Source organism: Crocodylus siamensis, chromosome 1, assembly GCF_052110815.1.
Source record: "Crocodylus siamensis isolate JL-2025a chromosome 1, ASM5211081v1, whole genome shotgun sequence".
NCBI lineage: Eukaryota > Metazoa > Chordata > Crocodylia > Crocodylidae > Crocodylus > Crocodylus siamensis.
In genome coordinates this window covers 254851781-255140138 of record NC_143395.1, presented here as the reverse complement: position 1 = coordinate 255140138, position 288358 = coordinate 254851781, and the positions used below count along the sequence as shown (strand labels likewise).

The following is a 288358-nucleotide window of genomic DNA, read 5'->3' as shown; positions in this document are numbered from 1 at the left end:
CTTATACACGCACTTTTTATACCTAGTCTTATGCTAATCTGTTGGCTTTAGAGCCACTCACAATCTTGCCCTATAGCTGTTACCCTATGGGATTGAAAGGTGTTAAAATTTATCATAAAAAGTTAGACCCAGGTGTATCCAATAAGCAAATTACAATGCAGCACCTTTAGGTTTGACATTGACATTGCTCCGCCTAAGCCCAACCCCTTTTAGGTTTCTCTGAATATGCTTTCTTCAGATGTGCTTTCCTGGAATGTGTTGGGTGTGCCAAGCAGTTGGATCCAGTGTTTATCATCAAGGCTGAACCCTGAGCAAAAAAAGTTCAGTCAGCTAATCTTGCAGCTACAGCTTTGCCTATGGGGCCCAGTCAGTTCCACGAACAGTTAATTTATCATTTTGGTTAAACTTATGACAGACAAGTTACATTTGCAGGTTACGAACTTACAAGCTTTGTATTAGCTAATATTACCTGTTTAGGAAAAATACCAAATGCCTCCAAGAAGCACATATTTATTGCTTATTAATCCCTCTGGTTCTGGCCGTCACAAAGCTGGGAGAAGGAACTGGTTGGCCTGCTAAAAAGGAGACTGCTATACAAAGAGTTATCTAGGAGCACAACAGAAACAGTGTGAATTCTTTCATTCCTTGGTGAACACTTCTCTGTTTAAAATGCTAAGGTTAGTTATAAAAATGCAAGTGCGTACTTTTCCCCTATACAACAGAGTATTTGGCAATAGGGGTGAAAGATACAGTTGGGACTGATTAGGACTGGTTGAAAGAGTTCTTATTTATTCGTAGAAAATCTTTGTGGATTAGATCCACAGGAGGAGAAAAAAAACAGAAGTAAAGCCTTCAGACAAATGTTAAATGGTCATGCTTGGTATAAAAGAGGGCTTTATTTAAATGAACATGGAAAACTTTAATTCTTATACTAATCTTTTTAAAAAGTCATTTACAGTTCATGAAACTGCAGCCTAATTAAAACATCAGCTGGGAGAAAAATATGGGATACATAAGCAGCTGTACTTTTAAAATCAGTTAGAAGAGGAAATGTTTTTATGAGTACTGAACAAGATTGAATAAATGGCAAGACAGTGACATTTTAGGCCACTGCTGGGTGAAGCACTTGGTGACAAATTTGTTTGTGACAGGTGACACTAAACATAAATGGACTACTTTCTGTAAACTGCATACACTGAAGAACTAACTCTAACATTGGCCAAATTATTTTTTTAATTAATTAAATGAATTGTGCAATAACTTGGAAAATCCATTCAACAAGTCAAATTCAAATCCACTAGCAGTCATTCTAGGGACTCTCATAGACTTCAATGAGGGGTTGTATCAAGCCTCAAAAGAACACTTTCCCTGAGAAAGTGGAAGGAGACAGTGATTAAGATGTCTGTCATATAAGCGTAAGAGTGAAATGTATTTCCTTTTAAAATAAATTCTAGAGCGGTTTGCTGAAACCATACTGATCTAAAACCTATACAGAGTGCTTACCTCGGAGGATGATATCTTCATCATATACCACAACCAGGAGCACAAAACAAGCCAAAAAACAAAACAAAAGATGTCACTGAAAAACTGAAATGCTCAGAAATGACATCACCAAGGTTGCTAGGTGTGGCGGCGAGGCGCCCCCACAGGCTCCCAAAGGGGAGAGGGCAGTCCCCACAGGCCCCAAGATGCACAAGCAGCACCCCTGCCAGGGAAACTCACCTCCAAGGGCACAGCCAGAACAGGAACCGCGGCTGCATCCGTGCAAGCTGGCATTACACCGGCTGTTTAATCAGCTGTTCCTTGAGTGGGGAAAAGCCGGATCAATCACAGGGGCTGGAACAGCCACCGCGGGAAGATTTAAAAGCCCCACCGGGACTTGTGGGGGGAGGAGTGTGAGGGAGCACACCAGCATAGAGCATGCCAGACGTGCTGAGGCTCTTGCTCTGGCAGGCAGGAGTGGTGCAGCAGGCTCAGTGCTGGCATCCTAACCAGGGGGAAGTTGAGCCCCTGTAGCAGGCTGGGAGGGAAGAGGCAATCCTACACCCCTCTCCTCTCCAGTAGTTCATTTTTTGGGGGAGTAAATGAACAAAATTAGAGGCATCCGTCCAGAGGTGTCAAAGCCCAGCCTGTCAGCGTCCGAGGCGGAGACACTAGCCATCGAGACAGCCAAGCTAATCCCACCAGGACCAAGCTGATGTTGGTTTCCCCAGTGAAAGGGGTTGATTGAGCATGATCAAACCACACAGGTGGCACCCATTCGGTTGGCAAGTGGGAAGGGTGTAGGGAAGGCAGAGCGCCGTGCAACATCACACCTAGACAGTGAGTACTACTGTCCCCAGGGGCCCCAGGAAGAGGATCTCCACTGAACCCCTCCATTTCATTCAATGGAGGGGGAGGGGTCACTTTCCCCGTGCTCAGCTTTTCCCCGGGCTCCTTCCCAGCGCGGAGGAAAGTGGCCCCTCGCCCACCCCATGGCTGGCACCCTGCGCTGCAGCCACTCACAGCCTGCGCAGGGCTGTCTAGAGCAGGCACAGGCAGCCCCAGGCAGGCTGCAAGTGTCTGCAGCGTGGGGTGCCAGGCACGGGGTAGGGAGGGACCAATTCCCCCCCCTGCGCTCAGCACCACCTTGTAACCCAGCCCTGTCAGGGCTGTGCATGGCGACAGCAGCTGCGGCCCCCTGGCTTGCCGCGCTGGGCAGCGTTTGCCACCACTGCCTCTGGGCTGCCCAGCACACAAGTTCCAGGTGGGCAGGAGCAGCCAACACTGCCCGGCACGGCAAGCAAGGGGGCTGCAGCTACTGCTGCTGACAGGTGAGCCAGGAGCCAGCTTGGAGCCCAGGCTGGCAGCAGGGCCGGGTTACAAGCTGATGCTGAGTGTGGGGAAAAGCGGCCCCTCATTTGCCCCATGGCCAGTGCTCCACACTGTAGCCATTTGCAGCCCACGTGGGGCTGCCTGTGCCTGCTCCAGACAGCCCCACATGGGCTGCGAGCTTCTGCAGCAGGGAGTGCCGGCCATGTGGCGGGTGAGGGGCTGCTTTTTCCTGGACTCAGCACCAGCTTCTTCCCTGCCAGCAAGCAGGGGGTCAGGGCTGTGCGCTGCCTTCCTATACCATGAAGCTGGGGGGCACTGGGAGTGAGTGGGCATGGGAGCCAGCAGGAACATTGGGCCTGCACCTGTGTCCCAGGGCCAGTGGTGGGGTGGCAGGACCACAGGGTCCCAGCCGGCAGGGGCTCTATGGAGCCAGGCCAGCTCCCCACTCTCCCTGCTGGTGCAGCCCAGCCTAGCTCCACAGACCCCTGCCAGCCTGTGCCCTGCTTTGGGCCCCACCGGTGCTGGCTCTGGGACATTGGTGACCAAGGGACGGGGAACCTGTCAAGGAGCAGGCCTACCCATGCAGCCCTCAACAGCCTGCCAAAGCTGGGTAAGCAGTCCTCCACCCAAAATAATTGCCCACCCCTTGTTTAGCCTAAATGAACAGGTGCTAATCTGAAGATGGGTTAGTTGTGGAAAGCCTTGCACACAAGTCCCAAGCAGGGTTGGAATTTATGCTTCTGGAGCCATAACAAGATCCTTTTACTGCTCTGCTTCTATGCCCTCACAGCTGCCAGGCACAGGTGATGTGTATTGCTATGCACAAAATAAACATTATCTGTTGATATCAAAATACTGATAAATGAAAGTGTAGTTTAAATGGAAAATCATAGCAGGACTGCATTTTTTCCAACCTCAGAAACCCAGAAAAGAAAAGGTTTAATAAAGTGCCCATAGGAGATGGGACACCAAATGGGAGTCAGGAGACATGCCGCTTTCCTCTGTAAAACATTGAGATCTACTGATGGAAAACCTCATATACAAGACCTAGGTAATGTTAAGAAACTGTGTGACTTTTGGCAAGTTATTTGCTCATTCTGTGATTCAGTCTCCCTGTCTATAAAGTTAGGATAATGAAACACCCCTTTGTACAGTGCTTTGAGACTGAATACTATATAGAAAATTATTATTGTTGTTGTTGTTATAATTGTTTTTACAATCAATTATTATTAGAAGAAAGTTTAGAAGGCTGCCAGGGCAAGGGTGGCTTTGAAATACAGAGTATCATAAGAATATAAGAACTGCCATACCAAATCAGGACCAAGGTCTATTGGTCCACTATTCTCTCTTCAACTATGGCAACAGAGGATGCTCTATGATCCTCTTCAGTGGATAATCAGCTTCTACAGGAAATAAAAAATAGGACTTGTCTCATTCTCACTCACCAACAGTCAAAGGATTGGAGGCATCCTGAAACTCAGATTACATTCCTGAGCATTAGAAAAATAGCTCCCAATGGACCCATTCTCCAGAAATGTATCTAATCCCGCTTTGAACCCAGTTATACTATTGGCCTCTGCAACATCCTGTGGCAGTGAGTTCCACAAGAGAGAAAGAATCCAAAAGAGATTAAAGGAAAATAATATTAGCTGGACTGTGAACTCATGCCTGAGAGTGAATCAGTACCCAGACTCAAAAACTGACTTACTTAGCCAAGAGGACACTGTTTACAAACTGAGGTTCTGCTCAGACAATAGAATCATGTAGATGGATTCATGGCAACTGGGACCCACACACCATTCCTCTAGAAATACCTTATTTCTTATATGACATCAGTATCTGGATTTTCTCCAGTTAACAAGCTGCAGGGACACAAACAGAAGTCTCAAAAATAGCTGAGTGCAGATAACTATGAAAAATTGTGCCAATATAACAGGCTCCCTCACAGAGCTCAAGGTCAAACTCCAAGCAAGCCTGAAAGGACAGGTTGGCAACTGCCCCCTCGTAGGCTGAATAGAAGAGGCTCTGTTTATAAACACCATCACTAGTCTCTAACTATACCAGACAGTTTTTATGAAATAATGTCTTCTTTATCTATAATCCTCAGGAAGAGTTAGCATCAATTATTGAAAATGAGTTGGCCCAACATACACTCATTTTGTTAAAATGATGGAACAGTCTCTTTATGCTACTTTAATAGGAAAATCCTAAGGCAACAGCAAGTTTCATACAACATTAACTTTTCTAGTGTGTTAAATAACTCCAGCTTTGCTGTAAAAATCCTGAATTGCTAGTGTAGGAAAATCTTTACTAGTACTTCAAAGAACTTAGAGAGCTGACGTTTTCCCACCACTCTGACATCTTCCTAAGTATTGGGCTGACGCTTCTCGGTTTGTACATCCACTCACTGTTCTTTGTCACTTTCTGATAGAGGAATTTATTCCAGGCTCCATGTTGCCATTGTCTTACTTTCTCCTTCTCTGCTTTAACCACCACATGCTAAAGCTTGACATCACTCATGACTATCGTTGTTTGTTGCTCATTCTGCCAGAAATGGTTGTTGCTAGTCCCATACTTAGCAATGTGAGCCTGTAGCTCTTGATATTATGCCCTCCCATGAAATGCAGTCAGAGCTAATATAATAAAGTTATATATTCCACTAAAAAGTATGTTATTACGGTCGTAAAGTCAAGTCCTTAAAAGTTGGAAAATAATAAAGCTTTCTGTATAACCTTTGTTAAGCTTTCTTTTGCAAGTGCATTCCGATCCAGTCTTGACTATATGATTGTATAGCATTTTTCCACAGCAACCCAACCCCATGTCATTCTATTTACAGGGTGGATAAAAATCACTAGATAGGTAGCTATTCACCTTCTTTTTATCCTCATCCTTATTTCTCTTATACTATTCAACCTCTCTGCTGAAGATTGAATTAGCAATTTCCTTATCGGCTTTCCTGTGGTGCTTATCATGGTAGTATCTGATTGTCTCATAAACCTTAATGAATGTATCTTTATAACTCCCTTGTGAGGTGAAGTGATATTATTATTTCTGCTTCTTCAGATGGGAAGCTAAAGCAAAGAGATTATAGAAACCTTAAAATATGTCCACTAATGCTGGGTGCCCAACATGAGACACTGAAGACTTGCTGTTCAGAAATATTTAGCATTTTCACAAGACATTATGGGCATGTCCAGACAAGCCAGCACATGCCTCTTGCAGCATCTCAAACCCCTTTGAGACACTGCAAGAGGCACCTGCGGGAACAAAAAAAATGTTCCGCCGCTGCAAATTTGCAGCAGGAGAGCAAAAATAGACCCCTGGATATCCAGGGGTCAAACAAAAACCCAGGGGGAAAAATGGGTCAGGGCTCCCTGAGGCAACTAGAGGCTCAGTCCTCCAGAGATACTCTGGCAGTGTCTCTGCAATTGGCCCTTTCCCCAGTCCTGAAGCATGCTGCCTGCCCATGTTGGGAAGGCAGTCGTGCAAGCTCCAGGGACCTGGACCTGGCTTTTGCCAGGTAAGCAGGGGGTTGGGGGGCTGGAGAAGGGGAGAGACCACTTCCCCCAATACCCCATTCATTCCCTGTACCCCTCCCCAGTTTCTCTCCCCACTCCCAGTTCATTACCCCCACCCCTGGTTAGTTCCCCTTGCCCCATGTTTGTTCCCTCATCTCCCTGATGGCTCTCCCAGCCTCTCCCTCCCCCTCCCGCCCCCCGTACACACACTCACTGACAGTACCAGAGAATAAGCAGGAGGCTGGAGACAGTCCCAGAGACATTCCCCTGCTGTCTCCAGCCCCCTGCTCCTTCCCCTACTTGTTTCCAGCCTTTTCTCCAGGGGCTGGAAACAAACAGGAGAAGGAGCAAGAGGGCTAGACACCAGCAGGAGGCTGGAGACAAGGCCCTAGAGATAAGCTGGAGACTTCCCCAACTCTCTCCAGCCTCCTGCTAATTCTCTGCTACTGCCAGTGAGTGTGGGGGGCCTGGGAGAGCAAGTGGGGAGCTGGGGGAATGAACAGAGGGTGGGGGTAATGAACAGGACATGGGGGGAATGAACGGGGGCAGGGGGAATGAGTGGGGAGCAGGGGGATGAACAGGGAGAATGAATGGGTAGCAGGAGAAATGAACGGTGGCAGAGGGAATGAACAGTGGATGGGGGAATGAATGGGGAGCTGGGGGAACCAACAGGGGTGGAGGGAACAAGCCTCCTGTTCATTCTCCTATTCTCTCCAGCCTCCTGCTTGTTCTCCTGCTTGTCTCCAGTCACCAGAAGCTGGAGAAGAGCAGGGGAATGAGCAGGGGGCTGGAGACAAGTCGGGGGGGAGCTGTAGCCCCTGGGGGGAGCCCGGGACCCTGCAGGCAGGGTAGCCCATGTGTTGTGGGGGGAGTTCTGCCTTGTGGGGGGGGCAGGGGACCATTGCTGATGTGTAGGGGGTGCACATGCACCTTCTGAGCATGGTGGTGCACCCCCACAAAAAAGGCACTGCCGTCATTGTCAGTGGTGCCTGTAGGTGGTTGCTGCTTGCCACTACCCACCCCTGCCACCAGTGGTGTCTGTGGGCAGTCATTGAACACCGCTGACCACCACTGTCGCTACTGGTGGTGTCTGTGGGTGCTCACCACTCACCACCCCTCCCCCTGCTGCTGACAGTGCTGGCAGTGTCTGCAGGAGCTCCCCACTTACCACTGCCACCACACTCCCGCCGCCGCCAGTGCCGTCATGCCCCGCCAGGTGCCAGGGGCACACAGCATTCATGCAGGGGATCCCCCCTCCTAAGCAGCCCCCACACCCACAGTCCCCCCACACCTACCCACATAGTGACTCTCATCCCTCCACACACCCCCACATCTCCCACCCCCCTTCCCACCCTCTCTTGCAAACCCCACATCTCTCCATCACACGCACACCATGTGATAAGGAAACTCAAAGCAAACATTAAAATATATAGATATTTAGGATTTATTTTATTATGATGCTAGAGACACTGGTAGGCTTCCAAACTTCTTTAACATTGTAAATATAGTAATAAAATATTGCCCATCTGATCAATCCCCTTTTCTCTATCTTTTTTGTTCTAATTGTGAAAGAATGTGGATTTGGGGGTATTTTAAAAAGTGAATTTGGGATGTTGCTTCAGCAGTCTAGCTGACACAAGGGGTAGTGTCCCCAGGTACCAATTGACTGGGCCCCAGAAGCTCCTGAGAGCTAGTAGCCCTGAGCTACTTGCCAGGGCAGCTTTTTATACTGCTGAGGCCAGGACAGGGCAGCTTTTTATACTGCTGGGGACAGCACAGGTGCTGGCCCCAGGTTCTAGCTCCCCCTGGCTGCAGATCGGGGGAGAAGGGGGGCCAGGCAGTGTTATTTTGCCTCAAGTGGCACAATTTGCTCCACATCAAAGTGCATGTCCAAGCATGTGTGCTAAAGCAAAAAGCCCTGGCTCAAATTTGCACTGCTTCTATTTGAACTGCTGCAAGTGCATGTGCTTGCGTGTGTAGATGGGCCATATGTGTTCATACCACTGCTCCTAACCATCCCAGGTGCAGTTGTGGTTGCTTAGAATTTCCATAAATCTGGCCCAGTGAGCCTAAAGTTGTACCCCCAAAAATGAAGACTACTCAGGTGCCACCTCTGAAAAGTTTGGGATAAGGCACTTGCTCAGCATCAGTTAGGAACTCTTTCAGAGAGAAAATGATAGAATCTAATTTCCCACAGCAGCACCCAACCATCTGACTCATGAAATCAACCTTTTTCTTCCTACGGATCCCTCAGTCTTATTCAGTACACATTTCTAATTTCTAGGACAAATAGAAATACACATTATGGGCACACATCTACATGTGCACGCCCTTAATGTACATTAAAATAGTGAAATTAGGCTAATTGCACCTAAATTTGATACCTGTAAATGCAGTTATCAAATTTAGGTGCAACTAGTTAAAGCATATTAATGCACATATAGACACAACCTGGCACTAACTTTAGTGCCAGGTCTGCCCAGTCACTAAGGGCACCTGGTAGGGCTGCAGGGACTTGGCACCAACTTCAGCTCTTGACACCTGCCAAAAATTGCTTAATCAGCATTAAATTTAATTGCACTTAACTGCATGTGTAGATGTGCTCTATTTTGAGCTATTATGCAAACACCTCTGTAGACACTACACAAACACACATAAATCAGAACAAAAATATTTTTAAAATAAAATTAAAAGATATTATAGTGCATTTTTAGTATATGACTTGGGTTTTTTTCCAGTTCCAAGATGGCAACCCCCCCCTCCCAAAAGAAGTACTTCTGGGGGCAAGGGGAAGGACTTCCAGTGGCAAAGGTCAAGGGTTAGGGGTGGGACTTCTGGTCCCAAGGTGGTAAATAGGGAGTGGGACACCTAAGATGGTGATTAGGGAGTGGGACACCTGTCAAGGAGTAGGGCTACCCTTGTGGCCCTTGACAGCTCACCAGAAGTCATTAAGTGGCCCTCTAGCTGAAATAAATGTCCACGCCTACCCTACAGTATGCTACAGATGAAATCAAGGAAAATGAGGGCACTACTAATGCCCTGCAAATGCACTGACCAAGATACATTTGGTCAATATGCCATATTTTCTTGTACACAATATATGTACCATATTTTCTTGTACACAACATGACAGCTAAAAGAGTCAATTGACTTAATGGTTAATTATTCTTCACTCCATAGGTATTAATGATCATCTATCCTTTTTTTTAATGGTCCCAGGGCAATTTTATTGTCTGCTAGCTGCTCCTGGTCTCTCTCTTCCTCTTTCACAGCCCCTCTCTTCCTATTTCAAAGCCCTAGAAACTCTTTAGCTCTTTTCAAAATTATAGATTTACCTATAGAGATCAACCTTCAGCAGCAGATAGGGTTTCAGCTTTAATTAAGCAGAAAAGGCAAGTCATCTGACGATTACTCCATGTCTCTACTCTATACAGCCATAATTCTGGAAAAATCTTTTTTTTCCTTTCTATCATTCTGCCTTCAAAAACAAGGTGTGTATGGTATTTGGAGTTGTACTATATGTGAGAAACTACATAATGCTTAGAAGATCCTAGGCAGAGGACTGTATCCTACACTACAAAGGAAGGCAAAACGCCACCATTCTTGCTAGTCTGATCTAAGGAATAAATTCCTTTCTGATCCCCAAATTTGATGATAGGTACAACCCTGAGTGGAAGAGCAAGACTCTCTTGCAAGTGACAGCATTAGCTCCCATCCTTAAAATGTCAAAGCCAAATGCTAACTGGTCTTTTTCTTTTTCACCTAATGCCACCTTATGTAATGTTATGGAACAGTGTGGTATATGTCTTCAATTTCCCAGCCTGTATGTCAGCTTGCTGCTTTCCTGTGTCAAACACAATAAGCCTGAGTCAGACACAAACAGGCTTTTAGAAATCAATTAACCCTTGCCATTACCCTGGACCATTTTTCTAATACATACCTACTTCACCTACAAGCCAGTTCCCAAAAGCAACATCTAAATACCATTTTCTAGCCATCACTTTAGGGAATAATCTTTCCAAGCTGAAACCAGCATGTTTTTCCTCTTGCCACTTAAGTAGTTAGCACATTCTGGAGCATATATGACACAGGAGATTTGAAAACATATCAAGTGCCAATATCCCAACAAGAACACTGGCTGTTTTGCACTAATTCCAAGTGGTTAAATGGATGTTTTTGTTTTGGCCATTTAAGAATCATTAGTGTAATATATTGCAAGATATTATAATTGTGCTCATAAAACAAAAGAGGATTTAACAACAAAGGAAACAAAACATAACAACTCAGGTTACAGCAGAGGTCTCATTCAGTAACCTACTCAAAAAAGACATCAGAAAAACAATTACTCAATTGATTTCAATGGGAGAAGATAGTGTGTGCTAAGGCAAAGGTCCAACACAAAATTGCTCTCTAAAATATCAGTAGAACAAAGGGGTGATTAAGTTGGCTGGAAATGGGAGAGCTTTAAAACAAGGTTTCCAAACTATGATTGATTTAGATTTAATTGGACAGCTATAGGCTATCTGATTATTTATAACAGACTGCAGGCATTGCACAGGAGTAACTTTCCACCTATGGAATTTCTAAAATATGCTGCAGAATGAAACCTCAATACAACATTTTCATAACAACTTTGTGATGTTTATGTATACCAGGAACATCTGTTATGGTGCAGTATATCATACATGACCCCATACATGTGCTTCAGGCTTCACTGTTTTGGATTAATTTTTGGTTGTTACTGAGCTTCAGTCCGACTGCTGTCTCCAAATCTAAACAAAAACACTGACAAACGTATACACTTTTAATAAGGAGTTCATCACTATCAATCCTATGGTTCCTTTTCTCCCATGCCCCCTAGTTCTTTAGTTTATGTCATCCCTGCTGTTCCTGGTGTAATATAGCCCCCTTTTCTATCAAAGCACTAAAGTACATGCTTGACATTAGGTAATCATGCTCAAGCCAATGAGACTACTTAACATGCTTAAAGATAAACATATGCTTAAGCAATTTGCTAGACTGATGCTTATCCAAAGCCCACTAGCATCATAAGGCCTAGTTGTGATAGCTGGAGAGAGAGTTAAATGATGTGCATGCCTTGCACTGTTATTGTGTACAGGAAAGAATTTTACGCCATGTCACTACTCCAACTAACATTTTAACTTCCTGGCATTTATATGGTCCCTAGGAGGCACTCAAGCAGTGTAAAGAGAGAGAGGATGGTTAACACACAATCTAAAGCATGGGAAATACAAAGGTCTATATATAGAATCGTGGGGTACTTTACGCACATGGGGAGCCTGCTCCAAGTCAGAACAGACTCAATCCAGTCTGGTGGAGCGTGGAATTTACTCTGTTACAGCAGACTCTAACATCACGTGTATCAGCATCACCACCAGAGGTCTGACTGGAAAAATGGTAGTGGAACCCTTTAAAATAAGCTAATTCAACAAGCTATTGTTCAAAGTGCCCCGCCGCCATTTTTCAGCATGGGAACACTATCATATGTCACATATGTGATACTCTGGGTGCTTTTAATTAGTGGGACTCTCAAAGCTTTGCTAATTAAAGTGCCCTTCCCTCTCCTGCCTCCCAGAGCATGTCTATAAATGCCCATGGAATCATAGAAAGGTAGGGATGGAAGGAACCCAATGAGGTCATCTAGTCCAAGCCCTGCTCAAGGCAGAATCATCACTATCTAAAACATCCACAGGTGGATCTAGGATTTTAAAAAAGATGATGCAGGTAGTGTGGTGCAGAATCAAACCCAACACAACGCATATTTTTCTCCAGATTAAAAAAACCAGAACCTTTATGCTAGGTGCCTAGGGCAATATTATGCAGTTTAACAACAAATAATCAAAAAATGTGTTTCTTTAGTCCTGTAGTCATTAGAATTAAATATACATCTTTTATTCAGAATTGTTAAAATAATCTAGCCTTCTTGAGTGTTGTGACAGTGTTTCCAACACTTCACTGACACTTACTTCCATATACAAGTTAATGTTCACCTGAATAAGTCTTTTCATATCTGAGTTAATGTTTTTAGCTGAAGCTAAAAATAGTCTGCAGAACTGTAAAACAGGAAAAGAGAGACTAGATGTAGTTAACAAACAGCAAGATTACAAAACAAAGCTGCCTTGATTAGTGGAAGATCAAAACCTTTGAAGAGGAGAGAGGATCATTAACACCTGTGGTATCAAGGGCAATTAGCAGTAATCAAGTAGTTTATAATAGTCCGTAAAGTCAATTGAGTCCCTCTAATGCCTGCAGGAGAAATGCGGTCAGAGCTACTGGGCAGTTGGTTTTAAACTTTGGGTGAAGCAGAAGTCAAAAACAGGATGCAACCGTTCCACTGTACCCACCTCGGATCCGTCCCTGAAATTATCCAATACACACGTTTGTCTACCTTTTCTTAAAAACTTTGCAAATGACAAAGCTTTGTAAATGCCTCACAATTAGCAGACACAGTGCCTGAACATCAAAAGCACCTTAAATTGCCATAGTTAAAATGTGGGCATTAGGACACTATGGATGCCCTGCCACTGCTAGAACAGGAGATAGTTGTTAAAATATGTTCAAGAGATCCAAAATACCCTACAGTCCATGTCAATCAATAGCAAAACCATAAAACATGACCTTTTTCAAATTCAAGACCAAAAATACCCACTAACAGCCATAATGGAGTCTTTATTTTGGACAGTTTGTGTTTATAGAACAAAAGAAACTTGCTTTTGAAAGTCAAAATGACATACCGCATAACCACAGAAGTCTTTTTAACCAAAAGGAGACACCATTAAACAAGGATCATTATGTTTTAATATACAGATTTCAGGGCTTTCTTAAAAGTAATCTTCCACATGTTAAAAGGTAGTCTGTGGAGACATTTGCTAAATAGATTTTGATTGGCAAATGTTTACTTATCATTTCTTGGTATGTCACATGGAGTAAAGTCTCCAGACAGTAAAATACTGCAACAGGTCACTTGCTTGTAAACACATAACTCACAAAGGGCGCTGGATGAAAATATGATCTATATATATATATATACACACACACATATACACATTACTTATTTATACAGCTAGAGATGACTTGCAGCTTGATTTTAGCCCACTGAAGCAAACCAGAACTGGAAGTTTCAGGATCAACCCATCTGGATCTTCAAAAAAAAGAAAGAAAAAATTGCATGTAGAGGAATATCAAGTTACAGTGAGTGGGTTTATCAAATTAGAAAGAAAGATTCATCTGGTTCCCTAAACTTTGGTCTCCAATTCCATTTGTATATTTCACTTCACAAAATATTACATGTCTTAATAAATATAATCTATTACCACTGTGTGCCAGAGACAGGACAATCAGTCATCCCAGGGCAGACTAGAGCATCTGGCTATGTAGAGCTTCTGACTAATATTTGTAAGAGTTATTTCCTCTAAGCAGAGAATATGCCCATGGATATATATATAGAGATATAGATATGTATATGGGATATATATAGGAAATATTGTAGTAGTCTGACTAAATACTAATAGTCAACTTGAGTCTTACAGGTACACAGCTCTAAGACCTGCCTGAGTAAGTTTAGGCACACTTTCTTTCTGAGGAATCAATCCAGTGACCCAACACTTCTAACATCCCTGCAGCTTTATGGAGTGGAGTCCTACATGACCTGAGTTTGAAATCTGCTTCAGTGAAAAAAAAAAACACTAATATTTACTTACCCCAGACAAATAAATCTCATGTTGTCCTAACAGTACTGAATGGAGGCTGCTCTTGATATACGGTGTGCCTGAGAAGTCTGAGAAGACCTATCCATAGAAGAAAATGTCAATTAACTCCATGTGTATAAAACATACAAAGAGAGAGGGATAAATGGCCGAACACTTCATCCAAAGGAGAGATGGGAGGGAGACCACTGGCTCTCTGACACCCTGCCTAGAGGTGGAAGAGCCCTGCGGAGACCCTACCCCCATCAGCTCCCTGGTGGGAGAGGGAGGGATATCCTCCTGAGGCAGGGACACTCCCAGAGCTCCAGGAGGTCTGCAACTGTGGCACTTCCCTGGCTCAACCTGGAGAAGTGAGCAGCAGGAGGCAGGTGTAGCCATGACTGGAGCCTTCCTAGGGTTCCAGGCTCAGGAAAATGCCCACCCCACCCATCCCACCCATCAGCTGAATGGCAGGAGGGGCCTGAAGACCATTCTCCTGCAGCAGAAGCCCTCCTGGAGCCCTAGGAGGGTTTCCACTGGTGGGGGGAAGAGCCCCTTACCCAGTGTACTGTTCCCATTCTTCCAGAAGGCATGCAGGGGCTAGGAGAGTGTCATAAGCAACAGGCAGAGCACATCCCAGGTGAGAGACATCCCACAGCATATTAGGTGAGTGAGAAGGGAGGGATATCGAGTACACCGCTCTGTCACACTGCAGTGAAAGAATACTGTGCTAAAAGAACTCATTCAGGAGAGGAAAAGGCAGACCTCTGGTTAACCGTTAGCTCAGCTCTACCAGGCAAGAACAGTAGTAGCAACAATAAGCAAAGCTCCAGCATTTTTTTCATTATCTTGTTCAAAGTAGCTGGTGAATTTCATGTAATCCTATTTTTCTTCCAGCCCAGAAGCAGCCTAACTGGCTTGTTATACTCTGTTTAGATAATTACTGCCTGATTTTTTATAATAAGTGTCTTGGTCTAAAACCTCTGGAAGTCAACAGCTCTGTGTGTTTGAAATCACACAGTGGGGAGTCTCACCACTGCAGCTACTCTTTAGTATACACTTTCAGCATTGTCTTGTCTATTGTATATGCTTTAGCAGCAAGGCCAAACAGACAAGACAACACACATTTAAACCAGCATCTTACTAAAAATGATACTGATACATACTTATCTTTATAACTCTCCTGGGAAAGAAGTACAACTAACTTTATTAAGAGCATCATTGGGATTAAAAAAAATGAAAGGACATAAGGTGCATTCAGTAAAGGGATACTCTTGCAGGGTCTCAGTAGTTCTGAGCTACAAAGAGATGCTGGCTCTATCTGTTAGAAAGCAGCAGATAGCAACTTTGAGGATGTGCTTGAAAGACAGTAACTATTTTACACAATAAGTGGAAGCATCTGCGTACATGCACACATTTCATGCAAAAATACCTGCCTAATCCCACTATCATAATCCTTGTTATAGAAACCTGCTGCTTTCAGACAAGTCCCAAAACTGGCCTTCAGTGAAGCAGAAAAACTGTAGATCTTTCCCATCCTGATATAAATACTTGTAATTGCTCTGGAAATCCATGTTATCTTTTTCTGGTGCACAAATTCCTTCCAGAAAAGCAATACCTCCAAATCATAGCTCTTAAAAAGATCAAAAGTACTGTAACACCTAACATATTTGTAGAACTGTGTAATCTGGGACAATGGGGTGGCCAAACAAGAAACTTCATGCTGGAAGAAAAAAATTAGGTAGGTATCTAAGTGCTGATGTGAGCACCCAGGTACTGGATTTGCTCTCCTGCTGCTTGAGGTGTATAAATTTGAAATGTGGTTTTTATGTTCTTTTCTCTTGATGATTTCTTGCTCTCTGATTTATCATTTACACAAGCACTGCATACATAGAAATATAAGTACTTAACTGGCACTTAAATTGGAGATTGCAGTCTAACAGCAGCAAAATCCATGCAGGTCAATGAATCAAACATTAATCTAAGTCATGAACAATATGCTGAACATTATCTAATCCTCTGTAAATTATTCTTAACAAGATTACTTGTGAATCAATTTATTGATTCAGTAAATTATATTTTAATGACTGGATGTGAATCCAGCATTTATGCATTGCCTGTATTTGTAGCTTAGACCCTGCTGATTGATTGGAACAGCGTAAGTTAGTCTCACACTGGGCAGTTTTGTGTTCAGAGTATACATCACGTCTCCAGTATTTATGTTAAGCTTATTCTTCACATAGAGCAGTATTTCCCATATGACACACGTATCAGAAGGGCTAATATTAAATGTTGTTTCACTGATGGGCTTTGATGGACCATGGACAAAAGGTGATCTGTCTTTCAAACCTAAGTTTAAAAAGCCCTTCAATTGTAGTAAAGAAACCACACCTCTCACATTGACAGACACTGCATTGAAGTTTAAATCAAAATGTTAGGGGATATATTTTCCAAGGCACTAATAGCAGTTAGGTATCCAAACTCCACTGGAAGTGAACAGGAGCACTTACCTGCCCTCTGTGATATAAATATTTAGTAGAAATTTTTAAACACTCCATAAATCTCTTGTTCTCTCCAAATCCAGTCCTTCCAAATGAGGCTAGCTGAAAACTTAGTTTTTAGCATTAAAGATATTTGTGGTTGGGACAACTGTGAAGAAGAACCTTCAGGAGTTTACTATGTTACTGCAGATTATTATCCCATGGCAGTGAATTTGTATAGCAGAAATTATTTCCGGAGAAAGAATAGGTCTTGTCTTTCTCGTTCACCATGGACACAGTGAGAAATGCAATTGCTGTACATCCCAGAATTACTTCTTTAAGCTGGGGCTGGTTCTCAGCCTTTGCTTTCTGCTGAATGAACATGCTTAGGGTTTCCAGCTTCCTTGCAGAGGGTGACTGTCCTAACTCCCTTGGAAGAAAATGGATACCAAGCTGTATGGAGAAGGTATTCCAGGTACTGCACCATACTTAGCAAAGAAAGGCTTTGGCTGTTACTGATTGATCTTTTTCATTTTTGCCTGCCAACACTCAAGTATCACAGAGCACATCAGAAAGTACAACACTGACTTATCACATGAAGACTTCATACAGCGGTCTAGACTGGATGCAGACAAGACCTTCAACAATATTATGGTCAACAAACTCATACCAGTTGCTCAGGAGCTGGGCTTAAGTTTCTTCTGGGCTTTTTAGTATAAATACTCTGTGTTGTGCTGGTCCATATAAGTATTTCACTCATCTGAAACCACTCTTTTCCTCAGTGTTTTAGAGAGTGATGGTGTGACAAGTGTGCTTCTTCGGGGTCCGTCCACTAGTGACCCTGCAACACCTATTATGGGCCTTCTCATCTGCCATGCCTTGTTGTTACTTGCTTAATTAGAGGATGTTAATTAAGCGGGAGGCTGCCCATTTTCTGTCCCAATGCCTGGGGCGCTATCTGCAGCTCCTTTCCTCCCCTTACACCGCAGCCCAAGCCTTGCAGGTGTACTTGACGTTGTTTGGGTCTGTTCCACTCTTGCAACCTGCACCCCACCGGTGCCCTGGCTTGTCTCACAGTCTGTGCCTCACCGGTGCTCTGGCTTGTCTCTTGTAACTGGCACCACACAGGCACTCTGGCTTGTCTCTCGCAACTGTGGCCCCCTGGCACTCATCAATCGCTGTCCCCTTGATTTGGGACTTCTCACGCTGCCCTGGGACTCAGGTGGCTGTAGCTGTACCTGGCCCCAAATCTCCCTCTTGGGGTCTCGAACCCCCTGCCGGGCTCAGGCAGCCTCAGCCTTGCCTGGCCTCAGATTCTTCACTCCCCTTTTCGGGACTGGGGTCAGTGCACCCCCAAATGCTGCATCCTCTCTGGCGCCAGGGTCCCCACGCTACCGTGGAGCCCCTATAAGGCCTCCTCCAACCCCTAACAGCCTCACCCGGTCCTCCGATCTAAATAGTGAACACAAAAAAACCACAAGCCCCTGGGCTATAACATAAAGTCTAACCCATCCGGCTAAAACCGCATTCAGTTCCTACCAGGCAATTCTCCACCCCATAACAGCGATCAAGAGTGGCTCGTGCAGTCAGACTTCTCCTCGCTGTTTGCTCTGGCAGAGTTCCTTCTCCCTTGGCTGCCGGTGGGAGACTGCCTGCCTGGCCTCAGCCTGGGGTTATATGGGAGCCAGGCCCTGCCCCTCCAAGTCAGCTGGCTCCCACTGGTTATCCTGGCAACCCGCAGCCTGATTCCTTATCAGTCCACAAGTAGCAGGCACCTCAGTGCCCTGCTACAGATGGCTAGAAGTTTCAGGTGGTGGATGGCATTTTTGCTATATAGGTTTCTCTTGCTTTATGCTGTATGGCGCATAACTCATATTTGCATAAAACATAAAATATTTGCATATTTACATTGTCATATTTTACAAATAGGGATACATTCCAAGACCTCAACTGTACTGACCCCCAGACCCATTTCTACCACTTTTACAAGACAAGTTTTGGTAGCTGCCAATAGCAGACAGTACAAACAAGCACAGGGGACTATCATAATGGGGATGGCAATGACAGAAACACGTCACAGACAGCGAGCAAGGAGCATAGATCCACACAGGAGACTATATTTTAGTGTATGTCACTCCCACAATGCACCGCACAAAGCAGCTGACTGTGGGCTTCCACCACACCAATAAGAGTGAATTTACCTAGCATAAAACAAAATTTTGGTATAAAAAGGGTCATCGCATAAGAGTGAACTTGCACATACAGAACCTGGATAAAGCAAGGAAAACTTGTAATCCTACACTGAAGTGGAGCTTATTTTGACTAAAGAAGCCAGAGAGGAGATATTCTCAATAGGGAGCTGATACTTGAAATTAATTTCCTTTGACTTGGCTGCATGCTTTTGTTGGAATCAGGAGACAGTAAAGATTGACAGGGTGTTGAAAAGAACTACCAGGATTTACTGTGCCTTCAGTTTTCACTACAGAAATGATGATAACAATATCTCACATTTTTGTGGCAAAGTCCCAAAGTATTTTACAATGCTGTGCATACAGCATTATTGAAATGAAGCCATTGCTGGCATCCAGGAGAATAACAAATATACTGTCTTGACATTTCAAATTATTTTATTTGCTGCTCCCAAAAAATAGAAAGTTTGAAGCTACTATCACATATCAATGTGTTCTTAATCATGTATCAGTGAGGAGTTTCAATGGATGGTCTCTCCCTCCACCCCATGGATAATGATTAAACTCTCTCTTTTTAGTTTAGCTCTGGGTAAAAGATGACTTGGCTGCTATCTTTAGCCTATCTCCCATTCATAATAGTCCCTAGGAGTTCAGCAGACACTGTGCAAGTAAGGAAATGAAGAACTGGAAAAACAAAACATAGACCTTGACCTCAGAACTTGCAATAGCTTTCCAGAAAAGGAGTAGGCAGCTCCATCTGGATCAAAGAGCTCTTCTGCCTAAAGCAGTATGAAAATTCCTCATACCAAGGAAGACTCTGCTCTATACACAAGTGTAGGAGACCCAGTTGCCTGATACTCAGAACAGTTATTCACTGTAAGCTTTGTAAAGTTATGAGCAATAAGGTCATAATAAAGTGTTCATAGAAGCACGCCGACAGTGAGTGCACCAATAGCATCTGCTATCATATCTGTATCTGGCTTACCAAATATGGCTTTAAGGACTCTTGTTTTACAGCATGATAAAATAAGCTGTAGGATACTGTACATGGTTCTAGATGATGACAAGATTGGAAGAGAAAGATTTATTATTTTAAGGTGATCCAGCAAAGTCCTTAAGAGTGTCTTTAATCCCAGAGTCAAAAGAGTCTATGCTCATTGATTCAAGTTAAACACTTGCTTCAGTGTTTTTTGGGATTACCACTTCAACACATTCTGTCAACTCCCAATAGGGGCAAAAGATATCACAGGAATAAATTAAGAGAAGAGTCTACCTTTCAATATTTAATGAGAATGTTTGTGTTCATGCTGCAGAGTCTTAGAAGTTAAGCAGATTGACCAAAATATTGGAGCAGGTAGAAAAGTTCATGCAAAGTATAAAAGGTTGAGCTCTAAACTAATTAATACAGACTTTAGTTGCATCTGTCACCCACAGACCTCACTTTTAAGTTCTTATAGGCAAGACATTTGCCATGGGACAGCCAACAAACCTCATCATGGTAAAGCAGATGTACATGCTCACTGCCCATTTCCTGATGGAAAATGTGAAAGCATTGTGAATTCTTGGCATTTTGTTTGATGTAATTCACAATTTTGACAATATCTTTCACAGTTTTGTGGAGGTGCCACGTCTTTAGCTGCTAATGCTTCCCTGTGCAGGAAACAGTGGTTCCACGTTGCATTAGATGCTTTCAAAAGGGTTCTTTGAACATCTCCTGAAGTGGCCCATCAGTTGTAACACCAACACACTTAGACCAGCTCAATCCCACCAACTCAGAGTAATTATCCAGTGCAACAAATATATCATCAGCAGTAGTAAAAGTAGGCAAATCCATAATAAAAAAGCACTATTCTTAAAAATCACCTTCACATACTTGCCTCACATAAACCAGCAAAATAGCATGGTTTGATACATCTGTAGATTCATCTAATTGTAAAGCAAAACAGTCGCTTACTAAAAGATGATTGATTGTTTGCAGTTTGATGCCTTCTAAGATATCTCATATTCTTCCTGGTATTGTATCATTGTAGAGAGGGATTATTTTTTAATTTTTTTGCAGCTGACTCTCCCAACAATTCAGTATACATGACAATAGCAGAAGGTAAAATGAACTCCTCTGCCAGAGTGTGAGCTTTTTTACAATGGCAAGGCAGCGTGCAACAAGGGAAGAGGCACACAATGCTTGCTCCAGGACAGTACATACACATTCAAGTCTTTTATTCTGACATATCCAAATTTTTGCATTTTCAGTTAAAAAAAATCAAGAGGCTTGTCTATATAGCTACAGTGCTTTGTCTCCAAATGCCTACATAATTTTGATGGTTTTAGGCTTTCATTTGCCAACAGTTCACATCAGATGTCACACTCCAGCCTGTGTTCACTTTTTCAATCCTCAGTAAGTGGAAACCCAAACTTTAAGCAAGCAGGGTCATATCTACAACTGATTTTCTTCTCAGGCTGTAATAAATTCCTACTATCACTGGTACTTGGAGTTGCAACAGGACAATTTAAAATTTTTTCCATTTCGCGGATTAAAGACACTTTTTGTGATTAATGCAGACACTATTTTCTTATAACTCTTACTGCCTTTATGTTAATACTGTAATACTGGGCTTTGGTCTAGTTTGGGGAATTTGGAATTAAAACTCTAACGATAGCTCTTGCTTCTAAACCCATACAAAAGAAAGAATACTGTAATGTTGCATTTGATTGGCTAATCAGTAGCACATGCACATTTAGGTAGCTATATTAGCAGGGATCCTGGCTTTCTCTGTTTAAAACAGCAAATGCTATTATTAAAAAAAACAAAAAAGATTCTCTGATTAAAACCTCCAAAATCTGGGGTTTTCTGTGATTAAAATGAAGTGCCACTATATATTGCTGTATGTTAAGGAGCAATATACATCAACCCTCATCAAGACAGAATCAAAGGATGAGGAAGTAGAAGGACTGTGGGTTAGGCTACATGGGGGGCAAGGAGAAAAGGATTTGGTGGTAGGGGTCTGCTACAGACCCCCACATCAAGGGGAAGAAATAGATTTGGGGCTCCTGAGGCAACTCTCGGAGACCATAAAAGCTAAAGAGGCGGTGGTCATGGGGGACCTAAACTACCCGGACATCTGCTGGGAGACACAGACAGCAAAGTCCCACCGCTCACGCAGGTTTCTAACCTGTGTACAGGACCTCCACCTGACGCAGGAGGTACATGGTCCCACTAGGGGGAATGCCTTACTGGATCTGGTATTGGCAACGGGGGATGACATAGTAGGGGACCTACAGATCGGTAGCCATCTGGGGGACAGTGATCACCTAAAAGTACAATTCAACATAAGGCGTCGAGTGGGTAAGGTAAACAGTAGGGTGAACGTGCTGGACTTTAGGAAAGCTGATTTCAGTGAACTCAGGCGATTAGTGAAGGACGCACTGCAGAGTAGTAGTTTTGAAATGATGGGAGCCCAAGAAGGGTGGCTGTGCCTTAAGGAAGCTATCCTTCGAGCACAAAGCGAGACAATCCCCGTGCGAGGTAAAAGAGGGAAAGGGGCCAGGAGGCTTCCCTGGCTGACCAGAGAAATCCAGGGCAGACTAAGGGCCAAAAGGGGAGCACATAAAAAGTGGAAACAGGGAGAGATCACCAAAGAGGAATATACCTCTTCTGCTTGTGCTTGTAGGGAGGCAGTTAGACAGGCCAAAGCTACCATGGAGCTGAGGATGGCAACCCAAGTAAAAGACAATAAGAAATTGTTTTTTAGATATATAGGGAGTAAAAGGAAGGCCCAGGGAGGAATAGGACCCCAGCTAAATGGGCAGAAACAATTGATGACGGACAGAGGGGACAAGGCTGAACTCCTCAACGAGTTCTTCGCCTCAGTGTTCCTAAGTGAGAGGCATGACAAGTCTCTCACTGGGAGTGTAGGGAGGCAGCAGCAAGGCACCAGACTTCCATGCGTGGACCCTGAGGTGGTGCAGGGTCACTTGGAAGAACTGGATGCCTTTAAGTCGGCAGGCCCGGATGAGCTCCATCCGAGGGTACTGAAGGCACTGGCCGACATCATTGCAGAGCCACTGGCGGGAATATTTGAATGCTCGTGGCCCACGGGTCAAGTCCCGGAGGACTGGAAAAGGGCCAATGTGGTTCCCATTTTCAAGAAGGGGAGGAAGGAGGACCCGGGTAACTACAGGCCAGTCAGTCTCACCTCCATCCTTGGCAAAATCTTTGAAAAAATCATCAAGGCTCACATTTGTGAGAGCCCGGCAGGACAAATTATGCTGAGGGGAAACCAGCACGGGTTCGTGGCAGGCAGATCGTGCCTGACCAATCTAGTCTCTTTTTATGACCAGGTTACAAAACGCCTCGACGCAGGAGGAGGGGTGGATGTCGTATACTTGGACTTCAGGAAGGCCTTTGATACGGTATCCCACCCCATACTGGTGAACAAGTTAAGGAGCTGTGACTTGGATGACTGCACAGTCCGGTGGGTGGAGAATTGGCTGGAGGGTCGCACCCAGAGAGTCGTGGTGGATGGGTCGGTTTCGACCTGAAGGGGTGTGGGCAGTGGGGTCCCACAGGGCTCGGTCCTTGGACCGATACTCTTTAATGTCTTCATCAGCGACTTGGATGAGGGAGTGAAATGTACTCTGTCCAAGTTTGCAGATGACACTAAGCTATGGGGCGAAGTGGACACGCCGGAGGGCAGGGAGCAGCTGCAAGCAGACCTGGACAGGTTAGACAAGTGGGCAGAAAACAACAGAATGCAGTTCAACAAGGAGAAATGCAAAGTGCTGCATCTAGGGAGGAAAAATGTCCAGCACACCTACAGCCTAGGAAATGACCTGCTGGGTGGCACAGAAGTGGAAAGGGATCTTGGAGTCCTAGTGGACTCCAAGATGAACATGAGTCGGCAGTGTGATGAAACCATCAGAAAAGCCAATGGCACTTTATCGTGCATCAGCAGATGCATGACAAATAGGTCCAAGGAGGTGATACTTCCCCTCTATCGGGCGCTGGTCAGACCGCAGCTGGAGTACTGCGTGCAATTCTGGGCGCCGCACTTCACGAAGGATGCGGATAATCTGGAGAGGGTCCAGAGAAGGGCCACTCGTATGGTTAAGGGCCTGCAGGCCAAGCCCTACGAGGAGAGACTAGAGAAACTGGACCTTTTCAGCCTCCGCAAGAGAAGGTTGAGAGGCGACCTGGTGGCTGCCTATAAGTTCATCAGGGGGGCACAGAAGGGAATTGGTGAGTATTTATTCACCAAGGCCCCCCTGGGGGTTACAAGAAATAATGGCCACAAGCTAGAAGAGAGCAGATTTAGATTGGATATTAGGAGGAACTTCTTCACAGTTCGAGTGGCCAAGGTCTGGAACGGGCTCCCAAGGGAGGTGGTGCTCTCCCCTACCCTGGGGGTATTCAAGAGAAGGTTGGATGTGTATCTAGCTGGGGTAATGTAGGCCCAGCACTCTTTCCTGCTTATGCAGGGGGTCGGACTCGATGATCTATTGAGGTCCCTTCCGACCCTAGCATCTATGAATCTATGAATCTATATCTATAGGTATCAATTTAAGATCATGTTTTATTTCTATACTTACAATTTTAAAACAATTTGGAAGCCTACCAGTGCCTCAATCATTATAATAAAATAAATTCTAAATACCTATATATTCTGGCATTTGATTTGGGGTTGGTTTTTTTTATCATGGAAAACCAGAGCTCTCCCTACCACCTTCACTCACCAGGATGCCGGTCCAGCTGCAACTGTCCCCCCACTGCATTGTGGCACTGAGCAACCCTGACATTCCTGTGCCCTGCCCATGCTGTTGCCCCTCATTCACAAGCCACAGCCCCTGGCCTTGCCGGTACCCCTCACTGCTGACCCACAGCATGGCCTAGCTGGTACCCCTCTTCCTTCCCAACCTGCAGACCCCTGCCCCCCCAGCCCTGCTAGATGGGACCCCCAGCTGCCTTCATCCTGCTCAGGCCAGAGAATGATGGCTGCAGTGGCTCCAGCTCATGCAGGTAGGGGAGAAGCAAATCTGGCCCTGTCACAGGCTGGAGGGAGGAGGGGAGGCCTTTCTCACGCCCCCTCTCCCTGGGGTGGGGCTGCCACACTGCACCAGGCAGCCTGGTCAAGACCCCTCTAACTGACCCTCCCCCAAGCAGCATCTCCCATCCGCCCCACCCCTGTGAGTACAGGCACCGACCCCAGTGCCACTGGCCCAACCACACAGCTTGCTCATGACCCTTTCAAATATTCTAGCAACCCATTTTTGCATTACAACCCATGGACTGATAAACACTAAGCTAGATGAGAGGAGAAAACCCCCTGAATAGGGGCTGAACAAGGGAAAATATTAACTAATGCCTACTTCCTCTCTTTCATTAATCAAACTCAGTGTAAGGCATCTCTTGGTCAGAGTCTCTCAAGTCTCAAAATGCTCAAGATTTGGGCTGTTGTATGCCTAAATAAACATCTGGTGTTTCATAGTTTTAGGCTTATCATTGGGCTCTAGTGACATATATAAGCCTCAATGTTATCATCATCAACACCACCCGGACAGATTTATGCCATACAGTTGAATATGCAGCATGTTATTTCATACTGCAGATAAAGCATCATGAACAGACCAAATACATACAGCCAAATTTCATTAATAACAGTAATGGCTGGCAGAGGAATTGTGAATTGCCACAGCTTGCAATTCAATGACTAAGTGAACAAAGACAAGAAATCGGCAACCATAATGTACCACATAATACATTTAGTTTATTTTCTTTGACAGCCATCATTTAGTCTTCTTTTTATGTAAGTAATACAGAACACTGTGCTGACAAATGTAATGTGGTACGGTTTGTAAAAACCACAGTCTTAATAATGAGACTGCACCACGACGTCTTGCCATTAAATCTTTTGCTAAGATGTAGGCAGAGACTGCCAGTTAGCTGGTGAGCCTCATAAAGTGTGCAGGTTCTTCTCCACTTGCATACTTAATATGGGGTTTTTTTCCCCCAAAACAAGTTAAAGGTAAATGAGTTTTTCAGAAATGCTTTCTGAATAAAACTGTTCTCTGGAGCTTGACTCAATGGACCTAAGTCGCAAATCTGGCAAAAAAACACACACACGAAAAAAACCTCTTTGAAAATAATGTCAGAAATAAATCCTCATTTTACAACCAGCCCTACAGTCCTACATTAGATGATAACAAGTACTCATGATGGTGAATTTTGAAAATACAATGTAGCATAGTTTTTAAAGTTCTAAAATTTCTTTAGTAATGTATGAAAGAGTCATTTTGGTTCTGTATAATGTTTTCACATACCCACACTGCATACAAATGAGGGGCCTTTCCACCACCTTTCTTAAGTATTTGTCTTGAATTTTTCTTCTATCCTCACATAAATTGATGTGTTCTGTCTCTCCCTAGTCCAAGGTGCCTTTTGAACATTATTAAAAATATTAGAGATTCAAAAGGAATCTTTGGAACATACTGGGTTTTGAGCTTAGATTTAAAAAATGGGACTTCCACCTTGGACCAAAAAAAATTCCATCCAGGTTTTGCAATATCATAATGAAGACAACAAACAAGTTACAGTTTGCTACATTGAGTGGTTACAGTGTTGTAAAAGCCTATGTTTGGACAGCCTGATGAAAAACATAATTAGAGTACACTAATATGTCACTACAAAGGATGTCATCCAGACAGTTGATAAAACACCTAAATGAATTAATGCTTTTAAGGGGTCAAATGTTGAACCTATTAAGCATGTTTTTATCAAAGGAGTTTTGCTACATCCTTCCATAGGACAAAGGTTTATTGCAAGAAACTGTTTAGGTTGTTTAAGCTGTTCTCCTTTCTTATTTATTATATTCTTTTTATTCTGTATTTGCTATGACAAGACCCCATGACTGACAAAGTTAATTTCTTTCTCTTCTTCTTTGTCTTGTCCCCTTTTTCTGTAAATCTTGAAAAGACTAGAGTCGTAATGATGAGATGCCCAGCTAAGTAGGTAGTTTTCACTCATCACTCCCTCAGATTTAATTTATAGTTTCATAGTTTCTAGGGTCGGAAGGGACCTGAGTAGATCATCTAGTCCGACCCCTGGCCATGGCAGGAAAGAGTATTGGGGGTCAAACGACCCCAGCAAGGTGTTCATCTAGCCTCCTCTTAAAACCCCCCCAGGGTAGGAGCCTGCACCACTTCTCTTGGAAGTTGGTTCCAGATCCTAGCTGCCCTGACTGAGAAGTAGCGCCTCCTGATATCTAGACTAAATCTACCCCTTGCCAGCTTGTGACTATTATTCCTGGTCACTCCTGGCAGTGCTCAGGGGAACAGTGACTCCCACAGTGCCTGCTGGTCCCCTCTGACTAGTTTATAACAGGCTACAAGATCCCCCCTCAGCCTTCTCTTGTGGAGACTGAACAGGTTCAGGTCCCTCAGCCTCTCCTCGTAGGGCCTGCCCTGTTGTCCCCCGATCATGCGAGTGGCCCTCCTCTGGACCCTCTCCATGATGTCGACATCCCTCTAGAAGTGTGGCGCCCAGAACTGGACGCAGTACTCCAGCTGCGGCCTGACCAGTGCCGCATAGAGGGGGAGGATCACCTCTTTGGACCTGCTCGAGATGCCTCTGTGGATGCATGCCAAGGTGCGGTTGGCCTTCCTAACTGCCTCTCCACACCGCTGTCCCATGTTCATCTTGGAGTCAATGACGACTCCAAGATCCTTTTCTGCCTCTGTGCTGACAAGAGGGGAGTTCCCTAACCTGTAGGTATGGTGCCGGTTGTTCCTCCCCAGGTGTATCACTTTGCACTTGTCTGTGTTGAAACCCATCCTATTCTCGTCCGCCCACCCTTGTAACCTGTCTAGGTCTGATTGTAGCCTGTTGCTTCCTTCCAGTGTGCCCACGTCCCCCCACATCTTAGTGTCATCAGCAAATTTGAACAGGGTGCTTTTTACCCCCTCGTCCAAGTCACTGATGAAGATGTTGAACAGTGCGGGCCCGAGGACCGAGCCCTGCGGATCCCCACTGCCCACGTCCTTCCAGGTTGAGAAGGACCCATCCACTACCACCCTCTGGGTGCTGCCCTCCAGCCAGTTGGTGACCCATTTGACTGTATGGGTGTCGACACCGCAGTCCCCCAGTTTCTTGATGAGAACTTGGTGAGAGATGGTGTCGAAAGCCTTCCGGAAGTCCGGGAAGACTATATCCACTGCTACCCCTGCATCTAAGGATTTGGTGATCTGATGATAAAAGGCCACTAGGTTGGTCTGACAGGACCTGCCACTGATGAACCTGTGTTGGTTGCCCCTAAGCATGCAGTCCCCTGCTGGCCCCTCCTGGATGTGTGCCAGAATAATTTTCTCAAACAGCTTGCCTAGGGTTGAAGTAAAACTAACTGGCCTATAATTTCCCGGGTCCTCCTTCTTCCCCTTTTTGAAGATGGGAACCACGTTGGCCCTCTTCCAGTCCTTCGGCACCACACCAGAGCACCACGAGTGCTCGTAAAGCCGTGCCAGAGGTCTTGCAATGACCTTGGCCAATTCCTTTAGAACTCTAGGGTGGAGATCATCTGGACCGGCTGACTTGAATACGTCCAGTCCCTCCAGAAGTTTCCTAACTAGTTCCTCACTAACCCGTGGCCCAGGTGTGCCTCCTCTGGGGCCCGAGGGGGGCCCAGCAGGGAGGTGACTGTTCTGGTCTCTGCTTAAGAAGACGGAGGCAAAGAAATCGTTAAACATGTTAGCTTTGTCGTCTGGTGTGACGACCAAATTTCCCAACGTGTCCTGCAGGGGCCCCACATTACCCGGAACCTTCTTTTTACCCCCTATGTATTTAAAGAAGGACTTCTTATTGTCCTTAATCTGGGAAGCTAGCCCTAATTCCATCTCGGCTTTGGCCTTCCTGACTGCCCCCCTACATTTCCTCCCATCCCATAGCCCAGACAAAACAGAAGTGATGGTTGTGAACAGCTCGCTTGACTTGAGCAGGAGCAGGATTGAGACACTTATCAGTAATGGGGTTCAGCCTCCCCTTGTCACTCAGGTTCACAGCCTTGGCATGATTCTAGATCCTCCGCTATACCTGGATCGTCAGTTGGCAGCAGTGGCTAGCAGCACTTTTCACCAACTCCATCTGGTGAGAAGACTGCAACCCTTTCTTTCAGACCCTGATCAAGTCACCATCATCATCAATGTCTTTATAGTCTCAAGGCTAGACTACTGCCATATGCTCCACATGGGACTGTCCCAGAAGCTGCAGGTGATGCAGAATGCAATGGCCATCCTTCTGTCAGAGGCGGGCTGACAGGGACATATAACTCCAGTACTTCAGAATCTGCCCTGGCCCCCCAGCAGCTTTCCAGGGAAAATTCAGGGTGCTGGTTTTGGTCTATGAGGTCCTAAATGGTCTGGGCCCTACATACCTAAGGGACTACCTTTTCTCTTATGCATTCCCTAAGGTCAGCAAAGAGCAAGCATCATCAGCGTACCAGCCGTATGCATGGGAGGTCATGTTCAACAGTCACTCCTCAGTTCTGGAATTCCTTTCCTCTTGAGACCTGCTGGAGGCCAAGTCTGGACATCTTTTGGAAGATCTATAAGACCTTTCTATCTGGGCAGACACTTAGCAACCAAAGTTAGGCTGGTATATTATTTAAGGGCTTTCTATTTTTTTTCTGATTGCCTTTTAAGTTGTTTTGTCCTCTTTCTCCTTCACCTGTTTTGTAATTATTCTGTTCTCTTATGGAAAGCTGCCCTGAATCTTTGGTGTGAAGGGTGGCATGTAAAACAGATAAATGAAGTACCACACTCCTTTCCAGGACATTACTGAGCACATTGGCCATGTGGCAATTAGACCCCGAGACAAATTCCTACTGCTCAGCGCTGATGAGATTTGCAGTACCTGCTTCTTTTGTTGGCAAGAGTCATTTCTGAACTCCTGTACCTGAAGTAAAAGCAAATAATAAGCAGCCAGTCTAGGCCAGGGCCCTTCTGTTCTTCACAATATTTCACTTTAGTGTCCATTCTGTTATCAGGGATACAACATCCCCAGGGACCTTTCCTACAGGCCAGACCTTCAGAACATAGAAGGTCTACTGCCTCTACAGCAGGTCCACCTGTACCAAGCCCCGTTGTGGAATACTGTGAAGATGGGAGGAGCGGGATCAGCCCATAACAGTAGGACAGGATAAGACAGGGAAGACAAAAGCATGCCATGTTTATCTTCCTTCTTGGCATCCAAAAGGATCTGTGTAGTTCCTTTAAGGCCAGAAACCAACCTTACTAGAGACCCTGGTTTTCACTGATAAAAAAAAAAAAATCCCAAATTTTGAAATTTGAAAAAGTAACCCCAAATCCACATTTCCCCATGATTAAAATTAACCACTATATATATTAGCATTTCATATTAATCCAGAAAAATGTGGATTTTGCAGTATTTTTTAATCCAAAAATTGGGGATTTTTTTATCAGAGAAAACCAGGATCCCTGGACATTATACATAAACTAGTATAAATTATCAGAAACTGGTCTATATCTATAACAGAACAGAAGTTTGGGGCACATAGACTGGTTTAGGAATGGCAAAACCTGTTTCAGTGAGGTATCAGACTTAATCGGTTTAGGTTAGACTGGTCCATCGAACTTCTGTACCAGATCCCCTATTCATTCATGTTAGGTTGCTGTCCACTGGCATCCCAGGACCCTTTTCAGGTTCCCACAAGCCCCCGATTTCAGGGAGCCATGCTGGAGCTCCATCCCACTTGGCTGTTCCCGGTGACCTTGCAGTGAGCCCTGCCCTGGGCTGCCACAGGGTGGAGCTGGCACAGAATCTCTCCCCAGCCCCATGCCCTGCATCCAGCTCTCTCTTGGCTGCAAGCAGGCAGGCGGGGTGTAGGGGGAGAGGGCCTGAGGCTTCTATTGCATGGACCCGGCTCTGGCTGTCAAAGAGTTCAGCCAGCACACAATCCCTTCTCCCCATTGCCCCCTTCCGTCCTCCCGCCTGCTTCCAGCTGAGAGCTAGCTGGATGCACAACACAGGACACGGGGCTGGGGAGAGATTCTGTGCTAGCTTGACTCTGACAGCCAGAGCCCAGTCCATGCAACAGAAGCCTCAGTCCCTCTCCCCTCTACCCTGCCTGTGGCTGACAGCCCCCAATGAGGGATGGCTTTCCACTCAGCTCCTTTTGGCTGCCCACAACAGTTTGTGGCCCACTGGGAGACTTGCAGGAGTGCCCCCAACCTACTGGCTCTGGCCAATGCAGACAACCTGTGTGCCTCCCCCTCCCACCCCACAACCAAAGGGCAAACTTGTGTTCTGTTCACTCCCATACTAACCTAGTCCACTTAGAGAAACATGCATAGGTTTGTTCAAATATGCTTTCTGAATGTCTGTGCCTAGCCACAGGGCTCTAGAGTTGCACACAAATTGCCTGTGAGGGTCTGAAAGTTCAACAACTTGTACTAACGACCTGGCCTCCATCATGGGATCCATAGTCCAAACCAAAGAGAGTACAAAGCTCTTTCCCCTCACAAAACAGATGGATGGAGACTCCCTTTACCTTTTCCAGTGTTTTTCTTGGGGGCAGGGTCCCATGCATTTCAGTTTTCATATATAAAAATAACCCCTCACCTAACAACCCTGTGTTATAAGAAATCAACATCTATATAAATCAGACAATGCATTTTTAAACCAGAATTAAAATTGTATAGCACAGGCACAATGTATTGTTTGTAGTTTCAACTATTTTAAAAAATTATTTGAATTATATCTCAGCAGTTTCAAGGTGAGAAAATGGTTGCTACCCACAGCGAATATTAAACAGGTGTTTGTGTTTGTTATTCTAGTGTATTTAATCCCTTTCACTCATTTACAAAACAGACTTCCTTTGCCTTCCTCAGACTTCAAGCTAGCACAAATTGCTGTAAAGTTGTGTATCTCCCACTCAGTTCACTCAGTTCGATAGATGTTTATATAGATAATCAAGTCTTAGAACTTCTTAAGACTTGATTATCAGTGCTCCCTGTTCCTGGCACTAACTATTCAATGTCTTCAGTAAAGCATAAAAGATGGTAAGGTGATGACTCCTAAATTACTGGTATATATGAAGTGCTTGGGAATGTTGGTGAACAGAGCTCAAAAGAAAAATATGACTAAGAATTCTTTAAAAAGATAATATTGTACAAAATCTACAAAAAGAAATGCTGAGATTCAGGAATGATCACTCACGTTTCCAGAGCCATATTTCTTTGGAAAGGTTAGACACTGTTTATCACCACAGCTTGCTCCATACTGCAGAACTGCATATATTCTTCTGTTTCCAAATCCTTTCTCAGTCCTCATTCTTCCATGTATTTCTATTAAAATGGCCATGAGATAAAGCACAAAAACACCTTTGGGAGCTCAGAGCGGAACTCAGGGCTTGCTCCCTCCCAGAGGAGTACACAATTCACTAGACTACAGAGCCACAATATATTTTATATGCTCTCCTAGCCCCAGTGGTTTTTGTGTTCCTTTCCACCCAGTGATCCACCTTCAAAAAGAATGAAGGGTGGATTTCTTCAGTCCTGCCTAGCCCGTAGCATAGCACTTTTTTGGAAAATGGAAATGTGTATTCAAAACCCCTCCGGCTGAGGAGTGCCCTAGAGCCATAGTTTCCTACTTCCTGGGCAAAATGTAGGAAGCCCTCCTTCTGCTTTTCCATCATTCAGTTAAACCTTCTCTAGGACAGTGTTGGATCCTGGGATAATGAAAGGGCTTACTGTGCAACCCTGCAATCAGGCATGCTCCTGTTCAGAGCATTTCCTATTGTCTCCTACACTTTGTGGAGATGCTAAGAGCCCCCATTACTTTGTGGAGATGCTTAAAGCCCCTATTACTGGAGTGGGAAAACTAAATGCCGCTAAAGGGCAGAACAGGAGTGACCTCTGGAGGTGTACTAGGCTGCTCATTGAGATAACCCAGAGCTCTAGAGCTCCTAGCTGGAGATTGCAAGACACACATTTTTGGCCAACTGGCCACAAAGGCATGGATATCTACTATAGATGGAAGTGCATCTGGGCCAAAACATTTAAATACAAAGCTACTGTCTCTCACCCCGTTCTCATTAAGAAACTGGGGGGCTGTGGTGTAGACACCCACACAGTCAATTGGGTCACCAACTGGCTGGAGGGCCGCACCCAGAGGGTGGTAGTGGATGGGTCCTTCTCAACCTGGAAGGACGTGGGCAGTGGGGTTCTGCAGACCTCGGTCCTCGGGCCTGCACTGTTCAACATCTTCATTAGTGATTTGGACGAGAGGGTAAAAAGCACCCTGTTCAAATTTGCTGATGACACTAAGATGTGGAGGGACGTGGGCACACTGGAAGGAAGCAACAGACTACAATCAGACCTAGACAGGTTACAGGGGTGGGCGGACGAGAATAGGATGGGTTTCAATGCAGACAAGGGCAAGGTGCTGCACCTGGGGAGGAACAACCGGCACCATACCTACAGGTTAGGGAACTCCCCTCTTGTCAGCACGGAGGCAGAAAGGGATCTTGGAGTCATCATTGACTCCAAGATGAATAAGGGCCGGCAGTGTGGAGAGGTAGTTAGGAAGGCCAACCACACCTTGGCATGCATCCACAGATGCATCTCAAGGAGGTGATCCTCCCCCTCTATGCGGCACTGGTCAGGCCGCAGCTGGAGTACTGCGTCCAGTTCTGGGTGCCGCACTTCAAGAGGGATGTGGACAGCATGGAGAGGGTCCAGAGGAGGGCCACTTGCATGATCGGGGGACAGCAGGGCAGGCCCTACGAGGAGAGGCTACGGGACCTGAACCTGTTCAGCCTCCAGAAGAGAAGGCTGAGGGGAGATCTAGTGGCCTGTTACAAACTAGTCAGGGGGGATCAGCAGGCATTGGGGGAGTCCCTGTTCCCCCGAGCACCGCCAGGAGTGACCAGGAATAACAGTCACAAGCTGGCAGAGGGTAGGTTTAGGTTAGATATCAGGAGGCGCTACTTCACAGTCAGGGCGGCTAGGGTCTGGAACCAGCTTCCAAGAGAAGTGGTGCTGGCTCCTACCCTGGGGGCTTTTAAGAGGAGGCTAGATGAACATCTTGCTGGGGTCATTTGACACCAGTACTCTTTCCTGCCATGGCCGGGGGTCGGATTCGATGATCTGCTCAGGTCCCTTCCAACCCTAGAAACTATGAAACTATAAAACTATGAAATCCCTGGGATAGATGTAAACAGGCATCTTTTCATGTCAGCTCTGCCTTTAATATTAGGCTCTTGCTGAGGCTAAATAGCCTAAACCTGAGTCAGCTATTAAAATTCCAGAGCTCATAAGAGATCAGTCTGTGCTTAATATCTGAACACCCATATCTGAATTGACTTACAGCTCACACTAAGTACATATATAATTAGCCCTGCCCATCAGGCTCTGTTAAGAGGCACAGAAGCAATGAATAAAACAAACCTGAACATGAACCTTAAGCTTTGTTCATTTCCATGCTTATTTACTGTTGCTAGGTAAGCTAATTTTCTAAAAGATTGACTAACAGCCTGCCCTAAAAGAATTCAAAGTGAAATGTGTGTTGGAAAACACAGCTTTGGGGGCCTAGATGACTCAGGGTACAGAGCATCTTGCAACTGGGCCAGCAGTTTGCAGTACTGTGGGCAGGCCAACATTGCTGAAAGCTGTTACAATCTGCTGGCTATTCAATGGGCTTTACAAAAGATGTTGATGGTTTCAATACAATTGTCAGAAAAAAAGCCTTTACATTACCAAAGTCACTACCAGAAAAGGGATTAATTAGGAAGCTTATTGTCAGTTGCTGCAGACAAGTGAAGGCTTAAACAAAAATAGACAATAGCTTACCATTCCAGCTGTAGACTGGTCCTTTCAAGGGAAGGGTGAGAGATAGTGGCAAAGCAATACAGAAAAGCATACACTACCCCCCTCTCTATGCTTCATGTGCCCTGTGGATAAATAAAAGAATTTCACTCTCTGAGGTCATCAATACAGACCTATTTACCACTATTATATACCCTTGCAAAATGTAAAAGCAAGTTTGGGTTTCCTCTTTTAAACTTTTGTGTGTATGATTCAATTGGCCAAATCCTCATCTGTTAACACTTAAGTCAGGGGACCTATACATTATCCCTTCAAATCAAGAATTGCTTGAAAGAAGCAAATAGCAGGACAACTTCTGCTCAAATGAAGAGAAAGTCAGGTTTTAAATGAAACTTTCCCCTCCCAGTGTTGCTCAAGTCAACCCAAGAAATGTATTGGTATGTAATAAAAGACTTCTTTTGACACATTTTGATACCCTGTTGCTGTCTCTTAAAGAAAGCAAAAGCTGCTGCTACAATTCTACATCCTCTGAGAAGACCCTCTATAATTTTCCCTAGTCCCTAAAGTAGAAAGGGCAGGTCAAAAATCCTATGAACTTTCATTACTTGTAGAAGTGGCCCAAAGTTGTATATCAAGCAAGGCTTCCAATACTGCTAGAAGTCTCTACTTTCTCTGTCCTTTATGCCAACCAAATTACTACACATTCCTGCTTTCACAGATATCTCCCAAGAAGAATTTTTTCTTAAAACAAGATGGTTGTAGGTCTCTGGACATATTCAGATCCTATTTTTAAAAGCTCCTTTTACCTATCCATAGTTTCTATAACCACTCATGGGAATAGCAGAGGCACTATGCTTTCAGGTTTTAAAAATACATGAGAGACAAAGTGACAGTCCATTCATCTAGTCTGATCTCCATCATTTATTTGCTGTTAATACCATGTTAAGGGAGTGTAGTGGATTACCACATCAGGGTTTCTTCAACCAGGCTTTTACTCCCTAAGAGTAACAGCAAGCCTAACAGCAAGCCTCAGTAATAAATAGTCTTCTAAAACAGATAAGGTCTTTGGAAGCTATGGCATCTTTCTGCACACCCCAGTAATGTGCAGTCTTTAAACAAATAAAGCAAGTAAACAAAAAAAACCCTGGCAACCTTAATGTCTCGGGCACTAGGAGAGGTCCCCTGTGGCTCCAGCCTTCCCACAGAAGGCTTGCCTTCCTTATAGCCCAGCTAGACAAAAATGTCTAAGCTTTCCAATTTTTTTCTTGATTTCTATGACCAGCCTCTCTCTCTAAAGCCAAAGGATTTGCACAAGAAAACACTGAGAGCAAATCACATCTAGTCAATCCTCAACTGTTCCTGTAAAGTAGAGTAAAGTAAAGGACAATCAGCATAGCACACTGACTTAGAAAGGTCTGCGGAACTAATTTATATGCCTCTCTGTTCCCTTTCCACACACACACATCTGGAGCTGAAGTTTAGTCTTCTGAGACTTCTTATTTTAATTACCCCTTTCCCAAAAGCCCCACCACCTGATGGTTTAAAATACAGTTGGCATAGTTTACTGCCTCTTGATTTTGAAAGTCCCTTTTTCCCCCATTACAAATACTTTTCCTTGCAGCAGTTGACAGGAACAAAGGAAGCAAATTCACCTCTTTGTCAGTCTTACCTGTAAGCCTCATGAATGCTAACTAAAAACTGTAAACTGTTCTGAACTGTTCCAGTCTCTCTTGATGAGGAATATTTTCCCAATAATGAGAATGTTGAAATGGACATTATAGGTTTTGCTCTGACTTCCTCCATTAAATAGTTATAGAGGTATATTTAAGACAGAATTGTAGTTGGTAGAACTTTATTGAATAACCATAAAATGAGAAGCTACAAGGTTTTCCTATAATATCTGAAAGGTTGGGTCTCCCATCTTCCATATGTACTTATAGAGATATACTTGTGCAGCACTAGTAGGGCCAGCCCTAGCTATTTTAACACCCTGGGGAAAATAATATCTTCAACCCTTCCACACAGTCATCTAGTTCTCTACACTGATCAATCAGCTTTAGAAATTCTGCTACCCTGGGCACCTGCTCAGTTTGTCCATAGGATGTACTAATCTTGGTCACTGAAGAAAACTGAGAAATCTTGCTAATAATTTTTGGGTAGGGGCAGGTAGGGAAAGGGAGTCTATGCCATGTTTTCAGTTTATGATTTCAGATATCTGTATGTGTTTATAGCTGTGCACGCTGTTGTTCAAATTAGAGGACTACTTGGAAAAATTAAGATATTTCATTAGAAATAATGCATATAAGCAAAAAGTATATTTGACAATAAGAATGTGTGTGTGTGTTTCATGCACAGCACTTGGAATATTTCCAAAATAATTACCTTATCTAAATATACCAGATAACACATGATACAAACAAAAATATATTTAAAATTAGTTTGCATTTAAAGACTTGGGCCTACAATTATTCTGTACATGTAATTCTAATATAGGTTAATGGGAGTTTTGAGCAGGACAGGAATTAGCAAGGTCAGACTACCAAAGTATTTTATTTCAGCCTACAAAAATTGTTTTCAGTTCTCTACCTGTTTTTGTATATTTTTCATGTGCAGATCATTCACCTCTCTCACACATCTATGTAGAGACAAATAGTGCAAGACAACTAGCATACTGGATTTGAAATAATGACTGACTGCTGAAAGGTTCTGTGGTGCCTTATGAACTTTCAGCACTCAGTCATAGATTCATAGATGCTAGGGTCGGAAGGGACCTCAATAGATCATCGAGTCCGACCCCCTGCATAAGCAGGAAAGAGTGCTGGGCCTACATTACCCCAGCTAGATACACATCTAGCCTTCGCTTGAAGACCCCCAGGGTAGGGGAGAGCACCACCTCCCTTGGGAGCCCGTTCCAGACCTTGGCCACTCGAACTGTGAAGAAGTTCCTCCTAATATCCAATCTAAATCTGCTCTCTTCTAGCTTGTGGCCATTATTTCTTGTAACCCCCAGGGGGGCCTTGGTGAATAAATACTCACCAATTCCCTTCTGTGCCCCCCTGACGAACTTATAGGCAGCCACCAGGTCGCCTCTCAACCTTCTCTTGCGGAGGCTGAAAAGGTCCAGTTTCTCTAGTCTCTCCTCGTAGGGCTTGGCCTGCAGGCCCTTAACCATACGAGTGGCCCTTCTCTGGACCCTCTCCAGATTATCCGCATCCTTCGTGAAGTGCGGCGCCCAGAATTGCACGCAGTACTCCAGCTGCGGTCTGACCAGCGCCCGATAGAGGGGAGGTATCACCTCCTTGGACCTATTTGTCATGCATCTGCTGATGCACGATAAAGTGCCATTGGCTTTTCTGATGGTTTCGTCACACTGCCGACTCATGTTCATCTTGGAGTCCACTAGGACTCCAAGATCCCTTTCCACTTCCGTGCCACCCAGCAGGTCATTTCCTAGGCTGTAGGTGTGCTGGACATTTTTCCTCCCTAGATGCAGCACTTTGCATTTCTCCTTGTTGAACTGCATTCTGTTGTTTTCTGCCCACTTGTCTAACCTGTCCAGGTCTGCTTGCAGCTGCTCCCTGCCCTCCGGCATGTCCACTTCGCCCCATAGCTTAGTGTCATCTGCAAACTTGGACAGAGTACATTTCACTCCCTCATCCAAGTCGCTGATGAAGACATTAAAGAGTATCGGTCCAAGGACCGAGCCCTGCGGGACCCCACTGCCCACACCCCTTCAGGTCGAAACCGACCCATCCACCACGACTCTCTGGGTGCGACCCTCCAGCCAATTCTCCACCCACCGGACTGTGCAGTCATCCAAGTCACAGCTCCTTAACTTGTTCACCAGTATGGGGTGGGATACCGTATCAAAGGCCTTCCTGAAGTCCAAGTATACGACATCCACCCCTCCTCCTGCATCGAGGCGTTTTGTAACCTGGTCATAAAAAGAGACTAGATTGGTCAGGCACGATCTGCCTGCCACGAACCCATGCTGGTTTCCCCTCAGCATAACTTGCCCTGCCGGGCTCTCACAAATGTGAGCCTTGATGATTTTTTCAAAGATTTTGCCAAGGATGGAGGTGAGACTGACTGGCCTATAGTTACCCGGGTCCTCCTTCCTCCCCTTCTTGAAAATGGGAACCACATTGGCCCTTTTCCAGTCCTCCGGGACTTGACCCGTGGGCCACGAGCGTTCAAATATTCCCGCCAGTGGCTCTGCAATGATGTCGGCCAGTGCCTTCAGTACCCTCGGATGGAGCTCATCCGGGCCTGCCGACTTAAAGGCATCCAGTTCTTCCAAGTGACCCTGCACCACCTCAGGGTCCACGCATGGAAGTCTGGTGCCTTGCTGCTGCCTCCCTACACTCCCAGTGAGAGACTTGTCATGCCTCTCGCTTAGGAACACTGAGGCGAAGAACTCGTTGAGGAGTTCAGCCTTGCCCCCTCTGTCCGTCACCAATTGTTTCTGCCCATTTAGCAGAGGTCCTATTCCTCCCTGGGCCTTCCTTTTACTCCCTATATATCTAAAAAACAATTTCTTATTGTCTTTTACTTGGGTTGCCATCCTCAGCTCCATTAGGTACCTTAGGAATTTTCAGTGTTACAAAGCAGTCCCTCAAAACTTTAAGAAAACTGCTGAAACTTTAAGGATGTCTAGGCATTTGTAAGGGGACTATAGTCATAGATCATAGAATGATAAAAAATAGGGTTGGGAGGGACCTCAGGAGGTCACATCTAGTACAACCACCTGCTCACAGCAGGACCATCCCCAATTAGATCATCCCAGTCAAAGATTTGTCTAGCCAGGTCTTAAAAACCTCCAAGGATGGAAATTCCACCACTTCTCTGGGCAACCTGTTCTAGTGCTTTACTACCCTCCCAGTGAGAAAGTTTTTTCCTATCTAACCTAAACTTCCCTTGCTGCAACTTGAGACCATTGCTCCTTGTTCTGTCATCTGCCACCAGTGAAAACAGTCCAGCTCCATCCCCTTTTGAACCCCGCTTCAGTTGAAGTAGCTGAAGGCTGCTATTAAATCCTCCCTAAGTCTTCTCTTCTCCAGACTAAATAAGGCCAGTTCTCTCAGCCTCTCCTCATAAGTCATGTGCCACCGACCCCTATCCATTTTTGTCACCCTCTGCTGGACTCTCCAATTTGTCCACATACTTTCTGTAGTTGGGGGCCCAAAACTAGACACAGTACTCCAGATGTGGCCTCACCAGTACTGAATAGAGGGAAATGATCACTTCCCTTGACCTGCTGGCAGCACTACTACCAATGCAGCCCAGCATTACTGCCTTCTGGTTTATATAGCATTCTCTGGTACTGTTTCTATAGACTTTAAAATGTCATGTACTGTGTCCCTAGCTCCATGGTTAGTTTTCCTTTTTCATAAGGTGCTAGCAGGGCCAGGCTTCTTGTTGTTCATTCAAGTTCTGTCAGGTGTGCATTGTCCTGTAAAGTGCCTTAAAATGATATGCAGCTGTTCAAATAATTATCCAACCAGAATAAATGCAGCGTACTCATGAATTGCTACTGTTCTAAAGTAGTATGTTCTCCATGTTCTCATCCCTAAATTCTAACAGATTGCTACAAATCCTCAAGCTGTAATTTCTTTTTTTTTACAATTTCACATTGTTTGTCTACTGCAAAACATAGCTGTTCCAGCCTGCCACTGCTCTGTCATCTCTGTGCCCTCACCCTGGTAACCTCACTTTACTGTTTTTCCACCTTCCCCTTGAAGGAAGCAAAGTGCACTCTTCCCCAGTATTCTTTACATTTTACTTTATATTATCCCCAGAGTTGGGGAGTGCATGGATGGGAAGGACATCTGACAGTGGCAATCATGTTTGTGATTGGCATATAGATAAGTCATCATGGTAACAATAGCCAATCACAGTAGACTGATTTGCATAATCATTTGGCTGAGGATTGGCTAATAATGCCTGAGTCAGACTACTGACTTTTCTGTATTATACGATTATTGAGAAATAATTGTACAGCTGTTAGGCCTAGAAGAACATCTCTGTAAATCAGAGTACAGGGAATTGCATAAATGAGAAATAAATGTATATTTAGCATTTCATAACTGCTTAGAATCCTTAGGCTTTAACTGGCTGAACCAAATGCTTTATTCAAACACAAGTTCCCAGACTCCCATCCAGGGCATTATAAGCAGCATCTATTTCAGAATAATAAGAATAAAATCTTATGGGAGACATTTTAAAACGTAAATACGGAGATGACAAATATGCTGAAGAACCTTGTAGTGCACAACATGGGAATTGGTGTACAATAATGCTTTGGATTACTAAGGAATACAAAGCAAAATACCGTTCCATTAATTAAAAGAATTATTGTCCTTATCCTAAATTGCTCTGACAGTGAAGAGCTTGACTATTTCTTAGGTCATCTTCATTTTTCACAATTCTACATTCATTTTGTAATTTTATGGTCTATCGGCTTTTCTTTCCATCAGCTTTTTGCTCTTGGGGCTCTGTGGTACTAGAGATCCAGCAGGGGATTGGTGAATACCAGAAGTAATGTATAGTAGTTTCTTGCATAAGCTGCAAGAAACAAAATGTTTTTGAACAATGCAAAGCAACCTTTATGGGTAGATACTATTTAGACAAGAGTTCAGCCTAAAATCATATGTGTGCTATGGCTGTGAGTAATGTTTGAGTTAAAGGGGGGAAGCATGAAGAAAGGATAGAGACCACATCCTTGCTACCTTCTTTCTATCCCAGAATGCCTCTTTAAGGTTGCTGATCTGGCAAGACAACATGCATTAGCTTTGCCCTGTGCTATGGAGATAAACAGACAGGCTAAATTTTACCTTCAGTTCCAGCAACTTAAGAATAGTTTTATTGACATGCATCTTCAAGCACATATTTTTATGTAGAAGGAGTCTCTGTGGCCATGTCCAGATAAGCATGGACATTTGCACCACAGCTACTTGCCCCCAGAGAATGCCTGTGCCACGCAGGCTTTGGCACACAGCAAGTTACCCTGCATGGGGTCAGGGAGGCTGGGGCCAGCCCAGTGCTGTCCCCAGGAGCCTTACCTGGGGTCCTGGGGTCCTCCTGGGGCTGCAGCAATGATAATTCTGCCACCCAGAGCCGGGCCAGCTGCCAAAGCATGACCCTAGGCAGCCCATCTCTGCTTCTGAGTGGTGTACACTATTGTGCATATGCTGCTCCTCTTTTTTTTTTCGACCCCTGGATATCCAGGGGTCAAAGAACCCATGGGAAAAAAAAGAGAGCAGCACACACAGGGGCAGCGTGCCCTTCCAGTGCAGACAACATCTAAATGTGCAGTATGTGGCACCACTGACATGTTTGCAGTGCCACATACTCCACAGCCACACTCGTCTGGACACGGCCTGTGTATTTTACTATTCATGTTGCTATAGTAAGCAGATGCCTTTTGCTGAATTACTGTATTTACTTAAATACAATAAAAAGCTTTTTCCCCCAGTTGGCATGGGGAGAAAGGCTCCTAATCTTATAATTGAATACAAGGAAAGCTTGCTAAATACTTTATCTATCATTAAACTACGGCCAAAAGCAGTACATGCTCAGTAATGGAAACCAACTATGAAGTTGATTAAATGCAGCCAACACTAAGCATGACTATAAAATATATGCGTGGATCATATTGGGTAAAGATATTGATAGGAACCTTTTTTTTTCTTTTTCTTTTTTTTCTTTTTTTTTTTTTTTTGGGGGGGGGGGGGCATTTTACATGCAAATCCAGGCCTGAAAGCCTTGGAGTTCAGATGCCCCCTCCTCTTGCTTGTTCCTACCCAAAGGACCAAGGAACAGTTCAGAGAAAAGCAACCCCCACCCCCATTGCCACAAAATTGATGGGGACCTATCACAAAAATAGGTTACTGCAGTCTATCTGATTCAGACACACGGTAGTGCCCATTAAGCCCATTCCCCCCCCAACACACACACACACACACACACACACACACCCCAACAACTCTTTTACAAGCCATGGTAAGCCACTACATTGAACACAGTTCACCCAGAATCTCTTTGTCACCCCCGCCTCTCTCAGCCTGGTACATACAATTAGTGTGGCCCCACCCTCCCTGAAGTGAAGCTGGATCAGGATGCCCTGTGCTTCATCTGCATATAATTTTTTGGAGCATCCTGGAACTTATGACAAGAGAACCCAGTTCCAGTCATGAGTGACTAATTAGCACATAGGTCCTTTTTAGAGGATATCTGGAGTACACACGCATTGCTGAGCTGTGGGGTCACTGTGGCTTGAAATGCTGTTGACCCTGGTGAGGACCAACCCAATTAAACTATGTAGTATACCATGAGCTTTTGGCTTTGGACTAATACCATATATAGCTTGTACTATTTATTGGCCTTTTGGTTCAGATCAAGTATTTCAGTGGGAGCAGCTGAATCCCAAGACTTCTGGGCTTAGGCTTGCACACAGAATGCTTGCCAGTGGATTTGGGAGTATCTGAAGTCCCAGGGTCAGAGCCTGGGATGGAGGATGCTCACTGGTTGTAGTGCCATACATGGCGTTTAGAATAATCAAATTCTGCCTACTCAATTGATATGTTTTTGGTACAATTGAGTTCTGCTCAATTAATATGATTTGGAACTGATTTGACCTGGAACATGAACTATATTAATAAAAAAAAAATAGATGTCAAAGCACTACTCATTAGTATGCTTATGGAGTACCCATGCTACCACTTGCAGCAATTTCCAGAAAAAGGCAATATGGATCAATTCTGAATAAACTAAGTGCATGGATACTATATGCAAATTGATATAGCCATGTTTAATTTCAAGGTCATTGTTTTCAAATTTGCTTTTCATTTCCATATGCTTGGGAAGAGCAGGCTCTGATAGTAAGAAGAAGGGAAAGGAGCACCCAGGGGAAAAAACTGGGGAGAAGCAGAGAGCAAAGGGCTACCAGACCCTCCCCACCCCCAAGATTTATTTTCAAGTTACTGGGGGGTGGGGTTTGTCTTCTAATCAAGGTTGTCTACTATTTCAGTAAATAAGGTATGTAGTGATGACAGGGTGGGGGAAAAGAGACCAGAACTCTTTTGGAAAGTCATAAAGGAGTTCTCTGATTTGCTCAATATTTTACAATTCCAAAGCATATACAGTTTTCATAACATGCACATGCTGTAAAGCTTATTGGTACATTTTCATATACATAGTAAAAAATTATTACTCTATTTATTCATTTGCACTGGTTCACTTGGAAATAGAATCCATTGAAGAACAACAAGGATTATGTTTTCATACCATAATTATATTACATGTGGTTCAGTCTTGCTGTGTCCTTACCACATGGTGCACTGATACAATTTAGTGAACATAAACAATGGACTTGAACCAATGTAAAACCAGCCTTCTGTGTGGGAAATGCAATGCACATCCCATTACTGCTTTCTGGGTGGAACTGAGAATTATAGAAACTGGAAAATCAACAGAGGAGAAACAACAAAGAAATATTTAGAAAAGCATACAAATGAATCATTGCATATCACACTATGCAGATACCATCATCACATGCTCAGCTCTCACTGATGTCAGTGGGAGTTAGAGAAAAAAAAATCATCCATAAATTTTATCAGCAGAGACAGAAGGATTGATAAAATGGTCAATAATGAGGATGGGGCATACACATAAAGCAATCTGGACTTTTTGGTAAGCTGAGCCCATGCAAATATAACAGATTTTAATACAGCCAAGTGTAAAGTCATACATCTAGGAACAAAAGAACACATGCTATAGTGACAGAAGGGGAGGCTATATCCTGAGAAACAGCAACTCTGAAAAGGATTTAGAGGTTGCAGGAGACGAGCAACTTAACATGACCTCCCACTACTATGCTGTGACAAAAAAATGGAAAAGGTTGCAGAACAAAAGCTACCAAAAGGGTTTTGAAGAGTGCAAAAAAGTGCCTTACACTGACAGATATAAGATTTCAAATCTGTTTGGCTTATTAAAAGAAGAGGAATTAAGAGGTTATGGCATATTAGTATTGGATAGTACAGACATCTTTACTCTAGCCAAGCAAGACATGACCACCACAAATGGTGGAAAGTTGAAACCAAATGAATTCAAATAAGGCACACTTTTTTAAAAAGCAATGAGATTGGCATGTAGACAGAGCTACCAAGATGGGGCTTCTTTATCTCATGATGTTTCAGATCAAGACTGGATGTCTTTTTGGAAGAAGTGCTTTAGTCAATTCAGAGTTAAATGAACAAAATTCTATGGCATGACTTAGATAAGAAATCAGAATAGGTAATTTGTTGGTCCTTTCTAACTTTAAAATCTATGAATGATATACATACACTAAAGGCATCCATCACCATCTGCCTTTGGAGGCAGAAGTTGAAACAGATTTTGTTCAACTAAGCAAAATAAGACATGTCTTGTTTTTACCATTTATGATAGTAAAAGCACAAGGATAACGCATTTCTATCTTTTCACCAGTTCTTTTCCAAACTTTAAGATTTAGCCTTCCAAGAAAATTTGGAAACCATATATTTCTTACCATAGTTGTCATGCTTATCATCCAGACAAATGTTCTCAATTAAATCATTTCCTTCTTAAGGACCAAAGCCATGTTTGATTAGTGCTGGGATTTTTCATATAAGCCCACAGCATTTAGCTGCCTGAAGCCCCATGAAAGTCAAGGAGAAGCCCTAGGAAAATCCCAACCCATGTATTCAAACTGCAGAAATGTACACCAATTTTGGCTCACCAGAATGAAGAATGATTACTGAATTTTCTTGAATACAACATGCCATGGAATATAATAATAAGCACCTTATTTTTAAAGGGCAGAATGAAGGGGGGAAAAGATCTTTCCTTGTCGTAACTGAGTAGCAGCTGCCAAGGTCACATCCAGATTTTGCTTTCACATTTGCCAATAACCAGCAGAATTTTTTCTTACTGTATTTCTCATATATAATGCTCACTAAAATGTCCAGAAACTGTTTTTTGGAGGGAAAGTATGTGTTGTATGCAAGATAATATGGTATACCTATCACTAGAAATAGCATCCTTTGGCTTGCACACATATAAATGAGAGCAGAACTTCAGCCAATATTTTTAATTCCATCCAGCTTGAGAGACAGCTGATCCTGGAAGTATATGTGCTCACTAAGGGATCCAAACAAATTAAGTACCAAATTTCATGCTGGGGAAAATAACTTTTAAAATGTGTCACGTATAACTGTAAAGCTATTTACCTTCCATCTGTTTATGTACTAATTTTCCTTTATATACCAGTAAATGTTAATTATGAAAAATGGTCTTGTTCAAAGCTGGGCTTTCTACTTTGCATCCCATCCTACCTCTCTAAGCCAAACCCACAGAGAGGACATTCATTTGTCACTGTATCATGATGTCCAGAGTGGTCATGTGAGTTCAATGAAAAGAATACTGTGAAGAATAATGTTTATAAAGTGTTTCATATTAGCAAAATAGCAACAGGTTAGGAAATTGTTTTGTGAGGGCGGGGGGGTGTTTGGTTTTTCTTTTTGGATAAATAGTGTCTCTTGACCACCCCCTCCCTGGTGAAAAAATCTATTCCTGTTACAATTCAAGAAGAGTGCAGTGTGATAGCATCCACCAGTTCTAACTGCAGCTCTAAACCCAAACTAAAGGAAGTCATGTTACAAGGAGCGGGGGGGAGCATAATTCATAAAGATTTTGACAGCAGCAATAGCAGTAACATTTCTTTTCTAATATATAATCTCTCAATGCAGTCTACCCAAAATGCAAAGGTTCTTCAGCACAACAGGGGTTTTGAAACTGCTATAAAGTGTTGCCCACATGGTAGGAACACTTTAGCATTTGGGAAAAAAAGAAAACAATGCGGTAGCATTGTGCACCAGTTTAATTGCTAGAACTCTGTTTACCTGAAACATATCCCTGCAAACAATCAGTGCTTAGCTGAGCTGGCTCATGACAAACTCTCATGTTATACGCTGAAGGTAATTAACAGAAAAGAATGAAGTATAGATTAATTTTTCCATAGATACAAAGATGTTAAAATATCAAGCCTGTGCTGAACAGAATGAACAGAGTTTATTTTGTTCACAATTATTTTCTTCTGAAGGGGGAAAAGAATCATCTGTCAAGCAGCCAGTCCTGGAAAATTATTCCTATTATTATGGATATAATCATGCATTACAACCAATGCTTCTAGTGGCTATGATGTCTGTATACACTTTCACATGCTATAAATGCTAATAGCTATCCATACATGCATGCATGCATGTTTGTTGTGGGTAGGTGTACAGCAGAGATATAAGTTAATAAAAATATCATCTGAGACCTGTTTTCATGAAGTCACGATCTGAACACGCAGAAGCCAAAAAGAAGGAACTAAAAATAGCTCTCCAGCTGACTTGCTGCTAAGCTGCTAACTAATTATTATTAACCTTAGTAAGGGCAAAATTCTGTCTTCTGTTAAGCACACAGAGCTCCTTCTGCAATCATTAGGAGTTAGAGTAGAATTTGGCCCCAAGTCTTTATTAGTAGCTAAAATTCAGAGATGAAATGATTCCAGGGAATTGACCAGTCACATTTTCTTTCCATGTGTGTTTCACCAAACTGGAAAAGTCTCTTATTTAGCACCTCTAAATAGAGATGCTGAATAAGTGACAGCTTACTTATGAAATACTGTATCATTTGTTATAACTGCAGCTCACATGAAAATCCTTCAGACATATGTGACTGTTTGCAAACTTGTCCAGTGAAGGTGAAAACAATTATATGGTTTACATTACTCTTATGTACCTGAATGCTTGTCAACAGAAAATCACATAAATCATAACATGGAACTGTATTAAAATACCTTATAGGAGAAGATAATGCATAATATGCATTATGAAAACAATAGCTTTCATAAAAGAATCTCATAGTCTTTTGCAAGCATGAATGAAGGCTCACCATATTGTTCTTATCTTGCCATTTTTCCTATAGCTACATAATAACAGTTGGGAAACAGGCAAAGAAAGGCTGTGCTAGAGTATAATGATAATAATGGCAGTTAACTAGCAGGGCTGTGTGACGCTTCGGTCCCTGATTTGTAACAAAGAGCTTAGATGGGAAGGAGGAAGTCTATGTCATCTTCTTGGACTTCCAGAAGGCCTTCGACACAGTGTCCCACCCAATTCTGGTGGGCAAGCTGAGGGACTGCAGCACTGATGAATGCACAGTCACATGGGTGGCAAACTGGCTCCAGGAGTGCACCCAGAGCATGGTGGTAGATGGGTCCCCCAGGGCTCGGTGTGGGCAGCGGAGTCCCCCAGGGCTCGGTCCTTGGGCCGGTGCTGTTCAACATCTTCATTAGCGACCTGGACGAGGGTGTGGAGAGCACCCTGTTCAAGTTCGCCAATGACACCAAGCTGTGGGGTAAAATGAATACACCGGCAGGCAGGGACCGCATCCAGGCAGACCTGGATAGGTTGGAGAAGTGGGTGGATCTGAACAGGATGCAGTTCAACAAGGACAAGTGCAGACTGCTGCACCTGGGAAGAGGGAACCAGCATTATGGTTATAGGTTAGGGGCTGACCCTCTCAGCAGCACAGAGGCAGAGAGGGATCTTGGAGTCAGGACTGACTCCAGGATGAATATGAGTTGCCAATGTGATGAAGCAATAGGCAGAGCCAACCCTGCCATACATCAACAGGGGCATCACTAACAGGTCCAGACAGGTCTTGCTCCCCCTCTATGCAGCGCTGGTCAGGCCACAGCTGGAGTACTGTGTCCAGTTCTGGGCGCTGCACTTCAAGAGGGACGTGGAGAACCTGGAGAGAGTCCAGAGGAGGCCACTCGTATGGTTGAGGGCCTCCGTGGCCAGCCCTATGGGGAGAGGCTGAGGGACCGGAATCTCTTCAGTCTCCACAAGAGGAGACTGAGGGGGGATCTTGTGGCTGCCTACAACCTTATCAGGGGCCACCAGCAGGGACTCGGGGAAAGTCTGTTCACCAGGGCCCCCCTTGGAGTCACCAGGAACAATGGCCACAAGCTGAGGGAGGATAGGTTTAGGCTAGATATTAGGAAGAACTACTTCGCTGTAAGGGTGGCCAGAGCCTGGAATAGGCTTCCCAGAGAGGTGGTGCTCTCACCTTCCCTGGAAATCTTCAAGAGACCCCTGCCACCCCCAATGCTCCTTACTGCCCATGGCAGGGGGTCAGACTAGATGATCTGTCTGGGTCCTTTCTGACTCATTGATTCTATGATTCGGCAGAGATTCTGCCCAATTTGGTGGCCAAATCTCCAAATCTGAATCAAATAAGAGGACCCTTTAATCTCTTCGAATTGGATCGGAACCCTCTGAATCAATTCAGAGACATTCAAAAAGGTTCGGACATTTGGACATAGAGATAGCTTTAAGTGTTTTTTCTACATACCTCTAGGTAGCTCATGAGTGCTGCAATGCTGGGGCGGATGGAGCATTCCACAAAAGCGAGGTGGGCTCCCCAGCGCACTCAGCAGCAGACCCAGAAGTGGACCAGAAGCAGTTCTGGTCCACTTCCAGGTCCTCCGGCAAGTGCACAGTAGGGCCCCCCAGCACTCCCCTGGCTTGGCAACTGGTGCTCCTGGGTCTGGGAGAGGCACCCAGAGTCCCCCCCATGGCCAATGGATGAGCTGGGGAGGCACAGGGAGGCCCCCCAGTGTGCTCCCCAGCAGACCCAGAACTCTGGAGGTATTTCCGGTCCACTTCTGGGTTCACTGCCAACCATGTGGAGGTCCCCCTCCCCCGCACTTCTGTGGGATGCTCCATCCGCCCCACCATCGCAGCAATCATGAGCCACACCTAGTACCTCAAGGTATGTAGAAAAAACATTTAATGCTGTGTCTATGGCCAAATCGCTGATTCTCTGAATCAGCATCGAATCTTCAGATTTAGATTCAGCCAAATCGAATCAGGGACAGTGATCCCAAGCAACTAATCAAATCACTGTCCCTCATTCAGGCCAAATCTGAATTGAATACAGCCCGCTTCACACAACTGTATTAACTAAGCTATAGGTATTATGGGAGCCCAGTCCCATATCTCTCTTTTTCTTGTTTTGGGGGTGGAAACTCTTCCCCATTCTTTTGGGAATTGCAGTTAGTAATTCAGCAAGTTCCCATCCTGTGGTGTTGTGAATGTAATCTGATTTTGTTAAATCAAACAGATCTTTTAGAAAAATAAATTATTTGCCCAGGCCACAAAGCTAAACAGTGACAGAGGTAGAAATGAAACTCAAGAGTCTTGGTTCCCAGAATCTTATTCTATTGTCTCTAGAGCTGGACAAAAAGAGAGATGTGCTGGGAAGCTGTCTACACTCTGGTGTAGATTATGAAACCCTTACTCATTTTACTATGCAAATAGTCTTTTCTGGATAACATGCTATTCAATATACATACGGGCAGAATTCTACTACTCAGAAAAAGGTGAATAGCAGGTGACGAAACTTATTGCTTGTAACACCTTTTGTCTACAGTATCTGTACATCTTACAAAGATATCTTAGAAGCTTTGCTCATTGTAGTGGCTGGTTGCTACAATTGGGATCATTTTTCCGTTTACAGTAGACTTGGATCACTACTGTAATCTGCAACAATTTCTTTCCAAATAAAGTCAGAGCCACATGTATTGCAGCTCCATCAGTTCAGCTTGACTTCCTACCTGCATTTTGCAATTGCCTGCCTCACCTTTGAAAATTACCCAGAAGGCCCTGGTCTTGGCAACAGATCTGGACAGGCACAAAGGAACTGTGCTTCAGGATGCATGGGTCCTATCATGGCTATTATGCATTATACAGAAATGTAACAAGAAGGATCTTTCAGAAATAAAGTTGAGGCATAGATGCAATAAACCATTCCTGGACCAAGTAACATAACGAACCATATCAAACAATCAGTTTGTAAGCTGTTCCACAGACAGGCAGTCCAAGGATACAGAATATGACCCCAGCAAGCAAACAAAAAAAATAAGTAGGGATGGGAAGTGGGGGTAGGAGGAAAACAGGGACCAGTCCAGCCAAGGAAATCACCCTATACAGAATGGAGTAGATAAGCAATAATTATCATAGGACACTTTTGGTTTAAACATGTTTCAAAGCCGAATTTTTGGCTTTTGGCCAAAATTTTTCAGCTGGAAAAAAAAAATCTCTAAAAGCCCTGGTGAGGGGATATAGGCAAAGACACTCAACAAATGACTCGGTGTTTAAAAGTTCTTTGCAAATAATGTCAACAGTCACTAAAGACCTTATCCAAATCTCAAAGAAAAATCAAACGGATTCTTTCCACTGGCACCAGCATGCTTTTCATCAGGCCCTAAGCAGCAAATTAGAAATTACTTTCACTGTGAAATGCAGTGTAGATCAGGGGTTTCAAACTCACCCTGCTCCCTCTCAGGTCAAATCCAGACCATGGGGCTCTTCACAGGCTGGATCCTGATATGGCAGCAGTCATCACTGCCCCACTTCCCCTTCCCTGCCCCCTCACACCCACCCCCACATCGCAAACAGGGCTCTCTTGCCCCAGATTTTGGTGTCACACCCTGCCCCCACTTGCCCCCCACCCAAATTCCAGGTCCCTCCTCTACCAGCCTCTACGTGAGTCCACAGGCCAGATCTGGCCCGCAGGCCATAAGTGTAATATCCCTGGTGTAGATGAAGAGAGTACTGCCAGGAAAAGGATTTTCATGTCAGCTGATTTGTGGATGTCCAGCCCCTCAAGATGTTCACTCACAAGATCTATGCCAATGATGGGCATATGTTCGCCCTTATTCTGGTAAGCCTGCGTCTTGTCAGGTGGTGAAAGACAAACACAAAGTAATCTTTAAGCAGAATGGCTTTTTCCTGGATGTCGGTTACCAGCTGCCCCATTTGGTTTAGCAGGGGTCCAGTGTTGTCCTTGTTTTGTTTTTTTTGACATCCCACATATCTGAAGAAGGACTTTTTATTATCCGAGGTTTAGTTGGTTGGAGTTCTGCTACAGCCTTGGCTTTCCTGGTTCACTCCCTGCAGGTGTGGACCAGTGCTGAATACTCCTCCTTTAGTGGTGTTTCCTGTCTTCCATCCTTTATAAGCTTCTCTTTTTAGACACAGGAGGCCCATGAGTTCCCTATTGATCCAAGGGGGTTGCCGAGCCCTTTTACTACCTTTTCTGCAGGCTGAAATGAACTTCCCTTGTGCTTCAAGGATTGCTTCCTTAAGGAGCGACCACACATCATGGACTCCCCTCCCTGTTAATCATGGCCTCTCGAGGCCTTGACAATGAGCCTCCTGAGCTTGTGAAAGTCAGCTTTCCTGTCTCCCAGCTTCCCTTTGATTCTTAGGTCGCTGACTAGATTGTCCCCTTTGGCCGGTACCAGGTCCAGCAGTACCATACCTCTGGTCAGCCCATAAACTTCTTGAGTTTCCATTTAGTCATCCTCCTATCTCTTGCTCTGAATCTATGGTGTAACAAAATGCTCACTGCTTTGTGCTCTGATCCACATTAAAAGTTATTCACTAGTCTGTAAAACAGAAGGGATCTAATCCACACAGTCTAAGACTGTCTGTGCTTGTAAATGAACTATTTGTACCTCCATAGTTGAGCCACAATAAACAGACCATAATTTTAGATCCAGGCAAGTCAGGAAGACACCACCAAATTACTGATAATTTAAAATCAACAGCTCTAATGCTTGAATCTTCAAATGCTTCCAGCTACCAACAATATTGTGATGTGACAACAAAACCATTGCATAAACTCATAGCTAACCTACTACCTACAAAATAGAAATTCATATGATTTTGGTGTTCACAGGTACAAGTATATTTGACCTCTGGGAGGAACAACATAAAACAGGCAGACTGGGACTTGGAGGAAAAATAAGTGGAAACCAGGAATGGACACAGAGCAGAGTACCCAAGACAACTCCTGCTCCAAAAAATGTGTCGAGAAAATCATTGGATGCCACCCAGGGGAGTTCTGTTCAGATAACTGGATAAATGAATGCCAGGAATAATATCCCATTCATAAGGAGAGTCAGACTCCTTGCAGCTGAACTTCCCACTCTTGGACTGAGACAGTCACCTTGACCAGTGGCCAGAAGGCACCTGATGAGGTTTCATAGACCATGGATTGCCCAACAGGCAGCAGCAGAGCAAGCTTCCCTCATACCCTCACCCTCTGATTACTTCCCAAATTTGCCTGAAACCAGCATTACAAAAGAAATGTCATCTATACCTGTCTTTGGCCTTTCTCCTAGGAGTATCAAAGATATTACCAATGGCTACCAATTACAACAGTGGTTTCATTATGTAAAAGAAAACATATCACCTGGATCAAACTATTGAATTAATTTCACAAGTGCCACCAAACAGCAGAAGACTACCAATCTGGGCTGGACTTGAACCAAGAATTTAATACTGAAAATTCTTACAGCATATTACATTTTTGAGCCATTTTTTTCTCTTCCTTGCAACACTGTAGATTACATATTATATTACCAGGAAAGATTTTTTTTAATCTCATTTCTTAGTGTACTAAGAAAAAAATTAAGATGCACACCCTAGATGCCAGCTCTTTACACCTTGCAGCCAGAGGGCAACTTCAGACTGCCTACTACTAATAATACAACATTTCCAAATGCACTTTTTTTTTTAATTCATACCAAAATTTAGGCCAAAAAAATCCATCTCATGGGCCCCCTCTACATGTTACAAGTATTGCACAATTAACTGATTAAGGGGGTGTGTAGTCAAAATGGGGGCCCCAAATGGAAGTGGTGGGTTTTTAAAAACTCCACTTCAATTTAAGGCCCTTTAAATCCTGGTGTTGTACACACACCCGCTTACCTGCCTCTCCAGCGGTGGGGATGGGAAGGCGAGCCACTGGCAGGTGGAGTGGTTCCTGGGCTGCAGTGGGTGCTGGTGCTTCCCTCCATGGCAGCAGTACCCCCACAGGTGGCACCCACCCACAGGCACCCGGCTTAAGTGGTCCTGGGGGGCACCGCAGCCGCAAAGGAAACCACCAGGCCCCCGCATAGCTCAGGCAGGCAGGCACAGGCTGCTGTCTTCCCGGGCTGCTGCCAGAGCCCCTGAGCTGCATGTAGCCCGGTGCTTCACTTCACAACTGTAAGGCTGCAAACTAAAACTCAGAGGAGGAGTTTTAGTTTACTGTGCCCCAAGTCATTTAAGGCACATTATGCCGCCGAATTTGCCACAGTGGCTGAAATTACTATGCAATACACTGCCATTGTTGCAAACACCGACACCATTGAAGTAGCCCAAAAGCATTTAACCCGCTTTAAAGTGTTGCGCACACATGCCTCTTCTTTCATCTACACATGACCTAATTGTGCAATTATCTTGAGAGCAGCTACACATACAAAGTAGCTATCACGCCATAAAAAGCTAGCTATAAAGAAAGACCTTGAAAATGTGTACAAACTTTCTAGCTGGTTGCTATCAAGCTTTAATTTGCATGTGTAGCAGGGTCTCCCCTGCATCAGCTCACAGGGCTCCCAGCTGCAGGGGTGCACCAAAGCCAGAAGTCCCACAACTGAGTGGACTCCTAGACCCTGCAGCTGCCTAGACTGGGTTCTCACAGCATGCCTCCCAGTGCCAGCACCCAGCTGGGTTCTGACAGCTGCGCAGCGCAGCTGTGATCTCCCAGTCCCGGGGATGCATGCAGGCCCTGAGACTGGGCGACACAGCTACCATAATGTCCCAGCACTGGGGGTGAGTAAAACCCCCTGCAGCTGGGAGATCACGGCTGATTAAATCTTCCAGCCTCAATGGAGTGTGTGAACCCTCACCACTAGGAGACTGCAGCTGCAGAGATCTCCCAGTATCAGGGGTACACTGGACACCTGCATGGCTGGGAGCCCCTCAGCTGAGGGGTCTCCCAGCCACAAGAGCTTGCTTTTTGGTGATGCAGGGGGAGCCCACAATAATGGGCGATTGTGTAAATTGCACATTAGAGCCCATTGAGCTTTTACCTGCACATGTAGAGAGGGCCCACAAGGACTTCACTATATAGAATTTCAGCTGATCCTTCCCCAAAGTATTTTTTACAATCAGCCCACTTATGAGACCAACTCAGCTTTTGGGCTTCTGCCAACAGAAGCAAACCAGTAAGCATTCATCCTTCCCAGCCCTTAGTCAATAATTGGCTTTTCCTTGGGTCACCATCTCACTACAGTAGGCAGCCACTCTTTCTGTCTGCAATGCAGACCTAACCCTACCTACTTTCTTATCATTTTCCACAGCAATAATTCAAATCACTGGATTTCTCAAGTATCCAACCAGCACTTATCTGGGTGCCTTTTGGTTCATGTACTTACCATGTACTACGAAGGTGAGGCGCAGAGCTAAAAGTTAAAGGAATGCAATTGGAGTTTTAAAGACTTACACTCAGCAGTCTTACAGCAGGCTGCAGCAATGCGTGGGTGGCTGGCTGGTTGCCTGGCCGCTTGTCTGCCTCCCTGCTCTCTAAATGCTAGCTATACAATTCAAGGATTCTGATATATGACATTCGTGCTGAATGACAGAGGTTGCTGTGCACTTCAGGAAGCACTCATGCACCGATGAGGTTAGTTGGTAGAGCAAGTATCTGCAGTCATTTAGGTTGCAAGTGTACTGACTTCCACGTACAAGTCTTCTTTGAAATGAAAGTCATGCTAAGGGAAACAGACCGGCTTTTTAGTTTCAGAAACATCATTACGTTGATGGGTATTAAATTTAAAAACCTTTTCACCATTGATGAATAGGGAAGAGTGGAAACTGTCTATTTTAGGCACTATATACATATATTGATCATGGATAAAATCAAGGGGCCGCTGAAGTCAAAGGCAACACTACCATTGGCTTCACTGAAACCAGGATTTCACCCTCTATGTGTGTGCACCACAAATTAAGATAATCAGAATTACTTTTTAATAAGCATGCAGAGACCAATGCTAAGCCTGCCCACAATATCACAAAGTTTGTGCATAGGTATGTGAGGTTTTCCAGTCATGTGAAGCTGGCTAGCCAGATGAAAATCAGCAGCTCCTTGGTCAAGTGCCCATTTTAATTTATACATAATTTAATTTTAAAATTGCATATGTTCGAGCATTTGTAGTGCTTTTTTCTTAGGGTTTTCTGAACCCTTTTTGTTATTAAAATACACTTGAAAAACAATGAAACTGGGAGCATGTCATTATGCATTTTATTAAATCACATTGGTTACCCAAGTCTTCTGGTAGAAATTTTCACATCATCAGTCAGTAGGTTTCCCTTGTAGGTACGAAGAAACAGGAAATACTCACTGTGAATGCTGGTTTTTTAACTTTAAATGCTGACTTTCCTTAGGTTTCTTGCTAAGATTGGAGGTTGTACTGGGAGATTTGGAGGGTTTCTTTTCAGCAAAAAAAAAAAAATACTGTTCAATTTTTATGCTCTCGCTTATAAATATCCCTCACTTGTCCACTTCGGATGTTTGACTACGACCACAAATTCTATGAAATTCAAGTGTCTGTTGGGGGTTTTTTTGCCTCTGCACAACCTGACGGAGGCAGATCCCCAGCTGGTGTAAGCCAATATAATTCCATTGACATCAGTGGAACTTTGGCAAGTCACACCAGCTGAGAACCTGTCCCTAGGCATACAAATGTTATTTTTCTTACATTTGATGTGCATCATGTTAGATTTCAGCTGGGATTCATTCAATAAAAATAATATTTCTCAATTTTCATCTTTGGATAAACAACTTTTTATATATTCCTTATGACTGCATCCAGACAAGCACAGCTGTGCGTTATGTGGCATGTATGTGGTGCCACATGCCTCACATTCAGTTGTTCTCTGTGCTGCAAGAAAGTGGGGGGGGGGGGTTGATCCCTGGATACCCAGGGGTGAAAAAAACCCATGGAAAAGAAAAAGTAGAGCACACATGCAGCAGCAGCATGCACCACCCAAAGCCAGAGCCTGGCCAGCCAGCTGGAGCCATATTTTGCTGCCAGCCAGGCTCTTAATGGCAGGATTACCACTGCTGCAGCCTCAGGAGGCCCCACGACTTCAGTTAAGGTTGGAGGGACCAGCCTAGTGCTGGCTCCAGCCTCTCCTACCCCACCTGGGGTAACCTGCTGTGCATCAGAGGGCATGTGGCACAGGCATTCCCCAGGGACAACTAGTGACATCACAGGATGTGCCACTGCTAGTTGTCCCCAGGGAACCAAATGTCCACACGTATCTGGACATTGCCCATGTGTCCATGTTTGGGTTAAGATGATGACTTTGGATATCCACTACCATAAAAGCCCTCTCTTGGCCCCCGCTGCCTCTCCCATTGTAACTCCATGTTCCTCTTCACTCTGCCTCTCAAATACTGGCAGTTGCGCTCTGTTCCCACTGTCTTGACCTTCCTCTACTTCTCTCAGATAGCCTGCCATTCAGTTCTTGCCCCTTTCACAGGTCTGCTTTTAACAAATTCACCATTGACCTCATTCTGGCTAAACTAATAAAGACCCTTTAATGAATCTTGTCCTACATAATTTCTATATGCATGGTTACTCTGTCTTTCTTTCACAGCTCTGTAGTCTCCTCATTTTCTGTCTTCCTTATTTCTTCCTCAGCAGCTATACCTCAACATGCACTCAGTCAGCATCCCTTGTCTTATCCCTTTTTCTCTTCTTCACTTCATGAAACAGATCATGAAAACTATGTGAAAAATAAGGATTTTTTAAATCTGATATGTAAAATCTTTGTCTGATGTGATGTAACATCCTGATGTGTAAAATCCTGACTTGGTCATCCGGACTCAATGAGCAAAAAACACCTCCTACCAGAGTTTTCTCAATCAAAAATTGCCCAAGATCCAACTAGAACTCCTCCAGTTATAATTCTTAGTACGCTTAAGAATTTCAGCTTAAATTTGAGAACAATCAATTTCCTAACATTACAGCTCTGGGGGAAAAAAACTTACAAATACTAGCCAGTATTTGTTGCCCACCTGAAACAGCCTGGAACATACTGGTGATATATCTCCCATTCATATTACAAGGATACCAATTCTGTGCTCTCATATAGATAATTTACACCTCAATATTATTATTATACATAGGGCATAAGCACTTAAATGCCATAATCAAGGCTGATTGCCTGATTCCTCTAACAGACAGGCAGTAAAAAGCTCATCTAGGACCCAGACTCCAAGCCTTACTATCTTGGTTTAGGACAAGCCACAAATAGGTGGTTAATTCAGATGAATACAGTGATGAGAAGAGGACAAAAGGACAGCAGGGTGAGTGTGATTGTGCATAATACCCAATAGTACTAGCTCACCATCTGCCTTCCTGGTCATGATTTGGTTTCCTGGGGTGGTTCAGGAGCTGCATGCTCACATTCCATTGCCTTCATGTTGCATCTCTAGGATAGATTCACAAGGCCCCCAATTCCTTCTTTGCCTTGTGCCTTGCATATTCCTACTGTATAAAATATTTCACTACACAAGCAAGTGGAGAGCTGTGATTTAGAAGCATTTTACATCTACTTTGTAAAGCAGTGAGACATCAAGTGTACAGCCTGGAAAGGGAGTTGAGAGCATGAAATATCTCACAAGATTGGCCATGCAGGACCTTTAATACTGTTCATGGGATACCTCTTCATTCTTTTACCTGTCAGTACAGTCACTTAATTCTTTCCCTTTAATGTGACAGCAAGCATGGTGTAACTCCCAGACAGACATTAGTATATTTACGAAGAGGGCTTGTTGATATGATTTCACATGGAGTCTCCACTCCAGCAAACTCCCTGGGCAAGTCAGGAGGCCTGGCACAACAGAGGGCAGAGCTAAGATGATTTGAAGCTACCTTGTCAATCACCCCATCTCAGGCTGCTCCAGCGTAATTCAGACAGCATTCAACACATGCAAAGGAGAGCATGTTTTTATAGCGGTGCTCCGAGCAGAGGTCAATGCAGTATAACCACACTTTTCAAAGGTATTTTAAAAAAGCAAAAAAAAGAATAATGATGTTCGCAGACAATGACCTGAAAAAAGTCCTTCTTTCCCCTTACCTCTTAGCAAAACCATCTCCTACATACAGTCACATAAGGAACTAGGCATAGCATCTGCATGCTCAGAATACACGTCTGATCAGACAATGCAGTATAACCAGAGGAAGACGCTGCTCCCTAAACGCCACTGTATCTGACATAGCCAGCCACTGCTGTACTGCCTCCTGGACCAGTCTGGGAAGCCCATGGTAGAAACTTCCCTGATTACCGAAGGCTTGATCCACATCCTGTTGAAGTCAATGAAGAGACAGCTATCAGGTTTCCTGAGGACTGTTACTCAATACTTTTTAAAATCAGAACATTTGCTCTGGTACCCTAACACAGAACTGAGAACCTAACTTTGAACTCCCACTTTTGAAAACCTTGGCCTGTATTTTAGTAACAATGAACCCCTTTCCCCACAACAGCTGCAAGACAGCACATGGCAATATAAGCTTCCCAACCCACCAATGTTTCTCTTATTGTGGAAAGAGACATTGCCTTTTGTTACCTTTGTGCCACCACATCCCAGAACAGCTGATCCACTGCATTTGACAACATCTATTTCTAGCCTTAGTGTAAGAGGGTAGTTTACCTCCACGTACTGATTCAATCCACTGTGGACTGTGGTTCAGAGCTTTATTCTTTTATATAAACATATGGCTCTTGAATTACATATTATACGTTTGGAACATTGCCAAATAAGCAAGGATTCAAAACTGCAAGCTATAAGAAACTGTGGTAGGGTGAAAGGTAGCCACTTCAAAGCCTAATTCAGGATCTTAATTAGTTCATAATTGCTGCATTTTTGCCATTGTGTATAAATAATTTCATTATCTGATGTCTCCTGGTGGTGTTTTCTCAATCACTTCTTTGTTTACTAAATTGGTCCTTGTATAAATATCACTTTGGAAAATCAAGTTTTGTTCTCTACTTTTAATTGATTGTGTTTGCTAAGAGCTCTTCTCCTTTCAGCTTCAGTACCCTTCAGAAGAAGAGTATATGAGCAGTGGCACAACAGACACACACACAAACATGTATACCCTTAAAAATGGAATGACTACACTATATAATAATTTCCTGCCCTATCACCATACCTAGATACAATACAAATAGATTTACCATTGTGTGAATACATAGTTGGTTGAATACGTGTAGGCAAAGAGCAACTATAAGTGGTTCAAATCAGAGCAGCAGAATGGTTCAAGTGGGATTCCACATGGGTCTGTTCCAGGTCCTTGGGCAGTTCAACATCCTTATTAGTGACTTGGAATGCAGAACAAGAGAATAATGAGCAGGTTTACAGATGGCAAAACTGAGGGGATTTGTAAACACGTGGGTGTATAAGATTAAGACCCAAAGGTACCTTAGGAAGTTAGACAACTGGGGTCAGCACCAAAATGAAATGCATGACAACGGTATGGTACTACACAGAGGGAAGAAAAACCAAAGTGTACAGTTACAAAATCAGGAATAAGTGGCTCAACAGTAGCACTGCCAAGAAGGACCTTGGTGTTGTGGTGGATTGCAAACTAAAACATATGTCAGCAATACGATACCAAGGCATATACATTTAAAAAAACACCAAATGCAATTTTAGGTTGCATTAAGAGAAACTTGGTAAAATAGCAGTCTTCAGATCTTTTAAATACTGCCATAAAGAAGATGAAGAATCACTGTTATCCCTGGTAACAGAGGTCAGGGCACTTGATAATGGATTTAAACTACAGCAAAACATATTTAGATCAAATCTCGGGAAAATTTTCCTAACTGTAAGAGCAGGAGAATAATGAAACAAGCTGCCTAAGTATGTTGTGGAATGTCCTTCCTTGGAAGTATTTGACAAGAGGCTGAATAGGCATCTATTTCAGATGGTGCAGGAATAGCAAATCCTACCTATGTACAAAGTTACAAAGTCATGCATTTACAGGCCAGTAACAAGAATTTCCACTCAAGTTGAAGCATTTTAGTTGTAAATGACAGAAGAGGAGAAAGACCTTGATATATTAATTGACCTTAGGATGACCGAGCCCAATTTAATGCACATCTTGCCTTTTTCATGGATTGAAAAAGGCAAGATGCGATCCTATAGTGTATAGGCAAGATATTTTCAATAAAGATAAGCAATATTGCCATTATATTGGTAAATATAGATTGGTAAAGAACGCATCTAGGATAGTGGCTCAAACTGAGATGGCTGCAATGAAGAACAGGTGCAATGAAAAAGTTTTCTAACCACCAGAGGAACAATGTTCTGTAAATGCCTTCCAATAGGTGGCAAAAGGCCTAAGATGGCGCTTGAGCACTTTACAAAAGGGATTATGTGACATGGTTAGCAACTAGACTCAATAACTTAGGAGGTCCCTTCTAGTCCTGTGATCACATAAAATCACAGCCTATTGTGGTACAAGTTACTGCTGCCTTCACAGCAAGGGGCAAAGGAAGCAACACTTAACTTCTCTGATATAAATGAGGGAAGCTATAAATCAGCTATGAACCTTATCTCCCATAACGGCAATGTACATGTTGCAAATTAAAATTAATTATTGATTAAGAAATTCAAGCCAAAATGATGATGGTTGAAGGGAGTCACCTGAGATTTAAAAAGAGCTGATATAATTACATAGCAAAGGAATAGTTAGGGATTAAATCAAACAAGAATTGACTGATTCATTAAACTGGCACAGGGAAGTAGTTTTGCACATCATCGCTATATGCACTGGAGTTTACAAAGAAAGAAAAATCTAAGAAATATTTACTATCCAGATATCAAAGTACAGTGGCAGAGAAGGCGGTTAGTAGACCTATGAGGAAAATGTGAAAAGTATACTCCATGTTTTTGTCTTACTCTGCCTACAAAAAGTATAGATGTGATGCTATATCATTGCTAAAGTTTCAAAACAGTTCTACCTAAGTCATTTATCTGATTCTCCACATGGGTTTTTCTTACTGTTCTGAGCTGTTATGTATCATGATTACCAATATGTGATGCTGGCTAAGGGTGGACTATGAATATGGCCCAGTTGTGTAGGCACTAAGGAAAAATTGTGAAAGAGAGCCCCTACTCCCCAAAAGTTCACATTTTAAATAGAAGATACTAAGCTGTTTATATAATTAGCTTGTCAACTACTGAGGTATCTCCATGTATATTCGCTTCCTTCATTCAGTCATGCCTTCAAATATAGTCCTTCCATTTTCCCCTCAGGGATTTCTGGTGAAGACTGAATTTTTTTAAATAAATTAACAAAAAACATTTTTAAAGGAATTTATTCATTTTTGTCCATTTGTCTTAATAGGATGAAAGTCTAATGCTTTCACTTTGGATGTTTTCACTTTTCTCTTGGTCTTTGGAATACCAACATATTTATTGCTACTTACTGTTTCTCAGTAGTTCAATGGCTCCATCAAGCTTATGTTCTCATTTGAAGATGACAAAATTACAGTTAAGGAAATTAATATTATTTAATCATCTATCTCCAGGTGTTATCCTGGTAACTCTTTTTCCAGATTATCTGGTGCTATTTGATTTACCGAGAGAGAGAGAAAGAGAGAAAGAGAGATTAGGATATAGGACGGTCCCTTTATCCTACCGTTATTGTTCTACTAAGAGCAAGTGTGGTGATTCCATGCCCCCAGTGAAATAATTCTGTAAGAGCAGTGAGTGAAATCAATGGAGTTGAACTCACAAATAACCAATGGTGAAAACCTAATCCTATTAAAATCAATGGGGTTTTACTATTGAATTAACTGGGGCCAAGATTTCACCCCAGGTTTCACTTTGGCTCTCCATGTCTGCACTATCCTCAGCATCTTCATCACAGCTGACAATAATGGTTCCAAATCATGCCAGTTAAGCTGTGGCTCAATTTAACACTAGTCAAACTCATTTGGGGAAAAAAGCAATTAGAATATGAAAGATGTAAATTTGTCCTTTCAAATATGTCCCATAAAGATGGATTTCTAAGATGAAGTTCAAAAAAGGCTTTCTAGAATAAGACAGATTTTAGCTGAGATTCACTTGTAAAATAACTATTTCTCATGGATATTTCCTTGATTACATTGTAACTACCTCTAAAAATAAGTTGTGTTTTAGAGCCATGGACTTGTGGAGAGAAGAGGGGCAGTGACCTGATTACTAAAGATTTTTAAATTACTAAGTCTACTGACATATGAAATAAGCATGAACCTAATAGAAAGATTTTGCATTGCACTCATTCATAAAAAGCACCATTAATAAATATCTAAGATACATATTTCTAGAGTACCTGCCAAGCCACAGCACAGCCTACTGAGCATGTGCAGTAGCCCTATGGTTGCTTACGCATCCACACTGCACAGGTAACAGAACCTCAACATGTCCATAAGTGCCAAACATGCTACTTATACAGCTGGCAAACTGCCATTTTGGAACACAAAGGGTAATAGGATTTGAACCACAATGCCAATTAAGAAAAACACCTACTCTTCAAATAAATCTCAAATCTTCCCATAAGCCATCCCCATTGGACAATCCAGAACCTGTAAGTCAGTCAGGTTCAGGCATCATCTATCCAAGGAGAAAAAGACTTCCTATCAGACTCCATAATTGAAAATACCCTGACCCAAGCAACCCATCATTAAATTCTGCCAGTTCAAATGTCCCATCTGATCTTAACAGCTAGACAAAAAGACAAAGGGAGAGGAAATCTCATCAATATACTAGTCAGACATGTGCCTGGGATCTTCAGAAAAGATAGCTCTATGTCATGGACTGCTTTTTTGTACATTTTACTAGAATTCAACAGGTTCTTCACCTAGATGGATGAAGTGGTAGCTTTCTCTATGCCAATCAAGTAAAACGGAAAGGTATAATTATTTATGTACCTGTTAGAAAGCCTTTTTAGTTTGCTTGCCTCAGGAGTTTACATGTTGAAGGCAAAGATGTATTCAATTTAGTATTAAACATTTTATGATAGTCTTTAATCCAGCTCATATGCTGCTCACCTTAAACTATTTAACAATTAATAGAGATAAAAGTACCTACTGTGCGGGATTTTGTGTGCCCAGCATATGAAGTAAGTTGGGAAAAGCCTTTCTCCATTTTAAACGTGCTTAGTTTTCCTGCTAGCTTTAGTAGATGTAAGAAGGCAAAAATGAGTGTAGGGCCAGCAGAGTCTGTGAAGGTTCAACATCTCAGGGAGTTGCCACTCTAACAGCCTGCTAGCATACCAAAAGTAGAATGTAGATAGCTACATAAGATCTATAAGAAGTGGACCTATGAGACCCCATATATTATTTTATAACTACTTTCAACAAGCACTGAATATTTCCTTTTATGGAAAAAATTAAGAAACTAGAACATGGGAATTTATACAGTGATTTCCACCACAAACTTATGCACATAGTTACAGCTGAAAAAATTGGAGCAGGTATGATAGAAAATGTAGGAACATATGAAGAAAAAGATTGGTGTGAGAGAAGTTGCAGATAAAGAGGTAAAATGGTGCTGCTTTTAAAAAGTGTTCTGGACATTTTAGAGATCCTAAAAAGGTAGGATCTGTTGCTGATGGGGTCAGCTCTGGAGTTAAGAACAAGGGCTGAGACTAACCTGATACATAGAAATCTACTAAGATTTTGGAAAAAACAGTTATCTGCCATGAAAGCTTTTTCCTCCTCTTATTGAGCTAGTGGCTGTGATTATTAATGCTGAAGTGCCACCTAGGAGGTTTAGTCAAAACTGAGGCCTGTTCTGCTGGCCATTCGCCAAGCATGCACATACCTCCATCCCCAGTCTGTACAGTCTCAAAGATAAAAGACAGGTGAAGAAAGGATGCAGGGAAAACACAGAGTGAAGAAGATAACAGGTGGCCGGTGTTGTCTAGGTTTCACTCTTTGATTTCTTTATCAGTGACTTGTTGCTATTCCTTATTCTCTCTGATATGTGTGCATCTATTACGGGGAAGGCTGTGAATCCATAGAGTGCAGGAAGAGAAGTGAAAAATCAGCGTCTGTACTGAAGGAAGGGAAGGGGAGAAGAGAGGGCTGGGAGAGTGAGGATGATCTGGACATAACACAGGCCCATCTACACTTTCATTAAGGGACCATAATTACAGCACATTAAGTTAGTACCTGTAATAACAGGTACTAACTTAATGTGCAGTCATTGGCACTACTGTGTATTAGTGCAGATGAACGCTTTTTGTGTGATGCTTGATGCGCATTGGACTAATCTACTGTGCATTAGCAGTTTAGCACAATTTTTGCCCACTGCACTAATGCGCAGTAGAATTAATCCAATGGGCCTTACGCACCTCGTGTAGATGTGCCCACTGACAAAGAGCAGGGTGTGCCAGTTAAGACTGGAAAAGCAAAACCTGACAGTTGCATTAAAACACTCACAGTGCTGCCACTGCCGAGGGAGGGAGGGAGGGGCTCAGAGCTGGTCTACAAGCTGAATCTCTGCCCTGCCTCACTCCTGCTGCTGCCCAGATGAACTAGAGGGAGTCCAGGGAGTCCTTCTCTACAGCTCCTGGTCCCTCTCTCTCCAGCCCATGGCATTTCTTCCTTCCTTCACTTGTCCTTTTATTCCTTCGCTGCTCCCATGTGCGGTGGTTCCTCACACAGCACAAACCCAAGCATTCCCGAGCTCAGCAACAAGCAGAGCCAACCCCAGCCCATGCTGATCGCTTAGTCCCAGACAGAGATGTGTGTGTGTGTGTGTGTGTGTGTGTGGGTGGGTGGGTGGGGGGGGTGGGGGACCCTGCAGGGCTTGGACAACACGAGCTCAGGCAGCAAACTTCGCATCCCTCAAGAGTCCCCCCCAGCCCCTCCCTCCAGGGTCTGGCCGGCTCCAGCAGATGGCGCTGCGAGGCAGCTGCATGCCCCCCCCCCGCCTTGTTTGCTCCGGCTCTGCCTCGACAGCACAGCAGCCCCGCGCCTGCAATTCAGGGGCATCCACCGCAGCTGCAAATGTCGTGACGTTTCGGTGCGTGGTCCAGCACTTTGCTCCCTGCCTCCGCTCTTGGATTGCAGCCGCAGCTCCCCCCACCCCCGACCCCTGCATCCCCTCGTCTCCCCGCAGGCTCCCTGCTCGGACGTGGAGCCTCGCACCTGGCTCCGGCCGGGCACGCGTGCATGTGTGCGCGGGGAGCGAAGCAGCAGCGGCGGCAGCAGCCTGCGGGATGGGGGCTCCGGGCAGCAGCTGAGGGTCCGCCACGCACCGGGAGCCCGTGCTGCAGCCCGCGATCCGCCCCCCGGGCACAGCAGGATGGAGTGAGGACGGCGGGCCCCTGAGCCAGGTAAGGCAGCTGCGGGGCGGGCGGGCTGGCCAGCTGGCTCTTCTTCCCGGGCCGGAGGGGAAAGGTCCCCCTCTTCTCCCCCTACACCAAAAAAATGCAAAGCAACAGCACAAGAGAGAAGGGAGAAGCCAGTTATGTAAGCAGCAGGGCGCTGGGATGCTCCTATGTGGGGCAGGCTGGCTGGCAAAGGGAAGGGAGCCCTCTGCGCAATGCATTCCCAAGGGGCCACTGCATGCTTTGGTGCCCCTCTTGGTCAAGCTGGAGGTACCGCTGGGCTGGGGCTGCCTGCCAGGCTTATCCCACCCCCATCCAGCACTTGGGGAAGTCGGTGGCCCGCCTGGTTAGATGATGTGGGTAGCCAAGAGCACACTGGCCAGCGCTATCCAGCCGAGCCAGGCAGCACGGAGAGGCTGGAAGGTGATGCGGATGGCATGCAGCCCTCAGCCATAAGGGGGAGGGGGAGTGAGGGTTGCTTGTGTGCCACTGAGTTGGCTTACTTCTGAGGGAGAGGCTTGGTTGCACAGAGACAGCCTGCCTTCAGAGACAACAGAGCTCCCTTGGTGCCCGTGCTATTGAACCACCGGCAGCATCAGCTGCAGCCCGGGGCACAGAGTGCACGGCCCCCTGTATCCAGTGATGGGAGGGTGGCAGGGCTCCTGGCATGCAGGGATCGTAGAATCACAGAAAACGAGGGTTGGAAGGGGGCTCAGGAGGGCAGCTAGTCCAACCCCCTGCTCAAAGCAGGACTAGATTGTCCCAGTCAAAGCTTTGTCTACTTGGGTCTTAAAAATCTCCAAGGATGGAGACTCCACCACCTTTCTGGGTGCCCATTCCATTCCCATTGGACTACTCCCCATGGGCACCCGGGGAGGGAGGCAAAGCTCACCCTCCTCAAGACAAACAAACAAACAAAAAGATGCAGGACAAAGCAACTTTCCTGACATCAGGCACAAATAAGCAGGGTCCTGTCACCTGGAGGCTACCGCAGCCCGTTCAGGGCCTGAGAATACCTGGACTTCCCTGGCTTGCTTCTGGGACCAACTGGCAGGCATCAGGCACTAGGCAAAGGGCGCTTGGATTTAGCAACCAAGAGCTTCATGCAAGGCGGGGAGAGGGGTGTCAAGGCTAGTGCCAAACATTTCAGCCACAGAAAGCGAGAGCTGCTGGCCACGGCTTTGTCATGGCTTTCAGAGCTCACAAAGTGGGAGAAGAGCGGGTGAGGGGAGAGGGCTGGGGCTTCCCAGTGCCCTTTTTAAGCCTGCACACCAGCCATCCCGGGCATGGCGGTTGGAGGCTTGGATGCAAACTGCAGGCACAGCTAGAGAACAGCAGCAGAAGCCCGGAGAGACGCTTCAGCACCACGAACAGCAGACTGGAGCTGGGTTCCAGCACCTAGGACAGCGACCACAACCTGCCCGGACAGCGTGGGCTGGGGAGGGGAGCGTGACTTCTCACACCCAGAACTGCCTCAGGGGCTGCTAAGAAAGAAAGAGGCAGCTCAGCCTAAGGGGAAAAGGCCAGGCAGCACACCGGCTCTGACACAGAGAGGAAAGCCTGAGAGAAGATTACACTGAGCCTGGCCAAAGTTTTAGATCCCTATCAGGGAGAAGGAGTGTGAGCCAAAGACCCCTGAATCAGTGTCTTCAAGGGGTTCTGGATCAGCCCCGTGCTGACTCCCAAAGCTGACGGTTGTTTTCCAGCCAGGACATCTCTGCCGAGGCAGAGCTGTCCAGCACCGTGTTTGCAGTACTCTGATGAACTGTGGTTTTGTAACAACGCTGCTGAAGTGTTTCTCAAGGGTCACACAAAACCTTTGTCAAGCACTAACAAATTCTTAGGAGAAACCTGAACACACAGTAACTGAGCAAACAGTGCTGGAAAGCTCTGAAAATACTCCTTCAAGTGTTTTAAATGAATTTGCTTCAGCTTCTTATGCCCCCTCTTTCAGAGTGAATGCATTAGCTAAGAATTGCACTGGCAAGAATACCCAAAGAAACAGCACATACAGAGCAATTTTCAAAGGGAAAGGGCAAAAAGTGGAATTTTGAGTTTCCTTTGTTTTAAACATTCATTTGGTGATATTGTTTCCAACCCACCAAGTGTTCAGTAGCTAAAGCAAACCATCTGACCAATGGCGCAACTCAAGGGCTGACTATCCAACAGACACAATGAGCTACTTGAAAAGTCAGATGTCAGTCAAGAATTCTCAGGAATCTTGTGGTAAAATCATTTCAAGTGACAAAAGAACTCAGTCTGCTGGTACTTCACCAAGAACTAAATAGGTACACATTTCAAATAAATTGATCAGTTTTGTATTATTTGTTCAGTTCTGGCATACATGCTATTAAGAAGCTTCCCAAAAACTCTTAGTACACCTATAGAGTGATTGCTTAAGATTAAGAAAGGAATCCTCTAGAAAAGCAAACTGCAGCAAAATCAATATATTTTCACACCGCAAGATATATTCAATTAGTGCCTTTTGTGCTGTTCACTATCTCTAAAGATCTTTTCATTAGGTGAACAGGTTTTTCTTAATCATTTTTACAGCAATAGCTACAGCCATCATTTCTTTACATGTCGAATTCCAGTTTTAGATAGCCCTGACTCTGGAGGTTATGTTTTATCTATAATAAAGCCATTTATTAACTCAGCTTACCAGAGCTATCCTTTGCACTAAAGTACTTGTTTCAAAGCAGGCCCTTGTCTTGCAGGGACAACAGCATAGTTGGAGCTTGCATGAGGCCCTATGACTCTCTGTGCCAATCCACAGGCTCACTGTGAAGGACTGGAATTCTTTACTTGTTTAACTATATATTGCCAAGCTACAGTTTCTTGGCAAGTGGAATGAACTTATGATTGAAGACTTCAGAGAACAGAGTACTTGCAAATCTCATTGACAAACCTCACATTTTTTACCCTACCCTATAGAGAGCATGAGGAAGAAAATATGGAACACAAGCATCAAACACTGTTACGCACACACTACCTTCATGCAAAAAACCATGAAAATTATTTTAAGATAAAGGTACTTAGGGCATAACTAACAAGATCATTATAATGTTCTGTTACATGAGTCATCATGCTTCTATGGCAGTTCAATAGAATAATTTTACCATTTAAAATGATGAGAACAAGAGATCACTCAAGTAAATAAACAACAAAAAACCTACAAGTTCTCTGGTTTAACCAGGAGTACAATTCTTTGCATAATTGCTATTAGTATACTGTCAGTGAATTCACCATAAATAAGCTAAGACACATATTTTTATCCTAACAAATATTTAATTCTTTATCAATTGCATCTTTCAATGATGTGCCTATAAAGCTTTGTAATAATTCAATAAAACTTTTTGAAGACAGACAAGACATGCTTTGAAAATATGTAATTGAAAAAAATTCACATACATCTTTATAAAATACTCTCCATGACAGGCTTAGTCAAACATTTTCATAGATGCAAGGTTTAGAAGAACAACATTAGTTAAGAAATTATGACCACACTGATAGTCATTGGACCTTCAATGAAATGTCTTATATTTCTACATATGCCATTATTTTTCTCAATATAACTGGACCTTTATGTTTTGAAATTTGTTCCTTCTACATAAAGCTAAACTATTTTTAAAGTAACAGTCTTTTAAACTTTGTAGACAAAATAGAAATGTTCAAATATGTGCTACTTCCCTCTATTTTCACTTTTATTTAGGGTGTCTTTGCTGCACAATGAACCTGTTTATCTGGAAAATTAAACATTAACCCAGGACATACTAGCAGAGAATTCATACAAGATTCTTGTGTTTCTGTATTGAAATAAATGCAAGAAATGCAAGACAGTAAGCCAGCCTGGTACAGGGATGAACAAAATTTCCCCAACTCTAACACTGAGCATGTTGATCATGCAAAAATAGATAAATATTACTTAAGAAATATTAATCGCACTGGCAATTAAATCCCAGGTAAATCTAAATCCTATTCTTCTTAGCCACTGAAGTCTTGACAGTAGGTGTTTAGAAAGTGTGCACTGTCTATAGTAAAAACACTTTTCATAACTGAAATCCAGGTCTATTCTACTTGGTAGCAAAATGAGCTGGATTTAGGAGTGAAACAATTAACTGCTATAGCATGTTTTACTTAGATGCTAGAAGTGGAAAAATGGCCAAAGTTCAGGCGCCTCTATACTACCTAAGACATGACCACTCAGTATCTATGTGAGAAGAATATGTCCTCCAGGACATCCTCCAAACCACACTGCAGAAGCAGAATGGTATGGGGATTCACAAGGACCCCTAACAAAAGAAGCAAGAGGGAAGGGAAATCCTTGTAGCCAGGAATCATGCAGAGGGGATGAGAGACTTTGACTATGCTAGTTCATAAACTAGAATGGCAGATGCAGAGGCACTGTGCTGTAGCCACATATCTTGACTGCAAGTCAGGACACTCCCTCTCAAGTTCTGCTGAGCACCTCACACAATGTCTGTTTATTTAGGAGCAATTAATTCACAAACAAGCAATTACATTTTGTTAGCCTTTTAATGGTCACATTAAATGTACTGTTGTTGGCCAGAAATATTCTCTTACTTATGGGCTTTAAAATTTAGGTCCTGTTACGATACCATAGTATTCTTCATAAGCCCTCTCCAAATAATGCAGATTTATAAAGGTTTTGAATAACCTGCAGTTCTGGACACTTTTTCTTTTTTCTTCTTTTTTTTTAATTTGGTCCAGTACAACATGCTAATCCAAGATTTTGAACACTGGTCCTCCAATTGGATCTGTATCTGTGAACCCTGGCACCCACATTGAGACTCAGTGTTCTGCATGGGTGCCAGGATTTGTGCATACAGATCCAGGTCTAGCACCATTGATTTAGTGCTAGAGAACAAAAGATTGACTTGAAGCATGAGACAGTACGACCTAGAAGTAATGTGTACCTGAAGATTCCACCCTTGAGTTAATTCACTGGTTCACCAAATAACTACTTTAGTGAGCAATGATCTCTTACTATTAGACACAGCAGACACTTTTAATATCTATATTTGATAAGAACAGAATCATACTATTTCTGTAGGCTTTCCTGCAACTAAGATTGTGAATTTGTTTTGTAGAAACATTGTTTAGAACTAAATGTTCAACAATGAAGTGCTTAATATCACAATCGGTCATTTCATTTTCTAGTTTTAAGGACTTCCTTCTTTTGCAATGAATGTGAAACACACAAAATGTATGTTTAAGCTCACTTTTTATTTTCCTTATTGCACATGTTTTTATTTACCTTTGCTCTCAAGTCTCACTGTAGTATGAGCATAACATAATTTAGCCTATTACCAGAAAACCTGTCATTTACAGGAGTGACTTACAACCTATCCAGTATGGCTCTCTGTCCTTTTCTACTGAATGGACCACGGAGGTTTCAGTCTGTGGTCTTTGAGATAATGCTCACAGTCTTTGAGCTAATGCTGCTGCATGTTTTAGCTCAGCCAGTAAAGGTTCTTTCATAATTTTAGATCTGGAGGCTCTGCATATAACATTACTATTCTAACCCACATCCATAACACTGTATGGCTCATATAGGGACTTGAGCTGTTGTAGACTTCTGAAATTTAGGTCGTTTCCTCAGCCAGGGCAAGTAAGAATGTCTATCCCTCTCTAGCAGCTAGATCACAAAGAGATTGATGGGCTGTATAAGAACATTTGATATCAGTACTAATTTTACTTGCACTGAATATTAAAATCTGGCCCCAAGAACTAACTGGTGTACAAAACATATGGGAATGTACTTAAGCAAAAGCCCAATGTTAGTTTTCCAGCAGAAGCCAGGAGCCGATTCTTGTGCTGATTCTTGTTTTCTACTCTCTCAAATGAAAAAAACAAGATACAGACTACAGTTATAAAACAGAAGGCTGGAAAAAAGAACAGGATGACAGAAGAGAGTACAGTTAATTCAATGGTCTAATGATCGACTCTGTTATGCAGTGCTTTATTGTAAGGATCCCTGCATTCAGCACACTAGCTCAAACCTGTTTTGCAGCATTGCAGGAAATCCTCTGCCTTGTTCTTCCCATTTAAAAAACTATCAACATAAACTCTTTCACCAACTAAGGAAAGGAGACATGACATTACGGTTCAATATTTATCATGATCAAGAGTGAGGTGATCTTCAAATTAACATTTTTGTGAAGTGTAAATTTAACATCTCACATTTTCATGCCTTTGTCTTCCCTTCCCACACGCACCCCCACCACCACCACCGTGCAACTTCCATCAGTTCAACAACCTGATTTCTCTAATTTTAAAGCATAAATTAAATGTATCCCACTTCAAAATGTACATTAAGAGAAAACTCTACATCAACTGCAACAGGGCTCAGATTTCACCTCAAGCAGTTAATCCAGGTTACAAGGATGCTTGTGGCAAGGGCATGAATTGAAGACTTATCTTTTGGAGTTCCAGGCTAGAGACTTTAAGACCACCCTTCCTGCACAGCTTTTTGGCCCCAGATTAGCCCTTTCCTGGCTGACTTAATAAAACTGTCAAATGAAAAAGAGATGGTGCAATTATTTCTCGCTCCTTTCACTCCTGTAATTCTCTTGTGTAGAGGTTGGCTGAAAGCTGAGCCCTAAATAGCTCAGAATTCCCAGGTCATTTGGGTGGCTTGAGCAAATCAGTCAACCAACAGCAATAATGCAGAGGATGGAAAGTAAGGACAGAAAGCAGAAAGAAACCTCATATTAAAACTTGGTGTTTAAGGGCAGCAAGACTCCTTTGGCTAGAATGGGCTTTGAATTGGGCACTGTGGAGAAAGGGGTGCTGATCTAAATCAGGAAAAAAGGACTGATGGGGCGGGGGGTTGGAGGGAGCTGGGGTTTGTTTTATTTTGTTTTGGTTTTGCTTTGTTGGGGTTTTTTGTTTTGTTTTTTAATTAACAGAAATGGGAGCAATTCTATATTTTCTTCAGCAAACTATTTTCTGCATTTGGTCCCAGTTCAGCAACGAATTTAAGAATGTGCTTCTGTTCTCCTGTTCAGCATATGAGAAAATATTTAAAGTTAATTCATATACTTCAGTACTTTGCTGAATTGTATTGGACTGGTGAATCATGCTCTTCACAATGCCTGCCTCCCAAACACATACACACACCACACAGATTATTTAGTCTTCAGCCTCAAAACTAGGGTCTAACTAGGAACTATTGCTTCATAAAATGGAGCATCTCGCCAGTTACTCTTGAATTATAGGATGCTGTCAGTTAAAGGATAAGAATTTTAGCATTTTAGTTAGACAGGACCTGTGCTAAAAAAGTCTCATGTATATTTACCTCAGCAAGTCATTGGACAGGAACATAAGATTTGGAGTTTTTTTGCATTCCACCTATTGTAAAACATTATATTAAAATATTAACAGAATAAGAAATCTCTCAGAATTAAAATTAAAACCATATTTATCTTCTCTGCAGATGAGTCCTGTTGCCATTTAAAATAATAAAAATTATCAATGAACTATTACAGTAATGCCTGAAGTACTGTGGAAATTTCCAATCCTACGCACAGGAGAACACTAAGAAATCTACTACTACTGTATAGTAGTTGCTGGTAAATGCTGACTTTAGCTGTTGAACTTGGCCTATTATAAAGATAGGGCTGTTTGCAAATTCTGAATTCTAATAACAGTGTCCCTTCCCTCCAATTCAAGTTTTCAAATTAATGGGTTTAATTCTGGGAAGTCAACTCTTACCAGATCAGATGATTTTAGTGAAATGATCTAAAAAGCCATCTGTCAAAGAGCTCCTTCAGCATCTGTGGCCAAGTCTGGTGGATCAGCTCTTGGTTACCCAGCACTCCTACTGTCGCATAAACTAGGCCATAGCTATGCTTGCCATGCTCAGCAGGAATGCCCTTGGGCACACTATGTGTTTGGACAGGCTGGAACCTGAACCAGAAAACGTAGGCTAGGTATATTTGTAAAGTACCACAAACAGGCAAGTTGGCGCTATCACTCAGTAGCACTAACTGAGCCATCCAAAGCACCATACACGCACCTATACTACCAGTTTAGGAGGAAGTCTCTTTGAGCACAGCACTACTGGGCACATAGGCAGAGCCTTGGAATGCATATTATTTAGGGCAAGGTTCAATTTCTCACCCAAATACCAGAGTGGTATGCTCAACTTTGTGTATCTTCTTAGTCTGGGGCTTACTGGTCCTTCACACAGTTGCTTCCAAATAAAATGTTTCCCCTTCTGCAGTAGCATATAGGCTGGAAACATTATTGTTACATCACATTCTCACTATGCGTACTGTAGAGGAAAAAAAGTGTTTTACTGATTCGTGGAATGAGAGTAAGCAATGACAGGTATGAAACAAATAAATATATTGGATGAATACACACGCACACACATGCTGTTGTATGAAGATTTTCAGTCTAGATTCTGGATGAGCATGTGTGTGTGTGTGTGTACATAGTATAGATAATATATTCATCCAGAATTTAGACTGAAAAGCTTTATAAGTCAGGGATAAAAATAAATACATGCAAATACAGACAGAGGCAGAGACAGACATAGCATAGCTTCTTTGCAAGAAAATCTCCTTACATTTCTGTTTCTTCTATTACAGAAGTATCTAGACACCAGACTTTTAGGATGGGAAAAAAATATCAATCCTTGTATATTATTTGCACTTTAGAAAAGCCGTATGCCTGTTACTGCTAAGAAGTTCAGGCAAGCCCTCAGACCTCGTAGGGAGTTAAAAGTGCACAGGACACTAAAAAGAAAGGGAAGGGAGGAATTTTGTTTTACTGATTTTTTTCCCAAAAAATTGGTAGAAATAGCAAATTCTGCCCAGACGTTGCAGCCACAGAATCTCAGTAAACATATCTGCTATCTGTGGGCTAGAGCCAAAGCCTATTAAAGTCCATGGAAATGTTTCTATTAATTTCAATAGGTTTTGGATCAGACTGTATGTAAAGGTATACATAGAATAAAAGGCTTTAATGACAGCGTGGTATGGTAAATTTTACCAGAACCTTTCCAGAATGCTTGTATCAATGTCTCCAATAAAATCTTTATACCATTTTCTACTATCATTTCATCTATTTGTGCTACATACTTTACAAAACAAAAGGAGCAGGGGGTAGGTGTTGAAGAGATTTTAAAAACTGTAGGGCTAATAATGTTGCATCCTTTTCTTCTTAAGCCAAGCAGCATTAGTACCATAAGTCTAATCTCAGAAGATAAAAAATATATATACATTCAGGGAGGACAAGACAGCAATATTTTTCTAGCAGCTTGATTCGACTGCCTCACCTGCATTCTGCTCTGTCTGCATTGAGAGTACTGACATTCCAAACCTCTAAGCAGCTTTCAATCAGCTGTTGATTTAAGAATCCCTGGTATGAGAAATGTCTCTTGTTGTTTTGTTCCATATACACATACAAAGTATTTTAACAGTTTAAAAATATTCACATGAGCAACATTAGATTTGTATTTTTGTCAGTTGACTTCAGCTTGCACTTTCCCCTGCATACATACTACAGGAGCAGGCCCCAAATCAATTATTGGCAATAGGGTCTACTTGTTCCCTTCAGCACAAAGATAAAACCATAGGAAGTTAAGCCAATTATTTGGACAGAACATTGTGAAATGACTTAGAGGGTGGAATAAGCTTTGCTCTCCTAGGACCAAATTCTACCAGACTTATTCAAGCCGGGCTTGATTCAAAGCACAGTGAAGTCAATGGAAGTCATTCTCTTAATTTCAAGGAGTGTTGGAATAAATGTGCTATTTAAAGATTATAAAAACTTGATCTCAAATTACTTCTGTGCTTATAGAACTTGTAGAGAGGAAAGGCTTGAATTTCCTTCACCAAGACTTTTTGCTTCAAACTACTTTGTCATAAAAGCTGAAAATGGGGCTAAACAAAAAATCCCTGAGATGTTTGGATATGTTCAACATTTAAGACTGAATTATATGGATTAGTCTCATAACAAAAACAATAACAACACCAAAACCTACACACAAACCACACAGAACTCACCAAACCCTATTATCCAGTTATAATTGTAACCATGAAAAACACCCAGTAACCTAGAATTAGTGCTTCTACCTTAACTAAAAGAAGAATGTGGGAGGCAAAAAGGAGAACATTACAATTCAGATGTAGTTAGATAAACATTTACTAATAATTAGCATCAAGTTTGAAATTAGAACTATACAGATTTTGCACAAAACCAAAAAATAAAGAAAAAGCTCTTGTTTTTCCAAAATTAAAGTGGAAAACAAGATGCTCTGGCTTTTCCATTCACCTGTGGGTATTTCATCCTTAACAATAACAAAGAACCCAACCTTGGAAGGCACCAGGACCTTGTGTGACAAATCCAAACAGAGAACTGTCAAGATCATGACCCATGTTATTTGGCAGGTGGTAGTTCAAAATATGCACAGCTATTACTGTTCAGATTAAGTTACTTAACCTTTTGTGTGGACTTCTAATATGCCTGGAACAAAATGCAATTAAAATGATTGAAAATAAGAAACTGGAGTTCATTCAAGAAGTATACTAATGTTCGAATTAGAAAGCATTTCATTTTGAATGTCTTCAGCTCTGGCTTCTAGATTATCTCACAGAAAGTAAAGTCATTATTAGACTGACTTTGGCAACACTTAAAGTTGTTCCATGGTTTCCAGTGAGTTTATTCTTCATTACAAAAAATTCCTCCAGACGGAAACTTGGCATACAAAGTCTCAGCCCAGAAGCAGATGTTATTTTCCTGCCTATCTAAACTTTTATTCACACACCAAAAAAAACCCAGCAGAAAACCTTATTTGGGTTCCTTATTCGAGATTTATGGGACAAATTAGACTTCATTTTATGGGGAACAGAGCTGTTTCATTTCTTTTTTTTCTTCATCTCCAGCAAAACAAAGGCACATTTTAAAGTATTTAAGCCCCCATTTTGCTAACATTGGTGCACACACAGAACTTTGGTGCACACACAGAATTCAGTGGGAGGTGCCTAAAATTATAAGTAAATATGTGCAGAATCTGACTAATATTTTGGCAGGTGGCAAGCCATTAAGATGAAGTGTTTTCTCTAGATATGCAAAAAAAAAAAATACGTATGCATTACAGAGAGTATTTAACCACACACAAAGCCTGATCCACGCCCTATCGTAGTGAATGGAAGTTTTACGGTTATTTCTGGGAGTAGAATCAATCCCTTAAAAACATTTTGTCATCTCCACTGATCTCAGTAGAGGAAATTTTATATGGAAGTCTTTTCCTCATAGGCAGATTCTGACATGACAACAGTTGAAAATGACAATCAACTGCACTAACTGACATGTGGTGAGGTTTTGTTATAGGACAGTAACGTTTCTGATTGTCTTACACTGACAGGATAGTGGCTTGAACAAAGTTATTACCATTTCAATATAATAATTATAGCAGATGAAGAATTTTCTTAGAGATTCAGCAACTAACGTGCACTTGTTCTAATTGATCTTTGACTGACCAGCTTCCTCCCTCCCCCTCCTTGACTGCTTTGTGGCAAGTTTCTGTAGCACAAACCCTCCCTCTGCAATCTCTTCTCCTCTGCACCTAGATGAAAAGACTTTTACTTTCCTAATGAAATGTTGGTCTCCCAGGGCACTTGTACACATCACAGGGATTTAGTCCTTCAGGATTGCATTCTATGCCCCCTAAATTGAAATGATGAGTTTGATTTTTATGTCACTGTATGCACTGGCGGGCGTAGGTGTTGCTGAAGGAAGAAGTGGCAAGGGGCCTGATCCATTTTTTTTTTTTTTTTTTGCAGAGCCTGCCTACCTCTCCCACAACCAGGGGCAAGCTGCTGGTGGGCTGAGCAGCCCTGGGGCTGTAGAGGGGCCTCAGTTCATCCCTCTGTGGTGGCAGTGCATGCTGAGGCTGGCCAGATGGGCTACAAACAGGCTGGGTGCTACCCTTGTTTGGAGACACCCAATCCAACCCTTCCTCAAGCATGCCCAGGCTTTCAGCACCCCACGCACTGTCCATGCCATCTTCTCCAGCCACCTCCTACTGACTCCCTGTGCTGCCCCAGGGGCAAGCCAGCCTGCTCCTGGGAGCCATCAAGTGTCCTGGGAGCCACAGGTGGCCTGCTGAAGGCAAAAGCAGTGAGGGACCCAGCCCTTTTTTTTCCCAGTGGAGCCTGCCCACCTCTTCTGTGGCTGGGAGGCGAGCTGACAGATTCATGACTGCAACCTTCCAAATAGCAACACTGCAAACTAAACTACATCAGTATGTGGTTTAATTTGTGACACAGCAAACTCATTTAAAACCCCCAAAACTCACATACATGGAAAAGGTGACACCATTAAGTCACGCAAAGGGAAATTTTCGTCACGTGTACAAGCATCCTCAGGGTATCCTCAGGTAAAGAAGATGTTAAGTGTGTCATAGTATTAGAGCAATCATACAGCAGTAACATTAAAACATTTAGAAAGAGTCTTTCACTATTCTAGAAAATAATCCTGTTTAGCCAATAGCACTTCAATAGGTAATGGAGCAGGCTTGCAGAATAATGCAGTCCTGCAAGTTAAAAGACAAAGAAACAAGGCTGAGTTGGGACTTAGGCAACTTGTATGCTAAGAAAGTCAGAAGAATAAGCTCAATATAAGCCAACAGTGTGATTTTGTTGCAAAAAACCCAACATTGTACTGGTTTATATTAATAAGAAAGTCATTTGCAGATAAAGGAAAGTGATTCTTCTGCTCTATGCAACACTGGTGAGGCTTCACCTAGAGTAGTGTGTCCAGTTTTGGGGCCCACACTTCAAGAAGCATATTGACATTTTGGAAAGCATCCAGGAGTTGGGAGGAAGGAAAGGGGTTTGGGGGGCAAAAGGTATGACAAAAGGCTGAAAGAAATAGTGTTATTTAGTCTGGAGAAAAGAAGACTGAGGGGGATTTGATAACAGTCTTCAACTACCTGAAGGATGATTATAGAGAGAACGGACATGGGCTTGTCTCTGTGGCTGCAGGGGACAGGACGAAGAGCAATGGCCTCAAAATGCAGCAAGGGAAATTTACTTTGGAGATTAGGAGGATAGTCAAGCACTGGAATATGCCATCTTGAGAAATTGTGGTATCTCCATCCCCAGAAGTTTTCAAGATTAGGTTAGACAGACACTTGGCTGGGATAGTTTCATAAAAGATGACCATGCCCTGAGTAAGGGGCTGGATTAGATGACCTTCTCAGGTTCCTTGCAGGCCTACTTTTCTATGATCCTATGACTTCCCTAAGAAACATGCTCAGTTAGTGTGGTTTCCCTAACCAGCAGCACTGTGAACTCCAAGTGGGATCTGAGAGGAAGCTGTGTTCTTTCTGCCTCTTACACCATCTCCACTAACAAAGAATCTGCATTTGGAATGAACACACCAGTTTACTGATCCTGAACAGGGTAGTCTAGAATGCAGACTGTTTTTGAGGGTGGTTTTTTGCAATAGTAATGGTAAAACAGTAAAAAGAAGCAAGATCAGGCCTGCTTTACATTCCATGCAGTCTTATTGATTTATTGTGACAGTACAGCAGAAGAGAAATGGGCTCAAAGGAAGCAGGTATGTTGTGTACAAATAGGTAGCACAGCCACACTTTGCAGTGAGTTGTTTCCATTAGACCCACAGTGTCAACATAGGCTGGACACAGCTGTGGGGTTCAAGCCCACAGAATATTTCCTAGTCTTAGGCTGGTTCTCTGCTGACAAAGTCCTTATATTGTTTTAAATTATGCTGGTAGGTTGTGGTCCCAATAGCCTCTAGCGTCACTTGAAGACCATCAAAGCCCAAAAGCACTCCTACCACATGCACTGTAGATGGCCACAGACCAGAGGTTTCCATCATATAGGCATTCTTCCATGTCAGATGCACGCTCACCTGGATGATTAAGTTGCTTTCTAGTTGAAGCACAGGAGCAGCAGAAAGGGCCATGCAGCAGTATCAGGAATTTGTCCCATAACAGAAGATTATAAGGACTTTATACTAGCCAAATAAGTTAAAATACATCAGCACTTATGTTACTTTATCACATATTCAGATAGACATATATTACCTGTATCATTATCTTGTAATCCAAGTAATCACTGGTATAATATTTGTCCTTCTCTTCTGGCACACCCTGGGCTGAAATTGTGCACTACTGTCAAAGTTCACCACTCCATTTCACTAACACCTTTTGCATCAAGTAATTCCTACCTCTCCATGCTATGCTGCTGCAGTATTATATAACCAGCCATGTGCCAGAGCTGCATGTACAGGTTTAAGAGCCAAGTTTAACTTGTCACTTCAGAGTAGAAAATGCAGGGCAGTCCACTGTATTTAAATACTTTAAAAAGGAACATGAGAACCACCAACTAAACTATTCCCATTATAAAGTAATTATGTTAACATATATAGCCCAATTGTCACCTTCCTGGCCCTTCATGTGATCATTTCCACCTGTACAAACTGGTTGTTAAACCCTGTCAAATCAGAATAGCATTTTATATACAGCTTGCCTGAGTATAAATCACCACACACTGTTCCAGACGGTAGAGATTCACACCATTTAATTGGGAAAATGAAGCAGAACATTCCTTTAAAAAAAGTTAGGGATAGCACTTTCAATAGCAAAGTAGAAGAGAAAGAGACCCCTTAAAGGACCACTTTCTAAACCCTGTAACATCTTTGCAAAATAGCTTTGGTATTTAAAGGAATGAATTTGATTTGATGTGCTTAAATTAAAATAAAATGAAAACGCAATGGTGATCTCCCATAACTTCCGATTTTAATTACTTTTAAACACCTACAGTCTACTTGGCTATGAATAAGATACAAGTAAAGGTACAGCCATGCCTTGAGAAGTTTGAACTCAACTTTATTTTTATTTATATTCCTTTTTAATACAATATCACTGTTGTTTCATCCATTTTTGACCAGTTTCTTATCTTAGGGCACAATTCATTAAGCTGCTCAGGACTTCAGAGAAATGAGTTCTTCACCGGGCTGTTTATGAGGTGTAACAGACTGGGAGCCTCTGATAAGTACATCCCACCCTGCTGGTCCTAATGGGAAAAGAATACAGTAATTGGGTTCAGCTGACTCTCTGAGGTAGGAGCATCATTGCCCCAGCCAGATTAGGCAGAAATAGGAATATCAGTTTAGAGAGAGTGAATCTAGGGTGCAAGCTGGAAAATCCTAACATACAAACCTTAGAGAAGTCATGCTTTTAAGTGGAAGCCTTATATTGTTGTTAACAAAGCACCAACTCTAAGAAGTTTCTGAGCTTAGCTGTGTGTGGGCTGCACAGGAGAACAGACTGGAAAGATATCTGTGTGCACAAGGGTATTTCACCGAGGAAGATACTAAAAAAAACTAAATTCCTTTCATTTGTGCATGTGAAAGCAGCTCTTTGCTCCATCCTCATTTTTTAGTAGTAATCACAAAAAAACAGATGTTCAACTATGTTAAATTCTTTATCCAGTGGCATCTGGCCCCTTAGCAAAAGTCAAGAAACTCTGTTGGCATCTCTGGAGCCCAAACATTTGGGTCAGAGAGCTGCTTGCTTTAATTACAGAATATCATTTTGAATAACTTGTGAACCTAAGAGCCTGTTGCTTTTTAATCTGGATTCGGCAGCTCCCAATTTAAATGTGGCATTCTCCAGTGCCTACAGAATTCAGTAAGTATTTCTTGAAACAATGCTTTTTTCCACAAACAAGAGGTCATAAAATACAGACATAACATGTACTGTCACAAGCACACTCTCCTGAGCGCATATGGGTAGAGCTTTACCTTTACTGCAGCAATATCAAACAACCCATTTTCAGAGTTAACTTTCCAGTTTATTTTCATGACATTATATTAAACCAGTCTTCTGGATGATGCAAGACAAATAGATGTTGATATCATGTTACACATTCCACTTTGATAGCTAATGCAAGTATGTAAAACACAAAACACATCTGACACCTAAAAGTATGAAAATAAAAGTGTCAGTCGTCAGTCATCAGACAAAAGAGAACCTCTTTTGAAAAAAAATGAGTTATATTTAGTTCAAGTTTAGATATGGGAAATATGCAAAAACATGTCTAATGGATTGGAATTAGTGTTCTGGGCTTAATTATGGTCTCCACGCAAAAAAAAAACCCATCAAGCCAAAGTTCTCAAATATACACTGAGAAATATGCTGCTGATAAAAAGCTGACCCTGTAATGCAATATTCTTGATTGGACATCAGAAATAACTTATATTCCAGAGGGTTTCTTGTATTATTTTTATACTTATTTTCATAGAAAGCAGACACTCAGAAGGATCAGAAGGTGAATCTTGCAGCTTGTAAATGTTCCTAAATACTACATGTTCCAATATAGTTCTTCAATTTTACTGGTTGTCAAAACTGCAGTACTACACAGCACAAAACTGGGCACAACTATGTAAACCTATGGGGCATTAGAGTAAGAAAATTTGAGGAGTCATATCCAATAAATGGAGGGTAAGACTGAGGTAGAAAGAGGTTAGGTGGAATGGAACGCTGACATTCTTTCAGTCTCAATGTTTTGTGCCTAAATGTATCAATGTCTTTGAATTCATATCTTTGCAGCAATAAGTAATTCTTCCATTCATTGCTAACTCAGGCAGATCCAAACAAATTTTCTCTATTCTCTGTCCTCACATTTTGGTAAGTCCATATGCTTGGTTATCACTTCAGCCTTCAAAAATAAAAGTGATTGTGACAAAGTTACACCCAGCTTAGTAAATATAGGATATAATTTACCTGGCTTCTTTTAAGGCCTGCGACAACTCTCCTTCTCGTGCTTTCACAAAGAACTCAACATTTCTTTTTCATATAGAAACGTATATTGCCAAACTGAAGTGTATCAGCTGTGGCAAGACATGTCCTTTTATGTTTGCCTTGCCAAGAGATTCCTAGTCTCCCTTACTGCCCTGCTCCTTCCTGGGACCCACAGTGATCTGTCCATCTGGGTGAAGCACAGGTCAGCATGGGTCCCAACAAGAAATGTGGAGCAGCAAAGGAGACAGGGAATTCCTAACAACCCGTGCCTCCATGCTGGGACCCATCCTGCACTGCTCTGTGCCTCCCTGCTGGGAACCACACTGACCCATGCCTCCACATGAAGCATGGGATGGCACAAAATGGGCTCCAGCGTGGAGGCACGGGGGGCCAGAAATTCCCTGGCTCCCACATCCCCCTGGGGCATCTCTCTCAGTGGGGAAAGCCGTGCTGGGAAGATCTCTGGGGCATATCTTCTTAAGCAGGGAAAGCCCAGAATATCCCCAGTTAAAGAGATGTACCCTTGGTATCTCCCCAGGACATCCCCTTAAGCTTTCCCTGCTTAAAGATAAGCACCACCAGGAGCTGCAAGAACTGGGGATTCCCAAACTCGCACACTGCCCCACACCTCCTTGTCAAGACCTGTGCTGATCCATGCCTCCATATAGGTCAGCACAGGACAGGTCCCAGCATGGAGGTAGCAGGTGTTCCCAGCATAAAGAGATGTACCTGGTGGTATCTCCATATGTGGGGAAACCCCAGCTTTCCTTACATACTGAGACACACCCCAAGATTTCCTGAGGCATGTCTCTGTAAGTGGGAAAAGCCAGGAAGGCACCCCAAGAGCCTGAGGTGCTTGAGGGTTCAGGCCCTTCAAGCTTCTGTAGCACCTGCCTAGCACAGCTGGAGAGAGCTGGAAATTTTGAATGTTACAAGTATTGGCAAAGATCCCCCAGGAAGGCTTTAATAATGCTGTTATTAAAAAAAAAAAAGATGATATAGAGATAGCATTCAGAACACAGAAAAGCCTAAGTATAACATTCATTTGCCTTGCATTAATCCTTCCCAACATATTTAAGAGGATGCATTATGGAATATCATTAATTGGAGAATTTTCACTGTATTAGCCAATAATCATCATTTAAATTTTACATTCCTAAAGCTCTGTATAGATACATTCAGTCTGCCTTAAACCTGTCCTGGAAAGCAGATAAGTATTTAACAAATGGGGGAAAAAGAAGCATGAAGAAAGTCAGCCTTAGTGTAAGTGGCATTCTGTTGAAAGGAAACATATCAGGCCCAGGGATGTGGTACTTTGCTAAAGAGCATGTAGTAAAATGTCACAACTCTGGAGTTTCTTATTCCTGGCCTCATGTTTAATATACTGGTCCATGTCATAAGAGTCTACCTGGGATTTTTGCTAAGCAGGTTTTTTTTTTTCCTCTGGGCAGGAGAATGGTGTGATAAAGTAATAAAAATCAACCTCCAGGAATATATCCTTTATACCTCTACAGTTCATTTGTAAAATACCTAGATATGATAGGATCTATTTCCTGAAATAGATGTGTTTTACAGAAAATATTAGAAAGGAAAAGTTTCATAATAAGGATATGTGCCACAACTGAATATCTCATTTTTAGGTTTCGCTGAGCATAAGCACAATGAAAGATGAGTGAAAACTGTAAAACACAGAGTGTGAACACATGAATGCTTGGAGCCTTCCAACAGGAGAACATTGCAAAATGGCAGCAGCTGATACTTATGAGTGAACAAGCTGAGAATGACTGAAACACAGGAAACCCACTCCAACTTTAACCCTCAATAAAGGCGAATGAGGGTGTGGACACAAGAATGCTGAGAGTCCTTCTAAAAGAAGAACATTTCAGCAGCTAGTACATTCGCATTGTTAGGAGACAAGAACAATTCAAATACAACAAACCCCCTCCAATTTTAGCCCTGGATAACCCTGGAGTGTTAAAATTGGAGTGGTTTTGCTGCCTTTGAATTGTTCTGAAGCTGCTTACACATAACAAGTAGAATATACCAGCTGCTGACCTTTAAAAACATTCCCTTTTGAAAGGTCTTAAAGTATTCATATGTCCACATTGAGACAGAAATTAAACATCCTTTTGGGAACAGTACATTAGTTGTATCCTAACATCTGTTCATCAGCAAGTGAAGGTAGATATTGCAGCTATTCTACTGCCTGATGGTGCCTTTTCTCTTGTGGCTGTAGAGACCAATGTTAGACTTGTAGGTCCTGCCACAGGGTTCAGAAGGGTACATGACATTAGGGGCTACTGTACTGACCAGTTGTTTCCTTCTGTCATGTTTCTGTTTCACAGTTGTCATAGATGTTAGGGCTGGAAGGGTCCTTGGAAGATCATTGAATCCAGCCCCCTACCCCAGGGGCAGGAAATCAGCTGGGGTCATAGGATCCCAGCAAGATAAACATCCAATTGACTCTTAAAGGAGTCCAGAGTAGATGACTGTACCACCTATGGCAGCAGTCTGTTCCAGGCCTAGGGGGCTCGGACAGTAAAGTTTTTCCTTATGTCCAGCCTGAAACGGTTTTGGAGGAGTTTGTGACTGTTTGACCTTGTCATCCCATGGGGCGCACTGGTGAACATTCCCACAGATCCTGATGTACATCCCTTATATACTTATAGGCAGCCACCAGGTTCCCCCTGAGCCTGCGCTTTTCCAGTCTAAAGAGTCCCACAGCTCTCAGCCTCTCATCATAAGGCCTGTTTTCCTGCCTTCTGATTATGTGCGTGACTCTCCTCTGGACTCTAAATCTTCTCCACATCCTTTTTAAATTGTGGAGCCCAGAAATGGATGCAGTACTCCAGCTGCGGTCTCACCAAGCCTAAGTACAGCGGGAGGATGACATCCTGGTATTTGCTAGAGAAGCATCTATGAATGCAAGCCAGAGTTTTGCTCACTTTGCTGGCTGCAACATTACATTGATGGTTCATATTCATCTTGTGGTCAATCATGACCCCCAAGTCCTTCTCGGCCATGGTGCTAACAAACGTAGCACTGACGAGCCTATAAGCATGCTGTGGGTTTTTCTTCCCAAGGTGGAGTACCTTGCATTTTTCAGTGTTGAAGGCCATCAGGTTTTCATCCGCCCATTTTCCAAGCCTGTCAAGGTCAGCCTGGATGGACTATCCTGTCCTCGGGTGTGGACACTTTACCCCAAAGTTTGGTGTCATCAGCAAACTTGGCCAGTCCGCTTCTGACACTAACGTCCATGTCATTAATGAAGATGTTGAAAAGAATAGGCCCAAGGACAGATCCTTGGGGAACCCCACAGGTCACAATGCACCACAATGATTGACTTCTGTCAACTACCACTCTCTGGGTCCGACCTCAGAGTCAATTCCCCAGCCAGTGGACTGTGATGTAGCTGAGGCCACAGTTGACCAGTTTTTCTATGAGATGATCATGGGATACCAGATCAAAAGTTTTTTTAACATCAAGATATATAACAGCTCTTCTCAATCTCAATCTCTTCTCCCTTGTCCAGATGATATGTCACCTGGTTGTAGAAGGAGATGAGATTGGTCAGGCAAGACCTAACCACAACAAACCACTTGTGCTGGCTATCCCGCAGGAAGTTGCCTTCAGCCAGTTTGTCCAGAATGGTCTCTTTGATGATTTTTCCCAAGATCTTCCCCGGGGATAGAGGTCAGGCTGATTGGCCTGTAGTTCCCCAGATCTACTTTCCTCCCTTTCTTGAAGATAGGCACCACATTGGCCTTCTTCCAATCTTTGGGCACTTCGTCTGAATGCCATGAGTTCTCAAAGATCCGTGCCAGTGGCAGAGCTATGATGCTTGCCAACTGTTTAAGTACCCTGGGGTGTAAGCTGTCTGGGCCGGCTGACCTGAAGATGTCCAGCCTCTCAAGGTGTTCCTTCACATGGTCAACATTGATAAAGGGTAACAATTCTCCCTCACCCTGGCTGTCCCGTACTGTATTGAGCAGGGCCGTCCCATGGGGCTGGTGAAAAACTGATGCAAAATATCCATTAAGCAGGTTGGCTTTTTCCTGGGCATCAGTTGTCAATTGACCCATATGGTTAATCAGGGGTCCAATGTTACCTTTGCTTTTCCTCTGGCTCCCCATGTATCTAAAAAAGGACTTTTTATTGTCCTTGATACATGTAGCCAGTTAGAGTTCAGTCGCAGCCTTGGCTTTCCTGGTTCGCTCCCTACAGGTCCGAACCAGGGCAGAGTATTTCTCCTTTGGGGTGGATCCAGCCTTCCATCCTTTATAGGTCTTTCTTTTTAGACGCAGGAAGTCCATGAGTTCCCTGCAGAGCCAAGGGGGCTGCTTTGCCCTTTTGCTGCCTTTCTTCTGAGACGGGATAAACATTGTTTGAGCTTCCAGGATCACTCCCTTGAGGAGCAACCACTGTTCCTGAACTCCTCTCCTCTTTGGGTCAAGGTCCCTTAAGGCCTCACCAACAAGCCTCCTGAGCTTGTCAAGTCAGCTTTTCTGAAGTCGAGAACTTCTACTTTGCTGACTGACTTGCCAGCTTTACAGAGGAGGGTGAAGGTGATGGTGCTGTTGTAATTTAAGTAATCATTTCTTGCCGTGATGGTTGAGAAGGAAGCGCCATTAGTTGTATAGAATATCACTATATATAGCAAATGCTTCTTTGTGAATCATGTGGCTCTATTTATGCATTACCACAGGTTTTCACATGACCTAAATCTATATTTAATCCCTAATTAAATAGGATAGAAACCACTTTTATATATCATCAAAACCAAAGAACTTGAGACCAATGGAATAAGTAGCTCAATACTAAACATCAAGACCCAGCACTTGATAGGTAGAAATGTAAAAATGTGTGTCTTGACTTAACAAGAGGTGATTAACTATTTGCATGACAATAGAAAGTGTCATACAGGGATGCAGAAAGGCCTGTAATCTAATAAAGACACAGTTGTCATTGTATTAAACATTCATTATAGCTATACATTTTAGAGCTCTATCATTAAAACCATGTGATCCAGAATCAACTCAAATAAATCAGACTTAGATATTTAGACTTTTTCCCACCCTGAGGTGAATATATTAGTGCAACACACTTAACTAGCAGTAGTAGAAATTGAAGTCCACAATATATATATACAGCCCAGGGCACAGGTGTCTCATCAAATTGCTTAGCCCTGACCTGGAAGAATCATGTCCAAATTAGGCAGCTCCACAGTAAAAGTCTCATGTAGACGTGCCTAATAATATGCAATAATAAAATGATTAAATTAAATATTTAAATATCTATTATTTTTCAGTTGTAAAAATTATTAATTCTGTCCAGTTTCCTTAAGTTCAAATATTACACATCCTATTTCAGTGATGCAGATATATGAACAATGTTTATTAACATTCTTAGGTTAATGGAAATGCAGCCAGAAATCTATAGAGGATTTAGTTTGACCAAAAGAGCCAATTCTCCTTGCCAGCCTTCATTCTTGATCCCTTTTGCCCATTCCTCCATGGTACTTTGAGCAAAATATCCACTGAGAGCAGTGGAGGTTCCACACTCTTGAGTTATCAGAGAGGGCCAGATCCCTTTCCACCTATTAGACACGTAAATGGATTTAGCTACCCAAGTAGAATTCTATTACATCCAACTCTAGACCATAATATATGACAATGCACAAAGTAGGTGTGTCTTCTTCCCCCTCAATGCTTTTCTGTGACTCAGTCTTAAGGGCCAGATGATGGTGTATAACAAAAGTAGATGTATTAATGGATTTTCAGGGAGTAGTGCAGGATGGAATACCATCAGATTTGGGTGTTCACTGAGATGCCCAATAAGTGGAATAAAATATGGGCCATAGTGGGTGCATCTATACAAGTTGTTTAGTGTGAAGCTACCTAATTAGTTCCACAGTGGAGTCTCCATGTCTACAAGTGTGGCTCTATTAGGTTGGAGTAAACTAATAAACACCACCATAGGTTAGCACTTGTAAATACAAGTACTATCCTGTGACAGTGTTATTAGTGTGCAGCAACGCATGTGTAGACGCTGATGGGGTTAGCTAGGGCATGAGGATGCTTCAGTGCAGGGGCTGTCTGGTGGCTAGCCCTACACTGGAGCACCTTCATGCCTCAGCCAGCCCCTCCACAGCACATTGAGCAGGGTCAGAGCAGCTCTGGACTGGCAGGCTGACCCCCTGGGTCCTTTGCTACCTGGGGCTGCTCCAACCTGGTTCAATGTACTGTGGTCCTGGGAACACATGTAAATGCAGCACCTGGGAGCAATAAACTCCGGTGCAACATGCACTGGAGTTTATTGCTTTGCATTAACTGCACATGTAGATGCACCCAGTATATTTCAGAAATGCACTCAAAGAAGATAATTTTCCTCACGTCCTATTGCCCTATTCTGGCTTTTCTCTTCATTTGCTACAGATATTAAAAGCTTAACTCAGGAATCAATAAGGCAAGAGATGAAAAAGAAAATGAACATCATGTATAGAAAATAGCAAGGAAAATAAAAATGCATTGTAGCCAGGATCAAAATTAAACAATGGATGGCAGATGCAAAAGAGAAATATATGTGTGTGCACAAAATTCTAAAGCCACAAGTAGTACGACAGATTTTGCAATACTTGCCTTTCATGTGAATGACAATTATTAGATATTAATATGCACTCCCATCACAGTTGTAATGGAGTGCTTCACATACCTTAACTACATCATTAATGTACCACTATGAGACAGGAAATATTATTCAGGCAGGGAGAGACAGAAAGATTAAAGTAACTTGGCCCAAGGAGTACTGCAGCCAAGCTGACAATACAATCCAGATTTCCTGCATCCCAGGTCAATGTCTTGGCACCAAGATTATCCTTTACAATTATGGGAAGATTTTGAGAAGGGAAAGGATACCAATAACACTCAAAGAAATCCTTTTCCCCTTAAAATAAAAAAAACAGCCTATGCAATTTTCAGCAGGTCAGTTTGGTTAGCCTTCACCATGACTATTAGTTGGTATGGGGCTTTCTTTAAAAGGGCAGGGATTTAGACCTTCTGCTGTGTTTGGAAAGTGCCAACCTTGGGCACCACTGCAATAGAATCGTGCAGTTGCATGGAATTATAGAAAATACTAACTAAAAATAGTGTTTTTGTTTAGGACTCCTCCCCGCCTAATGACATGTTGGAATAAGAGTTAATTGAGACAACTAATTGCCCAAACTCAAATTTTACCTATTTCTATCTTGCAGTATACCTTACCATTGTTTTCAGTAGAGCAAAGGTTCTATATTCCCTAAATAAGGGCAGTCGAATGGGGTTAGTCATTGTTCAGACTTAACGCATAATGTGAAGAAAAATTCTTCCTCCCAGTCTAGATTCTGTCAGTAAAGCTATTGTGATAAAGAGAAAACCAGGAAACTAACTGCTTGTGAAGCAACATCCACAGTTAGCTGGAAATGTACATTTTAGCACTCACTGAAGGCAAGCAATCATTATGGCATCACAGTAAAAGACAACTGATGTAAAGATTGACAAATACAGTACTAAATTATGTGTGCCTTGAAAAAACACCAGAAAGAATGAAAATTAATATCACCATCCATGGAAAGGTGCATGTGTATGCATATGTGTGTGTGTGAGTGGGTACATGCATGCGCACGGGCATGGGCATGTGCACGTGCACATAATTAAACTTCCCCATACAAGTATTATTTTCAGTTTTAATTACAAACAGCATTTATACTTGTTCCTTTCCAAAAGATCTCTAGATCCAAGAAGGATTTTTTGATCCACTGCTGAAGTACAGCCACCCACAGAGTGCCATCTAGCTCTCATCTTGCACCAGCCAAACCACAGAACAGTTGTGAGGAGAAGGGAAGTGAGGAGTGACTTTGTCAGCTGAGCAACAGAGGGAAAGCTAAAAATACAGATAGGAATTGCACACACTGGAACGCTGCCAGAACATGGGTGTTAACACAACTGTTAAAAACAAGTGACACTGAAAAGGCAATGACCACAACTGGCCAAAGGAATTTACCTGTGTCAGGGTGCAGATGGACACATGCCGGGATTTACAAAAAATACCTGACTTACGCTGCTCACTCCCATAAACTTTCAGTGGGAATTCATGACAGTTGGCCCTTATGCGCCTGAGTTACTTTTGAAATATGGGGCTTAGAAGACTAAGTCACTCAGGTGTTTTTGGAAATTATTCATTAAGAATTTGAGATGAAATCCTGCAGTCTCTCTAGTGTCTCCCACTAAAGCTAGGGTTGTTGTTGTTGTTGTCTGTCCTTCGAATTCAAAGATGACCATGATATCACTTGTTGGCTTGGTTTCCGTGAACACGCAAATGGCTGATCAGGCCAATTTGGGTATAGATAGTCAGCTTATCATGAAGTAAAAGACAACATGCCATTATTCTACATAAGTTGCACTCTGGTAACTGCCCGTGTCCATGCTCTTACCCTGTGGTGAGTGAAAATTAAACCATAGCTAAATGTGGTTAGCTACCACAGTTCAACTTCCACTTACTGCAATAAGAAAATGCACAAGGGCAGTGATGAAGGAGCAGCTGATGTAGTAAGGCCCTGCCCTCTTTTACTCCACAGTAAATTGTTCCTATGGCTATATCTGTAGTATGATGTTTGCATGCAGACAGGCTGCAGGAGCAGATAACTAGTGCATTTGCAGTGTGAAAGAACTGGATAAAGGAAAGGAAGAGTTAGTACCCGTTTCTATGGAACCATGCAGGAAACCTGTTTTCTGTACCTTAGGGAGATTTGGCACAACTTGTTTCAATAAAAGGAATGTTCTTAAGAAACAAGAGACAGGATGGTGAGGGGTTCTGCCTTCAGACTCCTGCTCAGCAGTAAGGGATGTATGGCTAATTAAGGGATGCATACTGCTCCTTGAAACCAATGCAAAGGCTCCCACTGATTTCAATGGGTCTTGGAGCAGGCTTCAACTGCCTAGAGTAAAAATCTGGCTACATTAATAGATCCGTAAGCTTATGTCTGCTTTCAATCAATGCCAACTACACTTTTAAGCATAGTTTTATCAGCAACAGCATGTTTTCTTTCCCCGGCCAGCTAGATCTGACCTGCTGGCTGGCTAGAATTGTCAATCATTGATTCCATAAAAAAACACTACTGAGTGTGTGATTTCTTGCTATTTCCCAATATTTTTCTTTTGATTCCACCAGTGATAGTATTTAATCACTCATGGGGAAGTACACTTCTTAGTGGGAGCTCCTCTTCCTCACAGCTTTTCAACTGTTCTTGAGTTCATTTCCAAAGGTTGTGGCCCAAGGAACCATAAAGACTGGCTGACCAGTATCACAGAATCATGAGTGGCTTCTATGGCTGGAATTTGCAGTCCAAACAGGAACTCAGAGAACTGTACCTTTGATTTCAATGCTCTGTGATGTACGACTCCTGTCCTTTGTGTGTAGTTAAAAGTGTAGTGTCAAATTGCCATAGGGTCTTCTCGGATGTGCTGCCTCAGAAAAACCAACCACCCCTTCTCTCTCTACCCTCAAAACATTAATAAATAAAAGACTGTATGTGGCAATATCTATTCACGCTTGCTATTCTGAGCCATGGAGAACATTTGTCAGAGGAATGTCATGAAGCCTAACAACACCTAACAAAAATGAACTTGGCTGTTTCTACACCAACAGCAACAGAATGCAGTTCATTATGGGACAAGAGTCTGCAACCACCAAAGCTAATGGAAGAATTGCCACAAGGTGGAACAATATTTCTGTTTCACTGTATCACTGTTCTCCTAAGAAGTAAAGTGTGTTTTTCTCACAAAGAAAGATTCATCGCAAGAGTGCAAGAACTTGTCAAAACAGCATCCCAAGTCAGTGCAGTTATTAAATAAGCCAACTTAAAGGTGAAGGCTTTAACACTCTCTTCCATTTATCAGAGAGAAAAAAATTAATTGGTAGAATCTGGAGCAATAAAAAATATATATTAAGCATTTGAAATATTAGTGCTCTAAGTGCCAAATAAATGATACTCAGTTCCCACCCTCCAGTTCTAATTAAAACAAAAATGCATTCCAGCCTCCAGCTCAAAATAGCAACCTAGACAAAGAAGCAAGGGTATTCAAAGTAAAGGAGAAAATATAAGAATTGCCATTATCTAATCTGAAAAGATCATATATTCCACTAAACAAAAGAAAAATAGACTCACTTTCTCTGTTTTTTGTTCATTTAGTTTGCTAACAGTTCTGTCTATCCTAGCGTAGCTCAATCCAAAATACGTATGACTACTGATAATACATTCATCAGTAAACTTTACCCAGCACCCTGTTAATAGTGACATAAACATGAATGATAGCAGGTCTGTGGGCCCTCATATTACTAGTCATCAGCTTCTGATGAATGAAGCATACTTAGGTTTATGAAAGCTTGTGCTCTATATATGTTTTTTAGTTAGTCTGTAATGGTGCATCTCTACCTTACCTTATTGAACACTGAGGCTGCCAATGGGGCAAATGGTTAGCTATATTTTGAGATTAATTTCATGTGTGAGTACCTCTCACCTGTGTTGACACAAATGTCATGCCATGTTCAGTAGATTGACCCTTCGGATACCAGGCAATCTCTGAAATACACCACTTAATGCAGGGGTGTAGGTTGTAGCGGTGTTGGTCTAAGGACATAGGCAGACAAGGTTCTTTGGGTAAATCTGATATCTTTTATTAGACCAACTCAAATAGTTTTAAAAATTCTTCTTGGCAAGCTTTCGGGTTTAAATACCCTTTGTCAGGCTGAGGAAGCATCTGCAGTTGGTGTGTGCTCTTCCTGGATGTGCTGTCACAAATTGATAACGCCTATTGTTATAGCCATGCAACCACAACTTTGGGCATTGTAGTACAACAAGGGGCAGGAACGTCAGTTTGCTTGAGCTTTGGGCTATAAACATTTTTATCACAAAATAAAGGCAATGTCTGGGTCCAGCCTTAGAGTGTAGGCCATGAATGAGCAAAGGTTTGGATAATGAGGGGCTTCTCATTTTCTCTAAATCAGATCACATGTCTCTAATACTAATTAGTCCATTTATTTTTAGCTACAGTTGAACACCTACAGGCACTGAGAACCATAGATTGGTTTACCCTTGCCAATTTAGAAATTTGTACTAGGGGCTAAACAGGTTACTTCTGGAACAGAAATAAAATGGTTTAAATATCTATTTTGCTCCTGAAATCTGTGTTTAAAAGAAGCTACTGCAGACAATTTCTGCTACTAACCTTTATTTTGTCTAACTTGAACTTCAATATTGTAGCCTAATCATTTTGCATTGAACAAGAAAAATACAAAATATCGTCAATGCCAACCTGCTGCATAATTCTCAGAGAACGAAAAATTCAATAAATAAGGAAATTATTTCACTGATATATATGAAAACATAAAAGCAAATAATATTGGAAAGGGAATATACCATGGTTTTTACTGGCTGTTGTTATATTATAGACTTCTGCTGTCACAGTGTTGGTTAGGCATGTGAAGGGGTATTATCCCAGAGTGACAGTTTCCCTGGCAGAAGACAAATGGAGATGCAGATACATTGCAAAACTGCATCGTTACTGATATATCTTGCTTTATTTGGAAGGATGTGGGAAGACTAGATGAGGACATGATTTTAGTCGCACCAAACTAAGAGTACTTTGCCAATACTGTACAAAAGCAACCAGTAATAGTAAAGCAAGAATACTATAGACACTGCCATTAAGAACAATTACACACACCCAATTTGTATTTTTCAGCAATATACTAGAACAGGGCTGTTCAACCGGCAGCCCCCAGGGTCACATGAGGCCCACAGGGGGTTCACGTACACCTCACAGACTCCTGACTGGCCACCACTCCTCCCACTGCTCCTACTGCTGTAGAGGCTGGGGTCTCCCTTTCTCCTCTGACTGCCTCCCCCTTTCCTGGGCGTGAGGCAGAGGGATGAGAAGCAGCCCAAGGAGGGGGTCTGTGGTCCCCACACTCCATGCTTGCCTAATAGGGGCCCCAAATGCCTGCATAGTGAGCTCAGACTGCCTTCACTGTGTCTGCAGCTGGGAAAGGACAATAAGCTCCTGCACATCATGGGGGAGAGCAGCTAAGGGGAGCATGTGTATGGCCAGGAGAGGAAAGCTGGGATGCCTGCATTGCACTGTGAAACCTATGCAGCATGCAACCCCGTGCAGCGCACAAGTGGGAAATCCCTGGACCAGAAAAACAAGGCATCTCCCAAAATACATTTCACAGAAATTCACAAGCAATGCAAAAATGTGCATGATATGACATTTTTAAGATCCAGCTAGACAAAGCCTCAGCTGGGATGAGATAGTTGGGGATTGTCCTGCTTTGAGCAGGGGGTTGGACTAGATGACCTCCTGAGGTCCTTTCCAACCCTATTTTCTAGGATTCTGTGATTCTATGTTATCAACAGTGGAGATTAGAGTCCAAGTTTTGACCAGTTGGGGAACCAGTATTCATGGGGAGAACAGGGCAATTGTTGCGCATTAGCATCATTTGCTCATTTCCTCAAAGGAACAACAGAAATGATTGGTTCCATGTCCTACAGCAATATCACATTCCCCACAAATAATGACTGAATGGTGGGTGACTTACCAGAAGAGTTAAGCTGACCTGGGTGAGTTTACAGAAGAGTTCTAGATGTACTAATACATTCAAAACTTTGGGCCAGGTTTTTAAAGGCATTTCATTGTCTAAAGATGCAGAGGGTGGCTTGGTGAGATTTTCATAAATACCTATACACATGGCTTTTATTAACTTTAAGTATTAGTTGTCAAGGCACAACCGACTAATATTGGCTCTGGATTTAGGATCCAGATACCTTGTTCTGGGGGCGGGGACATAACCTTTCCCACCCTCAGACTGACCACAACTTTCCATTTGATAATAGGCAAATGTATTGATACACAATGATAACAGAAAAGCAGCGATACAAACAATCAAGCAATTCTATGTATCTACCAAATCCTAGGGCTGACTTCCTCCCCCATTCCTGGGCATGAGGCAGAGGGATGAGAAGTGGCCCAAGGAGGGGGTCTGTGGTCCCCACACTCCATGCTTGCCTAATAGGGGCCCCAAATGCCTGCATAGTGAGCTCAGACTGCCCTCACTGAGAGTCAAAGTGTTCAGGATGCAGTCTCCACTCTCAGTCTCTTTCTCTTAGGTGTCAGATGTCAACATGGCATGTCAGCGGCCTGGAGGTGGGGTGTATTTCATAGATTTCATAGATGTTAGGGCTGGAAGGGACCTCAAAGATCATCAAGTCCAGCCCCTTGCCCCAGGGGCAGGAAGTCAGCTAGGGTGGGATAGGATGCTGGTGTATCCTCTCTGTCCATAGTGATCTCAGGGACCCTTCCCAGGGGATGGGGATGGGGACGGGGATGGGGATAGGGAGGGATGAGGAGGGACAAGACAAAAGGAACAGAAAGGAAGAGAAGGAGGGACAGTGAAGAGCAACAGGGAGGAACCCTCTGTTATTCTCAAGTCTCTGCTTTTGTGTTCTTCTTCCCTCTTGATGACTCCTGATGACTCTTCCTTCATCCATGACTATCTCTGACTGATTCCTCCATAGATTCATAGATGCATAGATTCATAGATGCTAGGGTCGGAAGGGACCTCAATAGATCATCGAGTCCGACCCCCTGCATAAGCAGGAAAGAGTGCTGGGCCTACATTACCCCAGCTAGATACACATCTAGCCTTCGCTTGAAGACCCCCAGGGTAGCGGAGAGCACCACCTCCCTTGGGAGCCCGTTCCAGACCTTGGCCACTTGAACTGTGAAGAAGTTCCTCCTAATATCCAATCTAAATCTGCTCTCTTCTAGCTTGTGGCCATTATTTCTTGTAACCCCCGGGGGGGCCTTGGTGAATAAATACTCACCAATTCCCTTCTGTGCCCCCCTGATGAACTTATAGGCAGCCACCAGGTCGCCTCTCAACCTTCTCTTGCGGAGGCTGAAAAAGTCCAGTTTCTCTAGTCTCTCCTCGTAGGGCTTGGCCTGCAGGCCCTTAACCATACGAGTGGCCCTTCTCTGGACCCTCTCCAGATTATCCGCATCCTTCGTGAAGTGCGGCGCCCAGAATTGCACGCAGTACTCCAGCTGCGGTCTGACCAGCGCCCGATAGAGGGGAAGTATCACCTCCTTGGACCTATTTGTCATGCATCTGCTGATGCACGATAAAGTGCCATTGGCTTTTCTGATGGTTTCGTCACACTGCCGACTCATGTTCATCTTGGAGTCCACTAGGACTCCAAGATCCCTTTCCACTTCCGTGCCACCCAGCAGGTCATTTCCTATGCTGTAGGTGTGCTGGACATTTTTCCTCCCTAGATGCAGCACTTTGCATTTCTCCTTGTTGAACTGCATTCTGTTGTTTTCTGCCCACTTGTCTAACCTGTCCAGGTTTGCTTGCAGCTGCTCCCTGCCCTCCGGCGTGTCCACTTCGCCCCATAGCTTAGTGTCATCTGCAAACTTGGACAGAGTACATTTCACTCCCTCATCCAAGTCGCTGATGAAGACATTAAAGAGTATCGGTCCAAGGACCGAGCCCTGCGGGACCCCACTGCCCACACCCCTCCAGGTCGAAACCGACCCACCCACCACGACTCTCTGGGTGCGACCCTCCAGCCAATTCTCCACCCACCGGACTGTGCAGTCATCCAAGTCACAGCCCCTTAACTTGTTCACCAGTATGGGGTGGGATACCGTATCAAAGGCCTTCCTTTACACATCCACATAGCCTTGTGGGCGTTCTCCTAATTTGGTCTGTTCCCCCAAAACTGAGACTGAGGCCCCCCTTCCCCATCCGCCCCCGCCCCCTGTCTGCTTCCAGGGCTGGGAGAAACTCTGAGTGTATGAGACCCAAGCTTCTTAAAAATCAATTAACCCCTGCTGCCCATCTTAAACCATTCTAATACATATACATATACCTATAAGCTAATTCCCAAAAAAGCAAACTTTTAAATACCATTTTCAAGCCAACAATTAGTGCCTTGCTGCTACTTCTGGCAACTCAGTATCTTCAAAAAAGTGGCCCTTCATTTTTCCTGAACTTGAGAGAACTATAAAAATGGCCTATGAAGCATGAACAGTGCACATTCATTAGTGGCTTCCATGATCAGAATCATACTGCAAGGTTAAATCTCTGACTTATTAGCCTGTGAGCAGCTTAGGAAAATGGTAAAATATTTGATTGGGCTGAAAGATAAAATAATAAATTCCTTGCAGGGAACTGAGGGGTTTAATCTAGCCTATACCAAACAGCAAAAAAATCATGTGAGTTAGCTTTTATGAACTAAATTGGCTTAAATAAAGTTAAAAATTCCAGCAGGGAGAAGAAAATCTCTTCTTTTACATCCCCACTTCAGGTCAAATACTGACACATTGTAGATATATTGGCACCTTCTTGTACCTTTGGAACAGCAGTTTTCAAACTTTGAGCTGAGCCTCTCTTTAAGTAACAATTTTGTTCATGTTCCTCCCCCCATGCCTCCCCCACCCCAGAGAAGCAGTGCAGTCAGACACAAGGCACCCCTCATCCTAGCAGCTGCCAGCTCAACTCAGCTCAGTTCAGCTCAGCTCAATGGGGTGGGTTCCACCTGCCACAGCTCCAGAGCCTCCTGCCTTAGCCCCACTGTGGCTCTAGGTTGCATGCCCACTACACCGGGCTTCCAGAGGTACAGCAGCCCACTGGTGGAGCCTGTCTGGGGCTCCCTGGCCCTGCATCCCCCCACAAGCCTGCAGTGGCCCTGGCTGCTTGCAAACTTTTTACCCATTCCCCCCTACAAGTGCACCCCCCACAATGTTTCTTCATGCCCCCCAAAGGGGTGCACCCCATAGTTTGAAAACCTCTGTTTTAGGAGATATGTATTTCTGGCAGGGATGTTAACTTCTTAAATAAGGATTACAGAATACGTTGTTCAGCACCATCCATACTCATGCTGCTGCATCTATATGTATATTACATGTTCAAAACTTATACAAGTTAGCTTGCAATACTACAATCTGTTTCAAGGTCTGCTCTGAGACGAGCAGGGTCCAAACTGTAATTGAGAAAATACAGTCAGCCCTTGTTTCCCCAATCCCAAAAGAAAAATCAGCTGTCTGACCACCTTCTGTACTGATACCCTTGTGGGAGGGGTGGAAATCAAGCTCCATCTACCTCCCAGCCCTTGCCCATCTACTCCCTATACACCTACATGAGAGAATGGTAACCTGATGGTGGGTCCCCATCCCCAGCCTAGGTACCCAGAGCAGGAATCTAAAAAAAGATTCCTCATCCCTACTTCCTCCCATAGATGAACATACAGCAAGTATCTCAACTGTTAGCGCCTGTTGGACTTAACCATGTGTTTATGATTAAATATGGACTTTCCTAGGCAGGGAGGCGTTCTAGAATTGAGGCCACAATCTGTTAAGAAATCGCAAGGACAACCCGTCTCAAAACTACTAGTACTGTCTAATTTCATCTTGTCCAGAAATATCACAGGGTGCATCTACATGTGCTATTACTACACATGAATAAACTGGAGCTTATTGCTCCAGAGTTTACTACTTCCAGGTATGCCATTTGAATGTGCACCTGGGAGCAATTAACTGTGCAGCAATAAGCTCCACAGTTTATTCATGTGCAGCACGTGGAGGCAGGTTGGAGCAGTCCCAGCTGGCAGGGGGCTCTAGAGGTCAGACTGCCAGCCCAGGGTTGCTCCCCCCCCACTCAACATGCTGGAGGGGCTGGTTATGGCACAAGGAAGCATCAGGGCAGGAGCTAGCTGGCAGGCAGCCTCCAGACTGAAACACCCTTGTGCCCCAGCCAGGCCCTCCAGAGTCTATACATGTGCTGCTGCAGAGTTTTTTACTCCACAGCAGGATAGTATTTGTATTTACAAGTACAATCCTGCTGCAGAGTAAATTAGATTACTCCAACCTAATAGGCATGCGTGTGTAGACAACAAGACATTTCCTGAGTAGCTAATTAGTCAACTGAGCAATAAATATCTCATGTAGAGGCACCTACAGTATCAGATATACATTTTCCAAATCTTGTATCCATCAATGGATAAGTTCAGGAAGTACTGAGACTTGCAAGAGGAAGGATGAGCCATCAAACTTGTTTGCAAATTTATCCAAGCTGTAATTGCACCTTATTTTTTTCTGAATATAAAATTCAGTTTGGGTGAAAGGTCGGGGATAAGGCCTCTATATATAAACTGATTCTCCCTTTACACTTTTAAATGTCTTCAGGCCAGCATAGACTTAATGAAAAATTGAGATGTCAGTGATATCTTTTGTCAATGCCAAAAAAATAATGAAAGAACCCTCCATGGTAATCAGAAGGATGGCATGATCAATTTTTCTCTTTCACATTCTTACAATATTTCAAATAGAGGTGACTTCTCTGTGAGAACAGAGAGTGTCACCAGGAGGAGAGACACATGGAGAGAAGTGCCCAGAGAGTATCAGTTAGATCAGCTAAGGCATCTGGCCCAGTCAATTAAGAAATATTTGACAGAAGAAAGAGAAGTTTTTACTTAATTGAACTCCTTAACTCATCCCCAAATACCTAATAACAGAACGAAATTCATCTTTGGCATAATTCCATGAAAAACAAACTTAGGAATTTTTTTGTTATGTTTTAAAGGACTTCAGAGGGTTTTAAAAATAACAATTAGATAGTTCATAAATTGACTTTACCTGACTTACACCAGGGGTGGATTCAGGATTTTCCAAAGTGGGAATGCAAGGGCAGCACCACACACTGCAAAGGCAGCTGCAGCCCCTGCTCCCAGCCTTCTCTCCTCCCCCACCCCCTTCTCCTCACACTGGTGCCAGCACCTCAGGAGCCTGCAGGGACTTTTTAAAGTCCCTAAAGCAGGTGAAAATCCCCCCTCCCTTCCCCTTGGTGCTCATATGCCCTCCCTTCCGCCACTCACTCCACCCATTGCTGCTGCTTTCCCCACTGTCCCAGGGAAAGAGGGAAGTTCAGAGCTGCTTGTGCCCACCCCAGCAGAGCTGTGCAGTAGCTGGGTTCAGTTGCGGACAAGGACTAGACAGCACTGGGGGGATGGGCAGGGCATTCCCCCTCCTCATGCCTGCTCCAGAAGGGCCAGGCAGGGAGGGGGAAACTATTCTCCCACCGCACTGTCACCACTGTCCCATCCCCAGCTGAGCCCAGGCCTTGCACAGCCAGCCTGGGGTGGGCAGAAGAGGCTCTGGAGCTTCCCCCACCTCCAGGAAAGTGAGGAGAACAGCAGCAGCAGGCAGAGAAAGGGAGGCGAAGGTGTGCTTAGAGGCATGTCTCCTCCAAGGGAAGGGAGGGAGATTTTCACCTCATTTAGGGACTTTAAAAAGTCCCTGTAGGATCTGATCATGTGCTCCAATCCAAAAGGAGGTACAGCCACGCCACTGCACCCCCACTGAATCCATTCCTCCCAGGAATGCATTTGAACATTTGTTAATACATATTCTCAATGAGATGGTTCAAAAAGAAATGACAGATGCTAAAGACTATTTATAAATAATATCTCCATTAATAATAGTGAAGCATATAAAACGCATCAATTTTTGGTATATTAGTTAAGACATATACATCACCTGGCTCCAAAGTAAGAAAATTAGTCAATTTTTTTTAGGTACATCAAATAATGATTTATGCCGCAGTGGTTTAAGTGTGAAGATGTTACCATTTTTAATTCATTAGCTGAGCATTGCCAGAAAAGGACAGTGATTCATCCATTCAACTACCATTGTTTTGACTGGGGAAAAAATGGACCCATATATCAATGTTGTTTATTTGAACCTGAATATTTCCATGTCTTCATTTTATTTGGGAACAAATATATTTTGTTCTGTTCTCCCTCCCATTAAGGGGCTTCATATTCTTCTTTTAAGGCAATGTAAATATCTTGGGTTCAAAAGCCTGAGGGCCCAGTTCTGTCACCATTATTGTGATTCAACAGTACCTCGTTTCAATGGCATAAATCATAACTAGATTCTGGTTCTGTAACTCACAAGTACCTGGTAATTCACAGAGTGCTGTCAATTGCAGGCAGCCAATTCTAGACATAAGAATAGTTTCAGCTTCCATTGGAGGGGCCAGCAGGGGACTGCATGCTTAGGGGCAACCAACACGGGTTCATCAGTGGCAGGTGCTGTCAGACCAACCTGGTGGCCTTTTACGATCAGATCACCAGATCATTAGATGCAGGGGTAGCAGTGGATATAGTCTTCCTGGACTTCCGGAAGGCTTTCGATACCATCTCTCACCCCGTTCTCATCAAGAAACTGGGGGACTGCGGTGTCAACACCCATACAGTCAATTGGGTCGCCAACTGGCTGGAGGGCCGCACCCAGAGGGTGGTAGTGGATGGGTCCTTCTCAGCCTGGAAGGACGTGGGCAGTGGGGTTCCCCAGGGCTCGGTCCTCGGGCCTGCTCTGTTCAACATCTTCATCAGCAATTTGGATGAGGGGGTAAAAAGCACCCTGTTCAAATTTGCTGATGACACTAAGATGTGGAGGGACGTGGGCACACTGGAAGGATGCAACAGGCTACAATCAGTCCTAGACAGGTTACAAGGGTGGGTAGATGAGAACAGGATGGGTTTCAACACAGACAAGTGCAAGGTGATGCACCTCAGGAGGAACAACTGGCACCATACCTACAGGTTAGGGAACTCCCCTCTTGTCAGCACGGAGGTGGAAAAGGACCTTGGGGTCATCATTGACTCCAAGATGAACATGGGCCAACAGTATGGGGAGGCAGTCAGGAAGGCCAACCGCACTTTGTCATGCATCCACAGATGCATCTCGAGCAGGTCCAGCGAGGTGATCCTTCCCCTCTATGCGGCACTGGTCAGGCTGCAGCTGGAGTACTGCGTCCAGTTCTGGGCGCCGCACTTCAAGAGGGATGTTGACAGCATGGAGAGGGTCCAGAGGAGGGCCACTCATATGATCAGGGGACAACAGGGCAGGCCCTATGAGGAGAGGCTATGGGACCTGAACCTGTTCAGCCTCCAAAAGAGAAGGCTGAGGGGGGATTTTGTGGCCTGTTATAAACTAGTCAGGGGGGATCAGCAGGCATTGGGGGAGTCCCTGTTCCCCCGAGCACCACCAGGAGTGACCAGGAATAACTGTCACAAGCTGGCAGAGGGTAGGTTTAGGTTAGATATCAGGAGGCGCTACTTCACAGTCAGGGTGGCTAGGGTCTGGAACCAACTTCCAAGAGAAGTGGTGCAGGCTCCTACCCTGGGGGTCTTTAAGGAGAGCTAGATGAACATCTTGCTGGGGTCGTTTGACCCCAGTACTCTTTCCTGCCATGGCAGGGGGTCGGACTAGATGATCTGCTCAGGTCCCTTCCGACCCTAGAAACTATGAAACTATGAGTCCATGGCTGTTCTGTGGTTGGCTATAGTGGGAGCTGGACCTGGGAAAATAGAGGAGTGCAATAAGAGCTTTTGCTCCTCAAGGAGGAATCAGGGCTAGAAGACACCAGTCATTACCCCACAGCCATTTAAACCATGGAGCAAGGCTACAAATGACACTCTAACTCAAAGACAAGCTATGTCTTCCCTCTCCCAAATCATCTGAAGATTAATGGAGATAAAAGATACTCATTTGTGCTAACTCATCAAAGCAGTGAATAAGAAACTGAATTTTGGAGCCAAGAAACTGTGTTGTCAAGGAGTAAAGTACAAATCAGTGTGAGCAAGGTTGGCAGAATTAGGTCCTAAGTAAACAGCTCAAGACTGGATCCGATGAGAATAACCACAACACAATAAGAACAGCAGAATACAGGCTTTATAGTTCAAATCAAACACAATCTCTACAGTACTGGAGCTAGGGATGGACAAGAGGGGAACCCGCTTTGGCTGCAAAGTCAGGAGGGATGATAGAATCACCCCCACCCCTGTGGATCCACACCTTGGCGGCATACCCATGTTGGGAACTCCAAAACAGTCACAAGCTGTTGCGGTGACCACAGCAGCTCAGCTGGGGACTGGTTAGGAGTTCCTGGCATAGGTAAGATTCCTGCACCTGCACTGCCCCACTCTCCCAACCTGAAACCCCCCACTCGCCACTCGCAGAACCCACAGCCCTTCATCCCACCCCTGACTCTCAGAACCACCTGGCCACCCCCCACCCAGACTCTCCAGCAGGGCTTGCCCCTGGCACCAGCTGCCTCTTACACCACTGCTTCTTGATTTCAACAGATCTACAGGCCTGTTCATCTAACTTCACTAAAATGTTATCAAGCTTTCCAATAGCGGAGATATATATGTAACAGTGGAAGCGCTCTGTGATAGAGAACATCTGGTACTATGCCAATTGCATTTTCTACATTGAACAAATAATTTAAAATAGTAATACAAATTATGCTAAAGAATAGCCCAAGAGAGTGTACACAGTACTAAAACTGTTTTCATTCCTCTGAAAATTGTATTTGAGCTTTATTTTATTAAAACGTATAATGATAAAACTGTATGGGCTAGAGCATGTGGTGCATTTTTATGGAAGCAGTGCTATAACATGATAAATCTATTAGTCCTTAACTACTCCTAATTACATACTCTGTCATACCAACATGATTTTTAGAACCCATTTAATAATAGTTTAATAATTCCTTTCCGTCAATGCATAACAAGTGATTTTAGAAGTCATACCCAACTTGTAAATACAGTTAAATGAAGACCATAAACATAAAAATTAACTACAGAGCAAAGCACTAAAAATAGCTGCAAGGTGTTAGCTATCACAAATCTGTCTGATAATGAGACAGACAGAAGTCTCCTTTGGAGACCAGAGGAACAGAGAACAAAAAGTAATTACCATCTGACAGCTTACTGTATATGTAATGAGTTGGTAGCTCCTAATGGGCAAGTGTCCACATTAGAAAAACCATTAGATTGCCACTAATTAGTACCCTTGTTGGCAGCCTCAGCAGAGAAACATATGACTAAATGAGCATGGAGATCAAAATGCCTTCTGTGGTGATAATTACACATACCCACATTCACTGCAGTTTCCAGATGTGATTTGCAATAGGGGTCCAGCTATTCTGGCAAAACAGAAGAAAATGGCTGTATGCCTATTAAATCATTTAAGAACTGATTATCAGAGGTATTCAGCATTCAGTTTCCACTAACTTTAGTAGAGCTACAAACCCTCAGTGCCTCTTGAAATGTGCATAATAACTAAATGTCACATTTTAAGACGTAACTAGAGCAAAGCAACTAAATAATAGGGACAATAGCTGCAGTATAAAGGTAACAGCAAACTCTAGAAAAGGTCTTCCATAAACATGAAGTTAGTTAGATGACCTAAAGATAGCTCATATTGTACTTATATTTAAAAAATAAATTGTTAAGAGTTGATCTGGTGAATTATAAAACAGGACAACGTGCTTCAGTAACAAAAAAACAGGTAGAAATTATATATACCAACAGAATCATAAAACAATGAGAACAGTGAAAGGAAAACTTTTCTTCTCTAATCTACTAGAATAAGTTGTGAACAAAATAGTGGGTAAAAGTGCACAGATTCATAAAGCTTATACCGACTGTCAGAAGTATTTGACCAAGCTCTTCACAAAAGCTATGCAGTATGAAGAAACTATGGGGAAAAATCATAAGTAAATGGTCATTTCTTTCATTTATTACAGCCAAATTTATTCAAATTTTTATTCATATTTTTCTTTCATGACAAAAAGCTAACAGTAGGGAGCCCCAAGCTTCCATAATTACTAGTAGTATTTAAAATATTTTCAAATGATTTTGGAAAAGAATAAGCAATGGGGGTGGAAGACCTCCAGATGAACCAAAATTGTTTGTGTTAGTTCAGATAACCACAGACTGTGATGAATTTCCAGGGAAAAAATGAACGGGCAGTATAGTGGCAAATGAAGTTCATTGCTGGTGAATGTAAGGTTATGACATTAGAACTCATTTGAACACATTTCTGGGTTCTAAATGTAATGTAAAATAAACCACTCTGGATGCAATTAACTGTACAAACTGAGCATTACTTTTGCAGTAGACAATATTTTCCAGACCTCTGGGGCCAAAACCACTCTTGCAAAAAATAGAAAGAAAAAAGAAAGGAAAAGAAGCCTATCTAGTTCCATATCATTCTCCTTTGCAAGGCAGAAACAGCTGTTTGAATTTACAGTCAAGAAAGCCCGGAGCAAATTAGCTTTGCTTTCCTGATATGCAACATTGCAGAATGATTTATTAAATTAAAAGCTTTTTTTTTTGAGAAATGGAAATTTACCTAGAGATACTGAAGAAAAGAAAATATTGACAAAAGAACTTATTAAGCATAAATCTTTCTCTCTTTCTGAGGGTAAAGCAAGCAAGATTTAGTCCCAAATTATCCAAAGGGCTTTTAAATGTTCAAATATATACAGCACACATCTAAATCAGGCTCAGCCAAAAAGCTCGGTGACTATTCATCTCATCTTTCAGGCACAATTCTGGAAAGCTTATATTAAATAGGACAATACCAGAACTATCATTTATTTCTTCTATGCAGTGTGGTATTGGTTAGGTCTGACCATAATTAAATTAATATTAGCTGTAACCTAGAATTTTGCTGACTGAAAAAAAGCAGGAAAATGACAGTGCAGACAGGTTCAGAACCAATTATTATGAAGAAAGGAACAGCAAATTACATCAAAATGTTCTTTACAACTTCAAATTGTTCTTGGTGATTATTTCAAAAGAAAGCTGAAGTTGTATATTTAAACCTGCAGTAATAATAAGCTTTATACAGTAGTACACTTAAACTAGTACTATTTCAGGGAAGGCTGAGGTTAGAAAGAAGCCAACAAGATATATTTTGAAGGCATTTGGAAATAGCCTTGGCACCCTTTACAAGGCATAGCCATGTGTATGGTTTCAAGGAAGTCTAAAATGGGCAACTTCCACTGGCAGGCTCTTCATGCTAGTCTTTTATTCTGGTTCACCTTGTGGTATAACTTGGGGCCAGAGGCAACTGGGGCACCAGCCCTGGGTACTGATGCAGAGGGAGCAGCAGAATGGCAGCCATGACAGCCCAGACTGGGGGAGCTTGCACCAAGACAAGTTCTTCCCACCCCTACACTGAGGTTGGCGCTTCTTCAGTTTCTCTTCAGCACTCCTGTTCACGCATACCCACAGGCCACAGCACAACTTAGAAATTTTTCCTTTGTCTTCTTGTGGGTTAACACCATTAAATGTGTATTTGTCTCAAGTTTCCACCTCAACCCATGAATACACCTACAACAGTTAACACAGAAGTGTCTAGTGCCCCTGTCCATTTGGTCAAAACATGCTGATAACTATATCAAAACATAAGTTTCACTGCATTTGGGATGTTGTTGAAAGTTTCGCACAGCTTGGACCTTTAAACTGTGTGTGCACAATATACTAGACATATTTTTAATCTTGAGTATATTGTGAACCAACTATAATCTTGAGCCTGAGGACCAATCAAGAACAGAGCTGCTTTATGTTAGGCATTTTTCAGTCAAAATAGTAGACAGTGTCTGTGCCGAAGGGCTTATCATTCTAAAAGACAAATCAATGACACAGTCAGGATCCAAAATAGATTCACACAAGCAGAGTGAATCTACCCCATGGTAGAAGCAAATCATAAGGTAGTTTCATGATTCCCTTTAGATGTGACTAAACTAATTGGAAAGAAAAGGGGACATTCAAAGGAAGAAAGTCAGAATGAAGGGACATGTGTTATGCAGCTGGGGTGAAATGACCATGAGAAAGGGGGACTGAGAGGGTTAAAGCTAACAGCTAACTAGTACATGGCAGTAGAAGTCAGGTCAAAACCCAAGAAAAGTCTTTGAATCTCTGAAGGTCCTAAAACTGCTTTTAGCCTTAAAAAACCAAATCTTGTATCCTTTGAAAGCACAAAGTTATTACTGAATGTATTCAGGAGAAAAGTTTCTAGTTCTAGGTAAAAGGTATCTAATATCAAGCTTCAACCAAACAAAAATGATCACTTTTGTTTGACAGCACCAGCTTTGTTTCTTTTTTTCCTGGGCTTGGATATTAAGCAATTAGGAAATAATAACTGATGTTAAAAAGGACATTAGTGTGAGTATATAGGTAGAAAAAAAGAATCAAAACATTTTGAACAGATTGTTTCATGCTTCAGTTGGTACAACAGTGCTACAGGTGTGCCAGCTCCGCACAATCTTACCTAAAGACTCTTCTACAGGGGGAAAACTTCAACCTAAACAAAATGTAGATTTTTTAAATGTAAATAGCCTGGGTGACTTCTACATTCCTCTAGTTTTACACCAGTGTTAACTCCACTGAGATACAGCTATGAAAAACCAATACGTTTTAATACTGAATCAGGCCCAAGGATGAAAATCAGCAACTGGTGTTTAAATTTTGGCTCAGAGAGTAATTAACAGTATAGTAAGAGAAATATTTACATAGTCAGAGTTTTTCAAGCTGTGTAACACAAATCATGTGACTTAACTGTTTTCAGACACACCCATTGTTTAAATTCATGTCTATAATACTTAAATAACTGGCTGTGAAAATCAGCAGTCATGTAAGCTGTATAAGTATTGGATGGCATGGGTCTAGCAGGTGGAGGCTTCCATCCTTGTTCTTAACATACTTTTATTTAAATATATATGATTCGTGAACAAAACAAAAGTCAGTTCCTCTTGTTACAACTGCATTCTTTAAGTGCTATAAGATTCTCATTATTAAATAATAGTTCTGTATATGAAATTGTTCAGGATCTGGAATGCTTGATCTGTTTAACTGATTTACTTTAACAATTTATATAGACAAGTAATTAACAAACGTGTTTTATTAGACTATTGTTCCCTTGATAATGAACAAGATGCTTTCCAGATTAGTTCAGACATGCCTCTCTTAACTATTTTTATAACATGGCCCTTCCCCACACAGATTTACCTGCAGGCAGGTGGGGGAGCTGCTGGCCCTGTGCGTGTGTGTATACCTATGCACATGATACCCCATGCGTCCCGCTCCCCACAGCTCTAAGCAGCCTCTTGGAGGCCTGAAATCTGCCAGCCTGCAAGCGGAAACCCGCTGTTTCCCACCTTTCCCTTCCTTCAAAGGAAAAAATCCATGCTTTTCCACTGCAACGGAAAACCTGGATCCCTGCACTTGATCCTGGAACCATAGTTTGTTGAGGGGAATCTGGGACAAATGCTGTTCCAGGGTCATTCAGCCTGGGACCAGGACTTGACCTTTGGGACTGTCCCTCCCAATTAAGGATGGGTGATTTCATTCTCTTGTGTGCACACATGCATGGGCATCTACCTAGCTAGCTATGTCGTTAGGCTTGGCAAGATTTGATTTTTATTGATAAAAATTGATTAAAAGCAGATTTTAGCTCATACTCTCAGAGCATCAGGAGTATATTTACATGGGGAACAACTGAAATTTATAGAAAGGGGACTGTAGCGGGGTACCCTTACCTTTGTTACTAGACAGTGGAAAGAGAGAGGGAGAGAAAGAGGACAAAGGAGTTCAAGAGGAGAACAATGGGTGGCCCAATGACTTGTCAGTTAGGGAGTTAGCCTTTCCTTCTGCCTAATGACTCATCAATTAAGCAATTAGCTGCTGTGTAGGAAGTGGGCTGCTTAAACAATCTCCTTCTCCAAAAGGGATGGTTATTCAAGGCTCCAGCCTTGTGACATTGAACACCTTCAAGAGCAAATTGGATGCTTATCTTGCTGGGATCCTATGACCCCAGCTGACTTCCTGCCCTTTGGGCAGGGGGCTGGACTCCATGATCTCCCGAGGTCCCTTCCAGCCCTAATGTCTATGAAATCTGTGAAACATCTCCCCAGTCTATGGATATATTTTACATAACTATTACAAAGGAGACATAAAAATCCTGGATTGTAACTGGCTAAATAATTGAAGGATGAGGCAACAGCACTTTCAATGATTTTGGAACTTCATTTAGTTAGTCCATTTCAGGATAAAAACAGCAGTGTGTAGCAACAGCAGCTGGAAAATTAGGAAAGGATTTGTGAGGTCCCTTTGGCAATAGTATAGGTCTTGTTTCTACTCCTGCTCATTTAAAATTCATAATAATAGCTTACATTAAAATAGTAGCTGTTATCTCAAAGCTCTGTATAGTCCTTTACTAAGAAACTGGAGTATATACAAGGATCACTACTGAAACACTCTTTAAGGGGGGGAAACATGACGTTTTCTTTATGGTTTGATCCAAAGTACACTGAAGTAAAAAAAGCACTTTTCCACTGATTACAACGGGTTCCGCATTTAACACTAACAGCACACAGCAACCCCACAGAGAATCTGAACATATAGACTGAAAAGACTTCATAAGGTATCCATTTGTGTGTCCCTGAGATACAGAATTATTCTCTAAAATGTAATTCTCAGTGCAACCTAATTTAAAGAATCTCCAGCAATATGACTTCCACCATATTTCTTAATATACTAGTCCACTACCTAATTCTTCTCATTGTCAGGAAATTTTGCCAGATTTTCAGGTTAGACACTCCATTTCTTGATTTTACCCATGTACTGCTAGCAATAGCGTGGTTATTATATATATTAAATCATTTCAAGCCCTTCCCAGTATTTATGACTTGTGACTACTTCACCTCCATTCCCAACTGTCTTGAAACATCCCACTACAGTTATCTTCTTTACTTCCTTTTTAATAATGCCAAAAATGCCTGGGCTCTCAAGGACCAAAAGCCAGAAGTAGGCATATGTAACACCCATGCACAGTTGGGGTTGTGTATGGCAAAGTGTGTGCTTTTGGTTGTATATTGTGGGGTTTTGGGTGTGCGTGTTTGCTTTATGTGAGCAAGATGGCTCCTGTTGCTCTAGCCATTTTCTCAGCGCATGGCAAGCTGGGGCCTGTATCTGGGCAAAATATGTAAAACCCTCTGGCCTCATTGGCCAGAGCAAGCAGAAGATCCTCCAGGCAAACTGAGTAAGAGAAAGGCCAGTGTGTGGCACTCCCTAATTGGGCAAGGCTAGGCTGATATCACACCAGGTATATAAGAGCAGCTCAACTAAGGTTTCTCTCTTTCTCCTGGAGCTGCTAAGAGCTGCACAGCTGAACTGGGAGCCAGAAAATCTGCCCCCTATGCGGGAGGGGTCTCCCCCCTCTTCACTGGAGAGGCAAGCAAAAGCTTTGGGATGGGAAAGCCTCAACTACAGGGAGAGAAAGTTTCTTGGAGTCTGAGACTCCTATTTCCTCCCTCTTTCCCCCTTTTTTCCCTTAAGTGGACAAATGCCATGGAGGTATTAATCTCCAGAGCAAACTGCCCAGGAATGGGTCCTGGCAGTTACTGGCCCCTGTGTTTGGAAATTGTAGTGTCTCAGCATTGTGGGATAGCTGGAACTGGATGTCCAGGCTACAGCCATAGGCCTGGGCCCTCTTTGCTATTTCACAGCTATTGTGTTTCAGCCCAACTGTGCAGCTGAACCCCAACTATATGTTTGGCTGGCAGATTTGGGCCAGGGTAAAGTCTGGCACAGTTTGAGCCAGGGTGAGACCTGGCACTACTTGTTGTCTATCCAGGCCTCAGTGCAGTATAGGCCTGGCATGCTTTTTGCTGCCCAGTTTAGGCCCAGGAAGATAGGCCTGGGCCTCCTTTTGTCCCTTTTTGTAGTTTATGTCCCAACCAAGCAGTGTGGTTGGGCACTAGTAGTTCAGGCTCAAGCGAAGACAGGCCTGACTTTTCCTTCAAGTTCTTTTGCAGTTTTCTGCCCAGTGAAGCTGGGATTGGAACTAGGAATTTTGGGGTGTGCTATTCTGACAAAAGCCACAGTTAACCCCTCAAAGTCACCTCTCTGGGAACAACAGAGCCCCTTGCAACGCAGAAGGACCCATGTTCTCGGGCAGCTTCCCAGGGTGCAGTGAACCCAAGGAACAGCTCATAGGACTCTCTAGTGAGGGCCCCCTCTCCTGCCCATTGCTTAAGGGCAGGTATAGGGGTGCAGGCCCCTGAAACTACCCATTGGGGAGCCCCAAGTCCCAGACTGCCTGCATATGGGTGAAGCCTTCCCCAAGAGGGTATCACCTATAGACTTTGCTTTGTAGTTAATAGTGTTTTTTAATTATATTTAATGTTTTCTTTGATTTTGTTTTATTTTCTGTAATAAATTTGAGTGTTTGTGTTTACACTACTTGCAAGGAAGGAGTTTTCGTTTATGCAGGACACCCTCGTAATTCATTCAGTGTTTCCCACGTGGTCTGGGTGGGGCTTGAGTCAAGGTAAAATATATTTTGTACCCCAGAATTGAACCCAGCCCTTGTTGCTGCTGACTGAGGCCTGGCAGAAGTGTTTACCCATACATCCTGCATTATCCAAGCAGAACAACGTAAGTGCACTGCATTTTTATAATTAAAAATGCACAGCTGTTGGCAGAGACATATTTTTTCAAGGATCTGAGGGCTACTAGTTAAAAGTCTAGGTAGGCTGAGAGGCCTTTTTACTGAACAATGAAAATAAGCTAAATATATCTTGTCCATTATAGCACAAATATTAAGAAATCTAACTTTAACCACATGACGGTGTTACCACATATTCTTACCCCTTTACTTTTGCTCTTCCCCGAGATATTTCACAGTACCCTACCAAACTGCAATAGCGCCATTATTTCCTTAACAGTACTTTCAAATTGCTACTTGAACAGCTCTTCTATAGCTGACAGCAGAAGCAGCAAGTACTTAAATACATAAATATGTAAAACAGAAATAGTCATAAAGTAACCTGCATATATTGGCAGTCTTAGCACAATAAATTAAGTTGATTTTGAAGTCAGCAGTACTGAGACCAGCTGCCAAAGAGAGGTTCTTAAAATATTTTTCAGATTCATGCTCTCTGCAGTGGGTTTTTTTAAATTTAAAGATATGAGAACAAATTTTATGTTATTTGATCTAAAATGAAAGCCTGCGATTTTCTGTAGCTCAGACCTTAATTAAAATGCCAGGAATCCAGACTCTTTCTCTCTCTCATAAATACAAATACATTATCCTTTCTTTCTCTCTTTCACAAATTCACAAATCTCAGGAATTTTTTCCCCTCTATCTTCTGTTCAGGCTTTTCATTTATATTTATTTTGGCAGACTTAGGCAGTCTAAGAGACATTCTTCCATACAAAATAATTTTAGGGTCAGCAAATATTCTTTTATTACTCGTGGTCATAGAAAATGTCCCTACACCCAAAATCATCACTCTCAACTACCAGCATTTAGAGATATTATTTATAATGCTTCTAAGATGTGAAAAGAAGCTTGATGGCAACCAGAAAGTATTATCTAGAGTTCAAGAAATAAATTAAGTATGACTTGTTCAAAATGTGAATTATTTCAATATAAATTTATTTTAACTGATATTTAGAATTTATTCTGATATTTAGACATACTGGACCATATTCATCTGTAGCTTTCATTAACTTCATGGAGTTCAGTGAAAGAACAACCTGAATGAACTTGGCTCATTTAGAGAATTAAAATGTTATTCAGCTCATTCCACTGAGGCAAACTGAAATTACTTGTATGTGATAAGCATATAATATTCTCCAAAATATATTCTTAAATAGTCATAGGTCTCTCACTTTTAAACCTGATGGCTATGGGTATGATTATTTAATATTTATATTGCAGTAGTGCCTCAAATCCAACCAGGTTGAGGGCCATGTTCTGTTACAGACTGTACAAACATATAATGGTTGGCAGGCTCAACACCAAAATAACTTGAAAAGTAAGTGATAAGATACAATAAGTGAACTCTTACTAACAAGTTGATTCAGATGGGAGAACAAAAATAAACTGGAAGTCCAGTGAAGACCACTAAATGCAACTTACCAATAAGTTTAGGCACATGGTAAGCCTCATACTCTGAGGCTGGCTCTTTGGGATCTGGGTTTGTTCAGTCTGAGTAAAAGAAGGTTGAGGAGTGACTTGATAGCTGCCTACAAATATGTCAAGAGAAAACACCAGGATCTGGGAGAGCAATTTTTCAGCCCCCCCAGAAGGACAAGGACCAATGAGCACAAGCCCCTCAAGGAAAAGTTTAGGCTAGACATAAGAAAAAACTTTCTTTCTGTAAGAGTAACTAGAATCATGAGCACACTTCCAGCAGAGGTGGTGCAGTCGCCATGCCTGGCGGTGTTCAAGAGGAGGTTGGACAAGCACCTTGTTATGCTCTTTTGACCCCAGTTACCTCCTGCCCATGGCAGGGGACCAGAATTGATGATCTTACAGGTCCCTTCCGTTCCTTCTGTCTATGATTCTGTGCTTTTATGATTACAAATACAGTAGTATATTAACAGGATTTGCTACATGTTTAAGTATCCTACACATGAGGTATTAAACTATGAGAAGTATTTAGTTTGTCTCCTATGTGCCACAATAGAAAACAAAGATCCTATGGCAATTTTTTTTAGAAGAATAGCTCCAGTATCCTAGGCAAAAAAAATTATCTGATTAAAATAGGATTCGCTTTCAAAAGGTGTGAGTAGACTAGACTACTGCTGAACAAGTAACACATAATGACTGCTGCATTTGCCTACACACTATCACTGAACAACCAGTATCTGATTCATTACTGTAACGCTTTTTGAGGATGTCTTGAGTATGAAAGGCACTTCATAAAATGAAATTCTATTATTCTTTCTTAATAGTATATCAAACATAACACCATTTTCATGTAGTTTTAAAAGTCATTTAAGATATCCCAAGATAGATTACTCTAAGCTAAAATTTCAGAAAATTCTTTGAATTTGCATTTAGTGGTTGAATAGCTATTGCCTTCAAGGATATGTCAATGAAATTACTAGAAACTTGCCACTGAATCTCCTTTAAAAGTAACAAAACTCCACAAAAAAGTAATATAATAAAAATAATTTGTTCAAATTTTGATCTATTTCTGGCCGGTACTAAGGTAGTGAAATATTAATAATATTTCACATAAGTTTTATGTGACCTGCATGTTAATAACCACATTGTAATTAAACCAAATCCAAAATACAGTGACCTAATCAGATTGTACTAAAAAATAGAAACACTATCATTAAGAAGAAAGTTCCCGTAAATGTCAGTGGCCTTTCATTAGCTTTATAGAAGAACTGAAAGAAGAGCATGTCTTGTCTCTTGTCCAGCATTTACTTCTCTAAAGTGAAGTAGCCCAGATATTCCACATATTGAATACATTGGAGTTCCATTTCATAAATAGAGCTTTTCCTCCTTCCATTCGTGAGTGATGCTGAAAATGTTAAGTCTTTGCTACCTTTCCAGGCAGTGCTGATGTCAAGTCATGCACGCTCCACCAATATTTCTGAAAACACAGCACTTAGGGCAGGCAATCAGAGAGGCTTTTTTAAATAGGAAAAACTTCCTTTTTTAAAAGGAAAAACAGGTCTCTAGTTTTCCTTTTTTCCTAAACTATTGAGTAGGTCAAGAGAACACAAAATTAAGACCACTAGTATGGCACCAACATGATGCTAATCAAGATTAAACTCAGCGAAACCTCAGCGATTTATGCCAATGCAATATCAGGTTGCTCTATGTTTGCTTTAAGGGAGCATAGTATCCTGTTTCTTCAGTGTGTGCTGGAAGATGTTTACAGAAAGGAACAGCAAAGGTAGATACATTGCCTTAGAGTCTTAAAAAAACCCAGCCCATGGCTGAATATGAATCCTCCTCTGGAGGCAGAGAGAATCCACAGTATCAAGATCCTTTTTGAACTGACAGGTGCAGATAAGAAGCACACTTCAGCTGAGGAGCTGACCTCTGATCAGTTAACCAAACTGTTGGAGTCTTATTGGCTAGGGACAGACATTACACATAAACCGATTTAAGTGATCAAAGGGGTTTAAGCCTATAACAGAACAGATGTTCAGTGCACATAAACCAGTTTGAAAACGGCTGAAACCGGTTTGAGATAAACCTGGTTGAATGTAGTATCAGACTTAACTGACATGGCTCAAACCAGTTTACACAATGTCTGTCCCAGACCCCTTGCTTGTTTAAGAAAACCAAACACCCACAGCATCCCAGCATGCTCTCTGCTTCACAGCAGGGCTGGCTGCAGCTCCTCCCCTCCCCCTCACCTCTCCCTCCTAATCAGGAATTCCCCCCTCCTCTCTGCCTTGCTGAGGAGGTATATGTGTATTAGCTAGCAGACCACATGGTGCCTACAGTCCATGCTGAATCAACAGGTAGAATCAGCAGGCAGAATCAATAAATAGCTGGTAATGCCCCGCTCTTGTTTTCTTAATTGGGAGATGAGCACTGTTATCAATTCCCTGCTGAGCTAATCACAGCATCTTGCCAGACCCTGCCCATGCCCCCTTTGGCTCCATGCTGTGGAAGGGATGGGAGGCCTGTTCTAGCACCCCCCAGCTTCTAGCCTGAGCCACTGCAGGCATGTACCCGCATTTCTGGGATGTCTGCCCAGTTACAAAACTGATTTAGCATAGCCAGGTTAGACTAACCTGCAATGATTAAATCAATTCAAGCTCAGGTTTTTTTAATGTCTTTCCCTATTATGGTTCCTCTCCTATTAACAGCTATCCTGGATTGGAATCAGATATTTCATCAGCAAGTGCAAATGTTGAAGAAGTAACCACTTTTAACTTTTTATTTTTTTCCATATTTATTCAGACAAACTAACAATGGTATAATCTGTCTTCTGCATTTTTCATTCCAATTGAGTTTAAACATTAAGGGTAGGATTGGGTGATTCTTTTGCTGAGAAGCATAGAGGCATGCAAGAAGCCTTTACTGCTTCATACAATTGTTCAAGGCAAAACACAGCACCAAGCCCAAAGCTTAGAGGAGCACAGAGACTTTTTAGGCTGGCTGTCTTGCAGGGGCTCTGGAAGTGGTGGATCCGTGGCCTCAATGTACCCTCAGCACCATCTCAAGGAGCCAACACATCAGAGAGACCATCCTGTACTAGCATAGTGGCTGTTGCAAAATATGAACCTTGTGGCACTAGGAGAGACTAAGGGTAAGGCCCAGTTTGCTTAGGCCTGTGCAGCTCTCTGCCAGCATCACCTACCTCTGTGATAAATCCTATACAGGCCACTCATGAAACACAGCTTCACTCGGGAAAGCAACAGTGGTAAAAATGGCAGCTTCTTGCTGTGCGGTCAGTATGCATCCAGAGTCATGGCTAATGGGTTTAATGCCAAAACTGTATTGTTCGTGTTTTTTTCTCTGATCAGCTTGTGTAGGGAAAAATAAGTTGGATTCCCTCTTCATCTGCCATTAGAAGAATTGTATGTCTTTGGGCCAGGCACAAATTGTCAAAATTTGCCATTTTGACAACATTTTTTCAGAATTTTGATAAAGAAAAATGGATTGAACTTTCTATCGAGAAAATTTCCATTGCTGCTCATCTTGCCCATGTGTGTTTGCATGTGTGTGCACACGCAGGCGTGCACGCACTCTCATTTCTCAAACAGCCCTATTATTAAGCAAAAATAAAACTTTTGCCTTTTGGGAAGGAAAGGAAGGGGTGGGAGATACCAGAGCTAGAAGTCTCAGTAATTTCTAACAGGAACAAAACAAAGTTTTGGTATTCAAAAATTGCTGCAATAAATTGAATCTTAGCTCCCATCTCACATTCTCCCTGCAATTAGGGGAACCTGGTTGATGATCATTTTGTAAACCTGCAAAGCTGATACTTCTTTTTAAATATACTACAGCATAATGGCAAAAGGCTTAACTAAAATGGAAGCTATAGCTGCTATAATGGTCTGTATATAATGGTCTGTAACTGCTTCACAAACAATCACCTCTGCTTCACCTGAGCATTTACTGGCTTCAGATCATTATGGCTGGAAACTGTGCTTCCTGTTAACATATCATTGTGCCATTTTCCCCTAAACAGATGCTTGATCATTAGCAGAGCTAAAAGTGATGGAAGTATCCAATCCTTTCCACATTTATTACGGTTAATGTTTCATCTTAACAAGAAAATGATATTTCAATCTCCATTTCCCTCATTATAAACCTTCCTCATGAGCAGAATTATTCAGCAATACTTAAGAATAAGTTATTAATACTTAACTGTTGTAATTACAACTTATTATCTGTCTGATAAATCCAGCTTTTGTCTACAAGGCTAAAAGTTTGTCTTCACCAACTTCTTTTTGGTTCATCTCAAACTATAAGATGTGTTAGGAAAAATAAATGTTTTTAAGATTAAATGATTAATAATTTAAACAGTCACAGAAATACTGATAAGGATTTCCAAAAGTATAAATTTTACTTTGAAATGGAATGTTATAGAAGACACTGACATATAATACTGTAAATGTTTCTCTATTTCACTGTAACTGTTAATTCTTGTTACCAGTTCTCCCCCTCTCTCATTCTTCCTTTTATCACAACAATGCATAAAGCTAGCTTCCTACTGTGACAAAATTAGTGTGGCTTAGGCTGTCAACCTCATTCATCACCATTTTTTCAATACGTAACTTTACATCTGACTCTTAATGTGCAATATATTGTTCAGTACATAATTTGAAACAAATATTATATAGAAACATTATTTAGCCCAACTGGGTTCATTTCACAAATGCTTGTACTTCCTCTTGCTATGAAATGCTAAGTTTGTACAATTTTTGTTAGTAAAACTTTTGGTGTCTGTGGTAAAAGTAGGTACAGAAATGACTTTCCAGGTACTTGCAGAGTAGTAGCCAGTGTAGGATTAAAATGCAGGCACTATAGACACACACCTAGAGCTATGACAGTGTCACATGATGACATCAGAATTTCAGCTTCCAGTTAAGGAAAAACAAAGTCCAGACAGGTCTTGCTCCCCCTCTATGAGGCGCTGGTCAGGCCACAGCTGGAGTACTGTGTCCAGTTCTGGGCGCCGCACTTCAAGAAGGACATGGACAACCTGGAGAGGGTCCAGAGGAGGCCACTCGTATGGTTGGGGGCCTCCGTGGCCAGCCCTATGAGAAGAGGCTGAGGGACCGGAATCTCTTCAGTCTCCGCAAGAGGAGACTGAGGAGGGATCTTGTGGCTGCCTACAACCTTATCAGGGGCCACCAGCAGGGACTCGGGGAAAGTCTGTTCACCAGGGCCCCCTTGGAGTCACCAGGAACAATGGCCACAAGCTGAGGGAGGATAGGTCTAGGTTAGATATTAGGAAGAACTACTTCACTGTAAGGGTGGCCAGAGCCTGGAATAGGCTTCCCAGAGAGTTGGTGCTCTTGCCTTCCCTGGAGATCGTCAAGAGGAAACTGGATAGGCACCTGGCTGGGGTCTTATGACCCCTCCCACCCCCAGTGCTCCTTCCTGCCCATGGCAGGGGGTCAGACTAGATGATCTGTCTAGGTCCCTTCCCACTCAGTGATTCTACGATTCTATGAAAGTACCAGTGCTAGGTCCCATGGCTGTGGGGGTCACCTTGAACACATGGTCTAGGTGTAATTCCTATGAAGGAATCTACCTGAGTTGTAGGAAAGGAGATGCACAGGAATGAAAGGGAATTCCTGGGCCATCGAGTCCAGCAGCATCATCCTTTTCATAAGCTCATCAGGCACCATTTTAGAACTAGGTAGGTATTCTGGCTCCATTAATTCCCATTAGAAGGCTACTCCAAAACTTCACTTCCCTGTAGATGTCTTAAGAAGAGATGCAGCCTGACCACAAAACCACCAGCCATATATATCCATTCTCCATAACTCTAAGCAGGACCCCTGCTCAGAGGAGAAGGCCCTATCACAAGTTCAGATACTGTAAGAAGAAAGGCAGTCACCAACACCAACTTGGAGAGAAGAGGTGGCTTCCAACTCCTCTAGGCAATCAGATGATACAGGAACTCCAGGGGTGGGTCCAGCTAGTGAAGAAACTCAGAGGCTGCCTGAGTTGCTGGGGAAGACAGGGATCATAGACATTGTCTCATCTGCTAAGTAAGGCTATGGGAATGGAAAGAAAAAAGGAACCACAAGACAGAGCAAGGTTGATCCAACCTGAAGTGCTGGAGTCTGCAGACAACTTCCAATAGAGGAGGCAGCCTAGGCCTAAAACAGTATTTCGCAAACTGGGCTACCAGCAAACTTCTAGGCTAAGGACAAAAATTACACATCAACTGGTATAAGTGGTCAGAGACCAGTTCAAATTGGTAACACTACAGAAGTTCAGTGAACATAAACCTCTTTCAAAATGGCCAAAAGTAGTTTAAGATAAACCAGTGTGGATGTAGTATCAGACTTAACTGATTTAGGTTAAATTGCTTATTGAACTTCTGTCCTAGATCTCCTTCACAGTCAAGTTAATGCACTGTCCCCCAGCATTCTGAGATGCTTGGCAGCCTCCCCCCACAAATCCCCCTTTGCATTTTTTGCAGGGTAAGCTAAAGTTGGCCCAAGCTTTCTGCTCCAGCTGAGCAGGAAAGCATGCTCTAGAGGCCCCCGCCAGCTTCTGGCCTGAACCACTGCAGGCATGTGGCTGCATTTCCAGAATCAAAAAGTGAATATCTGTTCAGTTGCTTATCATTTCAATCTCCACAGCTTTGACTAACCTGCAAAGACTAATCCATTCAGCCTTGGGCTTTTTAACTGTCTGTACCTAGCCCTAGAGGGTACATGAGAGGCAGGAATTGGGAAAGCAAAAGGAGGAAAAGGGAAAATATAAATGGAGGAAAAAGAAAGAAAAAAAGGTTAACAGCTCAACTGTGTCTCTCTGGTTGCTGGAGAGGTTACAGAGTGGTTATAGTGAAGTAGAGTGGTTTTTTTATTATCCATAGGCAGACAAGGTTCTTTGGGTAGGTGTGTTATCTTTTATTAGACCAACTAAGTAGTCAGAAAAATTGTTCTTTGCAAGCCTTGGGGCACAAACAGCCTTGTTCAGGCTTAGGGGGAGTCTGTTGGTGCTTTGTGTGCTCTCATGGGTAGAATAGAAGCCAATATGCAAAATGCAGGTCTGTAAAAATGCAAATGCCTGACAGTGAGGAACAGAGGGAATGGGAGACAACAGGTGTGAGCCAGGTAGGTTAGGGAGGGTGACAGAGTGAATGTTGACCTGGTGATAGAATGTAGCTGGTAAAATGCAGACAGGTTACCTGGAGTTATCAGATGGCAGAAAGGTTATAATGTGCCATAAATCCAATGTCTATATTTAGTCTATATATCCAGTAGATTTATGAAGTAAAGGTCATAGGCTCATCTATGAAAGGTGTTTTTAAATTCTCTTTGAGGATTAGAACTGAGAGATTGGAGAGAGAGTGATTGTCTTGTGAGAAATGTGTCCCCACAAGTAATTGGGTATTTTTGTCTTTGATAGATTTTCAGTGTGCATTCATTCTGCTGCACATTGTTGTTTGGTTTCTCCTACATATTTACCAGCAGGGCATTTAGTGCACTGAATGAGATATATTACATTTCTGGAAGTGCAGGTGTAAGATCCAGGAATGATGATGGTTCTGTTGCAAGGTATAGGTATTGTAGGAGTGGTGGAGATGTGTTACTAGGTTTTATATTTTTTGTCCCAGCATGGTCTGTATCCATTTGGTGTGCTTTGGGTCATAGGAAGTTTGCTTCTGGTGATGAGGTTGGCAAGGTTCAGTGCTTTTTTAAAGGCTAGTTCTGGAAAGATTTAGGCTAGGGACAGACATTACACATAAACTGTGTTAAGTGATCAGAAACTGGTTTAAACCTGTAACAGAACAGACATTCAATGCACATAAACCAGTTTAAAAATGGCCGAAACCAGTTTAAGATAAACCTGGTTGAATGTAGTGTCAGGCTCAACTGATTTGGCTCAAACTGGTGTATACATTTACTATCCTAGACCTTAAAAGCTAGGATGCATAGTTATTATCCATAACACAGAATGAGGGGGGTACACTGCAGTGTAACAACCCTAAAAAGAGGCACTCTACCCAAAAGTGTATGGGAATCACTACGCTAAAATAAGTAGGATGTGTTAAGCTACTCACCCCTCTGACTGGGTATATTTGTATATTATAATGGCCATTTTAGGCCCACATCTCTCACCCACAACAGTCAATGTCAAACTATTAAATTCAGAGAGCTTTGGATCAAGTTCTCTATGAAAGGAGGCTTAGTAGCTGGAGACACTACAAATGTTGTGATCAGAAAAAGAAAACAGGCTTTAAGAATTTCCTTTGATGATTCCAAAGCATTTTCAATGGAACAAACTAACAGGAGAAGAGAACAAGTGGGGAGTTAAACTGAGTGTAAGAACCCTTGTGTGCCAAAGGAATAAACAAAACAGCTTCTTGGCAGGTTACTTTCAATGCCTACTTCTAATGGTTTGCCATTCACTCGAGCACAAGCAGCCTAACCTCTGCTTGAAATTCATTCATCCCTAAACTCGTACTGCTTTGTCTTTCAGTGTCTTTTGAGTGGGTTTGGTTCACCTCTTTCACTGACATCTTAACAGACCAAGCACTGCAGTGTAGTGTGTAAAGCAGAAGTGGTTTTCTCCCCTCTTTTCTTTGATGGAACAAGTTCAATTACACTAACTAAACACAAAATACATGTGTATGCAAGTCTTGTATCTCAAAAACAACCCAGTTCAGAGACTACAAAAAGAGCACCCAAAGGTAGAGGTCATTTAATAGCAAAATTAGAATTGCTAAATACTGCAGAAATAGCTAGAACAATGATTCTCAGGCAGGGTGCCACCGCACCCTGGAATTCCTTGAGGTCTTTTGAGGAATGTTGCAATATGCCACGCAATGTTAACACTGTTAGGTGTGCAAATATGATTCACAAGATAAACTAAATGATTTCAAATAAGAATCCATAGTGTTAAAACAAATATGACCTGTTGTGGGCTTCCTGAGTTCTTTGCAACAGAAAACTTGCTGTATTATTTTCCCATAGTCAAAAAACAAAAGAAAACTGAGAGGGGGCATTTTCTGAGGAATGCTTTCAGCCCAGCAAGGGGTGCTTAGAACCTAAAAACTTTTGAGAACCACCTATCTAGAGGATTATCCTAGTTTAAATTTTGATCACTGGCCATTCAACTCTCCTTGAGGAAATAATAAGATATAGAAAGAAGTGATGACAGTACAAATGACAACATCCCTCATAGCACTGCTTCTAGTAAAGTGTGTTTTATATGTCTTTTTGTTTGTTTTTATTTTATCTGTCCCCCCCAGGAGAAGCCAAAAAGAGAAAAAAAGATGGCCAAATTGACAGACTCAATGAGTGAGTACAAATAGGAAGTTCATCTATTTATTTTTCCATCTATTTTATTTATTCACACCATACAACAAAAATAGAAAATCCCCCCTAAGTAATTGAGATCATATCAAAAACCCCTACTCACTCCCACCTCAATGACTTGAATAATTTTGCCTTCCACACACACACACAAAGCCCAACCAGTTCCCCACCCCTGCCTTCCTGTATTAAATGGATTTATTCATTAAGCACCTATGCATATGTTTGATTTCAGCGTGATTGCTCAGATGCCTAAAATTAATGGGAATATTCCTGGGCTTAAAGCCAAGCACTTGCTTTAAGCTTTGTTGGATCATAGTATACAATTCTTTGCAACCTTACTATCAGTCACACTGAATTCAATGTCATCATCCAGCGCTGAAAGGCATGTAAATGTAATACAATATAACTTATGTACCCAAGTGTATGTGGGAGGCCCATCAGTGATTCCATAGATTTTCAGTACATGCCCACTGCTCTTAATCAGTAAACACTAAAAGTCAGTTTATACTTCTTCAAAAATGCAGAGTTTGCTTGATAGAAAAATTAGTGCATTTCTTGGGATCCAGGAAAGGTTAAAATAAAGATCCTAATCAGATTAAATAAAATCCAAATACAACAAAACATGGAAAACATAAGGGAAAATTCTGATAACCAATCATCTCTTCCAAAAAAAGCTTCTCCATTTTATAAATCTAAGACAGTATTTATATAATGAATTTAAAAGGGGAGAAAGAAAATTGTTTACTGTGCTTAGCCAATCGAGATACAGTTTAACAAAAAGTGAGAAGCTATTTTCATATGTCTTGTTTACACTAGAAAATTGTTTCAGGTTGTGTTTTTGGGGTGTAAGTGATCCAGAACATCTATTCCACTAGCAGTGTTAACATGCTTTTTCTTGTCCTTTAAGCTGTTTGGAATTGCTGAGTATGCACTGCAGCTTTCTAGTGTGCAATGTGCAGTGTAGAGGGGTATTTCAGTTTTGTCTAAAAGATGTAGTAATAGCTGAATGAGAAATCTCCTCAACATAGAGATGCCTGTGACTATCATTATTTAAATATTCACACAATTGCTATTGGTTGTAATTCAACCAGTGTAGTACCCATATTTCCTTACATACAGCATGATTTTTTTTTCTAAAATACATCTGCTGGGAATTGGGCTGCACATCGTAAGTAAGGAAATACAGTAATAGCAGTTTCTGCCTCTGCTGAGGAAAAGCAAAAGTAATGCTGCTGTGCTGCACCTTGAGCTCCATAGCTGCTGGGTATGGGTATTTTCTCTTTCCCATGGTAGAGGATTCTGGTACAGAAACTGCATTTTAGTTGCTCACTGCTACATACCAAATATTTTCAATGAAAGATCTTTTTTCTCTTCTTTCTGTCTTTCAAAACTAACTGCCTATCTTATTCAGGGGGTATGTTGCAGGTGAGAAAATGGGGTAGGCTGTCATGGAGGTATGTCGCCGTTAAGAAGGGCCTCTTTTTGAGGTCATAAAGCCTGGCAAAGCACTGGAAGTTATTGAAAGATTTACATGGTTAACGATTCCAGTCTATTTAGGGGATGCTGAAGGGAAATGTATGGCTATCCTTTGTCTCCAACAGTTAAGTCTGAGTTCATCAACAGGAAGGGATGTTTAGTGCTTGGTGCTACAAGACCTGGTTCCTCATGAGTACTGTTGCTGAGTGTTTTGTAGAGGTGCATATCAAGATCATGAGAAATTCTGCCTGTTTTCCGCACTGTGAAACTGAACATTTGCCTCCAGGTTTTCTACGGATAGTGATGGTATTGGCATGTTTACATTTATTTTGGGAGACCTAGCTTTCTGGATACTTTACTGGTTTATGAAGTTGTTTAGTGGATGTTTGGATAGGAGAAAGGAGCTGCTGAATTATATACTCTTGACAGCTGCAGAATGACAGTTGAATATGCATTTGGGTAGCTGGACTTGCCTCATGGTAAGTCAGAAGGCTGCTAAGCAAAAGCTGCTTGTGAGAACAAAAGGAAGAATCTGACTGATAGGTTGGAGGAGGAGGATGTGGGGAGACTTTCTGTATGTTATGTGCAGCCAAAGATGTGGTCTCCTGGAAGTGCTGTAACTAATTAGGGACACAAGCCCAGAGACACATTGTGTTCCCACTCTGAGGCACAGCGATAAAAGTGTGCAAAGATTTTATTATGGTTCCCTAATCCTTTTGTTATTTTATTGTGCTTCATGCAAGGATTTTGTCATGCTTCATGCAAAAAAAAATGTTATGACCTTTTCAGATGACATCCTGACATGTTTAATAGATAATAAACCAAGTTGCAAGTTGTAAAGAAGAAAAACTTTACTGCCCTGAACATGGTGCCAAGTTACCAACAACCAGAAAAATTATTTTTAAAAAATTAGCACAACTACCACATTTGTGCTAATGAGATTACGAGCATGTATGGCAGTGAAATGGGTCAAAAATAATCTCTACGTCTTGGGATATGGGATGACATAAAACGACACATCTTATGTGGTTACAGGAGTTAATGGGGTCTCCCAGCATCTACTTTTGCTTTATTTTCTCACGGTGGGGGTTGATGACAGATGGACTGGATTTGCACGACTCCAAAGTGCTGCCCAGATTGCAAAGTTCTTAGAGGGCTACAGCGCACAGCTAAATTACAGTGATGACTTTCTCCATCATCTCAAAAGTCTGTGCCTTCGTGACCCTTGACAGTTCTGTCTTCTCCTCTTGCTTCTTCTCATGACACAAAAGGAAATTGTGGTTCCATTTTTCTGTCTTCTTGTCTCGCTGCATTGTACTTGCCAAAATAGAGCACTTTTTGCCTTAAATTCTTTCATGACATTAGCCGATCAGCTTAAAGTGTTGCAAAATTAATAGAATTCTGCAGTAATTGTCCTGAACCCAAGAGGCATGTCCTTCCATGAATTCCTTATAATGCCTTAAAAACTCTGTGCATTTTGTGCTCTCTCTGAAGCTTGCACTAAGCACTTTACCTCATCGACTTCCAGGGTTACGTAAAAGCTAAGTGCATCAATTAAACTGATTCAAAATTCTTCTCTCTCACTCTCTCTTCAGCATCTGTCACCACAGTAAGTGTGCCACTCAAGTACCACTCATATGGTTCATTTTTAAACTATCTGTTGCCACTCTCTTGAATACTCTCAGGCAGGCTTGATCAGGATGAAGAAGAAGCAGGAACAGCAGAAGGAGGTGTGCAGGGGAGACAGCCTGAAACTTTTAACTGACAGTTGTGAGGTCTTATATTTCAGAGCGGCAGTGGATCCAGGAAAAGGGCAAGGGTGTGCACCCCCCAACTTTGTCTGGGCTGCACATGCACAGTGGACTCTTACCTCACTGCCCCATCAGTGTAGGCTCCTGCCAAAGCTCCATGTTATTAGTGACCTCTGAGCTTACCAACTGATCAGGGCAGGATCTGGCTGGAGCCCAGGGAGTGAACACTGCTGCTGTTCAACCTTTTCCCTTTCTCCCTATCCCCACTGAATTCAGTAGCAGGGGATAAGCAGTGGTGCAACACTCACACTCTAGGCTCCAGAGCTGCACAAAAGCAAGGGCTGGGACAGACGATTATTTTGGGCAGAGGGTCGCTCACTGAGTTTTGGCAAGCCATCGAGGGCTGCATAACAGGCAGCCCAGGGCAGATAAATATTAATTTTCTAAATTTTTTAGGGGCTCCGTAGGCCAGATAGAATGGCCTGGCGGGCCGCTATCCGGCCCCTGGGCCTCATTTTGCCCACCCCTGTTCTAGACAGACCCTGAACTGAGACTTCACATGAGACAAAATCAAAGTGAGGGTGGAACCACACACCACTGCACTCTCTGGATCTGCCTCTGTTTTAGAGAAATAAACAGCACACAGCTTTTAAATCCTCTGGCAAATCTTTGGATGCCATGGGGAGGGCTTAAAAGTCTATGAAGCAGAGAAGAGAGTAGCCAAGTATGGTGGTCCACTGTAGGTATCTGGAACAAAGTTGTTTAAATCCCTTTATACCATTGTATTGTGATATAGTATATGATCATTCCTGGAAGATAAGAGGTCTCTGACTGTGAATCAGGTTATCACATGGCTCTCCAGAATGGTCTCTGCTTTGAGTCTGAGTGGGCAGAGAAGATCCTGGCTGATCAGCTTAATCTCTACCAAAGGAGATGGGCATCAGTAGGGTGTCCTCAGTAATGTGTAGGACATGGCTAGATTTGGGTGGTGGCCTACTTTGCAAAAATATGGTGTGGTTCCTCATAGGAGCTTCACACCATCCCAGCTCTCCCAAACGTTCTGTTATTGCCCCTGACATTTCTAAAATCTGCCAGAGCTCTTTCTTTCGCTGCAGTAAACACATCTAATCCCAGGACTACCTTTTCACCTTCATTTGGTCTGATACACGCTTGTAGGTCGGGCGTTCTGGTCAGTACCATTCAGATCTGTCTGGACACATTTTTCTGATCCCAGCATAGAGCTAAAGAACAAAGTGTGGTTGCGGCTGTGATATAAAACTGCTGTGTAGATCTATCACATGCTGGCATTGCTAAGAGACACCTAGGCTGCACACTACCATGAAAACAGAGAGGTGGTACTGAATCTGGAAGATCCTGAAAAAAAGGAAGGCATGGAAGTAAACAGAAACAACCACCTGTATAGCCAACAGTGTGGTATAGCTGTGAGAAGACAAAAGCTATGGACACATTACTTCTGTAGTTTTATATACACCCTTATAGGACTACGAAAAGTTAAAACATTTGGATATCTATAGTGCCACAAAATGTTCCTGTTCAAACAGGAACTTCTTTGTAGTGCTCCATTTTGTAGAGCTATATATAACATGTGAACAGTTACAACAGGTCTCATACTATAGAAGGTCTCTTGGTCCCCTAGCGACCCACAGTGCTCCACTACCTCTTCCCTTCTCCAAGGTAAGGAGAGTGGCTGGCATCCTGACAGCCAGCTGTAGCTCTGCTCCCCTCCAGTGGCTGTCACACAGCTGTTGCTGCCCCAGGGAGCAGCAGCTCTACTGGAAGACCCTACTACTACCACTGCCACAGAGCAGGTGGCAAAGAAGGCTGCCACCACCCTGCAGAGGTGTCACCAGCAGAGAGAGCAGCTCTCAAATGCAGCCACCATGGGAGCAAAGAGACCAGCTCGACTCACCTCCACTGTTCCTGCGGTGCAAGGGCTGTCTGTGACAGTTGCTACTTCCAGTCTGGTCCTGGTCTGGGTCCTGGAGCAGCAAGCAGAGACAGTCTGCCCTCTCTCCTGCTGGCCGCAGCAGTCGCAGCTATCAAACATAGCCTCTCCCAGCAGAAGAGAAACCAGTGATCCAGTTTCTCTGACAGGCTCCACTGGGGATCTGGGATGAGCTGGGCAGGGAGACAAAAGAGCAGCCTCCCTATTGCCTCCCTGGCTAGAAAGCACACAACTGAATTCCTCCACTGCCATTTTACAGTGCTCCAGCTAGGAAACTGTGCATGTGTGCCTGCCTCCATAGCACCATGCTTGTAGCTCTACAATGAACCTCTGCCCATAGCCCACCTCCACCAGTGTGCCTAATAGGTAGAAGAGACTCTGGCCCTTTGAGTGCTGTTATCTTTTACAACTAGCTTGTTTGTGCATAGATGCTGTGCAGGTGGCCTGCAGGCACCCAGCCACCGAAGAACACTACAGCAAGAAGATTTCCACAGAACACCCAGCGACTTGAATCTTGAATCTCAGGAAGTGTTTCTAAGCACTGGATGAAACATTCAAAGCTGGACATCCTGTGGAATATTTATATCCTGATAAGACATGTCATAGGTGAATCAGAAACGGTGGTGTTGGAACTCAGAGTTTTTCTGTTCCAAGCAATTCAGAGGGCTAATTCGACCAAGATATTAGACTGTGCCTGAAGAGCTTTCACTCCATTTTTGTTATGAACATACTGAGTTCAAGCTGAATTGTTCTTTCACTTCATGGCTTATTAATAGTAGGAATAGTATTGATAAAGTGTACTGTGTCACGGTATCAGTACCACAATATCAGTCTTCCATTTCCATAAAACATATTTTCAGGATCTCTGATTGTTTTTAGCAAGGAAAGGGCCGTCATGGCAGCTGATTGCAGAAGGGTAGCACCACCGTGCATATTGAGCCGTGGAAGTAAATAGGGTGTTCTGGTAAATTATATTAAATGGTACATCAACCACTGCTGTTTTGATCCTATTCATACAGGCTGATAGGTTTCTTTTCAAAATTAACTCTCTCTCTCTCTCTGGGCAAATTTAAACTTAAAAGAAACAAATTCTGTATTTCAACAATTTTTCTTTTGCTTTGTTTCACCAAAGATCAGACCGATGCATATAACACAAAAGAAAATAACAAAGAGAACAATACTACTGAAATTAAATGAAAGCACAATCTCTTTTTCCTATTAAAGGTCAAGTTTTGTGAGAAGAATGAGATTCTAAAATAGGAGTCATTATGCAATAAAGCAAAAACCTCTATCAATTCTATACCAATATGAGAGGTATTAACAAGAGAATGGCAACACTATGAGCTTATATGTCTAATAAAAAATAACAAGGAGGAAATTAAGAGTGGCCTTAATCAGGAAACTAGCCACGTTATTGATGATATTGCCAATTCTAAGACTGCAAAAATCGTTCAAACAGAAAATCACTACATTTTAGAGATAGATTTGAGGATAATTTTTATTTGCCCTATGGATTTTTTTTTTTTAGCTTTTCAGGTTCATATTTTCAAGACTTCCTTCACAATCATGAAGGATAGCAACTTTTTAAAGCATGTAACAGCAGGAGCTAAGGTTTGAGATATTTGATTTTTCTCTTAAATAGCTAACTACACAAGCTAGACTGGGTCTAGGTCCCAGTCCAGGAACAGGAGCTGAGAGAGGTGGGCGATTATGAGCATTTCTTCAGAAACTGTCTAGCAGCTATAGGAACACAGAGGTCTGTGCAGGCTAATCTATGCCACCAAGAAATGAGAAATTCGATTTTGCATTCTCCATTTAATAGTTACTGGATAAATAGGCAAACACCTGGCAGCACAGGTCTCCCCTCTCCCAGCTAGGCACTGTAGCTGCTAGGCTATAGTCATGATCTTTCTTGGGCACTCACTGTCACTCTCTCTGATCTAATAAATCTTAAATTAATTCCTGCAGAATAGGTTCTTTGGGTAGATGTGATATCTTTTATTAGGCCAACTGAGTAGCTGGGGAAAAGTCCTTTGCAAGCTTTTGGGCACAAGCACCCTTCTTCAGGCACAGGGAGTCTCTGCTGTTCTGAGACTCCAAGGAATGAAAGAAGGTAGAGTGGCAGTTTCAAGGGGAGGGGTGGAGAACAGTGTGGAGTATAGCTAATATCTAGGGCACTCTCCTGGGAGGTAAGGGACATATGTTGGAATATCCACCTTAAGTTGAGGAGGAAATTTAACACAGGTTGTCCCATATCTGTGTGAGTTTGGTAACCATGCATTTATTACACGTGAGCCAGGTCCCATTGCCATCAACTCCTCTAAGAAAGCAACTGCAAACTGCATTGTGTAAAGAGCCCACACCTGTTTACCATGGCAGGTCCAGAGGTTTGTGGGCAAGGCATTTCCATGAGGAGATACCCAAAGTAGTGCTGTATCCACTAGATCCAGACACATGCCTTAGTGCAATACTGTGACTGAACTAATACACCCTGCTTCCCAGCAGAACTAATCGCCTCAGGGACAGCACCATTGTAATGTAGCCGTACTGCTTCCAGTTTTGGAGCTAATGCATGCACTGCCTTGTACTGTGTGATCCTACTCGAGTTACTTTTGTACGCACACTCTCTGTCTCTGTAAAGTGGAACAAGCTTCAATAAGAGGAGTTAACAAGAACCCCGAATGCACTATATCATGGTGGTTAGACACTCTCCAAGGATTTGCATTCAGATACCCTGTCAGAGGGTCTCCTAGATCTTACGACAGCTCTAACTATTGAGTTATTGCATTAAAGGGCACCATAACTTCTGGCCAATTTTTTGTGCATTGTGCAATCAGCAGGCATGATCCAAGAACACCTCCAAATCAGGCTCTGTAGGGGATGTAAGCAAAGAAATAGCTAGGTTGTGATCCCAAGAGGGGCTCAGACATGAAAGCTGAGGCACTTGCGGGGGTGCCCAGAAGTAGAAACTAGGTAATCGTAACAAATGGGCCCCTTGACTTTAGAGGCCTGTAGTGCCAGATGGCAGTTTCTGAGTGCATCCACATGTGTGTTTACTGTGGAGTTGACTAATTAGCTCTGCAATAAAGCGTCGTCACTGTCTATACACGCAGTTCTATTAGGCCACAGTAAACTAATTAACACTGCCATAGGACAGTACTGCCCAACTCAAATACTATTCTACAGCAGAGCATTTACATGATCTCAAACAGACATGTAGATTGTGACTGGGGCTGGCTGGGGCACAAGGGTGCTACAGTGGAGGGGTTGCCTGCCAGCTAGCCCCACACTGTAGCACATTTCTGCCCCAGCCAACCTCTTCACAACACACTGAGCCAAGGCAGAGAAGCTCTGGGATGACAGGCTGACCCCCCCAGACCCCTTGCCAGCTTGGGCTGCACCACCCCAGCTCAACATACTGTGGCCATGGACACACATGTAAATGCTGTGCCCAGGAGCAATAAACTCTGGTACAAACTGTGCTGGATTTTCTTCAGCTACATTAATAGCATGTGTAGATGCACCCTCTGGCCACATCCACACAAGCATGGACATTTGTTTCCAGGGGACAAGAAGCAGTGGTACACCTTGTGCAGCTGCTTCTTGTCCCCAGGGAACATCCCCAGAGATCTCCTGGGGTCAACCCCCCCTTCTATTTTGCTGCATGGGGAACACCTGAATGTGTGGTGTGTAGCACCATATACTGCATGGCTGCGCCCTTCTGGATACAGCCTCAGCCTCTGAGTATCTAATTTTGGGATTTAGATGCCTAACAGTAATTAGCAGCCATATTCCCTTTATGAATCTGGACCCAGATCACCATGTCCTGGTATCAAAATGCACATTAGGGACAAATTAAGACTGCATAGATATCCTTAAGTCTAGCATTTCCTAACTACTATATGCTTGACTTTGTAACCTCAATGTTTTTTTAATGTCATTTTTTTCTGTGTAATATTTATTTATTATTGGTTTACATTTGCAACTCCTGTGGGCTTTGGTTATGGGCACTCTGCAATTCTGAAAAAGAAGTTTTACATACTGAATGAACAAGAAGTTCACTCAGGATAAGAAAAGCATTTAAATCTATTCAAGAACTGATCTACTGTCTTCACACTGAGCAGATGAGAACAATGAAATGGTGCAAGAAAGGATCAGTGTTTCTAAAAGCTGTAGAAAACTGTCTGGCTTGTATTAAGTTTATTGAGCTATCAAACAGAAAAGAGATTGTAATGAATTTCAGTCAAAGCAAATAAGCAGTGTATGATGAATACTGCAGAAAGCTACTGAACATTAAAAGGAAATAATTGTACTTGAGATGCACAAGAAAACAGCTTTTCAAAGAGTACTGTATTTTAAAAACCTCAGACTAAAAATGAGACACAAAACCTTCTTGAATCAGCTACTGGAAAATTTTCTAATAAAAAAGGATGAACTGAAAAATGTAATGAAAATGAGGAATCTCTCACTTTGTCGGAAGAGGATCAGTTTATATAATTTAGCATGAACAGCAATTGGAGAAGGATCATTCCATGGTATTTTTGTGACTCTTAGAGGATAGCCTATAACCTTTTATCACTTCAGACTTTATTCTCTCCCTTTAAAGTCTTCACCTGGGTACCTTGGCATTCCTATGTCAGGGATCAATTATTCAACAGGAGGTAGCGGATACTGTACTGCACCATGCTATATATACACTAATACTTACAAATCAAATACCTCACAGGACCCAAATGCCATTTATTGATTCACGGTGCAGTAACTGTAGACAGCTACCTCATTCAAAATGTAGGAGATTCCAACATTATTTAAAGCCTTCCCTTTTATCTGTAAAATATTTTATAAGATACAAGGAAGAGAAAAACGTCAGTCATCATTACAAGGAAGCTGTAAAAAAACAAAAGTCATGAGAGAGACCTATTCCATCACTCACTGAATCTTCTTGTGAATACAGCACTGTGTCCTTTAGCCTCAGTGAAACAACAGAGTGAATAAATAATGTCAGATTATGGGGACACACTTAAATCCACAGAGAGACTCTTCTATGGCCCAACATCACACTCTGTGCAAGTTTTTGCAGTTATTGACCCTGAGTTTTTCCTTTCTTAGGTTAGTTATAACTTATTACTACTAGTAATAATAATTACACAAAATAATTCCTCTGCCTCCTATTTACATCCTTCACACATGTGTAGACTTGTGACCCTCTCTAAATTATCCTGTAGCTAAATTACACGTTAACTCATATAGTCCCTCCAGTCTCCTCGTTATTGGCTGCTCTTCTCTGAACTCTCTCCAGTCCATAAACACAATCATAAGTACTTCTTTTAATTAAATATCCATATGCCCAGTTATGAGAAACTGGGGAGGAAAAGTCTCTTTCAGAATAAAATGAGCACATACAACAATAACAATAAACATGGAGAATTTACTTAATTAGCACTTTTTAAAAATGCACATTTATGAACTGTTTCATAGTAGCTAGGATCAGGAGGGACCTGAACAGATCATCTAGCCTGACCCCCTGCCACAGACAGGAATGAATGCTGGGTTCACAAGACCCCAGACAGGTGATCATCCAACCTCCTCCTGAATTTGCCCAAGGTAGGGGTGAGGACCACTTCCCTGGGAAGTCGGTTCCAGATTTAGAGATGCTGCTTTTCTCTCTCTCCCAACACAGGAGCAAAAAAAAGGCAGAGCCTGCTTCTGGTGACTATGCCTTTAACTGGAAAGCTCTGGGCAACATAGTACACTTTCTTTTTGAGTTCTATTCAGTATGTGGAATCAGAGCCAAAGCTGACTTTCTACTCCTCCCTGTGCTCCCAAAGACAAACACTTTCAGTAAAGGAAATGTTATTCACTGCTCACAACAGTGGCATAGTTTACTAGAGTCATTCTGAAGGGCTTCAACACTGGCCAGCAAAACACAAACACCAAAAGTTCTCATAGATCACTTCAATCCAGCCCTCATAACCCTACCTTAGATCTGGGATCTAGCATTCACCCTTCTGGACAGTAAAAGCACAAGGGGGAAATTCTGTGAAACTGAAAGGCGGCACATTTAAAACAAGTAAGATGCCGCACTTTTTACACAACACACAATGGAATGCTTTGTCATAAGATATAGTTGAAACAAAGAACAAAGGATTGTTATAAAGAGTGGTTGGCATATAAAATATTCAGTTTCATAATATTCAAGAGTTCTGGGAAAATGTAAAGCCTCAAACTTCAGGAGCTGAATCTGTATCTAATGAGATTATGGAGAAAACTATTCCTGAAAGAGACAATTCCCTAATAGCCCTGTAACAGCAACTAAGGCCCCTGTCATTGTAAGAAGGGAAAGCAGCTGGCTGCTGCAACAGAGGAAGGCAGGCTGGCCATGGACCCCAAGTGGAAACCCCTGTGTGTGGCTGGAGAGCCACGTAACAGGAAGGGGTGGGGCTTTGGGGTGCAAAGCCCAGTGCAAAAACTGAAGCAGACAGTCTGCCCCTGCATGCTGTAGGAAAAGAAGATCCTGAGACAGAAGGGCTGCTACAGGCATACAGGCACTGAAGCAAGCTGGTACGAAAGGGCTGCAAAGGAGGTATGGCTTGGGGACAACATTGACCCAGAGTGGAAAGACTTTCTATTTGTAAAGGGGCTTGCCTATATTTATGTCATGTTTAAGAAGAGCCACTCATCTGATTAGAGGCCTGCAGGGAAGGCCCTAGGAGGAAAGGCTAAGGGACCTTAACCTCTTCAGCCTCTCCAAGAGAAGGCTGAGAAGGAACCTTATGGCTGCATACGAATTCATAAGGGTAGAGCAACATTAAGTAAGCGATGATGCGTTTACTAGGGCAACCCCTAGAACAAGAAGGAACAATGGCTATAAGCTACTGGAGAGAAGATTTAAACTGGAGATTAGAAAAAAGTTCTTCAAAGTCAGGGTTGCCAGGATCTGGAATGGGCTTCCAAGAGAGGTTGTGCTTGCCCCATCCTTGGAAGTCTTCAAGAGAAGACTGGATAGGCACCTGGCTGGGTTCACATGACCCCAGGTTTGGTGACCCATTTCGTGCCTGCCGGGGCAGGGTGTCAAATTAGATGGCCCACTGAGGTCCCTTCTGACCGTAGAATCTATGAATCTATAAGCTGGATACCAAAAGACTGGGTTGTGGCTATAGGGAAATTGTAGAGGCCACAGACGGCTGCCTGGTGGGGCACTCTGTTACAAGCATCCAAGCCCAAGGATTAGGTACCCAGAGGGCTAAGAGGTGGCACAAAGGGAGCAGCCCAGCCTGGAAATCAGGGCTAGCCCAGAGCACAAGGACCTAGAGCACATGGGTGCAAGACAGGCTGGGCCCAGGGCCCAAGGTCCGAGGCAGTGGGGTGCAGGTGTGCAGCTAGAATAAAAGGGCCAAGGCCAGGAAGGCTGAGGCTCAGACAAAGATTTGGGTCCTGAGGGCCAAAAGCTGTGTTGGGACAAGGAGGCCCACTCCAAATGGACATGGAGTAATATCTGCAAGGCATGGGCATGGATACAGGGGGGATGGAGGCCATAAGTATAGTTCATAAGGCAACTGAGGCCCTGATAGGTACCAGGTACCAGCTGGCTAAAGTGAACACAGGATCACTCTGGGACCCAGGGGCAGCCTCCCTTAACATGCTCCTGTCAGCACAGAGGTGGAAAAGGATCTGGGGGTCATCATTGACTCCAAGATGAACATGGGCCGGCAGTGTGGGGAGGCAGTTAGGAAGGCCAACTGTACCCTGTCATGCATCCACAGATGCATCTCGAGCAGGTCCAAAGAGGTGATCCTCCCCGTCTATGCGGCACTGGTCAGGCCGCAGCTGGAGTACTGCATCCAGTTCTGGGCGCCACACTTCAAGAGGGATGTTGACAGCATGGAGAGGGTCCAGAGGAGGGCCACTTGTATGATCAGGGGGCAGCAGGGCAGACCCTACGAGGAGAGGCTATGGGACCTGAACCTGTTCAGCCTCCAAAAGAGAAGGCTGAGGGGGGATCTTGTGGCCTGTTATAAACTAGTCAGGGGGGATCAGCAGGCATTGGGGAAGTCACTGTTCCCCTGAGCACTGCCAGGAGTGACCAGGAATAATGGTCACAAGCTGGCAGAGGGTAGGTTTAAGTTAGATATCAGGAGGCGCTACTTCACGGTCAAGGCGGCTAGGATCTGGAACCAGCTTCCAAGAGAAGTGGTGCAGGCTCTTACCCTGGGGGTGTTTAAGAAGAGGCTAGATGAACACCTTGCTGGGGTCATTTGACCCCAGTATTCTTTCCTGCCATGGCAGGGGGTCGGACTAGATGATCTGCTCAGGTCCCTTCCGACCCTAGAAACTATGAAACACCAATGTAGTTCCATCAAGGCATGGCAGGAAGAGAAAAAGGAGAGTACCCTGAGGAGGTAGTGTGGGGGCAGGAAGTTGTGTGGCCAGCAAGGGGTATCACAGCCATCCCTGGGGTTTGGTTCTGCTACAAGCCTAAATTAGGAGTTCTAGTGTACCTTCCCCTTCAGCATCTGGTACAAATCACTGTCAGGATACAGCCAAAGAGGGACAGTCAGTCTCATCTAAGGCACTTTCTATCGTTAAACTAGCAAATATCATAATGCAGCTCATGTAAAGGAGACGAATCCAACTCGTAAAAACCTTGGTCAGAACTGTCCATGTCTCTAAAATATATGAGAGGTAGTTAGACTTTGGGCCTTGAAGATTCACAGACAACACTAAATTTGGAAAGAAGCTCAAAAGCAAAAACCAACAGATTGAGAAATGGTAGCTTTTTTGATATACCATGAATGGCTGCTGGCTACTACTATAGTGACTCTCATAGTAACATAACAAAGGGTGGATGTGTAGGGCAGTAACTACCAAGGCCAGTTTAGATTGGGGTGCAGGGGGCCAGGGTATGAGAATGGCAGCTGCTACCACTAATGGCCAGGCCCCACTGCTGCCCAGGGCACAGAAATTGCTTATTAAAGCTCTGTATGTAGCCCTTTCCCCTCTATAACTGCCCCAAGATGGATGTGTGCAAGCTAAGTTAAAACTAACTCGTCTGGCTACAGGTAACAGGGTAGATTTAGGAGTACAGAACTCAGTGTGGGCTAGTGCCCTGAGCATTCACCTACAGTCCTGTATACCCATAATACAGAATAATAAACAGATTGCTGTACATAAGAGAACAGCATAAACTATATATTTAGAAGAGTCCTTCGATATGTTTGGCCTATATAAACATATGGTCCCACCCTGCCTTGCATTGAGTTAATCATGCTTTAGGAAAACATAAGTTATTGGCATTGATCCAGGAACAAGTGGGTGAAATTTTATGGCCTGCTTTACACAGTTAAATCAGAATAGTTGATTTAATGGTCCCTTCTGGCTTGAAAATCCACGTCTATAAATCTTCACACAGTTCACATTCTAGTGATAAAACAGTGGTAGGCCATGCCCTACCACAGCTTATTATGGATGACTGATATTGATTGAGAAAATTATACCTCTAAATCATGACACTTAAATCACATCTTCATTTAATTCACAAGAAGTAGAGTGATTGTCATATTTATCATTGTCAAGCTAAGCCTGCTGCCTCAGAGGTTTCCTCTATCACTCGTAGGAACTTCTATAAAGAAATCATGTTGTATGCCATGAAGGGTTTGCTAATCACACTGTACATCAGAAGGACAACAAATAGCCTGACAGATTGTCCTTAGAATCAGTGTGTTTCTGTTGTATTCAGAGAACCTGAACTGTAGTTTGAGGTTGTTTTATTCTTTTTGATGTTATCCTGGCAGGTATTGCTTATTGAAGTAACAGGTAAAAAACAGTCTTCCTCCAAATCTACTGAAACAAGGGTGTTTGTGGTTCACATTTCCCTGGATTTCTCTGTATCAGATCAGGAAAGAGGTAGCTAGAGTATTCCGTACCAAATCACTTTGTTGCCTGTGGGATCTTGCTCCAGAATGTTGTTGAGAGTATTTGGGTGCACATGTATTATCAGCAAACATATAAGACTTGGTTGTTTCCTACTGTTACACATATCTGAGGCTGAATATTCTTTTTTGGTGGTTTTCATTCAGTAAGCTTTGTTTGACTGGGAAATCCCTTGTGCATATACACAAATCCTTTAATGATGTCTGTATTAAAAGCACTGTCCCAAGCCAACTAAATCAATCAAAAGATTTCAATAGGCTCTGGATCAAGAACATTCCCTTCTCCACTTTGTATAAAGTGTTCTGGACATTAATGTGAAAAAGAGAGAGAGAGATTTGTGCATTAAGCTGAATGGGCTTTTCACATAAATAATTCTGGGTGGGCAGCTCCTGTGCTTGTGTGTGATCACACTAGTTCCATAGGCAGAGAGATCCACTTGCATGGAGTAATTTGCAGGATGACTTTAATTATCATTATACAGATAAATTACTATTTCTTTTGACTTGCAATATCCGTACAAACTTTGATGCTGTATTGCCTTGTGGAGATGGAGACACATGCCTGTGCTATAATATATTTGGTTTGCATTTTGTTATGTGCAATACAATACATCAGACTGATGTTTAAAAATGCCATATAATTGCTGGTGGAAAATGATGCTGCAAGCAAAGGAATGTTTAAGGCACACAATTTCATGGCAACTTTAATTTATAGATTACTGTATTATATATTTTCTCAGAAGCAGGAAAAAGTAAACTAGTGCTAAATAGAACTGGCTGAATAGTGTAAAAACCTGTTTGCAAACATTTCAGTAAATTAGGCAGCAGGTTTTGAGTCACACTTTTGGCACAACCTTTGTGATTCACTGCTCATGAACATTTGCACAGCTTGATGTAAATGTATACAAAGGAGTTTGGAGTCCATAATTGAGAATCAGTTAATTAAAAAATGTATTAAGGTTGGAAGAGTCATACAACTAGGGACTAGAAACAATAATCAGCAGTTTCTGTGACTAGTTACAAATCCTGAATTAAAAAAAAAATCAGCTAAACACCATGGACAAAATGGTCCTCATCCAAACTGCCTGTGGAAATCAATGGAAACACTCATTGATTTCAACAGGCTGTGGATCAGTTTCTCTGCAAATAGTCCATAGCATAAATATGTTCATAAAGCATTGTTTATATTTTAAATTTTATCCATTTGTAGCAACCTACAAATTCTACTACAAGCACTGTAGACAGCTGGCTGCCTTGCCCCTCTCCACAGTAAGCGGTCTCATTCCCTTTTCTCCCATTTTAGAGGGGGAGCAGCTATAAAGTACATTAGGCCCTCCTCTTCTTTTTCCTCCCGCAACCCCTCAATCCCTGTAAAAAAAACTTCAAGGTATATCTTCCATCTTTCCTTTCAGCATCGGCATAATTTGCAAATGTTTATGTCTGGCTGCTAGCCATTCAATGACATTGTATGAATAGGAAATTCCCTTTCTAGGTTTGAACAACATCCATACAGCTTTGCTTGAGAAAGCTAAACAGAACAATCTATAGTTTTCCTTGCCAAGAAGAATGAAATGCCAACATTAAAGAAACAGGACAATAGGTGAAAAGTAAATTAAAATTTTAAATATGCGTTTTGTTTTATCATCTAATTTGTCACCAGTAACCCTTCCAAGTTGTGCTTGTCTTAGATGCACGATCATCTTTTCTGCCCGTCATTAAATAAACAGAAATGGTGAAGAACTGAATGATTTAAGCTCAAAATGAGGCCGGGAACAGGTGAATTATACAGAATTCATAATGTACAAGGAAAATGACTATGGAGAATGTGTGTTTTTAGATTCAATACTGCCATTAGATGATGCTTTTTTAAACATGAAACACTCTTTACAAGCATGGCACTGCAATTAAAGAGGGGTACACCACGATGGCAAAAAGTCACAATTTTTTAAAAGAAGCATACTGAAGTGGGGAGGAGGGGAATCTCATCTTCACAAAGAGATTATAATTTCAAATTAAGTCTGCATCATGTGTTACTATAGAAACTCCCATTTTGTGGCATGTTTGTGTGGAAAAAAGTCAAAACTTGCATTTTAATGAAGGCAGATAGCACGTTAGCGTCTACTGGGTAACAACATAAAATGGAATTTCTACTAGAAATAGAATAATTTAAAAAAATAAAACCCACAAGGTAATTAAGGTTGCGAGGAACAGGTACTAAATCCTGAAGTGACATATGTCATGTTAATTTTTAACACTAGTCTCCACCTTACAGATTATGTATTAGATATTGCAGGAGCCTGATGGATTGAGAGGTTTGTTGCCATGGTGATATTTGCTGCTTTGCTGGTATTCCCTACAGAAAGTAAAGGAGATTTTTTTTTTCCTACTCAGTTAGACAAATTGGCTATATATAGCAAGAAATGTTAGAGAACCAAAACAGCAGATTCTGGTAGGGGGAGGCTGAGGGAACAACTGACATTTATAATCTAAGGAACCACAATAGACTGAATATCTGTATAGGGGTGGGGGGTGAAAGAAAGAAAGCCGCTTATATCATTTATTTATAGTATTTTCCTTTTCAGGAGGAGGGAGGATGGCAGAAGAGAATAAAAGCAGTGTTGCCTAAGAGAGGGCTACAGCTGCCATTGGTTTAGTCTGCTTGAGATGGTTTATCGCCTGAGGCAGAGCTAAGAGCTAAACCCTCTCAAGTGGGCAAAGAGACAATGGAATTGCTTACCACTGAAATTGTCAGTGTAAATCATAGTTTGAGTTCCAAATATAAGCTGCTGCTTTTTTTTAATCTTTGCTTACAGCATTTTTAAGGCAAGGTGTTGATACCATTTCCACCCATCTCTTGGCACGGTGAAAGCAAATGTGCTATAGTCAGCTGCTAGGAAGCACTGTATCTTCTGTACAGTTTAGTCTGTTGCTCCAAGGTGTGGGAAGAGTGTGACAATGTGGTTTCATTTTTAATATTAGCCTATCTCAGCCAAACTTCTTAGGATTATTGTGGAGAAAAAGGCAAGAGTTTTCTTTTGTTTTGCTTCGTTCTCCACCCCATCCTCCTCATGCAGAGAGATGCACCAAGAATTTACAGCATTTGCCCCGTGGCTTAGCAAACTTCTAACCAGGAAATCCCGGTAGTGAAAAAAAAATGCTGTAAAAAAACCAAAAAAACCCACCCCAAAACGGCATGCTGCACATCACAGAGCCATGCACCAGCAGACATAGAGGCTCGGTCCTCCGGGGAGATGCTTTGGCTGTTAACCAAACTGTCTCTCCTCTTTAGTTCTGCCCTGACTCCTACAGCATGCCAGGAGCCTGGAGAAACAGGGAAAGGGCAGTTTGCCTGACGTGGGGCATTTTGCTCTGCATCAAAGTGCACGTGCAGGAGCACTGCAGTGGCAAAAAGCAGGGGCACAAATGTGCGTCACTACTATTTTTGCCACTGCAAGTGCATGCCTCTGCATGTGGGGATGTGACCAGTGTAGCCATTAGGACTGGAAGGCTGAGTAGAGAAAGAGATCTTGGTCTATACTACTTTAATTACTTGGCTGCTTCTAGCCCATGAGGAGTCATGAGAAAAGATGCCTTAAGGAAACATGGTGAAGGTGTAATTGAAAATGAATTTGGTGAAAATGAGATTGGTATGTTTTAATTTAATGAAAGAGAGAGAATACACATACAGAGATAGAAGAAATAGGGATACAATCAGAATATGCAGGGAAGGCTGTGGTGGGGTAAAGATGACTTTGGCAGCAGTTTTTTAAAATGATAATTACTTTAAAAAATATTTATACAGCTAGATGGAAAAGATATAAGACTAGACAGAGAGAAGGAAAAGTTGGAAGAGGAAGATGGGGTTATGAGATTATTTTTTAGTAGTTATTATTATTATTATAATAGCAGAACCTACAGGAAATAAACGAGAGCATATAATGTGGGGCTATACCCCAAGGAAGCCAAATAGGATCATAGAAAAGTAGAGCTGAAAGAGACCTCGGGAAGTCATCTAGTCTAGTTCCCTGCTCAAGGCAGGTGTCAGCCAACTTGCTTTTGAAAATTTCCAGGGGCAGAAATTCCACAACTTCTCTGTCTAGCCTATTCTAGTGTTTGACTACCCGCATAGTCAGAAAGTTCTTCCTAATCTCCAATCATAATTTCCTCTGCTTTAGTTTAAAGCCATTGCTCCTAGTCCTGTCCCTACAGCTACAGAGAACAGTTCAGCTCCATTCTCTTTATAATTGCCCTGAAGGTAACTGAAGACCTGTCAAATGCTGGTGCTACCTTTTCCCACCTATTGTCTCCCATTCCCTTTGAACCTTACTGACACATATTGCATTTTCACAGACCTACATTTTGCATTTTGGCTTCTATTCTACCCAGGAAAGTGTACAAACATGAACTGACTTTCCCTATGCCTGAAGAAGGGGATTTGTGCCCGAAACCTTGAAAAGAACATTTTTTTCCAACTATTTAGATAGTCTAATAAAAAGATATTATATCTACCCAAAGAACCTTATTTGCTGGTGCTGTGAGGGATTCAAATTCAAGTCTAGAAAACAGGGACAGCTGAAAAAACCAGAAAGGAAATGGTACAAAAGAGTAGCGGTCTACAAGAGCATGGAAAGAAAAGGATTAATCATCAAGCAGATCAAAGGTTTTAAGTAATCTGAACGAGAACTATTTCCAAAGAGTAACGTCAGTGTAAGTTGGATTTCACTGATGTAATTGGAGAACTTAAGGGTTCAGGGCAGACAACATTTTCTTTAACAAAGATCTCCTAAATACAATTTCAGTGCAAGACATGTGCATGATTTTACAAAGGTTAACTAATTTATCCTCCAATTGGTACTGAGACAGAAGTTTGATTGCACTGCTAACAAGCACTGAATCTAGAATCAGGCAAGGTTCTTTGGGTAGACGTGATCTCTTTTATTAGACCAACTAAATAGCTGGAAAAAAGTTCTTTGCAAGCTTTCAGGCACAAACACTCTTCTTCAGGCAGAGTGTGCCCGAAGCATTCATGCTTCTACTTCTGTACCACACTGTCATCAAGGAGAGGAATACCTACCTAGTAGGGCTGAGCAAAGCTTCGGCCCCTGATTTAATTCAGTGGAGATTAGGCCCGATTCGGTGGCCAAATCTCCAAAACTGAATCGAATTAAGAGACCCTTTAATCTCTCTGAATCAAATTGGAACCATCCGGTTCAATTCAGAGAGATTAAAAAAGATTCAGTGATTCGTCATAGACACTGTTTTAAATGTTTTTTCTACATACCTCAAGCTACCACGTGGTTCAGCAACACTGCAATGCTGAGGCAGATGGAGCATCCCACAGAAGTGAGGGGAGCTCCCCAGGGCACTCAGCAGCAGACCTGGAAGTGGACCAGAAGCACTTCCAGTCCACTTCTGGGTCTGCCAGGAAGCGTGTGCCCCCCCACACACACACCCCCTTGCTTGGCAACTGGTCCTTCCTGGGTCTGGGGGAGCACCCAGGGTCCACCCCCTGCAGCTGATCGCTGAGGCGGGAGGGTGTGAGAGGGCCCCCTGCAAGCTCCCCAGCAGACCCGGAAATGGACTGGAACTACTTCTGATCCACTTCCAGGTTCACTGCCAACCACGCAGGGAGCCCCCTGCACTCCTGTGGGACACTCCATGCACCCCAGCATCACAGCATTCACAAGCTACGCCTGGTACCTTGAGGTATATAGAAAAAACATTTAAAGCTGTGTCTATGGCTGAATCACTGATTCTCCGAATCAGCATCGAATCTTCAGATTCGTATTCAGCCAAATCAAATCAGGGACAGTGATCCAAACCAACAAATCGAATCACTGTCCCCAGTTCGAGCCTAATCTGAATCAATCATGGCCCATTTCGCACACCCCTAATACCTACCTGTCTTTTGTATTAACTTTTTCAGGGACTTGAGCACATTGAAATAGAATTGCAGTTAGGCACCTAAATCTAATTATGTGCCTAATACATGGAATAGAATCTAGTCCCTAATGTTTCTATATTTGGCTCCTCTGACAAATTTCAATACAAAACTTTGAGAGTCTTGTCAGAATAGTCCCAAAGGCCTGAATAGGCCATATTTTAGCAATTGTTTTTTGTTAGTAATGTGGGAATAGAACAATGGATGTGATGCCTTAGATCTGATCTACCACCAGCACTGGGGAAGCTATTAGAGAAGTGTCGGCTATTGATTTGCACCCTTACAATCCATTTATAGTGGTTGGGTTTGGAGCCATTATAATTTACAGTCTGTCATGTAAATTGTTCTTGGTCTGTGAAATATTGATCTAATAGATAGAGGTGCAGTGCATGCACACTAAACTCATGTATTCAAAATCCTTGGGGTTTTTTGTTTTTTTATTGACAACAAATTATTGTCCATGTGCATTAACCACTTTTATAAACAGCTTGGTTGTTTTGTGGTTTAATTTTTTTCTGAAAATACCCAGAGGCAGTAATCAATATAGCAAGGATTAAAGGCCTGAATATTTTCAGTTTAAAATAAAGTGGTTTCTGTGGGATAAAAAATAACATTTTTTTTAAACTTGCTCCCTGTACTAGAATGCAGAAGTTTTGTGTGGAGGAGAAAAGGCTAGTTGTTTTGGGGAGAATGCAGTTGGAGAGTTGCTATAATTACTTTGTCTAAGACGGAGACCTTTTCTAGAAGGGACAAAGCATTTACAGCTGATCTATAATAACTGAAAAAAGTGACCCCGCTGCCCCCCCATGCATACATATTACATCCAAAAATATCCATATTAAAAGATTTGATTAGACTGCAAGACAAGTACCCCAAAGTTAGGAAGCACCGGAATTAAAGTTTATATGCAACTTTAATTTAGTGTCCTTATGCAAATCAAATTTCCTCCTAAATATTTCTGTGGATCTTCTGTGATACTAGCATTATAGTATCTACACACTTTGCAAACAGTAATTAATTTACCTTCACAATTCCCTTTCACAAAAGGAGGCTATAATCCCTACTATGGAGATGGGGAAACCAAGACAGAAGGACAAATTTACTTGCCAAAGGTCAGGCAGGAAAATAAGATGTGGAGCCAGGATGAGAATTCAGGACCTCCTGAGAACAAACCAGTGCATGCTGTGCTTTGGCAGTTCTGCCAAAGTTCCCACTGACATCAGGAGCAGATGCACATGCTTAGTACTTCTGAATATAAGACCATGAGTGTTTCAAGCTGAGCGCCTAGAAAATGAGATGCATGTTAGTGGCACCAACCAAACTTCTGGTTTAAGTGATGTGTCCAACCTCACACAGGAACGTTATGGCAGAGGCAGGAATATGATCCAGTTAGGAAACTAATCATAAGGCCATCCTTTATATGCCATCCAACTTGTGGGGTAAATAAAAGAGCAACCCTGAACCTAACCATCTTATTCACAATACAGTCCCAGTTCATTGACTAAGCACCATCCATTCTGGGTGCTCAAGGAAACAGAGGTGCTATGGAAAAAACGATTCAATCCATTCATTTAATTAAAGGCTGCAACACAATACATGTGTGCAGGGTGGCCAAATTAAGGTTCTGTCTGCAAACTTTTTGAGTTTTTTTTAAGGAGAAAAGCCTATGTGCATCTACATCAATCCTCCATCATCTGCAAGATTAGAATGCTGACCCTTTAACAGTAGTGAGAACATCTACTACTTCAGCCAAAGGACTCACTACCTTAAACAAATAGCAGAAAAATACTACCTTCAGGCTTGGACCAGCCACTAGAGAAGAAACACCAAACACTGAATCAGCATGTTATCTATGTATGAGTAGCTCCATTGTTACAAATAGACTAGCCAAGAAAAAAACAAGAAGAAAATTGCAGGTTCTTTCTGATGAGTGCAGTTAATGGACTGGATCAGAATATGCTATTTGCCATTTAGGTTCTATAACTATATGTATCTGGGTTATGAGGCCTTACTCATTAATCAAGGTTGTGAAAGGTGCAGAATTAAAACCAGACACTTACAAGAAGCTATCCCAGTTCCCCACATCATACCTTTTCTAATCTAAAATTATTTTGGTAGGGAAGAGCATCACTACCTCAAACGACTTCTTTGTCTGTATTCGGTACTGAGCTCTGTATTTAATACTGCAGTAAGATGCTAGGCCTATACATGCATAGTTCTATAATTCATTGAGGGATTTGGCATACTACCTACCACAAATTGTACTATGTAAACCATAGATTCGTGTCCACAACCTATGGCCTGCAGGCAACATGCAAGACCCTCCAAACTGACTTATGACTACAGAAAAATAAAAAGTTAAAGCAGAGGTTGACAAAGAAAATGAAGAATGATGTTGCCTGCAGCACATTAATTATACAGTATTGGTGACCAGGAGCCAGTGAAGGTTGAGGATTACTGTCATAGATGGAAAATGAGGATTTTCAATAGTTTATAACTCAACCAAATCTAAAGAGATTTACACATGGTCAGCAAAGGCAGCCCCCATCTAAGGTTATCCATCAGCCCAATACTAAAGTACTACTGTACCAATATGTAGACAATGTGCTTTTTGAAGAAGAGATTATGAGAAATAGTATACTAGAACACATCCTTAACATGGGTCCTGCTACAGTAGCAAATGTAGAAGGGAAAGAGCCTGCCAAGGTCCACTCATACCTTCCATGGTGATAAAACTTCTCTGTGGGACAGCAATATTCATAGAGGTATTCGTATCTCCTTTTTCATATTTAGTCAAACAACTGAGCCAGTTCTACCCATGGGTCCTGGTAGAGAGGAGAGTCTAAACATCAAAATTACCTAAGTTTTGCCTGAAATTTTGCTGATGCATATAGGATCAGCAAAAGATCATCATTTAGATGACTAAATACACGTAAAGGAAATAGTCATCTCAGATTAAAATATGAACATATTTTCAAAAATATAATTGAAAGATACTTTTCTTTCTCCTCTATCACCTACTGTAAGAGATATAATATACCAGGCTATCCAACAATCAATGCAAAGAGAAGAAATTATAACTAGATTTTGGTGTTGCCTATGATGAATGTGCCCATTCGCACTATACATGAGAAAATAAATATAGCAGCTTTTAAAAGATCAAGACTAGTAAACCAGCTTAATAAACCAGAAAAGGCCAAAGGCCAGATCCTCAGCTCAGAGAAATGGGCAAAGTGCCAGTAAATAATGGAGCTATGCCAGTTCTTATTGGTTGAAAACCTGACCACTCAACCATTAAAATTTTTACTGTGATCACCATTAAAATATCAGCACTTAACATCAATCCTCATGGAATGGTGTCTGAAACTACCACAATTTTCCCTTATCCATGGAATGAGATGTACTCCTGTTTCCTCTAGAAGCTTTGTAATAACAGTTAGTAAATATTAACAATGCATGATTTCTACTACCTTTTATTTCCACCAGAAAATCCAGGACATTGATGCATTTGTTATCTTGTGGCTTGATCCTGTACGTTTCACTGTACATTGCAATGATGTCAGTGAGAATTTAATCCATAGGCACTGGAAGATCCTTATTTTCTGGCATCTCTAAACCAATAATAGTGGATGCTAGAGAAGGTATGATGTACCTGGTTCAATATTCTCCCTCAAAAGTATCTACACCTGCCACTGTTGGAAACAGGATACTGGACTAAATGGACCAGTATGGCACTTCGTATGCTCTTATATCTTATCTTGAGACACCATGGTATGAAAAAATGGGGTGGGGAAGGGGAAATATTGTATGGAGATTTTTTTCAAGTGGGGGGGCACACTAGACAGCTGGCATGCAGACAATTATACATCAATTTACCAATTCTAAAATAGGATTTAGAAGAAAGCAAGTATTTCTATTGAAACTTTAGTTTGTGTGATGCAAAAATTGTTCAGTTTCTTTATTTCTGTTTGAAGTATATAAATAGATTGTAGTATTTTATCACCATTCTCAGAACGATGTGACAAAGCTAACATAATATTCTTTTATAGCAGCCGTCAGTTCCCCTGTAACAGTGCAGAAGAATAGTGTGGTGACACCATGTTCTCATATTCTGCAATCATTATTTTACATTATTTGAAATTCACTCTAGCAAATGTATCTCAGGAGCATAAAGTTGTCACCAAAGAAAGCTAATATTTGCTAGTAGCATCAGTGAATATACCATACACTTCAGAATATGGCAGAAAGCTCTGTGACCACATTGATAACATAATGAATTAAGTCATTTTAAACTATCTTACAGGTGAGAGTTTTGATGGGAGACAGTACATGAAAGTTATGACTCAAATTTAAAGACAGATAAATATTATAAGGTCTGTAAACATGTGACAAAAGGGACCATCTCCTATAACTATTTATTCTGGCATTAAAATGCAAATAGAAACTGTTTTAGAACCCCCACCTTAAATATTAATTTAAGATCCATTTTTATATATGAACAATGAAAACATTTATATCATTTCCATGCTTAATTTTCACAAGAGGTCATTAAATGGAAATACTAAAGATGATTTTAAAAGGAATTATTAAACTATTTTAATCTCAAACACACATCAATTCTGATTATTAACCAGAACTCACCAATGCCTAGAGGTCTATGTATACACACACAGCATCCTATATCTTGAAATACATTATGCATACACCAACATTAATAATGCATTAGTGGAATTTCATTTCATGTATATTTTAATGCATGTATATAAGCAATATTTCCGATCACTGATGACTGAGAGATTTTAAACATCCATTCTGAAAGGTAAGATTTAGTATTTATGCAAATGTGACTAACACTGGATAAAACAAGCGGCAGACACTCTGCAACCTTCTATAAACAGTTCTGCCAGTAAGCACTCCTACCCCATGTTAGTTCAGGTCACGGCTCTTTTATAAATGCACCCTAAAAACAGTAAATCTTCATGTATTTACATATCCAAACTCCACTCAGAAATTCAGTTGACAAGTTCATGAGTAATACTATATCTAAGTGCTGAGAAACTTTAACGATTGGCAAAACAGAAATGATAACAGAAGTCCTTCATTTTCAAATCTCTAATGAAACAATTGCTTCTAGTTTAACAGAAACAGAGGTCAAGTTTCTGCCAAAACCATACACACAATTTATGTGCATTAAGCCTTATAGACAACTCAGCCTAAAAACAGGTAGAAGAGGAACAACATTCTTTGTTTCCCCATCATTCCTTCCTGTGTCACCCCATCCCCAGAGACAGTACTTCCAATAAATCAAGATAGCCAGGAGATGTGTTACCAGCACTTAGGCAACTTAAAATCTTGAGTGGAGGGGAAATTATTCAATTTCCCATGAAGTTCAGTTAATCTACTTTCCCTTACGGGATCCTTTGCTGTAATACAGAAATTTATAGTCTAGCCACCATGCCCACATCCCCTCCATTGTTTTCTAAAGACAAAGCAGGAGTCACAGTCATGTCTTCGGATCTAGATTGCACCTTAAATTATTTTGTCCCCAGGTAGGGGCACACAATTTGATTCACAGATTTTTAGAATGTAGGTTGGAAAGGACCTAGGAAGATCATTGGGTCCAGACCCTGGCATCAAGCAGGAAAGACAATTGAGGTCAAGTGACCCCATCACGGTGACCATCCAGTCTCCTCTTGAAGATTTCCAGAGTAAGTGATTGCACCACCTTTGGACGGAGCTTATTCCACCGTCTGGACACCCTAGCTGTGAAGAAGTTTTTCCTAATGTTGAGCCTGAAACAGTCTTCCAGGAGTTTGTGACCATTACTCCAGGTTTTCCCCAAGGGTCCGCTGGTGAACAGTTGTTCACCTAGCCCTTGATGTAGCGGTAAGCTGCTACCAAGTCCCCTCTCAGCCTTCTCTTCTTCAGGCTCAAGAATCCCAGGTCTCTCAGCCTTACCGCATATGGCTTGTTGTGCAAGTCTCTGATTATATGGGTAGTTCTTCTCTGGACTCTCTCAAGCTTTTCCACATCCTTGTTGAAGTGTGGCGCCTAGAACTGGACACAGTACTCCAGCTGTGGTCTCACCAATGCCGAGTAGAGTGGAAGAATCACTTCCTTGATTCCTTGATTTGATCAGTTCATTCTTTCCCCATCTTAACTCTGGCCACCCTGCTGGATGATCATTTCTACTCCAGCTTAGAGAATGGAAATCAACATACTACATAGTCATTTCTCCCTTAGTAGTGGGCCCAGTCACTTCCTGAAGGTCTTCACCATTTGGGGGTGCCCAGATGGAAGGCCTCTGAGAATGCGTTCCTTTACCTTCACGGTGATGTCAGGTTTCCCAAAACCCAGCTAATCTTGAGTGCATTATCCAACTGGAGAAGAAACCACATTAAGCAAAACCCTAAATTATTCCAAAAATTACCTGAGAAATAGACACCAGATGAAACTGAAAATGTGTTTACTACAAATAAAGTGCAGTTGTGCTAAAATATGCTTCTCAAATCAGTTAGAGCAAAGATTGCCCCCAAGCCTGCAACTAAGGAGTTGTTGGACTGTCACTAGTCCCCTTCATCCCACTCTTACCACAGGCCCTGCTTTAAAAAAAAAAAAGAGGAATGCTGCAAAAGTACTACTACCTACACCAGTTTCTGGTGCCAATGCTTATAGTCACCAGTGTTACAGTCACTGCAAGAGCCAACTAGAATTTATGACACTATATATCATAACCAAAACTGTAACTTGTATTGTATGCAATGAGCAGAAAATCAAATGCAACACTAAAACCACAATGCACAATATGCAATTAGAATATTCTCATCTGAAGGTCATGTCTCTCTATACCCTTTATTCTCAAACAGAACTACATGCATATGCTTAAATTGGCATAATTGCCCCTGCATGGAGCACATTATTCATTCAGTGCTGCTCACACCTACAGCATTAATTGCTCTTTGCAGTAGTGACACTTCCTTGATGCAACAAAGCTTGATTTGTGCAAGCTGCTTTGCCTTTCAACCTGCCCAATGACCCATTCACAATTGCATCAAACGTCCCTGATTTCTAGGCTGAGAATTTCAAACCATGTGTTTTTCTCTTTATACAGATGACTAGCATGAGCATGAGTGAAATCCAAAGAACTGTCAATCAGGAGTGTAGAGCCTCAAGAACAAAAACTTTAACAGATGAACACAGAAGATAGTTCCTGATGAAACATATTAGCTAAACTAACCCAAATTAAAACCTAGCCTTGTAAGCATACTATACCTACTGAATACAAAGCACAAAGTAGAAAAAAAAGGTGATATTTTTCATCAATAACAGGGGGAAGAAAACAATCCTAGATGTTATCACAATATTTTGCGCAGAAAAAACTTTATGTATTTCACCATATGGAATTTTACATTGAATCCTAGACTTATATTTTTAGCATTTGAAACTGTTCTGAAAATTTTGAAATGGTGTTTAATAAAAATGAAATATTTTTCCCCCAGGCTGTTATCCAGGTATAAATTCTAAGAGTCAATACAACACCAGTTATGTACATTTTACATTGCAAGTTCTAATAAAGGCCCAGAAAAAGGAAATAGGAGAAATGCACATTTATACAAGATTTATAAAACATACTCTAAAACTATTTTAAAACAATACTAGTGGTTGCCCAGAGTAATTTCTATATTAATAATAAAATCTCACATAGATGACTTTCACAAGTCTCACCCACTGAGTTGATTGACCATTCAATTTCTGTTATGGTGGTAACTTGCAATTTATTGCCTCGGGCAGCGGTCTAGAAAATCAGAACAACAACAAAAATTACATATTTGAAATCTGACCATTCTATTAGCTATGGAGGGAAAACCATGCATTGTTTTTAAATTGTATATTGCCTGTCTAAATAGCTACAGGCCATGTTAGAGGTAACAATTTACAAAAAAAGAAAAAAGAAAAACTATTTTTTCTGACATTGGTTACAAGGCCTCTATTTTGGAGAAATGAAAACCATGTAAGATCCCCATCTCTATTTATGAGAAATTAGCTGGGAAAGTGTCAGTGTAACTTTTATCTATTGGAAATTACAAACTCTACATGACTCTCAGTATTCTAAACTTTAGTTGATAATATATGGCCTGCCAGCTGGATCCAACCCACAGAGCATGGGTGGCTTCAACAGTATGTCAGCAGTGGGGTCTTTGGCAGTGGTTTGGAAGTAGGGGACTTTGCCTGCACAAGGACCAGGCTGATGAAGCAGCAGCAAGAAACAACTGTAGCAGAGCATCCTGGTAGGAACACTGATTGCTTTGGATCTGAGCTACGTTGTCCCAGGCTGTAGTTCCAAGAAACTCCCAACTATCTTCTAAGACCCATTGCTTTTGTGGTGCCTAAAGATACCGTTATGCTACAGTCACTCTCATGACTGTAGCTCATGTAGGCATACCTAAGCTAGCTTTAAACTAGCACAATCATTAGACTAGCGGAGACAGCCTGAACTCAGCATGGGCTGCAAGGTCTGCCTGAGGAGCTAAATAAATGTTCTGGTAGTTAACTTGTGCTGATCTTTGGGATACATGAAGCTAGTTTCAAGCCAACTTGAGGATGTCCACATGAACTGCAGTTACAGGATGAACTAGCCTGGGTAGTGCCTTGTGCTAGCACGGTGAGACTCCTTCTTATATGTTGCTGAATGAGTTACTTCAGGTGTCTGCATGGAGCTGTAGAGAAAATACCTAAGAGAAAGTGTACCTGTTTGTAGGCCGTCACATGCTGCAAGAAATTAGATTGCAGAATGTTAGTTCAAGGCCTCTGCACCACGCAGTCCCGTTGAAACTCAGAATTTGTCCAAGTGGGAAACACATGATATTAAAGTCCTGAGCAAGCTGAGTTTGCACAGTTGAATTTCATCCATGTATCGGACTAATGTAAGGATTAAAAAATATATCATCCTTCTATTAATTACAGGCTATTTCCCTAAATATAAAATGTAATTTATATTGGTAATATAAAATGCAACAGTGACAAGCGGGAGCTTGAAGACAGGAGCAATGTTGACATGATGCTGCCTGAAGCTCTCTGCTATTGACAAGCAATAATACTTTTTAGTATTCACATACCATCTTCCATCTGAAGATTTCAACAGTTTGGGAACATCAGATAATGACACTTTGCAATATTCCTGGAAACTAGATATTATTATCCTCATCTTACAGATGAGGAATTGAACTACAGAGAAGTAAAACACCATAAGAAGTCAACATTTGCCATGCATTCCATTCCTGTCTCTGCAACTGGCACTGGCTTTCTATACAAATTTGCACAAGTTGCTTTGATCATCCACTGTTTCCATTTCCACATGTGTATGATCAGATAATGATAGTACCTTCATTTGGAAAGCTAAATATTATGACATGCATAAAGACATTGTGAGCCACATCCTTTTCTACTTATGAGGTTTCTATGCAATCCTATTCCAGCCTAACATAGTCCCTGAAAACACAAAAGGTGAGTGGGTCTTCTACTTTGCTCCCTTTTTGTGATGGAGTCTAGAGACTAAGGCTAAGGACAGACATTACACATAAAGCAGTTTAAGTGATCAAAAACTTATTTAATTCTGCAACAGAACATCTTACACATAAACCAGTTCAGTGCACACAAACCAGTTTCAAAATGGCTGAAACCAGTTTGAGATAAAGTGGGTTGAATGTAGTATCAGACTTAACTAATTTGGGTCAAACTGGTTTATGCAATGTCTGTCCCAGACCCTTTGCTGGTTTAAGCTAAACCAGACTCCCCCAGCATCCCAGCATGCTCTCTGGGATGGGATGGGTGGGGCTTTCTGCTCCACAACATGGCTGACCCCTCCCCTCTGTTCCCTGGCTGGAGCTCCAGCAGATACCTGCAGACACAGCAGGGTCTGCTGGCTTCCCCCTGCCTCCCTCCTTCCCCACCACCACTCACTGCTTAAGCAGAGATCCCTTCCTCCACTCCCACACAGCATGGACTGTAGCCAGCATGTGGTATGCTAGCTAATGCTGTGTAAGGCAGATAGGACAGTGTCCCCTTAAAGCTTTTTGGAGGCAATCAACAGCTGAGGAAGCATCTGCAGTTGGTGTGGGCGCTCCCTGGATGGAATGAATAGTAAAGAATCCAGAGGCTGGCATGTATTTTCCTTTGGAAAAAGCTATTTAAGAAGAGCTTGTAATGAGTGAGGCTTTGTTTTCTGATGGGATGTTAAATGCTGGTAACAGAGCTGATAAATGCTCTGTTATCAAGGGTGGGACCCCTCCCTAATCAGTGTCCTGCCAGGGCCTGGCCACACACCCCTCAGCTCAGCCCCGTGCAAGGAAAGGGGGGGCTGCTCTAGTACCCTCTGGCTTCTAGCCTGAGCCACTGCAGGCATGTGCCTGCATTTCTGGGATGTCTGTCTGGTTACAAAACTGATTTAGTCTAGCCAGGTTAGACTAACCTGGAAAGCTTGAATTAATTCAGGCTTTTTGAATGTCTGTCCCTAGTCTAAGACAACAGCATGTTACAAAAGTATATGCATTAATGGATTTTCAGGGACTCAAACAGGGTGAAATAAAATCGTACTTAAGAATATAAGGAGTGTGTCTCAACAAGCGCATGCATGCGTGTGGTTGGAGGCTCCATAAACTATATGTGGCGCACATGCACCCAGTAGCCATGTTGCTAATTTGCATTGTGGCAATTCTTTTTAACATCAGGATATCCTGGTGTCAAAAACAAAAACACAGCTGAAAAAGGTAGTGTGGTGTACATGGCAGCAGCCAGGGCCATCCCTAGGGACAGGGCAAATCAGGGAGACTGCCCTGGGCCCCACGGAGCCAGGCAGAGCAGCCACGGTGACTCGCGCTGCTGCTGGCTTCACATCCGGCCACTCAGCATACACACACCCTCCCCCCAGCCCCCACCACCAAATCTGGTGCCGGCTTCCTCACAGCTAGGGGCAGGACCCCAAACAAGCTAATTTGCCCCAGGCCCCACACCCTGCTTGAGTTGTCTCTGGCAGCAGCATGTACTGCTGGTAAGGGAGTCTGGCCAGCCAGAGCTCTGGCTGCTGGTCAGACTCCGAGCAGCTGGCTTGGTGCCACTGCAGACCCCGAACGCCCACAGGACCCCAAGTAAGGCTGCTGCCTCCCCCATCCCACTCAGGTCACTTTGTCATGCACGGGTGCTGCTGCTATTTGTGCCATGGCAAATGCCATGGTCCTGCACGTGCACACTCGTCTGGATGCACCCAAGGAGTGCCATACTCCATGTAGCCCCATATCCTGTCTCCAACATCGGCAGAAGTAAATGCTGTAGAGAGAGAGCACTGAACTGGATACACCTAGTAATCTATCCCCTATCAGTGCTTTCTCCAACATCCACCGTTATAGGTTTAGAGATGTCTGATAGGTGGCCCTATTTATGTACACATAAATATATGCATATATGTAAGTACTGCGTGAAATGGATCACATTTAAAAAAAATTTTCAAGGGGTTGATAAAAAAAGAAATTAAGCACCCAATTACTCATTCATTTAAAATCTCCCCCCTAAAGCTATATTGAAAACCCAAGAATGTTATCTAAATAACCTCATGATCCTGAAGTTAAACTTCCTAGTTAACACTACAGTTAAAAGCTATTTATGCCAAGAAATATTATAGTTAAAAAACAAAACTAGGCATTTAAAAATGCACAATGTGCTTCTCTTGTCTCAGGCTACTTAAATAAATGTATCAGGATATTGAATCCTTGGTCCATAAACAACCTGCTCTTGCACACCCACCCTATATAAAAGGGAAATGTCATCTTAATTATAACCTTAGACAATCTTTTAATTGTTGGCTTTAAATAAAAAGCACAGTACATTCTGCAGTGAAATTGTGCCCAGGCTGGCTTGTTCTTCTGTTCATTGCCACTCAGAATGGCAGCCTTTTGAAAATGTAAACACAGTATTAGACTTCAAGCTGACAAGCAATGTTACCACAGGGCATGACAGAGTGGATTAAGGGCAGAATTACCTCCGGCTTTAGCTCTAGGTCTATGTCAAAGTTTCCATGTTATTCTGTATTCATATTTGCTTAGCCATAATAATACATCCTTAAATACCCAAGATAAAAAATAGCTAATTTATTCAGAAAACAACAAGCAATGAGAACTTGCTTCCATTTTTATCATATAGCCTTATAGGTTTTTATATTTATTTTATGTTTATAGATGCATATGTATATACCTATAGAAATATGCTTATATATATTTATTTCTTTATATTATTTATAAATATGTATTTATTATATATAGGCCATAGCATTGAGTGCCTTACTGAATACAGTCCCATCACACTAGTACGATGAGGAAGTATTATACTTTGGAGGTATAAACAGAGGCCCACATTTTAAAACATCTCAGCTATGTTTAAAGGTTCTTCTGGAGACATTTAGGGGTCTGCATTGGGTCACCTAAAAATGGAGATACCCAGTATCAGCAGCCACTTGTCAATTATGTTTCATATGAGACTCACTCCAGGCTACATAAGGTGTTTGTGGACATCAAGGTAATAAAAGGCAGAACTCCAGATTCCAGATATTCTATTTTGGCCCATGCTCATTCCTCCTCTTAGAGATATTACCTTATAAACATGTCCAGGGAAACTGCTGATGGAAATGCCTCAGCCTACGATGAAATCTCATCTTTACCCCAGTATAGTATATATAAATATGCCCAATATGCTGATATTGTCTAGTCGGATAAACATACATTCTGCACAAGGAAACATCAGAGCCTTTTTGAGTCATCCTCTTCTAGGTATCCCTGAAGAATTGCCCCATTTCACAGAACCATACTGCAGCTGGCTTTGAGGTTGTGAAAAGGAAGATGTCTCCCAATTCCACAAGAAGCCAGGAGTATGGAATAAATCCTTAGGAACAGGGCAGCTTCCCCCAATTATTCCCTATAAGATGTTAAATGTGCACCACAAGCAAAACACCCATCCTGCCTTCCTCAAAACAAACCTAAAACCCCTAAACTCCGATTCATTTTGGAAGCTGCCTTTGTTGAACACTTTGTTAAATAATACAGTAACATTATGTCCCTTTAATTTGCAGGCAGGGGAATGGAAATATCTGATAATCTTGTAATTTGGGATTCTGCCCTTAATTCTTGCAAATATGTAACAAGCTTCTCCACACTTGCTCAATTCACCCCTAATATTAGGAGTGGGCAAATTAACATGTGTATTTGTGACAGACATGTTTTCTCCTGTCTGGTAATCCAAGTTGATGCAGAAGAGGCAGATAAAATTTAAAGAGGCATAGGATCACCCTGCCATGATAACACGTTAACTTGGTCCTTCATTCCAGGTGAAATCCCAAGGTAGTTTATAGATCTGCAGATCCCCTTAGGCCAAAGCTTCAGAATAGCATGTTTTTGTTGCACAGAGCCCCCAGGGATATGCCAAACTGCCTAGAACTAATCATAAAAGAGCACGTACAGAGAAGCTGCTTTTACTGCTTTCCTTGGGAAATGCCCTAAAGTGATTTTTACGTTATATTCCAAACAACTCTTTAGGTACAGGTGAGCTGTGTTGGTGTTTCAGAGCCAGTACTATAGAAGAGAGGGCTATTTTAAAGACTGTTTGGAAAGAGCATCACAGGGGGATTCAGGAAGCAGACTTTATAGCCTAGCTCTGGTTTCCAGTTGCATTAATAGGTATACACTGTGTCCCACAAATGCAGCCTCTGTCTCTCCCTCCCCCGCTCACACACACACCGCCCATCCTCATTCTACAGCACTAGAAGAACAGAACATTTTTATAGGAGCAGATGATAGTTTAGATAACTGCCAACTCATAGTAAGAAACATTTACGAAGGAAAGCAGATCTTTTTTCTTCCAGCTATTATTGCCTACTTGGCAGTCAGGTGAAATGTGTCATTCATATGAGCAGACTTATCAATGTCTTGGAAATATCACTTCAGCCTTAAGGCAGCAAACAGATGAGACTGAAATTAAACTTTGCTCTAAGGTACCTTATGATTTTCATCATTGTGACTTCAGCCGTGTAATTGATGAATCTGTAACAAAAAAAAATTAACCCCTGCTACGCTACAAATGTTTGTATGCCAGCAGACCCACCTTGGTGTTTTCATTATAGAATTAGAACCTCTAACAGAGAACATAACAGAGTACATGTCCTAGGTTTTTTCTTCTTAATTAAAAGCTACATACTATTGTCCCTCAGTATTCCAGCTTCTTCCAAAGCCTCTGATAACTGATGTTTCCACCATACAAAAACATAACAACTTATCTAGTGCAAGATTTACCAGGTGTGGATGGCTGTGCCCTGCTCAGCTCTGTCACCAGGACCAAGCACTCACGGGGTGTGCAAAGCGGGCCCTATTTGATTTGGAATTGGATTCAGCCCAAATCAGGGACAGTGATTCGATTTGGATCACTGTCCCCGATTCAATTCGGCCAAATCCGAAACTGAAGATTCGATGCTAATTCAGAGAATCAGTGATTCAGACGGACACAGCTTTACATGAGTTTTCTACATACCTCGAGGTACCAGCATGGCCTGTGACCGCTGCGATGCTGGGATGGATGGAGTGTCCCACAGCAGTGCGGGAGGGCCCTCCATGTGCTCAGCAGTGAACTCGGAAGTGGACCAGAAATATTTCTGGTCCACTTCCAGGTCCACTGGGGAACACGCTGGGGGCTCCCCCATGCCTCCCCAGCTCGGTGATCAGTTGCAGAGGGACCTTGGGTGCCCCCCCGACCCAGGAGGTACCAGTCTCCAAGCCAGGGGAGGTGCGAGAGGGGATGCGTGCTGTCCAGCAGACCCAAAGTGCTTCTGGTCCACTTCCAGGTCTGCTGCCAAGCACACTGGGGATCCCCACCATGCTTGGGACACTCCATGCCCCCAGCATTGCAGCATTCATGAGACACCTACTATCTAGAGGTATGTACAAAAAACACTTAAAGCTGTGTCTATGTCCAAATCTCCAAATCTTTCCGAATCAATTCAGAAGGTTCCAATTTGATTTGGAGAGATTAAAGGGTCCTTTGATTCAATTTGGATTCGGAAATTTGGACACCAAATCTGGTCAAATCTACACCAGATCGAATCAGGGACCGAAGCTTCACACAGCCCTAGTAGGTATTTAGACTTGTGTAACTGGTGTACAAAACCAGTATCATTTATACCAGCCTTAACAGGTCGTATATGTCCAGGTCATAAAGGAGGCCACAAGCTCTCTATGAAGCATGTTAACACCTGTTCTCTTTTCCATTTATTTGTTTTTATTAGGATTAGATCAGCTGTGTTCTCATATTTTCTGAATTTATGCAGCAGCCAGACCCCTTAGGTAAAAGCTCAACCTCAGAGATCAGGAGCTATTTAAGGAAATGAGTTAAATCTAACCAAGTGTAATACAGAAGACAGCAAATTATTATCCTTCGGGAACAAATTCTTTCTTTTCCCCACACCCTACACAGCATAAACTAATGGGAAACTTTAACTAAACAGGATCAAGTGTAGTCTTGCAATAGCCATTAGTGTTTCTTAACAATCAACTTTATTGTATCCTTTCTTCATGGAAGTACAAGCCACATTTTCTATTTCTATTCCCTGATACAATTCAGAAGATGTTTTACAAAACATCATAACATTTCTAGAATCAGTAGTAAGTGACATTGTAATCCTAGCTGGATTATGTAGAGGCTTATTTGCATGTTTTTGTTGTTGTTGTTTTTGTTGGACCACTGATTTAATGAGATGAAGAATAAGCCTGAGTAGAGTGAAGAAATGAAAAGGAAATAAAGTACTTTCAGCTCATTCAAAAGTAGATGCTGTTCCCATTTTGCTATAATATTTCTGCATTGAACTTCAAATACAGATGTTTTGTTCCAGTCCCATTTATAAGGATTCAAATTAGAATCTGTTTGGCATGATTAATGGCAAAGCCAAGCTTTTTACATTAGGTAGGATTTGGACATTTTTTATAATGCAATAAGCAGTAAAGAAATTGAAAACAAAACAGTTGCTGGAGCATGTCTTACTGATAAATGGTCCATGTTTACTGCAGGATCAATTGCTGGCATGAAATCCAGCAACAAAGTGTTGGCTTGGGGAATGATCTACAGCTCTTTCTCATACGTATTTCAATTGTGTTATTATATTAATGACCAAAGACACATTGAAAGAAAATTATTCAATTCTAGGAACCTTTCAGGAATGCATTTTGCAATAGAGAGAGCATTCAAACCACAACTCAATGTCATTTTGAGTCCTTTTTTAAAACAGTTTTAGGCTTCTTAGTTAGCCCAATGAAATAATGTCTCTCAGGCTTTGGTGACACGTCCAGGTCTGTCTGTCCATCTGTTTGGAATGTGATCATTTTTGGATGCTTCATCCAATTTCAGAGAATGTTCCAGTAGATCACTTCATAAACTTTTTTTTGTTCTACAAATCAAAGCACGCAACTCATATTTTAATATTAGTGGTCTTACCTTACCAGTACAGATATTCTCAATTGTTCTGCAACCTTTCTGTGGACCACCTGAATGGAGCTCGTGGACCACAGTTTGAGAACCTCTGATGTAGACAAAGGTGGGTGGAATCTTACTGATTTTGACGAAAATCAGAAGAAATCTAAAACGGGAAGAAATGGGGGACAAGGCATCTGGCTGGGAGAGCTACAGGCTTCAGCCACATCTGTCATTATTTACGTAGCAAAGAACAAAGTGATGACAGATATTAACACCTTCCAACATAACAATCCTGTCACATCTCACTTCCTCTGATCTTCCCAATATAGTTTTGTGAGTGCTGACAACCTGAAAGGGAAAGAAAAGGAAAAGGGGAGGTCGAGGAAGAGAGGAGTATACATGGAGCTAATGGCTCAGAGATACATCCCCCACCCCTTTCTCCCTCACAAAAGGGAGTTTTTAAGGATATAAGTTTATATAGTGTATACAAACATGAAGAACTATCTAAATAATAGATAGTAATATTCTCTAATAACTAAAACAGAAGCATTGCATTAGCAATCTCCACACGTTTCTGCCTGGTCAGCAGAGCAAAAATATAGTTTCATAGTTTCTAGGGTCGGAAGGGACCTGAGTAGATCATCTAGTCCGATCCCCTGCCATGGCAGGAAGAGTACTGGGGTCAAACGACCCCAGCAAGGTGTACATCTAGCCTCCTCTTAAAAACCCCCAGGGTAGGAGCCTGCACCACTTCTCTTGGAAGCTGGTTCCAGACCCTAGCTGCCCTGACTGTGAAGTAGCACCTCCTGATATCCAACCTAAACCTGCCCTCTGCCAGCTTGTGACCATTATTCCTGGTCACTCCTGGCGGTGCTTGGGGGAACAGGGACTCCCCCAATGCCTGCTGATCCCCCCTGACTAGTTTGTAACAGGCCACTAGATCCCCCCTCAGCCTTCTCTTGTGGAGGCTGAACAGGTTCAGGTCCCATAGCCTCTCCTCGTAGGGTCTGCCCTGCTGCCCCCTGATCATGCAGGTGGCCCTCCTCTGGACCCTCTCCATGTTGTCCACATCCCTCTTGAAGTGCGGCGCCCAGAACTGGACGCAGTACTCCAGCTGCGGCCTGACCAGTGCCGCATAGAGGGGGAGGATCACCTCTTTGGACCTGCTTGAGATGCATCTGTGGATGCATGACAAGGTACAGCTGGCCTTCCTGACTGCCTCCCCACACTGTTGGCCCATGTTCATCTTGGAGTCAATGATGACCCCAAGGTCCTTTTCCACCTCCGTGCTGACAAGAGGGGAGTTCCCTAACCTGTAGGTATGGTGCTGGTTGTTCCTCCCGAGGTGTATCACCTTGCACTTGTCTGTGTTGAAACCCATCCTGTTCTCATCCGCCCACCCCTGTAACCTGTCTAGGACTGATTGTAGCCTGTTGCATCCTTCCAGTGTGCCCACGTCCCCCCACAACTTAGTGTCATCAGCAAATATGTCATGTGCATCACTGTTCACGCATTTTTTAAATTAAAGTGCAGTTTAAATTATTTTAAGAATTTTGCAGCCTAGTGCCTTAGTCATTCATTAGCTGCTAGGCTTGGCTGCTTACATGTGAAAATACTTATTGTGGCTTCTTTATAATGCTCACCCCTCCAGAAAGAAGAATATAGCTTGACATTCCTTGGGTAACACTTATTACATCAAGACATTGCCATCACAATTTTTATAACAAGGAATTCATTTTTAATAAATGCAGCTTGCATGGTGGGTTGAAAAAGAGCTCCTGGTATAAAGGTTTAAGATTCCAAACTTGAGAGGAAGCAAATTATCTTCCATTTTGAAAGGATCAGTATATTTTGTAACTATCTCCACTCTACTTCTACATAGGGAATTTAAACAAAATAGTCCCTGTCCTAATTTTTGACATAGCTATTTTAGTCTAAGGAACATTACTTCCACAAGATATATACTTTTGATTGTGTTAGACAAGTAAGCAAAGGGCTGCATCTTTCACAGTATCTATACACAAGCTAAACCACAGTCCAGAGGATATCAAAATCTTAGTTACAACACTGTACTTCCTTTACAATCCAAGGCTGAAGAAGTGTCCCTAAACTAATGAAAATGTTGAACAAGACAAATAAACAGTCTTTACAAACAGCTCTTTGGAATGCATACAACTGTTTAGTGAAAGTCAGATATTTCTTTTAGATAAACAGTTGGGTCCTGATCTAGCCCTGTGATCACCATACACACACCACCCGACTTATTTAACTGCCCACACAGGCAGCTGTGCAGTAGAGGTGAAGCAGGCACTTGGGTATTCCTCAGAAATTAGCAAGGTTGATGATGAGAAAACCAGTGGGGTCTTCACCCTGTTTTCCTCCTTTGTGATTTGCATGTATTCAACACAGTGCACTCTTTTTCCTGGATTATATTCATATGGATCCCAATGAATTACTTCAGTTTGCATCATAGTTTTTCTTTAAAAAAAAAACAAAGCCAGAAAGTCATAGCTCGTAGGAAGTAATGAGGTTTGAGACCTAAAAGAAAAGATAATAGATCTTTGGTCAGGTGACAACAGACGCACCTGTTCATCTCATATGCTGTCTGTTTACATTAGTAGCCCATCACCCAAGGAAATAATTACCAGCTGCCATGGGGGCAATTGTATTCTGTAGAGTCAACATCCCATATGAGCACATAAGAATGAACTTCAGACACACAGCTCCCTTTAAGCCCATCTTGTACTCTGTTACATGGCTTACAGGTGTTGGAGGGCAGGAAAATAGCACTTGTATTCACAAGTATTCACACGCATAAGAGGACCAGTCTAATGATTTGCCTCGTGCAAAGCAACACAGAACACAAAGCTGTCAGAAAAGGATAGTTTCTATCCTTAAATACCACAGGGCAGTACCAGAGGTCTTTTGGAGAGAGTAGCACTTAATGAATTGTTACCAACAGTCTAGTCCCAGTGCTGAGAGAAAGCCAAGTCTGCCCTGGGAGCCCAAGCTAGAAAGTGGAGTTGGCACCCAAACTAATGCTTGCTTTGTTTTTGCTCCAGGCAAGCTCCACTTGCTCAGATACTGGCTGGTTACTGAATAGAAAAGATCCCTTCACCCCCCTCATCGTTGCCTTCAGTGCTCTAAAATAGTCATTGAAATGAGAAGTCTTCCAAGACTTCCATTTGGGGCTTACTGGTAAATTGAGGTTTTAAATTATTTAATAGCATAACCAGCACAAAACATTTAACCCCAAGAGTGTTAAAGCACTGAGCTGAAGCAAAATTACTCATTTGGTTCCGGTGTAGTGTTGTGCTGTCGGATTGCAAATTCTGCTCCACAAGAAAGGAAAGTTATTTGAAATGAAACATCCATATTGGACTTAGTTAGTGGTTTGGAAAAACAATAGTGGAATGACTTTAACTATTCAAGGTTGTCCCCTTGCTCCCTTCTCCCTCTCTTCTTTATTTTCTTTCATGTGATCAAAACACTTTCTATCATTTTGTGCCATGCAGCATCAAGCAAATTTTCTTATGTTCTGTGGATCTCAGTCATTATCTTGGATGTTTGATCTGCATGAAATGACTGTTGCAATGTGTGCTACGCTGCTCCAGAAATGTGACTGATTGATAAATAAACCTCATTAAGTGCTGCCATTGCAAGAGGGCAAAAGTCTGCCAATGCCTTTCAAGAGATAATTTCTCTCCACATGCTTCCACCCGAAGGGCTAAATCTCTTTCTGACTTCTGAATCCCACTGAAAAAGAGCACAGTTCATGCTTTTGCTAATGGAAGTTTGTGCATCTCCCATGCTCATCAGGGAGAGTTACACTTGTGTATGAAAATGCAGATAATAGACCAACCAAGGCTCACATCATATGTCCAGCTTCTTTCCCCTGCAAATGAAAGGAAATGACACTTACAGTGTGTTTACAAAAGTTACATTTTTCATGTGATCAGGCCCCTGAAAGTACTGTTCAGTGACACTATGACACATATGCTCAGCTGCACAGCGCTTTAAAATGGCCAATCACACAAAAAATTAACCCTCCCTCAAATGAGCTATTAGATGAAGGTGCTCTGCTATAGAGTACCTTAGGGAACTTGTGTTCCCTTGGGTGAATTTTTCATGCACTGAGGGACTTGGCTGATGTAGCCTTGACCAGCCCCCAGGACTGTCAGGGAAAGAGGGAGGAGCGGGAAGGGGGAAGCCAGCAGACTTTGCCCAACCTGAGCTGGAGAGGTGGAGTGGATTGGAGCTCCCTGCCTTACAGCGCCCCCCCCCCCCCCAGTACCCCAGCTGGGGTACTGAGGAGAGCTAGGGTGGGACCATGAGGTGAGGGGCTCCATTCCACACACACGCCCCAACTCAGGCCAAGCAAAGTAGAGAGAGGAAAAGGAGAAGCATGAGCTACGGCTTGCCCGGCCTGAGCTGGAGGGGGCAGGGAGTGGAATGGAGCCCCTTGCTTCGTGGGCCAGCCTGGCTTCCCCCAGTACCCCAGCTGGAGTACCTGGGGAGGGAGGCTGGGAGGCAGGGGGCTCTGATACACACTCTCTCCTCCAGCTCAGGCCAGGCAAAGCCCAGCCAGCGGCTTGGTGCTTCCCCTCCTCCCTCCCTCCCTGCTGACAGCCCTGGAGCTGTGGGGGGGGAGGGGGCAGGGCTGGAGAGAGGGGAGGTTCAGCAGCTTCCCCAGAGGCTGCTGCAACACCCCCTGCCTGCTGGCCAGGGCTAGTGCAGACAGGCTCAGTCCTGTGCTCCCCCCCCCCGACCCAACAGGTGAATGTCTGTTGGGTTGGGGCAGGTGGTGCTCTAACTCATGCTTTATGTAAAGCACCATGAGTTAAAGTAGGGGCTGAACATCTGTCTGCACCCATACTCTATAAGCACATGTATATACATGTAAACTAATCAACTTCATTATACACCTGATACATCAGAATCCCGTAATTGTGCTATTCTCTACAGCTTGCTCTATTCATAGATGTATTATTAAAAATGAAACAGTTTCTCATTTGAAAGCTGTAGTTCAGTAATTGTCACTGCAGACGGTAAATTGATAAACTAGTACAGAGTCACATCATCTGATTTTAGATAACATTTAACCCCTCACTTTCAGAAGGAAAATGCATTTTAATTACTTAGTGTTGAGTCTTTACTCTCTGCTAATGACTGGATAGCTCACAATCCCAATGGTGTTACATTCCAGTGCTGTTTTCTTCAGTCTTAGAAGCAGTTTAGTGACTGAGATTTATGGACAGCGCACATAACCGAAACCCAGATGTAGGAGCTCTTTGAAACTGCAGAACAGGACAGAATCAATCACTGCCCACTTGTGGCAAGGGTGCCAATATTCAGAACTATAGGGATATAGGTTGTAGCAGTGTTGGTCTAAGGACATAGGCAGACAAGGTTCTTTGGGTAAATCTGCTATCTTTTATTAGACCAACTCAAATAGTTGGAAAAATTCTTCTTTGCAAGCTTTTGGGTTTAAATACCCTTCGTCGGGCTGCAGTTGGTGTGTGCTCTTCCTATTCAGAACTGTTGCTGAAGTCAAAATAAAGACAACTAGGGGTCTATCTTCAACTGTGAGAGTTGGAAAAATGTGTGGTAATTTTGTGCAAACATTTAAGTCATGTCAAGCCAAACCTGCAAAAAAGTAACTTTTGCCCAATATTTAACTCGCCAAGAGCAAGATGTTTTCCAATATACTATATTAATTCCAGAGTGAAACACCATGTTCTTAGGGCTATATTCATATAACTTTCTATAAAACTTGCTGTCTATAGTGCTTTATAGAAAACTGAGTGTAACACAGTCCTATTTTACTGCTAATGATTTGTTCTCATTCTTAATCTCCCTGCACATTTTTTCCCCTCTAGGCCTACATTTCTCAGTCTGTTTCAGTGTTTTACCATCCACTAAAATTCTTCCCTGCATCATTTTCCTCTCAGCATCTTTCCATCCATTCTTTTTCTGTCCTCTCTCTCATTCTCTGACTTTCCTCCTCTCTCATTTTTCTGACCAGAGACCAGCTAGGATCATAATCAAACAGGGAGATGCCCTGCCCCTGTCCTCAGCATCAAACCCTTTTGGACTATCACTGGTTTCCTCTGCCTGTTCACACCACTCAGCTGCTGAGCAGAGAGGAGAGATCACTTCAGCTCCCCCTTCAAACAGTTTACTGTTAGACAGTTTGGGAAGAGAGAATCTCAGCTGCTGCAAGAGGGAAGTTATTCAGTTATTCACAGTTCTTCAGATATTCATTTTCTTCACTGTGAACATCTGACATGAAGTACTTGGATCTCCATAAGGCAGATTTAGAAGTGCCAAGGGTGCCCCAGCAGCCTCAGCAACAGTGGCCTCAAAGCTACATGGTGGCAGAAACAGGGTGCAGATGAAGGGGGAGCTCGGGGGGGGGGGGATGAGCCCTCCCATAAGAAATGACAGCCCCCCTGTAAGATATGAAAATCATAACCTGGTCTCCAATCAGATTGCTCCTTCACTTAGGTGGACTTGTTAATCAAAGAACCGGTTTAATTTTTTTTCCAGACCCCCACCAAGAGTCAAAGTGTAATTTGAACCCTGGGCAGAAAGACACATTAGCAACAGAGTTGGATGATGCTCTTATCTGTGGTTCCATGGAAGTGGTATAGGGTACATGTCCATGGTTTTTCTTCTGATAATGCAGTTTTCCTGATTAGGGAATGCTTGGTTTTCTACTGCAAATGGCTGATAACCTCTCATTTTAACAATCTGGGTAAAAATGGTTTACCTTTTCACCATGAATGTTCTCTTCCATCTGTTGTAAATCCGTAAAGCAAATAAGACACATACAGAGAGTCCCACAGCACGTTGTCTTGATCATATGCTCATATTGCTCCCAGAATGAGCATTTGAAAATGTGGCACAAGGCAGGTCTAAACTCACATAGAGTTTGAAAAGGCATGGCATTTTAAGTCAAATCATTACAAAAAGGGCAGGCATCAGGAGAGCAATGGGACAATGTTGAAGCACTTGGCATCAATACCACATCGATTAAACATTTAATGTCTCAGAACGGCTGACGGGGGGGGAGAGCAGGATAGCCCAGAGGAGGAGTACAAGACAAGTCAAGAAGCCAAATAAATGTACAATGACTCTTTCAGAGGGCAAAATACCCAAATACTAAATAAAAAAATGTCAAGGACCAAAATGCAGAACTGTGAGGAATTTTCTAGAATATCCCAAAGCACTTTAATTAAACATATTACTTCCACTCAGAATATGTAATAGCCACATATTGCTTTAATCTTCCGTTTCAATAAGAGCAAAGAGAAGATCAAATCATAAGGTAATTTCTACCATAATGAAGTTTAAGATGACACAAGACACTCTGTGTCTGCTAACCTATAAATTGGCCACGTTTACATAACCAGTGCAACTTGTACATGAAAAGAATCATTTTCATTCTCCAAAAGAATTTTCATCTGACAAAAATGCATAATATTTTTTTTAAAAGGAAGCAGAAAGCTGGTGGCAAATTTACCTGTTAATCTGTCATCATTGTTTTCAATAACTATCCTTGGGGATAAGCACAGTATGTAAACTATTTCTTATACTCCTGTTGTTTGTGTTTTTGAAGACTTGGTTGTTGTTTTTTGAGATGTTGTCTGAATTTGAACCAATTATTATTTAGAACACCAGTTTATAGACTGCAAATCCTGCTTTGAATAACTAAATGATCCAGTGAAGTTCTCTCTACTTATAGTGCCTTTTTTCTGCGCGTTGTAAAAAAACATAACTATTTTTTAAAACATGCTGCTTGTAAGAAACTAGCCCCAGCTACCTTCCATTTGCTACATACAGCCTGAGACCACGTAAATCCCACAGAGCAGAAAGGGACATTTCCATTACAGAGTACAGTGTAGACCAGGGACTTCAGTCTGACAGTAGGATTTATCGATAGTTAGAAATGAGGAGTTTTACAATCCAGGACGTTATAAGAATGGAGAACAATCATAAGCACTGATGCTTGAATCAATGGTGGATGGTAAGTTAGAAAAAACTCTAGTGGCCAGATCATAGTTGAATTCTGAGGTCTAATATTCAACTTCAGGTTATGAAGGTGAGATGGCCATTTCCTGCAATTTCTGCTCTGTGTGAGGGTTGATCCAGGTGCTGGAAATGAGAGCAGGGATCTTCTATCTCCTGTCCCTAAATGCGCAACACACACATACATAGGCAGACAAGGTTCTTTCGGTAAATGTGATATATTTTATTAGACCAACTAAATAGAAATTGTTCTTTGCAAGCTTTCGGGCACAAACACACTTCTTCGGTCATAGGGAGAGTCATAGGGAGAGTCTATTGGTGTCCCTATGCCTGAAGAAGGGTGTTTGTGCTCGAAAGCTTGCAAAGAACAATTTCTACAACTGTTAGTTGGTCTAATAAAAGATATCACCATCCACCCAAAGAACCTTGTCTGCCTGTGTCCTTAGACCAACATGGCTGCAACCAACAACCCCAACACACACACACACACAGAGGAAACCATACAGCTTGGAAAAGAAAACATACTTAAATGCAGAGCAGAGCAAAAGAACTGAGCCTGAGTGAAAATTTTAGACTGGGGCATGGAGCCTGGTGAGACTGAGACTCAGGGAACAGAGAAACTAAGAAGGCAAGTTGAAGACAGAGTCCTGAACTAGATGGAGAAGGAGACTGGGAGCCACAGAGGGGAGGTTAACAGAACTGCTTAAACCAGAGAGAGTGAGACTGATTGGGTGAGGTGACTGGATCTGGACATCTTAGGGCTGGACTGAAATGGAGAAGCAAATGGCTGGGAGAAGAGTAGGACTGACTGGGTAAGAAGACTGGAAGAAGGAACTGGAGGAGCAGGGGCGAGGAAATAAAAGACCTTGCTCTGACAAGAAGTTGGAGAGTAGGGAGTTCTAGGTCTGGCAGACACTACAATCAGGAGCCAAATGCAGGGAGAAAGTCCTCTTACTGGTATATTTTTTGCCACATGACTCCTGCTTCATTCAGTACATGGGATGTACAGTGCTCACATAATTAGGATCAATTCAATATTTTGTTTTGTCCTCATCACTCAATGTGTGGCCCTGGGCCTTATTTATTAGATGCTCACCATGCTGTGCTCTGTATACAGAATGATTAATTTCCTTATGGACTTTTCTATGGTGAAACAAAAGATAGCAGAAAACAGAAATCTATGTTGTATTTGCAGTCTGACCTCAGGAATAGACTCTTTGAAATAATGGATAAGGGATCTAGGCTTGAAAGAACAGCAGCAAAAGGAGAAACTGCAGTAGATAATGACTTGATGTAAATAATGATTCTCTCTCTCTCAGTTAACACCTTTTTCCCAGTCAGTAACTCAATAATATTCTAAAAATTGGCTGCATTACAATGAAATGATGCTGTTCTTCCCAACCGCATGCCTCTACCCCTCTACTGGCTTTTTCCTCCTTGTAACATCAATAACAGGTCATGATCCTGTAAAATGCTCTATTCACGACTCTCCCAACATTTATGCCAATCCTCATTGAATTTAAAAAGGAGGGAGGGATAGAGGGAGGGAGACCTCCCTACAGAAAGCAGCATGTAAAAATCAGGGCTTCTTTCCGGAGCTATCTAGTACACCTATGGATGCCAATATACATAATAAAAAAATAACAAGCTTATGTAAAAAATAACATCTTAGCTAGGTCTGTCAACAACCATGTAAATCTTGTTTGCAGTTCTGAGAGAATGTATAATCCCCTGATCTGCAGTGAAACTAGCAGAAACACTGGAGTCTCTCTGTACAGTAGCAGGATCAGTGTCAAAACCAAGTATCAAGGCAAGATCTAGAGTTGTAGTCATGGGTTCAGGTCATTAGATGAGAGACAAAATCAGGAGTTACATTCTGGCTCTGGGATAGACAATGTAAAGCCAATTGCTGCTGTTTTCCTAAAAGCATTTTAAATGGCTGAGTAGCTTCCAACTGAGCATGGACCAATGGACCAGGATAGCCAGGTTGTGGGTGAATGAGAATGAGCCATCCCCGGTTTCAGGTGAGGGAGAATCCTCCTAAGTGATGAGTGCTCATATGCAATGAGTCATCATCACAATCAGGAACCTAGAGCTCTTGTAACCCTTGGCTTCCATGAAATGCCAACCTAATGAATACGGTTTGTCCTCAGTATTCCAAGTTGATGTCTCCCACATTTCTGTGCTGACAGCACCCTGCCTACAATTAAATGGCTGGCTATCAGGGATCTACGTCCATTGCAACATTCAGAGCTACTAGAAGCCTATGGAAATAAATATTTCTGCACCTGGGACACTGAAATTCTGAAACCATGTTCCAAACCAAATGATGTTTAACTATTCCTATTTCCTTTTTGCACATCCCACGTATTCAGTCTCCCTTAACTGCTATAAAGAATGGAAATGTCATCATGCAAAACAGAAGAATGATATAGTTCATTAGCTAGCGAATAATTCATAAAAATAAAGGAAGGAAGGGGAGGGGGGAGAAATCACATTACAACATCAGCCCGCAAATGTTGGCATCCGTTATTAATCAAATATAATAACAACACTGCAAGTTGTTTTGCAGAGCTTTCCACCAAGGAAGTTTCATCTCAATAGGAAGAGTGCCTTATGGCCATCTTTCCCTGCCATTTCCAATTGTGCAGACCAATTGCTTCTCCCATTTGAAATCACAGGATCTCCCTGTGACAAAAGACAGCAATTGTTTCAGTACAAGAGAACTAGTAGCAAAGAAATGTGTTTTAGAAGCCTTTCAATATGATTTGCCAGCAGGAAACAAAGAGATGACAGCTCAGTATTATCAACTATCTCTTTGGGAACCACCAGGAAGTGATACAGGCCACCCAGTGGCCTATAGTCTACACTGTAAAAGCCATTGTTATAGACAGTTGACTATAAGCAAATCTTTCTCACATCTTTCAAGGTGTGGACAGACATAACACTTAAAACATCATAAATACACTTTAAACACCTAGAGTTTAGATTTGCAGGCCATTTCACACTGACTTAAAATTTCTGGAAGATTTCAAAAGCACATTGGGAAAATCAAGTACTATTTTGAGTTGGTCCTCCTTGAACTGGTTCAACATTATGTCTGAACACAGAGCATTCCATGCCCAGTGTCTGCTCAGTCCTCCAAACTGCACTACTCTTCACTCCGCCCCCCCCCACCCCCCAAAACCCACAAAGAGCAATGGGGATGCTCTGGGATAAAACCAGGACTCTACTGCCCAAAGATCTATTGCCTACAGAGACCATGGTCAACAGGGGTGGAGAAGCAGAAAGCCTCTGTGTTTGTTTCATTTCCCTAGTAGGGACCCTGGGCTTAGTCCCAGGCTTATTTGGAGTGGTGGGGTGGGTAGCCAGGCTCTGGGCACAGGGGTTTTGTGTCCCACTGCTTGTGGTGGCTGGGTGGTTGTGCCTGTAACAGTAAACACTAGAGGTGCACCGATAGAGATTTTGGGGGCTGATACTGATGGCCGATTTTTAATGAGCCATATTGGTTGATACCAATCCGATTCCAATATGCAGCATGGAGAACAGCATATATCTGGTAAGTCTGTTGTGGGGGAAGAAGTAGGGGAGGAACGGGCATGGAGGGGGCAGTTTGAGGCTACCTTGGTGAGGGAGGGAGTGGGACTGGGGCAGGGGCAGGCATTGCCCAGCCTGGGCAGGGTGGGGCATGGGATGGAGCCATAAGCAACTCATCAAAGAGTGGGGGGGTGGGGCTTCCACTGCTGTGCACACCCTGGGAGGGCATGCGGGCCATGTACCCCCCCGGGATCTGTGCATTGCATGAAGGCAGGCTCCTCTGCAGGTTGGGGCCAGGGTAGCACTGGGCTCTTCCTGGGGGTGGGGGCTGGATCAGGATGCACTCAGGGCAGGCAGCAGTGGTACTCAGAGGAGGGCTATGGTGAATTTTGGAGTGGCCGCAGCCCCCCCACCCCAAGTGCCGCCACCACCCACCCCGAGTGCAGCTTGGCCCAGACCCCCCCCACCAGGAAGAGCTCAGCAATGCCCCTGGCCCCAGCCCACAGCTATGGCCCACCCTTGCCCCATGCACAGATCTTGGGGGCACATGCCCCCCCATGCCCTCCTGGGAAGCACGCAACAGAGGGAGCTACCACCCTCTCCTCACACCCCCAGATGAGCCACTTGCAGCTCCATCCTGTGCCCTGCCCTGGTTGTGCAGCACCTGCACCTGCCCCCCCCAGGCCCCATCCTCCCCCTTTGCCCATTCCCCCACAAAAGACTTACCAGCCAGACCCAGCTGCTCTCTGCACTGCCAAGCTGCACTCCTGGCCACCTGTGCACTGCACTGTGGCTACATGCATAGATAGGGCATTTGTTGGCCACATCAGCTAAAAAAAGCTGATTGCGAATACTCTCAATTTTCCTTACATCAGTGCCAATCCATATAAGACCAATGTATTGATGCACCTCTAGTAAACACCTGTCAATTCCTGAGTAGGGGAGAGGGAAACAGAGCCACTGCACAATGGGCAATTAATAGAGCAGAATGTCTGTTAATTCCATGCTCAATGTGAAGTGAATTAGCTCACTAACTTAATTTTTCTCACCCTCTGTAATGCACTCATGCAGCCCTGCCTGGAAGCTTCTACCTTGTATGCAGGGGCTGGAATAGCCAGGAAGTTCTGTGGGGGAACAGGATAGAGCACCCAGCCCCTAGGAACCACAGGCAGGGGGCTACAGAGCCCCAACACCTGGCAATCCCCCCCACTCCAACCCCCTGCCCCAATTCAGGTCTTCCTCCCCCTTGAAAGTAACCCTGGGGAAAGCTCTGGGCATTAACCTCTAGAAGACAAGATGCTCTGGTTACTCTACCAGCCCCTGGTAGCAATGCAGTCTCTAAAAGGTGAGGACTCTACTTAGAACCCTTAGCGTGTACAGTGCTTCTGTCCAGGACCATTTCTGAACCAGTCCCGAACACTGACATTCTTATAATGGTTCAACTATTATGTTTGTCCTCTCACTCAGAAGTCATACTACTGCAACATAGTGCTTCTGTTGCTTCTCTTCTTGTTTTTCTTTTAAGAAAATACTGACAATAGCAGGTTGGATCCTGAAAAGGTCTGCATGCCCTCTCATGCTGAAGGATCAGGAGCAAAGCAGCTGGTCCTTCAATAACCAACAATAGTCTCAATGCAAACAAGAACAAAATGCATACAATTTCCACACACCAAAAGAATTTTCACAGGTTCATAACTTTTATGTTCTATTGACCTGTGTGGGGTCTTAATTGCACCAAAGTGAATTAAACAAGCTGTTGTAGAAGGATAATGAGGCCAACATATGAAGAAAGAGAGTCAGAAGAGTTTGTGACTCATACTGCATAACCAAAATAAAAACAATTTCAGAGACACCCACCTATTGCAATTAAAAGAAAAAATATCCAAGCCTCCTCAAAAAAACTCATTTACAGAAAAAAACCCAGCTCTACTGGTTCAAACCCTCAGTCAATGGGAGTTTTGTGCCTGTATAAGGAATATCTATTTTTCAGTTTGGGGTTATTTTGGGGTGGGATAGACTGCAGTGGGATTTCTTGAAGGGGGCTTCTTGCTTTGAGAGGGGTCATTTTTAAGGGGGTAGGAGAGACATAATCTCTGTTATTTTTCCATTTGTGTGTTGCTTTTTTATAAAATATAAATTATTAGATCTGAGCTTCTTTGTACTAGAAGTCATAGAATTTTATCCAGTTGCCCCTGTCTATGGTGCCCTCTAGTTCACGTCTGACTAAAGAATAAGCTTCTAAAAAGGCATCCAACCTTAAACTGAAAACACCAACTACCTCCTGTGGTAGACTGTTCCAGTCACCCTCAGTGTTAAAAATTAGTGCCTTATTTCTAATTGAATTCATTTTATGGCTCCAAACTCTCACGAGCTAGTGCAGGTAACAATGTTCATCCTAGCAACTCTTTCAGCCTCAATCTGTGTCCCAGTAAACGCAGAAAACCCAAGTGCCATGAATCAGAGAAGTAGTCTTTTCATGCAGAGAAAATAATGTATCAAACCGTGTTTCTTGACGTGCCTACCTTCAGAGTCAAGGAAACTAACAGAGCCTTAGAATAGAAAAAAAAATCCATCTCTTTCTAATCAGTGTGCCTCTGCCTGCTCTACATGTGAATACCACAACTTCTGAATTTCCAAAGAGGCTCATCCTTCCCTCCACTTGCCTGCGCCTCCAAACCCAGTGGTTCATGCCAAACATATGACTAACAGTACCTTTTTAACTGCCAAGAAGTCAGGGGAAAGCTGGCTGCGATGTCAAACTGAATACGGCTCATCTGAAAAAGGCATTGTCCCCAATGTAAGCTTTCCACTGCTTGGCATTTACCACATGCTTTGAGAGTGCCACAACCCTCTCCCCTCAACATCCCTGCAAAGCAGTTCAGCAAAAAGGCAATGTGCCATTTCCGGGGCGGGGGGAGCGTGGGCAATATCTATCTCTGGAGCCAAACAAGCAGGGACGGGACTGGAATCCAAGAGAATTCTAATCGTGTTTGCATCGAGCAAAACCTCCAGATGCTGCAGGAATGTAACACTACAGTCTATCTGAAGACAGAAGTAGTACCACACTTTCCTTTTAATGCATAAGTAATAATACTACCTTCTTGGTTTGCTTTCTTTTTTTTTATGAGAGACTTAAAATATTAAAATTACTGATTAGACATTAGAAGTAGAAAGTGTTTGAAGATGAAAGGAAAGGAGCATGGGGCTATGCAAACACATGCAAACAGACATCTGAGAAATGAGCACTGAATGCAGAAAAGTTTGGCAGTCAACAAATAAGCCTGCAGAACTGAACCCAAAAGACAGAGTGCACCTCTCACAGGAAAGGCACAAAAAAATCCAAACCAAACCAAAAATCAGTCAAGCAGCTGGCAAAGGATGAAATTCCTGCTCAGACGGTGTCCCTATAAAACAACATTAAAGGGGACAGATGCCCATTAAGAAGCAAATCAACCTAAAGCAACTTCCTATGCCTGAGGAAGACCTGTTTGTCAGATCAGTCAGTTGGTTAAGGAAAACCAGTGACACTGATAGGTAAGTCAAAAGGAGCTGAATTGCATTTATCATAGCTACTGTCAACAGTCTTATGAGTCAGAGTGAGGAAATGAAAGTGTAAGGGCCCCATCTATACTAGCAAATTTCATCACCAGAACTATTGTTGGCTCATAGCTCCCGCATTGCTATGTTACTAGACTGCATCCATGCTGGCAGTTTGCTGGTGGCTATATCTCAGAGAAGGCCTCGTGTCACTTGGGGAGATTCAGGCAACAGAAAGGCTCAAATTTACCATCTTATTTTGTGCATGCATGTGTGAAAACATGTAAATATGGATTGATAAAAGGCTGTTCCATAACAAAAACAAGCCTAAAGCAAAGGGAAGGAAAGGAAGCACATAGTGCAAGTCCAAATATCAGTAATGAGCTGGAGAAAGGATGCAACCCTCAATATGAACCTGATTCAGTGCTTCTGAAGGGAGTACCAGATAGGATGCAGAATAGGTTGGAAAGAATCATTTGGTAAAATGACTTACCCCATGAGAATGAATCACAGAATCATAGAAAAGTATGGCTGGAAGTTACCTTAGGAGGTCATCTAGTCTAACTCCCGCTCAAAACAGGCTTGTCCCTATCTGAAACATCCTAGACAAGCGTTTGTCCAATCTGTTCTTAAAAACTTTATGAAAAACCCTCTCATCAAGCATGATGCCCAAAACACCAAAAACACCCATTAACTTGCCACAAAGCAAGGTCACTGTCCACATCCTGCCACTCTAGGACAGGAAGTAGTGATTAAAGTATGCTCACAAGATCCAAGGAGACAATAACTCCCCACATTCTGGAGAGATCTACAACAAGCAGTGGTTGATAGTATAACTGTTCCCTAAATGGTGTTTTCTACTGTGCACATTCTTTGTCTTCGCCCATGCTGAAATCCTAAGGAAAGTGTTAAAAAAGGTACTACCTTGCTGGTGCTCTTGAGAACTGTGATGGTGGTGGGATCATGGTTGGAAAGTGTTACTGAGACAGGAATCCAAACCCAACAAAACCCATCTTTTCTTTCAAACAATTTGGAATTCTCTCCAAATGTACTAGGAGCTGTATACACCAGCCAAGTGTATTAAATTCCAATGCAGATTTATAATTGCCAACTATATTGCCTTATAGGCTCAGCAGTGCTATGTTGGTTAGCACTACAGAAGAAAAAGATTTGGGGGTCATCATTGACCACAAGATGAACATGAGCCTGCAATGCGATGCTGCGGCTAGTAAAGCGACCAAAATGCTGGCGTGCATCCATAGATGCTTCTCGAGCAAATCCCGGGACGTCATTCTCCCCTTGTACTCGGCCTGGGTGAGGCCACAGCTGGAGTACTGCATCCAGTTTTGGGCTCCACAATTCAAAAAGGATGTGGAGAAGGTTGAGAGAGTCCAGAGGAGAGCCACGCGCATGATCAGAGGTCAGGAGAACAGATCTTACGATGACAGGCTGAGAGCCATGGGGCTCTTTAGCCTGGAAAAGCGCAGGCTCAGGGGTGATCTGATGGCCACCTATAAGTTTATCAGGGGTGACCACCAGGATCTGGGGGAACGTCTGTTCACCAGAGTGCCCCAAGGGATGATGAGGTCGAACGGTCACAAACTCCTGCAAGACCGTTTCAGGCTGGACATAAGGAAGAACTTCTTTACTGTCCGAGCCCCCAAGGTCTGGAACAGTCTGCCAGCGGAGGTGGTTCAAGCACCTACATTGAACACCTTCAAGAGTAAATTGGATGCTTATCTTGCTGGGATCCTATGACCCCAGCTGACTTCCTGCCCTTTGGGCAGGGGGCTGGACTCAATGATCTCCCGAGGTCCCTTCCAGCCCTAATGTCTATGAAATCTATGAAATATTACACCCTCCTATATAGAAGTTTCTTACACCCAGAACTGAATTGTTTCTGCAGTTTATTTGAATACAAGTGGATTTCCATATCATATAGCCATTAGGGTCACTCAAAATAACACCTTAGCAAACAAAACCCATTTATCATCTTCAGTGTAGAAGGGAAATAAAGGAAGAATTTATCTTGTTTAAGGTTCAGATAATATTTTAAGTGGATGTAGGCAGGTTCTGAACAAGTAATATAGAAATTCTGATTTCAGAAATACCACTCCATATTATTTCAGTGTAAACCAGAGACAATACCACCCCCCCAAAAAACAAAAAAATCAGCACTGTCAGTTCTGTAATCCAATGTTTAATGAAGGGAGCAAAAATTGTAAGTACTTGCACATGGATGGGGAAAATGGTAACACTCCAACAAGTTTCAGGTTGAATTATGCATTAATATTCAATAGAAAGAGCCCCTGATTGGCTGGCTCAGGCTTTCAGCATTCTGTTATGTATTTTATTTTCCCATTTGACATTATGACCGTAGGCTTCTTTTTCAGTTTTATCTTTTAAGGAGTTTATGTTGAGAGAGCCCTCAGAGTGACTGGGTAGGGTCTTTTAACCAACCAGCCATAAGAATCGGCAAGAAACTTTGGAGCTAGTAAACTCAGATCCAATTGATTAATTAAATTAACCACCAACATAGAACTCTCCCCTTATTGGGATCTGTCTTGTTCCCTCGTACTGGACTTTTAGAAAAACTTCTTGCTTCTGAATCTAAAGTGGTGCAAACTGGTATAGGTCCACAGAAGAGAAGCTGAGAATTGGCACCCTTAATCATTTTATGTCCCCTCCACACCAGTTGAGGATCTGTCTCTTTATGCTTTTCTTTTCATGGATGCTTTTAAAATAACTGCTCTCTCCAGGTGCGAACAAGTGTTGGCAGGACTAAGCACAAGTTTAGGCAGCTTGCTTTAAGCCTCAGAAACCTGAGTCAGGATTGCTGTGTGCAAGCATTTGCTGTTTGCCAGGAGAGGTACAAGCAGCCAGAAGCAAGTAAATTAAGCAGAGGCGAGCTGGTAGGTCCAGGGAGACCAGCAGGACCATAGAGGAATTCATAGATTTGGAGGGGTTGTTGAGTCCAGGGGGGGCTGCCCTGTCCAGAGGTGTGCTGGTCAGGAAGCTAAAGTAACCTGGTCAGGGTGAGGCAGGAGTAAAAAAGCACCACCCTGGGGCTGTGGAGAGTGCTTTCCCAATCCTGGGGCTGTGCTGCAGACCCATGCAGGCATTCATTAGGTCAAGTTAACCCATGTTACACTGGGTTAACCCATGCTGATCTATAATTAGTCCTTGTCAGAAAAGAACTAACTTCAGATTGGGCAGTCAATTTTGCTCTCCCTCCCTTCTCCACCCTCCTTTCCTGCAAACAGCACCAGGAGTGGGGCATCAGCCCAGCCCCAATCACATGATGGATTGACCCTAGGGAACAGAAGCTCCCTAAGGTGCTCCAAAGTAGAGCACCTTCATCTGATCCATCATTTGATAAGGGTTAATTTGTCATTCAATCAGCCACTTCTAAAGCTCCCTGCATGTGTGTCATAGTATGGCTGTAGAGCACTTTCAGAGGGTCAACTGCATGACAAAAGTAACTTCTGTCTGCACCCTTAGAGAATTGAGACACGAAGGTCATTATATTCCACAATTCCCTTAGCATGGGCAAAATGCTCAGCTGGATAGAGCTCATATGCCATATGCTCTTCTAGCCTCAATATAAGGGATATTCTAATGGCATAGCCAGAGCATTCTTATCATCCAGCAGGTAGACATCCTCAGAGGTACCATTACCAGTTCTAGTTTAGAGCAGACTTGGGGCTACTCTAAACAACCCGATCAGAGCAGTCCTGAAAATAAAGATGCTGCAAATAGCTTCTTTTTACCTAGTTATTTACCCTTGCTTCATCCAATGGAAAATGGTTAGTGCAGGGCACCAGTGTCAACTTTCATAAGGCTTTCACTCATTCTTTTTTAACTTCATTAGATTTCTTCTCCCTAAATAATATGCAAATTACTGGTACAGCATTGCATTAAAGCAAGAAGAGCTGCTATTTTGTGCAAGTAATACAGAGATATAGGAAAGCTAAACACAACATTGCAGCAGTGTTATTTTAGTCCTTTCATCTTATAATACTTTTACCAGCTGGGCTGTGAAACAGTCAAGATTTTTTGGACAAGAGAAATTATTGCTCAGGACACGTTTCAATGTTTCTCAACCTATAGAATATGATACAGTTTTACTCCCTTTGTTTAGAGGCTGTTGGTCTTGTTTTGAGAGGTTCTCTAACAGTTTTCAGCAGGATATGATTTAGGTTTTATGGCCAGTCTTTCATTTGTGTTTCTCTTTTAGGGATCCCTAAGAATAAAGTTTGAATATGGGAGAAGGATACTTAATTTTTTCCCGCACCAAACCCTCAGTCCATATCCCTGTCATTGTTTCAGTTTCTGTCCTGTTTTAGTCACCCTTTCCAATAGGTCTGTGCAGGTGATGTTAGAATCACTGCAGACCACTGTTATCAGGTTATGGAAAAGGTTTGTCTGGAACCTGTATCTACCAAAAATATGGAACCTGTAAAAACATCTAAACAAAGAACACAAGCTAAGTCTTTGAGATCTTAGCTCAGGATTCAAAGTGACCTAGACAAATTGGAGTATTGGGCCAAAAGAAATCTCATTAAGTTCAACAAGGACATGCAAAATCCTACACTTAGGACAGAACAGTTCCACGCACCAGTACAGGCTGGGGGCTGGCTGGCTGGGCAACAGCTCTGTAGAAAAAGACCTGGGAGTTACAGGGGACAGTAAGCTGAATATGAACCAGCAGTGTGCCCATGCAGCCAAGAAGGCTAATGGCATACTGGGCTGTATTCATAGGTGTGTTGCCAGTATGTCCAAGGAAGTGGTTATTCCCCTCTATTCAGCACTGATGAGGCCACATCTGGAGTACTGTGTCCCCCACTGGACTTTTGGGCCCCCTGCTACAGAACAGATATAGACAAATGGGGGAAGTTCAGAGGAGGGCAATGAAAATGGTTCAGGGGCTGGGGCACATGACATATGAGGAGAAGCTGAGGGAACTGGGCTTATTTAGGCTGGAGAAGAAAAGACTGAGAGGGGACTTAATTAGGAGTGCACCAATAGAGATTTTTGGGGTCGATAGCAATGGCCAATTTTTAAGAAGCCCTATTGGCTGATACCAATCTGCATGGGTGACTCGTGCTGCCTTAATCAAGGGGACACTTTCCCCCCACCCCTGCAACCAGTCCCGCCAACCGGGTGGGGTTTGCCAACTGGGGGTGTCCACCGCAGGTAATCCTGAAGACCTGGGGGGGGTCCCCCCTGGGTGATCCCTCAACAGCCAATCACTGCAATCACTGCAGCTGCTTCCAGGAATGGCTGTGACCACTCCTGGGAGCAAGAACCAGCCACTTGATGCAGCTGCTCCAAGAAGCAGCCACAGCCATTCCCAGAAGTGGCTGCAGCGATCACAGCAATTGGCCAGCGCTTGCAGGGGGGACACCAGTCCTCCCACCTGCCACCCTTTCCCATTGCTTAAGCAGTGAGCACGGCTAGTTAGGGGGTGCACCGATGCACCCCCTACACATCGGCACTGCCAATCTGATAGCCAATATGCAGCCCCATAGCGTGAAGCACAGCCAAGCACAGTCCAGCCCCCCAGGAAAAGCCTGACACTGGCCCAGCCACAGCGGTAGCCTGCCCTGCCCCATGTGCAGATCCAGGGACATCCCCCCCAAGTTCTCCCAGGGTGCGCACAGCGGTAGGAACTGCCCGTGTCCCCTGGATGAGCTGCAGCTCTGTCCCATGCCCTGTCCTACCCTGGCTGTGCAGTACCTGTACCTGCCCCAGCACCAACCCCACTCCCTCCTTCACTCTGGGGGTCTCCATCTTCCCCCCCACACCTCTTCCCTCCCCCCACTGTTTCCCCCACAATAGACTTACCAGCTGGATCTGGCTGCTCTGCACGCTACTGGGCTGCACTTCTGGCCACCTGCATGCTGCACTGTGGCTGTGCACATGCACTCAGCATTTATCAGCCACATTATCGGCCACATGAGCCAAAAAAAGTCGATTGCCAATACTCTCAATTTTCCTCATATTGGTGCCAATCTGATATGGGACTAATGTATCATTGCACCTCTAGATTTAATAGCAGCCTTCAACTCTCTGAACAGGGATTCAAAAGAGGATGGAGCTAGATTGTTCTCAGTGGTGGCAGATGACAGAACAAGGAGCAATGATCTCAAGTTGCAACAAGGGTAGTTTAGATTAGATATTAGGAAGAATTTTCTCACTAGGGGGGTAGTAAAACACTGGAACAGGTTACCCAGGGAGGTGGCAGAAGCTCCATCCTTGGAGGCTTTTAAGACCTGGCTAGAAAAAGCTTTGGCTGGGACGATCTAGTGGGGGATGATCCTTCCTTGAGCAGGGCACTGAACTAGATGACCTCCTGAGGTCCTTCCGACCCTAATTTTCTAAGATTCTACCTGATCTGACAGCTCAGACTGATCTACTCCCTCTGCCTCCATTCCATCTTCCCCAGTAATCTCACAGATTCCACACACACCGTCCCCAAGAATGCTAAGGCATAGGGAGCAAGTGGTACCTGCTTCTCCATTAAGTAACAGAATAAAAAGCTCCTTTACCTATTGCAATACCTACTAGAATAATTGTGGGAGGGATGCAGGCCCTGAAGGCTTAGCATATGGTTTAACGTAAATTCTAAAAGAAGAAACAGCATTATCATCATGGCTTAAAACAGTGGTTGTCAACCAAAATGTTCTGGCCAGGTGGAACTACCCCACATGGCTGTTTCCAAGAAGCACATATGGAGCCGAACTGAAAAGTGGCTGTGGCAGGATCAGGTTCTCCTGAACTTTGACAGGAGTGTCCACTCCTGCCATAGCCTCTTCCCAGTCTGGCTTCACATGTACCTCCTGGAAACAGAACCATGCAGAGCAATTCCATCTGGCTATGGCAACAGTGGTGGCACCCTTGAAAAAAATGCCTCTGGTTTTGTGAGGTAAGTGGTATGAGAGGCTTATGATTACTTTTTATAAATATATCTGGGGTGTAAATATCAAAGAAGAAGTCATTTAAGGGACCGTATTGACACAAGATCAAGTATGTACAAAATAGTCATAAGAAACCCGTAATACAGTATAACAATGGTTCTCAGCCTTGGTGCCACTAAATTCAGACAAGTTATGGAGGAGTATTTTGAGTCTAAAAGACTTAGAGCATTTAACTAGATGTTAGCAGTCACTTACTGTTCCAAACTGAACCCTCCCCAGCTAGATACGACCATCTTGATTTCTGCCTCACTTCCATGAGCTGCCACACGCTATAATCCTGACAATATCTTGGATCTGGGCAGCATGAAAGCTGTGAAAACAAATAGAGCAATGAACTGAAGTATCTGTAGACCAGTGCATTTCTTTAATGTAGAATTTATCCAGAATATTTTGCCTATGGCAGATCTATATTTGCGTAAGCATCAAAGATGTCACTGACTTCCAGCTGAGAAGCTTCTTGCCAAATAATGCCCAAATATCAAAAAAAGAGAAAAGGAATGAACTATGCATATTGATTGGGTCCAAGTCTAACCTTGCATAGCTATTGGAATATTGAAAATCAAAATCAACCCCAGAGCCTAATGTCAGTGATAGAAACAAGTGCACCCTGGCTTAAATGTTCACTCCTATTCAACTTGGAGATACATGCTTAGAGACTAGGGAGAGTTCAAAATATCATGTTCCCTCTATGCCCTGCTGAGTGTAGCCAGAATTACACTTATATTACCATATATTAATGCATTTGCTGAGCATTGCATTTTAATGATTTGCTGTTGCAGTGAGTGAAAATCTTATTTGGCTTTGACTTGCAGTGTGCCAGTATTAAATTTTATTCTGTGTTAGATCAAAAATCAATGCTGTCATCAAAGTATCCATTCCTTTCATTAGTCTAAATAGCATTTTGTCCTAATAACATACATTGAGTCATTGCAGTGCGAACAATAAAAAACCACTAAATACCACTATTGCATTTCAGAGTCTAAACAATTCTTAAATCATCATTTCCTCACAGGAAAACCCAACAGAAAGCATTCCATAGGCTTAATTTAAAATAGATGATCTATTTTCCTCTGGAATGAGGAATGGAGAAGCCTGACTGATACAATGGGATTATGTTCGTCTGGTTACTCTCACAGCAATCAGAAAGCAGGTCCACTAGGCTTAAGGTTATCAATAGGGATAAAGTGCCAAGTGCCAGATGATCCCCAATCAAATTAAAGGATTTAACTCATCTAAAACTTATGTCCCTGTAAACAAGAGCAGCTGAAATGCATATGTAGGTGGGAGAGCATAACAGATGTGACTAGTAGCATATATTATTTCACAGTGTAATCCCCAATCTAGAACAAGTCACCTAGAAGAGGTGAACATACATTTTGCCAGTAACTCAAGAGCACAAGCTTCCCATTTTATATCATGTTTACAATACTATATTTAACCCTGCATTATCTAATGCTTTATTGAATACTTACTAGCCACTACATTTCCAGAAGTCTACAAATTCATTGAAGTTTTCCCTAGGATAACTACCCAAGGTCCGTCCCTGTGACCAAGTTTTCCCTAGGATAACTACCCAAGGTCCCTGTGACCAATTCAAAGGAGATATGCACCTGTAGGGAGAGCATTTTACTGGAACCAAAATCTGCCATGGGGATCAAAGAATTAAAAATGACCTTTTTGGGACACACCAGACTGCCTGACTAAGAACTACTCACTTCTTAACACTCATATCACCATATGTTCATATCAGAGGTAACCAGCAAATTTCTATTCAGTTACTGATTAGACTGCCTCTCTAGGAAGCCTGTTTCCTTCAGTCCCTTTCTCTCAACTGTACACTTGCTATAGATGTAAGCAATTATTTGTCTGGTTGTTCTTGGACAGAAGAAGCTGTTCTAAGTACTACTCATCTTTGGGTAAACTGTGTCTACTCATCAAACATATGCTGCAAAAATTGAAGTGAAAAACATCTAATGGTTAGTAGCTCCTTGTTAAATAGAAATTTGAAAAAGTACAGCATTTAAAATGGGGGAAACTGTTTGTACTTCTCCTTTGCCAATCATAGGTATCATTGCACAAACTACAGCCCCTCCCCAAATGTTTCACTTTACATCCAGAGACCAGGTCTGCCTAACAGAGATCTGTGAAACTATGTGGTTTCTATTCAGCTGGTACAAACCTCTTCTTCAGTTTCATGTTTTCTCTGGAGGCTGCACGCCCTGAGTTTAGATAAAAAAGCCAGTCAAACCCATACATTTTGCAGTGCTTCTACAAAGAACGTTAATGCCACAAACTTTGTCAGAGCTAAGCCCAAGCTAGTTCTGTACAAGTAGAGCTGCTCAGAACATCTCTGATGGAACATTTTTCTTGGGATAGGGACATTTGTCTTGGGATTTGTCTTGGAGAAATGGTCCGAGTTTTCCCAGACACAAAGTGTTTAACAGAGATGGATCGGTTTTAATTACATTTTTGAGAGGAAGTTTTCTAAAGCCCAAAGTGGACACTTTAGATCAGTGCAAAACAGAGTGAGAAAAGCCTGACATTTTCATCCAGAACCAGATATTTTAACACAATTCCATTTTGCAAAAACATTTTTAAAATTTTTCAGTCTTGTTCCAATGTAGAATGAAAACAAGTTTTGAAACCTCTAAAGCTGTCACAAAATGGAATTGTTTTCTAGCCAGCCCTGCTTGTAAGTTTTTAACAAATGTAGGCTGATTTTCAGATTCATATGTGTACATGAAAGCAGCCAAACTTCTTGTGTATCTGGATCTCAGGCCAGAAATGAATGCACATATCTACCTAAGTTCTTTTATGAAATAATAGGAGATGGAGGTGACATCTGGATACAAACATTCATCTTGCTTATTCTCGGAGCACTTCTGTCCAGTCTTGCTATAGTGCATAGCTTGTAGATTCAGAGCCAAACCTTTCAAGCCTTGAGGGTACGTGATACCCTCCAAAGCTGAAGAAGCTTCATATGCTCTCAATATTTGCAGAACTGAACCCTTCCAGTCAACAAAAGCAATTTATTTAGCAATTTAAGAGCTACACTTTCTTGTGTGCAGATGAACAGCTGTAAATCGACTGATCCTACAGTCACAATCAGGAAATCTTTTCAAGCTCAGAGAAGAAACGAGATGAAGATCAGGAAGGGGGGATATCAACCATTTTTATCATAGGTGAAAACATTTGTTTTAAGGCTTTCATCTCTTGGGCTCAAGTATTTTTTTACACTCAGCAAATATACCTCAAAATAGGCCTCCACAATCTACAGGTAAATCCCCAATTCCCTTGCCAGCTGCTTGCTTGGAAGTGTCAGTTCCAAAGGAAGAAATGTGACTAAGACCCTAGATCTGTGTTGTTTCAGGTGCTTTTGGTTTCCATGGAATTTGTGGTTTTTCTGTTGAGATTGCTAATTTACAGCTTTGATAGCAATGGGCTTATGTTAATGTGTATGTTGAGAGCAGTCCTAAGTGAATTAGCACTTGCCTGCCAAGCTCTAGTGCATGATAAAATATACTACAATGTCAGTTTCTTAGATGTTTTGGTAGTAAAAATCAAAGAAATGATTAAAAGTGTTTGATGCATTCCCATAGATAATGATTTCTGAGTCTTGTTAGCTTATTTTTCTTTTTTTCTAGATTTATGCTAACATTTAGACATGTATCTTGTTGATGACTGACTAGCTAATCTTCACATCTCAGCCTAAAGCAAACTATAGCCAGAAATAAATCTTGGTTAAGTGTCCCTATTAGCTTCTATAAATGTCTAGGTAACACATTATAAAAGGAATGAAAATCCAAATCTAGACAAAATTACAGGGCAGTGAAATATTCAAGATGCAGTAACCCAACTAGATATGGAACATGGCCAGCAGTGGAAGTGAGCAAAATACTTTCTAAAAATTTTATTTACAGTAATGCAATATTAATCACAGTTCTTCCAATTTGGGTGTTCTCTGAATGTCAGCATCTGGAGTTAAGAGAATCTCGGGGGTGTTGGTTATAGCTACGTTGGTCTAAAGACATTGGCAGGCAAGGATTCTAGGCAGACAAGGTTCTTTGGGTAAATGTGTTATCTTTTACTAGACCAACTAAATAGTTAAATAGTTGGAAAAATTGTTCTTTACAATCTTTCAGGCACAAACACCTATCTTCAGGCATAGGGAGAGTCTGCTGGTGTTTGCATGCTCTCCTGGGTGGAATAGACGCTTAAGCCAATATGCAAAATGCAGGTCTGTGAAAATGCAAATTTGTGGCAGGGAGGATCAGAGGGAATGGGAGTTAATAGGTTTGAGACAGGTAGGTGGGGAAGGGAAAGGGGGAATTTTGACCTGGTGATAGAATGTAGCTGCTAAAATGTAGAGAGGTTACCTGGAATTATCAGATGGCAGGCAGGTTATAATGTGCCATAAATCCAAAGACTACATTTAGCCCATGATTTTTTTGTATCCAGTAGTTTTATGAAGTGAAGTTTGTAGGCTCATCCACCAAAGGTGTTTTGTAAATCCCCTTTGAGAAGCAGAACTGGGAGACTAGAGAGAGAGAGAAAGGTTGTCTTGTGAGAAATGCGCCCCCAATTTCACAGGTAATTGGGTATTTTTGTCTTTGATAGGTTTTCGGCATGTGTTCATTCTGGTACACAGTTGTTGTTTGGTTTCTCCTATGTAGTTTCCATCAGGCCATTTAGTGCACTGGATGAGATATGTTACATTTCAGGAGGTGCAGGTGTAAGATCCAGGAATGGTGATGGTTATGTTGTGGGGTGTAGTTATTGTGGGGGTGGTGGAGATATGCTGGCAGGTTTTACATTTCTTGTCCTGGCATGGTCTGGATCCGTTCAGTGTGCTTTGGGCCATGGAAAGTTTGGTGATGAGGTTGGCAAGGTTCAGTGACTGTTTAAAGGTTAGGATAAGCGGTTCTGGAAATATCCCTTTAAGAAGTGGGTCTTCTTCTAGTATGGGTTGCAATTGTTTGAGGATTTTCCATATAGGTTCCAGGGAAGGATGGTATGTCGTAACTAATGGTGTGCAATTCGCGGGGATTTTCTTTTTGTACTACAGCAATTTTTCATGTGGTATCTAAGTGGCTCTTTTAAAAGTGCAATCTATCTCTCTGGAGGAGTGTCCTTGTTGAGTTAAAGCCTTCTTGAGATTTGCAAGCTGACAATCATAAATGTTCTTCTCAATACAAATTCTCTGGTATCAGAAGGCTGGGCTGTATATTATAGCTTTCTTGGTGTCTTGATTGCTAGTTCTATGTAGATATGCATGTTGATCCATAGATTTCTTGTATATGGTGGTTTGCATTTCAGCATTATGGATATTGATCATAGTATGTAAAAAGGAAATGCTGGTGCTGGAGTATTCAAGTCTGATGGAGGGGTGACGATTATTGTAGGTTGAGAGATTGTAGGTTTTTGGTCCAAGGTATAGCATGGGTTTGAAGTTGCAGTTCTTGAGGAATTCTTCTATGTGGCCCATAAAAAGGTTGGCATATTGTGGGGCCATTTTGGTGTCCATAGCTGTACCCATGGTCTGGAGGAAGTGTTGGTTATTGCAAAGTGAAGTTGTTGTGTGTGAGGATGAAGTGTACAAGTTCAGTAATATCTTTAGGTCTGTACTCTGAGTTGTAATTTTGCTCTTGTAGGCAGGTTTGGATGCCATCCTGGTATGGGATGTTGGTAAATAAGCTGGTAACATCCATGGAGGCTAGGACGGTATTGCTGGGAAGGTGATCTATGTTCACAACAAAAGTCTGTCGTGTTTTGGACAAAACTCGCTCTTTGGATGACAAGAGGTTTTAGGATGGATTCAATGAAACCTGATATTTCCTCAGTTAGGGTTCCATGGTTGGACATTATAAGTTGAGTATTAAGAGAATCTCAGCCTTCATTTTTAAAAATATGTTTCCAGCAGTCATGTTTGTAGAAAAAAGCTTCAAAACATAAATTGAGCATCCCTTAAAGCTCTGAATATGGAAGGCAACCAAAACAAAAACAAGAACTCAACCGATTTTTTTTTTTAGTCTCATAATTTTAAACCAGTCTTGTGGCTGGTAGGGAGAGGGGGTGAACAAGGATTCTTGAATTGAAGTTGGCAATATTGTATTTATTTATGTCACAAGTTAGGCAGACTGGGGCTATAATTGAGAACAGAAAGTTGCAATTTTTATTTCTTTTAAATACTGAAATAATCATCTGTGCTTATTGTGTCATTAAAAGTGTTTTTAACGTCTCTTTGTATTCATATATTTTAAAAATTTAATGGAAATGCTGTGGTTAAATTCAGCATCTGAAATAATTATTTGAACTAATTAAACATGAAAATCATCATCCTTTAGGTTTTACCTTCAGTACAACCACACAAGTTTGTAATTTGGGTAGGGAGGATACAACATATACTAGTGCATAGAGAGGCACATAAACTAGGTACCATTATTCAGAAGCACTAGTGTATTTCATAGAACGAATATAATAATCTTTAATTTAGTTCTTTAGAATTTCTAACAAAATGGGCGGGGGGCAAAATCTCTCATTCATCATGTTTTATCAGCTCACTACCACAAGGTATGAAAAATGCACCCCTGAATGTGGGTGATCTCAGTATAATCCATTCTAAACTGAGTTGTGCAATTACTTGTTAATCATTAGTTACCACCTATTAATTGCTGGTTTGTTACTCCACTTAACAGCTCCTAGTGATTTAAATTAGTCAGTAGCTATTGATATCAATAGATTTCACAGAATTTCTTCTTAATAGTATCATGGGGTTGAATGTTAAGAAGTAAATTATGTCAAACCAAACAGAATATTACCACTTTCATAAGACATCACCACAGAAGCATTTGCCATGGAGGGTTCCAATATGTGCCAAAAGATTACCGTAAGTGACAAAATATTTATTCCCAATATTGTGAAAAGTTAAAATTAAACAAGACTTGGGGTCAATTCACAATAATAAACATCCCATTTTCCTTATCCTATGAGTTTAGAGAATAACTAAAAATATATATATGTATACCACAACATTTGCTCGAATTTAAATATGAACCTGCATTAGCTGTGTACATCATGCTGGCATTAAGCTTCTGAAAACAACTCGGTATTTTAGTTTATTTTCAGAAATCTGGCAGTCTTGGATATTCATGCCAGAAATGCTCTATTTTCTGCCTGAGTAAATATTGCTTGACACAGAAGTGGGATAATATTCTCTAACCTCATCCAAGGGATAGGACGGTGCCCTTTAAAGCTAAGATCACAGATGCAAATATAATTACTGTGTGTGAACACAAGAAGAAAACATTAAGGCTAATACAGAGATTAAATGTAAACTCTCACAGCAGACTATGGTTTCTAGGACACCTGAGCTATGACTTGGATTGCCCAGAAAACAAAAAGATTTACAGTTTTCCCCAAATCCCCATATCCTGCTTGCCTCTTTCTCTCTCCAGTTGCAATATCTTGCTGACAGACTAAGTTTCTTTCAGCACTTTCATTCATCCAATTAAGGAAAAGCAACAACCCCAGGTAATTTATGTGACGAGTCACAACTACATAACCCAGTTCCAAATTCAGATGACAAGGACAGGTTATTTGTGGCAGAGCCTTCAGGATCATGAATTGAGAGGGGAAAATATCATAAATGTTTTTCTAGTATTTTCCAGCAACAATGGAATTCCAGGAAATCATTAAGAGCTCACAGGTTGAAAATGAAATGAAATTTATCAAGTCTATTTTTCTCTATAAATTATCCACTTAGTGTTCTATCACAGATTTTTGAGGAAGTGTAATATGCAGTTTTCTTCCATTAGTCACCCTCTTGGCCAGATAGATAGATCTCTGATGTTCTCCACTTCCCTCTCATTGGCTTATGATTTTATAAAGAAAACAAAATTATAGCTGCACATATAACCCTTTGCTTTGAATAAGGGTAACACTACATGTCAATGCATGGGTCACAGAACCTTTGGACTTCCTCTGTCTCAGAGGGACAAGTTCAAATTAGGGCTGTCAAATAATTAGAAAATTTTATCATGATTAGTTGCACAATTTAAAAATTAATTTCAATTAATTGCAATTTTAATTGCACAGCTAAAAACTGAAAATTATGTGCAGAAAAACTCAAAGTTATGTAAAATTATGCAGGTAACTTACATGGTTGGGGGGTGGGGGTGGCATGTGTGTGTGGGGGGAAGGAAATTTGTGAAGGATTTTTTAGAGACCAGGGAAGGGGGGTTCCCACATACCCTGGCAAGACGTGGGGTACTATAGGTCAGGAGTGAAGGGCAACAGCAGGGTTTGGGGGGCTGTGGCTTGGGAGTAAGGGACACTGACACACATGGATGGACACACACAGACAAACAGACTCACGCACACATACTCACATACACACACCACCCAGCAGGTAAGTCTGTGGAGAGGGAGGAGCATGGAGGAGGGAAGGGATAGGGGAGGGGTGCAGATCAAGGCCCTTATGGCAAGGGAGGGAATGGGGCAGAGGCAGGGGTAGGGACTGGGGTGAATGGAGCCCTGGGGTTGGGATGGCTCATAAGATGGAGCCATGGCTTATCCAGGGGCACAGGGGGCCACTCCCACCACTGCGCACACCCCAAGGGGAGACATGGGGAGCACACAGCCCCTGTATTTGTGTGTGGGACAGAGATGGGATGCCACTGTGCACTGGGCTCTGCACCCCACTCCCCATTGCCCTAGGAGCTGCGCAATGCCATGCTGTGCCTCCCACCACCAGGCAGGCAGGGGATGCATGCCACAGCCAGCACATGGCTTCTGGGGCAACGGCATTTGGGTGCAGAACTCAGCCCACAGCAGCAGCCTGCCCCACACACAAATCTGGAGGGTACATGCATCCCCCCAGGGGTTCATGCCATGGTGGCAATGCCCCCACCTCTCCCCCACGCCCCTGGACAAGCTGCAGCTCCATCCCACAACCTGCTCCAGCCCTGAGGCCCCATTCACCCTGGCCCCTTCCCCTGCCTCTACCCCATTCCCTCCTTCACCATGGGGGCCTTGATCTGCATCCCTTCCACCCCTTCCTTCTACCACACCCTTCCCCCTCCACAGACTTGTCTTCTGGGTGCTGCTCCACATGCTGCCAGGCTGCGTTCCTGGCTACCTACAGGCTGCGGCTGCAGCTGCATGTCTGTGTCTGTGTACATCCCTTCCCCACTACTGCAGCCTTGTGGAGCCCTCTGTATTGCCACCACTGGCCTGCCTAGCACCCACCACCAAAATTAGGGAGGTTTAGTCACAGTTAGACTAAAATTAGTGGCAGGGGTAAGGGGCGGGGGGGATAAGGGGTGGCATCACTAAACCCTTGATTTCTGAGGCTGCACCACTACATTAGCTCCAACATCCTCAAGGATTAACACTGCCACCACCACTCACAGATAATCCAGCCTCTAAGAAGCCCCGCAGCCCAGACACGGGCCACAGAGCCAAATAAGTCTGACACCCCTGTTCTTCATAAACAAGGGGAGTTCCTCTGGTTCCAGCCCTGCCCTATTCTGTGCTGTTACTTTAATTTTCAGGACAGGAGAACATAATTAATCTTAGTTTTTTAAAAAAGAAATGTCTTACCATTCCTCATGCAAAATGCTCCTGGGAGTCAAGTGCAGTAATTAAATTCACTCTGAATCTCAATTTTCTAGATGGAGGAAGCTCTAAATTTTCCTCTGAGAAGAGGAACACTAATTGGGCTGCCTCCTTCTCCTACATCCTTCCCTCCAATTCAAGCCATAACATTTAAAACACAAAATGATAGGAAACGATTCTTGTTTAGCAGTGAAACATGCATTTACTCCATGAAAACAGCAGTCCCAGCATGAAAACAGTAGTTTCAAGTTCTGTGTTCCACAATGGAAGTGTTCTTAGGTCCATGTAGTGATTCCAAATCCCTATTTGTTAATTCCAGATTACTCCAAATGTGCCTTAGACCAGTGGTTTTCAACTTGTGGTCTGCAAATTAGGTCTAAGGGGTCTGCAAAAATGGCTATAATCAACCAAAAGTATGTGAATACCTACATTTACAATCAAAGGGATCTGCACCTGCATTCAAAGTTTTAGGGGCCCCAAATGAAAAAAAGGGTGAAAACCAGTGCCTTAGACCATTGAACAAAACAGCCAAAATCCCATTTTAAAAAATGGTGTCAGATTAAATAACGGTGTTTGAAGGTAAAAAGGCCTGGCCTCAACAATTCTGAAGTGATACAAGAGTCTGGACTCCTTCATTCTGAGGTAGAGAAGATTATAGCTCTGTCTTATTCACCAGACACTGAAACACAATAAAATACTTCTCAAGGAAGAGTAAGTCTGTAAGTAGAGCCCTGGCACCAAGTAGGGAAGAGGCTGTTTGTTCCTCTGCATGTGTGTTGTCTCCCCCCACCCCCAGCCCTCCAGTTTTCCCACCCAGAGGAGCATATGGCCCCTCCCCTACCCAGTGCCAGGTCTATCTGCCAAGGCAGCCCCCCAGGTGCCCCTAACCCCCTATGCCCCAGTTTTCCTACCCAGAGGAGCAACCAGCCCCTCTCCTACCCATCCCCAAGCTCTCTTCTTCCTGAGTGCCTTTTGCAACTCCTTCCCCACGCCCCTGGGCTGCTAGGTTTTGCTACTGCCTAGAAAATCTTTGGCTGGAACTCCCCAGCAAGCGGCCGTATCATGGCATTCCATTGCAAATCGATTTTTCTTGAAAATCACTTGAAGACATAAGTCCATAAGAAAAAAGAGAAGAAGTAACACTGTTTTCAAACTCATAATTTCTGGATGTTGAGTTTTCGGAAAACATCTTAATCTTACCAACCTGTCCTTCAGCCCACTGCATCTGTATAACTGCTGACTCACAGCAATGTCACTCTTGGTTGCCTATGCATGTGCCCGTTAGCATTCAAATTAGAATGATCCTGCATCATTGCAGCATCACATGTATTAAGCCCCCACGCATTTTAAAATGGCCACAGGGTGCCTTATCTAAACCTTGGTAAATGAGGTTTAGATAAATCATCCCATACCTGTTTGCAGGGGTTTAATACACATGACAGTGAGGCATTTTAATTACAGCAGTTGTTCATGTGTACAGGCGTCCCTCAAGTCCATCAGGTTGCTTCTTCCAAAACAGCATGTGGCCCCCTGCTTTCTGCCACATCTTTTGCACACCCTGCAGAATAGTTGCAATTCCTAACAAAGTGCTCCCAGTCTTTGCTGATCACCAAGTAAGACGCAGAGCCGAGGTTCTGAACTCAAATCCTCCATATGGCAAAACCCATTGTTCCAGTCTTCACTGAATACAGCCCAAGTACCAACATTGGAAAATCTATAGTCCAATTTCCTGAATCAAGCCAATGGGCAGCAATAAAGTGGGCCAGCCACTAGGAAAGGTCAGACCTATTCCTCCAGAATTTTTATACCAACACCAAACAAGTCCCCCACTGGGCACGACCGTGACAGAGACAAGCTGAACAGACTGGGATCAGAATAGGGACATTTCAGAACAACATTTTTCAAGATGAACACCATGTGTGAGTGTAGTGTCCAACAAACACCACTGAACTTAATCAAAAGCTGCAGACTTTACTAATGCCCAAACAGAATAGATGGAGTCCACACATTGAGCAATAATTCCAGGCAGTGACCCATTGCTTTGGAAGTTGAGATCTGACGCCATACAAAAGAAGAAAAACAGCACAAGTGAATATTCTGATCTTCATTAGTTCAGGCCCTTATTCTGCTGGCATTAAGCTCCCCAGAGTAAGTGGATCCAGACATAAGACTCAGCCCATCTTGCAGTTAAATCCAAGCAGGCAGACCCTACAGAGAGCCCCAGCAAAGCTGAGGAGTTTTGCAAAAGATACAAGGATCCTTATGCTTAGATTTGATGAAGTAGGGTCTTGATGACCATGTGGCATTCGTGCTTTACTTTTCTCTGGAAGCAAAGTAAAAGCAGCACACCACAACCGTCACTATCTGTCCATCAATATTTTGCAACTCCTGAATAAATACCAAATTGGATTTCTAACAAGAAGAGCAGCCTCATGGGTCAGATGCATTGTGAAGGTCCAGTCTGTAGGCCAGATCAGACCCTATGCTGACCCTACCCCACAAGTCCAATCTGGCAGTAGGGGAGTGTAACAGGGTCCTTGTTAGGAGCCCTTTTACTTGGGAAAATCCCAGACAGCTTGGGGAAGACTCACCAAACCCCGCAAGGTCAGCCAATGGGACGCCACTTCCGGGAATAAAAGAAAGGGGAAGTCCTGAAGAAAACACCTTCAGGCATCGCAGATGGCAAAATGGGCTGCTTGAAACCCCAAAGGTAGAGGATCTGATGGAGGGATCCAAGGCCTGAGAGAAGCACCAAGACCGAGGGATCGCAGAGACAGCTGGTTGGCAACACCATCAACTACTTACAGCAGAACTCCAGAGGCTGCAGTGAATCTGAGAAAAGCCAAGGCTCTGCACTGGGACAAGGCAAGGCATCCCTAATTTGAAAGGGGGTCACAAGACGAGACCCAGGCAGGGATGCTGGCAACAGCCCCAGAGCTCAGGGGCGGAGATGATTCCAGGTCCCACAGCACTAGCTTTGCTGGCGAGAGAACTCCCTGAGCCGTGCCAGCACAGGCCACAGGGAGAGACTGGGAAGCACCCGTAACAAGCCACTAATGAGGTAATTAGTGACAATAAGCCAAGACACAGGCAGGAGGAACTCCTTATCACCCTTTGACTCAAAGTGACTAAGACAGGATTGTGAACTGTTACCCCATCCTAAGGGGAAGCAGCTGGGGACATTCCCCACGCAAGTAGTTGGCGCAGAACAGAAGCCACCAGATGTGAGATTAATTGCCTTATTCGTAGTCCGCACAAGACACTGGCCAGCACTTACCTTGAGGATTTCGCAGCCAGAGATCCTCTCTTGAGCCCCGGGGTGATCCAGGGGGCAACTTGAATGAGCTGCCGCCTCCAATCCAGGCCACTGTAAAAGAAAAGATAAGAAAAAGAAATAAAATACCTAGAATAACATGACAGGTCGGTAGTAGTCATTCCATGGGTACCAATTAACATCCCATCAATCTCTTTCCTCCCATCATAAGATCCAAGTCATGGCAGGCAAGAACCAGAGGAACAGGTGGTATCCCACAAACCCGATAACAGGGAGCAGCAACTAATGCTGCCACTGCTACACCGCTATTAAATTTTCAAACCCATGGGGAGTCTAGCAGTCCAAAAAACATGTTCTGTGGCCTGGTTCTGACTTGCAGGCCAGGGTTGAGCAGCCCAGTCTAGAATATCCCCAGAGGCCTCAACAGGTCAGGGGCAAGAGGTACACAAGATGGCTTAAAACCATTTAATTGTGAGACTAAGTAGAATATTTGGTTGAACCTGAAATACAGTTTTTGCCTTTTCAGTAGACCAAACATTTTGAGTTGACCTCAAATGGAAACTTGATTTAGTTTTTCAGAATTGCCTGGAAGCTGAAAACTCCACTATTAACACAGCTCTACTCATAATTAGTGCCTAGATTTGTATTGCTTAGTGTCTGTGTACCATCAAGACTAATACTTGACATAAAGCTGCCAAGTAACTAATTTGAGATATAATAACAGGTTGACAGACTCCATAATAATAAGCAAAGGTAATATTGATCATGTTAATAGTGATATTAGCATGAATAATTGCTTTAATGTTAGATCCTGAACACTGGCACATATTGTTTAAATCAAGCAAACTGACAAAGGCAGAACAGTATCACAGTTACGACTTGGGGGATTTCATTTGTTATTACTCTTCCCATGATTAACAGCGTGTATAACACAGAGATTTAAGACCCTTTCTAAGTTTTGCTTTTCTGCCTATGCCCAAAGCTGGTTTTCTTCGCTGGTTGCTGGGTTATTGAGCACACTGGGAAAGCACTGTTTAACCCTTAAACAGTAGAAACACAAGAACATTCCAGGTGCTTGCACTGATAAATTATATTCAGTAGATAGTGTTTGAAAAAAGTTCAGGAGCCTTTTTAAGATGTCAAAATAGCACTCCTACAAACTTGAGACATAATTCATGAGAGAACAAAGAAAAAGGAGACTCAATTTGTCACCCTTTCCATAACAATTGAGCATGTTACAAAGCTCTAAAAAACAGAATGAGCTTAAGAAACACAAAGAAAAATGACAAGAGATTAAGACGACATAATATACACATTGGGAACCTATACACGTGCAGCAAGTCTGCTCAACATGCTTTAATTACAGTGTGTCAAAGCAGACTTGGTTAATCGAGTCTGATGAAACGTGGTAATTACCACGCTCGAGTAGATCCCAGCATCATGTTTATCAGTGTCCCTATGCTGAAAAATGGCAGCAGGGAAGCTTAAACTAAAGCTCATTCGTCAAGCTTTACTTAAGGCACCCGGCCACCATTTTTCAGTGCTGGGATGCTAATACACATGATGCTCCAGGCGCCCTAATTGAAGTGCCACCTTCCCCCATTGGTTATAACATTTAGAGGTCAGGAACCACCTCAGTTCACCTTAGATAATTATCATGGTTCTCTTTGACTTTAGAAAGAAAAGATATTGGAAGGTTTTAGTCTTCAGTAACAAAAGGAGGGGAAAACTCCTTCAAGCAACCTGTCTAAGACATCTTTGTTCCTTTATTCCATTGCAGCTACTATATTATTATCCCCCTCATCTAGAAAAACATACTTACATTTCTTTCTCTGAAAACCCTTCAGTTTATAACAACATACTCTCTCCACTTCCAGTCTCTCACTTTTCCTTTCCAAACACCAGGCATACATCTATACTTCATATGTAAGTAAATACTGGGAATCTCCCTATATAGCAGAGCAACAGACACGTGTTACTAAACAACGTGATGCTAACATTCAGCCAAACACATTAGAGCATTCAAAGGTTTCCACATATTTGGGGGGAAGAAGTCTATCTAGTTTGTAATTATGGTGATGTTTCACTTTAAAACTTGTTCATTAGCAGATCATGGCTCTACCTGGCTCCAGCCTGTGCTGTCACTGCCACAAGATCCTGGGCCAAGCCCCGGAGCACTCAAGTCCAAGTCTACATCCACCCGCATTACCACTCGAGTCAATGTCCATAGAAATCCTGTCCCCAGGCTGTCACAGCTCTGCCATTCTTGGGGTCTCCATGGAAACTGGCCACAGCAAGGCAGGCAAGGGCTGCTGGGAAATAGTCCAGTCACCAGCTGGATCTGACATTTTGCTCGCGCCTGGGCTAATAGTTTGCAGAATTGGACCTTGAGAGAGAGTTTTGGGTTGCCCTCCTATGATATTCACGTGAGCAGATCCCAACCAGCTATAAAGTTAGTACACATCATCAAGGTCTGACTTTATAGCTGACTTGGGGCTTTTTATTGTGTGATAGCTACTTTGCACATGTAGCTGATCTCCAGGTAACGATAGAGGTTCATTAACTGGTCAATTGTGCAATACCTGTAACGTGTAGATGGGGCCATAGTGACCTCTACTTTGTTCCATTCTTTGTTTGCACATAAAAATATCTGTCTTTCAAGAGTCTCAATTTTTTGGCATGCAGTGCTCTTCAAATTTGGACAGTATTTCACTTGATTTTATATTCTGACTTTTTTTTTTTTTTGAAGGTCAAGGTTATAAACAGCCAGGACTTCCCTCCCCTACAATATGCAAGAAGGTAAACTATTTAATGTTGTCATTGTTCTCTTCTGCCCCTGTGGCTGCTAGGTACCACTCAAACCTTTGTCCGAATACCCTCTAATTCTCTTCTTTACTCTACATCAGAAGGGCAGGTAGAAAATGTAAAACTTCCATGGTTAACTGACCTTTTAGTCAGACTTTAACTGTGCAGGGAGATCACTCCCAGAGGCTCTTATCCTTTCACATGGCTGTATTTCTCCACTTACCCTCAGGTTCAAGCTTCTGTTTCAGTTTGGAACTCAAATTCTTTCAAGTTCTTTCTCATTTGCCACTTCTGACACCAAGTACTGATTACCTGGGTCAATAAACATAGACATAAATGAATGAGAAGAACTAAACAAAGTGTAGCACTAGGCAACCACTGCAGACCCTGTCTGTCTCTCTCACACTAACCATCTCTTCCCAACTTCTGTAGTCTTCTAAGAAAGGGACTCTCTCTAAATTATAACCTCTGTCATTACAATGTCTTCCCATTCTCTTTCTTCATGTGCAACTTACCTGCTGCTTATGCAAGAACTATGTTTGGAAAAGGAATAAAAAATGGAGGACAAACAGATGAAGTACAGCTTACCTGTTAACAGGGCTGTGTCTTAATTCTAGCTGTGAAAACAGCCAATCTGGAGGAGCTGGAGAAACTCAGACTACCTCCATCAAGATGGTCACTTTTCTTCTTTGTCTACATCCCATGTAGATAGCAGGCAACTCACATGGCACAAAGGGAAAAGAAGCCAACTCTAAATTCCCGGGGGTATAATTTTCCCCCAACAAATGACTGCCTATGGTCTATTTAGACCACTTAATCTGATCTCCTGAGGAGCACAGGCCATAGAGTTTCATCCTGTAGTCCCTGCACCAAGTCCATCAACTGTGGTTGAGCCACAGCATGCTTTGCTCAGACTTTTTGGGGGGAAGGGGTCTGCCACTGCAAAGGAAGACTTTTGGTAACAACCACCACTAGAGTCAAACAAATAAACTATCACAAATGCATCCTGATCACAAAGAGTTAAGGGGCTCATCCTGACTTAAGAGGCTTTTTTCAGCAGGATCTACTAATACAGCACACCTAATCTGCAGTGAAGAGGAGGGTGGGGTGGGTAAAGAAAAGCTATCCTTAATTCTGTGAAGTTAATGCCAACCTGACACACTAATACTGAATGCAAAAACAAACAATCAAAGAAATTGCTAAAAAAAAAAAAAGAGAAGGAAGGCAAATACAAGCATGTACAGCAATTTGTTAAAATTGATTGCAAATGAAAAGCAAGCGGTTATCCATTTAACCACCGCACCGCTAGAATAGGATCTTGTACTTCATTTACATACAGATATTATTAAGGGCTAACTGCCTCAAGTCAGGTCAGCCACGTAATGCTGAAGTCAGTTGCAGTTAATAAACATTTATCACAGTCAGCCATTATTAATGGCTTGCCGAATGTCATCAGCAGAGCTTGCAAAAGGGTCTGCATGACCAGCAGACAATGAGAGTAGATGTATTGATGTAACCAGGATGTAATCATTGCCACACTGTGGAAAAACCTATTTTCTTTCACCTCTCCCTCCTGACAAAGCACTACCTGTCAACAGGTTGCATTTGTCAAGTGTTTTATCATCACCAGATATAAAACAGCCCCAAGACAAGTTGTGACGGTAGCTTTTTGTACAGATCAGAGATCAAGCTAAAACAGGGGTGGGCAAAATACAGCTCACAGGCGGGATCCGACCTGTGAAGGGCCTTTGTCCAGCCCGCGGCAGGTCGCTCAGTCCCACCTGGTCCAGCACTATCCAGCTGTGGTGCATCCTGCCACCCCTGGGCATGCAGTGGGGCTGGAGCGGCTCCACAGCTAGATTGCATTTGTAGGAAACCCAGAGGCAGCAGCAACAGTGGCAGAGACACAGGGCAGCCTGGTGTGGGCTCCAGGCAGCTGCAGCAGGACAGGCCCAGCACCAGCAATGAGAAGGGGCCACTTTTCCCCCACACTGAGCAATGGCTTCTGCCCAGCTGCTGCTGCTGCTGCTGATGATGATCTTGGGGAGGCAAGTCTGGAATAGACATGGGGCAGGCCAGCTCGGGGCTGTGTGCACAGGACCTCACCAATATTGTGGGGCTGGGGCCAGTGGCTGCAGCAGCCAGAAGGAGCCGCCACTGCCTGGGCTGCCTAAAAAGGCAGTCCAGCTGTGGAGCTGCTCCAGCCCCACTGTGCCCAGTGGGCAGCAGGATGTGCCACAGATGGGCAGCGTGGAGCAGGCACAGAGTGGGCTGGGGTCAGGGCTGTGTGCACAGGTTCCAGCTGGTTCACTCTGGAAGGGTTGAGTCTGGGGCAGGCATAGGTTGGGCAGGGGCTGCACACTGTTGGCAGTGGCATGGAGCACCACAGGGTGAGCGGGCTCTGGGCTGCTGCAAGGCAGTGATGCGTGCTGACATGCACACAGCCCACCAAAACTCATTAAGTGGGCCAAAATAACTGCCCACCCCTGAGATAAAAGGTAAAAAAGATAACCCTTATTAGCACCCTTCTTACAAGTAGCAGAACAATGTATATCTGGTAACCAGCATCTATCCATTTTAGGTTTTTTTTATAAAGGTGGTTAAGTATCATTGTTTCCATTTTACAGATAGCAAAACTGAGTCAGTGAACTGTTTAAGCAACTTGCCCAGGATCACAAGCAGTAGGATTCAAACAAGGTCTTCTTGCTTCTAATCTCCTATTTACTTGCCACAGTGTCTCCTACAAAAATACTTCTCTTAAAATCTGTGGATATAATGCATGTGGTGATAAAGTCATCTCAGAGGTTGAACCAAGTGCATGAAGAGTAATACTAAGGGACCAAGAGGTACCATAACATAAAATATATTTATACTGTTGCCTCTTTTATATTTGCTGAAGTGTTGAGGGTCGCAGAAGAGACAAGTTGGTGCTTTGTATTATTCTAACACTTTTCCCCATGCTTCTGTGCTACCGTTGTACACGCAAACAGATAAATCCCACTTGCCATCCCTTCCAAAACGGCAAAGCTTGTGACTACAAATTGAAGTGCTGCTCCTGCTTAACTTTAATGGAGGCTTCCTGTCTGTGCCTGAAGGTGAACACACACACACGCCTCTTTCTGTTTGAATTAGAGTATGGTTGTTAAGGATGGAATGACTCCAGTTTAGCAGTAGCTCTGAAGCTTTTCTTAGGCTGGTGAGAGTTGGGCATGTCACTGAGAAGGTTACTCTCCATTCTGCCAAGACCTCCTTCTGCCTGTTTTAGAAGCCAGCACAAAAAATCTGATTCTGAGGCAGCTGCCTACTTATACTGTCCTCCCAGAAAGTGGTATCAGCCACATAAATTGGAGAACAGGGAGAACCAATACAGAAGTTAGCTTTAGCATACACAAGTCACCATTTAAGAGCCAGTGAAAGATGAAAGAATTTATGTTGAAGGGCTCAAAAAAGTGCGGTCAGCACCACCACAAAATGTAGATCATTGCTTTACATCCCACATAGATCTCAGGTACTCTCAGTAGTCATTTCACACCTGACTGTACCCCATATTCACCATGTAGACTACACTAAGACTATGTTACTACCAAAATTAAGGTCTCCTCTCCTGGGTTCAGGTCAGAGTCAAGCACTTAACAATAATCTGGTACTTGTGAAATTTATTATAATAATTTCCATAAAAATAACAATTATCTTTTTGACCACACTATATATATCCAGATCAAAGATAAAAATGCATATTTCACAGAAGGTACAGTTCTGAACAGACTGTATGTAGTTTCAAGCCAGGACTGCATTTTTTTAATTGAAGTGAGACCCTGCCCCTTTCCAAAGTTAGGATTATAAACGACTTCTCTTTTAAAACTCTCTCTTAGCATCCCCATCCATTTGACTGAAAATTATGAGAATCATTTTTAAGTAAGGCCAGGGTTTCATTTGTTTTTTTCCTGGAAAACAATTCAGTCAGTAAAAAATGAAGTATTTCACAAAACTTATATTTGGTGAATTTGGGTCAAGTTAGTCAAAGACTTTCAGATAAATAAAAACCATGTTTTGGAAATACTGTTAATTTCTGCATGGTTAAAATGAAGAGTTTCAAATTTGGGGGCTAAATTAATAAGGACACTTAGATGCTATTATAAAAATGTGGGAAAGGAGAGCATCCCCTGCACTCTATGGGGCAGTGATTGAGACACTTACGTGGAATATGAAAGGCTTGAGTTTGAATCCCATCTCTGTCTGATTAAGAGGAGGTACTTAAATCCATGTCTCCCACATCTCAGAAAAGCATCCTCCCTATTAGGATATGGGATATAAATAAGGGAAAGGGTATACTTCCTCCTCCTCCTCTTTCTTTGTTTTATATGGAAAATGGCACCCAAGTCCCTTCATGGTTCCAGTTTTTCTACTATTGCAAATGCTTGACACTGAAGCTAAATGATTAGTTTCAGAGAGAATTAAACTCTTTTTTTTTATTATTTGAAATTACTTTTTAAATTTCCATATAATCTGAAAAAAAATCAGTTTTAGGTCAATCTGAAACAATTTTTTATGGTGCAGGCAATACACTGAAAAATCATCCATACACAGTGAAACCAGATGAGAATGTTCCTTCACAGTCCAAAAAGAACCCATCATAACTCTTTTTGTGTTACAAACCACTACAAAAGTCACCCTGATCCAATACATTACATGTTGCCTTGTTTATCTTTGTCCTCCTCTAGCTCACAAAGTTCTTCTTACTGCCCCTTTCAATTTATCCTGTTATTAAATATCCTTAATAACCTAGATACAGTTGAAGGCCATAGGTGGTGATTACATTCATTAATGATATTCACAGTGGGTAGATTACAACCCAGTTGTCTTCCCTTTGATTTCAGCTTATCTTATAAATCAAGGTACTACATTGTCACTATAAGTCTCCTAAATAATAAAGAGTAGAAATAGTCACTCTCCTGACCCTGCACCCACCTCTTCTGGGCCCAATTCTGTTTCTGGAGATCACAGTGAGGATGTCAGTAATATCAAAAAAGAAAAGGAACAGCTTTACATGTTGGTGAGAAAACATTGCCTTCTGTTGCTTTAGAGCAGGGGTTGTCAACCAGGGGTACACATTCTCCTGGGGGTACATGAGAAGGCCCTAGGGGCGACGCACAGGTGGGCAGGGACAGAGCACTGCCACGCACTATCCTGCACTATCGCACAGGCACCACCCACCCACCCAGCCAGATGTGGGGGACTAGGGAAGCTCGCACGTGGTAGCTGCCGCCACTCTGCAACCAGCCACCCCCCACCCCTCAGTGTCTGGCTGCATGCTCGATCCCTGACTCCCCCCCCACTCAGCGGCTGGCGGTACACAGCTCCATGTCTGGCCACCGGGGGGGGAGGGGGGCGGTACAATCATTCAAAAAGGTTGAAAGCCCCTGCTTTAGAGAAACATCCAAGTCCTTCAAAGAGCTGACTGCCTGTAGAGATTTAGCTCAGGCATGATGGAGTACTTTTACCCTGAAAGTTAAGGGAAAAGGGAGACAGGGTACACCACAGGACCATCCCTTCCAACATACAAATCTTATTAAATCTGAAAACAAGACACTTATCTTTTCTCAATCCTTATTAAAATAAAAAGCTCTCTCCTCAACACTTACTTTAGCTGCCTCCTGCCTCCCTTCCTCTCTCCCTCTGTTTCCCCCCACATTCTCCTGAAGATGTACCCCATTCATGTCTGCTACCTACTCCCTGTATTCCCCATGGGCTCTTAACCTGTTTCCTAACACATCTCCCTGCTCCTGCCATCTAAGCACATCCAGAATTTGTCCTGAAGCTAGTTCTATCTGAGAGAGAGCCATCTAAGTTTTCGTCATCATACTAAAAATCAATCCACATTTATTGCTGTCACTATGTACTGTGCTCTGAAAATTGTTTCTGGAGCTCCATACACCAGTTAAGAAAAACTAGAGGGGCCATCAGTCATGTTTCTTTAAATCAGTCAAGTAGGTTCCTACTGAGCAGTGGCTACTTCCAGAGCTATCTTATCTCCTGCTGCCCTGGGTAGTTAGAGACCAAGATCAGGAACTGAACATGTGTGTCACTCATGAAGAAGGACTCCCCTGTCACCCACCTCAGCCTCTCTAATGGGCTTTGAATTCATTTCTATAAAGAAACAGCATAAATTTATTAAGCACAAAACTTAACCTGCATTAATATGCTTCATACTCTTCTATACCTATATTGTTTTGTGCACTGAGAATTAATTTCATGTGGCCAAGCTATATGTTTATCATCTCCAGTTTTTATTTAATTTGCTTTTGGGTGCACAGAAAGTATATTTTTGTGAGAAATATACTGGAAGCTCACTTCAGTGGGCTTTACATTCTTGTTTACTGCAAGAAATCTTTTTAACAGGTCAGTTCCTTTATTAAGTGGGCTTCACTGCATGTTTCCAGCTACAAAAGAGATAGTATTCATATTTTATCTCCTAGTACGGATTTATCTAGTGTCTTTATAAGGGCAACCTTTATTTCTGATGTCTATAAGCAAATCCTTGAAATATAATACAGATATGACATAAAACTACTCCCTGCAAAAGTCAAAGGATTATGTTAAATAAAGTAGAACCACACTTTTCTCACAAAGGATATGAAAACTGTGAATTATTTGTGCTCAGGCTGTGCTTTGCTAGATGCAGTAAAGATGTATGGACTACCTTAGCTGAAGGCTAATGTTCCATCTGAAATATTGATTATTTAAAAACATAACATCCATTCATCATATTCTAATAGCACCCATAAATGGAGGGAAAATTTCAGATCCATAGTAGTATTTCATTGTTATATTAAGCTTGAAATTCAGCCATCCAGAATCAAGTGACATTACAATTCCTTGACTATTTATTATGACAGACGTGTAGTTCAGGTCGATATCTGTAGTTGATATATATATATATATTTCTGATTTCCATGTTGCATTTAAGAAACAATAAACAATTTTAAAAAGAACCCATTACCACCAGGTCTTTTGTGCATTCAGGAAAGCTGAATTCTCTCTTCATGGAATTTTTTTCTTGTTTTAAAGGAAAACTATAGGCTTGTGATTTGAACATAGGAGCAGAGCTAGGCAAATAATGGATTTTTGTTTGGTAGCCAAACTGAAAAAAAAAAAAAACAGGCAAAAAAATCAGTACAGATAAAACCAAAAGAGAAATGTTTAGAATTTCTCAATGAAACAAAACAAAAAATTATTTTTGCTTTCTAAAGACTTTCTTATTATTTAAATCAAGTTTTAACATATAATGTCACCTAAAACAAAAAAGTTGAGAAGTTTCATTTTGAAAAATGTCAAAACATTTCAGCATTTCCAAAATGAAACGTTTTATTCTTACAATGTTGAAAAGAAATATTTTGGCAGCTTCAAAACCCTTCCCCTTCAGAGACTGTTGGCTGACATTAATTGCCAAATACCAATTGTGTGTCCCTTGTCTAGACAAGAGTTTGGAGCCCTGTTTTAACTCAAGTAGCTCCATTGCCAATTAAGTCAAATTAACCAACACCCTGAACACCATTTTAGAGATTCCACAAAAGTTTGTTCGAATACAAAGGTATTATTGCTTTATTACGTAGAAGTTTGTGGTATCTGTCATGGTAGGTCTTTGCTACATGAAAAACTTTACTGATTTAAAATTATTTTTAAGTAGATTTAGTTAAACAATGCAAAACTTCTGTGGAGGCACTTATTTCAGTAAGCACATCTTATTTTGATTCCTACTCAACTAAAATTAAGCCAAAACAGTCCGGATTAAATCAAAACATAAGTGTTCACATACCTCTTTGCCCTGATTTAGCTCAAACTTCTTAAAATCACAATTTGAGCTGAATCACTGCAAATTTCTTGATTAGACAAGGCCCTGACCTCTAATCTGGATGGATCTCTCAGGTCCTGAAAAAAGGATATGAGTACCCTTCCATCGTAGTGACTTCAGGGCATGAAAGCTTTAGAACCAGATCCAGTGTTGCCTTGAGCACCCTGATGCCAGAAACTAGGCGTGTCTACATGAGACACGCAGCTGCAGAGTAGCCTAATCGCATGTAAATTTGCTATCTGCAAATGCAAGTAGCAAATTTACATGCAATTAGTTACTGGCACAGATACGCATGTGTAGACGTGACCCAGGAGCAAGTTTGCTCCTGGGTCAGCCCTGCCACTAGGGGGCCAGTCGGAGACTAGCCCCAGGGCTCCAGGCTGGGAGCCTCTCCTGCCCCAGGACTGGGTTGCCTCTATGCCAGCTCCTGCCTCAGGCTTTAAAAGCCTGCAGGCATTTTGAGCCCTAGGGCACACATGAAGGGAGCCTGAGCCAGTACCCTGTGTTATTCAGGTTAGCCTCACCAGCCTGCCTGCATCCCATCGTGACTGCCAGGCCCACAGGGTGCTGCAGGATGCTGCAGCCTCCTGCCAGGCCTGTCAGCCCCCAGGCCCACCTGCAGGCAGCTTCTGGCCAGAAGAGCCAGTACCACCTGCCCACAGTGCACCCCCAACAGCCCCGGAGCCTGTAGGTGCTGTGGGGCATTGCCTCTGCCATGCAGCTGCCAGTCCCATATTGTGCCCCTGAGCTGGGTACTGCAGGCAGCTGTCCAGGCCCAGTAGCACAGGGCCATGTGGGGGCCAGAGAGCCAGCATGAGATCCCTGATGGCATCCTCCTCACCCAGACCAGTACCCACATGCATGCCCACCATTCAGGGCCCCAACTGGGCCAACGAAGAGACTGGTGACCTCAAGGCAGAGCTGCAGCTCCAATTCAATCAGGATGGGCACTCCAATGCCCACATCTTTAAGGTGCTGTGGGCACAGCAATGCAGCATAAGGTCAAGGTCTTGAGGGCACAGTGGGTCATCATGACCTACAGCAGTCATTGGTTTGGAAATGCCCACAAGTCCATGCCCTTTGTGCAGCAACTGACAAACCTTACTGGCACCCTGGTACCCAAGCCACAGTCATGGGTGCTACAGCAGCATGGGTGGCCTGCCCAAGTCCCTGCCCCAGCCTGGCCCCCCCTATGACACATCACCAGAGGAGGGCCCCTTGGGTGCCCAGTGGACCATTGCATCAATGGAGGTGGAGGGGCTCTGTTTGTTGGGGAGAGCGTGCAGAGGGAGGCTCTTTGGCGGGGGAAGGGAGAGGGCTATGTTTGATGTGAGGGGAATAAAAACTTGTTCTTGTTAGACATGTCTGCAGTAATCATGGTGCTGGGGGGTAGGCCTAGGGTGGGGGGGTAGCCCATGGACAGTGGTCCAGGCAAGCTACAATGGAGAGTGCAGGAGGAGGTGTCCTCCTCTAAGGCCTCCCACACCCAGTGCCCTGGCCCCCACCAGTGGGTGTGTGAATTGCCCAAGGCTTCAGTACGGGCAGCCTGCTGCTGTCGCTGCTGCCACAGGTGGCACTTCCACTGACAGGCATCCTGTGTGCCTCCTCTGCCCAGGTCTCATGAAAGACCTCCCCCAAAGCCTCACAGATGTTATGCAGCATGCAGGCTGTGACAATGATCCAGAGAGCTTGTCCTTGGTGGACTCAAGGTAGGCAGTGAGGGAACACCACCATCCCTTGAGACGGCCAAAGGCACAGTCCACCAGGGCATGAGTTTGGCCCACACAGCAATTAAAATGGGCCTATCAGGGGTCCAGGTGACCAGTGTAAGGCTACATGAGCCAGGGCAGGAGTGGGTAGGTGGGGGACCTGATAAGGAGGGGTGGGACCACAATGGCACCCAGGTGCAGGTCTGGCACCCCCAGTGCAAAGCGCCCACTCTCCACCAGGTCCCACAGGACAGTTTCAGAACATGTGGGTATCATGGGCACTCCCCACCCAGCCAGCACTCACGTGTGGGAAGGCACCATGGTGGGTCAATGATGGCATGGAGCACCACAGAGTGAAATCCCCTGAAGCTATAATACAGGTGGTCTCTGTGGGGAGGGCAGGTGACAGGGATGTGGGTCCCCTCCAGGGAAGTCCAGGGCATGGAACCCCACCACCACTGCCAGGGATTGGTGCACACAGAGCACATTGGGCCCTAGCACATCCTGGAGGGCACTGCACACTTCCAGGGTGGCCTCCCCAGTGGTGGTCTTGCTCACCCCAAAGAGATGACCTATATAGAGGAGGCTGGCAGGCATGGCCAGCTTGAGCAGGGTGAGAGCCAGCTGGGTATCTGTAGGGAGGGGTGACTGCATGGCAATGTCCTGCTGCTCCTGGTGAGGCCAGAGTTGCTCAAGGAGGTCCCAGAAGTTGGCCTGGGTCATGCAGAAGGCCTCCAGCCACTTCTTATCATCCCAGGTGAGCTGGACTCTGTGCAGCCACCAGTCCTGGCTGGCCTGGTGGGGCTGGAGGCAGTGGCATCCAGCAATCCATCATTGGCATTCCTGCCAGCAGCAGCTGTACAACAGCGGCCCTGGGGCAGAATGCTGCAGCCAGGCAGGCAGTCACTGTGCATAGCGGACCCAGCAGGTCCCAGATGGCCGTGGGCCAGGAGGCAGTCAGCGTGGTGAGCCCCAGCAGACCCAGTGCAGCAGCCAGCAGAAGCCTGGGGCACTGGTTGTCACTGCTAAGGGCAGGTGTTGGAGCAGCCATACCATGGGGAGGCAGAGTAAGCAAGGAGAGAGCTGCCATGTGCTGCCCCATGCTGGGCATGTTGCTCCTGGTGAGAGGAGTGGCTGGCCAGAGAGCAGCAAGCAAGACTGCATTTTGTAGATGGCTGCTGGCTGCTGGCCACTGGCAGCCGGAGCCAAGAGCTCCCCACAGTACAGCAGGGCTGCAGGAAATTTGGTGCTAAGAGCAGAAAATCTGCTGCCTAGTCCCTGCATATTTAGATGCCTGCCTGGAAGTGCTTAATCCACAGAAGTTTACTCATGAGTAAACTGATACCAGACCAAATGTATGTGTAGACGCACCCACTGAGAACATGCAATACAGTCTAGAAAAAGGCTCTTGCTTCCTGCCTCTATTTCCTGATCTGCAAAATGCAGACAATAGTCACAGTTTCATAGTTAGTAGGGTCAGAAGGGACCTGAGCAGATCATCAAGTCTGACCCCCTGCCATGGCAGGAAAGAGTACTGGGATCAAACAACCCCAGCAAGGTGATCATCTAGCCTTGTCTTAAAGACCCCCAGGGTAGGAGCCAGTACCAATTTGCTTGGAAGTTGGTTCCAGATCCTAGACAACCTGACAGTAAAGTAGCGCCTCCTGATGTCTAATCTGAATTTACCCTCTGCCAGCTTATGACTGTTATTTCTAGTCACTCCTGGCAGTGCTCGGGGGAACAGGGACTCCCCCATTGCCTGCTGCACCCCTCTGACTAGTTTGTAACAGGCCACTAGATCCCCCCTCAGCCCCCTCATCGATGAAGATGTTGAACAGTGTGGGCCTGAGGACCGAGCCCTGGGGGACCCCACTGCCCACATCCCTCCAGGTCAAAAATGACCCATCTACTACCACTCTCTGGGTGCGGCCCACCAGCCAGTTGGCGACCCAATTGACTGTGTATGTGTCGACACCACAGTCCCCCAGTTTTTTAATGAGAACGGGGTGAGAGACAGTGTCGAAGGCCTTCTGAAAGTCCAGAAAGACTATGTCCACTGCTACCCCTGCATCTATGGATTTGGTGACTTGGTTATAAAAGGCCACCAGGTTGGTCTGACAGGACCTGCCTCTAATGAACCCGCGTTGGTTGCCCCTAAGCATGATCTCCCCTGCTGGGCCCTCGTGGACACGTGCCAGGATAATTCTCTCAAAAAGCTTACCCAGGGTCGAGGTAAGACTAACTGGCCTATAGTTTCCCGGGTCCTCCTTCCTTCCTGTTTTGAAGATGGGAACCATATTGGCCCTCTTCCAGTCCTCTGGCACTGCACCAGGGCACCACAAGTGCTCGTAAAGCTGTGCCAGGGGTCCCGCAATGACCGCAGCTAATTCCCTCATTACTCTGGGGTGGAGATCAAGTGGACCAGCTGATTTGAATACATCCAGTCCCTCCAGAAATTCCCTGACTAGATTCTCACTGACCCTTGGCCTGGGTGTGCCTTCCCGGGGGCCTGGTGTGGGGGCTGACCTGGTCCCTGCTCAGGAAAATGGAGGCAAAGAAGTCATTAAATAGATTAGCTTTGTCATCTGGTGTGACAACCAAATTTCCTAGCATGTCTTGCAGGGGCCCCATGTTACCCGGTACCTTCTTTTTGCCTCCGATGAATTTAAAAAAGGACTTCTTGTTGTCCTTGATCCAGGAAGCTAGTCCCAGTTCCATCTCCGCCTTGGCCTTCCTGACTGGCCCCCTGCATCCCCAAGCAACAGCAGTATAGTCCTCCCTGGTGATGGCCCCTCCCTTCCATTGGGTGTACGCCCCGCTTTTAGCTGGAAGATATTTTAGTATCATTTATCTGATTACAGTTCAGGACATTGTGGGGAATAACAAGTTAACATTTGGAAGACCCTTTGATAATGGAAAATTCCATGAAAGGGCTAAATATTTTTTTAATATTCTGTATTTCTGTGCTTACTGGTATCAGGATACCAAAATACCACAATCAAAAAAAAAAAACCAACAACCCAGCTGAAATGATGAAATGCTTAAAGCTTTGCAAAGGAACTCGTTTTCATGTCATTCCAAGACTCATTTTTTCAGCTCTGTTTCTCTGAAGCCTGTAAATTGTAATGGGAGGTTAAGAGAGTGGGGAACAAGGTCTGTATGTTTAAGAGTTGCTTTCTAGGAAAGGAAAGGAAAGGAAATGAAGTGGAGTTACTGATGGCCTAATTATTTAGCCTAAAGGGAGTTGCTATAGCCTCAACAACAAATACGATTTTTACAATTTAGACAGAATAGGAGAAAGGGAAAGATGAAAAAGAAAAATGGGTTTATAGGAGCAGCTGCTCTAGGTGTGAGAAAGAAGGGAAAAAAAGAGTGAAAAATATCACAGCCACCCCCCAAGATCCATTGCTATTTGTGCTGTAATGATCTGAGGCAAGAGTTTGATAATTTCAATGTCAGGAAAAGTGTTAAACAAGATGCTATTACTCTTTCACAGAAATATGGTGCAATTGCATTTTTTCTTTGCCAGGCTGCCCAGCGAAATGAATGTAGGGATTTTTGGGTTTAAGCCTTTTTTTCTACTGTTAGAAAACCAGAGAATTTCCATCAGATTTAAAGAGCTGCTGCCCACTCTCTCTTAGAGGCTCAGGTACACATACAGCCAGGTGCTTACAGCTGATCCTCCGTTACAGACCTGAAAACATGAAAAAGCCCTTTCACTCAAGAAATAAAATGTTTAAAAGTGCAAGATGACATGTATTTACACACATACCACCTTGGTTGTTCTGTCTATATGTTGCATTCTTTTCTCCTCCCCTTCTGTCTTGACTGTTCTATGTAGTGATATACAATAGGTTTATGCTGTTATAAACAACCTTCATGCCAGTGCAAAGGAAGAGAAATACAACATATAGTTAACACTAATGTAATTTACCCGACTCCAAGTAGAATCACCCTTGGAAAAGTCAGAGGTAAAGTTACCCCAGCATAAGTTACAGTGGTACATATGTTATGATCATGGCCTGTCCTATAGTAGCTTTTTGCATCATGCAAAAAGACTGTTACCTCCTCAGGGAAGGCACTCTCAAGTGGCACATCTATACCATTAAATTATGACACCAGACAACACCATGCTGAGACACGGTGGATCCATGCTGGATTGTCTACCTACCAATAACTACCCTAATGTAGTGCTACTCAACCATCAATAAGCACTTGAGCAGATACACTCTATCTAACAGCAGCTTGGCTCAGGGTGGTGCTCCCTGGTGCCTTAGTTCAGAAGCATGATCATACTCATACTCCAAGAGTAGCAATTTAAGAGACTGCTGGCCAAAAAAGGTAACAAATTTACAAATTAAAATAAAACTACTGGGAAAATGTCCAGCTTTACTTAAAAGTCACTTTCATCAGAGTCATGATACGATTCATTCTTTGCCATCTTTGCTCCTTGAAAAATCATGCCAGAGAGTTTAAAAATTGAGAGTTTGGACCCAAAAGTCTTTGCTATGGTCTGCTTCATTATATGGTATATGCTGTACTAAGCCCATGACTGAATACCAGCACTGTAAAGTTTATGCAGAAGGAGAGTAGGCACAGAAAGCCTCCTGTCTGTATACTCATTGCATTTCTACAGCATCTTCTTCTCATGTGCCCCTAGCGTACAATACAGAGTAGTATGGTGACTTCTCCAGCACCAGGTAAAGGTGAAAATGGTGGAGGATAAGTTCACTTTGCATAGACGAACTTTTCAGAAGAAAGCTAAATATTCTCAAAAACATTCCAGACTCACTATCCAAAACCTGGAAAGTGCAGAGATCTGCTTCCCTGATTCATCTCTATTGGAAAAGTGATAGAAATTCTTGTCCCTAACCGGCAGGTATATTCCATTGTGCAAAATATTGACCTCAAAGTATTGGTACAGCATGCTGATTGAACCTGCCTATTTCTTTGTACAGTGAATATTCTTCTTCAGTATTTCTATGCCTCATACATACAGCTTGTTGATCAAAGTAAAGCACAGTACACCCACGCAGCAGCCGAGGCGTGACTGCAGCGTGTGTAGACATACCTGAACTAGCTCAGGTACTGACAGCAGTGTGGCTGTGGCAACAACGTGTAGGCTGCAAAACCTACCAGAAAAGCTGGATGAATATTCTGGTGAGTAGCCTGAGCTGAGCTACATGCCACCAGGGTTGTACTCCTATCAAAGCCGCAGCCAGATAATTTAATGCAGCAGTCGCACCTTTCACTGCAGCATAAACTACCTCTCAGAAGCAAGGACAGTTATAGTTTTTACCACTGGCATATGGGCAAACATTCAAATAATTCCTGCAACAGTTCCATGAGTTAGTTTGAAATGTGAAAGTGTGGAAGCTCTCATTTACAGGTCACCTTTCAGAACCTGACAGCAGTACTCTCCAACCCTGACAAACACCGCTTCCTTAAGAACAGTGGAGGGACAACCTGTTTTTAATATGCATCCCACAAATTAGCCCCAAACCTCCCCAAATGCCTCTCCTATCTCCTGGGGTGTAGGGTGTAGCCATACTGGCCTAAGGACATAGGCACACAAGGTTCTTTGGGTAAATCTGATATCTTTTTTTTAGACTGGGGTCGGTGAAATATGGCCCACGGGCTGGATCCAGCCTGCAAGGCCAGTCTATCTGGTCCATGGGGCCCCTGAAAAATTTAGAAAATTAATATTCATCTGCCCTTGGTTCCTATCAAAAATGACCGGAGCCAAGGGCAGTAGGACCCAGGGGAAGCCTAGCAGGCTCCCACAACAGCAGGGCCTGCCCAGCCCTCCCAGAAGCCCCAGTAGGGGCTTCTGGCCAGGGAGCATGTGGCTGCACTGCAGGGAACTGCAAGTAAGGGGAAAGGGGGTGGGGAAATGCAGCGGAGGACCCTGGGCAGGGGAGGACCCTGTGCCTGCTCCAGATAGTCCCACATGGGCTGTGAGCAGCTGCAGCAGGGAGTTCTGGGCATGGGGTGGGGGAGGGGCTGCTTTTCCCCATGCTTAGCTTTTCCCCGGGCTCCTTCCCAGCACAGAGGAACGCGACCCCTCTCCCACCCTGTGGCCACCGCCCGCGGGCTGCGAGTGACTGCAGTACAGGGCGCCAGGCACAGGGTGGGGAGGGACCAATTTCCCCCTGCTGTGCTCAGCACCACCTTGTAAACTGTCCCCACTGGCAGCCTGGGCCCCACGCCAGCTCCAGGCTCGCTCGTTGGGGCTGTGATGGCGACAGCAGCTGTGGCCCCCCTGCTTGCCATGCCGGACAGCATTTGCCACCACCACCTCTGGGCTGCCCAGTGCATGAGCTCCGGGCAGGCAGCAGCAACCAATGCTGCCTGGCGCAGCAAGTGGGGGGGCTGCAGCTGCTGCAGCCGATGGGTTAGCCCAGAACCGGCGTGGAGCCCAGGCTGGCAGCAGGGCCGGGTTACAAGCTGGTGCTGGGTGTGGTGGAAAAGCAGCCCCTTGCTCACCCTATGACCAGTACCCCGCACTGTAGCCACTTGCAGCCCGCATGGGGCTGCATGTGCATGCTCCAGACAGCCCTGCATGGGCTGCGAGTGCCTGCAGCAGGGAGCACTGGCCACAGGGCATGCAAGGGGCTGCTTTTCCCACACTCAGCACCAGCTTCTTCCCTGCCATTGAGCAGGGGGTCAGGGCTGTGCACTGCCCCCTGCCTGTACCACAGGGCTGAGGGGAACTGGGTGTAAGTGGGCATGGGAGCCAGTGGGAACATGGGACCCACACCGGTGTCCCAGAGCAGGGTGGCAGAAGTGCAGGGTCCCAGCCAACAGGGGCTCTATGGAGCCAGGCCAGCTCCCTCTCTCCCTGCTGGTGCAGCCCAGCCCAGCTGCACAGACCCCTGCCAACCTGTGCCCCACTTTGGGTCCCACCAGTGCTGGCCCTGGGACATTGGGATATTGGTCCCAAGATGATGACCAGGGGGCAGGGCACCTGTCAAGGGGCGGGGCTACCCATGCGGCTCTCGACAGCCTGCCAGAACTGGGTAAGTGGCCCTCCACCCAAAATAATTGCCGGCCCCTGTATTAGACCAATTCAGATAGTTGGAAAAACTTCTTCCACTGACTGATCTGCTGCTGTTTTCTGCTTCCTTCCCTGTACTCCCTTTCCAATCTGCTTCTCTGCCTTCTGCTTCTTGATGCATGCTCCCTACTCAATCTTCTGCTTTGCTTTCTGCTTCCTGTCCTATCCTCTGCTATATTGCTTGTCCCTTCCCTGATGTGCTATGTGCCACAACACAGAGGTTGCCAATGCTGCAGATTTGTCACCCCTACTGTAGAAATACCAGCAGCAACTTATATGGCACACAGGGAAATGCCTGCTCTACAAACAGCCCTCTTCCTTCAAATAACTTTCAAGATACCAGGATAAGTCAATGGTGTCTTATATATAGATACTAACTGCTACCGCTTATTTCAGAAAATGGCAGCAAGAATTGGGCAAATACATGAAAAAGTTATTCACAAATATTCATTACAAATTCTGTTCAACTGTCTGTATGTAACTTAGGCAGATTTTTTTCCTCACAAAGATCTTTACCAAAACACATAATAGGACAAAATATTTACAGACCACAAGTTTCAAATGTGTGGTCAGAATTATTAGCACCAAAATAACTCATTTTTCTGTTTGAAATATTTTTCTCATTTTAAAATTTAACCTAACTATAGAGTTTCCCCATTCAAAATCAAATGTTTCAGAATTAATCAAAACTAATGTTTGGACTGAGCCAAACTGACTTTGGGGGAGATTTCCAAATTAAGAAAACTTTCAATATTTTAATTTTTTTACTCCAAGCTCGGGCAAGAAAATGTTTCAGTATCTCAAAAATGTTCACTGGTTGACAGCTCTGATTCCCCTCCCAGCTCTAATCAGTAAATAACAAGTTGTTCCAATCGTCCAGCTGTGGCAAACATTAAAGGGAAACAAATAGAAAACCCAGAGTTTGCCCAAGCCCGCCCAGCCTTATGTCATTACCTTGGCTGGTCATAGGACATAAAAGGCAAGGACCCCAGTGGTGGCTGTGAGGCCCCCCCTGGTGGTGACCCTACTCCTGTTATGTCTTCAGTCCCTTAAGCACTTCTCCCCTTTTCCTTGCCTGCAAAACCTTGACGTAGATATTTAGAAACAGGAGGCTGCCCTTGGGATCCCCAAGTGAGGTCCCTTGGGCCTTTTGGGGGTAGGGGTTCCACCAAAAGCCATCCTGATCAGGTCATCAATTCAGCACTTCACTTCAAATAATTAACTCCCTCTCTGAATCAAGTCATGCATCCCCTAAGACATTTAGCCTTCAGGTATTAGAGTTAGTTTTTACAGACAGGGGGACAGTGAGGGGACATCTACCTGAACAGAGCTTTTTGAGTTTTCTCCAGAGATAATGCAAATAGTTGCCCCATTTTGCAGGCATTTTGCAACACATCCTGCGTCTAATAAATAATGAAAAATACAAACACAATGTATAAGTGCTGAAACCAGAGCGCAGTTTGCATGTGAGAAGGCCAGTCAATAAAAATGTAAATTGTACAATTTATATTTTCACTGACTGGCTTTCTTGTATACGTACTGGTCTCTGGCTGCTTTACTACTCCATCCAGGAACAGCACAGACTAACTGCAGACACTTGTTCAACCTCACAAAAGGTATCTATATCTGAAAGCTTGCTAAAAAGAATTTTTCCAGCTATTTGAGTTGGTCAAAGATATCGGATAGTTCCTTAATCCTGTTCGCAACTTACACAAATTCTGAAGCCCTACTTTCCGTACTGAATATATGGATGTGGGATGGTTCTGAATCAGCATCATGGTTCCAAGCACACAAACCTGATGTGTACATAGGAAGGGAGTTTCAGAATCTGATACAGGATTCAAGGTTCAATTTTTAGCAGGTCTTTGTTTCCATACTGAGCTGAAGTCAAACCTCAGACAACCTCCAAACTTTTGGGCTCACATGTTATGGCTCTGACTCCATCTCTAATTCATCTTTAATTCCTATTTGGTATTTGGGCAGGATGATATCTAATCCCCCTCTGCATACTCATTATAACCAAAGTTGGTCAATGATGTGACATAAATTATGGCATGCTGCTGGAATTTGTTTCAAATTATACTAATTATTAAATGATCTCTTACATCTTTTCTGTATGAATTTGTTAAAGCACATGGTATTTCTGGATTTCCAGAAATCCAGCTCAGCAAGTCTTAGATGATCTTTCTCTTCCCTATTGCTGCTGTAAGACTGTTGTCCTCTAAATCTGGAGGGGACTGCTCAGATGCATGCCATAAGCAACTGCCTCTGCTATGCCCAGCTCCTTCCTCCAGTTCTGAGTCCCTGACATTCCTTTTCTGCTTGTGATCCAGATTGGATAGCAAGTCAGACAAAGTGTTTTCATTGTTCTTGATGAGGGTTGACAGAGGGATTTTGAAATGTCTTGCCAGATCTCCATTGCTTGCTTAAGGCACTGTTTCAGTACTCTAAAAACGTGGCTTTGCTGAGCATACACTGGCAGATATTTTCAGAATAGGGAGAGAATCACTTGCTTGATGAACTAGATTTTTATTGCTCTCTGTGAGGCCAGGTAATTCTTAAACAGAAGAGTGGGTACTATATACAAAGTCAGGCATATATGCAAGATTTTGGTATATAGCTTTTATATAGCCAATTTATTACTGTAGCAAGTAAGCATCATTAAATCCATTTTTTCCTCTGTAAGCTGCTTTTAGATCCGCTCTAGTATTATTGAAATTAGTGGACGTTTTCGCATTCACTTTAATGGGAGCAGGATTGAATTTTCCAAATGTTTAATTAATATTAATGTATAACACTTCTTATTTATTTATTTAGGACGTGTGAAAGCATTACATTTAGATTATGTTGATCTAAATGCCTGATTGTAAAGGTGTGCAGAGGGCTTAAACCACCTACAACATGGTGTGCCCAATCTTAGTTAGTGCACTTTCTCAGATGAACTAACTTAGATCAAAGATCGGGTTAACCCAATCTATGAAAAGGTTAACCTGATCTCGATCTTGCAAATTCCTGTATGCATTTGCAATGCAGCCCCGGAGCTGGGAAAGCCCAGCCCCTTGCCCTAGTCCCAGGACTGCACTATTCTCATCCCCTACAACCTTGACTTGGCTATTTTTAGCCCTCTGACTGCCAGCCTGAACCCACAACCCTCTCCCCACAGACCCACCTACCTTCCCTCTCTCCCCCTTTCCAGACCTGTGAAACCCTCCCCGGACTTGCCACCTCCCCTGCCCCCCACAGACCTGCAGTGCACCCTGATCCCACCTGCTCCTCCTCGCACCCTGAGTTACTTACCTATCAAAAACTGATTCTGCTTCAGCTATGCTGGCATTAGCTTTCTGTTCCAGAAATACTCTTTGAAACAACTTTACTGGAAGGAACGATTGCAGAGACAGCAAAGTTAAAACAAATCGCAAATATTTCCACACTGCCCAATCAGGAAGGATAAAGACTACCAAGTAAACCAAGTCAAACTATAATCTAAACTAATTAATGCGACTTGGATTTTAAATACCTGTAATGACTGCTTGAAAAGAATCTAGGAAAAAAAATATTCTTGGAATTAAGTGAAGGGGTTTGAATTACTAATAAATTTGGGAAGATAGTAAATAATACATAAATAATCCACAAATCTATGAAGAGGCTAAATTAATCTAATAAATTATTCACTATGGAATATTAACTTGGATTCCTTTATAGCACAGCTCTGCTGCAAATGGTAAGACTAATAATTCATAATATTCCTAAGTAAGACCACCTAAATATTTTATATGCTGTTCTTATTAGAAAACTCTAATATAATGTACAGTCAAAAAGGACAAGCATTTTATTTAAAAGATGCAAGCTCTTTAGGATTCTCTTTTTGTTTAGTACTTATACAGGCATTACAGCAATGAAAATAACTCATACCAACAGCACTTCAGTTTTGTATTAATTTCTTTCACTTGCAGCCACGAAGTTAATGGCAGAAGCATCTTTTCTGCCTTCCTATACAGCAGGTAGTACATCAATAACATCAGATTTATGTTCTCCAGGAGAATACAGGCGCCTTTGTAATTCCATCTGTTAAGCACTTAAACTGCACCAGCTCACCCTGCCCTATGCCCCGGTGTGGAGGCAGGAAACAGAAGCCGGAGAAGAGAGTCAGCCTGGAGCTCCAGTGGCTGTTGTAGCTGAAGCAGTGAGGGGAGCAGCAGCAAGCTGGGAGCCTGGGGACCACAAATTAACCCTTTCGGCTAGGGACATACAAATTACACATAAACCAGTATAAGTGATCAGACACTGGTTCAAATCTGTAACACCACAGAAGTTCAGTGCAATAAGTTGCTTTCAAAATGGCTGAAACTGGTTTAAGATAAACGTGGAGGGATGTAGCATCACATTTACCTGATTCAAGTTAAATTGGTTTATCAAACTTCTGTCCCGAATCCCCACCAGATTCAAGTTAACTCAGCCCCCCAACATCCCAGGATGTTTTGCACCTCCCCACAACCTCTGCCCACCCCCTACCTTCTTACAGGGTAGGTGGGCTAGCCTTGGCCCAAGCTGTCTCTTCTAACCAAACAAGGAAGTGCACTCTAGCGCCCCTGGCTCCTGGCCTGGGCCACTGCAGGCATGTGTATATATGTCCGGAATCAAAAGTGAATGTCTGTTCACTTATTGATTCAATCTATGCAGCTTGAACTAACCTGCAAGATTGAATTGATTCAACCTTGGGCTTTTTGACTGTCTACACTTAGCCTTGTGGGCTATGAGTTGGACAGCCCTGATCTAAAGAATAAGAGGGTGGTTGCTACAAAAGTAGATGCATTAATGAATTCTCAGGGACTCAAGGAGTTTGGAATAGAATCAGGTGTAGGCACTGAAGTCCAATTTGCACCCAACTGGTAGAATAAAATCTGACCCAAAATGATTCCTTTTTGAGATCTTTTAATACAAGCAACATCAAGTTAGCATCACTGTGCACAGCTATAATTAAACATGACTGAATCACAAAAGAGACTTGTTTATGTTTATGCATTCATATAATTGGACAGAATGTTAAATGAGTGCCCTGCAGGCACTTCTGTGCCATATGCAACTCTCTAAAGGACTAACTTTGAAGTATCATTTTTAAAACCAGACTCAGTCTAGACACAGTAGTGTTTCTACCTGTGTAACTGTTGTTCACACCAATTTAACATAGGCTGGCCTATAAACCACCTAAACCATGCACGGTACAAAATATTTATTCAATGCGTGGGTTAATTATTTATATTTTTTATCATGATGAAAATCACTGAGGGTAAAAATAGCTCCCAAGTCAGAGAGCAGCCATTCGCTCCTGCATTACTAGAAGCATGACAGTTATTATATAACTGTTCAGAGAATAAAATTAAATAAATAGCATAAGATGTGTAGCTTAATAATTAGACAAAATGTTTTGGAACTACCACACTATCACTGAATGACTGCTGACTGGCCATTGTGATATGGCACAGATCCTGCCATGTGCTCACAAGAAGATCTTCCAACACCTTCCTGGTAACACAAAGATGCGCATTCTATGCATCATGTATTTAGACATTTGCTGCTCCCAAATTTCACTTTGAAACTGGAATCCAGACGAAAGAGTGTCAGATTGCTAATAATCTGATTAGGAATCAGAGCTGGAAACATACCTGGAGTGTTTGGATGCAATTTACTAAATGGCTGAAAGGGGTAACAAGACATCCCAATTCACCAGAAAAAGATTATTGACCTGAATTTCTCCTTCCTGAGAGTTTATAATGGTTAGCACTGGAAACTGGTGACAGAAACAATGCAGATGACCTAGCAGCTGCAGTGTGATCTTAGTCTTTGTAAAACCTTGTTGACAAGGTGGTCTATGGAAAGAGGTGCAGATTAAAATGCTACTGGGCATGAACGCCAGGTACCCCCTGAGGCTGGTGGCATGGTGAGCTCGTGCAGGCGGCAGTGGAGCTAAGTGGGGAGTTCCTGCAGGCAGCCACAGCATTGTTGGTGGCAGAGGGGGATGACAAGCACCAACCAGTGACTGGCAACCACCTGCAGACACCACCGGCAGTGTTGGTGGCAACCAGTGGTAATCGCAGACTGCCCACAGATGCTGCTGGCAGTGTCGGCAGTGGCAGGTGGTAACCGCCCACAGGCACTGCCAACACTGTCACAGAGTATACTGCCACACTCAGAGGGTGCACATGCACCTGAGTATACCCCCTAGATGCCATGCCACTAATCTATCTAATTATAAAATTATAACTAATCTAATTATTACCTAATCTATCTAATTATAAAAAGCTATTTGGAAGTGCTTTGTCAAAGTGTTGGTACCAAGGGCCACATTGTGAATTGCTCCTGCAGTCTCACAGGGGTGAGAAAGAACTTTCCCTCACCCTAAGGCCAATGGGCAAGAAGACCATTCCCAACAGCAGTCAGCACTCACTGTGCTCTGGGAGCACAGAGGGGCTATTTGTTCTTCCTACAAACTCACTGGAAAAATGTGGGCCTACACTTTCTTTGTGCATCAGTTCACTCAATGTAAAAATCATTTATGACATCTACCACACAGAAAGGCTTAACTAACATAAAACATTTTGAGATCCTCAAAGTACCTACACTATCTAAGTAAAAATACTTTATTATTAATAAGCCCTTTTGAAACAAAGCATCCCTTTTACAAAGTGGATAAGAGAATCTAGTGCATAATTGTTGTAAACTTTCACGTCCTTTCAAATTCCTTCTAAAGCCACAAGTGAAAGTAGTGCATTGGTCCCCCCTGTTTTACTTAGCACACTTACAGTCTCTTTTCCAGATGAGAAATGAGGTTCATTGCCAAAGGTATCTGGGGAAGCTGACATTGTGGGCACATCTACATGTGCCCTTATAGTACCATTGTTACTGTGCTGTCGTTTAGTACTTCTTTTTGGAAGTACTAGATGATGGCACACTAACAGCCTGTACTCTGCCATGTTAGCACAGTTACTTTTAGCCACTACATTGCCTTAGCAATACGCTATAGGGAGGGAGCATGTTGCTATGGCAATGTATCTGTGGCATCAGATTTTGTGCCCACCAATGCTACATGGTTGTAGCGCATTGCTATAACAACGTAGCATCTCGTGTAGATGCGCACAGTGTCTCTTTGCATACACCAGGCCTAAATGTCAAGGTAAAGCAAAATATTTCCAGTGCTTTAAACATAATAAACCACATTAAACTGTTACCAATCTAATATACGTTATATTAAAAGCTACAAAGCCAGAAGCTTCAAAATCCAATCATGGGTATTTCTGGGGTTGTTACTCCAGTGATTTTTATTAATCAATTGAACTGAAATTCTTTTAGCTGCAGTATTGAATTAAGCAGAAATTGCAAAACTTTAACTTCAAATCTTTAGGCTTTAGTTTAATTCAACCCCATATTGTTATTTCATATCCTTTAAGGTATCTATTTACTTGATCGTATATTATACAGCATTAGAGGCAATCGTAGCACCTTCACCAACTGGAATAAAAGTTCATCAAGAATTGACTGGTTCGGAATACGATTGCAAGGCTGCCTCTTCCATTAGCTTGAACAACATTGCTCTTTTGAGAAACATCAATAAAATGAAAAAATTATGCTGGATGGAACTGTATAGCACTGAATCACAAAACTGCTAATGGGTTTCCATGTTATTGGTAGCCCGTGTGCCTTTTTACATTGAAGTAGTGTTAGAATGATTAGCCAAAATGGTCCAGGAATTATGTGAGAGGCAAGAATTACTTAGGTTAAATTTTTTATTGGACAAACTGCAATCTTGGGATATAATTAGACATGCATCTGAATGCAAGACATTCTTCTTCAGGTCACATTAAGGGCTGTTGTATAATACAAAGGCATGGCTAAGATAAGGACAGGACAAAAGGGCACGTGTATTTGTAATATGATTTTGGTGTATATTTTGACTTTGCCTGGATTTTGAAAGAAGCCTCTGATCACCCTCCTACAAGATGAAGCCATAAGCACCACAAAAAGCTGTAAATGACACAATTCAGTAGATGGTCTGCTTAGCAACATTGGTTGCTAAGAACAATTCAGCTAAATCATTTGGACATGCACTGGTTCCCTACTGAATAGAAACCCTAGCTTAAGGTCTATTTTGATATTCAAAGCTTTACATGTTATTGCTCCCAGCTGTTGGAGAGATCACTTCTCCCTCCATGGCCATAGCCACTATATCCCAATGGAACAACACTGCCAACTGGCAGGAGAAAAACGTAACTTGTACAGGGGCTGCTTTTACATCATTCTCACACGAGATAAGAATTATCACAGACCTCACAGTGTTCTGAACTAAACACAGAACCGATTAATTTGAGTTAGCTTTGCCTCGGTAGGTTCTTTGCACCTCAGACATAACTCAAAACTCTGTAAGCTAATCAAGCTATTCTTCCCAAAAAAACTGGAAAGGAGAAAGAGTGAAAATATTACATTACTTCCATATATAAATATTTGGGAGGCATCCATATGATATCATGACAAGTAGAATAGCACCTGAGTACAAGAGACAATATGCCAAGATTAATTGCCACATTTCTGGGTGCTTAACCAAGTGAATTAAAATTATACCAAGCCCTGCAACTACTGCATGTCCACATTAGTAAAAAAAAAAAAAAAAAGGACACAGACTGCACGGTCTCAGGACAGTGAACATTTGTACTGTATACAAATCAGTTTGAATTGCCAGTGAAGGATACTAGTATAAGGCCCAATCTTCCTTCTGTAGAAGTCAATGAGAGCAGGATTGACTCCCTAAAAAAAGTGTTTGCTTTTTAAACTACTTAAATTTATATTTAATGTTTTCCCCTTAGCAATGGAATCAATAAAAAAAATAGTTTAACAATTGCTCATTTCCTGTGCTCATCTCACTTACTGAAACTCCCAAGCATATCTATTTCCTCATTTTTATCTGCACTGTCTCTCAAGAGATCTTTCTTGGCACAAAAGCAACCTCATTTATTACATTGTAAAGGGGGGGAAGCATTTTTGAACATTTATTGTAGAATTTAAACATCATTGGTGTATACCAGATCAGCCCCTTAAAGTTCTACATAGGAAGCCTGTAGAGGGAGAAAGGAAGGCTTTCCTTGAAAGTATTTCCAATTGATAATCAAGTAATTTAAACAAGTTTGGCACCTTTATCTTAAGCATCGGATAAATGCAGGAAGAATTATGAGGCTGAATTAATTAATTCTCATTTCATGCCACTAATACAGGAAGAATTGTATGTTTACTTAGTCATCTATATGCATATAGATACTAACATTCCTCCTTTTTTTTAATGGCAGCTAATGTACTGGAAGAAGACTCAATGGACCAGGACATAGAGAGCCCTGTGACTATTCACCAGCCAAAGTTGCCCAAACAAGCTAGAGAGGATCTGCCAAAAAATATAAACAAAGAATGTACCAAGAGAAAAATCCAGCGGTATGTCAGGAAAGATGGGAAATGTAACGTCCACCATGGAAATGTGAGAGAGACTTACCGTTATCTGACTGATATCTTCACTACCTTAGTCGATCTCAAATGGAGGTTCAACCTGTTTATTTTTGTCATGGTTTATACTGTGACATGGCTTTTCTTTGGAATGATCTGGTGGCTAATTGCTTATATCCGAGGAGATATGGAACATATAGGGGACACTTCATGGACCCCATGTGTCAGTAACCTCAATGGGTTTGTCTCAGCTTTTTTATTCTCAATCGAGACAGAAACCACCATTGGCTATGGCTACCGGGTCATCACAGACCAATGTCCTGAGGGAATTATTCTGCTACTAGTTCAGTCTGTTTTAGGTTCTATTGTCAATGCTTTTATGGTTGGTTGCATGTTTGTAAAAATATCTCAACCCAAGAAGAGAGCAGAAACCTTGGTTTTTTCTACCAATGCTGTCATTTCCATGCGGGATGGGAAACTATGTCTGATGTTCCGCGTAGGAGACCTTAGGAATTCACACATTGTGGAGGCATCAATACGGGCAAAACTGATCAAATCTAAACAGACAAAGGAGGGGGAATTTATACCACTCAACCAGACAGATATCAACGTAGGTTATTACACTGGGGATGATCGTCTCTTTTTGGTCTCACCACTGATCATCAGTCATGAAATTAACCAGCAGAGTCCTTTCTGGGAGATTTCCAAAGCCCAGCTGCCCAAAGAGGAACTAGAAATTGTTGTAATCCTAGAAGGAATGGTGGAGGCAACAGGTAATGGTTCTTAGCTTTTTATAAAGTATGTGCTTTAACTTTAACAAGAAACTTATTTCAGATATAAACTATATACAAGAGAAAAAGACAGTACAAATCTGGACTGGGCTGGGTGTTATACTCCTAGCTTGCATGCACTCTTGCCATAAACAACCTTTATGTGCACCTCATCTTAGAAAAATCACTTCTACAACCATGTAAACAAGGGTTACATTTTGCAAAAAGATTTCTGCAGTGTTGTAAGATTTAAAATTAAAAGCATGCTCTCTTTAATTGTTCATTCAGCCCTGTCCAAACTGTCCAATGAAACTGGATTAGTTTCTGATTTGTTCTGAAAATGGTATGACATTTCCCCCTTTTTAAATGTTCCAGAGTGTGCCACCAGTTATTCATCACTCTATCACAGGAGGAAGTCAAGCCTGTAGAAGTTAGGGTGATAAATGGCTTTACAAAAGTCTAATCTAACCCCCTGTTTAAACAATGTGCAGGTTCCATAGGTCCTTCAGCTTTCAGTTACTCATGGGTAATGCTATGATAACAACTTGCCATGTGTGTTTCTACCATGAAATTCCCAGAAGGTGTTTAGACTGAGTAGGAAATGATATGTTCAGTTTATCATTTTTGCCTGCTTGTTTGCTTGTTTTTGTTTTACCTTCTAACGTTGGGTCTGGGTCTATTTTTAGATCATAACACATAAGACTCATTTTATTTGCATTGAGGTTCCCTGGCAGTGCATGAAAACATTAAAGAAGTATACCAAGTAACATCCATTGTATGGCTCTGTATACTGCAGAGCAATGTAAATGAGCATTAGTATAAATAAGAAACTGGACCTGAGTGTGTTCTAGCTTGACATTACACATCAGGGTGCAATACCATATCATAATCCTTTTACTTGAATACTGAGGACACAGTGCTTTTAACTCCGAATTGCAGGACTCCTATGAAGAGAAAAACTAAGTAGAGCTGGGATTCTTGCTCTAACAATCAGTCAGAGGGCTCATATGCTTTGCACCCTGCATTGCTGTGAGATTCTTTCAAGGGTGCCACATAATACTAGCACTATTAGGTATGCAAACACCTACACATGATTCACAAGCCAAACCCAGAGATTTCAAATAGGAATCCATAGTGTCAAAACCACCTATTGTGGTCTTTCTGAATCCTGAATTGCTCTATTAGTTTTCTGTAGTCAAAAAATGACTGAATTGTTTTTTTGAAATGGGGTGCCACTAAATTCAAAACATTATGAAGTGGTAGCCTGAGTCTAAAAACATTGAAAACTACTGACCTAACGTAACACAAGCCAATAAACTCAGAGAATAGGACTATGAACCTTTGTTACCTCAACTCACATTTTGCAACTGGAGCAAGAAGTAAGCAGCAGCTCTTGCCAACACATGTGTGTGTTTGTATCACATTTTTATTATATGGTGTCAGAAGAAAACTGAGTTTGACACCATATAATAGAAGTGCGAGACAAAAATGGAGCAAATGAAGCCCTCAATTTTGAAAGAAACTTGGCAGAGAATTTGAAGTGGTGGCTGCAGGGCTTCCAAATTTTCCTCAAAAGTAGGTGGTATTGAAGAGAAGTTGAGAAGGTGAAACACACAGCATTTTTGATGCACATGGCAGGCCCAGAGGCATTGTAAATTTGCAGTGCATTCAAATGACAGCATGAAGAAGATTGCTAGATAAAGTCATTCAGAAACTTCCAAAATATTTTGATATATGCAAATAAATGAATTGACACTGCATAGACCAAAGGCTTTTTACTAGTGCTTCTGACCTGGAGTGTTACCAAACAGCAAAAAAGCACCTCTAAAAATGCAAGAGCCAAGGATGGCTTAGGGCGATACCTTTTATTGGACTATGTAGTTTGGATAAAGGATGAGGAAGAATGTCTTGCATTGAAAGCTTGTCTAACTCCATCCCAATTACATAGCTGGTTCAATAAAAGATATCACCCTAAGACATTCTTGCCTCTTGTGTATTTTCTGGATCATCATAGCTGCATCACTCTCACACTACTATAACATGGAAGATATCTAATTAAAATACATACAAAGTCATAAGGACACAACACTTTTCCATCACATCAATACAAACTACTTGTCTTCACTTCCATGACTAATCCCCCACCCTACCTATCATCTCCCATTTATCAAAAGATATCAAATGCCCTATTCTGCTTTGGTAAAAGGACCAAGCTTCAATGATGAGGGATTTCTCATCCTGGTCCATTTATTAAAAATCTTACAAACCTGGTTTCAAATTTAAATGCAGTTGTTGTTGCCAAGATAGGTGTGCCTCACTGATTTGAGAAAGTTCTGGCACAGAAGGATATTGACCACTTGGACTAACTCTGAATCAGTTTCCAGGTCCAACATGTTGAATGGCAAAGTACTGCAGTGCGAATGCCACTGTCAACATTTATGGCAGGAATATGAGGGAGCTCTGAGGTTCAAGCAGCATAATACATTCTGCTGAGCTTGAATATCACAAAGATTTATGACATGGTAGTGTCACAATGATAAACATGTTTACTAGGGCTGTGTTTTGGTACAGAACTAGACACTTGTTCCATGTGTTACCTACAGATGTTGGCTCTATTTGTTGCTGGCACACACCGAGCCAACTTTCTAACACAACCATACGTTTTCCCCATCATTCCAAAAATATTCTCTTCAGTTATATTTTGGCAAATCTTGAGGATTTGTGTTTATATCACCATAAGCTTACATTGATTTTTAACACCAGCTGCAGAATGAAAGTAACAACAGAGCAATTCTTCTATACTATTCATGAAAAGAATACTAACCATAAATGATAACTACCAAGACTGCCTTATCACAGCATCAGAAAAATAAGACTGGAAGGGCCCTAAAGAGGCTACTTAGTCCAACCCCCTGCTTAAGATAGGATCATCCTTGTCTAAAACATCCAAGACAAAAGTTATCCAACCTGCACATAAAAAGTTTTGATGACAAACTCCACCACTCTTGGTAATCTGTTCTACTGCTTACCCATCCTCATAGTGAAAAAGTTCTTCCTAATATCTCATCTAGAACTTTAATCACTTGTGCTGCCCTTCTCCCTCCAATTTTTCCACATCTCTCTTAAAGTATGATACCTCAGCTAGACATGATATACTCTAGGTGAGGCCCCTGGGATTTGAATAAAGCACTCCTATTAGCCCAGTATGTTATTAGATTTCTTTGCAAAAATATTATTGAGTCATATGCACAATTATTCACAATAGCCTCCCGATCCTTTTCCGCAGCCCAGGCAGTGATTCCCTGTTTTGTATTTGTATATTCAATTATTCCTTCCTAAGTGTAGTACTTTGCATGTATCCTTATTGAATTTCATCCTATTTTAGACCATTTTTCCAATGTATCCAAGTTATTTTGAATCTTAATCCTGTTTCTCTAATGTGACTTGAAACCAATCCAGATTGTTGTCATCTGCAAATTTACTAAATGCACTTCCCATTCTGGTCTCCAAATCATGAATGGAAATATTAAATAGTATAAAACCTAGAATTTACCCCTGGGGAATCCCTGTGGATACCTGCTATAATACTGTACTACTGATGACTGCTTTTTGAACATGGTTATCCAACCAGTTACCTTAGAGCAGTCTCATCTACAGCATATTTCCTTAGCTTATTTATGAGAATGTTATAGGGAACAGTGTCAAAAGCCTTATGGGAATTAATGCCCCATCTTATAGAAAGAAACAACAGCCCTCCCTCAATTTTTAGAGCTTCTCCATATTGCCTTGTAGATCCCTTAGCCGAGGTGGCAAAAATAGCAGAAAAGATAACAGTTGTTGCTGGTGATTTTACATGAGCTAACTGCAGAAAGCAGGTCGTTATTGATACTTTATACTTAGAACTTTTCCTTATGAAAGTTTCAAAAGCACAGCTACCTCTGGTGCAAAGATCAGGTTTTTATCAATGCATGCCAGCACTGCAAAATGTGTTAGGACAAGAAATAAAGTGAAATAAGGCGAACTCCAGAATAAAGGGAACTGAGGTAGGCAACATGTGAGGAATTAAACTTGATTTTAGTCAAAGCACCATAATCCTTTAAATAGTGACACAATATCTTCATGTGGTGCTCACTACTCAGATGGGTGGGACCATACACAAGTCGACAGATAGACACTAAAATAGGAGCATCTAGAGTGGCACTGCAGCCTCTTATTCCATATCTATTCCTGTGTGAAAGTTACATTTTAATAACTACAGCTGTCTTTAGGTGCTCACCCCACCCATGAGATTAAAACTGGGCTGATTGACTCAAACAATACATGCAATGACTCAAAACATTTTCTTCTTAAAATTTCTGCTATGTCTCCTTCAAATATATAAAATACAAAAAAGAAAACAGTATAAATAGGGATATTTAGAGTTCAAACTATGCAACCCTTTGTTAGAGCTTTACTCTTTCGGTTATCATGATGCTGTTACAGGTTGCTGGAGCATCTGTAACGCATTGTGAGGGGGTGTTACAGGACCTCCTCCTCTGTGTTGATCACACCCTGCTAAACAACCTCAAATAACATACGCTTGGTAATTTATCTTTAGCCATTACAGATCATGCTTTTAGCTCCAGGGATTTCCTGATTCAGTCACTGGTATGTTAGCCAAGAGGAAGACCATCATATCTGCATAGACTAATATTGGTAACTATGACCAAAATCCTAAAGCCAGCTTTCAAGAAGATTTGCCTGTCATAATTATCTAGTCGGGGGACTACATTTCACCATGGGGTACCGAAATTCGGTGGTAACAATAGAGACACAAGAGAGCTAACATCAGATGCCAATGAAAACATTTTTCCCTGATTTTAACTTTGAAATTCACTTTCCAGCATATGATGGCCTCTCTAATGTGACTTACAAATCTTTTGGACCTTATGAGTAAGGCATATGGCTAGAGCTGAAGTGTACAGTGTCAGTCAGAGGGGTAAAGAGGTTTTCAGAAGCTATTCAGACCTGACTTTGGTGTTAAAACCTTCAGCACCTTCAGTGGGGCAAAAATTTGGCCAAGAATTGGCATAGATAAGCGCTCTCTCAGTCAGAGCCTCTTTCCAAAGGCTGTGTACCATGCTGACAACCAATAGGGAAGACACAGGATACAAGAGCTGAGATAGTTCTGGTCACTTTAAGATCATCCCCATGTACTAAGTTTCAAGGCTATTTATTCCATTTTTCCATTTTTGCAGAGATGAATCTGGTGGCCCTAAGGAGGATCTGGCTTCATGTTTGAATGCCTTTGAAAAAGAAGAGGTCATGTTTGCTTGTACTTTAAAGGGAAGTTTCACTTGGAAAGGGGGCTGTATTCTACTTTTTCCTTTCTCTCTCTGGCATAGCTAGAAAGACTTGCCATATGCAGACAACTTGGTTAGTCACTGCTTGGTATTTGTCATCAAGTCATACATTTGATTTATATTAAAATGCCTCCACTGTTTGTATACTATCTTACAGAGGAAATACAGAGAACACTTTTTTAAACTATGTGCATATTAAGGTACTGCATTTGAACCAAAGATCCTGTTTGGGAAGTGGACTGTCTATTCTTCTTAGATCTATGAAAAAAGGTCAGGTGCAAAGGTCTTCAAAACTGTCTGCTAAAAGGGTAAACCTTAAAGGCAGGTTATGTTTTTTTTGGAGATTTTGCTTGTTTCAAACAAAGTTTTCAAAATTCATGCTGAAAGTTCAACTGTAAAAGCCCCCAAAAATGCTGTGGAAGGTTTAAAGTGTTTGTTTTCTGAACAAAACAACTATTTCAGGGGGTCCCAAAATGTGATCACTATTAGGTCTGGATAGAAAACATTTCTGTTTTTCTAAAAAATTACAGACTTAAAATGTTTGGGAGCACTGGAGTGTTGTGATGATGGTCTAGGAAATATGAGAGCAGCAAGGATTTTTGTGGGTAATATCTTTTATTAGACCAACTGCATAGTTGGGATAGACTTAGATATTGACCACGTATTCTTCTTCAGGTCAGAAATACATCCTGAAGTGCCCTGTATTTGAAAGCTTATGTAGATCCTAAACATGCAGCTGATCCAATCATAGCAAAGTAGGCTAAAAGGGACCTCTGGAAATCTTCTAGTCCAACCTCCTGCCGAACCATCCCAAGCAACACTTTGTTCAACCTATTATTAAAACTACACAGACAATGTTATTATACAACCAAAAAGCATAGTACGCTAACCTGCAACAGGTAAAGCGGGGGGACGGTGGTGGTCAATGACCTGCTGCTGCAAGGGTTGTTAAAATAAACTTAAGAGATCCAAGCAAGATGGCCATGCCCTCATCCCCTCCCCTTGTTACCAAGGAAGGCAAAAAAACTGCACAGCCCATACCAATCTGACCACAAGATAAAATTCTTTCCTTGTCAAGCCATCACCTCAAACCCACGGCCTTGGCCTGCCACATCCCGAGCTGAGCATCTAGACAGGACACGGGTGGCCAGAACCTTCCACTTGGGCCACCCACTCCCTTCACCCTTTCCTATAAAAAACCCTGATCTGGAAGGGAAGTGTCTGAGCAACAGGGCTCAACCTGTACCCAGGCTGCTTCCCCCTCAGCTCATGCTTCTACCACCTCCCTGACAGACTGTACTGCTACTCCACCTGACTCGCCCACGGAGTTTGACCTGACCCTTCAGCTCCCTAACCCGACTCCTGTTTTGATCTTTTGGTTACCTGACCCATTTGGCCTTCTGACTCCATGCTCTGCCTGACTTTCTGGATCTCTGACCAAGCACTGGATGTTGGTTGAAGGATAAAAGTGTGTCCTGCCCCTCCTCCAGGTCAGGGTGACCCCAGTCTTAGGAAGGGACAGAAGCCTTTCCTCTGGCTCCAATCCTTCTGGTCCCTAGGAGAAATTTATCTACAGGAAAGTGCATAAACCTTCCTTCTCCCTTGAGCGATTTCTGCATGGATGGAGCCAGGTCATTTTTTCCCCAGAATCACTATTTTTGCTCTGGGAGAGAAAGTGGAAATGCCTGTGGCTTCTATCAGGAAAGTGGCAATTCTCCTGACAGAAATGGAATATCTTTACATGGTCATTGATACCTGCTGAAAATTTGGAAAAGAAAAGAACACCCATGGTGGAGGGAAGGGAGGGACAGAATGAGAATTCCAAAATAACCAGCAGCAGAGGAGTTGAGTATATGAGGGCCCAAGGATCCTGGTCCCTCCTGGGAAGAGGTCTGTCACCTGAAATATATAAAACTCTCCACATGTTTATCAATTTACGTGCAGCCCCCCCTACCCCCCCAGCAAATATAAAAGTCAGCACCTATGACCAGCAGAGTTGGTGGATAAGGTATGCACAAGGTTGCATAACGGGGAGTGTGTGTGGGGGGGGGGGCAATAGGAACAACTTCCCCAGGTACCAACTTGGGTGTGGGGTTGCAAAAAAAAAAAAAAAAAAAGCATCTGCTGCTGGTAGCTGCGCATTTGCAAACTAGAAGTTGCTGTTTCCATTTTTTGCACACCACACAGGCTCTGGAGAAGGTAAATCCAAGTCCTGGCTCTGAGTTCAGTTCTACAAAAAGTTTTGGTTTTAAGGAAGCAGCAATTTTATGCAAGAGAAAGTTTCAGCCAACATTTGTTCAACACGCTCATCACCAAAACCTGCAAACATTATATTTGGCCACCAGGGAGCATCAGAAAACACACTGGCAATTCCCCCTTGATTAAAAATAAAAATGTAAAAATGGGAAGAGTATCCTTGATACTATATCTGCATACACACTTCATTTTTATCTGTCAAAAATAACAGACAACACAGGAAATCTCATGGATAAGTCATATAGATAGCTTTAGGTTCATATGGATAGTTGTACAAATGCGCTTGAAATACAGCTTATTTATATATTCTGACAAATGGACAGCTTGACAGAGCAATATTTGCAGAAGGAGCTGTAGATCCATAAACAAACATGCACACCAGCTGTGGAAAATGCATATGAAAAGCAAGAAAATGTGTACATAGAAGGATATAGTATATAGTAAATGACGTTATTAGCTAGACAAACATCATGAAAAGCTGTACCTGCTCTTAACTACAACCCTATTGACCGAGTAATTTATTGTTTTTTTGCTCTGGCACTGCTGAACTATTGTATTTACCCCTTACCATTTTTTAATCCTAACAAAAATCTCCCTTTGATATGGATATTAGCAGCTCTAACCCTTCACAACATGTCACAGGACTCTTCTTTTTTTAAATAAGCCTTTCTTGGTTTACAGTTTTTTAGTAAAAAATTTTTATTGCTCTTCAAAGAAGAGATACTTATACTCTCTAATTACTTCTTAATGGGGCAGGGAGGGAAGAGGGGAATGAAATTAAACTTTAGCACAGATGAGTCTTTCCACAGGGCTATTAGGAAAAGTAATTCATATTATAAATTCTTGGTGCAACCAAGCTTTTTTGTCTCCTTAGCTTATTATCATTTTTAAATATAAACTACTGGGCATGTTTTGTGACTGAAAGGATGAGTTTGCACTGAGCTCTGAATACTGTGAGGTTAAATAGTCATTCTATTTTATCTGATTTTTTAAAGAAAGCTTCCTTAACGGATGGAAAGAATTCTGTCTGTTTCATTTATCAGGCTATTAGATTTAAATGGATTGTTAGCTAGGTAACCAAAGTATATAAAAAAAAAATTAAAAAAAATCAAGGAAACAATGTAGGTCCAAAATGGCCAGAACAGATGCTAGGGTACAAATGTTCATATGGAAATAAGATATCCCTGTTACAAAAACATGTCACAATTTTGCTGAGACTGTCAAACCTGTTCTCACCAGGGCAAGAGAGATATTGCATTTTGTTTAAAGTAAAAACGACATCCTTTAAATAGTGTTTGCCCTGACCGTAAACAAATACTTTCTCCTGGCTGTATTCCAGAGTGTTTGATCATTGTCTATTAGCTTTACCTTTAATCTGTAAGACCTGTCACCCTAGTCTACCACTTGGCTCTTACCACTGCAGCTGCTGCCACAGCAGCTCCCTCCTACAACCAACAGAAACCTAATGAGAATCTATCAGTGCAGTTATACTACAGTACTCAGATTTAAACAGCATCTCAACCATAGCCAGTAAGAACTAGACTGCTACAAACTAGCTCTGTATCAAATGAGCTAGTCCCTTCTTTATACTAGATTGTATATTATATGATAATAATATATGGATTAAAATGTTATAATCTCAGAGAAGAATTTTCATCTTTCATTTAATATCTAAGAAAACTGCCTTTATAGGAAAACACATAAAAGCAACTCTGGAGTTTCAAATCCTGCATAAAAAACTCTAAGAGCTCCCATAAACCTACACTGAGGCTATTGCTAATATTGCACTATGGGTGTGCAAAGAAGGCCCTATTCGATTCGGATTCGGCCCAAATCGGGGACAATGATTTGATTCATTGATTCAGATCATCATCCCGATTTGATTCAACTGAATCTGAAGATTCAATGCCGATTCAGAAAATCAGTGATTTGGACATAGACACAGCTTTAGAAGTTTTTTCTACATACCTCAAGGTACCAGTGCAGCTCGTGAATGCTGCAATGCTGAGGTGGAAGGAGCATCCCACAGGAGCGCAGCCCCCACCACCACCACCACTACCACCCCCCCACCCCCGTGTGCTCATCAACAAACCCAGAAGTGGACCAGATGTACTTCTGGTCCACTTCCAGGTCCACCAGGGAGCACGCAGGGCCCTCACCCCCACCCCCCACACAGCTCAGAGGTCAGTCATGGGCAGACCCCGGATGCCCCCCCCAGACCCAGGAGGCACCAGTCAATGCACTTTTCTGATAATATTAGCTTTTCTCTAAAATTGCAAACACTTCCATCAGCACACAATGAAAATAAGTAACTACGTTATTCAAATTCAAATGCAGCAGAAAGTTTTTATTCAGAACTTAATAGAACAGTAACTATGAAGGCAAAAGTGACAGAACATATAAAAGAATCAGCAAACACAGCTGTTAAACAGTTTATAAATTTAAGGCCAGAATTTGGCAGATTAACAAAGAGCAAGGCTATAAATAGCAGTTAACCACACAGAATATATGACATGCATGAAAAGGACAGAGCAGATACATACAGACCTACTGGGGTGTGCTTTCCATCCCAGTGAGCTATTACTAGCACTAATAGTCCTTTTACAGCATTGCTGCTTTTTTTTCCTGAGACACTGCACACGAGTTCTCCAGAAGACACAGCAAAAAAAAAATTGCAAGCAGTTCCAGTGAACCTGAAAGATAAAAAAAATTATCTTGTGGCATTTAAAACACCAGGAAACAGACTCAGGTTCAGATTACCCACTACATCTTGGGCTTAGAAAAGCTTATGTATCCCTGATTCAGTTAGTTTATAAGGTGCATCTGCCTTCTGAGAACTAGATTTATCCTACACTTTGAGTGCCTTCTGTGCACTAGACACTCAGCCTGGGATTTATTGTAGCACTCTGAACTTTTCAATGACTTCAGATGGTTGCCATTATAAATGAACCAAGAAAATCATCCCAACAAAGAAATGTTTTTTCCTCTTCTTTCTACAGGTAGAAGATGCTTCCCAGAAACCCCTGGTAAGCATTTGCCCAAAGATAAGAGTCCATCCTGTACTCACATTACCTCTTCCACAAATAAAAAATTATGAAAGTAAGCCACCGAGAAGGAGAGATTCCCAACTTTCCACTAAGACAGAGCACTCTCTCCTAGACCTGTGTGGCCAGTAGTTCTTGCTTCTTTTGCACCCCATACTGTTGAATTCCTGGGTAAGTAAATACAGGACCTGTTTTACCAGCAGAGGAATATAAAAACTATCATTACTTTGTAGGGGTGTGTGAAACGGGCTGTATTTGATTCAGATTCGGATTCAGCTCAAATCGGGGACAGTGATTTGATTCCTTGATTCAGAGCACTGCCCCTGATTTGTTGGCCGGATCTGAATCTGAAGATTCGATGCTGGTTCAGAGAATCAGCAATTCGGCCATAGACACAGCTTTAAATGTTTTTTCTATATACCTTGAGGTACCAGGTGTGACTCGTGAATGCTGCGATAGCGGAGCAGATGGAGCATCCCACAAGAGTGCAGGGCTGTTTTGCACCACACTTGGAAGACAAAAAACAGCCACAAGCCAGTTTGATCTGCTGGTTAAACCAAAATGACAGCTGTTTTGCGTCACAAGTAAAAAGCAAATTGGCAAGAGTGCCAAGGACCTTACCTCTGAAAGTAGCAGGTATTATACATGGCTGTTTGAAAGTACCTTGATGGAGTGCTTTATAGTTGCAGGTATATAGGGCCCATCTACATGTGAATTAATGCATAGTAGTTACCGCATATTTAATTCAGTACTTGATTAATGAAGTACTAATTAAATGTGCAGTAACTACAGTTACTGTGCAGTAGCACCAGTGCAATTTTTTCGTAACACTTACTGCGCAGTAGCCTAATAACACTGCACAGTAGTATATTAGTATGGTTTTTGACTAGCACACTACTGCACAATGTTATTAGGCTACTGCGCAGTAAGCGTCTTGTGTAAACGCACCCATATTGTTTAGGACTTATGCCTGCTATACATGTATGATACAGGTACAAATATCCTCTAAACAGCAGGTCTGCAGTATAGTTAATTCACTCCTTTCTTTCACTTTGTTCAGGGTTACTAAAAGCTGCAACATGAGGCTATTTTGGTGGCATAACCATATTCCAGTACAGTATTTCCTAAATCTGACTACAACAGTCAGGTTAATTAAACACGTCATTTAGTGCTAGAGGTCAGAACCCCAGTTAAATTACTTTGAACGTCTTCACAGACTGAGTAGTGTCATTTTTTGGACAGAAAGACTATTTAATGACTGATCAGGCTGTGCCACTACTGAGCAACACAAAGCTTGCCTTTTGTCTGGAGCTGAGAAGAACATTTTTACACAGCTCCCTAAGGAACCAATTTGAATCCTGGTTTAAGTCACACTGGGCATGTCTACATGTTCATTAATGCACCATAATTACAGTGCATTAAGTTTAGTACCTGTATTAACTGATCCAAACGTAATGCACCGTAATTGCTGCTATTACGTATCAGTGCAGATTAATGCTTTTTTGTGATGTTAATGCAAATTAGATTAAGCGTACTGCACACTAGTGCATTAGCATGGTTTTTGCTAAGGTGCAATAGAATTAGTTTTCTGTACATTAAGCATCTTGTGTAGACATGCCCACAGAGAATGTCCACATGGTAGTTTGCAGCAGTTTGACTTTTTTTTTTAATTTTCAGAGTAGACAATATTAAAATGGTGCCAGAGCCCTCCCTCTATTCCTATGAAAGCCTTAGAGAGCCATTAATCTCCAGGACTGGAAAAAATAAATCTCAGTTTGAAAAAAATATCTCAGAATTGAATCAGCTCTACTCAACTCTTGAAGAAAATTGAGGGAAGTGCAATCTGTTTCCATCTCCTTCCATATAAGCAGCATTTTAGGATTGTAAGGATGCAGTCTGAATATGTAGCTTCCTGCACCAGAACTATCACCTTGCACCCCAAGCCCTGGAGAGGTAAAAGAGCATATACTCCCATTCTGACAGGGCATTGAAGTAGGCCACTAAGATACTTGTGTAGATACGGGTAACAGCAGAGAGGACAGAATATAGAGGGGAACTGGAAAACTCAAAGGAAAAACTAAACCCTTATTTCAGAACGTCTCAAGAAAGTGGGTCCCCACACTGAACTCTCCACATTTTGAAGTATTTCAAATGAAATTCTAGATGCTGCATTAAACTACAGCTGTTATCTCCAAAGATTTATACTAGTGAATGACCATGCACCAAAACCTGTAGCCAGCTCTTGTTAGCCTTCCTTGTAGTTTATAGCTGTGAATAATGGAATAGCTTTGAAAAACAATATCCAGGATGACAGCTTGCATCCTACTTCACTACAACTACTCTAAAAATTGTTTTTCATTTGTGCAAAAGCCACAGTCTACTGGGCCAATGGGAAACAGCTGCACCCCAGTGAGGGGGAGGTAAGATGGGTGAATTCATCTCTGTGGGAAGGCAGGTAACATATATACCAGGTTCCCCACCTTCAGCTATGCCCCACAGAATCCATAAAGCAGCATATGCCCCAGTCAGCATAGCTTTAGTACCTTCCCTTCACCCCCACCACAGGCACTGCCACTCAATTTTGCAGCTATCTAAGTTAGTTTCAGGCCCCCTCAAATACTGAGGGCTTGTGGGTACTTGGCATTGCTCCGAGTACCCTCTTGTCCCTCCTGATTTTGTGGGAGAATCAAGCCTATAAACTGCCTATATACAAGCCACACAATTATTTGCTTTTTGATAGCTTTGCATCTAACAGCTGTCTCAGATAATTTAAGTTGTGTGCTTGTGGGGAGCCAAAAGACACATTTGGGCTGGCAACTTTTATGCTAGGTTTCTGCCTGCTATGGAATAACATGAAATGAAGAAATGGGATTTAAAATGCAGGGAGAAAAATCAATCTAACTATGGCAGACCTGCCAGGCACAACTATAATAAAAAAGATTGAAGGCTCAGCCAATCCAATTAAACCATGCTGGTATTTTATTTTAACTAGCTATCAATTTTGTTCACCTCTTCATAAGAAGCAGTAATTCAGCCAAATTGCCAAGGTGAGCAAAGCCTTTAAAAAAAACTCTTTTTCACTTAGTATCTTTCTACAAAGAGAAAAAAGACTATAGAGGTATTTTTAAGAGAATTAATATAACAGGAAAATCATTTCAATTCTGGTGAGCACAGTGGGACATAGGGTAGAAGCAGAAAGCAATTCAAAGCCAAGTCCTAACATCAGTATAAGATTCCTCTCTGCCTGATATGTTTAGAAACATGTTAAGGCCACATCTATATTAGTCAAAATTATACTTTTTTATGTGCAATGTATATACTAGTACTATATTATAATATATTATATAGTATTTATAAACACACTAACAACTAATGGCTGTTCTGAGACACTGGACATTCTGATTATCTTGGTCAGTATTTACAACATGAACTCCATAGATGAAATGTAATGTTTAAGTCTTTGCATAACATTTAGAAAAAATACTTGCATGTCAAAACTAGATTATAATACCAAAATTCATGCAGATAAATTCACTTAACTTATGATATAGACAAACATGATTCTGATAAACACCCATTATTAGAATACATGCCATTCTAGCTAAGACATTTGTTTTTATTTCAATCTGTTTTTTAACCTTTCTTGATTTGGAAACAGAAAACTTTTCCCTTGCTGTCATCATGCTGTGCTTTATGGAATTATTTAGAAGTACTATCCTAAGTAGACTGGTAGCTCATGTACCTACTAAAGAGTAGACGAATTTAAATTATATTCAACAAATTACACTTGACAACTATTTCCTCAGATTCAAACATAGTTGCATCCTAATTTTAGAATGAAGTGGACTCAAACTTTGTTAAATTAATTCAAATCCCAGGACATGTAGTAGACTTAAGGGATGAGGGACAGCCCTGTTGTTGTTATAGTCATCAATAGCCAGAAGACATGAAGTGCTAGTTACTTTGCACAGGTGCAAACATCTACACAAGGGCAAAAGTGGAGAATTGGGCCCAGAGTGTCAGCCTGAACACTGAAATTCTTGTCAGCTTGTCATAACACTATGTATAGTACTGACCAAATTCAAAGCCCACTGAAATCAGTGGAAAGACTCATTTACTTCAGTGGATTTTGGATCAAACCCTAAATTAATAAACTGCATTCATACAATGCCCATCAGCTTGCTAGTTGTCTGTCAAAAGAAATAATTAAAACACCAATTACAATGCTCATGAAAGTTTAAAGACAGAGACACATTTACAAGCTACTCAAGGTATCAATACTGGAAGCTTCAGCTGATTTTAAAAAAAGACAATGGCTTTTCAAAAAGAAAATGATGCCACAAACCCATTCCCTGTAGAAATCTGTATTGTATGTCAACTATTCTTTACACGTGTGCACACAAAAAAAATGTACATATAGACATTCAGAGAGGTTGGAGGAAGGTTAGATCAAGTTAAAAATGGCAACCCATCTAAGGTAAATTGGGATGGGGGGAGCTAGTGGGAGGGCTTTAGGGGAATTGGGGGCAGGATCTAGTGGGCAAGCAGGCTCTGGGGGGTGGGGGATCGGGGGCAAGCGGAGTCCATGGGGGTCTGGGAAATCAGGGGGCAAGTGGGGATTGAGGAAGCTAGCATGTTTCACTGGGGGAGCTTGGGGGATCCAGGGGAAAACAGGAATCATGGTGGGGGGGCACTGGAAAGGTTTAGTGGGATCAGGGGGACTAGTGGGGACCACAAGAGGGGCTCTGTACCCCCCTGGGACCAGGGACTATTTTTAGCCCACTGACCCCCCTCCCACCTCCAGATGAGCAACCTCCCCCCATCCCTCCTGTCTCTCCCCGCCAACCTGACTTATTTCCTTGGCTCCTGGTACTAGTGAATGCCAGTAAAACTGGCACAAGGAACAACTTGCAGGATGAGGCATTTGGCAGGTTTGGGGGGCTGGCTGGTCCACAGGGGGGCAGTTGTCCACCTGGGGGTGGGGTGAGAAGCTGAGAGCTAAAAATAGCCTGATGCCAGAGGAGTGGGTAGGAAAAGTGCAGCCCTGGGGCTGGGGCTAGTAGCTGGACTTTCCCACCCCTGGGTTGCACTGGGAGCTGTACAGAAGTTAAATTAAATCAGTCTTGCCAGACCCAATCTAAATTAGACTACCTCTGAGGTAGGGTTAACTTAAATTGTGTCATCCATTTTTAGACTAATCTAAACTTCCTGAACTTCTGTACAGTTTGCACTTAGATCCACCTAACTATGGGTCTAAGGGCGTGTCTACATGTGATGCTTTAATGTGCATTAGCCTGTTAATGCACATTAATGGCACACAACTACACGTGTGCACCCTTAATGCACATTAAAAAATGGTGAACAAAATGCACATATCAAATTTAGGCACAAATAGTTAAAGCACATTAATACAAGCGTAGATGTGTTGAAGCACATTAATGCGGTATGTGTCAACTGATTTGAGACTAAAATTAGTCCCAAGTCAGTTGACACATATAATGCTAATCCACTTTACTGCCTGCATGTGTAGATGCCCACCTAAACCCTCTTAATGAGCATTAAACTAATGTGCGTTAAATTTAGGTGCACTTAAGTGCACATGTAGGCATGCCCTAAGTGTAAGGTCCACACTTGGGCAAACTAAATTAGATCAGGTGGTCATTTTTACTGCAAGCTAACCTCCCCAAACATCTATATGTAACCTCAGTGCAAAATTAGGGCACAACAAATATTTTCTATTGCATCACATAAGCATGGTCATGGTAAATATAAAAACCACTATGCAATAACATAAACAAACTGCAGAAATAAGCCTGGTCATTTTCCTCTTCCTTATGTACTGGCACCTTCCATTATCTGCCAGGTTTGCCATCTGCTCTATATTGTTAATGTTTAATCTATTTTTTTTAAAGAAACAAAGAGTCAAATAGATGCCAGATAAAATACATCCATTAAAAATATCTGCTCATTTAAGAAATTAAGAACCTATGGGCTCTTGCAAACATGCAGGTCTCGGAGCCATTTTTCTTACCTTTTATAACATAGACAGCATCATCCCAAGGCTAAGAGCATGGAGCCAGGAGACAGCAGTCTGCTGTCTGGTCTGAGTTTATATAGTCAGTGTGGGCAGGGTTTCTCCCCAAAGAATGACTTTGCCTGATTATCTCCAGCTGGGACCTAGTACCAGCTCTACCCCAGCTGAGATTTGGCTCACTATAGTCAGGCAGACTTCCATGGGAAGTGGCCACCCACTCCCATATTCCTGAGCCAAAATATTAGCAGTGATGCGACCAGATAAGGTGAACAGGGCAACTGCCACAGTGCTAACTTGGGTGAGGGGAGTGAAAGAAGGCAGCTGCTGCTGACAGCCACACAATCCCTGTGCCCCAGACACCCATCTGCATCCCTACACTGCTGGTCCTTAGTGTATGTGATGGAACACTGTATAAGCTTGTATCAAAATGTGTGGAGGTTAGACTGGATAATCAGAGAGGTCTCTTGAGGCCTTACAATCTATGAGAAGATGTTATGATACAATATTAGGGTGTCATTTTTAGTTCTAGCGGTATCATTAGCAAGTTAATGTAGATGATTACAGAATAATACATACAGAACTAAAAAGCTATTTATGTGGCTGCAAGGAAACTGGTATGAAATTAGTGAGAAATTTTGATGGAGATCTTTTAAATGGTGCCACGGGGTGCCACACAATGTAAGCACCATTAAGTGTGAAAACTATATTCACAAGATAAACCTGAAGATTTCAAATGGGAATCCATAGTATTAAAAAACCATTTTGACCTTTTGTTTTCTTTCTCATTTTTTTGCAACAGAAGAATTGTTCTATTATCTTCCTATAGTCAAAAATTGAATTAAAACTAAAAGCTGACATTTTCCAAGGGGACCCTGGAAGTCTATCAAGGGATGTCTCAAATCTGAAAAGGTTGAGAACCACTGGTTTAGGGACAGTACTTTGGGCGGAAGGGAGATTTAGCATAATTTATCCACGTCATCCATTAGTAACTGTACGATGGTAACATATACCCTGTTATTATGTATCAAAGCATAATTACTGGATATTTAGTTTTAGTTTTTGATTAACTAAATCTCAACAAGATAATTAAAGAGTTGCCATGTGTACCCTTAAAATCTACAATCCAAATGAGTATCTAGGCTCTTAGAGCCTAGTCTGCAGTACATGCTGTTCAGCAGAACTCTGAGCAACCAACCTCAGACATACGTAGGCCAAGAAAATGTAATACTAAAAAAACCTTACAAATGAATTGCTACAGCACCTTGGGCTGAACAGAATGCATATGGAAAATGTGTCCATCCTGGAAATGACATAGGACACTCAATACATTCAGGCCACAGAATCACAAAACACTGGACATCATCTAGTTTCAGGAAGGTAAACAGCTTGGATGCCAAGGGACAGAGTTTTGAAAGAAGACAGAAGCAAAACACAGCTGTCTTGGTTTGAAAATATAGAATCTGGCCCACTAGTTATAAAGATAATATACCAATGATTCTCAAAAAAAGATTGACATGGTACCCTGGGGTGCAGCAAGGTGTGAAGAGATAAGCAAGGTGTGAGGAAATAATCAGATAAGCACAGACTCTGGTTTGTCTCTGCCTGGCCAATTCCGCTCCCCACTACCTGACCCCACTGTAATAAAAAAATTAGTTTTTGAAAATGAGTGCCATTCAAGTCACAGAAGTTATGAAAGGGTGCCTCCAGTCCAAAGCAAAGTTGAGAACCACTGTAGTAAGCTAAAGGAAATCCTACAGCTATGGTAGGTTAACATTTAGAACTCTTTAAAATCTATTTCTATGTCATAGACTCTGCTAAACGATTCACAAAAATTTGTGTGAAAGAAACCTTCCATTGATTGCAAACATGACTGAAAAATAAAGTATGTCCTATATTTAACTGAATTCTTCAACACAGCCTTTACAACAGTCCCAGCCAAAATTTCCAGAATACAGGACACATGCTACTGTGGGTATCAGTGTAAGGCTGTTTTTTGCTTGGCTTGCATTTTAGATAGCAGAGTGCATTGTTAATATAATTTGATCATTACAGAAGTTGGAATAGGAAACTTTATCAGTAAACTTCAGAACTGTATCTAATGCTTTTCACTTTTAAAAATAAAAAGTATATAATAATGTCCACAGTCTCACAATACACAAGAGCTAGAAAAGAGTGTTGTGCCCCATCAGAAAGACAAAATGCTCAGCTCCCCAACAATATAAAACATTTATTTCTCACCCAGATAGTTCAGAAGATATTGAACCATTACCATGGAATGTTTATCATCAACCCAGTATTTTGGGTCATTTTGATTTAAAGGGGCTATTGCTCATTTGGGGAAAAGGCAGATAATATTTCTATACATTGCTTAAGACAAAAAATAGCAGAAAGAAAGAAATCACTCAGATTCAGAACATTGGAAGTTGTCCTAGATGGACAATTAATGGGTAGAATGCCAGTACGATGGTCCAAGGTAGAAAAAAAAATGCTCTTTATCATCAATCCATGTGAGTGTCACTACAACATCTATGGGATATAGTGAATACATGATCATTCAGTAAAAACAACGCGCTGTGAGTTTGCAATGGCATATTCCTAGTGAACAGCAAAGCTTGGGCAAGTTAGGCAGAGTGTCCAAAAACAAGTTCAGCTAAGATATTTGTATCATGCAGCATCATATATTGTATGTACACGTAATTATACTAAAGACATTTTAGGAATGTTTGTAGAGCAAAGTAATAGGGCTGTGCAAAGCTTCAGTCCCCAGTTTGATTAGTCAGAGATTTGGCCTGATTCAGTGGCCGAATCGCCAAAACTGAATCAAATCAGGAGATCTTTTAATCTCTCCGAATTAAATTGGAACCTCTGAACAGATTCAGAAACATTCAGCTATTTGGACATAGACACAGCTTTAAATGTATTTTCTACATACCTTAAGGTAGCAGGTAGCGCGTGGACACTGAGATGGTAGGGCGGATGGAGCATCCCACAGGAGTGCAGGAGGCTCCCCAGCATGCTCAGCAGCAGACCCAGAAGTGGATCAGAAGCACTTCCAGGTCTGCCGGGAAGCACACAGGGGTCCCCCCCCCCCACATCCTCCCAGCTCAGCAACTGATGCCTCTTGGGTCTGGGGGGCACCTGGGGTCCCCCCATGGCTGATCATCAAGCCAGAGGGGTGTGGGGCAGCCCCCCAGCACACTCTCTGGGTGACCCGGAAGTGGACTGGAAGTACTTTCGGTCCACTTCCAGGTTCGCTGCCGAGCATGCAGCCCACCTCCCCCACCCCCCCGCACTCTTGTGGGATGCTCCATCCGCCCCGCTATCACAGCGTTCACAAGTTATGCCTGGTATCTCAAGGTATATAGAAAAAACATTTAAAGCTGTGTCTATGGCTGAATTGCTGATTCTCCGAATCAGCATCAAATCTTCAGATTCAGATCCGGCCAACAAATCAGGGGCAGTGCTCCGAATCAAATCACTGTCCCCGATTTGAGCCGAATCTGAATCGAATATGACCCGTTTCACAAAGTAATGATAGTTTTTATATTCCTCTGCTGGTAAAACAGGTCCTGTATTTACTTACCCAGGAATTCAACAGTATGGGGTGCGGAAGAAACAAGAACTACCGGCCACACAGGTCTAGGAGAGAGTGCTCTGTCTTAGTGGAAAGTTGGGAATCTCTCCTTCTCAGTGGCTTACTTTCATAATTTTTTATTTGTGGAAGAGGTAATGTGAGTACAGGATGGACTCTTAGCTTTGGGCAAATGCTTACCAGGGGTTTCTGGGAAGCATCTTCTACCTGTAGAAAGAAGAGGAAAAAACATTTCTTTGTTGGGATGATTTTCTTGGTTCATTTATAATGGCAACCATCTGAAGTCATTGAAAAGTTCAGAGTGCTACAATAAATCCCAGGCTGAGTGTCTAGTGCACAGAAGGCACTCAAAGTGTGGGATAAATCTAGTTCTCAGAAGGCAGATGCACCTTATAAATTAACTGAATCAGGGATACATAAGCTTTTCTAAGCCCAAGATGACTTTATCAGATGCTAGTTCTTGGCACTGTAACTAACTTATTGTATGGTTCTGTAGTTTATGGCATGGATATCACTTTTACATCATTGGAAAGGATGGCTAGATAGAAGTAAGTGTGGATCAGAATGCTTATCACATACCTGCAAAACAGCTTATAGGATCAGGCCTTGAGTTATATAGTGGTAACTTGTCTTCCTGGTTACTATTCAAATTTGATCAGCAAACTCACAGACCAATAAATGCACCATAAAAAATGTCTATCATAAAACCTAACATAAAGTATGGATGAAATGTCACTGTATTTATTGAAAATGGATTTCTCAGCTTACCCATTACCTAATTTCAGGCACAGTAAGGACACAGAGTTTTGTTGTACATAGATTTTCTCACATTTTTACCAAGCAAAAACACTTTGAAGGTGAAATATCAAATTTTAAAGGATAGTGGTCCATGCTGTAGGTAGATACCCAGTAGGCATTTGTCTGATTTAAAATAGATCACATATTGAAGGTGGTATTACACATTCAGTTGCAAATCACTGGAATGTCATGATGTATTAAACTTAGGGCATGTTAGAAGACAACCTTCACTTGACAGGGACCAACTTGCAATGCCACACATGCTAAACTCCCTGAGCATACAACTGCTCATATTTTAACTGCACTTAGTAAGCATTACATTGAACATGTGACACCACCCTCAGATTTAAGACACAGTTATCAAGTGTGTGCAAGACCGGCTGAAGTCAGTAAACGATGCCCATGGATGTCAACAAGCTTTTGATTGAGTCCTAAAAATATTTTCACAAGGACACACTACACCTCCTTAGCTGTAATAATTATGTTGGGATTTTACTGGATGAGATGTAAAATTAACAATCTTTTGGCCACATTAGGATAAAATATTATTCAACATGTGACATTAAATGAGAGCGAAAAACACAAAAACTAATAACAGCCACATTATGAACAGTGCCGCAGATCCTACCTCTAATTGCAAACCTGCATTGTTGAATGCATAGTTTCTTCACCACTGTAATTTTGGCAAATAAAATGCTAGGATCCAGCTAACTTCAGGTTGATTTGAATCAAGTTCTTTGCATCCAGCTCCCAGATCTTTACAAGTAAATACCATTTATAGGCATCCCGGCAAGTCATACCAGAGCAATTTTTCTTATATTTTCAACAGTGCCAAATTCTAATCTCCTCCCTAGCCTGTACGGGATCTCCAGTCTTTCCTTGAACAACTACCCCAGCCAGGATTGGATCTTTAAACCAGGAGTTTTCAAACCTTTTTTAACAAGTGTACCCCTGGCAGTCAGATGCAGAGCAGAGGGTGGGGTGGGGAGGGCGGGCAGGGGATAGCATGCAGCCGGATGTGGAGCAGTGGCAGCATGGAGTGGTGGGTGGCAGTGGCAACCACAACGTGCAAGCTTCCTCCCCACCCCACATCTGGCTGGCTTGACGACAACTGTGCGGCCTGCAGGGGGCACCGCTGCCCTTGCCTCGCCCCCGCCCTGCTCCTGGGAGGTGGCAGTGTGGGGTGGTGGGTGCAGAACCTCCACCCCAGCCACCCAAGCGTACCCCTTAAGGCCTTTCAAAGTACCCCCCTGCTCTACACAATGAGTGGCAGAACCAACCAAACGCTTGCCCTGGCTGCCTTAATTCACAGGTACTCCAAGCTTCAGTGCTGTGAGTTCCTGCAGGAGGTCATTGCTGGATTCAAAGAGATAGGCTGCATAGGGGGCATCTATGGGACCCATGTGCCCATTCTATGCCTCTCTCACTACTCATCGGATTAAATAAATTGAAAGGAGTTCTTTTTAGTTTTGCTGCAGGAAGTCATGGACTCCCCCAGGGTACTTCACTGTTTGGTGGTCAGGCTGGGTACACAATGTCCACATGTTCAAGAACTCCAGTTTCCTGGAGATGATGGAGCAGAGGGAGTTCAGTCTTGGTGCTTTCACCATGATATCTGGGTGGGCTGACTATTCCCCTTTTGATCACTGGGGACCTGGCTACCCACTCCTTCCCTTGGTTCATCAAGCCATACATCAGTTGACTGGAGCCCAGAAAGGAGTTCTTTTGTCACTGTTGTAAACGATGTGTTCCCAATGTGGCCCTGGGAACATCACACTCTGGAAGAATGCCCATTCACCTGCTCCTGCTCCCCATGTAGCAGCCTGGAAATGGGGCAGCAAAGTTGTTGTGAAGGCTGTCACTACCACCACTGTTGAGACATGCAAAAGACAGAGATCACAAAAGCAGTGGCAGAATAGTCTCAGTGCCGCATTTCTTGGTATAAGGCAGGCAGAGCAGAAGGAGGTGGGCAAGACACTCCTAAGACTCTTGCTTAAGCAGCAAAGACTTACCCTTCCTGGCTGTTTTTTTAAGGTGTAGTTCTGAAAGTATAGTATTCCAAAGTGAAAGGATAAAACAGAACAACCTACGGCTAAAGGGCTTTATTTGGATCAAACCATGCTAAAAGCAAGGTAACTGTTCTATTAAAATGAGACTGACTTTGCAAATGATTCAGAAAATAAATCCCTGTGGTTTTGGTTTTTTTAGCAAAGACACACATTAGCTTCACCTGAAAGAGAATGGTCTCTCTCCTTCAGTGGCATTAATGAGTACTGTCTTAGAGGTTAACAGCAAGCATACTCACACATGCATGTAATTAAATTATCGTCAGGCAACTCTGGGCCTGATTGCCACCTGCCTCACACTGTGTGCATTCATTTATACCTCTGCAAACTGAGCATAAACTTGGGGTAAAATATTACTATACTGACTTGGTAGTATTTTCTATCAACTCTGCAGTCACTTTACAAAGATACAAATGAATATAGAGAGCATTGGACAATTGAGAATCAAGCCCTATATCTATTGTTGATAATGTCTATAACAGCAGCCCAGGCATTTTGGAAGACAGCATCAAATATGTTAGAAATTCAGTATTAAATATATATATATATATATATATAGTATTTTTTCCCTCCTACATTGTAACTACCTTAATCATTCTACTCCCACAGAGCCGACTTTGCTTCAGTGACAGTCTCCTTTACTTGCTTAGAAGTTATTATATTTCTACTGTAATTGAAAATGCACAATTTTCAAGTGAAAATATTAAGTTCCAGATACCAGAAAAAGTGTGTGGGTGCTACCAACTGAAAATGATCTTTCCTTTCCCTGATAACAGGACCAGTTACTTTTTCACCCATAGACCTGAATGTTTACAAAGACCATCGTCAGCTAAAGGAATATATATCCAAACTGTGGAGTCTTTGTCACAGTGGCAGCTCACTGATCCAGTCTAGAGAAACTGGACTGTCCTAATCTATTTTCTCAGACTAGAACCCCTTCCTCCAAGGCCAATGTAGTGGTGTTTAATAAAAGAGGACTCAGATCTAACCAAACTCACTTTTGATTCTGAAAAAAAAAATGCTAATTCTACTTCTTTGTGAAATCAAAACTACCCCTTAATTTGCCCACGTACAAAGTTTTCTGGCTCAGGCTATATAGGGTGCAGGGCCTGGGCCACATGGAAACCCAATGCTGCCAAAAGCTTCAATAAGGCCATTCAATTGTCTGAGTGGAAGATGACCAAATGGCACCTGCTCAGTTGAATCTGTTAAGTAAGATACTGTTACAGAAGAGAGAGCAGTCTGAAACTGACCCAGACCAAACCTGATTCTAGTCAGGGATTCTTACATAGGACACAGAAAAGACCATTTTAAATGACCTCTAATGGGGTTGTATGGATAACTCCTCAGTTCTGATCTACTTCCTTGCACAATAAGTTTGAATATAGACTGACCCCAAAGTGGGGCTCCTAGTCAACATTGTCAAGTTTGAACCTGTCTTCTACCCACCGCATATGAAATCACAGACTGCATACCACCACAGATTGGCCCAGATTTATACACTTCTTGGTAACACAAGTCTGCGTTTGAAATGTAATGCCAGAGCAAGATAGTTTTGTGTGGGTTTCAGGTCTTGTTGCAAGCAGCTCCCCAAAGCTCTCATAACAACTGTTAAACCACTATGACCATATGTTTACCAAATCTAACCTCACTTAGGTTCAGAGGCCCTGGTTCAGTGAGGCATTTAAGTAAGTGTACAGTTCCACTGACTTCAGCAGACCCACTCACATGCTTTTTTTCTGTTGGTATGATGAGTAAAATTTACGTAAACTCCACTTAAATAGCACATTCATCATTAATGAACAAAGGCCTCCAAGTTAGAGTTCAGACTTAAAGCGTTGCTGCTGTTTCTAAATCTGTCAGAGTTCCTGAATCAAATGACAGCCTTGAGTTCAGCTAAGATGAAGCTCAACTGTGTCAGCTTGACTTGTAAGCATCTGTCATCCCCTGACAACAAGAGAAAGAAAGACAAATAAAGAATGCTCTTATCTCTCTCCACTTTCCCTTTCTAGGACAGGTCTTCTGAATCTAAAGTTACACCCATCCCATATATAGCCAGTGTTCTGCTTGTAACTTTATCATCTCAAAAATGCTGAATCATGCAACTCACAAGACAAAACATTACCTGCGCAGGGAAAACAATGACTCAGGACATTGATCTCTGATATACACCTTGAATGAGCTTGTGAAATTATTTAGCCCAGTAGGTGACATAAATATGCATGATTCAGCTACCCTGAGGACCCATCTTCATTTTGTAAGTTGAGTTCTCTCACTGGCAGATCTATCTATGTGTTGACAGTGGCATCATCTCCAACTGTCCTGAATAAGACTGCCTTTTAATACTGACCTCAGGAATAAAAATAATAACATTGATTTTCCAATGGAGCTTTGCAACCAAATAAGTAAAACCTTAAGATGGAGAAAATAAGCAAAGTAAAACCTCTGTTACTCAACCATATTGAAGGCATCTAATCTAATGCATAGCCAAGTATGTCCACTACCTCAGTTTCCCATTACACAACAACTGCCCCAGACTGACTGTTTCCAAGGTGCTCCTATGCATAGTGGTGTGAAGGCGACTTAACCCACTGGCTACCTACAGAGTTCATCATTTCCACAATATCAGATCATGTATAATACCCATATAATACTCATATAAACAAATAATATTCAGCTACAGTCCTTGCTGAAGATCTATTCTCTTCAGCCTTGGGCCTTGCTACCAGACCCGCGTTGCCTTCTTTGTGGGTTCCAATCAATCCTCTTCTTCCCCATACTAAGGGTCTCCAGCCCTATGAAGCCCAAATAAACAAGCAATATCCCCTAAGGCATGCTAGCTCTTGTCCTATCCCTCCTAACCTTGTTTCTCCCAGGTCTTCTTCCTCCAAGATGAGGTCCAAATAACCATGTTTATTAATTACACACAGCATGAAAGGCCCTGTAAAGAGTTGCACCGCTACCGAAGGATGACTTGTAAACAGAGAACACATAGAGCAGTACTAGAAGTTTCACAACATTTTTAAAGGAATACTTCCCTATTCCTAAACAGGCAGAAGGCAGGCAAGGTAGCACCTTAGATACAAACTGGTTCAGAGAGATTCATAGATGCTAGGGTCAGAAGGGACCTCAACAGATCATCAAGTACGACTCCATGCCTTGGCAGGAACAAGTGCTTGGGTCAGATACCCCAGCCAGGTGCCTATCCAGCCTTCTCTTAAAAGACCCTCTGTCGTAAGTGACAGCTTCTGCCTGACTTCAGACTAACATGGCTAACCACTTCTCTGTCCCTAAACACTGAATTTCTCAGCCTGAAAGCTTCAGAAGGGTATTCACTCATGTAGAAAGTGCTGCACACCCTATTCTACTCCAACCCAAAATAAAAATAACTTGTAAATTAACGTTTTAGATCAATCTGATACTCCTCCTTAGTTATCTGATACTCCTCCCTAGTCATCCAAGCCTCCATTTCTTGTAAGCTTTCCTTTTGCGTTTAAGCTCACTGAAGAGTTCTCTGCCAAACCAGCCGGTCACTTGCCATATGTGCTATTCTTTCCGCATATCAGGATGGTTCATTCCTGTGCCCTCAGTAAGGTTTCTTCAAAATACAACCGACTCCTTTCCCCATCAGACTGGCCTCCCAGGGAATCCAATCTATCAGTTCCCTAAGGGAGTCAAATTCTGCTTTTCTGAAGCCCAGGATCTATACTCTAGTGCTCTCCTTTCTTCCTTTTGTCAGGATCCTGAACTCAACCATCTCATGGCCACTGCTGCCCAAATTGCCATCCACTTCTACATCCCTCACTAATCCTTCCTTGTTTGTGAACAGTGGGTCAAGAAGAGCATGGCCCCTAGTTGGCCACTCCAACACTTGCACAAGGAAGTTGTCCGCAGCATACTAAAAATTTCCTGGATTGCCTGTGCACAGCTGTATTGCCCTTCCAGAAGAGGGTGACTGAAGTCCCCCATGAGAATCAGGGCCTGTGATTTGAAACCTTCCACTAGTTGTCTAAAGAAAGTCTCATCTGCCTCATCCTCCTGGTCTCGTGATCTATAGCAGACCCCCACCACAACATCACCCTTGTTGCTCGGCCCTTTAACCTTAACCCAGAGACTTTCAACAGGCCTATCTGCAGCATCATTCTAGAGCTCTGAGCAATCATACAGCTTTTAAATACAGCACAACTGCTCCTCTTCTTCTCCCTTGCCTGGCCTTCCTGAACAGTTTCCTAAAGTCTATGATAGTGCTCCAGCCATGTAAACTATCCCACCAAGTCTCTGTTATTCCAATCATGTCATAGTTCCTTGACAGTACAAGGACTTCCAGTTCTTCCTGCTTGTTTCCCAGGCTCGTGTTCATGTACAGACACCTGAGGTAACTAGCCAATTGCCCTACTTCCTCAGCAAGAATGAGGAGGCCTCCCCTGCTGTCCCCTTCTCCTTGTGCTTCCTCCAGGTCTCTCACTTTTCCAGTTACCTCAGGGTTTTGGTCTCCATCCTCCAGCTTAATGCCCTCCCTCAGTAGGTTAGCAAGCCTGTCTACAAAAATGCTTTTCCCTCTTTGTTAGATGGATCCTGTCTCTTTCTAGCAATCCTTCTTTTTGGAACAACATCCCATGCTCGAAGAAGCCAAATCCCTGCTGGCAACGCCATCAGCACAGCCATGCATTGATCTGCAGGATGTGTTCACTCCTGTCTATGCCTTTTCCCTTGAGCAGAAGGATCAAGGAGCACACCACCTGCAACCCCATCCTCTTCACCCTCACATCCAGTGCCCTGTAGTCACTCTTGATCTGCTCAGGGTCAGCCCTGGCAGTATTGTTTGTGCTCACATGGATGAGCAGCATGGGATAGTTGTCAGAGGGTCAGGCAAGTCTCAGTAGTCCCTCCGTGACTTCTCAGATCTGGGCTCCAGGTAAGCAGCAGACATCTCAGAACAACAAGTCAGAGGGATCCATCTGCTGGCCTATCCCTGCAGAAGGGAGTCTCCAGCCACCACCACCTCCTCTTCGTGGCAGTGGTCTTAATCCTTTTTATAACCACCTTTTATTTGAAGACTGTTATCAAATCCTACCTTGCCCAGTCTTTTCTTCTTCAGATGAAGAGTTCTTTCAGCCTTTCCTCATAAATCATGTTGCCCAGGCCTCGCATCATTTTTCTCACTCTCTGATGGACTCTTTCTAATCTGTCCACATCTTTTCTGAAGTATTTTTGTATGCCTTGGACTAGCTATTCTCAGCAGTTTTCCCTAGTTCTGCAATTGTAGCCTGTAGTTCCTAGGTTCATCATATGGATTTCTCTAAACCCAAGCTTGGACCACAAAGTCATTAAATGAACTCCTGTCATCATTACAGAGCTTAGAGAGTAACTCAGTCAGCAGTACACCATACTCACCTCTAACCCAGGCTTTTCTTCAGATACAGTCAGTCAACATATCTATGCCCACTTCATGGGTATAAGTCACTTTCAGGACTTTGTCAAGTTTTACCTAACTCAGGTAACTTGGATCTCCCATTCCCCTATTCCAACAGGTATAATGAATACAAACAAATGTGTCTTTAGATTTTGTCTTATCAGGACCAAGTGAATGGTTTAGTGACAATTATTTTTACTTCAAAGTTTTCCTCTTTTAGTTTGCAAGTTATCTGCAGGCCTGAGACTTCAGTTGTTCAAACAGGGAGAGAGAACACAGAAATGGTTTACAGCTCCTTTGTGCTCTCCTAATCCCTACTCAACCTGTCCTATAGCATAAACTACAGGTAGCACCCAGACTGCTCTACTGTCCACTGGCAGCCTGCAAGGCATACATGAAGGAGCAGTATTTGGAGATCAGGACAAAAGGCAGCTTCGCCCATTCCTCTTTTTTCCTAGCCCTACTTCAGAGACCACAGTGGGGAGGGGCTCACATAATCACTGCTCTGGTTGGTCTGTGATGCCTGAAGATTCTTTCATGCAAAGGAAAACCTCAATTGACAATTTCAGACTGCTTCAGAGCTCTGTTGCATCACTGACCCAGCACCAAGCAGCCTTAATGCACTGGAGGGTCTGGCCCATTAACTTTTCAGATTAGCTTATCAGGAGAGATGAAAGCCAGTTGTGAGAAAATAAGACATTCAAAGCCTCTTGCAAATCTGAGTTGTCCTTCCCTGAAGTGCAATACCTCAGCAGTTCCACTTGTAGCTTGATCTTTTAAACAAGGAAATGTGAAAGGTTGTACCTGAATTTTACTTTGCAAAAGCCATCTTAATCTCCATCTCCCTTCTGTTAGTTGTGTAGTCTAAGTGTTCTTGTTCCGCAGCATGTATACCAGCAACAATTTAGACTGACTTAGTTTTAACATGGAAGTGAACTTGGCACATGACGTTTAACTAGATATGCTGAGAATGATACATTTCTATTAGCAAATAATAGGAAATCAGGGTGTTTGGCAAGAAGGACTCAGAGGTTCTTGTGACTGTGGAAGATTTTTTTTTGTTTATACTTCTATTTGTACTCAGTAAATAATCAGTATAATGAACTCAAGTGTACTCTGACCATCTCTGAAAGCCTTCTGAAGAGATTCAGTAGATACATAAGTAAGACAGGGACAGTTGCAAAAACAACTAAACACTGGATTCAGGAACACAAGTCCCATTCACAAAGATGCATTTGAGAAATCCTTCAATTTAAGCCAAAAGCAAAGATATAAAAACACTTAAATTAACAGGAGTCTCCTCAACTTACCTGGAACATACTTTTGTATTTGAATTGGCTTTGGACACAATAGTTGTGGCCATTATAGGGTTTTCAGAGAATAGATCTTTGGACTAGCCCCTGACCAAAAGGTGTGATGCGCTAGAACTATAGATTTGCTAGGCAAAATAATAAATTTCCAATCCCCTTTATTGGTTAATACATTAAAACTGAAAACCCCCCACATTTCCATTACTATGGGTTTCCTGAAATGAAACTCCAGTACTTAACAAAGCTTTGAGGAATGCACACAGGAATACTGGGCTTGAAGCTTATGCCAAATGAAGGGAACAGCATACAGTTCATCATGCAATTATTGTTTGCATTTGAGTGGATTATATCTTTTTTACCTTCTTGTGCCCAGTAAAATCAGAATAGAGCCTTTGCTCTGTGATTCACAGTTTGTTAAGCCACCCTTCCAAATTGATTTAAGCTGTTATAGGAGCACATGCAAGACTGAAGATGTCTACTTTGTCAACAAGCAAAATATCTATCATTTGACTACATTTTCACTGACTCCTTGTCTTGTATGCATACCAGACGAGCCTCTGGCTCCTTTACTTTTCATACCATCCAGGAAGAGCACACACCAACTGCTGAAACTTCTTTAGCCTGACAAAGGGTTTTTGAACCCGAAAACTTGCTTAAATATTGTTCTCCGACTATTTAGTTGGTCTAATAAAAGATATCAGATTCACCCAAAGAACCTTGTCTGCCTATCATTTGACAGGCTTTTCTCAAGGCCATAACTTCATGGAAGTCACCGTTAAGTTTCACAGTACTGAAAATGTGGCTGTAATGTTTTGCAACATTAGAAATTTCAATAATGTTGTGAAATGTTCTACATTACAAATCTTTTTGTGAATATTTCCCTGTTTTTCCCAAGATACAACACTTGATCTGAGCCTTCAAGAGGCCAAGAAGCAACCTAGACCTTTCCCACTGTACTGCAGCTTTAATTGCTGGGTTGGTGGTTCAGTTTCATCTCAGCACACCATATTTCAGTATTTTGTGGTAATTTCTTGTTCAGTTTCACCACATGCTTATAATAGCCTGATCCATCCATCATTTCCCACTTATTTTCTTGTAACAATGTCTTAACTGTCCCCATGTCTTGCTGTAGTCTGCTAATTGTCTTCTCAATGCTGACAGTTAAATTCCCTTCTCCTCCCCTCATGACAGACCTAATTTTCATGTGATGATAATCAACCTATCTCATTTAGTACTTGAAAAGATTGGGGATCTCCATGACATACTTAAAAGAATGCTGGAGCTGTTATTTTGGATCCAACAGAATTTCAGAATCTGAACTGTTTCATTTTTTTGCATGGATTCATAGATTTACAAGATACACAGCAAGACATCCATTAAGTTGATGGTGGTAGTGATTAGAGTCTGATTAAAACAGGGGAGAGCATTTTGAATGTGCAAGGCTGAAGAGATACAGTACTATCACACAAAATCATACATGTTTTCCATCACTTGATCCATTTAGTCAGTTCATTATATTCCATAATTTCCTAGAGCAGTTTAGGTCTAATACCCATTCTCTGCCTATAGAACAGAATAGAAATAGTAATTCAGTAATATTATTTTGTCAAGCTTTGATACCATTGGAACTGGTGGGCCAGGCTGAAAACCCAACATTTAAAAATGTTGGCAATCCATGAAAACTGCACCAATGCTTCTCATAAAGGAATAGAGTTGACCACCATCAAAAGGTCACATTTAACCTTTAGACTCTCAACTTCCTACATACATTTTTCCCTCCCATTGGTTGCATTTTTTCTAACTCTGCCACTGACCATTGATCTGCTGCAAGACCTTGGTTAAGGTACATTTCTATTCTTCACTTCCTCCTTGTGTTTCAGCAGCACTTACTTTATACTTTCCTCTGTGATTTTCACATAAAGGGTATTTTACAAGAGCTAAATATTATCATCATTCTCCACTCTCAGTACTTCCCTCCCAGCTAGATTCTGTGACGCAAATTGTGACTCTAGAGACTGATGGAACATATGATTCTCCCAGGTTATTTCATTGGCATTGACTTCCACTTCCAGTAAAGCCAGAACAAAATGCAACTGAAAAAAATGGATCTGAACAAATAGTCAGAGGTTGTTCCAAATGAATAGACACTAATGCTTGATGCAGATTACAGGCCAGGTCTGTAGCTGCTTTTGAGCCAAATAATCTTATCTGGAAGTGATCGAAAACTCCTACAACATGGCATTTTTGCATTCCACAGTTACCTTTTTTTTGCTTGTGTGGAACTAGCAAATATATGTTGCTCCCTTTGCTCTTTAGAAGAAAAGTGTAATAAAAAAAAGCCCTACTTCTTTCTAAGATTTGCCAGGGCTCATCCTAGATTAGCCAGTCAGAAGTTTTGCCTCAAGGAGGTGACAAGAATCCTCCTACACAATCTCCCAGATTCTTAGCTTCACCAGAGCTCCACTCAGAGCAGCCAAAATTGGCTCTGTCTGTCTTCTACCGCTGTAGAAACTGTACATCTCTGAGTTTGATGAGACTGGCAAAGCAAGGTCGACAACAGCCTGTGTGAAGTCTTCCATTTCTCTTCTTTCTTGTTAAAAAAAAGGTCTGCCTCGAATAAGGTTCTCTCAAGACAGAGTCATGTTCTGTCATTCTGCTTATTTTCGAAAGTGTGAGCAGGGGCAGGCTTCATGACAACACAAAGGTGTTCAAGACCCTGGGTCACACTCAACCCTTTTTGAAGCCCATTCCAGACCTGATTGCCTGGGACCAAGAATGCTTTGTCTCTGGCTCTTACATGTTTCATCATGGGCTTTATTACTTCCAGTGTCCAAGAGGAGCATAAACTGTCTCTAATCCACCTTTGTACTACATTCATTCCCAGAGCTGGTTCACCTTCAGTGCAACAGCTCTGACACTTCTCTAACTAATTCCAGCTTATGATGGTCCCCTACCAGTTTTTATATGAGTATGAATCACCAAAGTACAGCAAGTACTGGTTATGGACCCCTTATGCTGGAGGGAAGCAGCAGCAAGTGTCAGAGAACCAGCTCCATACCAACCTTTCCCTGCTGGGGCATCCCCAATTATTCCACGAGAACCAGTTTTAAGGCAATTTTCGCCATTCCAGCAGTGAAACACCATTTGGTTAGGTGATTTCTATTTTGGGATTGCCAGGCATGTTTTCTTGGAAAGGCACTTTACCTTCACTAAAAATTAATTGCTGTCTACCTTCAAGTATACTGCTTTTCACCTACTTCATGTTGGCAATACCTTATCCAAAGTCAACCGTTTTCATGAGCCCCAGATACTTACTTTAAAACTGAGAGTTAAACACATCTCTGCAATAATAATGAGAAGCCTATAGATTTTATTTGCACGTTTTGAGAGGTTGATGGAAAATACCTAGAAGGTGAAGACATGCTGGATCCTGGCAGTAAGTTTTCACTCACTGCAGATTGCAATGAAGTTTTTAGTGCCTCATAACCCCAGGGGTCCTGACCCACCAGTTAACAAATACTGATCTGGTGACACCTACACTGGATGGTCTACAGGTCTACCTTTCTTGAGGTAATATTTTTATTGTATAAATAGAATAAAGATCCAGCTAGTCCTGACTGTGGGCTTGATTCTGACCTTGCCAGTTTTACACCTCAGTGGAGTTACCATGCACTGTGTAAACCCACAGCAACAGTACCACATTACTTAAAAGCCTGTTTAACTAACTCATGTGTGACAGTAAAGGCAGATCTCTTTAGTCAGCATAGGCTAGGATTTGCGTGTGCCTCATTTTACCTCCGAAATTTTGGATCTGTTTCAGATTATTGGCCAGCTGACAGCCCACCATCACACTGAAGGACAGGGAAGGATAGACAAGTTCAGCCTAGTGCTTGATGTACACAGTATATATATAAAACCAGAAGCACTTGCAGTCCACTTCTGGGTCTGCCAGAGAACACGCAGGGGAGCCCCCCACAAGCCCTGGCTCAGTGACTGGTACATCCTGGGTCTGAGGGGTCCCTCCAAGGCTGATCACCAAGCCAGGGGGTGCTCTGCGTGCTCCCCGGTGGACCCGGAAGTGGACCAGAAGTACTTCCAGTCCACTTCCAGATTCACCACTGAGCACATGGAGGGCCACACTCCTGTGGGACACTCCATGTGCCCCAGCATTGCAGCATTCATGAACCATGCTGGTACCTCGAGGTACGTAGAAAAAACATTTAAAGCTGCGTCTATGGCCGAATTGCTGATTCTCCGAATCAGCATCAAATCTTCAGATTCGTCCGAATCCAATGGGGGGCAGTGATCCAAATCAATGAACTGAATTACTGTCCCTGATTCTGGCCGAATCCAAATTCAAATTGAATACAGTCCACTTTGCACACCCATAATGTGTATATCAGCAAAATGCTTCCAATTAGCATTGGTCTGATAGCCATAATAAAAACTCCAAGGAAAAAACAATGTCATTGTTTTTGCTTGTCATTAAGAAGAATGAGGTCCGCAGCTAGTTGGCTGGTGTTTAATATTTATACAAGAGCAAGAAAAAAATTGAGGAAATAACTAAACAGTAGCTCAACAAAAAGGGTCTGATGTTCTTCTACCTGACAAGATTTCTTAATTAACCAAAACTCCATTCAAACATAACTCACCACAAAAAATCCCATCATGTTTGGGACTAGCTATCTAGATACTTCTAATGTATCTTTCACAGGAGCATCTAAGCAATAACATTTTTTTAACAGTATTGTACCATCTCTTGTTGTAAGGAATGTCATCTCATGACTGGAATAGAACTGACCTGCAGAAGCAAAGCTAAGCAATATAGCTTTTGGGATATTAATGGTATATATATAGTTGTTCCAGGCACCAAAGTTGTCCTGAGAGCACTGAATTTCCATCTTGTATCATGTCACTGTGATGCAACTGCCTGTTTGAGACATGAATACATATGGTCATAATGTCAGGATAAAACTCAGTCATCATCACATATTCTTCAGTGAACACAGTGTGTCTGCTCTTCTCTGTAAAAGACAGAAAAGCAAAATTGTAGTCCCTCTTTTAAGCAGCTCCTCAACCACACATGGCATGATCGTAGCACATCATCTTTGTACCAGACTCCTCCGTGTCACTACTTTCCCACCCCTACCTACTAGACCTCTGCAAAGCAGCTAGTATTCACTTTGGATTCGAATTCAGCCAATTCGGGAGACAGTGATTCGATCTGGTGATTCGAATCACTATCCCAAATTGATTCGGTCAAATCTGATTCAGAGATTCATCCATAGCCCAATTGGCCAAATCTCTGAATCGGCCCCATCCTCTGTCCGCTCTCAGTGGCTGCCCCACCCAACCCCAGCTCCCGGCTCTTTGAATAAAAAAAGCCCAGCACTCATCAGCTGCTGTCAGGTGGGGGGGCAAGTCCCTCTGCCCCCCATTACCCGGTGATGCGTGGGGGCTCTGCCATGAGCCCCCTGCCCACTTTCCCAGCACCCCCCCATGGCTGCCCTGCCTGGCCCTGGTTCCCAGCCCTTTAAAAAAAAAAAGCCCCAACTCACCGGGTCCTGCCAGGCAGGGGGACAATCCCTGCTGCACCACACTGCATGGGGGGCTCTGGCATGAGCCCCCACCCACTCTCACAGTCCTAGCTCATGGCTCTTTAAAATAAATAAATAAATAAAAACCCCGGGCTCACCAGCTGCTGCCAGGTGGGAGGGATCCCTGCTGCCCCCCCACTGCCCCATGCTGCATGAGGGGGTCTGTCACAAGCCCCCAGAAGCCCCGAGGCCACTGCAGCAGCTGATGAGTCTGTAGGTTTTTTGCTTTTTTTTAAAAGGGCCAGGAGCTGGAGCAGGCGGGGCAGCCATGGGGGGGCGCTAAGACAGTGGGCAGGGGTTGGGGGTGCTCAGGGGAGCTGGTGGAGCAGACAGAGGATGGGGCAAATATGCTGGCATTCTGGTTTAGTGGTCTGCCCAATAAGCAGCCAATTGCCAAGCACTGGAAGTGCTCTTCCACCAGTACTTCTGGTTTCTTGGCTGGTGCTTCCAGGGAGTTCATGGCCAATCTCAGGGGGTGCACTTCACCAATGATTAGATCCCTTCCAGTCCTACTCTCCTATGATCCTAGGATCGCAACTTAAAACTTGAGGTTACATCTGCTCTGCATAGACACTGAAAGATTTATAAAAATCACAGACTTATCCAATGCTGTTGGGCAAAATTTCTACTTCTACCTGTGTCTTTCAAGCTCCTATGTACAAATATGATGCTGATCATCAAAATCTGATAAACAGAATTTTCAGTAATGCCATATCAGTTTAGGGCATGATTCCAAAAGGCGCCCTATCTTTAACTCTCAGTAGGCACATCTACACATGCGCTTGACTGTGCAGTAGACTAATTTACTGCATAGTAAAGCATTGCTATCTATACGTGTGCAGCAATTGAGCCAGTGTAGACTAATTTACAGTGCCACCAGATAGTCCTGTCAGACACAGGTACTATCAGATGGCAGAGTAAATTACTGTGCTTAAACACACATGTAGAGAGTGACATCTGAATTAGTTTACTCTGGCTCAAATTGCACTGGAATTTATTCAATCACGTTAACTGCATGTGTAGATGCACCCAGTAAATGCTACATTTTATACAATATTTTAGGATTCTTAAGGGTAAAAAAGCATCATATAGCTATAAAATATCATCTCTGAACCAAAGTTCCACTATTTCCTCTATATCATCATCATTTCTAAAATCAAAAACAGCTATCTATATTTTTCCCCACTCAACTGCCAAGATGCACTGTTCACATAAGATTGTCTGACTGATCTCAGGAAATGGCAGATTTTGCTGCTTGCTAACTATCTAACACATCTTCAGTTTATACTTCATTTCAAGATATCACATCTTGTTAACATCTGCCTCAGAGAACCAAGTGCTTTGCCACACAGATTTCATGAAAGTCAAGCAAAGCTAAAATAAAGTAAAACCATTTATTGTGAATGCATAAATTGGCACAAGATGACTTTGAGGGTGATTCACAGATTGCAGTGTCAAAAGCTATTGATTTCTATTAATCGCCTGAATTTTAAGACTTGCTAAGATAAGTGTTCACATGTTGCCTTTAATCCATGTTTCAGCAACATTCTTGCTATGGTTAAATATGACATCTAACTAAAAATCATAAACCAGCAAGACTTAGCATGCTCCAAACTTTGGATTTTCAGTTCTAAATAGGACCATCAGACTGCTGGAGCAGAAGCTGCCTAACATGGAATTCAAACTTTACATTTAGAGAGTTCTAACAGGAAGACATGACAGAGATCACAAACTTATAGTTAATTAAATGTGTAACTCAAACTCCTGACAGCCCAACTGTGGAGCACTTAAATTGGAAAAATAAAAAAGCCAGTCTGGACTGGACTACCTTCAGAGCAGAAATCATTCAAACTGAAGTTTTCTTCTTTCCTCACCACTCCTGAAATATGTCCTAAAACAGAATTATATTAAATCCTTAATCATCTTCCATTTTATCAACACACTGCCGTTTTAATTGTAGGCTAACTATACAGCCACTGTGTTGTACACAAACCCTTGCTCTAGGGTTTGCATATGCTGTGTTTTATTTATGCAACATACAACTTTGGTTGTCATTTCTTCCCTGCAGAAAATTGAGTCCTCAGGGATATTCTCAAGAATTTTTAAAATAATTTTCAAGGAAAGAATAAGTTTGGGTCTTTCCATTCCCTCACAAGAGCCCTTTGAGTTCTAAATGGGAAGTGTTAGGCAACCTTCAAAACTGCCAGAACTGTGAAATTAGTGAGGACATGGGCAGATTTAGGATTTTGAAAAGGTGGGGTTCAGATGTTGTGGCACATCATTACATATAACAACACATATTTTTCTCCAATCAAACAGAAACTAGAAGCTTTACTGATATGCTAGGGATCTAGCACCTTAGTATCCATTTTAAGATCAAAGAAAAAACAAGTATATATTTATTGAAATGTTCACTAATTTGCTAAGCATATTAAGTTTAAAAAACACAACAAACTAGGCAAAAATAGTCAAAAGAGATTATTTCATTAGTCTTGTAGTCATTATAGTTAAATGTACATTTCAGATTTGTAAAGCTTCTTGAGCACCTTTGACAGCACCTCCAATGCTTCTTGTCAGTCATTTCTACAACCGAATTAAAGGGCACCTATACATGTGCAGGAAAGCTGCTCTGACGCACTGAGCAGACTTGAATAATTGAGTCTGCCAGAGTGTGGTAATTATCATGCACCAGCAGACTCCAGCATCATGAATATCAGTGGCCCTGCACTGAAAAATGGTGGCACGGATGCTTTTAACTAAAGCTTGTAATATACATGACACTCCAGGCGCTTTAATTAGAGCAGCTCTCAGAGCCACTCTAAATAAAGTGCTCTCCCCCTCCCTCCCCCCACCCCCAGAGCATATGTATGAACACCCAGTATTACTATACCTGAGTTAAGGTTTTTAGCTAAAACTGAAAACAGTCTGTAGGGCTGTGAAACAGAAGAGAGGAAAGGTTAACAGACAGCAAAATTACAGAAGAAAGGACAGCTTGTTGCCCTTTAAAGATCATTAAAAGAAAAGAGGGTCATTAAGACCTATGAAGTGAAGAGATATTAGCAGGAATCAGGTAAATTATAATGAGCCATGAAATCATATGACGCCCCCACTGCTGCCTGAATAGAAACACTGCTGCCATAGTCAGGCAGTTGGTTTTAAAGCCTGAGTGGAACAGGGATCAGCTGAGGGGGCTAGAGGGGGGTGCAACCACACCACTGCCCCCCACCCCCGATCTGCAGAACAGATTGTCTATCAGCATCACCCTAATGGTCCCACTGCAAATGGGCGTGGTCCGTGACCCTCTGGAACTGCACTGTTAGCATGTATGTTTGGGAGTGGGGGGAAAGGGGAATCAGTTAATTTCCATATTATGCATACAAAATTAAGTATTCTAAGCAGTCACAATACCTTATTAAAACTTGCTGACTTAAAGGTCCTAAGAGGCCTGTACTTCCTTTCTCTACTGTTTACCCTCTCTGGATGTATATTTGTTACCCGTGCACAGTTTCCATGTTCCTAGTCCTTGACCAAACTGTCCCAATACAATTAGTTGAGACCACCCCATTATGCCCTCTTCTCCAGGACCAGAACAATTACTTAGGCTCCTCACTCCCAATAGTTAATTCAGACTCATCCCTATCCTCTCTCCAGGGCTGGACTGCAACTGTTAATGCTCTGGACTCTGCTCCTCTCCCTTGCCTCCCCATTAAGAAGCAGGCATAAGGAGCCTGGCTGCCTAGAAGCTGCCCTTGTTTACTGGGTTGGACGGGAGGGCCAAGTGGGCCTGGGGTGGGGGACAGTGGGTCCACAGAGCTTGCTAAACCCAGGGTCCATACGATTTCCTCTTCCCACAGCCAAGTCCTTTGTCACCCACCCCCAAACTAAAATTAACATCCTATTGTCTTCATTGCCCTTGCACCACCTTCCTGTCTCGCGGGGACCTCTTTCTGTCCTTTAGTGAAAGGCAGGGAAAAGAGCAGTGGACCTACAGCAATTAAAGAAGAAGAATCTCACTTTCCCATCCCCAAAAGTGAGCTGGTGCTACTGCTTTCTGTCCTGAGGCCATGCCAGTACGCTGCAGCACAGGACCTACTACTGCTGACAGTGCCACTCCTGAGGGGCCTGTCTCCACTCTCCAATAAATATTTGCAAGGGTTGTTTCAGCAGTGGTGAAACTAAGTACCAAAGTGACAATGAAGCTGACTGCACCAAGTCACACCAGATAAAAACTATGGGGAACTTAGTGCCTGAGATTTTTAAGTGTCACTAAGGGCTATGGAAAGCAATAAAGAGATACAGGCACAACATGTGATTTTCCAGTTGACCAGTCCCTTTACTTGGGAAGCAAGTTAGCCAAAATGAGGCTGGACAGATCTGGAGGATACAATAAGATGCCTACCTTTGATACCCTCCTGGTTTTCCCCTCTCACACTGATACCAACTAGAACCCTCTGGTCCTGTCAGTATATCAGCCTCCCACCGAGGTTGTGCATCAGGCAGAAACTATGAATGTGTCTGCACCTGTAACAAAAAATGCTGCAGACACACTATGCAAATGGAAGCAGCACCAGGAGGCTCAGCTGAAACCCTGTCCTTTTGCTGCCTGTTTCCTATAGCCATTCAGGAAACTGCAGGTCGATCCAGCCATGATACTGCATTGCCACTGAAGACAGTCCCACCTGCATGACCAAATTAAAGGAGGAATTTCACAGATCAATAGGGATGTATTTTCAAAAGGCTTATGAAAAGGTCAAAACAGGTCTTTTATATAATCACAACCTCACAGCTGAAAAGTGGAGTCTCTGAAGAGAACTGTGGTATTGCAAATATTTTAACAAAGTTTTCAGCTTTTCATAGCTTCTTGAAGCACTTCTGAAAGAGTAAGGTAGAAGTAGCATTCATCTCTTGTTTGCTGTTGAATCAAAGTCCAAAACAGGGCTGAAACAGTAAATCTATCAGACTAGTCCACCAGAGGCAAGGATGTAAAATCCTGGCAGCTTGTGTTCCAGCTCCAGAAAGTTGAGCTGACTATTTCCAAGGACTCAGAGTACCCATTTTGGAATATACTATTCTCTCTGGTCAGACTCTGTCATTGATATGATGAGATTTCACAGATTAGCCTGGAGGAAAATGCAATCATCTTTCATTTTATCCTATTTATATTTGAAAAGGCATAGCTAAAAAGAATACTGAAATTCATTCCTGTCAGGTTGTTTAGTTTACTGTGCCTGTACAGAAGAGAAGGCTAAACAGAGGTTAAATATTAGCTGAATAGCTGTCCCAGAATCTCTTTAGCAAAAGTGTTTATTAAAAGAGAACACTGTACTGCTAGTTCCTAGAAAGATGGACCAGAACTGGCAGTATATTTAAAACTTGACTCATCAGACAAGCATTTGTTCCTCTGAAATGTTTGTCACTTCTTAGGCAAACTTTTTTGGAGTAAGAAAGCCTAGAAATTACACACACAACATTCTGTGAAGCATAGTTATTGTATATTGATTGCTCCCTTGGAGTTGCTTGAAAATATGTTGATGAAATGTTGTTTTCAGTAGCATCTGCCATTTAACTGAAACTGAAACTTTCTGGAGGAAAAATAATAATTATTTAAAAAATTGAGGAAAAGGAGCTTCAGTTTGTCATTTTGAATCAATGTTTCATTCTGAGACCTTTTTAAAAAGTCAAAATCAGAATGGGATGTTTCAGGTGACCCAAAATAGTTTTGTCTTGTTTTTTGAAAATTATGTTTTGTGAGCGATTTCAAATGTTTGTTGGTTTTGTTTCACTTGAAATGTTGGAATGTACCACAAAACAGAACAGCTGTTTATCTCTTCTGCAAACCTAACCTAGTGGTCAGTGCGCATGTTCTTGATCCCCCCCTTTGAATTCAAACTGCAGAGGATTCACATCAGTGGTAGCCATAACTGTAAAGCCTGGCTCTATAGCTCGCTCTATGGTAAATGGTGCTTTCCAGCCTGCAGTTTGTCCTCAGTTCAGTCACCAGAGTTTTGGCCAAGAAAGCAGCTGCCAACTACATATGCACATATTCACCAATATAAACCTATGATCCAGCTTTGCAACTGAACGAGTGTATACAGAGTCTTTACACAGAAAGCTAAGATTGTTTAAAATCAAAACTGTTGTACTTATAAATATATAAATAGAAATAAGAAGTTAGGCCAGCCCTTACTCAAAACTAAAAGCCCAAATTAACCATCTGTTTTTGAAGTTTTAAAAGTTAACTATTTTTCCTTTTCATATATGGCAAATTCTGAATATTAGAAAGCCAGCTGTTCTCACTGGAGTTAATACTTGCTGGCTCATTCACACACATGCGCATACACATGCACACACACGTGCATGTATGCACGTGGAGCCCAGGTAGCAGCTGCACAGCATGTTCTACTACAGAATGCAGCCAAGGAAGCAGGAAGATATACAGGCCGTCTGCACCTCTCAAATGTGAAGATTTTGTGCACAGGGCTGAAAGCAACGTGCTTTAAAAATGCTGTTCAGTTTTTACTGTCCAAATAGATATATATTATATTCAGAATCAGATAAGCCTCCAGACTTCCAGGTGCTCTACTGAACCAAATTCTCAGAGGTCTTTGAAATCTGCCCCTCATTAGTTGCAAGTAGCGGGATACAAGTTTTCTTTCTACCCAAAGCAACTGAGGGGAAAAAATGTGGCTTTTTGAAAGGTTTACTAAGAGGTGAAGGAAAAAAATACCATCACAGCATTGTAACTCTGCAGGCATTTTCCAGCAAATAACAGCTGCTGCTTCTTCTGGCTTTGCAGAAATGTAAGGATTCAGGATGCTGCATTTAAAAAAAAGTCAAAAATAAATAGACAACTTGGCTCCCATAAAACCCCACTAACAATATTTAAAAGAATGGGAGGTGAAGTGGAAAAACTTACTCTTTACCTTTGCAGTCTTTTGCTGTAAATATTTTCACAGAAGATAAAGTGATTTAATGCAGCTTTGACAGTGAAAACTGAGAATGAGTGTATGTGGCAAACTGGATGCAGTTTCTGTTTATACAGAACAGATGAAAGAATATTAATACTAAGCACTTCTACAGAATGTTAATCTTCTCAACACTTCCTTATGGCACATAAATAATTATTAGTATTTCCACTGTGAAGGCATTAAGAGAAATTAAGTGACTTCCCTTAGCCCACACACACCGAGTCAATAACAGATCCAAGATTAAAATCCAGAGTTCCTGGCTTCTAGTCTTCTGCTCATTTCAGAGCACTTATTGATTACCTTCTTGTTCATCCTGACATTGCTAATATAAAAGAGTACTCAGCCTCACTTCCTGAAAAAATTATATCCATCAGAGCAGATCACATCTATGCTCCCTAATGCTAGTCTTGAAATGATGTAACAGGAACAGCATGCCTCTGTAGTTGGCAGTCCCAGTACATGGTCACTCAAGAGACTCTGAGCCAAATTCTATTTTCCCCATAAATAAGTGAAATTCTGCTGGCCTAAATAAAGGCAAGCCCTTCAACCATGACAGAAGTTGGCCCTTCCTTGCTAAACAATGGTCCCACAACACAAATCTAAATTGAACAGAAATATGTTGAGAGGAGAATTTAAATCTGGCGACTGTCATAAATCACCTAGTCAATTTTGCATCGCCAGAAAATTTGTTTCATTAAAAGAAGTTTTGGAAAAGCATCCTGCTTAAAGTAAATCTCTTCGTCTTTTTGATCTTGTAACCATGACTGACAAAACAATACTATATGACACTGTCAGCCTCAGCCAATGGCACTTAAAATACTGGTCTTCCCAATTTCTTCCCAAATGTGCACCCAAGGAAATGTTCTTTATCACAAAAGAAGACAGACATCAAAGAGCACTCTTTTAATAAAGCTAAGATTGGTCCCATGTTGAAAAAGAAAAGAAAGGAAGAAGGGAGAAAGAAAAGGAAAAGGGTAAGGAAAAAAGGAAAGTTGACCCAGGCAATGTAAATGTGAGAAAAATATTAAGACAAACTGGTGCAGAAACTCATGGCAATTCAGCCTAAAACTTTATTGAGTTCCACAATACCTATTATTTTTTCCTAGCCTTTGATAACATTTCATTTTTGCTATCTCCCATTGCATAAAGTGCAATAACAGAGAATGGAGAGTATGACACAACACATTACTGTGTATGGTAGCGTGAAATCTGCCATTAGGCTGCTGCAAGGAAATGCATCAAGTCATACTAGGTTACCACTCTGAACTCTGGTGATGTTTGTAAACCAATGCTAAGACATAAGCTTAAATACCAACAGACAGTACAAACAACATGCAGCCACAATCTGCGCATGTACCACTTTTCAACTGTCATGAATAAGGAGGTGGTGTCAGCTTTGTTATTAATTCTAATCAGTCAAGGGGTTGGCCTGTAACTTTGCCCACACTGTGGAAATAATGGCCCCAGGGAACTATTATATCCCATTTTGTCATCCTCTGTAGACTGCACTGGATGCACATTAAGCTTGATAAAATCTTGCATGCTGGCTGTGAGAAAAATTGCTAATGTGATACACTGAAGCACTGTCCTTATTAATGTCTGACAGAGGGGGAACAAGTCAATCAACACTGTTTCAATTTTTACTGTTCAGGCAGTTTCTAAACAAATCTATTGAGCCACCTCGTGGGAGGAGGGCTCAATGAGTGCTTATGGCACTGCTCTAGGCTTTGAGAGACCTAGGTTTAATCCTTTTCTCTGCTACAGACTTCCTGTGTGACCATTTGCAAGACGCTTAGGTTTGGATCCTATTTCACTGTATCCAGTGACACTGACCCAGACACATACATGCTATTTTTTGCGCTTAAACACAATTTGCAATCTTGTTTCATGTGTAGAGCAGATGCACAAGTCCACGTGGCTACTGGGCATGTTCAGTAGGACTGTGCTTTGGCCAGGCATCTGCACATCACAGAATGCTTGCAAGTCCTGAAATTACAGCCAGGCAAAAACCCCATGAGTAGCTGGCATTAGAGGACAGGGCATGGGGGGGAGGAGGAAGAGGAAGAGGAATAGGAAGGGCTTCCCACACCCAGTAGCTTAATGGTTAATGGGGAAATGGGAGGCTTAGACTGTAGGCCCCCCAGAGGGGGTTTAAACCAGCATCTCTTTAGCTTCCCAGCCTCTCTCTATCTGGGACTCAGAGCACAATGCTCTAACCATCCGGCCACAGGTTAAGCATTATTGAGTCCTTTCTACAATTCTCTTCTTGAAGCTGGCCCTCTGAGCAGCCAAGAGAAGCAGACAGTGTGGTTAGGAAGCAGTACACAAGCTAGAGGGTGCTCAGCAGGGATCTGGGTTCTCCGTTTCCCACAGAAAAAGAGGAAAACGTGGATTTCCCCCTTTACACAAGTAAATGCAGATCATTCATTTTAATGGAGAAACCCACAGACTTTGCACTTTTGCAAAGAGCCCTCAGCACATTGGCAGAGCTCCAGCCTGCAATAGGGGTGGCGAGGAGGGTGGTCAGGCCATGGGGTGCCGTGTGCAGCCAGCAGGCAGCCTTAAGAGCAGCTCCTGCAGGTAAGTTGGAGGGGGGGGGGGGAAAGGAAGGAGAGGGGAGAATTGAGGCCCTCATTGGGAACGAGGGAGGGAGAGAGTTGGGCAGGGCTGGAGGCAGTGCGTGGGACATGGGGCCTGGGGCCAGAATGCACAAATGGTTTGTCCAGGGGGTTGGATGGGGCTGGTTCCCTGCTGCTGAACGCAGTCCTGAAGGGACAAGGGGATCCATGCTCCCCAGATCTGTGCATGGGGCGGGAGCAGGTGCAAGCTTCCCACTGCAGGCTCAGGCTCCCAGCCTGTTGCCCTCCCCCAGGGCCTCCACAGCCCAGCCGGCAGCAGGGCAAGGAGCCTGAGCCCACAGAGGGAGCAGCCCACACTTGCCCCCACCTGCTGGGCTGTGGAGACCCCAGGATAGGGCAGCAAGGTAGGGAGCCTGAGCCTGCAGGGGGCAGCCTGCACCACCTCCCCTCCCCAGGAGTGCATGCAGAAGTGAGGAGCTGACCCCATTCCCTGCCCAAGCCTGCAGCAGGCAGGCAGCAGGCGGGAACCGGACCCCATGCTCCACTCTGCTGCAGCAGCCACCACATGGCAAGGGGATGTGGACCTGGGCTCCTGTCCCCAAAGCCTGGCAGCTAGGGCCCCCCTCCAGCAGGGTTGGGGAGGCTATGGGAAGGAGTGAGGCTCACCAGCAGGGCCAGGGGGACTTGGCTTGGGAGCGAGGGGCCTCAACCTGCATTTTGTGAGTGAAGGAGGCAGGGGAAACTCTGATTTTTCATGATAAAAAGCCCCAAAAAGCAAATACCAAAATTTAGAGGTATTTAGAATTTATTTTATTATAGTGATTGAGGCATTGGTAGGCTTCCAAATTGCTTTAAAATTGTAAATATATAAAGAAGACATTGTGTTCAACTGATTCCTATATATATATAGTGGTCTGTTATTTAATCACAAATTTTGAGTTTTTAATCAGAAAATGTACAAATTTTTATCTGAGAATTTGCATTTTTTTATGGGGGAAAACCAGGATCCCTGGTGCTCAGTGAGATGGCTGTTGTTCTGGAATGGAAGGCGTCCTGGGTTTTATCCTGGACCCTTGCTCCAAATGGGGCAGAAACTTACCCACTGCTCTTGATCCATTTTATGGAGCAGAGAAAACTGAGGAAGGTTTTAATAACAATATTCAAATACCCAAAGGACAATTTTAGAGAGGACAGAAATAGACTTTTCTCTGCAGCCGTATGGGACAGGACTAGGGCAATGGACTAAAACTACAGTAAAGGAAATTAGGAAGAAATTTCAAATTATGGTCAAGCATTGGAAGAGGCTTCCTAGAGAAGTTGCAGAATCTCCATTCAAGTGTCTGTCTCACCTGCTCTGGAAATTTTCAAAAGCAGGTGAGACAGACACTTGGTTGAGATGGTTTAGTTAAGAATAATCCTGTCTTGAGCAAAGATGGACTAGATAACTTCATGAGGTCCCTTCCAACCCTACTTTCGTATGACGCTATCAAATGACTATTAAATGCAAAATGCAGTAACCTAGCTTGAAGAGGAGGGCTTCAAAGGAACCTGGGTCATGCCTAATCTGTTGTGTAGCAGTTAGAGCACTGTGCTGGGAAACAGGAGATGAAAGTTCAAAACCCCTGTCATTGACTGTGGACAAGGAAGGCCCAGGGCCTGGCTTTTCTGCATCTTGGGTAAGCTTTCTAACCACTCAGCTGTTGGAGCTAAAACATGGGAGGGCCCTCCTCCTCCTTCATGATTTTGTTTCTAACAGATACATATGCCAGAAGGCAAGATAGAATCACAAACTGTGTGTAAGAAAAAAACAAAAAAACAGTAGTTATATGCCTGGATAAGTGCCATTTGGGCATATAAAATGAAGTAGGATCTAGCCTTTACTTTTTCTTTGATTCAGCATCCTCTTTGTAAATGGAAATCATAAGTGTTGAAAGAATGAATATGCAAAGATTTTGAGACACTTAAACTATAAGGTTAAGGGCCATTTCAGTACAATAATTAAACATTGGTTTCAAATCAATGCATATTGTTCCTAGTAAATTCTATGGGGAACACCATGCTCCTATCGAGAATCAAAATACTACTAATAATCTATCCCTGCTTACTTGGCTGGCTCAGGCAGAATATCTATTGATTAAGCTACCTAGTGGAGCAAAAGCCAAAATGCAGTGTACATCTTCCTCTGGCACACTAGTCACTGGGGGTTTGGGAAAGGGAAAGCAATAGAGGCCATATCCACAATGGCATGTTGCTCTTGCAGAAAAGTGGCAACTTTTACTACTCTGGCTACAGATCAAAGAGCTGTAACTGACCATTAAAGATGATAATAAAACCTACAAAGTAGTAATATAGCAATTAGTTTTACTTTATAGGCAGCTAGCCCAGCAATCTACATCTTGTATGGTGTTGGATGGTGCTTCCAGAGACTCTGTATGCATATAAAATAAACAGACAAAAACCCTCGTACTAATTTTGAGGTAAGGTTGTGATCTGATATTGAAATTAAAACATATACACGGGCTCATTACAACCAATTAAAAATGCTTTGCATTTAAAAACATGAAACAAAGGGAGAGGGAAATCTTCAGCTACCTTCTTGGTCCATAAAGTATTTTAAATAGTTGAATTACACTGCACGTAGAAAACAATATTCTATCTATATGCCTATCTAATATCTTACAATGGTGCATATCACCAAGGTATCCAAGTGCCTCCCAGAAACACGAGTGATATCTCTCTCTCTCTCCCCTCCCTACTGACAAGGAGCACCAGAGCGGGGCTTCACCTAAGGTTCATTGGTTTATTGTCAAAGTCAACACTTTATTTAAGAGTTAGAAAAGTTAAGAGTAACTCTTCTGACAGAGGCACACTTACATCCTAAGCTTGTGAATGTTTGGGGCAGATTCCTGTCTGCACCTGAACAGAGCTCAGATGTATATAACACCTTGATATCTAACTTATCCCAAGCCATCTGGTTCCTGCACACATTAAATCTGGAGAAAAAAGCAATTAACTTACACCTTAGAAATAATGGGTGTAGTAGAACTTCACTATGCCACACCCTATAAGAGAGGTGCAAGAGGGACATCAGGCACAGGAAACTCTGGACCGGCCTCCATCAGTTCTCTGCTGGCAAAAAGTTCACCTGAACAGGGGAAATTCTCCATTGGCTATCTCTAGCTAGCTTGAACCCCTTTTGGATCACTTAACAGTAAAGCGAATGTAGCTGATCAGAAGATCCAACCTTCATGGATTTCATTGACTTTAGCACTTCTTTTTAAGCAAATCATTCATTTTAGTTGTAACTAATTAACTTAAACTGAATTATTTTGGTCCTTTATTTCCCTGCTTAAACACACACAAAAAAAACAGACAAATGTTGAGATGAGTACCTCAGGAGGACCTCCAGTTTTCATCTACCATACAAGGATTTTAGCACTTCCTAAATTTCATACCACAATCATTCAAACTAGTTGTGCCATGAATCTGTATCTACCAAAAAACAAAACAAAATGAACCCCAAAAAACCAAAGATTACCACACACAGTCCCTGCAGCCTACTTCTCTGAGTCAGATTCTGTTTGAGTCCTGAATTTCATCCACAAAGTCCAGCTGAACTCAGTAAAGCTCAAGGATATTGCCTGACTTGCCCAAGTCACAGCAAATTACTATGTGCAAGTACAGGTTATGAAATAATCTCTACCCCACCTGACCTGAAGTATAATCACAAAGTGCTATATGCAGTAGATATAACTTGTTTTTTATTTTCTTTAAGTTGTAACCAACCACTAAATAACACACTCTCACTCTCTCTCACACATATATCCAGATGAAGACTATTAGATAAAAGCAGGTACTGATATTAGGGGTTCACCAATAGAGATTTTGGGGGTTGATACTGATAAGCGTTTTTTAAGGAGGCATATCAGCCAATACCAATGCAATTTCTGACACAGCTACGTGCAACTGGTAAGTCTGTTGTGGTGAAAGGGGAGGGGGGAGAAAAGGGGAGTAGAGGGAGTAGATTAACGCCCACCACAGAGAAGGAAGGGTGGGGCAGAGGATGGGGTAGGTGCTGCCCAGCTGGGGTGGGGTAGGTGCAGGATGGAGCCACGGCTCGTCCAGAGATCATGGGGACAGGGGTGGCGGCTCCCATTGCTGCAAGCTGTTAGTCCGGGAGCAGCTTGTCTGCTTGTCCAGCAGCTCCTGCCTCTGCTCCCACTGTTTGTCTAGGAGGGCACGGCAGGGGGTGCCCCCAGATTTGGGCGGGTTGGGCCAGGTGGGCTGCAGCTGTGGGTAGGGGCCAGAGGCCATGCTGCACTGTGCTCGGAGCAAGTGCCAGCAGCACTGGGAGTGCAGCCTCCAGACCAGCAGCACACAGTGGTGAGAGCTGCCACCCTCTCCCTGCGCGGCCCAAACAAGCCATGCTCCATCCCACACCCAACCCGACCAGGCAGCGTCCACCCCCAGCCCCAACCCATTCCTTCCTCACCGCAGGGGTTGTTGATCTGTCCCCCATGCCCCTTCCCCTCCCCACTCCCGTTTCACCACAACAGACTTACCGGCTGCACGCAGCTCTCCATGCTGCCAGGCTGAGCTCCTCGCTGCCTGCGTGCTGTGCACACAGGCATTTATCAGCCAAATTATTGGCCACATCAAGCAGATTTCCAATACAGTCAATTTTCTTTATACAGGTGCTGATCCAATATCAGACTGATGTATCGGTGCACCTCTAACTGATATCATTGCTCTATTTCAACTTTTTGCTTCAAAAATGTCCTCCCATTCTCATTGTGAAGGAGTTTTAACTAAATTCTAAAAATGAAGGGTTATTACCCAGCCATTTCTGAGCAGAAAAAAAATCCAAATGAGAGAGAAAGGCAGGTCAAATTTTCAAATTAGAGAAATGTTCAATGGTCTGTAACTCAAATCTTTAATGTTCCAGAAAAAAAATAATTTGACCGATGGCCAAGATAGATGTGTTTTCCTGCCTAAAGCTATACTAAGTATTAAATCTGAATGAAGAAACAAATTCTGTTTCACTGAGGAGTTCAGTATTTTGGTATTTGGTTTTGTTCCATTTGGAATAAAAACCAAACATTTTTTAATGGTCCATGAAAGGGAATTGGAACATAGGACCAACAGGAGTGGAGACCAGTAGCAACAGTATTTTTAGTCAGGCAGTTCTGAGAGAGTCAACTGACTTCATGGTTTATTATAATCTGCTTTATAATTTGCCTGATCCTTTCTAAATTCTTCATTCCACAGCTGTTAACAACCCTCTCCTTTTTAATCAAGCTATCCTTTGTTCCACAATTCTGCTGTCCATTAGCTGCTCTTGGTAATGAAACTCCTTTTTCACAGCCCTGCAGATTGTTTTTAATTTATTCCAAAGAAGCTATACTTATTTTTGTTTCCATCTTAAACTGAATGATGCAACCCTAGGCCCCTGGCACATTTGTGAAGCTTCTAGTTATTTTAACTGGAGAAAAATGTGTGCTGTTTTATATGCGATGATATACCTCATTATCTGCACCCCCTTTTCAAAATTCTAGATCTGCCCATGCACACAGTCATGCTGAAAAATAGTTTAGGGTAAGAAAGTGAATGGTAACATTACCAAAAAAAACTTATGACACTATCAGTGCAACAACTGAGGTTCCACAAGTTTTGTCCCAGACAGAACCCCAGGGAAGTCAGTGAGTACCTATAGGGGCACTCTGCTAGCAGAGCTGTACTGCTGCCCAGCACATCCACAGGTGGCTGATAGTGGAATGACCTTCATGGAAGGTTAGCTGCAAAACAAGCACGGGTAATTCTGATGAATAAGCAGACATTCTGATGAACCAAGCAGCAGTACCAGGATATGATGGGGACAGCAGATGGCAATGCTTTCCTTCCTGAAAAACCACATATATCCTTTGATGATGCTATGACATGGCAAGTACAGGTTGCCATTATGATAAGTCTGTCCAGCTGCCGGCCATAGGTCAGCAATTCCTCAACAGTGGAGCAGAAGGAAAAGATATTAGAATCTCAGCGGATGCAAAGACTGATGAAGGCTGCAATGGAACAAGATCTTCAAATGTCTTGACCTCTGCCATTGGATCAAGGCCCCATTCTGTCAAAAACTGGGTGAAAGCTGATGTGCAGCAACTTCTTCACAATAAATCATGCACAGTCATCTTCCATAAAAACAGTTTCTCCAGCACATTTTTCAAGCCTTTTGGTGACCAGTTAGTGACAACGGGAGCTGGATTATGATCATCTGGAATCTCTTATTTAGTCATGAACTGGCATGAAGGCAGCAGTTACAAAAAGGTCAGTGGCAATGCATAGGGGGTACACAGGAGTGCATCTCGCTGACTGGCCGCTAAGGGGGCACATGCCCCTCGCCGCCACCCCCCCGCCCAACTCAGGTGGCACCAGTTACCCATGAAAAATATCATTCTCTACCAGGGAACATCAAGACTGGTTTGAGGAGAATGATTAGAAGATCCAAGAATTTATCAGCCACAAGTGTAAGGCCTTTTGTGCTTGGCAGAACATCAGTTCCAAGCAAAAGAAACTGAATCACCAATAAGCCAAGGCAGAGGCACAAAGGAGGACCCACAGTATGAAGAACATATTGTGGCAAGATTTTGAAGGTGAAGGAGATTCAACAACTCACTGACATCCACGATATGTGCAGTTTTTTCAGTGCCACCAAAACCATCTATGGTCTGAGCACTCAGGGACCAAGCCCTTTGAGACCTAAGGATGGAGGAGACCTGATCAAGGAAAGGGGAGCCATCAGCACCCATTGGAAGGAGCATTTTGAAGACCTTCTTAATTGAGACTGTTGTTAATCAGAGTGCTCTCAACTCCAATCCCATAACAGTCAGTTAGAGATGATCTCTGAATCCCTCCAACCCTTGATGAGGTAAGGAAAGCCATCAAGCAAGTGAAGAATGACAATGCATCTGGAGCTGATGGAATCCCCACTGAAATCATCAAGCAGTTGGGGAGAGGAGCTCACATCACATCTCCATGCCCTCATCTTAAGGATCTGGAAAGATGAAGAAATCCCAGATGACCTTCAAGAAGAGAGATAGGTCCAACTGTGGAACTTTCAGAGGGATCACCTTGCTGTCCACCACAGGAAAGATCATTGTAACAACCCTCCTGAACCGTCTCCTCCCACTTTCTGAAGAACTCCTCCCAGAATCTCAGTGTGGGTTAGGGCATCAAAAGGCACAACTAATATGATCCTCTCTGCTTGCCAGCTGCAAGAAAAATGCCAGGAACAACATAAACCTCTCTACGTGGCCTTCTTTGATCTCAGGAAAGCCTTCAACTCTCAACTGAGAAGCACTATGGAGGATCCTTCTAAAGTATGGATGCCCACTGAAATTCATCACCATTCTTTACCTGCTCCATGACAGTATGTGAACAGTGTTTCTCAGTAACAGATCTATCATAGATCCCTTTTAGTTTAATACAGGAGTTAAGCAAGGCTGTGTCATTGATCAAATTCTCTTCTCAATATTTCTTATTGCTATACTACATCTGACCACCAACGTGCTTCCAATCACAGTGGAGCTACACTACCAAATAATGGTAAATTGTTTAATCTCGGTGAACTCTGAACCAAAACCAAGACGACCTTGACCCCAGTCATTGAGCTCCAGTATACTGTTGATGCTATAGTGTGTGCTCCCTCAGAAGCAAACCTTCAGGCAATCACTGATGTCTTTACCAAAGCACACAAGAAAAAGGGACTGATGTTTAACATTTAGAAGACTAAGGTCGTCCATCAACAAGCTCTTTATGAGCAGTCCCCAGCTCCGGTAATTCAGTTTCACGGTGAAACTTTGTGTATTTCCCATACCTCAGAAGCCATCTCTTGCAGAAAGCTGACATCAATGATGAAATCCAATATCACATTAAAATTGTAAGCATAGCCTTCAGATGCCTGAGGAAACAAGTATTCAAAGATTGCTACATCAGATTTGAAACCAAGCTCATGGTTTATCAAGCAGTCATGACTCCCACTGTTCTGTATGCAGGTTCTGAGATGGGAACAATGTACAGGACATACTTCAAGTCACTGGAAAAGAACCATCAATGCTGCCTGCAGATCTTTCAAATCCAGTGGAAAGAAAGATGCACCACTATTAGCATCTTCTTGCAAGTAAACGCTATGAGCATCAAGGCAATGATCATCTGACATCAACTTTGCTGGGCCTGCCACATCATCCAGACGTCCGACTCAGACTCCCAAAGTAAGTTTTATTCTCCCAGCTCATTCAAGTCATACACTCAAGGGGAGAGCAGAGAAAGTGCTTTAAGGACATCCTCAAGGTCAACTTGAAAAAATGTAACATAAACATCAACTCATGGGAGATTATTGCCCACATCCACCCCAAATGAAGGAAGTCTTCTGTCAGGAGGATCTCAGTACTTTGAAGCCATATGATGCCAACAGAAGATGGAAAAAAAAAAAGCAGAAGCAGCAGAAACTGCATGTCACAGAGCAAACCAAAAATCCAGAGGCCACCTCCCCATTCACACAGAAACATGTCTGAGTTGCAACAGGGTCTGTGGATCCCATATTGGCTTCATCAGCCATCTTCACATCCACAGATAAAGTAATCATGGAAGACAATCATCCTCAGCTGGAGGGATTGCTGATATAAAAATGGACACTGGAACCTAGCCAGGCAAAGCTCCTGACAGAACCATGATCTAAGATGATAATGCTCTAAAGGAAAATTAGTAGAGGCAGACTGGGTTTATTCACAAGAAATGATCCATTTTCATGGGTAGATGCAGTTTCACTTAGGACTATTTACACTTTTTTTTGTGGATTCATTTTCACCCTATTTGAAAATTTATCCTGTCACCTCCTAACGGTTGCATTCCAGAAGCACCACAAAAAACACATCAGACACTCAAGAAACTGGGCCTCGATCATTGGAGTAGAAGTGGAAAGTAGCAGATGAACTTCAAAAGAAAATAAATGTCCAAGCTTTCCTGCTCATTGATCTCATCTCTAGCTTGCAGATCTGAACGCTGTATGGATGGTATATATATATTGCTCTTTTTTCCTTCTATTTCACTGAATAGGAAAGATGTGCATCACACTTCCTGAGTAATGGACAAATTGAAAAAAAATACAGATCTAACCACTTCTCATTTCAGAAAGCAAAAATCTTGTAGCGTTCATAACATTCAAAATAACTATTGATGGATGAATCTTCACTAATTCAGATAAGTTGCTAAATGCTTTGGTACCCATACCAACCTAAAGAAAGTCTACTACTTTTTGATAAGACTGACAAATTGCACTAGAAACCTCTCTAGCACTGGTTAACTTATAAGATTTCCAGTATTCTCTCCCTTTCTGAATAGCAAATAGAAAAACCAAGTCTGTTGTGGTATTTCAGCACCTCTCTGACAACAGGGAAGGGTAACAAAAGCACAGCGGTCATTATGAAAAAGCTCTACTGGCAGTTACCTCCCTGAGAGGTACACTGTTCACATACTGTCACGCACTTGAACAGGAGAGAAATGCTGCAAAAATTGCTCAGGTACCACAGTGCAGTAACTACTGGTAACAATATCAGCAAAAATGAAACATGATCAAGAAAGAGCACAGGTTAGTAAACATTTTTAGACCTTACAAACTTACTCTGTTCTGGGAGAAGGCTCAAGCAGAGGGGGTGAAGGAGAGAAGGAAGTATGATTTTTCTCTGAAATAGTTGGTTTATCTGTGGAGAAAAAGAAGATAAACAACCACCAGCTTTCGTACTCTCTGAAACTCCGTGTACCTTCAGTGGTGGCAACATCTGTGGCATGACAATGTACATTTCCCAAGGACAGCTTTCTGTTATCTCCAAATCTAGCACCTTCTTATGGCCACTCCTGACCTGAGGTACTCTGGCCTTTCTGTGCAATGCACTGCACTCACCTGCCTTGCTTTTGGCTTGATCTAGTGTAAATTTGGCAGCTTGTTCTTTCTCCCCATGTTCATCAAGTTACCTCTGTCTAGCCCAGTCAATACTACATACATCTCTTCTCCAGGGCACCTTGCTCCTAAACAAGCTCAAGCTCTCCACAGCCTATTCACCCCAGTGCTGGGAGCTTTCAAATCCACTCTCTACACACACGTAATCCACACCCTTCCTCTGGATGCCCTCAGTGGCCTCCCAACTCCCCTATTAGCCACCCCATGCCTTGCAATGCCTTCACCCAGAAATTATAAGTACACAGTACACGTAACCAAAAATTAAACCAAACTTAGCTCGGTCTCCTGCATGCCCTTCCCCAGAGTACTCCCCAGGTTCACTTCTTTCCCCCTGTCTTGTCCCAGCTTCAGGGGCCCTTCTCAGCTACCACTTTTTATAGCACAGCCCCTTCATTCTGTGTTAGAAACTCCTCTCTGGGTCAGACTGCCTCTCTGTACCCTGGGACTAGATTTATGTCTCCAAGGCCCACCCCTTCTGCAATGTAAACAGTTTGTCTTAAAGTGACTGTGACAGAGCTGTCCCTGGGGGTACTGAATCGGGGTGATCACCTCAGGCCCATGCTTTGAGGGGCCTTGCAGATAGTGCCGTACAGGCTTCACCGCAGCTGCCGGCTCCATGTTCCAGCCACTCGCCATCCCCAACCCTGCACCGGCTGATATGCCCTGGGCCCCACATACCTTTTCTTCTTTCCCTGAGTAATGGGGTAGAGGCACCTATTATAGTTCTCCAGTTATATGGTCTTGTCCTGTATTATGTTCTTGCCATATATTAACTTTCTGAACTTTGCTAGTAACATACTGTTATTCAGTAATTATGAAAAGAATTTGTAAATAATTAAAGAGAAACTGTTACAGTCTCTCCTCATAATCCCTCTTTGTTGGGGACATCTCTTTGCTGTCTTCCCCATATATTATTTTCTAGTCTGCAGGCTGTTCCTACCCCGTTTACTGACCACAGCAAGTATTCCCTTTTCCCTGAGTCCTTTATTACCTCACCCAGTTTGTCTTGTGGTAGACTTTCTGACTAGACATTTCTTCATCTAGAGACAGTGTTGCACTGCATTTTGAACAAGGGTTAGACTGCTTTTCCTACACTTTCTTAACAAGATCTATCATTCTTTGAGGTCATTACCCCTTCAGCAATTCAAAGGAAGAGGCTCTAGTAGAAACTATATTGTTAAGAGAAAAGAAGAAAGAAGTTTGTTTCAGTGCTTTGCAGCTAACAGCACAACTTTCATAACATACTTTTGACAGTTTTGCTAAAACTTCTGAGTAGTTCATTAGCTTGAAGTTAAAAATAATATACCTTTACAGAGGCCCCAAACTTTTAGGCAAAACAAAGTCAATCCTTGGGTCAAACCTCAGTCGAGAGTTTAACCAGGAACAGTTAGTTCTTTGATCATTCTAGGCAGCTTCTAAGCATGGCAACAGAGCTAGTGTTAGTTAGTTACACAGGTCATCCATTAGAAAACAAAATACAGAAAAAGATGACTAGTCAACACTACAAATCTTGTATATTATCAACAAGTTGGTTGCAACTCATTTCCAGAGTCTAGGATTATTTACTGATGAAATTCAAGAATAACTGCAGTTGCCATATAAATGTTAGGATTTTGCTGACAGACTAATCCTATGAAATATATAAGATAAGGAAAAATGTATATCTGACACATTATACATTGTTCTAATGGTCATCCTCAAACCTGTTATTTTTCTGGCATACCCGTACTAGCATACAATGCTACATGTACTTGCATGACTCTGTAACTATTAAACAAGAATCATTCTGGGGCACTCTGTGGTACAACATTTTTGCCTTTTCTTTTTCCAGGGATGACATGCCAGGCTCGAAGTTCTTATGTTACCAGTGAAATCCTCTGGGGTTATCGTTTTACACCTGTCCTCACACTGGAGGATGGATTTTATGAAGTAGACTACAACAGCTTTCATGAAACGTATGAGACCAATACACCAGTTTACAGTGCCAAAGAACTAGCAGAGATGGCCAACCGAGCAGAACTGCCCCTGACTTGGTCTGTGTCCAGCCAACTAGACCAGCATGCAGAACTGGAAACTGAAGAGGAGGAAAAGAACCAAGAAGAGCAAACTGAAAGAAATGGTGATGTGGCAAACTTAGAGAATGAATCCAAAGTTTAAAACTACTGGAGGAATGGCACCATGCAATCCCTTTTTCTCCTCCCTCCTTCTCTCCCACCTCCTTTTTCTTTTTTTCTTTTTTAATTACAGGAAAAGACATATTTAAAGATGTGAAATATCTACCTGCCTAATTTCAAATCCAGAGATACATAAACTAAGCAAAGACATGGGTTAAAGCTGCAATATCCCTTACTGATGATGGACTCTGATTATCATTCTTCCAACAATGGGAGATTGCCTTTAGACAAGTATGAGTTCATAATCACAGGTTTATTTTAAATGCCAACAAAAAAGGGAAAAACTTAACAACAGGGCTAATAAAAAGAAAATGTTCATTAGTGCTCATTAATGCTGTAGGTCTTGGCTCCAACTTTTATATATTTCAAGACAGTTTCATAAATTAAATGAAATGCCACCAGAAAATGGGCATTGCAGCTTTAAGACCAAGGGGAGCAGAAATATCTGCAATTCCACAAGATTCTGTATATATGCCTTATGTAATTACTTTCTTTTTAAATTTAGTAATAAATCCAGCATGTACAAAAGTACTGTAGTAAAGAACTTCTAAATAATGTAAATAGATGTGTAATTAATGTAGGTTTAGATACATAATTCTAGAAATGTTGGGACGCAAAAAAAAACAACAAACCCACTAAATAGGCATTTCTGTTATAATATTTTTTAAATCGCCTATATCTTTGGCCCTTTTAATGCATGACATTTTCTTCAGTGTACCAGACTGGCAATGATTTAGGGTACCTTCCAATTCCTTAAAAGATCATGTTATTAACTCTAAAAGCCATAGTCTGGGGTAGGGCAGGGTAGAGAAATTGCAACGATATTACTGAAATACTGTGAAACTGTTTACAAAATGAACCTATTTTTTGTAATATTATACGGTAAACCATTCCTGGCTATTTTTGGCAATTCAGCCTAAATTAGACTGTGGAAGAACCCTGGATAACACAAGAATCTCTAGAATGCTCTTTGTATAAAAAGCACTTTTTCCGTTGGGGTATCACCCTTCAAGTGCAATACCCGGGGACACTATTCTTTTTCCCCTAAATTATTGGATTAAAACTGTGTAGTTTGCTTTAAAAATAATATAAAAAGCCATCTGAAACTGAATGTTATACATAGATAGGAAGAGAATATTTTTAGCTACACAGTCTGAGAAGAACTACTTACATTTCTTCTAGAGTTGCAGTCACCACTGACACATTTTTGCTCCTGAGGCTTCACACAATATTTTATAACCCTGGATAACTGCCATCAGGGTTTCTCATATAAAGACTGAGATCTGCCATCTGTACGTAGACAAGTGATTCTGTAACACTTCTTCTTCACCTTGGGTCTGATCCATGGCTGGCATAAAACGTTTTAAAGGACTTCCTTTGAGGTCCATGATACTATGCTAATTTGCATAGTTTTAAACCACTTAAGGATCTGACCCACCTTTGCAAATAATGATGCAAATAATGTCATGTGAGATGATGTCCAAAATAAGGCACTACTGAATGTGACTAAGGACTGCTTAAATCCACGCCCTCTGTACATAAACCACTGCTACATCAAAGAAGAGGCTCCCACTGATTTCAGTGTGTTTTGGCTTAGGCCAGTGTCCCCCGGGCACATGGAATGGTGTCATCCAACCCGTGGGGCTATCCACAGGCCTTGACATTTGGCAGCAGAGCAGGGCAGTGGCAAAGTTAATTGCCGCTCTACTACTACCAAATTTTTGGGCTCTGGGGAGCCCCACAGTCCAGATAACATAGCCCTGAGTGCTAGATTGGGCTGCCATAAGGCCAAATCCAGTGCACAGGGTCAAGTTGGCACATGGGGTCGGGCCAGCACTCAGGATCAAGCCTGCAGCTGGGGTCAGGTCAGCCTGCAGGGTCAGGCTGGTGCACGGCCAGATCCAGCATGCAGGATCAGGCCAGCATGCTGGATCACACCCAAAAAACAGCCCCATGCACCAACCCTGTACTGGATCTGGCCCATACACTGAACCCATGCCACTTGTCTGACCCATGGGGCCAGTAGCTTAGGAGCACTAGCTTAGGCTCATCAAAAGAGCAACATTTCCCTCAGTCAACAGAAAAAAAAATAACTGCAGCCTTAAAGTGTTTTTTTTTTTGTTTTTTTTTTATACCTGCCTAGTCTGGAAAGGAAGAATACACTGAAAAGAACTTAAAGTATTTTTGTAGAGAAACATTTAAGTTAAAATAGACAAAAAATAAAATCTCAGGAGAAATCTAGTGGGCAGGTAGAAATTTTGCACTGTGATACAGCCTTCACATTAATTTCACATCTATACTCTTTTTTTTTTTGCTGTAACAATTGCCTGTCATTAATTTTCACTGAGTGGTTAAAAAGTCTTTTTGAAGCTCCTAAAGCTGTGCTCAATACCAAGGTAAGGCTTTGCATGCCAGGACCACACAGATCAATCTCACAAAGAGCTCCATGTTTGTTTTTGTTTCTGGAAATTGTCCCTACCAAGTTTTCACACAGAAGCAGCTGGTATAGCTTCCACACTGTAAGCAATTGTTTGGGAGATGTACCTTTGTCCCCTCTGCCAGAACGACTGATTTTTTAAATCAAGTAAATAGAGGTTGTTGCCTATTTTTGTTTATTTTGGTGAAAAAAAAGTGGTTTTGCTACAGGCCCATTTAAAAACTAACAGTATGCTAGGCTGCGTGAGAACTTCTGAGTACTTCTGTTTATACATCACACCCTGTCTGTAATGCAACTCTTGACAACCAAGAAAATCATGCAGTAGAGCAGATGGCAACAGCTGTTTCTTTAGAACGTATTTTAAAGGAAGGGTCACGCTACAGCTTCACTGGAGAACGGTAGCCTTATAACAAAGAACTCTATACCAAGAGTATACTACATACATAATGAAGAACAGCCTGTGTGTGTCAGTCTGTAGTCCTATAACGGAGTGCACGAGCTGAAAGCAAAGAATTCCTGCTAGGATGAATCTGCTTCCGACTCTTGTAATTGACTGGGCCATTCTATAACCCATCGCTGCAGTTTAACAACAGTTTGTCATGTTAATTAAAACAGCAGCTCATAGCCCTATTAAACTTTTTTGTGTCCTTTAGCACAAAAAATAGACTTTTCGCCACTGGGGCATGTGCATGTGTCAGCTATATTTTTGTGAATAGGGCACTGAAAGCGCCAGGTCTCTATTTCTGTGTCTCTCATTGTCTTGGGTATTCATGTAGTACAAACTGTACAAGTTTACAAAATCTCACTTTTGTAACATGCGCTTAAAATTAGAAGCCTCTGAGGCTTTCAATGGGGAAAGCTTCTCAGAAACTTTGTACTAGAATGTCCCTATCAAACGCCTCTATTTTTCTACAATGATTGATTAAGCAGTTTAACAATGTATTTTGTGTCAACAATTTAAACTGAACTGTTAAAAAGAAAATAAGAATTGAATGCTATTAATTAACAATGGATTTTCAAAAGCTGAACCTACTGAGTGGTGTTTTCATTATTATAGTGTATAGATTTAACCTGACAATTCCAATGCGTGATCTTATAAAATAGTATCCTTGGAAATGTCAAGGCCAGTGAATTTAAATTTAAGGCACACAAATAATGTGACATATTTATGTAAGTGGCTACATAATTAACCAAAATCTACCTAAAGTTCACATTTCTGTGTTTCACTAACATAACCTGATGCCTTTTTCTCAGAACCTCTTGTGAAATTCATGAGCAAAATGAAGTCTAAAAGTAAATGTAATGTTCCAGTAGTTTACTGTAGTGTTAGATTCTGCCTTCATAGGGAGGCAGTACTACTAGAGCAGAGTTTCTTTGTACAGACTTCTGGTGGCCTATTGTACAACTCATTTTTTTCTCTCTTTTCTTTTTTTTTTTACTTTTTAGTAAGGTTTTCTAATTTGTGTTCATTCTTTTGCCATATTTTCAAAGCCAGATCTTCAAACCAGTCTAAACTGGATTCCCTCTAGAAACAATCATTAATGCTTTACGAACTCAATTTTTATGTAAGTTTTACTTTTAAAAATCTAATCTAAAAGTTTTGTCAGGTACAGTTTGAAAATGTAGCTTCTACTTATAATTGAAAAATAACAATCTCTTTATGTCTAATGTGACTTGGCAATCACACAGCAATGATTTTGGTTACCCTTGCTATTTTCCACCAGGAGATACTGAAGTTTTCATCTTAAATTACTGCAGAAGCAGGGGATCAGGTAGCACTAAACATATGCAGTCCGACACCCAACTTGTTCTGAATACCCATGCTATTTTGAAGATGCTCGGGTGTAACAACCTTACTTTGCATAAAGCAGAAGCTGATTCTGAGTAAGAAGCAACTTGAAAACCTGTCCTCAGTGGCTTGGTTTTTAAGCAGCTTTTGAGACTGTTTTACATTCTGATGGCACAATAGTATGCTATCATGCTATCATTAAGCAATCATTTTGATTCTATTTTTCATATCAGTTGGATGCAACTAAAGAAAATACAAATGGACTCTGTCACCGTGTTGTTCTCTTTGCTTATACATATTGTACAGTGTGGCAATTCACAAGGATTTAAACAATTCTTAAAGCCAGAACTGAAAGCTATTGATCACTGTTCTTTCAGGAGTCTTAAACTTTTTTTAAAGGACAGTCCTCAACTGCTTTGTATATGTGGTTCAGACTTATCCTGCCATCCTACTCCCACTTCCCTGATGGAATTCTAGAATCACCTGTGGTAGTAACCTTGCCATAAATGAGTCTCATTTTACCATATACTATTCTCACCTCCAGACCCATTATATCATGACATTCTAGATGAAACTCAGCACCATGTGGATATAATACTGATATCACATCAAAAGATAAACCACATTCTAAAAACATGCAAACTCTCTGGGTATTTCATCTCATGAGTGTGAAATGAGTTTTCTATTTTAAGCAAAGTGACTAACAAAAATCACGCTTATGGCCCCATTCTTTCTAATGTGAGAAAAACTCATATATGCGAGTGAAAACTTAGACTTTTAGTTTGTGTACATTAGTTTGCATTCTTCTGTCCAAAGACAAGACTCTCAAGCTCTTCCTTTTCCCTGCCCTGTCACTGAAGAAGCCACTGCTTCCTACCACACACCTACAAGTGCCATGGGATCTGCTGGAGGCTAAGGGTATCTCCTTATTTATAGCTTCCCTTAAAATCTACATCAGCTAGGATTGCAAGCCACAGAAGGGAAGCATCTCTCAATGACTGTAGGCTCTATATGCAGTCATTTGTGCTGGCTTCTCTTTCAGGTTTGCATCAAGGAACTGATGATGACCTACTAGGCCCACAATTTCATTTACTCCACATCCTTCCCAGCCTGTGAAACCTGAATCCTTCTAAACTTTTGCAGGGTCAGGTAAAATGAGTGGCACAGAATGTAAGTAACCGTTTCTACTGCCATAGCCTTTCCCTTTCCCTCCCACTAGGGCTCTGCAAGAGCATGAGGAGTCCAGATGCCTCTGACACATTTTCTTTAAATTATATGCATCACAGGGACTGGGATTGTTATTTTCCAATCATCACCAAGCAAGAAAGGATTATAAACAGGGACCTATATTCATGGCGAGACAAAGCCATTTGTGCTGCTTTGTCCTGGCACAAAGAGTCCGTTCTGCAGGCATTTTGCGGTGACCTTGCCCCTCAATGCCAATTGGTGGAGAGGCCCAAGGAGCTGAGAAAGATCAAGAGAGCAGACACCATGTTGACCGCTGGCTGCCCTTCATCTATCCCTGCCCCTTAGTGCTGACAGGCTAAGAGGTCAGGTGTGGGGGTCACCACTGTCCTGTCTGCTGCCCTTTTCAAGTCACCCTGCCAGCCAGAGCCTTCCTATCCTGGGTGGGCTATGAAGGAGGAAAGGTCTGCCCAGAAAGAGAAGACTTAATAAAATATATAAAGTTTTTCTTCTTGTGGGCAACCCCACAAAATCTGCAAAACTGCGATTTAGGTAGGTCCCTAATTATAAATATACTACACAATGTTTGTTGCTTTTGACATGGACTGAATATAAAGTAGAAGAAAATGTTACATTTGATTAAAGTTCTATTAAGCAATCTCTTTAAGAGTGTGGCTGG

The 288358-nt window shown here is 42.6% G+C and overlaps 1 protein-coding gene across 2 annotated transcripts; it reads left to right on the top strand.

The window, feature by feature from the left end:
- Positions 1 to 65661: 65661 nt before the first annotated feature.
- KCNJ6 (potassium inwardly rectifying channel subfamily J member 6) lies at positions 65662 to 282843 on the top strand. 2 transcript variants are annotated; one of them, XM_090031633.1, is made up of 5 exons: positions 65662 to 65841; positions 122813 to 122861; positions 198163 to 198212; positions 224169 to 225089; positions 281926 to 282843. In XM_090031633.1, exons 3-5 carry the CDS (start codon positions 198203 to 198205, stop codon positions 282249 to 282251), a joined length of 1257 nt encoding a protein of 418 aa, XP_089887759.1. In that variant the 5' UTR covers positions 65662 to 65841; positions 122813 to 122861; positions 198163 to 198202; the 3' UTR covers positions 282252 to 282843. The 2 variants fall into 2 exon arrangements, with proteins under 2 accessions (XP_089887759.1, XP_089887758.1); XM_090031632.1 differs by lacking the exon at positions 198163 to 198212.
- The last annotated feature ends 5515 nt before the right edge of the window (positions 282844 to 288358 follow it).

Coding starts and splice junctions, on each gene's coding strand:
- KCNJ6 (XM_090031632.1), top strand. CDS start 122,837: ATGGCCAAATTGACAGACTCAATGA. Junction 122,862..224,168: donor CAAATTGACAGACTCAATGA/GTGAGTACAAAT, acceptor TTTTAATGGCAG/CTAATGTACTGGAAGAAGAC. Junction 225,090..281,925: donor AGGAATGGTGGAGGCAACAG/GTAATGGTTCTT, acceptor TTCTTTTTCCAG/GGATGACATGCCAGGCTCGA.